General features: G+C 51.2%; 8 protein-coding genes and 2 long non-coding RNA genes across 18 annotated transcripts; 5 read left to right on the top strand and 5 right to left on the bottom strand.

Annotated features, from left to right (window-relative positions):
* Positions 1-34377: 34377 nt before the first annotated feature.
* Positions 34378-40139, bottom strand: LOC120386338. Its single transcript, XR_005589666.1, has 3 exons — positions 39981-40139; positions 37036-37105; positions 34378-35725 (listed from the first exon to the last, which is right to left on the bottom strand). It is a non-coding gene; the product is annotated as an uncharacterized LOC120386338 (long non-coding RNA).
* A 22582-nt stretch (positions 40140-62721) lies between these two features.
* Positions 62722-118626, top strand: SEZ6L (seizure related 6 homolog like). Its single transcript, XM_039505418.1, has 17 exons — positions 62722-62755; positions 64317-65054; positions 67093-67226; positions 82454-82646; positions 83899-84084; positions 85972-86134; positions 87509-87675; positions 92034-92228; positions 93489-93627; positions 100728-100924; positions 103166-103360; positions 103669-103860; positions 107687-107881; positions 109657-109689; positions 110330-110444; positions 110853-110955; positions 114091-118626. Exons 1-17 carry the CDS (start codon positions 62722-62724, stop codon positions 114118-114120), a joined length of 3009 nt encoding a protein of 1002 aa, XP_039361352.1. The 3' UTR covers positions 114121-118626.
* A 15567-nt stretch (positions 118627-134193) lies between these two features.
* Positions 134194-149778, top strand: ASPHD2 (aspartate beta-hydroxylase domain containing 2). 3 transcript variants are annotated; one of them, XM_039504627.1, is made up of 4 exons: positions 134194-134320; positions 139814-140951; positions 144983-145096; positions 147356-149778. In XM_039504627.1, exons 2-4 carry the CDS (start codon positions 140066-140068, stop codon positions 147361-147363), a joined length of 1008 nt encoding a protein of 335 aa, XP_039360561.1. In that variant the 5' UTR covers positions 134194-134320; positions 139814-140065; the 3' UTR covers positions 147364-149778. The 3 variants fall into 3 exon arrangements, with proteins under 3 accessions (XP_039360561.1, XP_039360559.1, XP_039360560.1); XM_039504625.1 differs by having other exon boundaries at positions 147254-149776; XM_039504626.1 differs by lacking the exon at positions 134194-134320 and adding an exon at positions 138626-139487 and having other exon boundaries at positions 147254-149776.
* A 3977-nt stretch (positions 149779-153755) lies between these two features.
* HPS4 (HPS4 biogenesis of lysosomal organelles complex 3 subunit 2) lies at positions 153756-175028 on the bottom strand. 4 transcript variants are annotated; one of them, XM_039504621.1, is made up of 14 exons: positions 174897-175028; positions 172981-173697; positions 171675-171765; positions 170636-170779; positions 169498-169605; positions 168239-168355; positions 168021-168115; positions 165768-165840; positions 164668-164704; positions 163825-163921; positions 162301-163231; positions 158738-158870; positions 157410-157518; positions 153756-155206 (listed from the first exon to the last, which is right to left on the bottom strand). In XM_039504621.1, exons 2-14 carry the CDS (start codon positions 173019-173021, stop codon positions 155035-155037), a joined length of 2148 nt encoding a protein of 715 aa, XP_039360555.1. In that variant the 5' UTR covers positions 173022-173697; positions 174897-175028; the 3' UTR covers positions 153756-155034. The 4 variants fall into 4 exon arrangements, with proteins under 4 accessions (XP_039360555.1, XP_039360556.1, XP_039360557.1 ...); XM_039504622.1 differs by lacking the exon at positions 174897-175028 and adding an exon at positions 174518-174707; XM_039504623.1 differs by lacking the exon at positions 174897-175028 and adding an exon at positions 174518-174707 and having other exon boundaries at positions 172981-173346.
* Positions 174999-180560, top strand: SRRD (SRR1 domain containing). The gene is made up of 7 exons (XM_039504628.1): positions 174999-175141; positions 176056-176096; positions 177108-177370; positions 177445-177543; positions 177970-178121; positions 179359-179404; positions 179863-180560. The coding sequence occupies exons 1-7, from the start codon at positions 175014-175016 to the stop codon at positions 180043-180045; spliced, it is 912 nt and encodes a 303-aa protein (XP_039360562.1). The 5' UTR covers positions 174999-175013; the 3' UTR covers positions 180046-180560.
* Positions 180561-181329: 769 nt separating this feature from the next.
* On the bottom strand, positions 181330-192318 carry TFIP11 (tuftelin interacting protein 11). Its single transcript, XM_039505064.1, has 13 exons — positions 192172-192318; positions 191424-191626; positions 190365-190518; positions 189514-189670; positions 188008-188135; positions 187310-187462; positions 186052-186561; positions 185235-185341; positions 184817-184985; positions 184344-184587; positions 183839-183981; positions 183297-183462; positions 181330-181796 (listed from the first exon to the last, which is right to left on the bottom strand). Exons 2-13 carry the CDS (start codon positions 191618-191620, stop codon positions 181441-181443), a joined length of 2484 nt encoding a protein of 827 aa, XP_039360998.1. The 5' UTR covers positions 191621-191626; positions 192172-192318; the 3' UTR covers positions 181330-181440.
* A 704-nt stretch (positions 192319-193022) lies between these two features.
* Positions 193023-233809, bottom strand: TPST2 (tyrosylprotein sulfotransferase 2). Its single transcript, XM_039505065.1, has 7 exons — positions 233632-233809; positions 205908-205983; positions 201542-202458; positions 198780-198978; positions 196953-197003; positions 195093-195139; positions 193023-193496 (listed from the first exon to the last, which is right to left on the bottom strand). The coding sequence occupies exons 3-6, from the start codon at positions 202387-202389 to the stop codon at positions 195110-195112; spliced, it is 1128 nt and encodes a 375-aa protein (XP_039360999.1). The 5' UTR covers positions 202390-202458; positions 205908-205983; positions 233632-233809; the 3' UTR covers positions 193023-193496; positions 195093-195109.
* A 6031-nt stretch (positions 233810-239840) lies between these two features.
* Positions 239841-249874, bottom strand: CRYBB1 (crystallin beta B1). 3 transcript variants are annotated; one of them, XM_039505204.1, is made up of 6 exons: positions 249799-249874; positions 248894-249046; positions 247037-247155; positions 241610-241742; positions 241049-241191; positions 239841-240207 (listed from the first exon to the last, which is right to left on the bottom strand). In XM_039505204.1, exons 2-6 carry the CDS (start codon positions 249032-249034, stop codon positions 240027-240029), a joined length of 717 nt encoding a protein of 238 aa, XP_039361138.1. In that variant the 5' UTR covers positions 249035-249046; positions 249799-249874; the 3' UTR covers positions 239841-240026. The 3 variants fall into 3 exon arrangements, with proteins under 3 accessions (XP_039361138.1, XP_039361139.1, XP_039361136.1); XM_039505205.1 differs by having other exon boundaries at positions 248894-249036; positions 249799-249827; XM_039505202.1 differs by lacking the exon at positions 249799-249874 and having other exon boundaries at positions 248894-249091.
* CRYBA4 (crystallin beta A4) lies at positions 249007-259132 on the top strand. Of its 2 annotated transcripts, none has more exons than XM_039505206.1 (6): positions 249007-249088; positions 255282-255332; positions 256774-256892; positions 257478-257619; positions 258448-258590; positions 258914-259132. In XM_039505206.1, exons 2-6 carry the CDS (start codon positions 255294-255296, stop codon positions 259059-259061), a joined length of 591 nt encoding a protein of 196 aa, XP_039361140.1. In that variant the 5' UTR covers positions 249007-249088; positions 255282-255293; the 3' UTR covers positions 259062-259132. The 2 variants fall into 2 exon arrangements, with proteins under 2 accessions (XP_039361140.1, XP_039361141.1); XM_039505207.1 differs by lacking the exon at positions 249007-249088 and adding an exon at positions 253832-253851.
* Positions 259133-265615: 6483 nt separating this feature from the next.
* LOC120385927 lies at positions 265616-270765 on the top strand. The gene is made up of 3 exons (XR_005589423.1): positions 265616-265741; positions 266314-270025; positions 270713-270765. It is a non-coding gene; the product is annotated as an uncharacterized LOC120385927 (long non-coding RNA).
* The last annotated feature ends 11603 nt before the right edge of the window (positions 270766-282368 follow it).

Raw genomic sequence — 282368 nt, 5'->3', positions numbered from 1 at the left:
AGAAACAATTATATGGCCAGAAAACATGCACAAACCCTAAGGAAATGACATGTGTTTTACAAGAATAAGTCAGGAAAGTCTGATAAAGCCGCCTCTGCATGTTGGTTCCAATATCAAAGCATTTCTAGATTGGCTTGTTTAGTAGTATTCTTTCTGGAAGCAATAACAGAGAGGGGATGGCACAACTCCTCTTTTAATGGGACCGACAGCCTTAAGTCACAAAGGGCCCAGTCCCTTCACCCCCTCGGTACACACCTAATCCAGACTCAGGTGAGCAGGCTCTTTGATCTCCCTGGCAGGGGCGGCTCCAGGCGGGCAGCCTGCCTGCCGTGCTTGGGGCGGCAAAATTCCTAGAGCCGCCCCTGCTCCCTGGGATGAGTCTCTTGAATAGGGCCTGCTTGTGTGAGGGAGGGTTTACAGTGGAAAGGGGTCCCAAGATATGGGAGTTAATGGATTCTTCAGTTCAATCAATCCAGCTGTAATTAATAAACAAAAACACACAAATATTTAAATGATTTTTTTTCTGATTTTCTCTTTAAAAAATCTTCAGAGATTTATTGGGAGGGGAAATGCTTCCAAATCCTGTAGCGTATTCTAAGGTGAATCGTGTTCCCCTGACAGTCCTTAACCACACGCAACGCATCAGACCAGAGTGAAGGAGGAATAGCAACTTCATTTGGTTCTCTACTTTCACATTAGGGTGGAACCCCCTCTTGGTGTGGGTGTCTACGTGTTACCGTCATAGACAGGGTGGTTTTTCTGGGTGTGAAATACTCCTAGCTTGCATCTGTCTCTCAGTCCAGGCGTACTTTTTACTTTTGTTTTTACAGAAGAGAAGTGTACGACTGCACTGCGCGTGTATCAAAGCGGGGAGACAATTATATTCGTTACCTAGAGGCCTGCTAAAAACTAGCTACAAATGAACCAGAAAACTACTTGAGAGCCTACTTCTGTTCCCACTGCAGTCAACGGCAAGACTCCCATTGACTTAAATGGTGCAGGATCAATCCCTGCGAGAAACAGTAGCATCCTGGCTACTAATGTTATTTTACAAGCAAAAGCACTTTTCTGCCTGACGTGTATCTAACAGGATGAGAGAGGGAGAAGGGATGGGGGTGGTTATTTCTCGCAGAGGGAACATTAAGTCAGATCAAGAAATGATCAGATAATCCTGAGTCTGATATTAACAATTCTGAATTTCTGAAACAGTGACACCCTGGGTGATAACAAGGTGAAAAGGGATTTTTTAATGTGCAGCACAGCTGGTGAGTCAACAGCCTCGTGCTGCTCCAGATTCACACAGGGACAGGACCAGACTAGGCAATCCAGAGGCTTGGTGTCAGCTGAGGGCAGACCGGAGGTACAAAGCATTACCAATGTTAATGGGAGCAAAGAGAAAGGTGTTTTGAGAGTAGGGTTTCCTCTGTTCACTAGAACCTCCCCCCTGCTGTCTCTTAGGGCCCGTACAGCCGCTGATGAGCTGAAGACTAAAAGAAAGAAAGAACAGTTGCCCTGTGATGGTAGCTCGGCTCTGTGGCTGCACTGAGGAAGCACATTGAGGGGAGGTGTCCGAGGGGAGATTAATGACATTGGATGTGACAGCTCTTCTGGGTACAGTGAGCCCAAAGGTGAATTCCCTTCACAACCAAAACTCCCATTTGCTTCTGGGAGGCCTCGGTGAAGGCAGGAGGCAGGGTGTGGAGTCTAGGACCCCGATACAGCACAGTAAAATATTCAGGCATCAGCACAAACGCCTTTTCTTAACTACTGCTCCCATTCACCTGGCCCCAACACTAGTACGTCCGCACAGCCAAATCCCCTGCCAGCCTAGGAGAATGTCAAGTACAATTGTAATGTTGCTTAAAGGGACTTTGGTGAAACACAAATTCAGCATGAATCCAGATACGCTGGCATGTTTCTAATGAGACAAACTGAGGGTGGAAGCTAGGGACCTGCGGGAGGGCTCAGTAAGTCGCTGTTCGAGAGCGACTGGGCAGCGTAGGAAGACAGAGGCATTATTACTGCCGATGTTTATGAGCAGTGGAGGCAAAAGTCCTGCTATCTGTATGGGTCAGACTGGGCGGCCCAAATTCCCTTTGCTTGCTTTAGTATCTGTATTTTATCCTCTGCCATTTAGACATTTTCACAGGCTCTCTGATTTCCAGGGGGATCGAGAATTTGAGTTTGGAGGATGCTTCTTGCCAATGTGTTGCCTGTGGCATTAAAGGCAGCGTGTTGAATTGAATAGGGCCATGCCTGCAGATTGTTCACATTAGCCTGCCGTACGTTAAACGTGCCGTACCGGTAGAGCCGCATGCCTTGGTGGGGGTGGGGGGTTTTCTCTAAAGTTGATTCCCAGAAATGCTCGATATCATTAACTCGGGATCTCCTACTAATAGGTTGCAGAGGCCATGCAAAATACCAGCGATGCTGGGTCATATTAGCATAGCCCAGATTTAACCCCCCAGGTGGGCTGGAGGCTGCTAACATGGTTCATGTTTAGGGGGTAGGAGTTGCTCATGCAGGAGCAGCTGATTCTTCTCCCTCCCTAGCTAAACATGCTGCAGACCTTAGCTTCGGAGTCTCATATCTACAGTAGTTTCTACCTCGCCAGTGGAGGGATATGAAATATTTGTAGCTAAGAGGCAAATCGCAGCATTTCCAGGGGCTGAATGAGCCTCTTGGGTACCATAGAAAGGGGCCCAGCTAGGAGTAGTGGCTGCACACATACACATGTTAAACAAAACGGCCCCTTTCTATGCCAGAGAGGGCACATGCCTGAGCCTCTGTGGGCAAGGGGAGCAGCTGTGCTCTGTGAAGGGAAAAGGGTGTAACGATGCACAGACCTTGTGCCGGCCTCTGAAGAGACGTGAATGTCACCCAACGTGGAAGTAGGGGTGCTTGCACATGTGTGTGCGCACACACACGTGTGCACAGACACATACACGTACCCACACACGTACGCGCACACATGCACGTGCTATCACATGAAAAGAAGCAATTGTATGTACTCACAAAATGAAAGCAGTAAAGTTTGCTCATTCCTACCCCTCATCTAATGAATAGCAATGTGCAGAGAAGCTGTATTTTACCAGAATGAGCTATTTAGCCTGCCGTTGTCATTACACCCCCTTCATTTTACTGGCTATGCTCAACAAAGTGTCTTCGTCATTTTCATTCCAAATGTACTTGTACCCTGTAAAGACTTGTCATTATCCTTTCTAATATAATTAAGATTGGTTGAATGGAATAATAAAGCATAGGTCATAAAGGCTATTACTTCCACGGGGAATTTGGGGCTGCATTCATCAGAGAAATAACAGGGAGCTGGTTTGATTATTTTAACTTTCAGAAATTACTAGCATGACTGATAATTGTATCTGGGTTTTTGAGTCTTACCAAAGAGGTGGAGTGAGAAATCCTTTGTTTTACATAACTGTCACTTTTGAGTCCCACATCCAGGACCTTGGATTTCTTGTGCACGTTGATCACAACGACCAGCTTAGACTGACTGTGCTGAGTGAACTCCTGCAGCACCTTTAAGCTCATACACAATACTGGAAATTTTTACTATGGAAAAGCTGCATTGGTAGGTGGATCTGCTGCTTCGTTCCCAGGAAACGACCCTTTTGGTCTGTAGACTGCTAGGCCTCTGTGCACAGCAGATGCACGACCTCCTCCACTGTTAGTAGCTGAGAAAACAGGATCTCTCAGTCACATGACCCACTGTGCTATTCTCTCCCTTTGCTTTAAATGCACTTGGCAGAACAAGGAATGGAAGCTGATGGCCTCTTACTAGTAGGGAGGTGAGAAAAAAGCTGCTGCAACATGTTTCTAAACGTTGACAGCACAGCTCTGCACTGCAGAGTGACTGTAGAAATGCACAGTGGCGCCCCATGCGTATTGCTTCGCAGGGGCTGCCATTGCAAATCTGCTTTGTTTACAAGAAAGACACAAGAGTCTGGCCTAACCACCCGCTCTGCACGTCACATTGGGCCCTAAGGATATGTCTACCCGGGGATAAAAGCTGCGGCTGCTCTGTCAGGCTGGCTCGGGCTGCAGAGCTAAAAATGGCTGGAGCCCAGACTCTGGGGCCCTCTTCCTGCTGGAGCCAGCAGCAGGTTTTTATCCCTGTGTAGACATAACTATACATTGACTCTCCGGGGCAGTGTAGATTCGCAGTCCTCTGGTTATTTCATGCTGCTCCAGAAGGAAGTACAAGGGTTATGTGCCTTTTGGAAAAGGAGCTTTTAAAAGCTGGACTTGAAAGCGCAAACCTCATTGTCATTGCTGCAGTCTGCCATGAAGATACGTTTAAATTCTCTGTTAGTGCCTGTAGTGTTTCCGACACGGCTGGCTCCGTGAAGCTGCCATCTTTGTCTGGGGTCTCCTGGGTAGAATCTCTTGGGTTACTGGCCACATTTCTAGCAAATTTGTGCCATTCTTGTAAGCTGAGCAGATTTGCAATGGCAGCCCCTGCAAAGCAATGCACATGGGACCCCACTGTGCATTTCTACAGTCACTCTGCAGTGTAGAACTGGACTGTAAAAGCTTCTCGTTGATAATTATTGTGCTGAGTCTCCCACCGCCCCAACCTCCCCAGCGTTTGCAGCTTGAAAACCTGGAAACATTAATTCCTCTATCAAACTAAAGAGACATAATTGGCATGGGGCCCACTGACATGTGCCAGGTCCTGGAGGCGTGTGAGGATTAACTACACCATGTGACAACCAAAAGGCTGGAGGGATCCTGCTGTTCACAATTCAGAGAGGCCTGTGCTGCTCCCATGATATTGAGGTGATTAATGACAATACATTCACTATCCACGTTAAATAAAATCAAGTGCAATGACTCGTCATTATGTTCTCTGGGATAAACGGTACCGAGGTGATCATTATCTAGCAAGACACTGCAGAAATGGAATTAGTTCTGCCAGCCTAGGTTCAACACACAAATCGCTGACGATTGACACTGTTGACAATTCAGTAGAAAAAACGGTGTCATTATAAATTGGATGAGGAGTGATAGAAATGCCAAGCTAGAGCCAGTCTCTCCCATAACACTGATCCCTGTACACATCCCCGAGTTCTCTGCATGGGGGCCATAAAACGGGCTATAGCCAATAATAGTGACTGAAAAACAAACCTGTATGCTGCAGGGCACAGGGTCAACAGACTGTTCTCCGCCGCTGGAAAGCCAGGACAAGAACCCTCGAGTTTCAGTGCCCAAAACACAGACCTCTGCCACTTCAGCAACAGGAGATTGCGAACAGAGGTCAGGATTAGTAGTTGTCATACGCTCCCTGTGGGAGACTACTAGAGGGCAACGTTACACACACATGCTCTGGTGAGCAATTTATATTGTGTAATTTACACACAACATTGAGCTCTTTTTGCTGTTGGAGGGTTATCCATAAACAGAGTTTTGTGGACTCATTATTAAAAAATGTTTGTGCAGCTGATGCAAACGGGGTTCAGCCCAGGGACTGTTCACAGACTGTTCTCTGTGGCTATCCAGTAGCCACGGTGATTTCAGGATGGGCAGGCGAACACGTCCATTGAGTGAAGGATGCTGGTGTTTGTAGAACCCCGAGCTCATTGGTGCAGAGGCTGGAAGTTGTGTAATGAATGGAGCCGGGGATAGCCAGAAGAGAAAGGCCGCTCTCCGGACTAAGGCAATTGAATGCCACGCTGGAGAATTGGATTCTATCCCTGCCTCTGCCACAGACGCAAGGCAGGACCCTTAGGCCAAAATGTTCACAGGTGGCCCGGAACTGTGTAGTCCTCGTTTTCTAGGTGCCTGACTAGAGACCTTGATTTGCAGAAATGCTGAGCTCTCTCAGCCACAGCTGAGGCCATGGGGTGTGCTCTGACCGGGTAAAGGGCCATATAACGCTGAGTATAGTGAAAGGGGTTGGAAATATTTGTGTGTGTGTGTGTGTGCGCGCGTGCGCGGTGAAATAGACATTAAACAACATTTAATGATAAAAATCTAATCCTTCCAAAGCTGTAGGTAGCTGAGGGATGCTGTTCTAGAGAAAGACTGGATTTCTCATATAGCGAAAATAAAAGGTTTCTCTGTGAAATTTCCCCCAGGACAATGATTGTACAGACATGGCTGTGCAACCAGGGCAGTGCTGTCTGCTACACACATGAGCAGGCAGACACACGCAAGCTAGGTTTCGGATTGAACAAAAAAGAAAAGAAAAGCCTGCTGAGGCCATAACTGTCAAGCAGAAAAATCAAATATTTTCTTTATTTTTCCATCCCTACCTTACCAAATGAACTCGCTACCAGTAGACTTGGTGACTGAGGGGAGGTTTACCTGTTGAGCACTCTGGCAGTGTTGTTTTAGACTCTCTTGATCGGGGGGAGCAATCCATCTAGCATGAGGAAGCTCACACAGCAATTTGCCACCTCCTGCCTAGAGCTGGGCCGGAAATGGTTTTCCTAGGAAAATTTTTTGAGATTTCAAGAATAATTTCCTTTCCCATTTTGGGACAAAAAGTTGAAATCTCAAAATTGTTCATGAACCAACAATCCAAAAAAGTTCAGGCTGGGTCCAACCAGGGGCGGCTCTAGCATTTCCGCCGCCCCAAGCGCTCTAGCGGTCGCCGGTCCCGTGGTTCCGGTGGACCTCCCGCAGACGTGCCTGCAGAGGGTCCACTGGCCCCACGGCTCCGGTGGACCTCCCGCAGGCATGCCTGCGGATGCTCCACTGGAGCCGCGGGACTAGCGGCCCCTCCGCAGGCACGTCTGCGGGAGGTCTACCAGAGCCGTGGTCCCAGAGGACGTTTCACAGGCATGCCTGCGGAAGGTCCGCCGGAGCCGCCTGCCGCCCTCCCGCTGGGACGCCGCCCCAAGCGCGCACTTGGCGCCCTGGGGTCTGGAGCCGGCCCTGGGTCCAACTGAAACATTTTGTTTCAAGATTTTCCAAATGTTTCATCTTTATTTTGCCTGTTTGTTTGTTTTACTATAAGTAGCTTAAATTTTGAAATAAAATCTAGGAGCAAACCAAAATAATGGCATGATTTAGTTAGAAATGTCCCATTCTGACATTTCTGAAACTTTTTCCTCAAGCATTTTTCAAACTGAGAATTTTATTGAAACCAACCCTGTCCAGTGAACAACTTCGGTTTTGACAAATGGCCATTTTCTAATGCAAAATCTGTTGGTGAAAAATTCCCGCTCAGCTCTCTTCCAGCCTTTGTAGCCCTCAGCGTGCATGCTCCTACATGAAGCTGGAGACAAAGGATGTTTTTCACAGCCCAAACCTTAGAGAGCTTTTTGCTTTCCACAGAAACTAGAATTCCCTCCATCCTCTTCTAGCCAAGCTCCAGTTATGCTAAAGCTCTCAGGAACGTTCAAGATTTTTCACAGTTTGAGGTGGAAATAAGAACATGTTGCATCTGTTAATCTCGCTGCACAGCTGCATATGGCAGGGCTGGACTCACACAAGTGACATATTGGTGCTGCGTTTCCTATAATGAGTTTAGTAACAGGCTGTACTGTGTGGCACAAGGAAATTGTTGTGCTGCCAAATCTGAAATTGTTTTGACATAATGAGCATCAGGCAGCTGAAGTAGAGTTTTTTACTTTCTTTTGAAGGAAAATATTATGTAATGAAGGAGGTGACTCTCTGCGAAGTGACTCACACTGTCTAGCAGTATTTTAGACTATTAAAAGGTGTTTGGTCACGGCTCGGTAGCAGTATTTTAGACTATTAAATGATGTCTGTGAACAGACCAAATTCTATCCTCAAGCCACATGTAATTCAAATTTCCCTGGTTTGCTGAGAGTTTGCCAAACATGCAGGTAGCCAACCCATAACTAGGGAATAGCAGGCCTTGGCTGGGTTACCAACAGCAGCCATTTCCCCCCCGTCATCAATGGTGTCCAATAACCGTAATAACCCCAAACATCAGCAAGGCAACACTTCCCTCGCTTTCTCTTTGCTAGCAGCAGGACCATTCACAATCTGTCAGAAATCATCAGACTCCAGAGCGGTACAACAGAGGGCTTTTGAAGGACAAACTTGTACGAGAGAGTAGGCGAGGAGGTTTCTGCCCAGTCTCGGTGCCAGAGGAAAGCGTGAAGGAAAACGCTTTCTGAGAACGTTTGAGCATTCGGAACAGTTCCTTCAGGGAAAAGCATATGGCAAAATCTACACAGCGCAGCTGGAAATGTGGGCAGGAAGTTCCTAACTTGAGATTCAGCCTGAAAAAATGCAAACACGTTAATTGGAGGGGAAAATGGTCCGAAATACAGAGATGCTTGGGGAGCAGCAGTGCTGATAGGACCTAGGGGTGAAAGCAGAGAGCAAACGGAATGGGAGCTGGAAATGGGAGCTGGGAGGCGGGGTGTTAAAAGCCCCTGCAGTTTGGAGCTGCTGACAGAAGGGCACTGAGGACATGGCACAGGTGAGATTGCACCGCATATACCCATATGCCTGAGCTCCTGAAAGAGGTTGACTAGTTGAAGGGAGTTTACAGCAAAGCAACAGAACTGACCAAAGAGTGGGATGCTGGAGGTTATCAAACAATACCAATAACTTGCTCTTACCTCGTGTTTTCCATCCGCAGCTCTCAGTGAAGTAAGAGGTAAATATTGCTGGGATGAACAAGGCCTAATGAGAGGGAGGAACACGCAGTAACCCAGCAACTAGATACCGAACAATGAACGAAGGGCCTGGTTTTCAAAAGCACTTAGCATTGGCCTAACACTGTTTCCACTGGAGTCAGTCGTAAAACACCTCAAAGTTGTTTGGGCCTCTGAATCTAATCAGCCAAATTTTAGTTTCCTTTTATTCCCAAAACCGTCAGGGGGGATTGGGCAATAAACCACTCTCTGCTCTTCCCTGGGGCAAACTCCAAGTGACTAGGGCAAATTACATTAACCATCGGCTGTGCAATATCTGGAGCTATAGGCTTCTCCTGAAAAGAGGATTTACTTATGCTGTGCAGAGTGACACTTCATGGACGATGAGTTGTGCACTGGAAGGAAGAAAAACACCTTCATCCCCTGCCTACCTGGCCCTTGTGTTGAGAAGGATCTGCCCTTTGCTGAGACAATTCCATTAACCTCTAAGACGAATGAACTGTTTTTAATAGCGTAGACACAGAACATTTAATTTAACACAAAGAGCTGCTCTCGTCCTCTCCTCCCGGATGAGTCTCAGAGACAGACAGAACCAAGGTGCCCAGTTAGAACTCGTGGACATGGTGAATGTGGACAGAGGACGCAGGCAGCAAGTCAGAAGTGGAACGACTGGAGGTGCCGGGTATCCCTAATAGCCCTTAGGTACAGCAAACTGGCTGCTTCAGTCCTTTTGGAGAGCTCAGGATTTCATTCCTGTTACTGCAGAGGGATGCAGAATGTCTCACGTGTGATTCTAATGTTTTATTTTCAAAAAAATGATGGTAATGCAACAAACTACAGAAGATAGAATGTTGCCCACGTACCCATTAAATAAGGGTAGCCTCAGAAACCCTAGGGACAGAGCACAGAGGAACAGGATGTGGTGGCAAACTATGTATTTAATTGGGTCACACAATCAATGGAATTTAACTAGTTTACATGAGCTGAGTATTGGGCTATTGGTCAGTGACCTAGAGAGAGAAACCAGCAACCCATCAACAGAGCAAACTCCCTTTTGCACCAGCAGAGAATCTGGCCCCTCCTGCTAGTGTTTTAGGATGGGGATTTATGGGAGTATCAAGGAATTGCTGCCACATTCGTGGGAAGAGCTTTTAATTATCCAGTGCCATGGAAATACTCCTCAGCGGTGGTGTTAAATATGTTTGTCTGCATTAGTTCAACAGCAAACTACAGCGTGTATAGACACACTCCGCTGCAGTGCTGAAATGGGTGGTGCTGGCTATGATCTTGTGAGTTTGTATCTGCCTTAGAACAAACTCCTTCCCCCAGAAGTGATCCAGAATTATCGTTTGGTTTAATTGATAAGTTCCCTCCATCCTCTTCTCTCTCTACCCCCCCCCCACCCCACGCCCCCAGTCCCTCTCATTCTCCAACTCCTACCCACCCCACACTTGCCCTGTCACAGATTCCGGATTCATTTCCCACTTGCTGTTCCCTGTGTTTCCGGTATTGCTAGGGCAGTCTCAGCTGGGGAGCAGCAGAAAATAGTAACGGAAGATGCTGCAGACCCACAGCACGAGGCTTTATCTGCAGCGTCTTTGTTCTTCTCCACTCTGCTTCGTGCAGCACCATGTAAACCCTTAGCAGATGCCAAGGGAATAATGGACTTTAATTACTTTAATGGGCCTCTCTGTGGTGCTGGGATTCTCGTGCCTGTTGTTCTCGGCGCTGGGCATGGAGCTGTGTCAGCAAAGTGCCGGAACTGAAAGCACAGCAGGTGGCAAAATGAACGTGTGTGCTGGGGGGGAGGTGGTGTCACAGGATTGAAATGGAAGGTGGAAGCTGTCTCTGCCAGGGCGCCGGGTCCCATTCACGTAGTGCCGATTGGCAGTCTCAGCAGAGAGGCAGAGGCATGATTGAGTGAGCCAGGGTTGTTGTGAATATGCCCTCTGGGGGTGCCTGTTCCTTTAAGGGAAGTCTCTCTTCTCAAAGTCTCAGTGATCGCTGCCTCCTAGTGGCATGCACGGCTGAAAGGGGGTTAGCCTGGTGCAGCCTGCAGCAGAGGACATGTTCTCTCGTGCTGCATGGTGCAATGTGACTGTATCCTGGACTCCCTGCACCCAGGGGGGCACACTCTGGTGAACCTTCCCCTGCTGCTGCAAGAACCTGAAAGTAAAGGAGAGCGACTCCTCCATGCTACCTGAGCGACTGTCCAGGAAGCCCACTCCCACAATGAAAGGGTGGAGACCAGCTCCCCCTGGATGGATTGAACGCTCCACCCCAGACTGGTCTCTCTGGGCAGGATGGAATCTCGCTCACAGAGCAGCAGAGGAGATGCTTGCACTGCTGCTGCCTGTGTGTTTACCTGCTTGGTGGTTTCACAGAGACTCTTCCCACCACTACAGTCAGTCCAGCACTGAACACAAACACAGAAAGGCAGTGGAGCCAGGGCCGGCTCCAGACCCCAGCGCGGCAAGCACGTGCATGGGGCGGCCCTTTCCTGGGGGGGCGGCAGATTGGGCCGGCGGGAGGTCCACCGGAGCCCCGGGAGGAGGAGGACCGGACGAGGGGGCGCTCGGCCAGTCCAGTGGACCTCCGACCTCCACTGGGCACGGATCGGGACGCTGGTCGCGGCTGGCTGGCTGGACGCAGGCAGGCATGCCGCCTGCAGCTCCCGGCGGCCGCCGCGCCCCGCCGCGCCCGCGGCTGCGGAGCCGGAGCGCGAGCACCAGCCCACCCAGCGACCAGCTGCCCGCCTGCAGTCATGCCCGAGCGCTCTGCTCTCCTCAGCGCGCCGCGCGCGCGCTTGCGGGGCTGCAAAAAACACAGTATATTTTACGCCTAGCCACTGATCGTGTGCAGCAGGGTTATGGGACTTCAAGGTGGAACTGGTATCTCTGGCATGTCGTACTGCACCCATGGCTGAGCCAGTCTGATTCACTGAGCAGCTGGGCTATCCCTGGAATAGGTTTAGTTTACCCTATGAAAGGGAATCCACTATGGTTTCATTTTCAGACCTGCTGTTGGGGCCCAGATTTGATTGCCTTAGGCAGGTCATTCCTCCTCCACCCATTCGTGGAAGCAGGTGGTACAATGGACAAGAGTGCTGCAGTTATAATCCTTGGTGTTTCCTTGGCAAAGCCCTACAGCACATCCTAATGCTGCCATTCCTCCTTCACTGTTCCAAAGGCCGAGCTGAGCAGCGCAGCCAGAGCTCAGACAGGAGCAGCCATGGACAAGGAGGAGCAGAAGAACCACTTTCTATAACGGTGTCATCCAGGAGCCATGGGGAGACCTCTGCATTGCTCTGATGGTTCCAGCTTAGGGGACTTTAATGAAAAAGGAGTCCTTTCGACTGTCACTGGAGAATAGAACAGCCCACCAGCTACGGCACCACCGCTGCTTGTTACCCGTGTCTAGGATGGGAGACCAGGATTATCTGGGCTATGTCTCTCATGACCTTCCCAGATGCCCAGTCACTTCTCAGGGCCCGTGTAGCCAGCCAGCACTGCCTGGCCAGCGGTAGATCCAGAATCCCGAGAACAGACTCCGAGGGGCTTTGGTGACTGTTCTGAGAAACAGCACAGGAGCAGAAGCAGCAAATAATTGTCAAGACTCCTGGCTCCCGCTGTCTCTAGACGCCAAGGCACTAGGAAGCCTTTATCTTAATCCTGCTAGAGTCCAGCTGAGCTCTGAGCTCGTTTTTCACGCAGTCACACTGCTCAGCACTGTACTGTGCGTTCCCTTAGAAGAAAGACCTCGAAACCACACATTGCTTCCTACACCTACCACAGAGGAGATTATACGGCATCCCCAAAAGCCGTTTTAATGTCTCCACTTGGCCCATGGCTACGAGGTGTTAAATGAAATGTAGCGGCTGTGCAGCTGGCTGGGACAGAAATCTAATCCTCTGTGATGCACACCGTGCAGGGGCAGCATACTGCACTGCAAGCCATAGACGCACTCTGGTCACGCAGCACTTTAATGCAATATTGTAATTTCATATTTTCAATTCCAGAACAGAAATCAAATCAAACCAAGCAGCAAAACACACTCCAGACAGAGCAAACTCGGGAGATTTGGAATAGTCAGATAAACCAGGGATCTGACTGTCTGGAAGTGAGGACAGGAATGATTTATAGCCGGGCAAGGAAACATTCATCCATTACATTTCACTGAAACCTCCCTCCCCAGGCTGTTTTAGAGGGTTACCCCTTGTCATGGCTCTCCAGCATCCCCTAGAAGCAGCCTGCGGCAGCTCAGTTAAATTAACATTTGTTTGTTTTATTCTGAGACATAGAGAACAAAATCTCCACTGCCCTGTGCTCTGGGCGCCAGAGCCACAAGAACCACAAGCCATAGCTACGACTCCGGCTGCCTGTCTCCACAGCCTGCAACAATCAAAGCAGTGAAACAGAACTGCCCTCCCCAGAGCCTCAGGACACACGCCAAGAGCTCTGCCGCAGGGCCTGACGGTCAACGGGTTTGGGCTCTTCACAACCCCGGAGAGTTGTGCATTCCAGGTCCCCGCCATGGCCCCGCCCCCGGCAAACAGCTCCTTCAGAGTCACGCCCAAGGGAGCCCAGCTCAAGTGCTTCTCCTGGGCTCCACTCCAGCCACATGTCGCCAGGAGAGACGTGTTTCCCAAATAGGCATCACCTGTCACAACCAACCTCTTCAGCTCCACCTAGAAGTAGGCAGGCAGCCAGCGCAGGTCCCAGGTCTGCAAGCTACGCCATTTGCAAGGCACTGCAGCTGCTGGAGTTTCTGGATTTAAGGTGCAGCCCCACCTAGGGGTGTATTGCAGCCATCTAATCTCAGGGGGAGCGAGACGTGAAAACACAGCAGCGATGTCTCCATAGAGGGTCCTGTTGTAGAAGGGCCCAGCCCCATTGAAGTAAGGGGAGGTTGCCTGAGGAAGGACAGCAAGGCTGAGACACAAGTCTGACCTTCTCCTGGCACTTTCACGTGAGCCATCACACGGGCAAACTCACTTCATCACGTGCCACATGCTGCCAAGCTTCTTCCCCCCACTCTGACCTGTATTGTCCTCCATTCCCCCATCCCTCCTCAAACACCTCCTCAATGAGATGTACTAACACTTGACTTCCTCTCCTAAGAGGAGCATTATCCAGCTAAAGAGTGGGGACTCTTTACCCAAAGCAGACGAAGCCAGCGATACAAAAATCACACAACTCCTCAGCTACACCCGGGGCTGCTAAAACTCAGGCTGCATTTGTGCTTCCTTCGGCATTCCTGTGCTCTCGCATCCTCTGTCTGGATGGCTCCAGGGCAGGGTCCATGTCTTCACATGTGTCTCAACAGCACCTACCACTGTGCAGGTAAGACCAATTGTATGTGCCCGTGCGCAGAAGACAATGGAGGAAACTCAAATGACTTACTCAACACACGGGGTTACTTTATTACGCACCTCCCTGGTTCTTTGGACAAAGAATTGCTTTGTTGTAGGTCCCAGCCAAAACCTCTCTTGTGTAGTGGGGACACAGATGTACACTATGAGCATCTCTCTGCTGGTCCTTTCCTGAGTTTTGAGCGGGCCCCCGGCTTCCTCGTTGATGCTCTGTGCTACATTGCCTTAGCCTCATTCCACCCCATTACTTGATGCAACCATCTGTGACAGACTGAAAACACCCCAGCTGCCATGTCAGTTGGTATAATGAACCAGGAGGAGAGCATTTCTGGGGAACTGCAGGGATTGGTGGAAAAATTATCTTCAAAAAACAAACCAACCAACCCAACCTCAGCTAATGCAAGAGTTTTAATTTAAACACTGAAGGGCGAGTAATCCTCTCCCACAATCTGAGAGGCCAAAAGCAACAACTCCATGGCTGTTAGAAGCCCTGCGCTGAGCTAATTCACACATAAGGATGTTAAGGGTTGAACGCTGAACATTTATTTTCTGTCAGAAGAAAGGTCACTAGAGAAAAAACATGGAGATGGGTCAATTTTGGTGACAAATGTGATCTCTCAGAGTCACTCCTGTTCCAAGCATTGGGGGATATTAACCCGCATGCAGACCTGGCTGTCCAACAACACAACCCCATCTGCAAAGCTAGTGAAAAAATTTAACACAACTGTTCTCCATTGGAAGGTGCTGCTTCATAAACACGGAAAAATTCACAGGAACTTGGTGGGTTTGAGGAAATTTCCACTGGGGAAATTTCTCACGGCTTGGAGGTTTGAGGGGGGAGAAAAGAGAGAGTGAGAGAACCCAAGAACAGCTTGATGGTAAGGGCACGACGTTGGGATGTGGGAGACCCATGGTCGGTCCCACCTCCAAATCACACGTAAACGTGTTGAGGGTTGAATGTTTATTTCCTGTCAGGAGAAATGTCAGCAAAGAAAAAACATGGAGAACGTCAGGTTGGCGTATTTGGTATTCTGGGGCGTCCTCTCTCTTCTTCTCATGAAAACGTTTGAAAATTCCCAGGCTCGTGCCACGTCAGAAGAAAAACAAAATTCCTCGGTGACATTATTTGCATAATGACAGTGTTTTCCAGCCCGCCCTGCTCAGCTGTGTGTCCAGGTTAACTCAGCCAGGGTGACAACATCTCCCTGCAATGAAAGCCTCAGGGCATTTCTCCACATGCTGTGTGCAAGGCCCACACCCTCCCACCCAGCGCAGTCTGACAGCTGGGCTGAGCAGCAGAGAGCTCCTCCACCTCATTCTGCACAGTGGCTCTCCCACGATTGCAGCACTGGGGCTGGAATGTGCCCGGACCCTAAGGCCCCTCCCATCCTCCACGTGGTGTGGGTGTGCACCAGGGGACAGGAGGATCCTGGGGTCAGTGTGACCTCCAGTCCCAGCCCACCTGCCCCATGCACTAGCACACAGCTGAGCTCTGTGGGCCACCCCTCCCTGGAATTCTGCTCCTCGCCTTGTGCAGCAGAACAGTGCCAGTCCCACGTCTGGGGGCATCTGCACCCTGCAGGGAACCGGCTGGGCTTGCCCCAGTTCGAAGACTATCATAGGAAACAGTCCAGAGAAGGTCACTTTAATCTCAGTCACGTCCTCGGTGAGTCAGGGATCTTTTCATGGGCTGAGACTAGGGACTGGGAGCCAGGACTCCTGGGTTCTAATTCCAGCTCTGCCACTGACTCCTTGTGTCACTATCGTCTAGTCACTTGACTTCTCTGGGACTCAGCTGAGCTGTTTGTAACATGGCATGATTAGAGGGACCTCACAAAGGTTTGGTGGTTTAATTAATCTGTGTGAAGCACTTCCCAGGTTTGGAGGGAAATGCAGGAGCCCTGCCAGGGGGCTGCCTGTGCTCAGGCGTGTGCCTGGTGGAAGCTAAGCTAAGCGGCTGCTTGCGTGTGGTGCCGTTTGGGGGCAGAGTGCTCAGCACCTCGCAAGACTGAGCTCGATGCAGCCTGAGGTTTCTGTGGGTACAACTCCCATGTGAACAGGCCCAGTCGCCGCCCAAAGAAAGAATCCCTGTCTCCCGGGATCTGCACGGTGCATTTCCATGGGGATGGGAGACGGCCATTCCCCAGTGGGCAGTCTGTGTACAGGGAGACTTTGGCAAACCAGTAAAGTGCCTGAAACCACTCTGGCTTATTGTTAAACACAGCCTAGTCAGCAAGCTGTTAAAAGCAAGTCTCAGCTTGACCAAGGCAGGAGGGGAGGGGGATTTAGGGTGCCACCGAAAGGGCAGCTTGACCCCGCGTCCTTCCTGATAAGAATTGGGTTGAAGTTGCTAATACATGCGTTTTTAAAAAGTAGGATATGCCCCAGGAATGTCTATTGAGGTCTCAAGGCTGCAAGTTCTGGAAAAACCCACACCTGGTTAATCAATGATCAGAAGGAGCCTCTTGCTTGAAACTGCTGACTTCACAAGGGTTCCTTAAGGGACATGTCATTCTATTACTAACGTATAAATAAGGGGACTCGTTTTGGGACTGGTCTCCCCAGTGGCAGACGGGCTGCTGCTGTGTCACTCGAGAGCCACACTCAGCTTTGGTAATTATCAAGGGTTGGGGGTGTGTTACTAACTTGTTGCAGACGTGTGTAAGTGCTTGAGACTAGTAAAGTTTAGCTTGAAGTGAAAGCACTCTTGTGTTGTCCTGTTTGTGCAGCCATCTATCGGTCGGACGGCCGTGTCTCCCCTGATTTATTTCCTGACACCTCCTCGCACAGAGTAAAGTTACCAAGAGCTTTGGGTTGAAAGAACCCCAGGTAACAGTCTGGACTGCCAAACAGCTCCACGCTGCGCCTTGGACACTGCTCTGCTGTGAGAGCAACCACTCCTGGTCTGCTCACACCCAGCCTCCAGCATGTAAATCACCCCCAGCCAGAGGTGCTGCCACACCCCCTGGCTTGAAGTGGTTTCCATTGTATACAGGGTTTACAGTTTGATTCAATAGCTCTCAGCAACCGCACTATAAAGATTGTTCAGGCATCCCTGTTCCAAGCTACACAGTGTGAGTGCTATTAGCCAGCCATTCCTGAATTACATGGTAGAGCGACACCCGCAAACTCTCCAGTTCCAGACTTTCCCCAGAAATGTGCATCTCGTTCTGCCCAGCACGGCACTGGACCACGCAAGCTGATGGAAAGTCCGTCATTTCATCCATGGGAAATGATTTGCACAAGCCTTGTTGTCCCAAATGGAGTTTCCCTACACACCTTAATCCAAACACACTGGTTAGGTAAAACAATAAAACAAGCTTATTAACTACAGAAAGAAAAGATTTGAAGTGACTGCAAGTAATGAGGCATAAAAAAAAGAATTGGTTACAAAACAAATAAAGGATCAAACACAGCTAGAATCTAACTTAACAAGCTAAAATGGATTCAAAGCAAATGTCTCTCTCTCACCATAGGGCTGCAACACTTCACAGGCTGGATTTCCATTCAGCTCAGGACTCCTCCCCCAGTTCAGTCTCTCGTTATTGTTCAAGTGCTGTTGAAGCCGTGAGCATAGAAGAACAGAGAAGCGATTTGTGGGATTTGTTCTCTATTCTTATACTTTTCTCCTCGCCTTGAGGGTCATTTCCCGCTGGGGTTCAGGCGACAGGAGGTCTTTGGGATGGGAACCCCCAGCTGTGTCTTTGCCAAAATGTAAATTTCTCACTTATTTCCTCTTCCTGCCACTTACCCAAATGATAGCCCACTTGATTATGTTGACACCTGGCTGAAGTGTCTGTTTGCCTGTTGTTTCTAAAGGAACTCATCTATGCCTGCTTTTCTAAACTTAGTAATGCCATATAGTAGAATCATATAACTTAACATACAATGTAACCACACACATTTTACCAGGACAATAATGTTCAGCAGATTATAAATTTTCAAATGATACCTGTCAAAACGTACTTTGTACAAGATTTATCATAGTCTTGTGAAAAGGGTGAACACAAGAGTACAGACTGTCACAGGAGACTAATTATTTTAGTCTCAGATAGCTGCCTCGCATGGGCTTTTAATATCAAAATATAGGCTACATCTCCATTACGATCTAGGGGGTGAGTCCCAGCTCACATACACATACTCACATCAGTGTGAGTATAAATAGTAGTGCAGCCACAGTCCATGAGCAGCTATGCTGAGTGTAAACCTGCCTGAACCCTGTGGGAACATACTTGGCACTACTGAGCCATGCTACCATTGCCACTAACATGGCTGCACAGCTATCATGCTAGCTCTTATCGAGATGCTGAAAGAAGGTGCCCATGAGCTGGGAATCGCACCCCTCTCCTGTAGTGTAGACCCAGACATACTCTTCCATGGAATTTTATAGCCCAGTATAGATGACTGGGTCAGATGATTGGCTGAGACTTAAGGAGTTTCTGCTATCCCCGGTTCAACTGGTATCCTGAAAAGCTGCCAAAATGTTCAATCTCCTGTATCAAGGCAGGATTACACATCAGCAAGGTGGAGAGTGATAGTGATGGGCAAAAAGAACAGCAGTACTTGTGGCACCTTAAGAAAGACTAATTTTTTTTTTTTTTTTAGCAGAGCGTGAGCTGCACTTTTTTTCTGATATAATGGAAAACACAGACAGAGGATATTTATACATACAGAACATACAAAACATGAAAAAATGAAGTAATGCAGGGCCAACAGGCAGATCTCTAATCAATTGAGATGAGCTATCGGAAGCAAAAAAAAAAAAAAAAAAAAAAAAAAAGCTGCTGAACTTGAAAAATTATACATAATATAGATACTATTAATAATAAATAAATAATAAGAAAAATGGTTGGGTTGTTGGTTACACCAATTATTGATATATTTTGTTTTCTTCTCCCTCTCACCTTCTCTATACTTCTTCTCTATCAATCAAAAAGTTTTTTTTTTCCTCCTGCTGACGAAGCATCTCATCATTATTTAGACTCTGCTGCTATGCATGCATACTTCCACCTTTTCATCATGTCTGTATGTATAAATAAATGTGTCTGTGTGTTCCATTCTATGCATCTCAAGAAGTGAGCTGGCAGCTCACTAGAAATGCTAAAAATAAATAAATTAGTCTCTTCTAAGGTGCAGGTTTCTTTTTCTTTTGGATACAGACTACTGCCTGCTACTTAACCTGTTAAAGTGATGGGCAGAGACTCACAGGGCTAAGAACGATTTCTCCTTTATTGTATTGCCCTGGTTGACAGTAAAAACTCTAACCTTACACATGGGTAGTTTATGTTTTCCAAAGTAAAGGTGGTTGGGGCCAGGATCAGGATGGCAGAAGACTGGGCAGACGACTATTCTAGAGCATGCTGCTTTCACAGGGGGTTGGGCAGTGGACAAAAGGAAGGACACAGGCTGCAGCACTGTGTTTATGCAGGTTTCTAGTGACTCGTATTTGCATGATGTGGGAATGTGGGGTCTGCTTGGCCCAAGCTCAGTGCTTCATGTTTTGTAGTTTACAAAGAAAAACAGACTAACTGGAATGCGTTGGGTTTGCATCTGAGTGAGGCTGGATTGTCAAGGTTGGTTGGCAACATCCCGAGGGATTTTCAAGGTCACAGTGTTAATTTTTCCAGAAGGGGCTTATCCGACCCTTACATGGCAGAAACAATTGCCTGCTTATATGCCTGAAATAAAAACAAGACATGTTGAGATTAAGTTGATATGTCTGTGTCAATGGAACATGACCTGTGTCCCAGAGTCACTTACCCGTTCTGCGATCTGGACCAGCTTATTGTATTTTCACAGACATATCACGATAATTAATTTCACTGATTACTTGGGGAAATGTCTCCTATGGATACGGACACTGAAGGAACTGGATGCTTCAGCTCACAGAGATCTGGAGGTCTTTGCTGCTGTGCTTGGGATCTGTTTGAATACGATGTGTCAGCAGGGCGTAGGTTGGGTGTTACAGCACCGTTCTGTCACCATCAGTTATGCCAGGCCTGGTGTTGTGCTATTGAAGCACAGATATGTGTTAGATCACACTCAGAACTCAGACCTCTACAATAACTGGGGAAAACGGGGTTAGAAACACAAGTGTAGCTGTCTGCTGCTCTCAGACCACAGACATTGACAAATCCATGACCTGGAGCCCCAGCAAACACCACTAAAGCCGTGGGAGCTGCCGCCGGCCAGGCTGGCTTTTCCCAGAGTTGGGCTCACATGGCTGATGTGACTCCATGAGAAAGAGTCAGAGGCATGTTCATTTGGGCTCCATTTAGCAACACAGGGGAAAGAATCTATGATCCCAATTGTAGTGGTGGTGCGGGAGGAGAACTGGAAGAGAAGTGTATCATTTTCAGGCATCTGTCAGGCTGCAGCCCAGCAGCGGAACACAGACCTGAGACGTGTATCCGAGAGCATCCCGTGAAGATGAAGATTGGAAGGTTCCTGCATTCCTGAAAACTCCTCCTGCGTCTCAGGAGGGCAACGCTAATGCTGCAGGTTACACCAAATAACAGCAAAGTGGCATGAAAGGGGAGTGCACAGAGAATATTTACTCAAGATAGAGGTAAGACTAGGGACAAAGAGGAGCCTGGCTGCACGTTTCAGTCTCTGAGGGGTGACTGTTTGGCACAGACCATTTGAGAGAGCTAAACTCTTCCTTTAAGACCATTTCACTAGTCTCCCTAGACCAGTGGTTTCAATTTCCAGTCTGGGTCTATAATTTCTATAATCCCTTGGGAAGAGGTATGCTCCCTTCCAGTTCTTTCACGTCTTCATTCATTCTCAGCATCAGCTCTCAAAACCTTTGGCCAGTAACACCCTTCCTCCCCCAGTTTTCTTCTTGAAACTCCTCGGATGTCATTTATTTGTGCCTGACGCGCTGCTGGCTTTGAAGAGTTCCAGCTTTCTCACTCACTGCTCTGCTGTGATCATGAAGCATTTCACTTCCCTGCCTAGGAAAATGTAGCCCAGTCTTTAGGATACGACCTTCAGCTTCTCTTTGAGCAGAGAAGCCAAAAATTCATTCATCTCCACTGTCACTTTCTTCCCACTGCTTTCTTTTTAATGGCTCCAGTGACTCCTTGCCTGCCCCCTGGCTTTCTACCCGCTCCTACACTGCATACGCCTCCTACACTGCAAACTGCATTCTGATTCATTGAGTCTCTTTCTATTGTTAGCCTTTTAACTTGTAAACATGTTCCCATGTTCTTTTTAAATGAGCCATTCCAAAATAATGATGTGCTTGCTGGTCAGATGCCTCTAACGCAATCCAATTATTATTTCTGTGGGCCACAAGGAAAGTGGATCTGAGATGTGCAAAGATGTCGGGATTCTGCTCTTTTTCCAGGACTGGGTAGCAAGGAGGGACGTTGTGAAAATGGCTCAATTTTCATACTTCCTCCTTCTCTAAAGATATACATGTATTTGTCTTACTAGTACAATAATAGCGTTGGCAATCTCACCAAGGAGCCATCTCTGATTAAGTACAGAAGATATGAGAGAAAATTTATTTCCTCTTGTATTTCTCTGCAGATAACTAGAAACAAGAGATACAGATCAGATAAAACCCAACCCACATTACATCCCTCTCCTATACATAGTGTTTGATGTAATCTCCTTAATACACAGGAATTACACAATGCTTTATCGCCGTTAATAGGAAACTGAAATGCAAGGGAGCAGGTTTCCCAAAATGCCAGGCACTCAACTCCAGAGGAAAACAATGGAAACTGCTGGTGCTCAGGGCCCAGAAAACCTACTCTCTGGAATGAACATTAATCCCGTTGGGTGTGTTAGGACCTCATTTACAGATCCACATTGCTGGTCTTATACAAACAGATCCCAGCCCTTTAATCAAATGATCAGGATAGCAACATGTCAGTGGGAGAAATGCCTGGAGAGGCACCCTGACTGCACCTCTCTTCTTCTCTGCTAGACATTGCCCTGTACTATGTCCCTCTGCCCTGTAGGTAAATGCAAGCCTGCACCCAGATTATCTTGTTGACAGCAGAGGTCACTAGACAGCGGGCAGGAGGATGAACTTCAGGGAACATTTATTCTCTCTTGCCTTGCCGTTGTCTATCTCAGTCCTTTTGTGTGTGGCTGGCTCTAACCCTTGTAAACTTGATGTCACTAGTGAGAGTAAGACAATGGCCTGCTTTGTGCACAGTATAAATGTATTCTTTAACAATCATAGTTGGAGACTGTGACAGTCTGTATCCCTATGTTCACCCTTTATACAAGACTATAATAGATTTTGTACAAAGTGTGCCTTCTAGGGTATCATCTAAAAACTCATAATTTGTTGATCATTATTGTCCCGGTAAAAATGTATGGCAGCATTGTATGTAAAGTTATAAGCTTCTATTGTGTGACATATTCCAAGTTTGCAAAAACAGACACAAACCAATTCCTCAGAAACAAAAGGCAAACTGACATCTCAGCCAGGTGTCAACAAAATCAAATGGACTATCATCTGGTTAAGGGGTAATTCTTTGGCAGGAAAAAGGGTATAAGCAAGAAACTTACACATTGGCAAAGAAACAGCTGGAGGGTCCCATCACCACAGCCTTTCAGTCCCCTGAACCACAGCTGGAGATGATTCTCAAAGAAAAGGAAATGTGATAAAAATGAGGAACAGATGCCCTGAAACGTATCTCCCTTCACCTCTACTCACGGTATTGACAACACTTGAAGGACAAAGGAAGCACCATTGGACTGGGGAGGGATCCTGGCTGAAAGATTCATCAAGCCAGACTGCTAGAACATGTGGTGAGAGAGACCTTTTGCTTTAAATTCATTTAACTTGTTAAGTTAGGGCTTGTCTACACTGGCACTTTACAGCACTGCAACTTTTTCGCTCAGGGGTGTGAAAAAACACCTCCCTGAGCGCTGCAAGTTTCAGTGCTGTAAAGTGGCAGTGTAGACAGTGCCCCAGCGCTGGGAACTACTCCCCTAGTGTTTTTTTATAGTGCTAGGAGAGCTCTGGTGCCACGGCAGCATTTTAACGTTGCTAGTGAAGAAGACATGCCCTTAGATATGAATTGTGATTTACCTTTTATTTTCTTGTAACCAGTTCTGACTCTTATGCCTCATTACTTGTAATCACTTAAAATCTGTCCCTTTGCAGTTAATAAATTGGTTTTATCTAAACCAGTGTGTTCGGACTGACGTGTTTGGGAAACTTCAATTGGAGTAACGAGATTTGTGCATATCATTTTCTATTACTGAAATGACGGACTTTCTATGAGCTTGTATTGTCCAGGAAGGTGCTGGGCAGTACAAGATGCACGTTTCTGGGGGAAGTCTGGGACTGGAAGTTTGCTGGTCTTGCTGTGCAGTGTAATTCATGGGGGGCTGGCCATGGCACTCATATTGTATAGCTGGGAGAGATTTACATGCTGGAGGCTGGGTGTGAGCAGACCAGGAGTGGGTGCTCGCACAGCAAAGCAGTGTAAAAGGCACCCCAGGCTACAGAATTGAGGGGACCCAGCTGTTCAGTGGTCCAGATTGTACCCTGGGGAATATCACAGAGACATTCGGTTGATCGCCCAGAGCGAGACAGGTGAGGTTTTACATGTTCCATCACTAGCACAGGTGTCTCAGCCACGCCTGACAGGCTGTGGGGAAAGAACATGCATTTGCCTCCCATTAGTCAAGGGGCTTCCATTCTACACATTTCTGAACTTGCTGCTAGCATCCTTGCCATGTAATGAGGGGTTTCTATGGCAACCTTATCTGAGTGTTGCTAGTGACACAGATGTAAATTTTAAAATAAAATATTCAGGCCACAATAGTTTGAGCATAAAAACCCTGCACCTGGCCAATTTAACAGCATTTAAAAATATTTCAGATTGCCTCTGGGGAGTCACGATGGTCCCTTCTGGCCTTAAAGTCTATGAATCTATGTAGGTCTTTGTGCTATTTGAAAATTCATGGGGAAGTTGGAGGGAGAAGGGAGAGAGAGAGACTGAAAACACAAGATCCTGCTCTTTTATTCCATTAAATGCTGATTATCGATTAAGCTTCCTTACTGATGGCGCTCTTAACACACCGCCAGCATTACAGACTCTTCTCGGCCACGCTGCTGTGCAGAGATTTCCCTTGGCTGTAAAATAAACTGTAGGAGAATTACTCTGGAGTGCCTAATGTTGTGCATGGAGACACTGCCTCCTCCTTCAGCAAAGAAACCTACTGTACCTCCCATGATGGCTACAGGCTGCAGGAGCAACCTTCATGGGTGACAATGGGTCACAAATTCAGCAACCCCGAGACAGACATCTACCTGGCTGAGTTTCTCTGTGTGCCCCAGGTGTACAGACTGGGAACATAATCAGTACGTGCACGATCACTGTTTTACCTGTTCATAATGAGAGCTGATCAGGAATGTTAAATAACATGTTTTTTCATCAGAGAATGCTGACTTGTCAAAACCAAAACTATTCACAGGAAAGGGCCAGTTTCGACAAATTTCCCATTTCAAAAACATTTTGAAAAAAGTTTCTAAATGCCTTGTTCTGACATTTTCAAAAGGGAGAAATTCCTCTTTATTTTTTTATTATTATTTGGCTCAAACTAACTTTTTGTTTTGAAAATTTTTAAGGTTAAAAAACTAAAATCAATGAAAAAGGTGCCTGAGACCCTAATCGGTGTGGAGGCATTTTGGTGTGGTTTCCGGTGTCAGTGGGGTAGGTATGTGGTGTTAATCACACTACTGACTTGCTGTGGAGTGTAGGGAGCCGGGGAGAACTCTGGTTACCAGACAGTGCGTTTCAGCAGAGGCTAAGAGCACCATCTCTCATTGTGCATAACGGAGCGAAGAGCATCCCACGTGCTCCTGGAGTGATAGTGGCAACAGGCCACTAAGTCAGTTTTTAGATAGGAAAAAAATATCCTTGTTAACCATCTCTGTTTACGGTAGGTTATGTATTGTAGCAATGCACAGCATCCGTGTGCAAGTACTGACGTCTCCCCGTGCACACATGAGCCGATCTCTTCCCTTGCTGGAAGTGACGGTGCGCGTGTACACTCATTCATTGTCCTGGCAGTAACTGGTAGTTCTGTGCCGTCAGCCAGCGCATTCATCTGCTCTAATGTCATTGCAGACTTTAGATTACGTCTGCGTCTGGACACACGGGAGGCTTTGCGGAGATAAGGGAAGAAAACAGAGTGAGTCAGTCTTATTAAAAGTGGCCGCAGTATTCCAACCAGCCAGGCCTCTCCTGAGGCCGCTTGGTCTTTTTCAGCCCCTGTCATCAGGCTCTCAATGAGAATTACAGTAACCGCTGAAAACAGCCGTGGAGGGGGCTGGTCGTAATGCAGCCGTGACACACGGGAGCAGCTGAGGTCAGCTTAGAAAGCTGACAGTATTTCAGTTTAATAAATCCGTGGCTTTGAACTGACACCTCCCTCAAGTCACACATATGGACCAGCAGGGGGAAAGCTCAGAGGGTCATTTCTTGTTACATCGTTTGTGGCTTCACACAGAGGAAGACTGTTGTAATGCGTAAAGATGAACCATCCTTGAACTAGCCTGGACTAGCATTCCCACAGCTGTCAGCCTCCAGCTCCTGGCCCTAGGTAGTTCATCTGTCTAGACAGCACCCTGCACCCGGCCCAAGCAGCCCCTTACTAGCCTTGCTGCGACCGATTCCTGTATCCCCCTGCCAGTGCTGCACACAGCTAGGCTCAGCTGGGAGCTTTGTGACTGGCCATCCTCTCCTCCACTCCACCAGGGCCAGCTGCTCTTTTGGCCTGTAAATCTGTGGGAGCAGGGCCTGGCAGCTGCTCTGTGTCTGTACAGCACCTTGGACGATGGGAACAAACGGGTGGGAGGCCCTTAGGGTCTATTGCAATAATAATTAAATGAAATCCCCACCCCAGTCAGACCATCCATTTATTTTGGGTCCCCGCACAGTTTACATGGCTGGCCTGGCCAGTGCAAATCACTCATGTAGCGCAGCTGGACTTCTCCAGGGAGCTTTGCACATAGCAACGCATGTCTGAGTTCCAGACAGCACCCCAGCGAGCTCTTCGCTTCCTGTCTCGCACTCCGGGGGGAGCCGGGGTGGAGAGAAGGCCCAGAGACACTCAGCTCAGCCCGAGTCTGCTCAGGATTCTGGAAATGGGCTTCTGTAAGACTGGCCCCTGGTGCCGCCTCCTTCAGAACGGTGCTAGGAAGAATGTGGGGTGGGGTGTTGCCATCCACCCAGAATGACATCCCATGTTAAAGCAGGGCGGGGCGGGTGGGCCAGTATTCTGTGAGCAGCCCTCAGAACTGTCCTAGCAAACTGGGGAGTTCTGTGTTTCCTCTACAGCCTCCCTTTTGTTCACGACAGCCACAGAGGCTCACTTCACATTAATGATGCCTATAACCAGGGGGTCTTCTTTGTTGTCTTCTATTTGTAGCGTGCACTCTGGGAAAAGAGTCACTATCTTCCAGAGCATTTTCAGGGCATTGCTTTTGTGAGTCTGACCCGCCTCCCTCCGAGTGCCAGGCTGAACGGATGCAGCCAATGTGTATCTGGAGCAGGGGGGAGGGAATGGAGGTTGCTCACAGCACAGCCTCATGCCTCCTTTCTGATGATTATTTGTGCTCACACGGGCACTGTTTGAGAGCAGAGCCCACAGAGCACTGGGCACCACAGAAACACATGGTAAGAGACAGTCCCTGCCCCCAGCAGCTTACAATGTAACCAGACCAGGCAGGCAAAGGGGTGTAATATACAAGCTCAAGAACCACCTCCTAGTGGCGTGTCTCCCAGTCGTGGTACTTCAGCATGCAATTGGCTTCGTGTGCCCATTGATCTTAACAAACAGGAGCCGTTTTGAAGCCATTCAACATTCCCCTCCTTCCAGTGGAAACCGTGAAAATCCTGAAAAGGTGTCTCTGCTCGTGGCCACCAAATGGCCAGCTATGTGTTGGGAATCAAGGATTCGAAATGGAAGGGTGCAGAAGCTGTGCAGAAAAATGGTCCTGCAGCATTTGCTGAGAGTCAGTCTCCCAGAACAGGCATCAAGGCCGCCCTAACAAATGGCAAAGAGTCGTTACAATCATCATCAGGATGACAGGTCTAGCTGGGTGTGCAGCATGACGCCAGGCGGATCCATCTGGGATGCGGCCCATAACCCAGCCACCCACCTAGAGCGTAGGCCCCCACTACAGGGCTAAACTTTGCCATTAAGTGTCACACATTTAAGCAAGATTTAGGCATCGCAAGCTCTGAATGAAACTGCTCAAAAGGATTGTAGCCATTTAACTCGAACCAGCACATCCAGAATCCTGCAGCAGCCACAGAGACATTTGTTAGTGCCTAGGAACTTGATAGGATCTGTATTAGTAATGGGAATCCAGCAAGGTGGCTACTTAATTAGATTTAGTTCTTTCAGGAGGATGGCTTGGAATGAATGCTCTATAGTGCTGTCACTACCCTTTTATCAAGAGTTTGCAGCTCTATTTCTTTGTAATTTCTACACATTCATCTGGGCAGATCTCTGCAGCAATCCAAATTATGTCGCTCTGCCCCAGGCCAGTGCCTTTGGAGTAGGCTGTGAAATGTGAGGATGGTTCTTAGTCTGGGAATGATGCTCCAACCGTTAGTATTTCAAGGCTAAAATAACCGGGGGTCAAATCTATGGGTTGGGAATGTTTCCCAGCCAATTCTGCTTTAAAATCTGTTGGGCTGTCGAGTTGCCCAAGGCATTCCTTCTGAGCATCTGGGAAAGGAAAGATTTGTTATTTCCTAACACTGGTAATTGCTTCAGGTCTGCTTTGAGGCGGTGGGTGTGGAAGTTTATCCTTTTGTGCATCACACCCAGCTAATAGTCAGGGAGGATGTGAGGACCATGTTTCATTGGGTCTTTAACTTTCACCACTCATAACATTAAGACCCCAGAGCTTAAAAATAAGACAGTAGCTAAATTATGCATTTTTCTGCTTGCGGTGCAAAATAATCTACTTCCGTTGTTGCAAATGAGAGAATCCACCATCATTTATTAGCAAGTGCACCTCCAAAGAGAATGCATCATACATGAAGGGCAGTGCACTAACTCATGTCACCTGGCTTCCTGAAAACACCACGCTCTGATGTGGAAGGATGTTCTGCACACAGATTGCTCCATCCTGTCCCAGCACAATAATTAAAATAAGTATCTAATACTCCTATGGAGGGAGGGTGACATTGCAAAAATGACAGCTGCTGGGATTCTTCTTGAGAAACTACCAGCTTGGAATCATAGAAGATTAGGGTTGGAAGAGACCTCAGGAAGTCATCTAGTGCAACCCCCTGCTCAAAGCAGGACCAACACCTTAGCAGGAGGGATAGCTCAGTGTTTTGAGTATTAACCTGCTAAACCCAGGGTTGTGAGTTCAATCCTTAAGGGGGGCATTTAGGGATTTGGGGCAAAAATCTGTCTGGGGGTTGGACTAGATACCTCCTGAGGTCCCTTCCAACCCTGACATTCTATGATTAACACTAAATCATCCCAGCCAGGGCTTTGTCAAGCTAGGCCTTAAAAACCTTTAAGGAAGGAGATTCCACCACCTCCCTAGGTAACCCATTCCAGTGCTTCACCACCCTCCTAGTGAAATAGTTTTCCTAGACTTCCCCCACTGCAACTTGAGACCATTGCTCCTTGTTCTGTTAACATCTTGCACCTTCGCAGGGCTTGGTGGTGAGGTTCAGCCAGGCGTAATGGGACATCATTCCCTCCCCAGGTGATCTAAGGAGATTGGTGGTTATAAATGAGGACTCATGCACTGCAGTGCTGCATATGCTGCTGCCTGCCAAAAGGCAGCCAATGTGGACAATGCCCTGGTGAGTCAAATAAAGTACCAGAAAACATGGCTAATTTCTAGGAGTGCAGAGAGGTGTTTTAGGGACTCGGGGGATAACAAGCCAAGCTAGGTGGGCTGGGGGTGCAGTTTGGATTCCTTAGACCAACCAACCACCTCTCTCCCCTAACTCTACTGCAGCGGCAGGGCCCAGGAAAGCCTCAGGACCTGTTTACTGAGCCCCAAACTGAAGCGTTTCCTGCACTAGTCCATTCTCCAGCTCCTCTGCGGCTCTGGGTGGTGAGGGTTTGGGCACCAGGATCTAGTGCCCAGCAATAGAGACAGGGCAGCTAGGTGGGGAGACCCAGCCACACCACACTCAGGTTCCAGGCTAGTTAACCCAACCTCATGGTAACGATACAGGGCCAAGTCTCCGTTACACCAGGTCCCCTTTATGCAGCTCTGGAAAGGGGAGGGGGTGTCTTAGAGCGAGTGGAAATGGCCTTCTGCCAACACCTGCCACACCTGTGCCCCTTGCCTCACCCGTGCCCAACGTAGGGGGTGCATTCAGAGAGAAGCTGATCTGGCCAAGCCCCCTGCTCTGCAGTGACTGTCCCACAGGCCACAGAACTGCAGCATGTTGCAGCTGCCACCCCAGCACCTTCCTCCCCATAGTCCAGGGCAGGCTAAGATGAAAGTAAAAATCTCTCCCAGCTCCAGCCCCATTCACTGGGGAGCAGCTTCAGCCTTCCCTGGCTGGGCCCCTAGTGCTCCCTGATGGAGCCCTGAGCAGGAGACCTCACAGGACCCCTCCCTCTGGCAGGCCCTGACCTAGGTCACTGATGGACGTGCCTTTCACCCGAGCATCCTGCTATAACTCCAGCAGCAACCCTGGGGAGCCACAGCTCTCCCCACAGGCAGCCAGAGCTCACATGCCTGCTGCTGCCTCAGCTCTTTGCAAACCCACCAGCCCTTTCCTCTGGTCACGAATTTAGCTTCAGTCCCCCCACAAACAGCACTTCTGCTGCTGCACCAAGGCAGGGCACACCCACAAGTGCTGCTAAAGCACCACCCTGCACCCTGTTTGCTTTCACTCCCTGCTGACGCGCTTCCCTTCCTGTTAAATCCTCAGCTGCCCAGGGCTAGTTAGCCCTGCTGCCAGCCTCCCTTTTAAACTGAGCAGCTCCTCGCTCGTTAGACCCGCCCCTTCCCCAGAGCCAGTCAGGTGGCTCGTTAGGCTCAGCTGGGAGAAGCCAGGCTGCTCACAGTAGTGAGGCCAATTGGCAGCAGCCTCATCCCATCTCCCAGTACTAGCTGCAGAATCTGTTCCCATACACCAGCCCCAGGCCTTGGGAAATGGAGCCAGGCTCTGCTCTGATTTGCACGAGCAGCTCCGATGAAAGCTGCTGGGTGTCGTTCCTGTGCACAAGTGGGCACCATTTGGCCACAGTTAAAGTCTGTTACGTGCATTTCCTGTGTGTTGGGGGTGTATTCGATTGTGCTGCAGGCTCAATTTGTTGTGTCCCAGCACTTACATTGTCTGCCCTTCACTGCACTTTTCTTTCCTGGCTGTGGGTCTAAGCAGAAGCATTGGCAGGGGAAAGAGAAAACCTCTGAGTTTCACTCAGTGTCTCAGGGTAGCAGCCCTGTTACTGCTCTGCATGGGACCAGCTGATTCTGGCTGTGTTCCTAAAGCGAGTTAAATGCAGAATCCTTTGGGAAAAAAACAAAACAAGAACCTTAGGGCGAGCTCAGTGACATCAATGGGAGTTTTGATTCTGACTTGGGCGAGATTTTTTTCAAGTTGTGCATCAGCATGGTAGAAAATAGATCCTAGGCAAACAGTGTATCCACAGGGTTCTAACCAGCAGTTTTGAGAATGGTTTGGTTCCAGTGCTTGAAATACTTTCCTCTTAGCCCTTGTGCTGTTCCTCAAAGAATTTCTGAGATAAAACAAGCTCTTCATTGCACTCCTAATTCAAACGCTGTCCTACTTGCTAAGGGTACATTCCTTACTTCAATAACTTCCTTAGATACAAGGAACACTCCAGCACCAGACGTGCTAGAAAAGAGAATTAAATATGTTGGTGGCATCACTCAGAGAAGATACTTATCTCTATGAAGTGGAACTGTTTGCACAGTGACATAGCACACAGGTGAGAAACGGCACCTTCCGTTCTGCAAGGTGAACAGACAGGTGAGAGGGCTCCCTTTGGCTGCAGGGGCTGAATATAACTTTCAGGATCAGTGCCTGGCACGTGGGAGGTGTTGCCAAAAACAAATAAGCAATAGCAGGACGTTCCGGCTGAGTCAGAGAATGTGAAGAGAAGGGGGTTTGAAGTCCAGTAGAGAATATCATGTAGAATCTGGCACAGTGACTCAGACACAAAGGATAACAAAGCGATGATTAACTGTCAGGAACACCGTCTCCTTGTGCTGATAATGTTCAGTGTGGTGCTTAAAGGCGAGAAGTCAGCTCCATTGCAGACAGCTTTCTGGGGGCGGGGGGAGAGGGGGAGGTGAGTCTGACGAGGAGAGTGACTGTATCAATGCTTTGCCTTTACCGAGCCCGCCACGCCACAGTGATCTCGTCCAGCAGTAACAGAGCAATGTGTCAGTCACGTTCAAGGCAGCTGCATGGCTGGAATTACCCTCTGCATCGGTGGCAGTGGGGATTTCAGACCAGGCTGGCTGGACAGGTTCCAGCATATCTGAAATGTAACAGAGTGAACATGCAAAAATAACAAAATGTCATTATCAATGACTAAGGTACCAAACAATACCGTGTGCCGGGCATTGCCTCACCTGGCCGGGCACCAGCTAGCTCTCACCAGCTCTGCAGGTTTGAATCTGTTCTAGCACCTGGACGGGAGTAGACCTCAAAGGAAATCCCAGACTGGTCCAGGATTTGGGGTTGGCATCCACCCCTTGGAGGCCCTGTTCCTGCAAACACTGGCACATATGAGAGCAACGGAAATTCCTGGGTGCATATCGTCACCCTCCTGTGTAAGTGTTTGAAAGGATCAGGCCCCACGGGTAGGTGTTGCTTTGTTGTTGGGGTTGCAGGGCCAGAGACTCAGCTGGTGTAAAGCAGTATCTATGTGGCGCTTCCACTGCCCGTGGAAAGGTGCAGTGATGTTCTTTGCATCCTTTGCTCCTATCGCCAGAACAATGGCAGCAAAGCAGGCCATGCTATGGGCCCAGCACACAGGAGCACATCTGAGTACCTTGAATCCTGTGAGTGTAATACCAATCCCTCGCTCATCCTTAGCCCGCAAAGCGCTTTGCAAAGGACAGAACCATTGTCCCCATGCTACAGAGGGGGAAACTAAGGCACAAAGCAGGGCAGTGATTTGCCCATGGTCACTTAGCAGCCTAGTTGCTGAGCCAGGACTCCTCCTCTAGGCCACTCTCGATGGGCCCCCCGGACTCGAGTCCAGTGGTCAGGGCACCCCCCGGCGGCCAGTCCCCCTGCTCCAGCCACTCTCCCAACCACAGCCCAGCACTGGGCTAAGAACGAGAAGTGAGAGCGCCTCCTCCTCTGGCTGACTCCTTCCTCCAAAGGGGGCTCAGGCTCCTGGCTCCCAGCACCAGGTTCCCATTCATGGATCACTCACTGACTCGGGCACTGGGCTCCGAGAGGGGTGGGGCTGCGCACACGCCCCTGCGGTCAGCGTCTCTCATTGGCTAGCTCAGGCAGCTCCCCGCCTAGCATGCTGGTGTTTGGGGATATCACTCTTAGCACCCATCTCTCCCCCCCATGCCCAGCACAGGGAGCCTGGGCCCCTAACTCAGCCTGGGGGATCGCAGCGCTGTTCTGAGATTGTCGTGGCAGCAGGGCACTCACCCATGCAATGCCCGAGTCCCTTCGCGGCTCCCACCCACTGCCTCCTCCAGTTTACTGAGCCTGCACCCGGCAGTAGTCACTGCGCCTGGGGAGTTGTGTCTGTAGGACTGAGTCCTGGGGTCCCCAGTCCAGTAATGCACCTACTCAGCTTTACACGCGCACGCCATCCTATCACATGTTTGAACTTCAGCACGTGGGCAAGGGCTGGAAGGACTGGGGCCTAGGACTGCACCACATTCCCGGGCAGGGTCATGCTGGGAGCAGAGCATCAGGGCAGGAAAGGGCATTTCAAAAAATGATTTTTTCCATAACACTAAGAGATCATTGGAGCTGGTTGGGATAATACGGTGCAGGGATTTTTTATTATTATTATTATTTTTATTTTATTTTTAGATTCTTTACTAGCTTTTCAAAATGTCAAAGTTTTGAAAAATGTTGAAATTTCATTGAATTTCTTTTTTTATAGTTGATGAAAAAGTTTGACCTGTTCAATTGCTTGCTGGAAACCTGATCTGCAGTGGAAATTCCTGAGGTGGGGGTGGGGTGCTGAATCAAAATGTTGGGGGGAAAAATCAAAAACTCAAAATCCAGGAAATTTCAACCAGCTCTAGATATTCCTATGGAGAGTGTGACACAGTGCCCTCTTGTGGCTCCAGCGGGAATCTAAAATGAAGTAGGCTAGAGAGAAAGTGAGGGATAAAAAGATTTGGCAGCAGGACATTGAATGTGTTGTCATTCACTATGTTCATCATCTGACAGTTAAATAAAAGCCTGTTATTGATACCTGAGACTCCCTGCTGCCTCTGGAATATTATAAAGGTGCTACAGCAGCTCCTTAGTTAATGTTGTGTTGACATTTGCACTTAAAGCAAGGATTAAATCACTCTGTTAGGTATGAATAATACAGTGTCTCCTCACCTGACAGCATTTACTCTGAGTTCAGAATTAATTTTCTAGGCATTTTCAAGAAAATACGTTAGTTTTTAAGTTGCAATTATTTTAAAATGGGTCCACTAGAGGCCCCCTCCCATCTCTAACCCTCTTTTTCAGCTCCCACTAACATAGAACATCCTGATTTTGTTTAGCTAATATGAAAATTGACACAATTCCAGACTGGAGGCAGAGACTATGTTTTTAAAGTGCTGATGTGTTCATTTGTGATCTATTAACACTGTTGATTTAGAATTTCTATGTCACTGATGAATAGCTCTGTCATCAGATAGACGCTCCAGACTCTAAGCTTTGTGATTTTCTGTTCTGTGACATGGGTGCTGATGAGGTTGCATTAAAGTGAGCATGTTAGAAAGCAGTAATGTATTGGTATCGTTGCATGTCATGGAGGTCAGGGGGCAAACACTTGGAAATTGGGAAGGTGTTGGTGTAAAAAGTGCTTTAATTTAGGATTTCCCTGGTTTTTAGTGTTTTGTGTTGAGAGGGGGGAAAAAACCCTGAGTTGTTTTTTTGTGTGAGAATATAAATTAAAGCCTATTGCCTTGTTGCTAAGAATAAGAGTATTAACGTGTGGCAAAGAGGGTAGCGTTTGCTTCCATTTAATTAGTTCTCTTTTAGTCACTCCACTTTGTAATCTCATTCCTGGTTCTCGCTTTATAGGTTTAATTTCATAAAGTTAATATATCTGCATCATACCAAAAAATTCCAGGTCATAATTGTTGCTACGTGTACATAAGGCAGACACTGCACACAGATTCCTCAGAGAAAAAGCTCAAGATCTTCTAATTTGGTATTAGGCAAATACTCTGCCTAAAGAACATGAGGCCAGACTATTTCATTTAATTCTTTTTATGTACAGCGGTCCCTCAAGAAGAGATTTTCAATTATTCTTGTAAGTAGCAACATTTCCCCTCTTTAACGGGTGCACAAAGGGTTTTGTTTTTAAGAGGCACTGAGAGGAAGGATGGTCATGTTGTTAAGACACAGGACATGGATTCTGATCAGTTCCCATCTCTACTACTGATTCACTATGTGAGCTGGGGAAAGTCGCTTAATGGCTCCGTGACTCAGTTTTCCCAGCTGTAAAATGGGAACAGTAATTCTGCCCTACACCACATTGGGTGTGCAAGGTTTAATTAATGAATTAATGATTCTGAGGTGCTCAGACCCAGCAGGGATAGGAACCATCACCAACCAAGTCAGGTAATAGCAGAACCTAATCTGGGCTAAATATGTACTTATCAGCCCATAAACTGCAAAGATTGTTCTGGGTTGGGATTTTTCCTTTTCTTGTGTTTCCTTTAGGAATGCTCCAAAACTGGTCTAGGGCCGGCTGCTGGTGATTTCTTCCCTCACACCCACACACTCAGCCGTTGCCTGCCTGCCATCTCAGCAGCTGATCTCAGCCCACCACGGATCCCCAAAGCGAAAGACATCTGCATCCCCCTCTACCCCGCCCCCATGTGTTTCTATTCAGAGGCCATTCCTATGCCTCACTCCTTATGGCTTCAAAACAACCTGCTTATTAAGATGCCAGAATATGGGATGAAAGACACAATAAAATATATGGTGTCCTGAGCTCCATTATGTCCAGATCCATCACAAGTCCAGTCCTCCTCCCACTGAGGTCAGTGGCCTTTGGGCCAGGGCATTACAATACACAATGTTACTCATCATGTCAGAGACAGAGCGATCTAGGGGGAAGAGCCCTTGGCACAAAAAGAACGAGGTGGTTTAGACTGGTGACTTGACCGATCTGAATGATACTTATTGACCAATGGTATTGTCCAGTCTGACACTCGGTGCACAGGAATGACCTTCAAAAGCCCTTGACTGGCTCTCACCCGCTGACCTTTGAGTTCTCAGCACAATGTCCGAATCCATCACCACATGTTGTGAACTCTTATAGACAAGATTTTAAGCTACCTTTTCTGTTCTGGATTTGCTGAGTATCAGACTCCCTAATGCTAACATTTGATTTCTAAATTGTTGAAACTGGCCACTGCTGCATACTCAAGAAACACAACAGAGAAATCTCATCGTCCCAGGCATAGGGAACAATCTGCATGGAAAGCGGCTCTCTTCATTCTGAGGCTTGTTCTCCTGCTCACTGAGATATCCTATGGCATTTCTTCAAAATGGGAAAAGGGGCCAGAGTGAAACAGAGGGAGAACTGTAGAAACCTGCAGAAATCAGTTGGAAAACATCAATTATACTTTAAATTCATCATAGCACCAAATTGCCCATCTGAATACACTCTGTTGTGCACATTAATGGTTGTAAAATATGGTCTCTTTGGGGAATCATCAGGCTGCTTAAAACATGGTTATTTAATCTCTCAGAATGGAACTGCCTATCAAACATGTCCTTGAAAAGTGTAGAGGGGTGCTATCGCTGGTAGTTAATGAAGAAAAGCAGTTCTGCAAAATTATTTATAAACCACCACTGCCGCTCAGAAGATTAGCGGGTGCGGAACAATAAGAATGTTACATCTTCAAAACTCAGAATCAATCAAACAGATCTCTCAGGTCCTCATTACCAAAGATCTTGTCTACATGGTGAAACTGAGCAGAATAACTATTCTGAAATTCCTCCCAGTATGGACACTGTATTTCAGAATAAAAGTGATTTTATTCCACAATAATTACTCTGCTTTGAAAACACATCAGAATACTTTTATTCTGGAACACAGTGTCCATATGCGGAGCTACTCTAGTCATTTTCCCTGTGAAGATGAGCACTTAGATGTTGAGCTAGTTGAGAAATATTTTAGAAAAAAATGTTGCCAAAATGCTGATTTGTCAAAAACAAAACTTTGTGTGAAAGAGTCGGTTTTGATGAATTTTCCAACTCAAAAAATGTTTGAAATTTTTTTTAATTGTCAAAACAGCCTGTCATGACATTTTGGAAATGAAAAGTTTTGTTTTTCAGTTCAAAATGACTTTTTGTTTAGACATTTAACTTAATTTATACTAAAAATGTTTTTAAAAGAGAAAAAAGGTCAACATAAAAATGAAATGTTTCAAAATTATCAAAACAAAATGTTTTGATTGACCTGAACTGATTTTTTTCCATGAAATTTTTCAACTTTTCATCCTGATTTGGGACAGGAAAAATGTTGAGTGTCTCAAAAAATTCTTGTGGGAGAGGAAAAGCATTTCCTGCTCTGCTCTGCTTAGATGCTTCCTGCACAGATGTCCATACTGCACAGCTCGCTGGATAAATCCTGTGTTGTCTGGGGCTACTTTAGTGGTATTTGTTACTAGAGACAACTGCATGAAAGTAAAAGTTCTGCTGAGGAGTCCGGGAATGACAATATTTATTTGTTTGGGCTTTTTTTGCAGTCTGCACATGACTTCAGAACTTTCTCAGTCACTCATTCTGTGACATACTAATCTGCATTCAGACAGTGAGGGCTGATCAAAAGGTTATTAATTAAGAGACCTCAGAGCACTTCTCCCAACCCATTTTTGGAAGTTTTATGGAAACTTACAGAAGAGATGGAAATAAGTGTACAGGCTGGCACTGAACACAATGGGCTCCGGCAGCTCCCAGCAGCAGACCTGGAATAACAATAAAAAACGGAGACAAACACATGACTAATGGTCTTTCAAGCAAACTTACATTAGAAACAGAAAAGTGTGGCTGGAGAGAACCATAGGTCTGTGCAGTCCATCCTTCCGGTCTTCCAGAGGGAAGGCCTATATTTCAACAGGTACACGATGCCTAGGAATATTATTGCTAACGGGATGCCAGTGCCAATCCAGCACCAATGGGCCTTTACTCACCCTGTCACTAGGCTGCCTGGGGCATACACTAAGTGTCACCTGCTCTTTGCATATTTCACATTAATGAGCCTGGCGGAGAGAAAGCGCTGTCTGATTGTACCTAAGCAGCATAAGATGTGGGGGAGTGACAGTTCTTTAGAGTCTTCCTCCCCGGCACCTAGCTCTCTCTGTCTGTTTGCAGTAGATCTCAGGATGGCAGAGAGAGAGAGTGTGTGTGTGTGTGTGCACGTGTGTGCGTGTGTGTGTGTGTAAGTAAAATAGGCTCACTTTTGCTCTGATCTTGCCCTAAAATTTCCAGCCCACAGTAATGAATGTCTTATGTGAGCATTTCCTCTTACTAGAGTTTGATAAATGGCCTGCCTGCTTTGAATCAGCTCAACAGGGAAGTTTACAGCTGGACTGTAGCCAACACAGAGAGAGTTAATGCATTTTCTGTCGTCTGCATGAGATGAAATGTGTTACATTTTGAGTAGAGAACCTGATGATTTCCCATTGGTTTAATTGCTAAGCAATCCGCTAGGTTACCGAGTTGCTGTGTACACTTCCACAAATTCCAATAATCCCTTTAGTAGCCAAACATGTATAACAAATGTAACTGATCCAGTTACAAGATAAATTGATCATAGCATCTTGATGACATTTCCTGTACTTTACCCAGAGCTGGTTTAGCAGATAGGGTCGCACTAGCGCTTGATCTTTCTCGTCCCTTTGCTCAGTATCTCTTATCAATTCCGGGGAACAGAGATTTAGCAAAGTAGAAACATGTTTATTCCTCCTAGCTCCTCTTCCCCCCTCCCCCAGCCCCTCACACACCACTCTAGGGGCATCATACTGCAGGCCAAAAGAGACGTTAGGAAACCTGCCCGTGTGGTAGCATTATAGTCTGTAATGTCATTAAACAGCATCAGCCTCTGAAGAAAAAGAATCCCCTCTCCCTCATGGCTCAGTTCTGTCTGCCTTGTTCAGAAACGGGCCCAGCTCTGTGCACACAGACAGCACAATGCCTAGGCCCCACTCGCGCCCAGGGATTTCAGTGGGACAACTCATACAATGGTTGCCCGGAGCCAAGGTACCACAATCAGGGCCTTACACTGCTCCCTTGTCACTACATTTGCCTGTGTAGTTAAAGTAGCTCGTGAGTCATAAACCACATGAAGCCGCTGATGCTTTAATGTAAGATCAGCCAAGGGCCCAGATGTTAGGAGAACAAGTTAATTCAAAATCTATGTCTTCAGCCCCTGGAAGGAGGCTTCTGGTTTTTCTTCTTAACTACACAACACCCCTGGGATGGCAGTTGTGGAGGCTCCCTGGGCAGAGCTCTTTAGTGTGGTGCTGGTGTCACCCCCATCCTCATGTGTAACCAGTCAGATAAAGAGGCAGAATCTCGAGCTAATTAAAACCTTCCTATCAGATCTCACTCTCTGAATTGCCCACCACCTCTTCCAACAACAAATAACATGTGTCCCCTAAAGTGACCCTGAGAATACCCACAGCTCCATGCATTAACCCATGAATGAAGGCGTCTGTAAGATGGCCATACTGCTGTCCTCCTTTAAAGAGCAAGAGAGAGCATGAAATGCACAAAGCAACTGTGGATGGTCTGAGTGAACAGAAACCTCCATTCTCCATGTTGCTTATCTGAATGGCAGATCCCCTGTGTTAGAAAACTAGGCACAGCTGGAAGACTGTTCAAGGGGCTTGAGCTGAAATCAGTTAGATTCTGAATCCAGTGATTATTTATCAAAGTCAAGCTACGTGTTTGCCCCTGCAATGCCCATGAGAGCCCTGCCACACCCCAGGGCTGCTCTAGCCCCTTATCACACTGCCCCCGACCCTTCCACTCCCCCAGTGACACCAACTCATTGACAGAGCCCAATAATCAGCATCTTACACAAACATCTCCATTGGTGTTTCTCAAACTGGGGTTGCCGCTTGTGCAGAGAAAGCTCCTAGCGGGCCGGGCCAGTTTGTTTACCTGCCGCGTCCGCAGGTCCAGCCGATCGTGGCTTCCACTGGGTGCAGTTCGCCGCTCCAGGCCAATGGGGGCTGCGGGAAGGGCAGCCAGCACATCCCTCGGCCCGCGCCGCTTCCCGCAGCCCCCATTGGCCTGGAGCACTGAACCGCAGCCAGTGGGAGCTGTAATCGGCCGGACCTGCGGGTGTGGCAGGTAAAGAAACCGTCCCGGCCTGCCAGGAGCTTTCCCTGCACAAGCGGCGACCCCAGTTTGAGAAACCCGGATCTACATGCATTGTTCCAGGGGACACACCTACGCTTCCCCGGGAAGGGATCCATTTTATTCCCTGCGGGGAGGGATCAGATATCCTGCGTTAGCAGGAAATTCAAAATGTGCGTTCTGCAAGGATTCTCCAACCGTCGTTTAAAAGTCGCTGTTTGAGTGACTATTCCTGCTAGTCAATGCACTTGCTGGAGTCACCCTGGAGAGCGAACCCCAAAGGGCAAAATGAAGTTGGTGACAAACGGGGGTGGATAGTTGAGACACTTCCCCCTTTCACCAGCCCCACAGTAGTTTCTGCCCTTGACTCTTGGACGTATTGTGTTGTGATTCTACCCAAAGTCCCCTTCGTCTGCACTTAGCTCTTGTCATTCTGCTGCCCCGAATGCTCCAAGCCTTGCCAAAGCTTTGGCTCACCTGTGTCTTGGACGCCAAATAGACTGTTTTCTTCACAAAGCCCCTGACGGTCTGACGCCTGGCTGGCAGGTGAATGATGATTTAAGACCTCTAGTCATAGGAGACGGGTTAGCTGATGGAGCACAATTGCTTTCCTAAGGACGTTCTTTTCCTGCGCTTAAAAAGAAAAATGTTATTCATGTTCAACTCGTCCGACCTTCGGCTCCTTAGCAGGCTACATTCCGAGTGTTACTATCCTGGGTTATGAATCAGCCTGTAACATTGCTAAGTTGCTCTGGGCACCTGAGATTTTCAAAGATTTGCCAAAGGACTTGTGCAAATTACTGGATACGGTGAAAAGCTTTATGGAGCTAATTATATGTAACAATACAAAAAACTCCATTTGGCCTGATGGACTGATATCAAAGGGTTCAAATCAGCCACCATGGTTAACTATGTATTCCTATGGTTTGTTTTCCTTGTCCCTATTCTGAAAGAAATCTTTCCTGAACCCTCTCCTCTGGCCTTCCAACAATCCCCCAACTCCTCCAAGCTCATCATCAGAAGCAAGCTCACCACAGGACCCACCAACTCAAAGTGGCACCAGACCTGGCAGAACAACAGATGCAAAACCTGCAGACAGATCTCCACTGCTACTATGCTCGACATCTCCCACAACACACCTTTCAAGATCCATGGGTCCTACACACGCCTATCACGTGTGCTGTACCTCGTCCAGCGCACTAAATGCTCCAATAACTGTGTGGGTGAAACCAGACAATCACTGCGCTCTCGAATGAACTCACACGGGAAAATGACAAAAGACAAAAACACCCTATCACCTGTGGGCCAAAGTGACCACTCTACATCTGACCTCTCAGTCCTCATCCTCAAAGGATACCTGCACAACACTTTCAGAAGATGAGCCTGGGAGCTTAAATTCATAACTTTGCTGGACACTAAAAATCATGGACTGAACAGAGACACTGGATTTATGGCTGATTACAACAATCTGTAACCTGCTAACAACCTTTCCTCCCTATGATTGGAGGGGTATTAATGGGCCTCTTCACCCTGTAAGGTCCCTTGAAATAGGTGTTAACTACTTATGCTAAACAAACTGTTCCACCTTGTATTTAGTTGTGACTCTCTGAGTAAGTTTCCCAGACTTGAAGACGAGCTCTGTGTTAGCTCGAAAGCTTGTCTCTCACCAGCAGAAGTTGGTCCAATAAATAAAGATATTCCCATGGTCTCTCTGGCAAAGAGGTCAGAGAATGATCCAGTGCTGGGTTAATGGCTAATCACTCTCCAAAACAGACTCAGTGACACCTATGTTATTCCCTCTGCTGATGGGACAAAGACCCAATGCAACACATTTGACCCTATGAAATTTATCTAGATAATCCCTGTAAACAAATAATGAAATGAGACCTAGCCGAAATGTTGATTAGTGGAATAGGATACAGATATTTGAATTATGTGGATACTGCATTGGTCTCATCTTTTGGATGGAATCAGAACTGTTTGATCATGTGTCATGAGTCTTATAGTGCTAACAAGTAAGGAAGATTCTCCTTTAGCACAAATGGTAGGAGCTGGGCGCTTTTGGAGCAAGAGCTCCTGAGTCTTCTGCTGTCGCTGCAAAGCTCCCGGTGGGGACGTGGTGCAGTATAGGAGCACGTTCCTGTGCCCCTAGGTTTGCTACACTCTAGGGTGATATTTGATGGGCTCAGCGGCTTTTGTCTTTACTGCACCTTGCTGGTCTAACGTCTTTCATGTAATTTCTGATTTGACACCAGATACTTTACATCTTCAGTGCACAGGGCTTTGGGAGAGTGCCCCCTGCTGGAGAGTATGTGATGGAAACAGCTCTGCCTGGCGCATTCTGGCATAAACATGCTGGCTGATCTGTCTGGCTCTTCTCTTTGGACAGAATGGGGGGAGAATGTCCTTTTCTTCACTGGAAAGATAACTTTGCCCTCTGCGTGATTTTTACACACACACACCCATGATAGCGCTCTATATATTGTTCAGAGTTTCAGGGTGACGGGGAGACTGAGTCATGTCTTTGCTTCCTGATTGCTGAACACTATACATGTGCCTCTAGCATAATTCCGCAAGGAGCCTTTCACATCTAGCTTGGCCTACATGCCCGTCTTGGCTTGGTATGTTACTGAGCAAGGTTATTCCTCTCCCTTTCAGACACTGTCTAGCCTGAGAATACAGGGCCAAGATTCTAACACGTTCAATAGCGAACAGGTACCCAGTTCTACGAGCGCCTCCTGGGTGGGCGGGACCTTGGCACCCTCACAGTTGTGCAGGCCTGAGGCCTCAATGCGCCCCTAAGAATGTCACAAATGCTTGCAAGAAACAAAATCCTGTCTGAATCCCCGTTGTCCTCAGTCAGTCGGGGACACGTTCTTCTGAAGGACACTGCTTCACTGCCAAGTCCTCTGTGAATGTCTTTCCCTTGCGCTGTCATTGCACTGTCAAGCTAAAAATCCAATCACCCAGGAAGTGCGGCTGGATGGGAGCTCGAGTGACCATGTACGTCTCTAGTTTGCTTTTCAGTCCGTTGACATTAGCGATGCATATTGCTTTCTCCTGTGCACATTCATTGCTTGTACAGTGGGACTTTGGCAAATTGAGGTTAACTTTAATCTCTGATCTGCCAGGCTCTATTACAGACTTTATTTTTCACTTATTCCTTAACCAACACTGTTTGCACCAAAATACGTTTTGATGCTAAAATTGCCCAGCCTGTGATGGAAAAAGATTGTGAAACACAGTGTGATCATAAAACTAATAAAGCATGTTATCTCCTCGTCTGTCAGCTAACACGCTGCAGATGCTGTCTGCCTAGACAATGGGCCTCTTCCTTTTATTAGCTGACAAGGAATAGAGCTGGCTCTGGGATCTCTCTGAGAGACAGAGCCATGCAGTTATGGAATGATGAGAGAGAATTTTCCATGCCTTCCAGCTGTGCCTGAGCCGAAGGTACCTGGTTGTGTCCTTCTTCTGCTTCCTATTGAAACGATGGAACTCAAAGGTGCTTTGGAACAAAGGAAATGTTAGTGAACCCCAAGCAAGGCTGAGATTTGGTTCTAAGATTAGGCAGAGGTTTGGCCAGGATTTTATCTACATCAGTTCACCTTGCTGACAGAAGGACATTCCAACTTGTCACTGGTAGATGCTTAGGGACATAGGGTACCCTGATTTGTTCCAAGTGCAGCCCCCGTGGCAGGTTGTTCCACAACTGCCTGCAGCCTGGCTCCTTCCACCGCCAGACACAGGACACTGGACTTGCTGTTTAATCCAGCCGGGCTCCACTGAAATGCAAGTGACTTTTAATCATTTGTTTACTTCCACCTTCATACCATTCCCTTCTGCACTTTGTATTTTCTTCCCAGCCACTAACACGCCTCCCCCAAACCCCACTCAGCCTTGAAAAGTTCCCTGTAGTGATTTTGCTCATTACAAATCAAAGGCCATTACTGCTACTGATTACAAAGACGGCTCGGAGTTTCTTAAGGAGTAACTGACTCACTGGGTGACATGGATCCTTGCAGCAGGTGCTCTGTTTTTCCCTGTAATAGAACCCAAATCTGCACAGCAACAAACTTGCTATCTTGAATGTGTTTTGCAAGTGAACTAAACATTTGTATCCTTCTACGGCTACACCTTACTGCCTGGGACCAAACTCCGTGTTCATGTCCATGGATGGATTAGGACTAAGTCCAGTTCAGGATTGGGTTCCCCCATTCTGGTTTGGGGTCTCTGGGAATTGTTGGGCCACATCTTGGTCTCCGGGTGCATTTTGATACCAGCTGCCAAACCCCTGATAAAGGTGCTTTTCAGCATTGTGGTAAACCAAAGAAAACAGCTAAAGCTGAGAACAATCCCCAAGACTAGAGGTCAGAGACCAGCATGAGACCTGTGTGGGGGAGATGATCCCACATCTGCTGACCATGAGGAACTTCAAACCTGCCTCTGAAGCATCTGGCACTGGCCACTGGCTGAGACATGACACTGGGCTAGACAGACCGGCTCTGATCCAGTCTGGCAGTTCCTGTGTTTTTATGTTCCTAGGATTTTTTTAAGAGATTTTTTCCATGCCCCCTCCCCTTTTTTTAACCGTAAAGCCCAAGTTGTTCCTGCCCCAGGGGACAGGTGAGCTAGTGACTTGGTGACATCACAAGAGGCAATAGTGAGGTCACAGCAGCGGCAGAGGGGACAGAACTGCCACTCAAACTGTTCCAAAGTCCGTTTTCATTCCCATGACTTCCATCTCAATGACCAATTAACATTTTGGAGAGGGACAGTTTTGTTAAAGATTCCCCATCCCCATCTCTTCGGTTAAGGTGTGAGAACTCCAGCAAAAGTAGGCCAGAGCAGCAGCGACATTCCTGAGGAGGAAAAAAACTAGCAGGAAGGTAACTTCTATCCCCACTGCCCCTGTATACTCCTAAAGACCCTGTCAGGCCTGCAGAGAGAAGCTGCAAAGGGCACAGGCCCAATTTTTGAAAAGTCTTTCAGGCAAACTCTAAGCCATATGGCAACAAAGCCAGGGCCAGTGTGCGCTTGCCCAGCCCCCATGCACTTCAGAGCCACAGCCCCAGTGTCAGCACTTATGTGATTCCAGTACCTGGGCTGGTGTAGCCATAGACCGAGAGATGTTTCCATCAGATCACCTAGTCTGACCTCCTGCCGAGCACAGGCTCCAGAGAACCTCGCCCATTGCCCCTGCAGTCCACTGCTCACTCATCCCCTCAGCCAAGTGCCTGTAAAAGTTCCTTACTGCCCAGCACAAGAAAGTCAGTCTCTCTGCTGAGCAGAGCGGTTATGTGCTGTCAGTGGCACGTCGTCGAAGTGATCTCACTTACTCTGGGGTCTGGCTACAAACATATTCCCAAGCAATTCGCCTGCACTGCTAACACTGCAGCCCCATGTCGTAATATTTTTACTAGTACAATTCAAAGTAAATCTCCAAAGCGAATTATAAATAATTCACGGTGAGTGTAGTGCTCTGTGGGCGCTAGCCCCGTGCGCTGGGTGGCCAGTCTCGGAGGATGTAGGGAGTCTTTCAGAATTTTTAATTGACAAACGCAAGCTGTGAAAATCCCCCAGCTCCCGTTTTACCTCTTTGATGAAATGTTCCATGTGAAGTCTTGAAATTTCAAACCCCAGATCCAGGCGTGTTTAGGTTTGTCAGCAACAGCCAGCCACTGCCCCATGCAGCTCGGAGATGAAAGAATTGGTGCTTGGATTCAGAGTACTCAGAAAAAATGTCTTTGAAAGCCTTCATTAGCCTGACACCACTATTAAAATCTTCTTGCAATGAAGAATAGGCTGCCTTTGGTTTAGCCTTGTTATTTATTTATTTTTAAATGCCCTACTCACGGTACAGATCAGATGCATGCAGGGTAAAATGCATTCCTGTGCAGAGACCCGGCCCTACGTCAGTACTGCTTCAGCCTAGGGGTGCACACACCCATTCCTCCCAGGTTACTGCCATCCAATACAAAATAATCACTGTCCTGCTTGTCGCTTGTATTTCTCCCCCTCCCGGTTGGGGTGACGGGCATGAATGAATGATGCCACACACACTCTTTGTAAGCTTTTTGGGGTAGGGACCATCTCCTACTATATGTTACTATAATGGCCAGTTCATTGGGCCTCTATGCACTACAAATAATACATAAAGCAATAATCTTCTATCGCACTCTGTGTGCTGACAGCACTATGCAGACAGTGGCCAATTAACCACCTTGCACAGATAGGGAAACTGAGGCAGAGAGGCATGTTTATGGGCACATAACACATCAGTGACAGAGCTGGGATTAGAACTCAGGGATTTCTGGCTTCCGTCCCTTGATGCCCCCTACCCCTGAGATCTCTCTAGCACAGAGGTGATGCAGAACTTGCCCCAATGCACTGTCATCAAGGCAGGACGAGAAGTCCAGAGAGGGATGTGGAAATTGCTTTCCTGGCAACATGTCAGGAACAGCAGCGTGACCATTGCTCAGTGCTTCTGGCATGACTTTGTGGGCTTGCCGTACCAGGGCACCAGTTTGCTGGGTGGTTGATTCAGTTCTGAGCTCAGATCATTAATCACTTTTTAAATTATAGAAAATTCCCTTGTTGATCATAGCAGCCGGAGCCAGTACTGTGCCTGTATCTCCCAGCCCAGAGCTGGGAAATCTGCATTTCACTGAGGTAACCATTTGCCCTTTAGACATTAAGGCATTTTAAATATCTCATTACGGAGTCACAATACTGTGTTTCGTTTCATGCTTTGTGAAGGGAAGAAGCATTTCAATGCATCCTCGTGGAGGAGCTAATGGGAAACTAGTCAATGTTCCGGAAACATAAAATGTAGTTTAATAGCAACAACCATTTTAAAAACTGAGGTATAAATTACAATACATTTGTATTGTAATGTACAATACAATTTGGGATGCTCCTTCTTTAATATACTACGTTTAAATGCTAGATTCTCGGGACTCATTTCCCAGCCATCCCTAGTGAACAACAAATACAGAGGTGACGGGGTAGCAGGTCTTTTCTTCCTCCCTGGACGTTACTGTCTCTTATGTGTCTAACATATTCGTTTTGTTCCCTAAAGGAGGAACCCGTGTAGAACATTAAAATAGAGCAAACAGACAGGTGCCTAGTCACCGACAGGGTGCGTGGGAGTGGGACTGTCACGAGCCTGTCCTGGGAATGGAGGAGGAAACAAGTTAGCAGGCAAAGAGCCAGTGAAACTTTGCAGCTCAGACAGAAGAGCAGCTGTTGACACCGCCAAAGGGGGAAAGGGGCCGAATCCTCATTCCAGTCAAGTCAAAGGCAAAATTCCCAGTGACACCAATGGGGCCCGGATTTGGCCCAGTAAGAGGGGCCTTCGAGAGAAAGCAGAGCCATTGATAAACGAGTGTGAGATTAAAATCAGGGATAAATCTACAAGAGCTGAGCAACTGAGCCACTTCTTTCTAACGTGTCTCAACAAGAAACAAGTCCCGGGCAGCCAGGAGGCGACAGTGACCCTGCTGCGAAGAAGCAGGAAAAAGAACCTTTGGAGACTGACCAAATTACTGCATCCAGATGACGTGTGACATGTGCTAAGGGAATTGGCTAATGAATTTACTGAACCGTGGCTAGTTCAGGGATTCATCTTTAAAAGTCATGGAAAACTAACCTGTGATGCTAATTTGAGCCCAGTGACCTCTCCACGGTATAGGGACTGGCTGGTTAGTCTGTTGCTAGTTTGCATATTAGTGACCTGTCCTGTTCAGCAGTCCCAGAATTTGGCTGCTCTGCATAGAGCTGGCGAGGCAATGCTGGTCCCATCCGTGAGAATTCGAGATTTGTCCCATCCCAAATCGGGACAAAAGTTGAAATCTCAGTGTTTTTGTGAAGATTGGGTCAGTCGAAGCATTTCCATTTCACCTTTAGAAAACCCCACCTAAAATTAACTTACATTGTGAATGAAAAGTCATTTCAACTGAAAGATGAAACATTTCAACAATTTCAAAACTTTTCCATTTTTTTCCCCATCTGAAAAGGCAACAAGAGCAGCGGGTTTTCAATCTTCACAAAGCGAGTTGAATGGACAGCAAATGTGTCACTGCTCTAAAATGACACAACTCAACAAAGGCATCATTCTGCAACTTGATCTCACCCCAATGCTCCTGCCTTCCTCATGCTGCGCGGTACCGTATTCTGATTTCAGTTTGACTCCTCTCGGAGTAAGGCGCTGCTCAGTGTGAGTAAGGAAAACAGAACCTATGGCCCGATCGTGGTGGGAACATCAGAAATCATTAGAGGCAGATCTTTAGCTGAGAAAGTTCAGCTCTCAGTTCATATAGTTACTCAGTTCATGCAGCGGAGAGGCATGTACCACAATTGTTCTTAGTATCGGCGCTTCCTCACATTATTCTTGAATAGAGCCAGTGCATTAGCTGCTCTCTCCCCTTGGGCTGAGCTATGAGGCTCAGGAAAAGCAATTTAACATTCTCTGCAGCTTGAATCTAAATGAGAAAAGTCTCTGTTTAGATTCATCTCCTCTAAAGCTGGACTAAATTCATTTTTTCACATTAGCTATTCAAATAGGTTGCAAAGAAAACAAACAGCAACAATCTTACCGCAGTGCCAGCCCAGACTGTACTTTTCTTATTGAAGGATTGGGTCAAACTAGCAGAACCAAAGTTTGTCCCGAGTACACGAAAGACATTTACTGCAATAAATATTGGGGGTAAAGACGTTTTAACTGACAAAGATTTATTACATTCCTAAGAGCCTGATCAGCTTCAGAAAAGCAGTTGCATGTAACTCTCTCCTCTCTGGCTAGGTCCTGGGCTTTGCCCTTTGTGTTGTACTGTCTCTTCTTCTGCTGAGACTTCCCAGAGGACTAAGATGAGTAAGGAGTGCGAGCCCTTTATTTCCCCTGTGCAGCGGGATATTCAGCCCTTGTCTCCATGAGCCAGGAGGCACCTGCCTTCTGCTTTGCCTTTTCCCACCTTTTCCAGTGATATTGGTTATTATGTGCATGGGAACACTAGGGGTTTTTTAAGTGAGTGATTGCTTGAAGCATGGATCCCCTATGTGAGTCAGGGAGCAACGACTGCCTGGAGTCACAAAGGCCTGGGCTAGAAGGGCACTCTTCCATCTGTCCCCAGCGCTGGGTGGCTCCGTGCCCTGTTCCCCGAGCACGCCAGCTAAGCCTACTTCCCAGCACTATGGTTATTGTCATTTGAACTATGGCAGAGCTTAAGGGATGTCCACTGCCTCTTCCAGTCCCAGGCCTTGAGCCTGCAAACCATTATGCACCTGCTTAATTTAAAAACACATGCAGTTAATCTCCAAATGGGGCCATTCGCTTGCAGAAATCTAAGCACGTGCATGACTCTTTCCTAAGCGTCCAGCGAGAGACAATAGAGGGATACGGCAAATAGAGAGGGGGAGCAGAAGTAACAGCAAGATGATCCTGAGCCGTGTAACGAGCAGCACTTGCAGCACACCAGCATCTCAGCCATTGTTGATTGTTCTGTGGGCATTTTAAAGTTCATAGTTTCTCCACAACTTCTCTTGGGGTCAGGGCTTCTCCTTGTTCAAAACAAATTCAGAGAAGTGCATTCTACATCTTGGCATGCAAATACACTCCAGCAGGGCTTTGGAGGGGAAGAGAGTTTAATTGTAGTCCTGGTCTTTAATGCCAAATAAATCCTTTACTGCACTGCCTAAAAGCTGGGCTGCCCATCTTGTCAACATTTGCCTGGATTCTGATGATCTGTCCAATTCTCATTGCAACTAATTGCATAAACAGCAGGACAGATTATGATTCAGTGCTTAAGAGTAATGAGATAAAGCAGCCTTTACAGAGCAAACAGCAACATCTCCCTTCTGCTCCCAGTGGGTAGATCCTGAGCACCTGCAATTTTATAGGAGCGTGCACAAAATGCATGGGAGAAAATATTTCATGGAGCCAAAATTGCCTTTTTGCACGATGCTTAAGATCATGTATGACAGTGAGATCAATGATTAAGTTTAGGCCTTGGATGTAAACAGACATGTGCCTTGAAACCACCTGAGCTCCCTTTTCTTGGTTCTTAGTGGTCCTGCTTGCAGGCTAGGGGGCTGTGGGGCAGAGCAGAGCCAATCCGGAAAGAGCCAGCTTACAGCAAGGTGGAGTGAGTTGTACCCCATTGCCTTAGGGAGCAGCCTGTTTTCTCAGTCTCTGTTTCTGGGGGTTTATGTGTTGTGGCTCTGAATTCTAACTAGTGTTACGTTGCAACCTTCCAGCAAGAGTATTTATGTTTTTTATTTAATATCTCTGCATGTGTGCACACTCACATGACACGGGACTGTATCCTGGAATGCAGCAACTCTGAAAAAGACTCAAGGGTCCTGTGGAAATGGACCAAGCATGAGCTCCCAGTCAGATGTGGTGGCTAAGAGGGTAATTCAGTGTATAAGCAGGTAAATAGAGTGAAAATAGGGAGGAATTATCACTAGACAGAATTAGTGAGACTGTCACTGGGAGAGCGTGTCCAGAGCTGGTGTCTGCACTGGCAAACTCAAGAGTTCAGGAGCCATGAGAACGAGTCAAGGTTGGGAAAAGCTGCTTTACGGGGAGAGGCTAGAGAAGCTCCATGTGTGTAGTTTATCCTAGAGACAGTTCAGAGGTGACTTGATCGCAGTCTATAAGCACCTCCGTGGGGAGACGATTTCTCAGCGTAGAGGCTCTTTCATCCAGCAGACAAAGGCAGAGCAAGAGCCAGTGGTTGGAAGCTGAAGCTGCAAAAATTCAGCCTGGCATTAAGGTGCAAATTTCTAATGGTGAGGGGTAGTTACCTAATGGCTCAGCTCCCCGAGGGGTGGGGGAAGGTTCAAGAGTGGATGTCTTTCCAAAAGCAATGGAATAGCTCAATACTGGCAGCAATCCCTGGGTGAAGTCTCTGGCCTGTGCTATGAAAGAAGTCAGAACACATGAGTGTCTCTGGGCTCCATGGCCTTGATATGGAATCTTGTCATGAGGCTTTTGCAATCTTTTATCAATGCTCGTGATGTTGTTTTTATGTATCACCATCATAGGCTAACAATTGTCACACATTTCTGGCCATTACGCTACCCAGCTAGTTAGAAAGCCTTTCAGCTGGTTTCCTCGGGCTGTCGATACCATCAGACCCTGCCAATTTCTTGCCTTTATCCTCTGCCAGTTTTGATTGTGCAGGCAGCATCTTTAGTTCCATGCAGAAATCCACAGGGCTAACCTTTGAAATAATCACAACCAGCATCCAGGGGAAGAGAAGGGACAGCGAGCTGGGGAAACGGAAGGAAGAGCACCGTCGTTAGCATGGAGCATCCAGCTTCCTTCCTTGGAGCTTTTTGTTAGCCCTACAGCAGCTCCAAGCCCTCTGGGAGCATTCGGAAGGATGCGATTTATACATCCAGCAGTGTCGTTCCCCTTTACTGTCTCTCTGAGTACGAACTCCCCCGTTTAGTGCTCAGGAGTGACTGACGTAATAGGCCTGGAATTTAAAAAAGGGACATGTCCCAGATCCTGCACATCTTGTCTGTTCATTCCTCCCCCCGCCAAGTAATGGGCTGCCTGACCCCTCTCCTCCCCATGAGGAGCTGTTACCCTCCGGCACTCCCTTAGCTAGCTCACAGGGCATGGCCTCCTGGCTTCCTTGTGCCCACGGACATACTTGTGTTAATCAAAAACAATCTCCCCATTCTCCCACGCCCTGAGAAAACGCCACCATATTCTCTGTCCTCTGTACAGTGTAGAAGGCACAGCGCTGTGTCCTCAAGTGATGGCTAATCCACGGTTCCTCTACTTCTGTCTGTCTGACTGTATCAGCCTCAGGAACTCACGACCAGGGGATCTAAGCACCAAACTAGCTGATGTGAATTGGCAGTTCTCCTCCACCTATAACATCCCCCAGTCTGCGGATTGTCTTGATCGGCGGGTCCCTCTGAACTGGCAGAAAGATTCCAGACCAATTTCATGGCCAGGCAAGTTGTTCAGTAATATGTGGCTCTAGGAAATCTGGGAATGCGTCTGAATCCATTCCAGACCCATGTCTGTTCATCTGGCCAAACTGCAGCGCTGGTGTTTTCCTTCCTGAGCTGTCAGCTTGTTATTTACTTGGGACTTTCTTGGGGTGCTTATGAGTGACTCACCCCACACAAGGGTCGATTTTCCATACCAATAAGCCTTGCTGTGTAGCTCTCCCACGCCACTGCTGTGCAATCAGTCACTCTCCCACCTCGGATGAGAGGAGAGAGAGGAGCTTAAAGTGCTGACAGGGGGAGCTGCTGCCAGCCTCACTTAATCAGATTGTTAAATATACGCAGAGGAGACTAGGGCCTCCACTGAGATGATGGGCAGAGAAGAGAGGCCAGGAGTGGAGGAGATTTAACCAGACCCAGAAGAATCCTGAAGAATATTCTACCGAAGTCGGCATGCGCTGCAAGATAACTTGTTAGTGAGTGAGAACATGATGCACCAGAACAAGTATTCTTATGTCTTTGCATTTAAATACAACATAAAAGTGTGTTCGTCTGACACTGCTGACACCCTCTCCTTGAGCAAAAGCCACAGTGCAAAGTCATTGCAAAGTCAAAACAGCAGCACATTTTTCTGCCCAGCCTCTGCTCCCATGCAATGACTTCCAGATGGCAGCACATGGGTCGAAATCTCCCACCCAGCAGAAACAGAAATCCCACCCCAGCTGCCTCGGCCCTCCCCAAATGCCCATTCAAACAGTTGGGCTTTTCCAGTGTGCAACAGATCGGGGCTGCATCAGGGTCAGGAGGGTTTGAAAGAGCAGCCCTTGCAGACAATGCACTGCCTGCAGCTGCCTGGCTCTTGTGTGTGTGTGTGTGGGGGGGGGGGGGGTAGGGTGACCAGACAGTATATGTGAAAAATCGGGACAAGGGGTGGGGAGTAATAGGAGCCGATATAAGAAAAAGATCCCAAATCGGGACTGTCCCTATAAAATCGGGACATCTGGTCACCCTGGGAGGTGGGCAGGGCCGGCTCCAGGCACCAGCTCAGCAAGCAGGTGCTTGGGGCGGCCACGGGGAAGGGGCAGCACGTCCGGCTTTTCGGCAGCAATTTGGCAGCAGGTCCCTCAGTCCCTCTCAGAGCAAAGGACCTGCCGCCGATTGCTGCCAAAGACTGAAGCAGCGGCGGTAGTGCCGCAGATCGCGACCACGGCGTGTTTTTGGTGTTTTGCTGCTTGGGGCCGCAAAACCCCTGGAGCCAGCCCGGGGGTGGAGGGGGTGTCTCTTGGGAACCTCCACTGATCCCACCTGCAGCAGCCCGGCCTGGGGGCAGAGGAGGAATCCAGGCCATGCAGGCCTTGTCTTTACTAGGGAAAAAGGGGGATGTTACCACATTAGTGAACACACGGTAACGTCCTAGTGAAGATGGGAGTTTGCAGTTTTGGTGTAGTATCAGGTAAACACTAGGGGCAGCCTTGTCCACACTAGGCATGTACCACAGTGCCAGGTTGTAAAAGCCTGGTGTGGATGCACCCTTAGAGCCCTTAATGCTCTTGTGTTTCTACGGCACGTCTCATCCAAACATATCCCAAATCGCTTTCCAAACTTTGCTAACTGATTGTCAACAACTCCATATAGCAAAAAAACAAAACAAAACCCCAGCACTGGGGCCACTAACACAATGCAGAGGGAATTTAGGTCAATGGAAAATCTTTAAGCCAACTGAAATCTGACCAAGACACCACAGATAGCTCTCCAGGTCTTTCAAAAGTGCCAGGGGGTCTTGAATGACCACAAATAGTCATAATTACATGCATGCTCTTCAGAATGGAAACCGAACAAGTCACTAAGAATTACATTTCATTTCCTGTCATCCTTTATTTTGATCGCTCCAAGCCTTCGAAACAAAAACAACGACATTATATTTCAAATCCCTGATTATAAGATTGAAAGAAAAGAAGGTGGCACATCTCCAGCAAACACTCCTGCACTTATCAGCCGTCTCTTACCTCTGACGGTAACAGAACCTAAAACTACCGTCAATCAGAACAGGGTTGGCAGCTTTTGATTTAAAGTGACAGATGTCGGTAAATGTCAATTTCAGCTGCCACTTTGAAAGCAATGAAGAGACGTATTGATCAGTGACAGGCAGAAGGAAAGCAGCCTCCCCCCAGATACTGGAGCAAATCAGGTGTCACCTGCCCTGCAGCCATGCAGGGAACCCTCTGCCACCCCTCAGTCACAGTCCCACTCGTCAACCAGGAGCGTGGGAGCTCTTCTCGGGCAAGACCTGTTCAGCAGCACCACCCCGCCGGGGGGGGCTCCTCCTCCCTGCAGTCCCTGGCTCAAGGTGTCTACTTCAGTGGGCCAGGACCACACCCTCCTGTGCACCTTGCACCCCAGCGTCTGGGGCAGAAGACCCCAACAGCCCTACTATCAGTGCTGGGAGCCGTCTGCAACCCCACTGTCAGCGCTGCCCTAACCCCAGCCCCAAACCTGCTCCCGCCTTAAATTTCCAGCATCTGTAAAAATAAAAATAGTTAAAAATCAAAAATGTTCTTAAATAAAAATCAATATTAATCATCAAAATTAGAAAAAAATTGAATTCTGCCAGCCCGAAGTTAGAGACCAAGCTAAGACCCCAGTCGTGCAGACGTGGTTAACGTGACAGCGGGTGAACAGTGCCGCTGACGTCCATAGAACTGCTCACAGTGCAGAACGGTAAGACTCGCATGCGTCTTGGCAGCCTCAAGGCCTAAGAGTTCGATCCCACAAGGTGCTGAGTGCTGCCCACGGGGAGTTGAGGGAGTTTCGCACTTCAAGAGCCTGTTCAAATGAACGGACCTAGGAACACAGAATGCTGCTAACTAGGCAGTCTCTGTATTCAAGTCCACTAGCCCCCAGTTTCCCTAGGAACCTGTCCCTCTTGAGCTGGGAAGCTGAATGTCTGACATCCCCTGCTGCTCCATCTGTTGGCTGTTGATCAGATGGTGTGTGGGAAGATTAACCAGCTGAGCACTTGGTCGCTGTGGGCTGCTATACATGGCAGGTGGGAGACTGTGTCTGAGGAGGCTGTATATAGAGGTCAGGCCCTGGATCAAGATGCGTATCCCCCATTGTATAATGCAGGAGCTGTTGCAGGAATTGCTGGATTCACCATCACCTCTGAAACATACCAGAGTTTTAACAGTTATCTGACATTTCCATCAGCTATGAAATTCATCAATGTCGTGAGGCTTCATCCCGCTGCCCCGAGTTTTACCCTAGTTGTTCCTATTCCACTGGCTAGATGAGCACACCCAGGGTGAAACTGCCTCTGCAGAGGCCCGTACAGAGTTTCTGCACCACGTAAATCCTGTAAGGGTTCAGAGAGGTGTGTGAACCTTGTGCAAAGGTGATTGGGAGCATAGTTTCACCCAAGCAGCAGTCATGTGGCCATAGGGCAGATGAGGTCCATTCTCCATGGCCACTAGCTGACTCACTGGAGGGGGCATTTGGATGGATGTAGCTGGAGGGTTGTGGTGCTGGGTGTGGCTTAGTTTTCCATATTTCAGTTATGGAGTCAGCTGTTTTTAGTGCACCAGCCACAGACATAAATAATCCCTGGGCACCATGCAGAGTGAGTGTGGATGAGACGTTAAAGCAAACACAGGCCAAAACTCCCTACACCTCTTCTTCTCTAATGAATACCTCGGCTGCTGATAACCTTGCGCCGTCTCTATTGTTACCAACTATGCTGCAGACTCCAGGACTGGCAGATCTGCGTTTTAGCGTGCCCAGTCTTCCGCCCATCTGTCCATCACCCCTCACCCCTCTTTCCACTGCCTGCTGGCCAAGTACCAGACAATGACCAGTAACGAACCAGGCCTTTCTCCTCGGGGTTGGGGTTTCTGTAGTACAGTTGCTGTATGGGATGAGCCATTGTGTTACAATCACACACACAGGATTCAGGTTGGAGAGCAATAAAGGGGTTCTGTTTTGTGAACTTCTCCTCAATGCCACAGCGAGAGCCCCCTACACGGGGGGCTGCACACCCTAGTGTCCAAAGGCTTGGTCAGCTGGACAGCACCAGCACCCCAGCGTTTCACCCTCAGTCCCTGGTTAGAGGTTCCTAGCCTTTCCCTAGGTCTTTTTTCACACAGCTACCAAAGTCCTGCCGTGCTAAACACTGGATTTTTAGAATACGATGTGAAGGCCAGTTCAGTCTAGGCAAAATCAAATCTCAGAGCAGCCGGTATCCTCGAGGCCTGCATTCTGTCCCCAACCCTGCAGAGTTTCTATATTAAACACAAAACCCCACATTTCAGCACGTTACTCTCTTCACAGCAGAATGCTTCCTTGTGCTGACTCATGCACTTTCCTGTACCCCAGGGACTGGAGAGGGAACTGGTTTTGTCTCAGTGTAAGGGCAATCTAGAAGCAGGTTCTCTATTTATTTAAATATCTGTAGTCAACTTCTGCCCTTTTTCCATTTAAATTACTTGGGATACCAGCACAGATGATGAAACGCTCTCTGTGGAGTGGTGCTAGGAACTCTGCAGGGATCTCTGCTTGCTTGAGGGTAACGCTGTCTTCCAAAGTGTAATGGCAAATTAGCGCCGTTTTCTCTGATGGATATGGAGGCAGGAACGTGCACTGTAAATACAAGTGGTTTTCACTGCCACTTTAGCATCACTGGAAGCCTGATCTCCAGCTCTGTGTATGTTGTTACAGGATTATCTGCTCAGGTCCCCATCAATGCCCTGGGGATATCAGTCCCCACTGAACAGGTGAAAACTATTGTACATGGTAGATTAGAGGTACAAGGTGGCCTGCCCTCTAAGGGCTGGAGGGTCTGGGAACCTGAGTCCTGAGAGAGGCACACCTGAGAAGGCTCAGGTGATCCCCCTATAGAGGGCAGCTGGAAGCTGCAATGAGGGGTGGGAGCAGAGGGGAGAAGGGAAAGGCAAGGCCAAGCCAAGCCTACTAGGAGTGAGCAGACTCCAGCAGAGCCCTGGGATTTCGGACAGTTAAGACTCAGGCTCGGAAGGGTTAGCCGAGAGTAGCCTCCTAAGATAGGAGAGACCCTAAGCAAGCAGGGGAGAGACTGCAGAGCTCGCCAGGCAGCAAGACCTGAAAGCAGGAAGAGCAACGTTGGTTTGTTGGACTTTAACTTGGGACTTTGAGTTTATTTTCGGTGGATAAACCCAGGCTCTAAGGAGGGGGTATTCTGACCACTGGAAAAGCATGTGGAGTCTGTGAAAGGGCGCTCAGGAGGCAGCTGACCCTGTTACAGTGTTTCTCTTAAATTACTGTCCCTGTTCGCTGCATTTGTACATTCCAGCTACACTGCTAATGGGCTGTTTTCATTGTGTTCAGCTCATGTAACTTCTCATGCCTAGTTCAAAGACTCTGTAATAGCAAAACTAATGCTAAAACGTCAGAAGCAAGAAGTTCAAAGGCCTTAAAATCATGGATTATTATACATAATGGTTAAATTCCAGAGAGGTTGTACTCACCTATGCTAATAACCCTGAACTGGCCCTACATTTCAGATTTCACATCAAAGAGTCTCTTTGTTCCTTTTCACTCTGGTCCTGGATTATTTCCTGGAAACTCAAGGGCAGGAGATAAAGTGAGATGTAAAAATAACTATTGTGCTTTTATTTTAAGTGACATTAATCTTAATTTGAATGAAATGTTCAGGGTAATTTAGGGCTTCAAGCCGCTTGTCACAGACAGAGGTTGTTTTGTGAAATAGCGTTAAATCCCAGGAGGTGCCTGGGCAGCTCAGACCACTGGGGAGGTCAGAAGAACCTCTCCCTCCCCCAGTGCATTTGGCCTGGCTGTGCAGTGCTGGGGAAATGCATCTGTGGCCCTGGAATGACCAGTTTACCCCCATTCCATTGATCTTACCATAGGTTCAGTGTCAGCGAAGGCAAATTAAAGCCTTTCTGGGCAAATGCGGCTCAGAAACAACACCATGTGACTCATCTAACCAGTACCGCTTGGCTGACAACTGCTCAGCGCTCCGCCACTGAGTTAGTTTGTGCAACCCAAAAATGTTTGCTGTCTGATTTAGAATAATGCAAATGCAAATGCAGGGAACTACATTTGGATCTGGGATATTCTGTGAGCAGAAAGAGACACTCAATTGTTGCGTCTCGGTGCCTCTCAAGCGGGCATGAACAAAGCTCTTCAGTCAGTATGATTGGCAGCTAAGTCATTTATTTCTCTCCAGCATATTTCATTTATACAATTAATGCAGGCAATCAAGCAATTGCTAATTGGTTAATAAGTACAGTACAAGCACAGCTATAACTTCATTTTTATTGGCCATTTAACATCAACTTTTTTTTATTATTATTCTGTTATTATTGCCTCCCAGCAGATAAGAGTCATCCTCATCCTTGAGACTTGCATGTCAGTTTCAACACTCCAATCACTTCCATTTTCCACTTCCCTTAAAAAAAGGCATAAAAAAAAAAGGAACTTACAGCAGCACATTAACAATCACATTTATCACAAAAACAAACAAAAAAAAACAAAACAAAGCTAAACAACTAAACCCAAACAAAAATCTTCCGTAATGCCCTATTTTTACCTATACATCCTCACCATCCTCCTCCTCCTCCCAAGGGGCCAGGAGGGCCCAATATGCAGGCATTCCAAAACAAACCAAACAATAAAAAGCAGGTTTCAATAGCAAGCTTTTCACAGCAAGCAAATGCCAGCAACATGGGAAGCAAGCACGCCGGCATCACTCCAAGGCAGAAAACACTGCCAAAATCCACCTGGCTTACATCCTCCCATTTCCCCATCCGCCATCTGTATCCTCGTATCTGATCCATGGCCTTGCCCTGGCCTCTGCCCCTTTCTCTACTTAACATTATCTTCTCCATAATCCTCTCTCATCAATCTGTTGTCTTTCTAATCAGGCAGCAGATAGCATAGGAAATCCTCCTTCTCAAATTTAAAAAATAAAAAATAAATAAAAAAAAAAAAAAAAATAAAAAAAAAAAAAAAATGCTAAATAATGCTTCCTAAATCTTCATAAATCTTCCATAACATACATAACATACAACAAACACAACACAAAACAAAACAAACAAAAAACACAAAAAAAAAAAAACAAAAAAAAAAATATTCAAATTAAAAACAAAACACTGCACCCATAAAAATTTCTATTATTAATCAATCCATCCATTCCCTCATGTGTCAGGTGATCAAACTGACACTGAGGGGGAAAAATACAGACAACAAAAACACAATAAAACAACAACATCACAAATAATTCTCACAATTCAAACATATCACAAAACAATTATAAAACAAAACAACATAAACAAAAATAAAAATAAAAAACAAAAACAATAAATAAAACATAAACAAAAAATTATACATTTAAAATAATTAAAAAACAAAAAACAAAAAAACAAAAATAAAACTAATCATTAAATAAAAAACTAAAAAAAAAATTAACCTTATATAATAAAAACAAAAAAAAAAAAAAACAAAAAACAAAATAAAAAAATTAATATTTTTAATCATCATATTTTACTTAAAATCTTTAATAAAATAAATTCAAAGCTAAAACTAAATTTTCACTAAAAAAAAAAGCTAAAAAATTTTCTAAATAAAAAAACTATAAAAAATCAATTTTAACATAATATAATTATAATTATTACAAAATACATAGCACATTAATACAATAAAAAATACATAAACAAAAATTTTACAAACATTTATTAAACAAAAAAATTATTTTCAAAAATTTCAAAACACAAAAAACTTTTCTCTCTTCAGCTTTTTAAAAAATTTTACCAAATTTTTTTACTTTTTCTTCAATTACTTTTCTATTAGCTACTATTACTTAACATAACTTCTTTACTCAAGATTATCAACCAGTTTCCAAGCTTGTCAACCAGTTTGCCCAACCAGTTTCCAAGCTTGTTTTTCCTTGCCCGGTCCTGTCTATCATCCTATAGGCTACATCTAATATTAGTCTATTATTATAATATAGGCCACATCTAACAAACAATACAGCACAACACACATAACAAACAAAAAACAAAAAAAAACAAAAAAAAAAAAACTAAATAATAAAAAAAATTCCCAAAATTATAAATTTAAAGCTATTCAAATAAATTACCCTCCCCCCCTAATACTAACAACTCCCTAATTGGCTAACACAACTTCCTTGAACAAAAAAACAAAAAAAGTAAAAACTAAAAAAATTTAAAAAAAAAAAAAAACCAAAAATCCCAAAAAAATCAAGCAATTCATCGTCCTTACATACCTCCCCCCCCCATCAAACCCAAAGCCCTCACTCAAAACAGGGCACTGCAAAACTGCCACTTCCAAGCAAAACCAAAAATCAATCAAACCAACTCACAATAAAATAAAATAACCCTTCAAAAAATATGTCAACCCCTATCCAAATGGGCCTCCTGCTGCTCAACTGGTGCAAGCTGCCATCATAATATGCATCAGCCTCAATATCAAAACTTCAAACAGATTAGCAAAATCATCAAAACAATTAACATTTCAATAAAAGAAGGCATACCAAAAAATACAAAAATCATAAAAAATATATATAAATAAAAAAATAAAAAAATAAAAATATAAATCAAAAAAAAATACATCCAAAATAAAAATCAAAATATCCAATTCATCCCAAATTTCATCAATTCTCAACAGAATTGTATAATCTTCACTTTCTTTTATACTTTTTCTTTCTCAAATGTCTTTCTTTTCTTTTTTCTTTTATTTTTTCTTCTTTCTTTCGTTTCTGATCTTTTTTTCTGGGATTTTAATCAGGGGGAAAATAGAAGGAATCAAGGGCTGCAGCGACAAGGGAGAAATTAAGAGCACGTGCTTTGTCAAGGAAAATTAAAATGAAAAAACAAAAAAATCAAACTAAATGCTAAATAAAAAATCAGTAAAAAAAAAAAAATGATGCAAAAATTAAGTCCAAAATCAGGGTAAAAAAGGGTCTCTCAAATGGTCAAAAATGGGGGAATCTCAGAGAATCTTTGCAGAAAATTCAAAGGCTGCAGCTTTGCATGGCTTGCTTCCATTAGTGCCATAAAGGATTTTGCTTTTTTCCATTAGTTTTTGGTTTTTTTTTTTTCAGCTCTCATTAAGTCAAAATTTTTCAGCTTGTCCAGACATTAAAAAAAAAAAAAAAAAAACTTTCCTGTCTTAAAATTTTAAAAAATGACTTTCTGTTCTCTTAAAACTGTTTTTCTTTTCTTAAACTGTGTCTGTTCTTGCTACTGTAAAGCACACCAGTGCAGGCTCCCACTCATCTCGGTCTCCAGCCAGCAGAACACCCTCTCCTTGCCTCCAGCTCCGACCAGCCAACATGGGGACGCCACCTCCCGGGCCCACAGCACAACTTACTTGAACGTCCGTCCAACTCCTCCAACGCCCCGCACTCCACCTCTCTTCCGAGCCCAGGGCTTCCGCCTGCCAGCCGCGCCTCCCAGCTCCTCTCCCCCACCCCCCCTCCCCCTTGGAGGGCTTCCTTCCCCCACGGTTCTCTCTGTGCAATATCTCTTCCTGCATTTTCTTTCTTTTCCTCTGTCACTTCTTTTTCTTCAAACTTTCATTGTTGACTCCTTCTTTGTATTTTTTCCCTGAATGCAGCTCGCCTTCCTCACTTTACTCAAAAGCCTTTATTTATTTAACGCTTCAAGCTCAGCTTGTCCAAAGACTGTATTCCTCTTCTGGTGTCCCACTCAGCGGTTCGGATACCCCCTCAGAGCCCTCTTAAAAAGTAAAGGCGCCTGCTCTGTTTCCGCTTTCTGTGTTGTGCTGCTTTCCCTCCTGCTCTTGCTCTGATGCAGCTTTTCTTCACCTCTGAGCCAGCTCCCTATTTCCTGCCACCCTCCCTGCTCCCGCCACTCTCTCGGGCAGCACGCTCTTCCGCCTGGAACACACCACCCGCGCCAGCCACTCTTCCGCCTGCACAGCCACGAACTCCCATCACGGCACGCCGGATAGGCACTGCCATCAGGCTCTCGCTACTCGCTCCGGCCCTCTGAGCACAGCCACATGATTCAACCATCTACACGCCGCTCAGCACCTCGCAACTATCTCAATTCGCATGGCATCAACTCTGGCACCAGAGCATCTCTCAGTCGGTTTTCTTTGCAGCCAATGCACTTCATTTATCAGTTTATATGATAATGCATATTTTTTGCTAATTCAATTGCAATTATACAAACAAATACAGCAATAACTTCATTGGCTAATGCTAACATGGCCAATACAATAAATTATTATTTCTGTTATTGCCCTTTTAGCAGATAAGAACCTCTTTTATCCTTTTATTCACATCCTTGAGACTTTTCCCACGACACTCAATGTATTAGAGAAATTGTTTATTCACCCTATCTAGTCAAATGGTAATAAAATCCCATGCCCCATTGCCTAATTCACCCAGGCTATTTTCCTCTGACTGACCTCCAGTGGTCATAGATTGCATGTGTTGATTATAAATTGCATAAAGTGGAATTTCCTTGTATTTGTTTGGAATTTACTGTCCTTGAAATTTCAGGGAATCACTGTTGTGATGGATCTGAATATATTTAACCCTTATACAAAAAAAATCTATATCCGGGCAAAATCTGCATTCCACTATTGAAAGCTTCGGCGGCTCTAATTTACCCCAGATACTGGGAAGCTGCAGGAACAGGGTGCTGCAAAAGACACTTCTGCCTCTTCCCCTCCGCTATCGCTGTGATACAAGTCCTGTGCTTGGCGTGGTGAACTTCAGTGATAACTTTGCATGGCTGATTTCACACCATTTTTCATACACTTTAATTCTGATTATAAAAATGAACCTGGCAGTAGCTTTACACCCATCCATACTCACCTCTGTCCGTCACGACTCAGTTTAGCCTGATGCAGTATGGCGGGGGAGGAGGTTTTGTGTACTAAAATCCCTGATGCTTTACAAAATCCTGTCTGTGTTCTACAGCAGTGCAGATCTGACTGTGCCCTGGGCTTTGTCTGACAGATCCCTTCTTTACTGATGCTCACCTTGGTGTGAAATTGTAAAGAGCCCACTTGAGTTCTCTGCCCCGCTAGTTCCACTGATGGTCAGAAGAGGAAGCAGGACTTTTGTGGACCTAGATGGGCCTTTGGCTGGCTCTTAGCACAGGGGTGGATTTCACCCTTCGAGGATTCATGCTCATAAACCCTGGCTTTTCCAATGATCAGTGATATTGTGGGTGCAGTGCAATCGAATGTGACTGCCGTTGACATGGTGGGAGCCAGAAAGCACAAGAAAAATCTCTGTAAGGAGCTCAGAGAAGCCATGAGATGACTGAGTCAGTCTATCATTATCCCTGAGACCAGTGTCTGAAGCTGCACTTTTATAACTGCTAAGCAGCGTCTAGGTACATGAAGGCCACACTGGAAGTGCAGGCGCTTTCATATCTTATGTGGCTGATGTCTGCAGCTGTGAAGGAGTCAGTCACATTTCGAACCCATTCCCCTATTCTAACAATAGAAACAGGGGCGGCTCTATGTTTTTTGCCGCCCCAAGCACAGCAGACAGGCAGCCTTCAGCGGCGGTTCTGTGGGAGGTCCGCCGGTCCCGCGGATTCGGTGGCGTTTCTGCGGGAGGTTCGCCGGTCACGAGGAATCGGTAGCATTTCTGTAGGAGGTCTGCCGGTCCCGCGCCTTCACCATGCCCGCCGCCGAATTACTGCCGAAACCACGGGACCGGCGGACCTCCTGCAGAAACGCCGCCGAAGGCTGCCTGCCTGCCGCCCTCACAGCGACTGGCAGGCCACCCTCTGCGGGCTTGCCGCCCCCGGCACGCGCTTGCTGCGCTGGTGCCTGGAGCCGCCCCGAATAGAAAAGATCTCATTTGCACTGTGTTTAACCTTTAGTTTGGAGGATTTGGACTCCAAATGTGCTTGTGAGATAGGAGTGGGGTTTGCATTAAATTTCTTAAGTCAAGTGTATTAAGTACCTTCCCGAGCAATCCCTGCTTTCGTGGGAAGTGTTTATTCTGTTTGATTTTACTTTATGCTACATTTTATGTAGCTGTTCTGCCACAGACCATTTTACCCTGAGGACTACAGCAGAATCAGATAAATTGTCTGAAATAGAGACTTATTTATGACCAGTCTCCACAGCTAAACTCTGGGGATATAGCTTTGACTAATCTTTTCTGTCTTTTCCTTTGCCTAATTTTTGCCAGAAGCTGGGGATGGGCGACAGGGGATGGATCACTTGATGATTCCCTGTTCTGTTCATTCCCTCTGAGGCACCTGGCATTGGCCACTGCAGCCATTGATCTGGCCCAGTCTGGCTGTTCTGATGTTCTTCGCACAAGAGTGTATTGGCTGCGCTGTCTAAACAAAGCAGTAGTTTTATGTGGTTAGAAGGTAGGAGATCAGCTTGATTAGGCGTCTGTCCTCCATTGGGCATGCAGTACAGTACACGCCTGACAATAGCAAGGAACAACAGCACAATCTATCTCTTCCAAGTAAACCTATTGGCTGATGCGGATTGTAAAATTGTAGCAGTTCACAGAGACTGAGCTACAGCAGTAAACTCAGCATGAGCAAATGAACCTTTTGAACCAATGACTTTTAGCAAAAGGGACTCAGAGAGAAGCACTGAATTGAGCTGTGAGATAAGGCTCTCCGGGTTTGGAAAAATCTCAGTGTCAGTCAGTCAGTGCAGGGCCCTTCTTGCTCTGCCATGATCAGAATGTTTGTGAGTGCAGTGGGGAGCGCAGGCCGCTGCCGTTCTCCCCGGGGGTTGATTTAATGCAGTTAGGTACAGGGCATAATTTCATGCCCAGAATTTTCAATGCATCTCTTTCCCCTCCCTCTCTTGCAGACATTAACTCAGAGGGGAAGAATGCCCCTTCAGGTACCTACCCACTGGGCTCTGATGAACTCCCAAACAACACGAGTGGCAAAGAGAAGGGAGAGCCCCCCCACACCACAGCTCACAACCTTGCTCAGTCGGGAGAAGACTTCTTCGATTCTGTGACTGAGAAGACGACTCCGTTGCCTCACAGAGATGTTCTACAAGAGCCAGCTTCTGCCCCTGAAGCCCATACAAAACAAACTTTCCCTTCCAAGAAGAAGCCACCTTCTCTAAAGCAAGTAAACACCGCAAGGAAGCACCTGAGACCCCAAACTACCCCATCAATGCTTCAGAGAGCTGCCTCTCAGCCAAACCTGCCAGGCCCCAGGGCCTTCACCTCTGCTGAAGAGCCTCATGTCCTGGGGAATGGGATTACTATGGCTACTGAAGCCAAGCAAGCAACCCCTGAGCTGCCATTGTGGGGTGGCAGGAAAGGAAGCAGTGGCACAACCAGCCAGTCTCCACTGCAGATTTCTCCTTTTACGTTATGGCCTGTGATCCGCCAGCCCACTTCCCAAAGCCCAGAGACAGTAAAGCAGCCTGTGGCTGCTGCGGCTGCTGTAGAAGGTGATACAATCGGCCCCAGTGCCAACAAGACAAGCAGTGCAGAGAACGAGATGAATGGGTCTGCTTCCGAAGAAAGTCAAGAAACAACCACTTCTACCATCATCACCACCACAGTCACCACCACCGAGCACACACCAGGTGAGCCCCCTCTCTGCACGGCCACAGCCCCACAAACCCCAAGCCGCAGGAGAGGCAGGTGGAGTCACCAGGCTGTGAAGTGAGAGAGGACACACTTCCTGTGTCTGCAAATGCAGCATGCGCTTTTGGAGCTGCCCAAGAGCTTGCACGTTTCATTGGTGTCAAAAATCTGCACCAGTGCAATGGCGTGGCCGCTTTCAGGAGAGAGCTGCACCTGGCTCTTGTTCGAAAGGCAGCCTGGCGCATAACGCAGGAGAGGGAGAGGGAGCCAGCTAGCAATGCAATGGCATAGACACTAAGATTGTAACCCAAAGTCAAATCTTTAATGTATCCTTGGGGATCAGGAAGGCAGTTCTAGTGGAACCAGCAGAACTTAGTGAATGTGGAGCAGGAAACTGAGTGTTTAGAATAACCCAGGCTACAGCTAAGGAGGAAGTCTCTGCTCGCAAGGAAGTGCCTGGCACGTGCCACCTCCATCCGTTGAGCGAGCAGCGTTGCTCCAGCTCACAGGGGTTAGCTCTCTTCTCTGCGGTGTGAGACGGGCCCAGGAGCCAGAGGCCATGGGCTGCCAGCAGGGATGCACATGGTGGTATCAGGGGTAGCCCGCAGGGTAATAGGTTTGTGGCATAAAACCAGGGATTTTTCCATCTGTCATGGGGGGCTCGACTCACCACAGGGACGGCGTTGCCTCCTGTCACTGTGGGGAATTGCTCACCAGGTCGACACCCCAGCCAGAAGTTACTCTCTGAGCCTGCGCCCATTCTCGCTCCAGGAACCGCAGCATCTCCTTCTGTGTGACTCAGCCCTCCGGCCAGGTCCCTACATACGTGGTTTCCCCTTCCGGGGACGTGTATCAAAGTCCCTGCTCACCAGCCGTCTCTGTCAGTCCTCCCGTTCACTGCCACAGGGGCTGGCAGGGGAATCCAGGCCTGTTCTCTGCTCCAGGTTCCAGCTCAGGCTCTCTGAACAGCAGCCCAGGTGTGGTTCCCTCCTGCACCCTGCTGCCTTTCCCTGAGCCTCTCCCTCACCTCCTGGCCCTCCCCATGCCTCTGGGTTTGCCAGCCTGAGCCCTGGGCTACTTGTCCCTATGGCCCCCCAAGTGCACCTCCCTCCTCCTGGGGAATGCCTGCAGACTACCTCCCTGCAGCTCCTCTGCTGCCAGCTTCCCGCCTTTATAGACGTCCTGCCTCTCCCCACGCAGGTGAGCTTCCCCCAATCAGGGCTTTCCTCCCAGGCTTAATTCTCCCCTGTTGCAGCCTCATTGGCTGATTGGGCCCCCTTGAGCTCTTGCAGGGCCAGGGCGGGGAGTGCACCCATCACCCCATCAGCAGGGCTGTCTGGGCCCCATCCTGGCACTAGCGAGAGTCGTGTTGTGTAGGGGAGGCAGGAGGTGGCACTTCATTGTGCACCTGTACCTAACCTTCCTCACACACCTCACTGCTGTTAGGGTGTTACTAGCCTGCCGTCCTCCCTCAGGGTCAAGCTCCTGCCAGTCAAATAACAACCAAACTTCCAGGTAGGCTATTAGAAAAAGCTACGGTCTATGGGCCTGATCCAAAGTCCTTCACTGGGAGTCATTCCATTGACTGCCAGGGGCGTTGGACCAGGTGTCTGAATGAGCCGTGCTATGCGGTGCATTTAAAAGGTGCAGGTGTTGTGCTCATTCCAGAAGTGTTCGGATGGTTGGCAAGGTCTCTCTGGCAGGAAACACGGCGTTGTGGCCTGCAGTGAACCACCTCAGTCAGGGGCACTGTTTGTTCATATGCAGAAATGAAACAGGAGTGACTGCCGGAATCTGACTCCAGAATCTCAGTCTCTGATTCCCTCTGGCTGGTAAGTCACCTGCAGGAATGGGCTGGGCTTTTTTGGTCAGAGATCTCTTTTAAAAAAAGAAAAAGGGAAACAAATTTTTCTTAGCTCTTTCCCCATCCAAAACCTGAAGTGTGGAAGGGGAGCTGTGACTGCCCACAAGGCTTGTTCCTCAGCCAGTGGGAAGCTACCCACAGTTCACTATTAATGCATGTGGCTTTGCCTCCAGTTATCTGCAGCGTGAGCTTCTACGACCCAGAAGGCTACATTGACTCGACGGACTATCCCCCGCTTCCTGTGCCCAACTTCCTGGAGTGCACCTATAACGTGACCGTCTACACGGGCTATGGAGTTGAGCTCCAGGTAAGAACACGGTGGCACTTCGGGGCTGCTGTTTCCCAGGTCCCGTCCCACTGGGGTCAGCCGCAGAACAGTCACTGACACGGCATGGAAACAGCTCTCGCTCCTTGCTTAGTGTGTGCAGCTGAAATGAGCTGTTCCTGGGAAAACGGTGCTAATATTTCCCTGAGTTAGAAGCCATCCTGGAAGCCTGGCCAGGTAACTGATCAATAAGCCCCAGCAGGAGATGAGCAGTCGCTACCTGTCTGTAATTAGCAATGTGCACTCAAAGGAACAGGCGAGCTTGTTCCCACCGTTATGTGTGGCTGGACTGAAGAAGAGGGCTGACCTTGTTGCAGCCTGATGGCGCAAGCAAATCCGTGATGGAAAGGGTGCTCATGGAATTCAGTGTAGCACGGTCGTTAAGTGGAGCAAGCAGCGGGGCAAACACTGAAACGCTGGCATTTTATGCATATTTTAAAACTTTTCTCTAACAATGACTCTGTCTCCTGAATCCAGAGGGTGCTAAAGACAAACTGTTCTGTTGTAAATTTGCCTCCCATTGTAATCCATCCAGTGACATCATTCCTGACCTTGCTCCATTGTAGGTCAGGGTTTTAATGGAGCATAAAATTAGCCTCTCCGCCTTCAGAACTCCCCTTTTCACTTTGCTGATGCTTCTGAGGTTCTTCACCATTATATTACAAAAGCAGATCTGCGTTTGCTGAGCCCAACCTTGCCTGGCTCCGAGCACATATCTGCTCTGCATGAGCAGCATTCGTTTCTCACCAAGCTGTGCACAGGCCAGGAGTCATGGCTGCATGACACACAAGTACACCCAGATCTGCTAAGCCACTGGGGTCTCTGAATGTAAAGCAAGTCAATCAGTAGGTTTGAATGTACACGCAGGCCGGCTAGGTAGCAGCAGGGGAATGTAGGGAACCTCCCCACCTCCCATACACACACCCCTCACTAACTCTCGCCACTATGCCCAGCCCAGGCCCGGGCACAATGATCTGATCACAGATGACGGGGGTAGGTTTGAGTTGGGGGGGCTGGGGGATGTATGGGGGGAGAATTTGTTTCACAGCCCCGTACCACAGTGTGAAAGCTGGCTGCCCTTGCTAAAATACTCAGCCCACTCTAAGCAACATCCTTAGAGCAAGAGGAACAGCCAGGCCTGAAGCGTCCAAGAACGGAGAGTTTTCCACCGTAATAGGCATATTTTGGAGAGCAGGACGGGGGTGGGGCGGATGCTTGGAAAGAAAAGCTCTGTAAAGAAAGCATGTCTGAGCCTAGCACTCTGGAGACATTGCTGGACAATGGTTAATCTCTGACAGAATATAACCTCTGCAGAGCAATACGTGGAAACAGGGCAACGTTTGGAGGAATCTGTGCAAAGCCGCCTAGGGACAGCTCTAACTTTGGACTTTTGAAGCCAAGAATATAACTTACTGTTTCGGGCCAGCAGCCCCTCTTCCCGGTTTCCCCCTCACCGAGGTGAGCAGTGCTCACATCCCTTCACGTGTCCTGCCTGCTGGCCCAGCCTCAGGGTGAGGTGGGGGGTAGCCAGAGAGTGGAGCTGTCCCTGCTGCTCTGGACTGGGCCGCAGGAACGCCCAGGGGACACATACAGCTGTTAAATGGACTCAGCTAACCCTGTTCTCTTGCCTGGCTGAGGGCTGGCGAACAGGGCTCTGAGCAGGTACTGATGGAAAGGGAGCCAGGGGGCCCATTTTTCCACATTACGGAGCAAGACACTGCGGTACAAGTGTCCCAAGTACAGGCAGGCTGGAACCCACCTGCATAACTTTGTCTCCTGCCTCCTCAACACCAGCTGCCTGGAGATGAAAACAGCAAGAAACTCTTCCCCTCCATCCAGCCTCTAATGATCTCCCTGGCAGATGGGCTAGAATCTATGAGCAAACTGAAGGGAAATAAGGAGAAATGGGAAATCCTTGCTCCTAGGATCCCCATGCTGGAGAAGCCTCTCCTGGGATCACTGAATCGGACGTGGGGCACCATGCTCTGGTGTCAAAAGCTGGCTCACCTATCGCCAAGGGCAGCAAGCTCTGTGGAAGACTCTTTAACCAGCTTTCCGACTGATTTCAGATGGAGGCTGGAAATAGCATGCAGGGCACGTGAGACGTTTGATCTCTCTTCATGCTTTAACCTCTATATGGCATGTAGTGTATGAAATATACAGGTGAATGCGACAGGGACGTGGCTGCACGGAAGGATAGTCCTTACGCCCAGAATATCACCAAAGATACAGAGCACTAGTGTGTGCAGCTAGAATAGTGCTCGCTTGGACTTCGCAGGCGGAAACGCCCCGGTGATTCCAGGTGTCACTGTTATCCTGTCACTCCAGTTTAGAAGGAGATAAAAGGGAAGTCGCTGAGCTGAACCCTGGATAGGTCACAAGACCAACATGAAGGTAAATTACCTTAGAGAGACAATCAACAGGAGAGGGAATTAAATGCCCTAAATGCCGCATGAGGTCCATGCAAATCATCAGTAACTGCAGAAAATAAACAAACACTCAAAATATGAGAAGCCTTTGATTCACCTCCATACCAAGGGCTTTTGGCACAGGGCTAGTGAGGCTGAATATGTCTACCAAGTGCTTTGCTGGGTAGAGACGCCATCCAAGGGCTAATCATGATTAAAGATGTAGACGAGGAAGCAGGCGGTCAGTGTTTGGGCTGTCCCTGGCCCCTGGCCCCTCCACTCTCAGGGGAGCACTGTGATCTAATGATACAAGCACAGGAAATCCTGACCTCTAATCCCAGCTCTCACACCAACTCCCCGTGAAGCCCAGAGTGTGTCACATCCCTGCTCCGTGCCTCAGTTTCCCCTCTGTAAAATGGGGATCATTGTCTATTTAAATGCCTCCCTTGTACTGGTATTTTAAGGATTAATTATCCAGTGTTTTAAAGTGATCAGAAGATGGAAAGTGCCAACTAAGCATCATTTATTATTCGCACCGCCCTATCAGAAGCTGTTGAGGATGGGTTGTTTAGTCACACACTACTCACGGAAGGAAATAACATGGGATTTTAGGATGGCCTGAATGGCTGATCAAAGCACTGATGACGATTATCTTTACCCATCCCCGAGGGATCCCGGCCTCACACATCTAGTCTGAAGGAGAAGAGAGCAGCCCGGCGTGATGGCCTGATGAAAAGATTAATGGCTTTCCCGCTGCTCCCTCTTGTTTTGCCAGCCTGTCATTTAGAATCCCTGTTCCATCCTCTTTTAATTATTTTACATGTACAGATGCTCCCAGCTTCACTGGCTACAAAGCTAATTACATGAGTCAGGTGCGGAAATAGTGCGATGCCATTCTTTCCCCCCGCCACGTAGTCACTCGTGCTGGTAATTGCTGGCATTTAAAGTGAGTTTGATTGAATTCCTGACTCCTGTAATGGAGAGAAGCAGAAGAGGCCTTGCTGAAAATGGTCACAGTGGTGGAGTGGCAGGGGAGAGAGACAGAGAACCCCACCTAGGATATTGGGAAACACTATTTCCCTAGGAGGGTGGTGAAGCACTGGAATGGGTTCCCTAGGGAGGTGGTGGAATCTCCTTCCTTAGAGGTTTTTCAGGCCCGGCTTGACAAAGCCCTGGCTGGGATGATTTAGTCGGGGTAGGTCCTGCCATGAGCAGGGGGTTGGACTAGATGCCTCCTGAGGTCCCTTCCCACCCTGAGATTCTAGGAGTCTATAACACCGTTAGGGCTGCATCAGCTAAACTGGGCAGCCCCATTCATGTTATGCAACTTTGCAGTGGCTCCTTGTTTGGTCTCTAAGTGGCTTTTGTGCTGGTGCTGGGTTCCCTGGGCTGGAGACTGCACAGCCATATCATGGGCAGCAGCTGTGCAAACTCCCTACCCCGGCCTGGAAGGGTCGCCGGGCGACAGAATACATCTGCACTGCAGCCGCTACAGCAGCCCGGCTCCAGCGCTGCAGCCGCTGTCGGGTAGACACTCCCTGCATTGCAGAAGGGTTTCTCCGTCGAGGCAGCTGATCCACCTCTCCAAGAGGCAGGAACTAGGTTGGCAGGAGGACTCTCCTGTTGATCTATCTGCGTCTACGGTGGGACGTAGGTCAGCCTGACTACGGCACTCAGAGCACAGGGTTTTCCATAGCCCTGGGCGAGGTACTTAGGTTGACTACGTTTTAGGGGTAGGCCAGGCCTTAGTCCCCTGCCCACTGCAAGCTTTGGCAGCCTTCCTGGGAGCATCAGTGGAGAGAGCAGGCTTTGTGGCATGGACACACACACGTCTCTCGGTGCAACAGAGCTGGATTCCTCAGTCAAACCCCTATGGAGGTCCAGGGGATTCGGGCCTGGTCCAGCCCCCACCAGACACAATGGAAAGGCTCCCTCTGGTCAGGCCTAGTGGTCAGAGGCAAGAGCCAGAGTCAGGAGTCAGAAACCGAGCTGGGCTGGAGCAGGGCAGGGAACAAGGGAGGCTAAAGAGCAGTCCTGGCGATGCCACTCAGCCACGCACCCCAGGCCCCTCATCTCTGACATTAGGCCCCAGTGGTATTGGGAACTGTCCCTTTACGTGGTTTAGCTGCCCAGGCAGGAAGGCTGCGGGAGGGGTGCTGCTGAAGCCTGTGTTCTGTTCTGCAGAGGTACTTGGGAACTACATCCCTGAATTAAGGGGATCTCTTCCAGCCCCTGGGGACCCGCGTGCTGACTGACCAGCACGGCCCCTGCCCCAGCGCACATTGTTGTGTTCTGCGCTCTGGAGGGACGGCCTGTGCAGATCACAGAACCAAACACTGCCCTTTGACCCTGTGTCAGCAGCACTGAGGGGAATGTCTAGTTCAGAAACACACAGGAAAAGATCTCCCTGTTTAAGCCTTTTAATGGCGTCACAGCAGCAGCAGAGGAGAAGGCAGAAAAACTGAAGCTGAATTTAACCAAAAGCCCGTCTCGGTGATGCATTCCACCTTTGGATAGAGTCATAACCGTTAAATGGGTTGATGGAAGGGAAAAAATCCCGAAGAGTGACGATTCGTTACCAGGTTAATAACATATTGTAACACAGACTAAGAGACAAAGTGGCGGCAAAGAGAAAAGCTCCTCACCGTGTCACTGTGCTGGAGTTAAAAAAAGAGAAAGAAAATGAAAGTCCCTGACAAGTTCTAATAGCTTCTCTCAAGCAATTCGCTCCTGCACGTGCCCCTGAATGGAGAACCCCTCTGCACACCTCAGCAGCTCTGTCATCCAGGCCTTACCCCAGCCCGAACCCCTTGAAGTCACTGCAAACTTTCCCATTGACGTCAGTGGCCTGTGAATCTGGCCCTTAATGAATTACAGGGGAAATTCACCTCTGTGCATAAGGCCTAGGTACCACACACAGGACAGAAGCAGGATTTGAGTGCTACCTTGGCCTTGTGGAATATAAGTGGCTCCTAACTAGGCTTTATGCTGGCGCTCTGCCCGGGGTGAATCTCACCTTATTAGACGTTTCAGACCCTGGTCCTCCTACCGAGCCCACTGCAAGCTGCCCAGCACATCAAGCCCTGAGCCACTGATATGCTACAAATTAGGTCCCCACATCACAGCGATAAGGACAGAGCAGCTACTTATAATAAAATTACAATTATAAAAAACTCTTGACATTTCTTGGCAAGAAACATCGTTTCCTTAAAGAGATTTCAGCTGAAATGTAAAGGCGTTTGGGTTTTTTCTAGGAGGCGAACGAGCCTGTTAGTTTGGGTTGGAAGGATTCTTCCCCCTGCCCCCGTCTTAATGACACATGTTCCGGGAGCTTAAATTAGTTCACTCTTTGATTTCCCTTTGCAGTTCCTGGCAGGAAGCTGCACATATGGTACCTTCCTCCCTGGCTGATGATCCCTGGCACAAGGCCACTGTATCAGTGCGTAGCTGACAGTTATCCCAGACACAGAGGGGAGTCCCAAGGACTGTGCTGTTTACCTACCTCCCAGTGTTAAAGGAGAAATCTGCTTCAAGAGAGCAATAACCCCCGCTGCTCTTTCTTTCATCCTCTTCTGTTCGTTTCCCAAGTACAGACTAACCCGAGACAGAATTTGAATAGCTGGAAAGTGACTGCTGCCATGCAGGCTGCCAGATAGAGCAATAGCTCTGCAAAGCCTTCCCTTGCACAGGGCCTGCTGCTGACACACTTCAGGAATGCCTGCGAGTAAGACTTCTGGGTAAGTGCTGCAATGCATTAATCAGCACCTGCCCCCTTCAGAGATCTGTCTCCAGCCTACATACCAGTCTGAATTTTCTCCTCCGCAGACAGGTCCTGAAAACAGGGAAAGCAGCCGTAAAGCAGAGCAGCTCAATTCCCATTCTGCTCCAGTGACTGTTCCTTTAATATTTCCCTTCTTAATTTGTCAGCGTGACTTTGGGGCTGGCCTTCACCTGCCAAACCTGGTTTGGAAACAGAGCCATCCTTGAGTGATTTCAGCACAACGCATGTCAGGACGACTCTGGATTTTTTCAGTGATTCAGAACAGACACAACGAGCTAAATCCAGCCCAGGTGAAAACCCAGCAGAAGTCAGTGGAGTTGCATTAATTATACAAAGGCTGAGTTTGGCTGTGTTCGTATCAGCTATTCCAATTAATCCACCCCTAATCAACAAGGAATTAGTGTTTAAATCTGAGCCCAGGTCTCTGTCTGCCTAGAGAGGTTTTTCACTGGGACATTTGGCATTGGAGACTGGAACAAACAAGGCACATGTTCGTTGCATGCTCCTGTGCAGGTAGGAATCGAGCTCTCAGTTCTTGCCTCTCATTCAGGAAGCCCAAGAAAAAGTTAACTGCCCCCCAAAACAAGCACATGTGCAGGAGTCTCCGCCTCCCCCCCCACATGCCAACGCCCGGCACAGAGCCCTAATGCTGCTCCTTCCCTTCTGAGAGCCCCCTGGATTCGAGTTTCCTCTCCCACCAATTTCACAATGATTTCAATGAGGTGTCCCCTGATTTACACTGGGGTCAGGGAATGGAGAATCTACCTGCCCTGTCCTCCCCCAGCCCAGACTGTTAGTCTGAGCCGTCCAGGGAGCGTGTCAGGGAGCCAGGACCCACCCAACCCATCACAGCCTCAGTAAATCAAAGCCAACCCATTGGCTCAAATCTGGAAGTGAAGTGGAGCCGGTGGGGGCCATGCATTCCCTGCAGCTAATGCGACCGGAGGAAATGAACCATGGGCCAGCAGCACCCCGGGGTATCCCCAAGCTCTCAGTCGAGACATCACCAAGTTTGGGCTCACTGTGGCCAGGTCTGGAGCCTAAAGAGAACTCTACAAAGACCTAGCCGGGGCCCATTTGCTCAGCCATGCCTGCTAGGCCTGCAGAAGCAGCTGGGGAGGGAGAGACCCAAGATCACCTCCATACTGTGAGCAGAGAGGACAGCCCTCATTGCCATGCTGGTCCAGTGGTTAAGGTGATAAGACTTAGGAGAGCCAGGTTCAACTCCCTGCTCTGCTTCAGACTTCCTGTATAACCCTGGGCAAGTTACTTAGCCTCTGTGCCTCAGTTTCCCCATCTATAAACACAAGCCAGATTGCAAAGTGCTTTCACATCTACAGATGAACAGTGCTGCATGGGGGCCAGGGATCCTTCCCCAACCAAGCAGCTTCACGTCCCGCTGGCTGGCTAGGACTTGGCCTCAGGTAGCTCATGCTCCCAATGCTGGCCAGGCACTGGGAGAGCCAGCTTGCCAGCGGGGTCTGAAGTGCTGAATGATGCTGAAGGTGGCTTGGATAGGGAGCACAGCCTCTCTTGGGCCAGCACAGTTGCTTTTGTTGTTCTGTTTCCAGGCTGAAAAAGTGAACTGCCAATTTGTTTTCCTTTGAAAAATTCGAGACGAAAGCAGCCTACAGATCAGTGGCGGTGACCCAGAATTGCTGGCATTATCCGTCTTGTGGATGAGGTCAGCTGTTATTACCCCAAGTTATAAAGCACGGCCCTTGCTCATAACGTCCCAGTGATCGTAAAACCTGGCCGGAACTTGTGACTAGTCCCATAAAGTGCATTATTGCTCAGCACCAGCAGACTAAAGGCATTCGCTCCTCAGCCTTCACAAGGTGCAACGTGGCTGTTGACAGCAGGGCTGGTCTGCAATGCCTGGCTGCAGCGATCAGACTGGTGCCATCGCTGAGGGCAGTGGGCAGCTGGCAGAGCCTCAAAGTAAAGCAAAGTGGCTCTGGCCTTTGTCCCTTCTCTCTAGCGTGGGGCTCCTATGGTACTAATCCACGTGGCAGCCAAAGAGATGATTTCCAAGGGCAGTTTAACGCCTGTTCATGCTCAGTGGGACTGGAGCATCTCACTGTCCTTTGTGCCATTGACACCTCCCTGTAAAGGACCTTCGCTGGCACATCTAAAGCCCTGGCTATTAGGAATCCATTTCTCAAGCTACCCGGTCACGAGAACCATGACCCCAGCTGTGCTTCTTCCTTTAATCTCTCCACTTTCTTCCCACCCCCATCTGGGGTTATTGCACCATTTTCTCTCCTGAGTATAATGTGTGTCACATGGATGTGGACACTCAGACTATAACCACATCCACGGGCATTCAGAGAAGGCAAACGCTGCTCTTTTTTATAATGCGCCTCTCTTCTCTTTGCTGGAGTCCCTTCTTACACAGAACGCTCTTTGAAGTCAGTGGTCCACATTCTCCTCGCCTTACTGAAACAGGTTAACCTATTGACCGCAAAAGGGCTACTCGCATGAGTAAGACTAGAAGCAAGTTGGCCCTTTTCTGCATATAATTCTTGCCAATTCACCGCGGGTGAAATTCACCCCTGTGCAACAGCTCAGCACCAAGACTGATCTCCCACTTCTGGTCTGAATGGGGACAGAAGTGGCAGCTCGGCCTTGGTGAATTTCAAAATTCCTGGACAAGTAGTTAGGTTCACAGATTCACAGGGGCAGATTCCCCCGCTGGTGACATTGACTTCACTGGAGCTGTGACAGTCTAAACCAGCTGAGGATCCGCCCCATGGATAGAAGACATTGGTATGTCATCTCCTCTGACCACCTGCGTAACGCAGGCCAGAGAACCTCACCCGCTGTTGTCTGCATCAAGCCCCTCAATTCTGTCTGAGCTAGAGCATAGCCAGGGGCGGCTCCAGGCCCCAGCACGCCAAGCGCGTGCTTGGGGCGGCATGCTGCAGGGGGCGCGCTGCCGGTCACCGGGAGGGCGGCAGGTGGCTCCGGTGGACCTCCTGCAGGCGTGCCTGTGGAGGGTCCGCTGATCCCGTGGCTTTGGTGGAGCATCCGCAGGCACGCCTGCGGGAGGTCCACCGGAGCCGCGGGACTGGCGACCGGCAGAGCGCCCCCCGCAGCGTGCCGCCGTGCTTGGGGCAGCGAAATGTCTAGAGCCGCCCCTGAGCATAGCCCAGGCTTGATGTCTCAGCTGGGTTCATAAATGTTCTCCCAGCTTAAAATGCTGGAGGAAAAGCTCCTGTTTCTCCTCATTTCATGTCTGCTGAAAACTTTCTGCCCTTGGCCTTTCTCACAGCTGCCTTGCCTACTTCCTCACTTGCTGCCTCTAAAACGAGACCCCTTCTAAACTAAACTCCTGCTCTCCTCATTTGACCCTCCAGTTCCTCCTGCCTCCAAAGGGCTCCAGCAGCACTCGCTCGCTCATCGCACAGCCTTGAAACTTAGGCCTTATGCTGGGATGTTGCTGCTCACTCTCATAATCAGGACATCTCTGGTAACCCGGCAGAGCCAAAGAGCCTTGCAGCTACAGACTGCACTGGACACCAGCTCTCGGGGAGCCTCTGTACTGCAGCCGAGTCTATTCAGAATGGCAATAAGGGAGCAAGGAGAAAAGAGGAACGTTGATTTTCTACAGCTCTCGCTTTGTCAGCATTAGGGGTTCAATGCGGGAACATCATGAATACAGGAGAGGGGTTGAAAGGCATCTGGAAAATTACATAAAATATGTAAATTTCAGGGTCCCCATCCAGCCATGCCCTTAAGCAGATGCTTAATTTTAAGCAAGTGAATAATCAAGTTGACTACTCACCTCCTGAAAGGTAAGCACGTGCTGAAGGGATCATGTGGATCAGGGCCTCAAGGCATATTTTCCTCCTGTGTTTAAGGAGTCTAGTGAGACAATAACAAGGCTCTGTTCTGAGCTTGATTTTCGCATATATCCCCTGAGATAGGAGCTATTGACCTCGCTGATGCCAGGACAGATGTACAGTCTATGCACCGACTTGCATCATGACATTACATGAAACCCATCTTTGTTTTTAAAAAATTAAACCAAAACTTCTCCTGGCAACCAATAGCTGTCAAGGTTTCTTTTTGGTTAGAAATGATCTTTTTCTCACTCAAGGTCTTCTCCGGCATCTGTCAAAGTCAATGGAAAGGTGCCCATGCATGGCAGCAGGTGTTGGTTGGGGGCTTTATACAACAAAGGTAGATTTTTAATGGCACAGGTGACAGGTGCCCGACTCTTCTTCAAAGTCAGCAGGAATTGGTCACCTAAGTCTACTGGTGCCTTTGCAAATCTCCCCCCAAGTCAGCAAGGCAGGAAACAGATATTTCTGCTGGGGCCAAGGAAACCAAGTGGTGAGAGATTTAGAATGTGTACTGCCCACTACTGGCCAAAACATGTATCCACACATGTATACATGTCACCTTCTGTTCCTGTTCATCAGCTGGTCTTACAGCTCATCCGGCAAAGGGCTGTGTTCTTAAGTCGAATCTGCCCAAAGCGTTGTGTGATTGTTTAGAGGGGAGGTCACAGGCGAAGAAGCGCTTTGCACCCTTCAGGCCCAATCCTGTAGTCCTGGATGGTGAGGATTTGGCACTAATTAGGAAAGGGTTTATGGGTATTTGGGGAGGGGGAGTAGTTTCATTGTTAATCAAGTTTGGTGTCATTTCTCCTGAGGAAATCTAGCTCCTTGCAGCCAAGAGATCAAAAGGCTCAACGTGCTGCTATTGCGTTAGGAGGCTCCTATCAATGTGATATCCAAGGGCTGCCGGAGCTCCTGCCCTGGGTGTTACAGCACATCTGCTGGTGTTGGGAAGATGATCATTCTTCTGTGATGAGAAATCAAGCAAATTTTATAACAACAACAACAACAAATTCTTCTAGTCACCACATCATCACAAGCACATGCAATTAGAAGCTAATGCTTTGGGAAGTGCTAAATATAGGGCCTTGGTCTTCACATCCTTACGAAAACAAATGGCAGCTGTTGAGTATCTCATTGCCGAAATACCAGCCTCTTTATTATGCTAAAAGAACATGGAAAACAAATGTGGGGTTACTTGTTAACTACCAGGTTCCAAGCACTAATTAAAAGGCTTTTCTACTGCTCACTGGAAATATTAGCTGCTTTCTTTTCTGTAAATGGCCATCTATGGAAGCAGTGGTACCTACAAGCAGATGCCTTGTGCAAAGAGCTAATTGTAAACAACAATTTAGCTTACAAAGAAACCTGCTTTTCTCTCAGCTCTCTGGGCCACCTATTTCAGTCCTAGAGCAGTTGCTTTTGCACCTTCTTCCCCAGGGTAGAAGCTAGACTTTCTTATGCTGCATTCCCCCTGTGCAGTTTGCATTTTCAGAGTTCTCTGTCGCTGACTTTTAACTCCTTCAGGCTTCCTCTATGACCAAGGGCATTGTTGGAGCAGGTCACTTCCTGCTAGCGGCATTTCAGTGAAGGATTCCAGCCAGTTTAAATAATAAACCACTTTTTTCCTGTCGTAGTAGGAAACCAGACCAGGAGCGGAGGGAGGCTGTTGTATCATTCAGCAGTGATCACTGCAGGAATGGAACCAATGGCTGCACTGACAGATCTCTAGTAAGCCCGGCCCAGTTCGCCTTGGCTGGGTTGCAGGGACAGTGACCTTTAAGGAGCCAGGGGCTTGTAAGAGCTCCATGACTGTTGCAGAAAGAATGAGGAGTCCTTGTGGCACCTTAGAGACTAACACATTTATTTGGGCACAAGCTTTCGTGGGCTAAAACCCACTGCATCCGATGCAGGGAGTGGAAAATACAGTAGGAAGATATATATATACACACAGAGAACATGAAAAAATGGCTGTTGCCATACCAACTCTAACGAGACTAATCAATTAAGGTGGGCTATTATCAGCAGGAGAAAAAAAGCTTTTGTAGTGATAATCAGGATGGCCCATTTCCAACAGTTAACAAGAAGGTGTGGGTAACAGTAGGGGAAAAAGCTTTTACTTTGTGTAATGACCCATCCACTCCCAGTTTTTATTCAAGCCTAATTTAATGGTGTCCAGTTTGCAAATTAATTACAATTCCACTCTGATGACTGTTGCAGTTGGCTCTGTAATGTATGTGCTGTGGGCACTTTCCAGAGGAGACACAACAGCCCAGATGTCCAGGGCTGACAGGAACCCTGTGGGCACTAGTCAGCCATTGGCATCTACAAATGTAGGTGTTCCATGCATTGCGTCAAAGCCATCCTGTGCAGAGAGCAGACGCTAGTCTCAATGCAGCCCTCTACATGGGGCCATGTCACAGTGCTCTGGCACAGTTCAGGTTCCTTCCCTTGAAAATGTGGGCCTGTTATTTCAAGGCCCTGGGGAGCTGCTTCCGGTTACAGCAGGTTTGCCCGAACCAACGCAATGGCACTTCATCCTGGGGCAGATCCTGTCACAATATGACGAAAGCTTTCTGTAGGCAGGGCCGTATGGGAGGAGGGATGTGCATGGAGAGCGAAGGGCCTCGCTGAGACAGAACCTGTCTGAGAACATCCACCAAGCTCAGGCTCACCGCATGGAGGGCAGTCAACGCACACCGAGTTACTATGGAAACGTAGCAAAATGCACCTTCCGAGAGCAGGAGCTGACTGGGAGCGCAGTGATGAGACCATGTGCATTGCTCAGGGGGCGATATAGCCATGGCTTAGGGGTGATGTGCTATTCTGCCTACTAACTTCCAGTCACATTATCACATTTGTCCTTTTCAGTCACTCAAATAATTAACAGTCTTAAAGTATAACACAGTCCCATTCACCATACCGGCACCTCTCCGAAGCAGCTGTCCTCTCCAGAATCTCAGCTTGCTTGCTTGCTTTGAGTCCATAGCTGTTCTGGGTGATGAAGAAAACCTTAGCCCTGGGTGTAACAGAGTCAGCTGAAACTCTCCCTGAGCGCGACACGTTCCTCCAGTTATCTCAGCAAGCGGGTAACAGATGCCCTGTGACCACGCAGCCATGGAATCACAGAAGTGTAAGGCTGGACGAGACCTCAAGAGGTCATCTAGTCCAGTTCCCTGCATTGAGGCAGGACCAAGCAAATCTTTTTCATCCTGACAGATGTCTTTCTGTCTCTAACCCGTTCTTTAAAACCTCCAATGACAGGGATTCACAACCTCCCTTGGAAGCCTGTTCCAGCGCTTAACTGTCCTTATAGTTAGAAAGATTTTCCTACTATCTAACCTAAATCTCCCTTGCTGCAGATTAATCCCATGACTTCTTGTTCCACCTTCAGTGGACATGAGAACAATTGATCACCCTCCTCTTTATAATAGGACTTAATGTATTTGAAGACAGTTATCAGGTTCCCCCTCTGTCTTCTTTTCTCAACACTAAACATGCCCAGTTCTTTTTAACTTTCCCTCACAGGTCAGGTTTTCTAAACCTTTGATCATTTTTATTGCTCTCCTCTGGACTCTCTCCAATGTGTCCACATCTTTCTTCAAGTGTGGTGCCCAGAACTGGACACAGTGCCCAGCTGAGGTCTCACCAGTGCCGTGTAGAGCAGGACTGTTACTTCCTGTGTCTCACATACAGCACTCCTGTTAATCCTCCCCAGAATGATACTAGCCTTTTTTGCAAAGGCATCACATTGTTGACTCATCTTCAATTTGTGATTCATTCTAACCCCCAGGTCCTTTTCATCCAGCGAGATAGTCCCCGTTTTGTAGTTGTCTGTTTGATTTTTTTTCTTCCTAAGTATAGCACTTTGCAGTTGTCTGTACTGCATTTCATCTTGTTGATTTCAGACCAATTCTCCAATTTGTCAAGGTCATTTTGGATTCGAATCCTATCTTCCAAAGAACTTTCAACCCCTCCCAGCTGGGGTCATCCAGAGATTTTATAAGCACACGCTCCACTCCATTACCCAAGTCATTAATGAAAATATTGAATAGTACCAGACCCAGGACAGACCCCCTAGAGACGCCCTCTCAGTCTGGTAGTGAACCATTGATAACTACTCTTTGAGTACAGTTTCTCAACCAGTTTTTCACCCACTTCATAGTAGGTTCAGCTAGAGCACATTTCCCTAGTTTGCTCTTAAGAATGTCATGTGGGACTGTGTCAAAAGCCATACTAAAAATCAAGCGATATCACCTCTACTGCTCCCCCTCCCCACGGGCTAGGCCTGGAACCCTGTCAAAGAAGGAAATTCGATTGGTTTGGCCTGACTGATCTTGACAAATCCAGGTTGGCTACTCCAGTATTTATAGTCCTGTTATCTAGGTGCTGATGATGATGATGGTAATGATCACTTAAAGGGCAGCGTCACTAACTTTTTCGTTCTTCGGGTAAGAAATGAGAGGGAGGGTCACAGATATGCACAATTGATGCCGAGTGATGGTTCATTTGGAGCCAAAAGTGGGCGGAGGTTGGTAGGTACCACTACTAATTTCCCCCCAATTAAGGGGGAGCCCAGTGGCACTCGGGGAGCAGCAGGATCCTATTTTGAACATCTCCACAATCTAGTCATTCACATGGGCGGAGCTTATTTTATGGGTGGAGCTCGGAAGAGTAGCCCTGTACCTTCCACCTTCTTTTCCCCCCAGTATGACCCCGATAATAACAGCCTAATTTAACAGTGCAGTAAATTCATGTTGGCACAAAGGTCCCGTTCCAGCCTGAGTGTACATGTCTGAAGCGCTATGTACTCCAGGTCCCATGTAAATCGCAATACCCCCGAGGCAGCTCTCCATGCAGGACAAGGACCAAGTAAGAAGCACAGTGGGGTGGGGGTTCAATCAGGGAGCTGGGAAGCAGGGGACCTGGGTTCTGCTACTGACTCAGCCACCAGCTTCCTTTGGCAGGTCACCACAGTGTCCCCAGCTGTGAAGTGGGGGTAACACTTTCCAGGCGTGGTGCAGCACTGTGGGCTACTCAGCTGACAGGCCCTGTCAGTGCAGAGCAGGACCATGCTATGCAGCCGAGAAGGGAGGTGTCCGCATTGCGTAGGTGACCTGGGAGCTCGAGCGCCAGGCCAGAGTAAAGCTCACAGTGTGTTTGTCTGCTGTTAAGGTGAAGAGTGTGAACCTGTCAGAGGGCGAGGTGCTCGCCATTCGTGGAGTGGACGATGACAACTTGGTGATCTTAGCCAATCAGACACTTTTGGTGGAGGGTCAGGTGATTCGCAGCCCAACCAACACCATTTCCGTTTACTTCCGGACATTCCAAGACGATGTGGTTGGGACTTTTCAGCTTCATTATCAGGGTACGTGTTCATTACCCGAAACTAGTGAGCCCCTCCCAGCCCCGGGGGTGAGAACCCAGCGGGGGCCTTGCACACCAGCCCCCCGGCACAGCCAGGCCAGCAGCATGGTCGAGTGGCTGGGGCAGTGGGCTGCAACCCAGGAGACTTGGGTTTTGTTCCTGACTCTCTCACTGATTCGCTGTGTGACATTGGGCAAACCACCTCACCTCTCCCGTGCACGGGGCTGCTCCATTGCAGTCGGGAGACGGAGGGGAGGAGGGAATCAGACCCTGGGTGTCGTCTTTGCAGAATCCTTTCAGAGCCCTGGCTAAAGATGCTACGTGAGCGGGACTTGTTAGAAGATGAAATGTCCTTCCCCATCTACTGTGCCAATCCCTCTGCCACTGGCACTGTATCCTGAATGGCTATTGGGCCACAAGTGCAGTCATTACAAGCATGGGCAGAAGCACATTTGCTTGCCATTGTTTGGTAGCTCCCAAGCTCAGGGTGAACACAGGGACTGAGAGGCGAAATACCTCAGCAGCCCCCATTCAGCCTAAGGCCTCTGAATAAAACCAGTTCGTATCCATTGTAGCTGAACACAAGCTGCCCCCTGCACAAGCCTTTGCCGGCTTAGGAGAGGAATTAATAATCAAACACTAACTGCAGGCTTCTGCCCCTTGTGGGATGTGGCTGTGCTCTGTGGGACTGTGCTCAGAGGGTCTGCTCCAGCAAAGCAGGTTGGCATGTAAGTAAACCCATTGTCTTCCTGTTCTTAGAGTTAGGCTCATGCTTGAATGCTTTGCTGGATCAGGGCCAGAGTGAGCAGACGTCTCTATTCTGGGACGCTTCCCGCACAGACACAGGTTAGTTATTTGTACGGGCCTTGACAAGTCTAGTCTTTCTGGCACATTTCCAGCGGTTTTATTTTCCCCTAGGTCCACTGTGTTCTGTTTCTGTTCCCATAGAGAAGCCCACCCTACAGGGACACGTACGGAATCTTTATTTTTCCCTGGGACAGGTACAGAAAAATAAACAAGTGAATTCTTGTTAGAAACAAGATTAGAAAGGACGTCTAATCGAAAGCATGAACAGGTGAAAAGTCATTAATCAATGGTTCAATGGCACAGACACGCAAGTCTCAACAATGGTGTGTCTGGGCTAGTGTGACCAGGTTCCAGCACCTCCTCAGCTTTCACCCACTCTTCCTATTGCAGAATTAGGCAGAGAAGACAGTGGTGATGCTTAAAATCTCGCTGTGTGTTTGTTCTAGTGTTCATGCTGAGCTGCAGCTTTCCGCGGAGGCCTGACTTTGGAGATGTCACCGTAATGGATCTGCATTCCGGTGGAGTCGCCCATTTCCATTGTTACCTGGGATATGAACTCCAAGGCCCCAAACTGCTTACATGCATCAATGCATCTAGGCCTCACTGGAGCAGCCCCGAACCTGTCTGTTCAGGTACAGTATCTGATCACCAACACAGGTGCTAAGACAAGCTGGACTCTAGAATAATTTAGTGTTAAAAGTTGAATGTGAGCCTGGGAGAGGGGAAAACTGTACCAAATTCTGCTCCCATTTACATCAGCGTGCATCCAGAGTAACTATCCGAGTCGGTGGAGTGACGCTTCATTCGAGTAAAGTGTGACCGAACGGGCCCCTGCCCGGGTGCGGAACGGCTGGCACGGCACCAGCCATGCTGGGTTGTCGAGAATCCACAGTGCTGATTCCCTCTTGCTTTTTAGTGGCAAGTTGGAGGCATTTTCACTCTGCCTGGGGCCTGGTGACGAGGAAGGAGCCGCTCCCTGGACAGAAATGTCTGACTGGGGGCAGAACTGACCCACTGTTAGGCAAGTAACAAAAAGGAAATGGCGATTTAAAAAACAGAGAGAGAAAACAACAAGCAAAGCTCCATTATCAAGTTGTTCCTGGGTTTCTCGGTACATATTAGATTGCCAGGGAAAGCAAGGCCCTGCACCACTAATCTACATACAGGCTCACCCCATGTTTCATTTGGCGAGAGTACAGAAGCACAGGGTCTGTACAAGCCAGTAATAAAAAGCCCCAGAGAGCCACCTGCCTTGGTTTATAACAAGACACAATAAGTGAATAAACAGACACTTATGGGGACAGTAACAATGAAATGGGCCTGATCCCATTTCTGCACTATCAGCAGCAGTCACAGTTCACCTGTTTTGCTCTGGGGGAGTAAAATTCCTCTTTGGACAGAAACCAGATGTGGCAAATCTCAGCCTCAAAGACAGATGTTTCAGCAAGTTACAGGCACGTGAAAGCAGAGAGCGCTAACAGTAACTGGCTAGCAGTCTGTGCAGTCACCGGTGTGACCAGCACCCAGTGGAATGAGATCCTTCTAGGGAGGTTGTATCTGTTCGCTCCTTTGCATGCGCCACAAGCTGCGTTCCGGGCACTTTTTGAGATGTCTTCTTGTCTGTCAGCTGCTTAATGTGCTGCTGGGCTGTCAGAATGGCCAGGTCTCATCGCCTTCCCTCAGACTCAAGGAGGCACTGCCTCATCAGTGGCTTCTGGCGGAGGTAGGATGCAAATCCCCCAGGAGCCGATATATCTGCTCAGCTCATCTCAAAAAACGTTTCCTCCTGCCTCTACCACTCCTCTGCTTTAAGCTATTTCCAGTTGTGTTCAGAGCCACCCCTCTTGTGTGTGAGACTCACTCATGCAAAGCACAGCCTCCCTCACTACATTATACAGCCTCCCTCCTACATATTCCCTCTCCCATGCTTGCAGGAATTTCCCTGTCTCCACCATGCAGAGCTGCACACACCTGTACATTTGCAGTGCAGGATGGGGCAGTTTCAGTTGACATTGGGTTTGGGGGTCTACCCCTCGCTCCTAACTTTCCTTTCCCAAGTTAAATGAACCTAAAATGTGAAAGAGAAACCCAGTGGAAAGCAGAGCATCCCCTGATCTGGGGTCAAACCCACACAAAGCCACGAGCTTCACATGGTTTGAACCTGCAGCTGCAATAAATCAACCTAGTGTCCCTCCAGCACAATGTGCCACGCTGGGAAGGAAATGCAAAACCAGGGAAGAGTTACATGCTTTGGGGATTCATAACAAGAGTGGATTCCGCTCTGAATTATACTGGTGTAAATCCACTTCTTTGGAGTCAGTGGAGTCACTCCAGTTTACCCTGGTGCAGTTGAGAGTAGAATCTGCCCTGATTTGGCAGCCCATTTCTCGGGGAAGAGGCCCTTCTTAGCATACACTCATTTGTCAGTACAGAGTGCATGACCCGCTTTATGTGCCTGGGACCGAAGCTCTGAATGGCCGTGTGCTCCAGTCTCACCGTCTCTGTGCTTTCCTCGCCAGCACCCTGTGGCGGCACAGTGCATAATGCCACGATTGGACGAGTTCTCTCGCCGAGCTACCCCGGGAACCACAGCAACATGCACTGCGTGTGGACCATCACCGCTCCCCAGGGCCAGAAGCTGCACCTGCACTTTGAGAGGCTTCTGCTGAGTGAAAAGGACAGGTGAGGAGTCGCTCGCTTGCAGAGACGCAGGCATGCTGAGCCCAGAGCCCAGAAGCTGAGCTGACCTGTGCAGGGAGGTTAGCTTTGCCATTGCTGCCAGGGCTACTGCTGGCATTCAGGGGTGCCAGGTCTCAGCACCCTGCTCTTCCTACCCTATGGCATCAGAGTGAGGAAGACCTGGCAGCCTCCTACCCCATCCAGAGGAGGCTCAAGGGTCTCGCAAGGGGTTTTCCTCAGGACTGACTGGACAGTGTATTCCCTCACTCCAACCCAGTCACCTTTCAGACGGCCTGGGCCAGGCGTAGATCTCCCATCTCCAGGGCGTGCCGGGAGCAGGACACTTTCCATCTCGTTACAGTGGGAGCCGGCGAGTTGGCTGGGGATTTCGATGGCCCTGGGTGGTGAAGTGTAATTCCCACACCAGGGGTTCAGACCTCTAGCGGGTCTCGTGTGCATGGGAGGGGGCAGGGAGCATCACCCGTTTGGGGATTTCATCGTAGGCCAGCACTCTCTAGGGCAAGCATCTCCAGTGTGCGGGGGCCGAGGGGGGGGAACTGGATCACCTGCAGATCGTCACAATGGTCCCCTCTGGCCTTAAACGTCTACGGCTACCCCCACCCACCATGTGATTTAGCATGGGGCCTGTATAATGACACTGGGTCTCATAATCAGTAGCCCAATCCACAAACTGCCCCCCAGCTCCCAAAAACCCCAAATGCCCATGGCTGCATCTCACCCACAAATCACAGTCTGTTGGCATCATACCACAGAGCACACATTCATGGGGCTGATGTTTGTGTTTAAGTGGCATTACAAATTCAGTCTGGGAACAGGCAATAAAGCCAGTTTATGGCTTGTAGTAAAAGCAGAGAATAAAGCACCTGTTTACTACATGATAAAACAGACGTAGCCGCTTTGTGAATTGGTGTTTGCATCATTTCTTTCAAACGCTGCCCTCTGAATGCCTGACCGAACGGGCCCCTGCCTGGGCGCAGAGCGACTGGCATGGCACCTGCCATGCTGGGTTGTTGAGAAGCCACAGTGCTGAAAGGCAGAGACGTTGCTGCCTCCTGCTTCTCTACTTTTAGTGGCAAGTTGGAGGCATTTTCCCTCTGCCAGGGCCCTGGTGAGGAGGAAGGAGCCGCTCCCTGGACGGAAACGTCTCACACTGGTGCCACATACACATTTCACCCTTTTCCTTCCTGTGCTTCCAGCTCCTCACTCTGATCCTGGGCTGCGCCGGTAAATGAACCGGGGCGGGGATGTGTGGAGTGAGCGATTACCAGCCTGTGCTGGCTCGGTCCCTGCCCAGGCAGAAAGGTGGCCAGCAGAGGAGACAAGCCTTTGCTAACATGCCGTGTCCTCTCTGAACAGAATGGTGGTGTACAGCGGAGAGACAAACCACTCAGCCGTCCTTTACGATTCCCTCCGGACAGAGAGCGTCCCCTTTGAAGGCGTGATCAGCGACGGCTCCGCCATCCGCATTGACTTCATGGCGGATGAGGCGAGGGCCACCACAGCTTTCAACATTCGATTTGAAGGTGACTCTCCCTTTAATTTTGGATCTGGCTGGTGGGTAGCAGCAGGCAGACACTAGCCAACGCTGCTTGTGCTCAGTGGAATCAGGCACTTAAGAGATGTACTGATTACAATTACTCTAGCAGGGGTTACCCTTCATAGCAATAGGAAGCTGCATGCCCCTGGCACCAAGAGAATCCAATAGCCACCCCGCCCCGTGTCCCTGCATTATTGGAGGCATCGATTGGAAACTGGTGCTGAGTCTGCCAGCAGACTGGTAGTCAACTGGCGAATATCTCTAGGCCAGTAGAGACAGGCCAGTGTCTGTCCATGCGGCTCCCATCAATTACAGAAGGAAAGTCGTGGCAGTGCCTATCCCCTCCCAGCCTGGCTGCTGCAAATGTGACAACTGCATAAGCCCAGCTGGGAGGATTTACCTCCTAGCTGCAAAGGTATCACTGGTGATTCGTGGTCGGCTGCAGCTTCCAGTTCTCCCCAAAGACCTGTTCCAGCGAACAGGAATCAAGGCAAAAGAAACGAGGGTTCATTTCTGCAGTACAGATGCCTGGGAAGTGGGGTTCTTTTCCCTTCATTGGCTGTGAGGGGCAATCGGACCAATGGCTACAAGCCAGAGAGCATTCCCCGACCCCAGGGGAGAGTCAAGCCAGAAATGTTAGTCTGACAGCAGGACGCTACTCCCTCCCCATGCTTCAGATTGACTTTGGTTTAGCTTTGAGCTGGACAAGTGACTACTCCAGAGGTGAGCCCCGTTCCAGTTGCTGGGGTCCCACTGTCCAAAGGAATCAGGGAAAAGCCAGCCTGAACCCGGGATGGCAGGCAGCACTGCAGATACATTCTGCTAGACGGACACACCAGGTGCAGTCAGATTAGAGCAGTGGCATTTTGGATCTACATTTTTTTAAAAGGTGGGGAGGGAATGGAGAAATCACAGTTCCTCCAATGTCATTGAAAACTGAAAATCAAACCTCCCATTTGTTCCCAGTCTCCCTTTTGCTTCCCGCTGCCCTGGCACCATCCGACATCAGAATCTATTTCCTTACTGAGGATGCAAAGACGCTGAACATTCAGTCTTCTGCTTTGTCCCCTAGTTCTGCAGGCACTTTAAATGTTTCCCTACAATCCCAGCTTTCCCAAACAGCTGTTTTATTTCATAGGCTTTTTTCCTTCAAAAGTTTTTGTGGGGTTTGGTGCCAAAGCTCCGCGGTGACTGTTAGAAGCTGTAATAATCCCACCCATGTCACTCACCTGGCTGCTATTTAAGTCCCACTTACCCCAGACCTAATCATCTGTGCTCAGAGTTAAGAGCAATTTCTTTACATTTGAAAAGTGCCATGATGCGTAATTAAACTATATTATACAAAGAGTGTCTGTGCTAACCACAAATAACCCCTGCTCACTGTAACTAAGGAGTGCGCTGGAAGTACAGAGGGCCAGATCCTCAGCAACTGGTAAAATCAGGGATGCTGCACTGACATCACCAGAACTGACTTCAGTGGCGCTATCCCTGTTTGCACGAGCTGGGGGTCTGGCCCTGCTCTCTATATTTCGCAGTTCAGTGACTGTCTAGTCAGCAGTTGGGGGTTCCAATAGACCAGATATGTCTGAGCCTTTGAGACTTAGCGCAATCTCCCTTCATCAGACCTGCTGTTGGTTCAATCAAACCCAAACCGTTCCTTCCTGCTCCCAGCCTTTGAAGACAGAATGGTGCAGCTCCCCTCCCTCGGGGTATGTGCAATAGGAAACCCGGATGGACAGCCCTACAGGAGCTCTGTCCAGCACTGCTGCATTGCTGCCCAGGCTGGGCTGAGGAGCTGGGGGTGTTAAGAACCAGAGAGCACTAACTAGACATCACTCCAACGGGGGGCTGCCACCCAAGTGCCCCTCAGGGCCTGGACACCTCTGCTATCCCCTGCCTCGGTTTTCCCCTTCAGCAAACTCCGCCGTCTCTGTCAGCCAGGGCCAGTTCCAACGTTTTTGCCGACCCAAGCGGCGAAAAAAAGAAAAAGAAAAAAAAGCCGCGATTGGCGACACTTCGGCAGCAGCTCTGTCGCTGCTGCTTTATTCTTCGGCGGCTGGTCCTTCCCTCCGAGAGGGACTGAGGGACCCGCTGCCGAATTGCCACCGAAGAGCCGGACGTATCGCCCCTTTCCATTGGCCGCCACAAGCAGATGCTTCCTGCACTGGTGCCTGGAGCCGGCCCTGCTGTCAGCCGCAGCCCTGCTTAGCATCTGGGGGGTTTCTTACATTCACAGAGTTCGCGGACAAACACAAAAGCAATCTTCCACCCAGGCTTACCCTGGGCATGGTCCTTCCTCCAGGACCACGGCAAGAGACCCTCTTTCCATGCAGCTCCACTCTGCCAGTCCCTCACTGTAGGAGCCCCTCCCTGCAGCTTCCTGCTGCCTTTTACCCTGGGATCACCCTGATTCAACCCAGCTGGGGCCCCTCCTGTCACCAGGGCTGGCTTAGCCCCTGGCTCTCCAGTCCTGTTACAATCACCTAACACAATCCAGGACTCCCTGACTTAGAAGGCAGAGTAATAAAGTCCAAGTCATAAGCAGATTCTCCCGGAGAGGCTTTGTGTGGGCCAGCGGCTGCGGATGGTGGAATAAGTCAGACGTGTCCAGGTGCATGGGTGGGGCAGAGTGAGCGTTACTTACAGGTTGGCTGGTGATCTGGCCAGGGTGGTCTAACCGGCACCCTCTAGCCCATAGAATAGGGCCGGGGGCCTCCAGCTTCATTGCACTGGACCCCCTTCTGACCACAAAAGCTACTACCCGGCCCCAAGAGGGGGGACTGAAGCCTGAGCCCTGCTGCTCTGGGCAGGGGGCCTGTAACCTGAGCCCTGCTGCCCAGGACTGAGCCAAAGCCTGCGCCCCGGGTGGTGGGGCTTGGGCTTTTGCCCCGGGCTCCAGCCAGCCCTGGTGACCCCACTGAAATGGGGTCCCAGCCCGCAGTTTGAGAGCCACTAGAATAGGGGCTGATGTGTTCCCCAGTTAAACTTCCTGTGAAGATCCACGCAATACAGCCCCTGGTGACTGCAGAAAATGCCTAACTTGGAACCTCTCCAAGATCACAGAGAAGTGATCTTACTCCAGCCATTTGCCTTCTGCCTGCGAAGTGTCATGGAGCAGGCCGAGCAGCTGTCAGTCTGACTGAGGAATGGCCTGCATTTGTGAACCAGTTAATATCCAAGAGCGTCTCCTTCGGAGAACGAGAGGTTCAGGGACATGCCAGGTGAATCCCAGGGAGCTCCAAGAGATTTGCCACAATTGTCATTTAAATACATGCTGCTGTCAGGATCAGTCTAAGACCTCGGGTCTCTGACCAGACTCAATAACATGCAATAATCCCAGGGAAGAAGATTGCTCAGTAAATATATAAACTGGCCGTGTGGCTTATATATTACTGTTGATAATACACAAAGGAAGTGGGGCTTGGCTAAGCCTTAAAAGCTCAGAGCAGATAAACCATTGTTAATCCTAATTGCCTGTAAATAAGCTCGGGAACAGGGCTGCAGCATCCCCGTACAGGAGCCCGGTTCAGCAGTGGCCACGCTGCGAAGCAGATGCCAGGCGCCGGCAGTTTGGGAAGGGTTTCTAGAGGAACGCTTGCCCAGCAGATGCCACATCAGCCCCGAACTCTTCTTCTAGTAACATGTTAAGTGATAGAAACGTCCAGACCAGCCCTGACTAGAACCTGCTCAGTTACAGTCAATTGACAGCTTTCAATTTCGGCTTCCGCAGATTGGTTCCCAGCTCACAGTCACTGGGCACTAGCTCTGTTTGCTCAGCGCTGGCTGGGGATTGGGCTGCCCGGGGGACCTTGAACCAGAATTGCCACCCTCGATGTAAAACAGATGTGACTGGAATGGAATTTATTCGACAGGCAGATTTCTCCCTCCCACATGCCCCCGCGCACGGCACAGCGCCGGGGAGCCCAATGGCATTCCAGAGCGTGGCACAAGCTACACTGGCATCCAGACTGTGCCAGGCTCACTGCTGCTGGGACGTACCAGTCCTGACCTCCGGTGAGGCCCTGCCAGGGAGATAAGCACTGACTCGGGCTGGTTCTTATTCTTCCTAGAGCAGCTCACTGCTCCCTAGCGCTACCCCAGAGAGGTTAAGTAACACTGGTCTGTACAATGGATAACAGCCTACTACTGCTAATGGACTTACCCCTTTAGCTCAGCTGGTGCTTTGGAGCTGATGGCCCAGAGTGCAGACTCTGTTGATTACCTGTGGTGAGAGTTGTTACAGTTGCACAAAAACTAGAAAAGGAGACGGTGACAGGTGCTGTCTCCTCCCCAGAGCAGGGTCTGTGCTGCGCCTGTCAAATTAACATGGTGTTTCTCCTCAAGCTTTCGAGCGAGGCCATTGCTATGAACCCTACATTCAAAATGGGAATTTTACCACCTCTGATCCTACCTACAACCTGGGAACGATGGTGGAGTTCACCTGTGACCCTGGCCATTCCCTGGAGCAGGGACCTGCCATAATCGAGTGTATCAACGTCAGGGACCCCTACTGGAATGACACCGAGCCACTGTGCAGAGGTCAGTTACCCGCAGCCAGCTGGGGTCGCTATGCCTTGCGCTGGTACTGCACGTAGGAGAACATGCAAAAATAAAAATTCGCCAGTGTTAGTGACCGCACTGCCAGAGAAAGTGACTGCATGTGAGTGAGGATAACGTAGCCAAGTTCAGGCATATATCTGTGAGCCCTTGCACAGCCTTCAGAGACAGGACAGCAAATGCAGAGAGGGCCTTAGCCTCCATGGGGCCTGTTGACTGCACTGGAAGAGTGGGGGGCTTGACCTTTCTCAAAGTCGGCTGCCAGAGCTCCCCGTGCCAGGCAGAGCTCCCACCGCGCTGCAGGCAGCATTCCCACAGCCCCCAGGACTGCTGCTGCACATTGAGTGGATGTTTTCAGAGAACTATCCACAATGACTCCAAGATCTCTTTCCTGAGTGGGGTCTAAATGAGCTGTTACCACTCAAGAAAGATCTTGGAGTCATTGCGGATAGTTCTCTGAAAACATCCACTCAGTGTGCAGCGGCATCAAAAAAGCGAACAGAACGTTGGGAATCATTAAGAAAGGGATAGATAATAAGACAGAAAATATCATATTACCTCTATATAAATCCATGGTACGCCCACACCTTGAATACTGAGTGCAGATGTGGTCGCCTCATCTCAAAAAAAAAATATTGGAATTGGAAAAGGTGCAGAAAAGGGCAACAAAAATGATTAGGGGTATGGAACAGCTTCCGTATGAGGAGAGATTAATAAGACTGGGACTTTTCAGCTTGGAAAAGAGACAATTATGGTGGGATATGATAGAGGTCTATAAAATCATGACTGGTGTAGAGAAAGTACATAAGGAAGCGTTATTTACCCTTCTCATAACACCAGAACTAGGGGTCACCATATGAAATTAATAGGCAGCAGGTTTAAAACAAACAAAAGGAAGTATTTTTTTCACACAATGCACAGTCAACCTGTGGAACTCCTTGCCAGAGGATGTTGTGAAGGCCAAGACCATAACAGGGCTCAAAAAAGAACTAGATAAATTCATGGAGGACAGGTCAATCAATGGCTATTAGCCGGGATGGTGTCCCTTGCCTATGTTTGCCAGAAGCTTGGAATGGGTGACAGGGGATGGATCACTGGATGATGCCCTGTTCTGTTCATTCCCTCTGGGGCACCTGGCACTGGCCACTGTCAGTAGACAGGATACTGGGCTAGCTGGACCTTTGGTCTGACTCAGTCTGGCAGTTCTTATGAGTCACCTCTCTCTGTCTCTCGCTATTTCAGCAATGTGTGGAGGGGAGCTCTCTGCCATGGCAGGAGTCATCCTGTCCCCCAACTGGCCAGAGCCCTATGCTGAGGGAGAGGACTGCATCTGGAGGGTGCACGTTGGGGAGGAAAAGCGGCTTTTCCTGGACATCCAGCTGTGAGTACTTTGCAGGAGCCTGACCCGGGTTGGGCTGATCCCTTTCCTCCAGCAGCTGGTTTATCATGTGTGATTGCTTTGCTGACACCAGAAATTGTTACAAGGCCCTGGGTGTGTTTGTGGGACGTGCTGCCCTTTGCTGTGCTTAGACCTCGGCAGGAGGGCTACGCACAAAGTGACCACAGATAGCACTTACTGTGCCAAGACCGGCTACCTACTAGCTGCCTCCGTCACAGAGAAAAGCAAGTCTGTGTCCCAAAAGTTCTAAACCTGCTTCTGTCTCTGAAACTGCTGGTCATCTTCAGCAAGTCACTGAACCTCTGTGCCTCGGTTTCCCCACCCATCTGAGGGATTGGGATATTAATGGGAGCAATATGAATAATGCCATAATTTTAGATGCAGATCGGACAGGGACAATGATCTCCCCGGCCAGGCAGAGGTACTAAAAAGACTAGAGATTGCAAAGCATTTTGAAGATGAAAAATATTGCACAAGTGTCATTTGATTTATAATCCTAGATCGCATCCCGTGGAAATCTGCTGGACTCATGGATGAAGGTTCTTAGCACAGATTCTGCCTCCTTTTGCAGAATCTCAGTTTTAAACAGTGAAGCTTGCTGGCCCATGGCAATGTGGTGCCACTCGATCTGCAGCCTGGCACTCGTGTGTCTGCTCTAGATCATGTGGGTGAGCGAGAAAGCCCCTCAAGGGAGGTGTGTGCTCCCTGGCCCCGGCAAAGGGCTACCCCAGCACGCATAGAGAGAAGGCAGATGAAACTCCTGCTGCTGTGGGGTTCTCTATGGCGCAGAAATCTCCATCCGCCACCCAGCCTCGCCCTCTCTGAAACATTCTCTTTCAGTGCCAGCCCCAGCTGGGCTCTGGATGGGACCCTACTGGCTGGCTCTGGCCTAGGCTCTCCTTCTTGGCTGGGTTCTTTTAAGCTCTTTTCACTAGCACAGCATGAAATCCTCTGTGACGCACTCTGGGCTCGCTGCTCCGGTAACGAGGAGGGCTGCTCCAGAAGAGAAATGTGCTCTTCTCATCATTTCACTAGCTAATGGTTCTTGAGATGGCTGTTGTGCTTGCAAGTCCTACTGCTGGAGGGAGAAATACCAGGCCTGCATGAGATCAGCCTCAGCAAGGAATCATTTTGGCAGGGCTCAGCTCCATAGCTAGTTGAAAATCAGGTACTGGATCGTATTCCAGCCCAGCTCTGCAGTGCCATTATGATGCTATATTAACTCGCCTGGTCTCTTACCCTGCAGAAAAGCATTTCCCGACTGCCCCGCGGCTCACTGACATTCAGACAGTGTCCAAAAGAACCGTGCAACAGTCTCAGCTTGAGGGCTTGGCAGAGCCAACAGAACACGCTGCTTTCAGGGAGCATCCCAGACTCCAGAGCGTCTGGGCTTTTTGCTGCTAATGAACCCGTCTAGAGGATGCTCAGAAAAGGGCTCCGGAGCAGGCAGAATGCTGTTTTGTGATGACCTCGCTGCCAGCTCTGCAGCTTGTGCAGTCTTGGATAGCAAGGGAACTTGCTGCCCACAGATGGAATAGCTGCAGTTTAAAATAGCCTTCTAGGGGCCTGGCCTTGTGCTCTGTACAACTCAGCCCCTATCAGAAGGAGCAAAAGTATCCCACGCTCACGTCCACGGCAATGTTCTAGGAGCTGACACCAGTGCTCTAGGCGAGCTGGGCTACAGGCAGAGCCCACTGTCACTGCAGTAATTAGCTGGGTCTATGCGTCAGACTCCAAAGCAAGGTCTCAAACTCTCCGCCTGGGCCTCAGGCTTCTCTGTGTCGCAAGGCTGGCTGTACAGGAAATGGCAGGTACTTGGCTGCAGGCTCTCGTGCATGGGGGTTTTCTCGGTCATTGCTGGCACACAGTGTATTGCAGTTCGAAGAGGGTTTGGGCCTGTGCAGCCCTGAGAGCAGAGGCAGGATGGCTGGGAAGCTGAGGAATGAGGAGGAATTTTCTTGCTGTCCTTTCTCCCTTTGAAACTATTAAACGCTGGTGGAATTTAAGACGTCATCATTCCCCACATTACCAGCAGTAAAAGTCTGCTTTCCGAAGTGTGGCTGCAGCCCCAGGGAAGGCTGATGGGCCCATTCTGTGACATCCTTTCAGGCATGGCCTGGATCGTTACTGGCCCAGAACACCCATGGGTGAGACAGTTTGAAACTATATGCAGGTGTTTGGGTGTATCTGTCGCTAATCAAAATTCAGAGCAAATAAACACAAGACGCCACTCTCTCCATCAGTGCGTGTGGAGACCGGTCCCCCCTCACAAGTTATTTCCCCCACAGCCGCCATGCGCTGCAGACAGAGCGCACGTGGGCACCTGGCACCATCTCAGGCTGCACGCTACCAGAATAACCTTGCCACAGACAGGGCTGTGACTCCGCCTTCACAGCTGCTGGGAGGGCGAGGAAGGACCACAAGCCATAGTCACCTCTGAGGCAAAAGGCCCATCCCATCACCTCGCTGTCGCTTGCCCACAGGGGTAGCTATGGGGCTAAAAAGAAGGAAAATTAATAATGAGAGAAACCTCCACCTGGGCTGGAGACGTGAGTGGGGGCGGACGGACCCAAAGGAGAAATTGTCGTTGGAGGAGCTGTTGAAATGATGGAACTGGGAAAGGTACCAGAGGATGGAAGGAGGGATAAAATCCTCTCCTCCTCTGTCCCCCCTACGCTCAGCTGTGGTAACCAGCTCCAGTTCCCTTGTCCTGGATTTTCTTTCTTTTGTGGGTTCAAGACGTCTGCATGAAATGCATCCACTCTCCTGCCTGATTCCATCAGACCCACTGTGTGCTGAGGATTGGATTCCTTGGCCACCTGAGACCAGAGACATGAAGTAGGATTGGCCCCCCGCTGCCTCATGCAGCGCACGTACAAGCTGGCAGCCTCACTGCACGTTCAGGGACTAGCCAGTAAGACAGGATTCCTCTGAAAGCTGCCTGTGCTGAGAGCCACTGCCATGGGGATACTGCCAATGCGGAGGGAAGCTCTTGTGATGCTCTTTGGGGATTCCCAGAGACGATGCCACAGAACATCAAGTACCAGTTTAGAGTCAAAACAGCTTTAAAGCTTTCAGTGAAAACCCGAAGGAAGGGCTTTGTGGGGGCTGGGGCGGGGCAGAACTGGAGGCCAGACAATTTGAAGGAATCAAACACAAGTGTCACAGTGACAATGGTGTTTGCTGGAAAGCAGAGTTTGCCCCAAGTGCCAGCGTTCTGCTGGGGTTGGCTGGATAGCTTCCACCAAGAACCTTACTCAGACATTTGCATTTGCATCTCGAAGCAAAGCCGCACTAGGCTGGGGTGGGCATGCGGCAGGTGCCCCAGCTGAGTGGCAGCAGCGATGGGACACTGCCTGCATAGGGCAAGAGAAAGCGTAGTAAAACCAGGGCACTCCCCAGCAGGGGCAGCTTCTCTCAGCCCAGTGTGCCTGTGCGGGGGATGTGGGCACTGCCATGTCCTGACCCTGCCTGGGCAGTGGTGGCAGAGGCTCATGACTGATTGGCACCTGGAAGCCGAAGTCCCTCTCCTCTCCCCTGCCTCCAGAGCAAACAGGTGGGGGAGGAAGGGAGTGCAGCTGTATCTGGGGATGAACAGAGACAGCTCGTCTCCCAAGCTGTCAGCCCAGGGCTGTGAAATCTCCCGCCAGGGCCAGCCTGAACAGAGACGAGCTGAGACGCACTAAGTGACAAATCAACCCAGAAGAAACTGATAAATAAACAACACCTTCTGCCATGCTGTCATGCTCGGATCAGTACCAAGCAATTCTAGCTCTCCTCCACGAGGCAGCCGGCTCTCTTCAGAGAGACACTCCCTGCTGTGCCCGGCTGGTGTTTTCACCAGGACTTCGCTTTTCCAGCTCTCATCTTTGGAACTGGTTCCCCAGGCACATGCAAGCCCTGAACCAGAAATGGAAGCTGCTGCTGCAAATGCCTAGTGGGTCTGTCCAGCTGGTGCCAGTTTTAAATGCCCAGCTATGGCTTAATAGTTTGCTAAGCCATTCGCGATGCTCTTTGGGAACTCATGGAGCATGGGAGAAAGCCCAGAGGACTGGAAAGGGGCGAGTATAGCACCGCTCTATGAAAAGGGGAGGAAGGACAACCCAGGGAATTGCAGATGAATCAGCTTCACTTCAGTACCAGAAAGATAATGGAGCAAACAAGGGCTTTATAAGCACCAAGCAGATAATAGGTGATAAATAACAGTCAACAGGGATTTGTCAAGAACAGATTGTTCAAACCAGCCTAACATCCTTCTTTGCCAGGATAACAAGCCTGGTGGGCAGTGCGGAAGGAGGCCATGTGCTGTCTCTTGACTTTAGTAAGTCTCACAGCATGGAAACCTCCAGGGACTGGGGTGCCCACGAGGAGGCGGTTGGAGGGCCTCCCTCAGCGTGGTGTGTTCCTCGGATCTCCCCTGCAATCCCAGACCCTGCATCCCGCAGACAGCAGCTCCCCTTTGACCCGTCCAGAGCAGCACTCGATTAGCAGAGACATTGAGAGGCCAAGGAACCCTGCTGTCTGCTGTGTTCCCTGATCCTCCTGCGCTCAGGTGCCTGAGGTGCTGGGCTCTCTTTTGGGAGGGCTTGGCAGGCTTGGTGTGGGTCTCCCTTGCGGGTAGTGTGACTGGCTTCCTGGCTACAGACACACACATCCCTTGTTAACCTGAAGACAGGATGGCCAATTATACTGGGTTGACTGCTGTGTGATAAGCCATGAGGAGAGCCAGACCAGCAAAGGACCTTCAGAGAGGCCAGAGCTTGCAAGGATGAAGGTGCGACCCTGAGCGTATTGTTCTCTGCAAAGGAGTCTGCGGAATTTGAATTTCTCCTAGTTGGTCACAGAGTGACATTTCTCACCCTCCAAGAGCGTTCCCCTCCCCCCCCACACACACACTCCATCGATTTCAGTCTCTGGGAGAGCAGTGCACTCTGCTGGCAAGGAAAAGCTAAACGCTGGACTGAGCTGGCCAAAAGGTTTGTTTGGATGCAGCGAAGTGCCCTGTCTGTGCAAAGCCAAGTGGGGGCCTTTGCCTGAGAAAAGCCAGGCTGCTGATCCTGGGAGTGCTCACGCACCCACTGCAGAATGTGGTCATTCGGCGAGAGTTTTCGCACTTAGTTACCTCAGCCATTTTATCTGTAAAACATGAGGGAGAAATGATCAAATGTATCTTTTCCAATGGAACCCTGTCGGATGGACTTCACTCAGGAATTCAGCCCCAGCCTCTCCAAAGGGCTGCATGAAATTGCTTGAACTGAGTCTCCCGCCATTCATAAGCCGAAGCTGGAGAAGCTTCACACCAGTTGTGAAGTGCTGGGATGCATCAGACACAGAATTAACATGCCCCCCACACAGCTGTGATCTCTTTAGTGAAGAATGATCAAGTTGTGCCCCCTTTCCTGCTCCTCGCTGGAAAACTGAACACTCAGCGCGGTCAGAGGGTCGGGGGCGGAGCAGATGCTGGCTGTGGGAAGGGAGGGAGGCAGCGGTGACAGAGGGAGGCAGTGCCCCAGGAGGAGGGCGAGAGCTAAGCACACACCGACCCAGAAGCAGGACAAGAGGAGGCCCCGATGCAGGCCTGCGGCAAGCCACTGCTAGCTAGGCAGTGACCCTGCCTATTGCCTGCCTCGTTCCGGCCCCTGCTCCCTGCTGCTCCCAGAGCCGCCTGCCTGTGAGGCTTCGGTTCCAGCGGGAACGTCGGCGGTGGGGGATGTTGTGACACGATAACATGAATTCCCCTTCAGAGCAGGAGCCAGTTATCTCATCTCCATGTCCCACAGCACTGAGCTTTCTGCGGTACGAAAGGAACAAAGAATTCAGTTCAATTAAGCTGTGGGAAATCCAGCCGTGCCGTCAGAAGGCAGCCAACGCCGGCAGCGGGTGAAGGGGGGTGACGGTTGCTCATGGCACCACTATGAAAAAGCCTGAAGATGCAGACATGTTCTGTGCTTCGTCCAGTCAGAAATCAGCCCCCTCGTGCCGTCTGTGCACCATGCAGCCACGGGCACAGGCCACAGGCTTTCAGGTTCACCTCAGCTCTGCAATGCACAGAGCAGCGCTCCCTGTCCCACGCCTTGCTCACTGGCACCAGATCGGTCCCTGTGTTAATTCAAATGATAGCAGGCCCCTGTGCAAGCTGTTCCCTCTGTCTGCGGCAGGGGTCCCCAATGCGGTGCCCACGGGCGCCATGGCGCCCACTGGGGCATCTAAATGCACCCACGTCCTGGCCAGCGGTCGAGCATCCGCCAAAATGCCGCCGAATTTCTGCGGTATTTCGGCGGCGACGCCTCTCAATGACGCCGCTTGCCACCGACAAACAACGTCATTGAGAGGTGTCGCTGCTGAAATGCCGCAGAAATTCGGCGGCATTTCGGCAGATGCTCCACCGCCGCCACAGTCCTTCATCTGGCGCCCGCCAGATGAAAAGGTTGGGGACCACTGGTCTGCGGAGTCCTCCAGGAGCAGAGATTTCTCCGGGCGCTCATCAGAACATTGGGTCCACACCAGGGGCGGCTCTAGGAATTTGGCCGCCCCAAGCAGGGCAGCACGCCGCAGGGGGCGCGTTGCTGGTCACCGGTCCTGCGGCTCCGGGGGACCTCTTGCAGACGTGCCTGCGGAGGGTGGGCTGGTCCCACAGCTCCGGTGGAGCATCCGCAGGCATGCCTGCGAGAGGTCCACCGGAGCCGCGGGACCATCGCACCCTCCGCAGTCATGCCTGCGGGAGATCCGCTGGTCCCGCGGCTCCGGTGGACTTCCCACAGGCATGACTGCGGAAGGTCCGCCGGAGCCGCCTGCCGCCCTGCCGGCAAAATGCCGCCCCAAGCGCGCGCTTGGCGCACTGGGGTCTGGAGCCTGCCCTGGTCCACACACTTCACTTCCATACCCAAGTCCTGGGCGTGGAACAAGTGGGGTGAGTCTGCTGGGGGGTGGTTACGGGCCTCGCAGACATGTCTGGTGGTGTTATGGTCTGGAACTGGCGGGGTCCATTACCCACGTCCCCTGAGTCTGACTCAGTAACGTACCGGTTGGATTCCCCTGTGCGCCCGATCTGACCAGGCTCCTCTCTGCGCTTCCCTTCCCAGCCTGAACCTGAGCAACAGCGACATCCTGACCATTTACGACGGGGACGAGCTCTCGGCCCGGATTCTGGGGCAGTACGTTGGCAGCAGTGGCTCTCAGAAGCTCTACTCCTCCACTCCCGACCTCACCATCCAGTTCCACTCCGACCCTGCAGGCCTCATCTTCGGGAAGGGGCAGGGATTCATCATGAACTACATAGGTAGGTGTGCTGGGGAAGCTGCCCCGTCCAGCTGGGGCCTCCACTGCGATCTACCCTTGGGGCAGTGCGGATGGCACTGCGATCTGCTCTTGGGGCAGTGGGGGGCACTGCGATCTGCTCTTGGGGCAGTGAGGGAGGCACTGCGATCTGCTCTTGGGGAGGGGGCACTGCAATCTGCTCTTGGGGCAGTGCGGATGGCACTGCGATCTGCTCTTAGGGCGGGGGGGCACTGCGATCTGCTCTTGGGGAGGGGGGCACTGCGATCTGCTCTTGGGGCAGTGGGGGGGCACTGCAATCTGCTCTTGGGGCAGTGGGGGGCACTGTGATCTGCTCTTGGGGCAGTGGGGGAGGCACTGCGATCTGCTCTTGGGGCAGTGGGGGGCACTGCGATCTGCTCTTGGGGCAGTGAGGGAGGCACTGCAATCTGCTCTTGGGGTAGTGGGGGGCACTGCGATCTGCTCTTAGGGCAGTGGGGGGGGCACTGCGATCTGCCCTTGGGGCAGTGAGGGAGGCACTGCGATCTGCTCTTGGGGCAATGAGGCTGGACACGTTGCATCTGGGTGTGGCGTCTGCCAGGGCCGTGACTCAGTGAATTCTAACCAGAATTTGGGGTGGTGAGTGAGGGGATGCAGGTTTTCCGATGCTGAGCTAAGTCACCTAGCGCAGACAGTGGGCCCCAGGGCTCCGGTTCAGCTCAGCCGACGCCATGCGCTAGCCCTGGGCAGGCAGTTAGAGCAGCAGAGGCTCCCTGTGCTCCTCTGAAACCTGTAGCTGCTATTACCTTCATCCCCCAGGCAATGGCCACCTGCTATAGCCCTCTGTGGCTACTGTCCCTGGACTTCGCCAACCCTTGCAGCATTCTCCAGCCCTACAGTCCCCCATGGGCTGGGCCAGACAGAGCGCCCGGCTTGCGCACAGACAGAGCGCCCGGCTTGTAGACACGCAGAGTGCCTGGCTTGCACACTCACAGAGTGCTCGGCTTGCGCACAGACAGAGCACCCGGCTTGCGCACACGCAGAGCGCCCAGCTTGTGCACACGCAGAGCGCCCGGCTTGCGCACTCACAGAGTGCCCGGCTTGCGCACAGACAGAGTGCCCGGCTTGCACACTCACAGAGCGCCCGGCTTGCACACTCACAGAGCGCCCGGCTTGCGCACAGACAGAGCACCTGGCTTGCGCACACGCAGAGCGCCCGGCTTGCGCACACGCAGAGTGCCCGGCTTGCGCACAGACAGAGCACCCAGCTTGCGCACACGCAGAGTGCCCGGCTTGCAGACACGCAGAGCGCCCGGCACCCCCCCCCAGAAGCTGGCAGTGGGGCCCAGTGAGCATTTCTCCTTCCCGCCTGCCTGTACTGCATGCACCATAACAGCAGCAGAGAATAAGATGCAGTGCAGGTCAGCTGTGATCTGCAGGGCTCCTTCTGTAAAGCACCACACTGCATCTGTGGACACAGCTATCAGTTTATGAGTGTTTTAAAGTCACAGACCTTAGGAACGTAGCGGGCAGGAAATAATATGCTGGAGCAAATTAGCCCTGAACTGTAAGTACTGTGCTCAGACATCGCTGCTTTAATAGGATGTGTGAAAAATCAAACCCTTCGGGATCCAATGCCTGCAGCTGGCTTCTGCTAAAATTATACTAATGCTGACAAACTGTGTTTAGCATCCAAATCAAGGCAAATGTACCAGACGGCTTTGGTTAGCCAGGAATTCCCCAGGGCCAGCCCAGGGCATTATACTTCCCGTCCTTTGGGGATCTGGGTCCAGGAGGATATTTCAACTCCTCGTTAACGATGGGACAGATTGAGTTTCTAACCCAAGCAGAAGAGCAGCAATAGTCAGGTGTAAAGGCCCAGGCACACCGCTTGCCTGGGCAGGGAAGGGACGCTTAGGAAGCGCCACCCGTTTCTGAAACTCGTTAGGGTCTAGCGGGATTTTGAAGCCTCTAAACCCAGCCCTAACCCGGTGCTGTGCTGATCACACTGTGCCCTGACGCTCCCTCTGCAGACCATGGCACAGCGCCGCCAGGGCTAGCCAATGGCCGACTGAATGCTTTTCACATTTGGAGCTGGAAGGCTTCTGTGTCGTCAGCTTCATTTTGTGAATCAAATAACCCCTCTCCGGGCACCTGTGCAGCACCTGGAAAGGTCGCCCCCTGTTGGTGAGGAAGCAAGCAGGCAGGCCAGGGGGCAATCTGTGCAGATCGTTAAGTACTAGCCAGCATCTTTCTGTGGCTACAGAGGTCTCAAGGAACGACTCATGTTCAGACCTGCCGGAAATTCAGAACGGGTGGAAGACCACATCACACACCGCACTAGTGAGAGGGGCCAAGATCACCTACCAGTGTGATCCAGGATATGACATCGTAGGAAGTGACACGCTCACCTGCCAATGGGACCTCACCTGGAGCAGCGACCCTCCGTTTTGTGAAAAAAGTAAGACAGCCCCCCCCCCACACACACACACATTGCTTGGTATTGCTGGGTCATGCACACAGTCAGCCAAGTCCAAAGCCCATCCAGATCAATGGGGAGCTTCCCTTTGGCATCTCTGGACTCTGGATCAGACCCATTTAATGTCAGGGTGTGTGTGAAATGGGACTCGGTTGTGCTGAACACATGCCGAATAGAGCGTTTTCCAACCTCCTCCACACCAGTCCATTTCAGAGCTCCTGAGCTGTTTATCTGCCTCCCTGTTTTGCTGCTTGTTCCTGAGAGGAGTTACAGAACCTGTTTGTCTCTAGTTATGTACTGCACAGACCCTGGGGAAGTGGACCACTCGACCCGTTTAATTTCTGATCCAGTGCTGCTGGTTGGAACCACCATTCAATACACGTGTAACCCAGGCTTTGTACTGGAAGGAAGTTCCCTTCTTACGTGTTACAGCCGCGAAACAGGAACTCCAATCTGGACATCAAGGCTACCCCACTGTGTCTGTAAGTTGGACTCAGTTCTCTATGGTGTTGCAATTATTTCGCTTCTCGCGGCTGCAGTTTTACTTTACTCCTTGTTGTCTGAATTGATTTGCAAGTTTCCCATTGGAAATTCAGAACCCGCTGGAGGAGGCAGCGGATGAGCCCAGGATCCCAGCAGACAGTCCGTTCTGTAAGTACGAGACGTACTAAGCCAGGTATCAGAAACCGTTGCTCCTATTCTTTCACCTCCAGTTTCCTCCAGGCTTTTTCCTCCTTTCAACAGCTAGATCTTTAGGGGTGTTATCTCTGCTATAGCCACAGATGCTGTACACTAGATACCATGTGGGTCGCACTGGTCCCATCCATCCACGAGGCCTTTTCTTTGTTGCCGGAAGTTTGAAGAATCCCTTCCTACACACTAGCAATTCAAAGCAGTTAATAACAATTCGAATAACCAAGGTCTAGAATGAGAGGCTAAATAAAAGCTCATTAAAGAGGCTGATGAGCAGCAGCGTAATAGAGACACCCCTGATAGCAGGTCTCTCTGCAAGAGCAGAGCAGGCAGTGCCTGCTGCTGAAATCACTGTGGGTTTTGTTCTGTGGCCTCCCATCTCATTTGCAGGAGCTGAGTTCTCATCTGGAGACCTGTGTCACCCCATCTCCCTCCAGGGGTGCTACCAGCTCCTAACCCTGCCTGCTAATGGGTTCATATACTGCCAGAGCGGAAGGCAACACTGGCTGGTGCAAGGAAGGTGAAGAAACACAATATCTTCCCTGCTCAGCAGCTCCTGCCACTTTGTCCCCCAGCTCCTGATCTAGAGCAAAGGCCACCCCAGCTGTACGCTGGCTGTTACCACCAGCAGAGCTGGTCAAATCCCTATTACTGCAAGAAAGTGCCACCTTGATTTCATTTTGCAGGGTTCAAAATTGACCCATTTTTCAGTTTTCCCACATTTGTCATTAATATTACTTTCAAAATTGGGGGTGTCAATGTTCCTTGTCATTTCAATGGCCATTGCCAAGATTTTTCAATCAAAACTTGGGAAAGGTGGCCAAAAGATGGTAGGCCCTTTTGTAGGTGCTGACCATGTCAGCCGTTCTCATGAAAAGATCAGTGGTGTCTTTTTTTTTTTTAAAGGCCATTTTCAATGAAAAAAACGTATTGAAATGGTTCAAGCAGCGCAAGCTCCAACAAGTGGGGTGAAAACCCTACTCGCCCCAGGGGAGGTATTCCTCACCCCCCGGGAGCATGCTGCTTCAGCAAGCCACTGCCCTTGTCCCTACGGGCACCGTTCTCTGGCCGTACGTGACCACTCTTCCGTTCAGTGATCCAGCCAGGCCTCCAAGGCACCAAGTATCACCAGCCCCAGCTACTCAAAATCATAAGCTGGACCCCAAAGATCATGAGACTGGCTTAAAAATCATGAGGTTTTAAAAAACAATAAATGGGGGAGGGGTGTTTTTATTGGTTGCCAGGACTTTGAAAAATGCAAGCTGAGATTCTGGTGTAAATCACCTGAGTCCGGGAGCTGGGGCTTTTAAGAGGAGTGCCAAATACCATGAGAGACATGATCAAATCACATGAACTGGCAGCACTGACACTGCATATTACTTCTCTTGGGAATCTTTCCAGAGGCCATGTTGTGTATTGGTGGGGGGAGGGGTGGCGGGCGATGCATGAACTCCTGTCATTTGCTGGGGAGGGCGCCAAATCTGCGTAAGTGTCTGTGATTTTGCCATGCTCTAGCTCCTGCAGGATATAAACCCAGTAACCAGTACCATAAATGGCAAATTTCCTTTAGCTGGAGGAGGCCTGTAATATGGCGTGGAAGATCCTGAGCTCACACCTTGCTACTGACCAGGCAGCTGTGCAAGCACAGGCTCCTTACACGAGGGAGCTAGAGGGCCGCTGTCACCCCCCACCCCTTTGGCTGCTGCCTGGCTCCCTCCTTTTAGCATGCGGCTGGACAAGTCAGTGAGCTAATGGCAACTATCGCCCTCCCTGCTGGCGTTCTGTAGCCACTACCGTTTTCTAAAAGCCGTCACTGCCTTTCTGGAGTCCTCGGCTGTGTCCTGCCTCCTGGGGAGCACAGCCTCCGGGAGCCTGGGTGACAGTCAGTGGTTGGCCTGGCACCAGATCAACACCCAGCCTGCGCAGAGCACAGGTCGGGGTTCAGCTCCTGCTTCAGCCCCACTCAGAACCAGGAGAAAATAAAACCAGAAGTAGAGATAAATTTACCTCCCTCCCAACTCTCTGTGCCCCTCCCTGTGCCTGGGCCAGAACTGCTCTCCTGTGGGAGCAGCTGCCCCAGTGCCACAGACTGCACAGCGCGTGCCCACGGGGCTGCTAGCTCCTTTGCAGGGACACACAGGGCGCCCCAGAAACTGGGGCTGGCGAAGAGCTGACGATGCCCTTGCCCCGCTCACTTGCAACCTGCCTGTTCCATGCAGCACCCAGTCTCTGCTCCCTCTGCTGGACACTTAGGCCAAGCTAGCTTCCCCCCTACATGTCTGATTTCATAGCGAGAGACAAGGGGGAGGGAATATCTTTCACTGGACCCACTTCTGTTGGTGAGAGAGACGAACTTTCCAGGGGCACGGTATTCCCGGCATCACAGCTAAGTGCAAGGTGGAACAGATAGTTTAGCATAAGTAGTTAGCCCATTACGGATTGTAAACAGTTGTGTAAAAAGCTAAGGAAAAGCTTTGGGCCAGATCCCCAGCCGGTGTCAATCAGCCATCGCTCCACTGTGGTCAACGGAGCAAAGTCTCTTTGCAGTCACTGCTCTGGTGGCTGGGCACATCTGGCAGGGCTGCCTGCTCTCGGTCTCTCACGCCCTCTCCCTGCAGAATGCCACCTTGGGCTTGTCTGAAACCCCATCTGTTCCTGGAGGTTGCTGTGTTGTTTTAAGTAGCTTCAGCTCCCCCCATCATCCTCTGGGCAGAGGCAAGACCCGCCCCCCCTTGCCCGATGAGCCCCTTGGCCTTCTGCAAAGGCTGTGCAGGCTGGGTTGGCTCTCACAGTGCTCATCGCTCTGCAGGGCCCGGGGACCAGAATCTGCAGTGGGTTTGTCTCTGCTCTGGAGGCCCGGCCCGTAGACAGAGTCCTAGGCTGTTCTCTGACATCCCTTTCAGCTCTGCCTTGGCATTTCCGCTGAGTAGCCACTTCCTGCAACCCTTGTTGGGATCAGATTTGTTGTCATTGCACATTCTGAAATTCAGGAGTTTGCTCCATAGCCAGTGTGAGGAAGAGAGAGCAGCCCTGGGAAATCACAGCGCTCTTGTTGTTTTTGTCCTGTGTGTTCTGGAGGAGGGCTTTTGCTGGCATTCCTCGTTCTCCCGCTCATCCTTTCTCTGGTGCCAGGACAGAGAACAGCGATGCTGGATTATTGCCAGAGAGCTCAGATGTCCCTTCGTGGAATTAATGCTTCAGGTCCCACTATTTCCTCTGGGAATAAGTCTGTGCCCAGCTCTGGAGTGTGTGCATATTTTCATGGTGATGTGACTTTATGATACCAATATGCAGTGTATTCGTAGTTGTGTTGGTCCCAGGATATTAGCAAGACAAGGTGGGGGAGGTAATATCTTGTATTGGACCAACTTCTGCTGGTGAATACCAGAGCACAAAGTTCACCTTCTTAGACACTTAACAGCTGTTGAACAGGCTAATATGCCAGGCTATTGCCTGACTTACTGTTCCTCTTTAACCAAATCTAGTTGGTGAAGGTGTGGAAAAAATAAATCCAGTAATTACTGTGGCTATGGCTTAGATCCTACAGTACTGGACTGGTAAACGCTCGGGACAGGCAGAAAAAGCATGACTCACACTGGGGATGTTTCTTTTCAGCTGAAGAGTCCCTTGCCTGTGATAATCCAGGATTACCTGAAAATGGCTACCAAATCCTCTACAAACGCCTTTACTTGCCAGGCGAATCCCTGACGTTCATGTGTTATGAAGGCTTTGAGCTAATGGGCGAGGTTACTATCAAATGCATTCTGGGCCAGCCGTCCCATTGGAGCGGACCCCTGCCCATCTGCAAAGGTAACGAGCTTTCCGAGACAGTTGGAAAACAAGACCACACTTTGGGGAGGGGCTGGAATCCACAGGGATTTTGCAGGTGTCCTCAGCTAGCTCCAGCCACGCCAGAGAATTAGCTCGGAGCAGCAACCTCCTCCAGCACGGAGATCTGCCCCCATTCAAAGGCAGCCGAGCATGTCACTGCAGTCCCCTCCTTAAGAGCTCCTTCTGTTTTACCATCAGCCCTTAAAACAAACCGCTCTCCGGGTGTCACCCAGGCCCTCTGACGCATTGGTGTCGCCAGGTTTCCAGCCACAGGTAGCGGAGATTTTGGTGGCTGTTATGGATTTATCTCTAAGAGGTTCTGCCCACCCGGGGGAGGGAATCCATCTCAACCCCTTCCTAGTGAACTGTGTCGGAAGCTGCTGACTAGCAGCAGTTGCCTAGCACGTGTGCAGATGGGGCTGGGGGAAGCAGGAATGGTCCCCAGAGTGTCCAGGGGGGTCTGGATGCTGCCCCAAGTCCGGTGAACACTTTGTTCCTGCATTTAACATTTCTCTACGTGTACCATTGTGGTTCTGCCTTGGGTCATGAGTTGGTGACAATGGCCATGACCCTTGGCCTAGAGGAAGCCCTGCTTGGTGAACTGGCCGGTTTTCAGTTTGAGTCTATTTCATGGACACAAGCAGGGACCTCCTGGTAACACTTTAAAGGGCAGGGAATAACCACCACTAAATTTCTTGTGAATTGCACAGTAACCGTGTCCTGGAAGAGCAGCGTATTTCCAGGCTTTTGCAGATTGCTCAGGAGAGGATACTGGAATTCCCCTGCCCCCATGCTTCGCTTTGCAGCTGATTTGCCCGGTAGTTATATGGCGCTTGCTGGAAGGCCAGTCCGAGAATGCCTTAGATGGGTGCAGAAAGGCCAAAAGCATCCAGAGAGCTCAGTGTTGGTGGCAGGTTTGGGGTCTGTGGAGAGAAGCAGAGACTCCAGATTGGGGAACTCCCCATGCCCACGTGCTGATGGAAGAGACCTCTGGGGTGTGTCACTGCGAGCGAAGGGCAGGGGCAGGGGTGTGAATGGGAGGGGAAGCTGAGAAGGATGCACAGGGACACTCATGCGGGATGCCCACCAGAACGTTATTTCCTCTCTCTCCTAAAACAAGGACAAGAGGATATTCAATGCAGTTGAAAGGCAGCAAATTTAAAATTGATGCAAGGAAATCTCCTTTTACCCAGCATGGGATTAGCCTTTGGAACTCATTGTCACAAGATGCCATTGAGACCAAGGGTAGAGCAGGATTCAAGAAAGAAACAGACACTGATACGGATAATGTGAGCAGCCACAGTTAAATTAGACAGGGCTGAAAATATTAATGAAGGTTACAAACTCTTGTGCTCAGGGCATGAGGTGACTGCTCCTGACGGGGTTGCAGGAAATGTCCCCAAAGGGCAAGTCATTCCATAATCACCCGCTATGGGCTTCTGCCACCGTTCTTGGAAGCATTTGAAACAAGCCACTCTCGGTGAAAAGAGAGCAGACGATGGCCCATCAGATGTTCCTATGGAAGTGCTCAGCGAGCTTCCACTGAAGGAGGAGACCCAGGGGGTTTCCTTATGCTGCTGGGAACGACCTTCTGGCTAGTTCTAATTTCTGGCCTGGGGCACTAGAGTTTTCACAAAGAGGGAAAACAGTAAATCCACCTGAGGGAAATGTGGGTATTTTTCATGTTTCACACGAGGCTGCCAGCCCCCATGACCATCTCGAACCCTGCCAACAATTCCCAATTTCTCTTGCAGTGAATCAAGACAGTTTTGAACACGCTTTAGAAGGTGAGTGAAATGCATTTGCTGGAAAATCCCAGACAGGCAGAGCACATGTCTGGCACCGCCCTTGAGAGTGCAGCGCCTGCATTTGGTCGGACAATGCAAACAAATTTGCAACAAGTATGCATTGCAGCATTGACATTGCTCTTCAGTTCAGCAATTAGGGACTATGGAACGCAGCTGGGCTGACCGCTCTGCATGGGAGGGTGTTGCATGCCCTCAGTGCAGGACTCTTCAGAGGGATGGAATATTTGGGGAGGTCCTCTGGGCAGAAGGGCTTGATCTGAGGCTTTGAGTACTTGTGGTCACCCATTGGGCCCTGCAGCTGGGACCACTGGATAGCAATTGCATTTCAGACAATAAAATCTCTCTTTCACCTGCCCGTCTCCTGCAGGGCACCTCGAGGCCCCACTTTGTGCTCCCAGCTGATATGGGACACTAGACAATAGATGGGTTGGTTTGGGCTTGTGAAGAAACCTGGGTCTTACGGTTACATTTCAAACAAGCATCATTCTGCAGCTGGCCACAGAGACAAGGCAGCACCATGAGGGGAGGGAAAGGTTAGAAGGGAAGCAGAGCCCAAGGGTGGGGGGGGGGAATCCCAAATGTTTGGCCTATGGGAACATAATGAATATTGTGTTTTCAGTAGCAGAAGCTGCCGCAGAGACGTCGCTCGAAGGGGGAAACATGGCGCTAGCCATATTCATCCCAGTGCTGATCATCTCACTACTGCTGGGAGGCGCATACGTCTATATCACAAGGTGGGGACCCACTGTCACAGCAACCCTGGGCACTTCTCCAGGGCCTCTGAGCAGGGATCTCAGAGCGCTGGGCAAACAGCAGCCTGCCAGTGCCCTCTGCCCAGTGCTGCGTTCCTCACGAGAGGGACCCCCAGCAGCTACCCCTGGACCCTGTGGGTGCTGAGCCGCCAGGCACCTCTGAGAATTAGGCCCTTACCTGGCAGTATTTGCCGTGCTGAGCAGTGAATGCAGGTGGGAGAGCAAAGGGGAATGGGTGATTTGGGAGCGTGAGTGTGGGTTGCCTTGCTCGGTGCATGTCACTCCATTGTGACTCCATTGGCTTCCCCACTCCACATGCGCAAGCCATTGGGTTCTGTGCTGGTCCAACCCAGCGAGGTTACTTCTCTCTCTTGCGTCTCTTTTTCTCAGATGTCGGTACTACTCCAACTTGCGCTTGCCCCTCATGTACTCCCACCCGTACAGCCAGATCACCGTAGAGACGGAGTTTGACAACCCAATTTACGAGACAGGGGTGAGTTGGCCTTTGGGTGGCTCAGTTCTCTCCATCCATACGTTAAACTGAAGATGAAGGCTTGGCGCAAACTCACAGCAAGAGGGAAGGTTACGAACCCCCGTCAAGATCCCTCGTGAGAGAACATCTCTGCTTCTTATCTCCCTCTGTGTCCCGGTGGGCAAACGATGCAGCAGGTCAGCCAGAAAATCAGTCTTTAGGGGAGTTTCAATGGCACCTGGGGACAGAGTGAGCCGGACAATCAGAGCGAGGGGCGGGGGGCGTTAGAGTTTAGCCAAGGAGGGTCTGACAGGGGTAACCCTGCTCCTGTCTCTTTTCTCACCACAAACCCTCAGAGATCTGCTCCGGGTCAACCCTCTGTGCAGTATGTTTACAGTGTTCTGTCCAGATGTGTGCGGCTCTGTATCTACAATAGCAGACACTTCTCAGCTCGCTCAGCCAAGGAGGGGAAAGACAAACGGTATCTTCCCCCTGAAAGCTCTCTCCTGGCTCTGACTCCCCAAAGCCTGCCAGCCCCCCTCTTCACCCAGACATGTCCTTCTTGTGCCTTTTCTACCTGCTGGGCTGATGGGTTAATTAGCCATGTATCATAGAATATCAGGGTTAGAAGGGACCTCAGGAGGTATCTAGTCCACCCCCCTGCTCAAAGTAGGACCAACCACAACTAAATCATCGCAGCCAGGGCTTTGTCAAGCTGGGCCTTAAAAACCTCTAGGGGTGGAGATTCCACCACCTCCCTAGGTAACCCATTCCAGTGCTTCACCCCCCTCCTAGTGAAATAGTGTTTCCTAATATCCAACCTAGGCCTCCCCCACTGCAACTTGAGACCATTGCTCCTTGTTCTGTCATCTGCTACCAATGAGAACAGCCGAGCTCCATCCTCTTTGGAACCCCCCTTCAGGTAGTTGAAGGCTGCTATCAAATCCCTCCTCACTCTTCTCTTCTGCAGACTAAACAAGCCCAGATCCCTCAGCCTCTCCTCATAAGTCATGTGCCCCTTCCCTCTGATCTTTTTCGTTGCTCTCTGCTGGACTATCTCCAATTTGTCCACATCCTTCTGTAGTGGGGGGACCAAAACTGGATACAGTACTCCAGATGTGGCCTCACCAATGCCGAATAGAGGGGAATAATCACTTCCCTCGATCTGCAGGCAATGTTCCTACTAATGCAGCTCAATATGCCGTTAGCCTTCTTGGCAACAAGGGCACACTGTGACTCATATCCAGCTTCTGGTCCATTGAAATCCCCAGGTCCTTTTCTGCAGAACTGCTGCTTAGCCAGTCGGTCCCCAGCCTGTAGCAGTGCATGGGATTCCTCCGTCCTAAGTGCAGGACTTTGCACTTGTCCTTGTTGAACCTCATCAGATTTCTTTTGGCCCAATCCTCTAATTTGTCTAAGTCCCTCTGTATCCTATCCCTACCCTCCAGCATATCTACCACTCCTCCAAGTTTAGTGTCATCTGCAAACTTGCTGAGAGTGCAGTCCATGCCATCCTCCAGATCATTAATGAAGATATTGAACAAAACTGGCCCCAGGACTGACCTCTCTCCAGTACGACCCCAATCCATCAGGCCCAGCTCTGCCTCGCAGGTTTGCTCTGGCGGCTGGAACTGGTGATGCGGTTATCAGAGTGCAGGTCCAGCTGCTGTCGCCCTGCAGGGCCTGGCAAAGGAAGATGTAGAGGAAGCCATTCAGAAATGATGATGAGCCCCTTGCAGAGGTGGGAAGGGGAAGCCACTCTGCCATGGAATGGAGTCACAGGGAGTCCTCCAGAGACAGCATGGATCTGTGCGAGCCCCTGGGCCACAATGGTACCACATTGACTCATGCCAGGAGAGAGAGGCTCACAGCAGTTCTGTTCAATCAGCATCCTCTGCTCCTCTCCCTGCCCTCCGGGCGGCCGTGCAGGGCACATCGGGACCCTGCTGTCTAGTGCGAGGGAGCTAGAGGCTGCAAGTTACCCACCCACGGGCAAGAAGAGGTGCTGGCTTAACGCAGGGGGGTTGCCTTAATTTAACTAATACCCCCCCTGCTGACTGCTGGGCTCCCCTCTCCTGGCCCTTTGGCATGGGAGACTCCCCCAGGCGCAGCTAGGAGCCCTGATCCCACTCAGAGCTGAGGTATAAAGCCGGGGATGTGAGTGGCTCTGGAGTCGGCAGTGACACGACAGGCACGTTGTGGGGCAGGTACAGCAGTTACACTGAACTAGTCTCCCCCAAGGTGTCTCTGAGCTAAGCCCAGTGTGGAGGGAAACTGCGGGGCCTGCTCGAAGTCCTGTCCTCACCTCCTGCAGCTGCTTTACACAATGGCTTCTAACTTCTAACTAGGAGAGGGCCAGATCCTGCCAGGTGCTGAGCACCCCAGCTCCCGTTACGTGCAAGGGATGTGGGGTGAGAGTTGAGGGTGCTCAGCATGTCTCACGGCCAAGCTCTGAGTTCCATGTTAGGACAAAGGGGCATGTTTGAGCAGCCAGGTGTGTGTGTCTGGGGCATGAGCAATAAGGCAGTGCCTTGGCGTGAGTTAGGTCTTCAAATCAGTCTTGCCTACTCTCAGTTTGATCACGAGCCTCACAATATTTGGTATTTGACTCGGAGCCCCAGCTCCCACAGGCAACAGATTACATGAGAATCTCAGCTTTCGCTTTAAAAAGTCAGTTTCCAGCCCCTGTGGTTGTGAAGAAAAGCTGGGAAATGTGACCCAAGTGTGACCCAAAGGCTCCGAAACCGAAAGAATAAAAGACCCCAAATGTATTATTTGTTTAAACCTCATGATTTTTAAACCAACCTTGTGATTTTTGGGACCTGATTTATGATTTCTGAATGTCCGGGGTTGGCCATATTGTTGTCTCCATGAGAAAACTGTACCAAATAACAAATCGGTTTAGAAACGGTTCTAGTTACATTGGCACAGCCCTCTTGCACAGACCCTCTTAAATAGAAATCAAAGGGAGACACCTGGAGTTTTGAACCCTTTATCTTATCTACATCAACTTCTAAACCAATTTAATGAAATCAAGCCAGTTTCTTGTGTTGACAAGGCCTAGATGTCACCTGGGTCTGATCTACATAGACCAGGGCTGATCAATGTGGGTGGAAACCCAACCATTCCTTTCAATGTGTTTTTTCTTCTTTTTAGGAAACAAGAGAATATGAAGTTTCAATATAAAGACAATGATACGAGAGTCTCCAAATGTGAACTTAATTCACTCCAATAGAACTTCCTCCGTAACTAATCCAGAGACCATGTGGAGTTTAACTGGAATCCTGGACCTACTCGTCTGTCCTTTTGCCTCTTTATTGATGATTTCACTGTTTTCTTCACTGTATTTATTCTATTTAACTTGAGATAGGTGTGTTCAAAGTGTTACCGGCAGGCTGTGCTCCGCTCCCTGGGTGTACCAGCACAGCTACCAGTCCACACAGCAAAGTGGGGAGGTGCAGGGATCAGCTGGCCCCATCCCGCAGCAGCGACAGTCTCCAGTTCTGCACTGACCACATGCAAAGGGATTTTACGATTTTTGTGGTGTTAAAAATTAAAATGTCTCCATGCAAGATCCTGCAGTTAACTGCCAAGAGCTGGGTTAGACACAGAGCTTGATTCCTTGGTATTATACACAGAGAGTCTTTCTGAGCCCTGTCCTCAGCCTAACTACTGCCCATACATTTCCGGTTCTCCTAGAGTTTGATCAGGCATCTGGTGCTACGCTCTCTGATTCAAAGAGCAGTGAGTAGAGGGAGCAGCCTCTCTCCTGGGGCCCATCTCAGGAACGTTGCCAAGCAGGTACAGCGCGATGCCCTCGGGTGTCTGGGGAGAAAGGGGAGGCAGAGACCAAACAAGCAAGTTACATGCTACTTGCTTGGCCCAGTTTGTTTTTAATCCTGGAGAGGCACATACAAGAACACGTGTGCTGCTGCAGAGAAGCCTTAACGTGTGCAACCAGCGATTGCTGAGCATATCAACCCCGGTCTGAGAGACCTTGGCAGCGTTGCAAGGGGACATGGGTAAAATCTTCTAGGGCTGTGTTTCTGCTACACTGGGAACAAACAGGCTTGCATGTCTTTTGCTCAGACCTGTTGTTATAACATTTACTGTGGCCGTTGCAAGGAATATGTAGTCTCTCTCAAAGTCTGAGTTCACCTTTTGCCCACTTTATTGTAAGTATCTCAGGGTAATAACGATGGAATACAGGATCCTATTACATGCTCTGGTTAATTTTGGAGCATTCACCCTTCAAGGTTAAGGTGCCCTCATGCAACTGGAAGAGTCCACTGTTCTTCTGGAATAGCTGCTCTGGGAAGGGCAGGTGGGGTGACTAGTTAGCCACAACTCTGCATGGGAAGAGCCAGAGTCAGTCCTTCTTCCCATCTTCCCGGAGCATGCAAAACCAGCAGAGTGCATTTGATCGGATCTCAGCAGCATGGGAAGACTTTATGGCAGCAACCAAAGCACGATGTTCCTGTCATTCTAAACCCATTCCAGGGCGCTGCCACCACCCGTGGCAGAAAACAGTGTCCAGTAAGCATTGTCCCTTAAGAGCTGCACTGTCCAGCTTTGAGCTAAGAACGGGAAATCAACTAGATTTGAGCTCTGCTTGTGAGTCGGGATTGGGCAAACCCCACCGGGGGAAGAGCGAATAGACTAGGGGGGAAGAAAGCCAGGTAGCAAACCTTCCCTGACTGGAGCACAGGAGCCCAATCGCTGGAGGAACATAGCAGGCAAAATAGAGCCTTTAGTAGCCACTTCCGTCTTGATCTAACTCTGTGACAACTGGAATTCAAGCACCACATTCATATTTTTTGGCTCTGGAGAATAACATGTTCACATTTAACAAAACAAATGCTCAAATGTTTTCTTTTCATGGAAGCATAAAGATTCACAAAAGGTTCCAGTGACTTAGTTACCAATACTTCTCTTCACAAAACTGGCGGTCACACAGGACCCTTTCTGCTATCGTTGGAGGGACAGCGACATTGTTGATGTTTCTTTGGCTGCTGGTGTCTTTTTTCTGTCTTTGTAGAATGGCAGTTATAACCATGACAATGTTTTCATGTCCGTTTTAGTTTAGAGAAGGTTAGTGCATCTCTGCAGTTGTATGACTGAGACATTAGATTTTTTTTCCCTTTGAAAAAACAAACAACTGAATGTGTATTTGTAATTTGTAAAGGTTAAAAAAAAAAGAAAAACAAAAACAAAAAAAGGTGCCAGAAATGTACCAGGTATTTCATTTCTGTTCATATATGTCTGTTTTTATAAGAACAATGTGAAAATTATTGGGATTAAATATTTTTGAACATGATACTTCCATGAGAAGCTCTAGAATTTAGTGTAACCTTAATACAAATTGTACTATATTTTTTAATGGTTGAAAATAAGTTTAACAAAAATTTGAGCCACAGAATATGCCTGTGATTCAGCCTGTATTACATGCTGCATACACTTCAACGCTATCTGCCATGTGATCCTCAGGTCTCCATGGTTACACACACACACTTCAGTTTAGACACAGACCCTTACATTGTCACATTCTTGAATGAGTCTGATCTGAAATGAGTTAATGGTGCAGAAGATTCCCCCTGGACCCAAGCCGTGAAGATTGATGTGTTGGGTCCCTCTCACAGTATTTCAACTGTGGAGTTTTTCTCCAGAAAATGGGCCCAGGTTATCCCTTGCAGCATATGAGCCTTGTGGCTCTCAGGGGTCACTGGGATGAGATTTGGCTCTCTGTGTTCTCTAAAGCCTACCCAGCCCAAATGAATCTTCAGTTTCCTTGAGATTTGGTTTTACAAACTATTGAGATGCGGATCTCTTCATTTCCCCTGGGAAGAAATACAGGCGCAACTGCAGGAGAACTCTCATGAGCTCCTGTGTATTACCACACGATCGGGGCAATATGCCGCCCTCTTTAGAACAAGCCTGCTGTGCTACACAAATTCAGAGCATCGGGGCAGGCGGACGAATGGCAGGTAACCAGGAATGGAAGTGATCCCTTAGTTAGTTACTATTTTCTTTCTATACATATATAAATATGAAAGGATGGAGAGGTGGAAGGCCTCATGGCCGCTCACTTCAAAATGCCTTCCCTTGCCTCCTGCTGTGTAACTTTAGTGCATTATTTAGCCTGTTAAACCAAGCCTTCTGAGCAATGGAAGCAAAGGGACCCTACCAGACGCATCTGTTTTCTGGGGCACAGAGCCTCTGCATTGGTGGTCTGGGCTCATCTGGAGGCAGTTTCCACTGGCTGAAGACTGGGGAGAAATTTTAACCCTGCAGTAAACAGGCCCCACTCCCAGGGAAGAGAGGGGGAGACACATCTGCTTCCTGGGCTGGTTTGGCTGTGGATCTTTACTGCAGGTGCCGTTAGCTAAGAGGCGTCTGCATTTGGTCCCGGGGCAGAATGAAAGCAAGTGGGAAATGAGACAAATGCCTTTGCCTTATTCATGGATGAAAACAACAGACCTTCCCCGGTCTCCTTACTAATGAACATCACAACGTCCTGCCCCATGGGGTAGGGGCAGGGAAACACCCCTCGACCATGGAGACTGGCTCCCTCTGGGTGTCAGTGTGGCCCAAACCATCCAACCCCGTGGGATCAAAGATTTGCACTAGCCCTGGCAGAGTCCAGGACATTCTCCTCAGTTGAGCTGGGACTCTGGTTTGGGCGCAGAGCTCAGAACATCTGCCGATGGAGCGCATACTCCATGAGGTCTGTGTTTCTGCTGTCCGCAGTCAGTTTCCAGACTCTCTCTGAACATACAGGACAGAGATCACTGACTGGGAACAATGCCAAGGAGCCAGTCTGGAGAAGACTCCACAGGAAGACCAGAAGGGTCAGTGGAGATAAAGGAGATCGACTGTCCTGAGGAGTAAGCGTGTAGCAAGCAGTATGTTCAACACAACTGTTCCTCCAAGGGCAGAATGACGTAGGACACTCTGCCCTCCTCAGCCAAAGTCTGTCCAAGTCAATGGAAAGACTCCCACCAACTTCACAGCGTTTTGGATCAGGCCCTTAAAGCATAATGTTGACTAGGGAGGGATAGCAAAGTGTCTAAGGCAAATTCCACCAGTCTAGATTTTTTTGCTGTTTTCATGTTGGTCCCCATTTTGTATGTTCACAGTTTCAAAAACAAAACCCAGTGTGGGACTGGATGGAAAAATGAAAATATTTTCTTATCTCACTATTTTTTGTTGATCTGGGGGCTTTAAAGGGAGAAGAGGGGCATATGCAGAACAGGGGAGTTCTAATGCCCAGCTCACACCGTTCCCTGTATGCCAGCAGGGACAGGCCAAACCCAAACTGTGCCACAGGGTTGTGTAGCGTTGTCTGTACTCGTGTACATCTTTACAAGTGGTTTGCATGCAGTACAGCTACATCACGGCTGCTCACCTGTCTACGATGCCTCCTGGTATTTTTTCATCCCAGCCGTCAGAATATCCTACTTTTGTTCACATGAACAATAACAGATTTGTAGGGTGACATAATGTATATTTTTCATGCAATTTTCTTGAAGGTAAACTACAATATCTTAAATCTTATTCTTAAATCTGCATATGGATGAACATACTGTGTTAAGAGAAGCATTCCGGAAATCATAACTCTCCCTCCATATTAATGTACAAACATACTTCAGCTCTGTCTGTGGTACTGTATCCTGAGTGCAATAAATTCCTCATTTTGCGTCAGGTCTGACTCTCCTCATTTATACAACTGTTGAGAATAACCATTTGCCCTTCTCTTGCCTCTTTCATCTGAGGATCTCAAAGTGCTGGATGAATTGAGTCTCACAACCTCTGTAAGTAGCTACTTTACTATCCCATGTTTCACAAATAGGGAAACTAAGGCATGGAGACATTAAGCATCTTACTCAAGATCACCCAGCTGGGAATAGAATTCACATGTCCTGTCTCCTGGTTCTGGGCTCTGATAACTAGGCACTGGAATCCATCCTATGGCTTTTAATAAGTGTGGACAATAGGAGTGTTGTCGCTGCTTTTGTAAGTTGGTGCTTCGTGACTTCTTTATTGTCGGCTGGCTTCCAGGTTTGGTAAAAATACTCAGCCCTACACCCTGAAAAATAATGAGCCTTGTGAGAGATGGCCCTGCAACTTGGCAGGCAGAATAATTGAAAGGCTGATAAGGGACTTGAGTAACAAAGAATTAAAGGAGAGTAATATAGTTAATGGGCTTATGGAAAAGAGATCTTGTCAATCTAATTTGATATTTTTTTTAATGAGATGACAAAGTTTGGTTGATAAAGATAATAGTGTTGATGTAATAGACTTCTGTAAGGATTTGACTTGGTACCACATGGCATTTTGATTACTAAACTAGAACGATACAAAATCAACATGGCACATGTGAAATGGTTTAAAAACTGGCTAATTGATAGGCCTCAAAATGTAATTGTAAATGGGAAATCAGGGTCCCACAGGGATTGACTCTTGGCCCTCCACTGGTTAACGCTTTTATCCATGGCAATGTTTGCAGGTGACACAAAAGATCGGCGCAATGGCAAATAATGAAGAGAACAGCTCATGGATACAAAGCGATCTGCCTCAGCTAGTAAGCTGGGCACAAGCAAACAAATGTGTTTTAATCTGGAACTAAGAACGTCCCCCATCCTTACAGGATGGGGGACGCTCTCCTGGGAAGCAGGCGGACTTGGGGGTCATGGTGGATAATCAGCTAAACATCAGCTCCCAGTGCGAGTTTGTGGCCAAAAGGGCTAATGCGATCCTTGGATGTATAAACGGGAATCTTGAGCAGGAGTAGGACAATTATATTAACTCTCTATATGGCACCGGTGAGACTGCTGCTGGAATACTATGTCCAGTCCTAGCGTCGGCAGCTCAAGGAGGATGCAGATAAATTGGACCAGGGTTCAGAGAAGGGTCACAGGGATGATTAAAGGATTAGAAAACCTGCTTTACAGTGATAGACTCAAACAGCTCAATCGATTCAGTTTAACAAAGAGAAGGTTAAGGGGTCACTTGATCCATTCTATAAGTACCTACACAGGGAACCGAAATTTGAAAATAGAGGGCTCTTAATCCAGCAGATAAAGGTATAACGAGATCCAGAGACTGGAAGTTGAATGTAGACATTGAGATTAGAAATACGGTGCAATGAGTGTAATTAACCATTGGCTACCAAGGTTCGTGGTAGAGTCTCCATCACTGGCAATTTCTCAAAGCCAGGTTGGCTGTTTTTCTAAAAGAGCTGCTCTAGTTCAAACAGGAATGAGCCCTGGGTTATGCAGGAGGTCGGATTTAGGTGATCACAATGATCCCTTCTGGCTTTATAATCTATCCCCCAAACCTGACGTGGCTGACTGCATTGCCCCCAGGCTGCACATCACCACTAGCCTGGCCGAATTACCAGTGTGGGAGGGCAGGAGGCCCAGGGGATTTGGGACAGGGGAAAGGGAGGTTATTAGGGTTCGTTACACACAGATGTGCTTGACACGGTACAGGACCGAATACGGACAGCCCCTGCCCACAGTGCTTGGCATGGTTTGGAAGGAGTGGGGGGGATTTGACTGGTAATGTTGGTAGTTGGGTTCCAGAGTCCTCACACTCACAGGAGTAGGATTGGAGCAATCAGAGTGCTGGGGAGGAGAACTCTGCCCCTTGGCTCTCTGGACCCTAGCTAATTCCCAGGCCACGGACATCTGGGGCCTGGCCAAAGGCTGAGGATTTGGTGGAGGCTGCCAGGGAGCCAGGCCAGTGAGGGTTTCTGGCTGCTTTTTCTTGGGGTTTCCCCCTCAGCTCCTGGCCTGAACTCCCACAGGGCTTGTGGCCAGTCACAAGCTCCCAGCCAGCGCAGGGAGGTGGGTCCCTTGGGCCTCGGGGAAGGAGGAGAGCGGGGAAGCATGTCTGGTGTCAGGGAACCCCCAGCCCCAGAGAGTAAACATGTCCCAGCGCTCAGTGCGGGGCAGCGGGAGGAGGCTTGGCTTGTTATGGGGAGGCCGAAGGGTGGTTCCTGCTGGGGGAAGGGAGAGCGTTCATCCCCAGTGCAGAACGTCACAGCCAGGCAGCTATGCTGGTCCCAAGGATCACGGCAACGGGTGCATCTCAACGGCAGCTTCAGCTGAGAGGCTGGACGGTGGAGCTGACTGGCTTAAAGCTGGCAGGGAGCCGCTGTGTCCTGTCAGTGAGACCATCAAGGGAAATCGATGGGGCACCAGCGTTTGGGTCCCAGGATCTCAGACAAACGAGAACAAATGGGCCTAGCCAGATGCACACGTCGCTCCCCAGCAGGAGGGGGCCTCCTTTTAGACCCCTCTGCCCCAGCAATGGCCCAGCCATCGAGGTTGATCCTGGGGTGGCTACGGCTCTGACAACTAGGAGGGTGGGGAGCTCTCACGCACACAGAACCCACATGAGGGATGAGGGAACCCGGCAAGCGCTGTCCTTACAGCCACCAAATGTCCTGAGCAGCTCAGCCTAGGAGGCCTGAGCCCTGGCCCGTCCTGCCTGCATGAGTGAGATTCCAGAGCTGTGTGGCTCGATTCCTCCCACGCTGGTGGCCCTAGGGCTAGGATTCCCCCTTCTCACATGCTGGGTCTCTCCTGAATCTGGCACTGTCCGAAATTTCTGCCAGTCACTGCACTGCCGGCCAGATCCTGCCACCCTTCTCCAGGCTGAGTGGTACCGGGCTCCGCAGTGGCTGGTTGACCCCCGGGGGGAAGGCGCTATTGAACCTGGCCATGGAACGAGGGGCAGGGCCTGGTCAGGCAGAGAAGCTCTTTGGAGGGGGAGGGTGTGACGTTATTGATATAAATGGGAACCATATAGAACATGGGTTGCAACCAAGGTCCTGTGGTGGCACCAAATCCTAAGTAAAGGGGGTCATATAAGGTGTCTAAGACCAGGTTCTGGGTGTGCTGCTGGTTATGATGCTGTGTGTGTATTGTGTGTATGTTTTTGTTTGTGAGTTTTAAGTAATTGGCTCTATACTGTCTGTATTTTGTATTATGCTCTGCCCTCTGGGAAGGTCCCAGACAAGCTGATGTCAGCCCCTGCAGCTGGCTTGATGGCCGCCCATAGGGCCATCAGCTACACAATTGACATGGAGAGAGAGAACAGACACGCCTTGTGACTCAGCAGTATGCAAACTGTGTCCATGTGACTGCAACTGCAATTTTTTTTTTAAGTTTCCACCGTGAGGACAAAGGACATTTACCTGGAAAAGAAATATATATGATCTGATGCTTCATCTCCATCTTGTCTCTTCTTCTGCTCTTGCTTCTGACTCTAACTTGGAACTACTGCTACACACTCTTCACTAGGGACTGGAGACCCATCCCAGGGGAGAGGGAGAGACTTAGAGACTTGCTGCAGTTTACTCCAGCACTGCTGCACAAGCCTGAATCTGAACTCCATTATTGCATTTAACTATTAATTTAATTCATTTATTCCTCCTCTACCTCTCTCTCTTTTTTTTTAAAAAAAAATTTTTTAGATTTAATTTTTTTAAATTTTTGGGCAACAGCGTGGTGTATCAAATAATAATGTGTATATTGACCTGGGTCTGGGTCTTTTTTTTTTTTGGAGGGTTTTTTCTTTTTTTTTTTTTGTTGGTGTTGTGGTCCATTTTACCCCAGGACGAGTGGACGAGGGGGTGGTGGGTGGACTGGGTGGGAGACTTTGGAGGAAATTTGTTGTGGTGTGTGACTTTAGTGAGGTGAGGTGGGTTTTGTCTCCCTTTTGTCTGGCTGGTTGGTTTGGATTAGAAACCCTAGGGCCTGGCTGTGCTGCCCTTTGCCACTTGATTGCAATTGAATTGGTCCTGACTTCCTCCAGCCAGATCCGCCAGAATCAGAGGGAAATCCCATCGCACTGGAGAAGGGGTGTGGGTGTCTCAACTGCAGGGCTTTTCCTCTTCCCCACCAGTAAAGCAGCCTGGCTTGGAGGCCTCAAGGCAGCCAGACAATGGCAGCGAGCTCTCCATTACACCACAGCATCACCTCGTCTTGCCAGAGCCCCAGCCTGGCCCCTACCGCTCCTCAGCAGGCTTCAGCTGGGAGCTTTCGCCCGAGAATGATCTGTTGGGGCAACAGCTGCACAGGGCGGAAATCCAGGTATTGCTCTGACTCCCAAATCCGGCTCTTGAGGTCAGTGTCCGGCCGGAGGCACTGAGGTGCACAAGGGCCTGGCTACGAAGCCACTGCTCTCTGGTGCACAGCTCGGACAGCGCCTGCTGCCCATGGCGTCTCTCACCCACGTGCTGCAGAAGTGCCTTTCCCTCTATTTTGGAGTGGCACTAAAATTCCTCCTGGTAAAGTCACTGCCTGTGATTCCCATCCTGCCCCTATGCAGCCAAGCGAGCAGCTCTCCTGCTGCTCCTGCTCAGTCTCCAGCTCCTTGGGTCAGTGCTGCAGCTAGGAAGGGACGGGGTTGCTGTTATTTCTCCCTCTGCACAAAGTGCCCCAACGTATCAAACGTCAGGAGAGAGAGAAGCAGTCTCAGAAACACAAGCCACTGTTCCTAGTGCAGAGTGGGGCACCCGCCTGCCTACCTCTCTGCAGAGCCCTGAGACATGGCGCACCGTGGAGTTATGGGTATGCAATGTGTAGTGTCAGCCCCAGAGCAGCATTGCTGGCTTGCTGCCCCCAGAGCTGGCTCCCCCTGCCCTGAGCTGCCCCAGACTCTGTGGAGTTGATTACATGGACCATGTGTGGGCAGATGTTCCTGCAGCAAGCTGCGTGCAGGCTGAGCAGGCGCTGGAGGTCTGACGACCAGCTGCCCATAGCTGGGGAGGGTGAGGTGAGCAGCAGTGTGCCTGGGTCGTGCAGGGAGTGGCTGCCCCACTTCCAGGCTGGAGAGCTGCCTGCCAGTGCTGCAGTGCAGAGCACGCACAGCCAGTGCTCCTGGGCCATGTGATCGGATTGTCAGGCAGCTCACGTTGCCTGCTGGTTTGAGCTGCCACACTTTCTGCTGTGAGTGACTCTGACTCAGATGGAAATCTATTGACCTTATCACTGGTGCAAATGGGCCCAGCCAGGCGGAGGCTGCGTGGCCATAAGGGGGAGGGAGCCGACACACCAGCTCCGGCAGCCACCTCTGCACGGCTCCGCAGCCCCTTGGAGGAGTCGGAGGGGTTGAGATCACAGGTGTTCCGCTCACCCCGGGACCATACGCTGCTCCTGCCTGATGAGCTGTGGCTATTCAAATTGTTCCCTAGCCCCCATAGTCTGCTGGGTGCTGCACAGGGTCCGACGAACTGAGAAGCTGGATCTAACCCGGGAGTGCTATGCCTCCCCGTGCCCCACCCCACAGGGAGCTCACTGCTCATCCCCATTAGCCCTCAGCCAGCTCTCGGGTGCTCCCCCTTTTCACTAAGGGACTTAAAGCATTGCTGCTCATTTTTGCCCAGATTCCTGCCTTTACCTTCTAGCTAGCTGCTTTCATGCTTCTCTTCGTGCCGGCTCATGCCCTGGGCCCTGGCCGTACGAAGTGGCTGGATACTCCCCCAGCACCCGAGGGTGTCTGTGCCAAGCAAGCTCTCAGGCTTGGGCTCCTTGCACTGTGCATGCTGCAAGCCAGGAAGATGGGGGAGGGACCTGTGTGCAGGGCCCAGCAGTGAGTATAGCTGAGTAGATGGATTCTTACATCAGTAGGGCCTAAGGAATCACAGCCTTGTCTGGGCCGCTCTTCCCAGCCAGCGAGAGGGGCTGACGCCAAGTCAGAGCTGCTTGGCAGGAGCTTTATTTATTTGGATTTACATACAGCATCAAAGCAGTACTGGCCAAATGAGTCCATTTATAATTACTCATAATCCTCTTCCAGCGTTTACAACCCTCCGAGTTGTTGGGTATTTAGTTCTAAGCTGCAGCATATTGCTCTGTCACTAGCCAACCTGGTATGAGGCACATTCTTCTGCTCACCCAGCCCCTCAGCTCTAATGTGCTGACCAATGAGCTGCAAGAGTCCATCTGTGTCAGTGCATCTCAGTCCTGACCCAGAGCCCCCACTGCCATGCCAGAGAGGGGCTCCCACACACAGCTCTGATGATGCAGCTCATTCCCCAGGCAGGGACTTCCCTGCTATTGCAGTCCTGGGGCTCCCCCACCCACAGCTCTGTTGATGCATCACCATCCTGATACACAGTCCCCACTATTCCAGTCAGGAGCCTCCCACATAGAGCTCTGCTGATGCATCTCAATCCCAACTCACATGCTCTGCAAACCTCCCCCTATTCCAGCCCTGGGCTCCCACACACCATTCTGCCAATGCACCTCAATCCCAACCCACAGCCCCCGCAGTATTCCAGTCTTGGATGCCCACGGCTCTGCTGCTGCCCCTCAATCCTGACCCCCCAGCAATCTCCTGAGCTGGAAACAGATACTTACACATAACACAATCTGCACATTGAATCTGGAATTTACAAAATGATGGTATTCTAGGGGAGACCTATTTCCTCCTCTCTGGTGATGGTGCTGGAAGGACGTAGCATCATTAGCTACCAATTCTGCAACCTGCCCTTTGCTCTTCTTCCATGCAGCAGTGCCAAGGTCCAGAGCAGAGTCCCCTGGGCCCCAAAGACTAGGACGGTGAGACCATCCAGGACATTCCCATGAGGTGTGAAGGCCACTTGGGAAGATGAGGCTGAGTGGGGCTTTGATGAGATGTATTTATTTATATGCTGTAGCTACAAAGCAGCGTAAATTGGCTCAGACTCATCAGGTCGCGTCCATTGTTTGTCTCTGTCCCCACATGGCCTTATCACCGCTACCCAGCCCCCCTCTCCTTTTGGGTTTTAAGACGACTTGTTGTGTCTTGGCTTAAATAAGATCGTAAGGTCTTCAGAATCATGTATCTATACCAGTAGTTCTCAACCCACGGGCCACTTGCAGGCCAATCGGCACACAGCGGTGGCCCATGTGACATCCTCAGGGCCATAAAGGCCATATATCTATAGTGTGGGTGCAGCCCACATAACACATAGAGAGCTGCATCTGCAGCCCACAATGATAAATAACTTGAGAACCTTGATCTATACAGCTGGTCCTGATCCAGCTTGGAGCCCCATGAATGCTACTTCACCACAAATAATGAGCGGATCTAGATCTGACTAGCGGACTGGACAATGAATTCTACACTTCTGTATCCCGCCAGGCCCAGACTAAGCTGTACAAGACAGCCTGGGAGGGGGAAGAGGTGGGTAAAACACCAGATGCCACTGGAAGAGTCTGCATGCAGTTCAGAAGCTCTGGGATTTCTTTGCTATCACTAACTCAGAAATGCCCCTGGTGCTCAGTCAATTACCTTCTGAGATGGCACTTCAGAGAATGGCTGGGCCCTGACAATGTGTCCTAGGAAATTCAGGAGTTAGTGACTTTTAAACTGTAAACTGAAAACCACCCTCTGTGGCTGGGGCAAGGTGCCTGACACCTTAGAAGTTAGCAACCTGGATTGTGCATGCAGAGCTGCAAAGCCACCAGCAGCCCCCGCTCCAGAGCCCTGCGAGCAGCGTGGGGCCTTGCAGAACGCATTCTGGGATGGCAGGTGACACACAGGTGCTGGGAGGGGAGAGGGCCCGATGCTATTGCTTCTGACTCAGAAGGTGAGTCAGGGAGAGGAAAGGAGTTTTGTGGATGTTGGAAAATGAGAGTAAAACAGGCCTGTTTGCTAAACAGCAGCAGAGCTCCAGGTGGGATCTCAAGCTGCCTCACTTCACCTGCACACCCTGATGAAGTGCAGCACAGAACCAGGATCCCAGCTCAGTGACAGCACAACCCACAGTCACTCTGGGCCAAGCCCAGACAGGTCCCAAACCAAGTGCAAAGGATGGGATGTTCCAAGCAGAAAGCCTTGGGACACAATAATGCCTCCTCGGCAACACCCAGTGAGAAACTTAACCCAACAGGTGCCAGTGCCAGCAGGCTGCCTGAGGATTTCAGTGCACTTCCTAACCAGTCATTCAGGCTGGGAGAGCCAGAATATCTTTAGCATCCCTAGCATATAAAGAAGCAATCCCAGTCTGAAAGAGGTTAGGCAACCTGTCCGATGACATAGGGAGTCAGCGAATAGAACCCAGGCATCCTGGACCATGGGCCTGTGCTCTAACCACTAGACCCCACTTCCCCTCCCATAGGCACGAAGAGGGAAAAGTGTGGTGCATTTGTCACTCCACCAAGGCCAGGCTGAGACAGCCACATGCCGGCTCACGCTGACTGGCACAGGAATGAGGTGGGCAAGGGCCTGCACAACTCTGCCACATGCTGCCGGTCACAGCTTTGCTGGGGACCCGGGTGACAAGATAAGCCTCTTTCTGAGGGAAAGCTTTGGGGCCTGATTTCCCCAAGTGCTGGTGGCAGGCGGGAGGTGAGCGCCTTGGGGGAGCTGGCCCAGCCTGGCCTCTTTCGCTGCCACAGAAGAGAAGGGGCTCGGCTATTGACCGAGGGACAGGCCCCAGGCCTGCGCACTGTCCCACCATCTTCGGTCCTTCTCCCAGCCCTTGCCCACCCAGGGCTGCCCAGGGACAAACTGGAAGAGGAGCTTGAAACACAGAGCACTCCGGGCTCTGGTCACAGCCAAGGGGCCAACACCAGAGGGGCACAAAACCGTGGCAGGTGCTGGCAGTGAAACTGCCAAGCGAGCCCGAGGCTGCCTATATCCCAGGGTGCCTCCCCAACGCGACTCTAACACAATAATCCTGCATGCTGGAGCTGTGCATTTAAAGCAGGCTGTAATGTGAAATAGGAGGATAGCCTCATTAACAGCTGTCAGACTAATGTGCTGGAGGGGGAACCGAAACTGATGCTCAAACATGGAACGCTCCCGGAGGAGGCAAATTAGGGTTATTTTTACTCACAGATTGGGGTGGAGGGGAATAAGGAAAAAAATATCAATGTTCTCACTTCTCCAGGGTGACGTGAAACAGGAACTAATCTCCTGCCTTGTGCCGTGGCTTAGCCTTTGTTCTGACACCAGCAAAAATGGGGATTGGCCTCTGGATTCTCCTTCTGTTTCACACTTCACCTGAAGTGGAGAATCTCAGAGCATTTATCTGCCAGCAATCTTGTAGGCAATGGAGCCCTGTGCTGGCTCCAGGAAAAGCGACTGCATGGCTACAGGAGTCCCCCGCAGGTCTGGTGGTGATGGGAGATCGCCTGGGACCTCATCTCCCACAAAAGGGTTGTGTTGCATTGGTACAGAGGTCATGGTAAACTATGCAAGGTCTCAGCTGTATGTGCCCTGCACACCTATGGCAACTGATAACTAACTGCTTATAACCCCTGGAATTCAGTTGCACCAGGCTGGACCCAGCTGCTCTACCTAGAGCCCGTCCTCCTCCTCTGCCTGGGGTCTCCACAGAGAAAGCAGAACCTGACATAGAAACAGCAAGATGCTGGCCCACAGAGCCACCCCAAGAGCCACCAGGGGGAAACCCTTTGTGGGGAGCTGAGGGAAAGAGAACGAGTAAAGAGACACAACTGGCAGGTGGCTGGTTTTGTCAGCCATGGCTTAGGAGGACACCTTCCCTGCGGACTGCAGAGAGGCATTCAGCAGATGCTACCCCTGTACAATTCCTTTGCTTTAACCAGCTCCCCCTTAGCCGGGGCTAAGAACAGTTCATTGTCTCCTGCATGTTGGACACCTTGTGGTTTTACCCCTTATTAATCTTTGGCAGCTATTTGCCTCCTGCCTGAAAACCAGACCCTGCCATGCAAGAGGCTGGGTGTCTTGGATAGACTGCTTGGAGCCTGGGCAGCTCTCTGCAGAAGAGCAGTGGCTGTCGCTGTCTTTAGCAGGTGTACTTTGAAAACCCCACTTGCTGTAATGAGCATGAGCCAAGCATGGGCCTCCCACCACTCCACCAGGACATGTCAATGGAATAATCTTCCACTCACTCTTTCGCATGCTCACAAAGCTTTTCCTGATGGACTGCCTAAAGCCCCCCCCTTTCATAAATTCATCCAGTTATTCCTAATTACTCTCCCCCAATGCGCTGCCATAGTCAGCAATCCCACTACCCCCACAGTGGTGTAACTTGGGCTGTCAGATGCTTTGCCTAGGCATCATCCAGCTAAGTGACATGCATTTAGCTTTTCTAGTCATTCCTTCATAACAGCCCCTGGAGCGTTTCTGTCACTCTTCTGCAAGCACCCTCTCATCTGTCAGTACCGTGGTGTCCAGAACTGAATGCATGGCCTCATTACAGCTCAGGGGCTGACACTGGAGCATTTCATTCTTTCCCCTTCTGCCCAGCATCCCCAAACACAAATAAAACACAAACATGTAGATCCAAAGTAATCCCCACATCCCAGGCACAGGGGAGAAGCTGCAACCAGCCCTGTGACTGCCAGCCCCTATGAGTGGGCTCCCCCCCCATTCCTCCCAGATCAGCTCATTGCTTAGCTTAGCTCCATTTCTAGCTAAAAGAAGGAAGTCTCAGGGAGCCCAGCCACCCTCCCACAGCTACGTTCTGCCTGCAGGAATTGGATTTGCTTTCCCAGACCCCGCCCAACTGGAGCCTGAATGGCTGGCCGTGCTGCTCAGGCTAACCTAGTGCACCTGAGTGATCTAGCAGCCATGAGTTACTAACTGAACTCAGCTGCCAGCCACTTTCAGCAGGGCAGGGGCCAGGACTGCTCCCAGCCACTGAAGGAGGCCGTGATTCACCCTAGCTTTATGCCTGTTTTTCCAAGGTGTTTCAGTGAGCACCTGTGGCTCCCACTGACTTTAGCAGGAGTTATGGCTGCTCAGCACCGCTGAAGAGCAGGTCCAAGGGGGTCTCAAGTTGGGTTCCCCAAAACAGAGGCCCCAGACCCTGGGGTTGCTTTTCAGACAGTGGCTGCAGATGTGTCTCATTGCCACCCCCCACCCCCCCACCACATACTTCCCAGGCAGCTTAATGAGTAACAGCCACCAGCACACAGGGACTAAAACAGGCAGTTGGGGGTGAGGTGCCCTAGGGCAGTGACTGAACAAGAGATGGCGCTGAGGAGAGTTTAACTCCTGGCCACATCATGGTAAACTCCTTTGAAAGAAGGGGGGGGCTGCTGCTGTAACAAATCCATGCAACGCAAACAACAGTCTCCTAAGTACTAATAAATCACACTACAGAAAAGCTCCTTTACAGGTGCGAGTAACAAGTTCCTTATCCTCTCTGGCCGGTCCACTAGAGGCCCCATCACCCAGCCTCAGAGTCCGCGCATTAGCGCGCTGCAAGATGGAATAAGATCTTCCCCTTACCCTGCCTCCTTGGGCAGCCTCAGCAGGTGTGAGTCAGTCTGCCACGGAGCAAGGCTGTGGATTCCGTTGCTAGTGGAAATGTCACAAGTGTTCTTCAGGGTGTTATGTAACTTTCATCCAAGTGACTCACTGAGAGAGTGCGCCCCAGAAGTCGATCTGCTGTGAGTTATGCATATTGGCGGCTGTGCCAGCTATTGGGATGTTTACTGTATGAGCACAATGGTTTAGTTTAAGGGGGGCTGTAAGGAAAAACAAACAGGAAGGACAAACAAAGGCCACTTGAGGGTTGTTAAGCAACAATGCCCAGACCATTCGCTGTGGATGATTTTACCTCCTCCCTAGCCAACCTGCAAAACTAATTTTTCCAGAAGGGCCAAAGCCTGGGAACAGTCAAGAGCAAAAGGACTATGGCAGTTTAAGAAGGAACGTGAGAGGAAGAAGATAGCTGTTCTAGGGGGGTTGTTTGGGAGAACCAGAGTAGGACACAGGCACCTGCTGGCACATCTGAAGAAGCTAGGTTACGCTGGGGAAAGGTAAACCATTACGTACAATAGACCTGCGTATAGGTTGTTTGCTGTTTTAAAATCCTTTTTTCTCTAGTGTTTTGGTCCTACTGCTAAACTATACAGTGCTTTTGGTGTAAGACAGCTGTTCAGTGGCCACAAACACCACTGGTCACAGCCACCCAAGAACTGCAGGTGCCAGAACTCCGTGGGAGGGCTGGGTAAGCATGGTGGATACACAGGGTGCTGTACCCCAGGGCCTGGTCTAAGGGTGGGAGAATGCCGGAATTCCAGCCCAAGAGAGGTGAAGGCACCAGGCTTGACACCTGGGGGGGTGCACTCAAGAGACCAGAGGGGGCAGAGGTGCAGCTAGCCCTGTAACTATGGCAGATGGGACAGAGGGGGATTGGCATGTCTGGGGAAAACTCAGCTAGAAAAGTACCAGGATTGTCCATTCATGCTTCAGGCAACACCTTGTCTTTCACCTTTTTCCTACCTCGTGTTACCCAATTGTCAGAGTGGGGTCAGCTCCTGTATGGACTGGCTTGGTTGGTCCCATGCTGAAGCACCAGATTCTGATAAGTACTTGGGATTGGAATCATATCCTTTAGGAGTCTATTGGGAGCTAGAATTTCCTATAAGTGAAGGACTCAGAAGTCAGAATATGTCTAGATTGTCAGTGAATGCATAACATCCCCCACCCACCATGCATCACCCATAGGGTTTGAACGCAGGGTACGTCCAGACTACCCGCCTTATCGGCGGGTCGCGATCAATTTCTCAGGGATCAATATATCGCGTCTCATCTAGACGCAATATATCGATCCCTGAACGTGCTCCCCGTCGACTCCGGAACTCCACCAGCGCGAACAGCGGTAGCAGAGTCGACAGGGGAGCCGCGGACATCGATCCCGCACCGTGAAGACCCAAGGCAAATCAATCCGAGATACTTCGACTTCAGCTACACTATTCACGTAGCTGAAGTTGCGTATCTTAGATCGATCTCCACCCTAGTGTAGACTAGCCCTCAGTCCCTTTAGCACAGACCTCTGTCACGTGAGACCTGAGATAAAGGAGGGAGCACATTAGCTACCAGGAACATAAAAATTGCCAGAATGGATCAGACCTATCGTCCATCTACTCCTGTATCTTGTCTCCAACAGTGACTGGCACGAAGTGCTTTAGAGGAAGGAGCAAGGAACCCCGCAGTAGATACTTGTGTGATTATTTACTCACTAGGGAAGTCCCCTTCTAGGGATTTATAATTTAGAACTAACTGTTACAATACTAAACAGGAGTACTTGTGGCACCTTAAAGACTAACAAATTTATTTTAGCATGAGCTTTCGTGAGCTAAAGCTCACTTCTTCGGATGCATGTGACATGTGACGCATCCGACGAAGTGGGCATTCACCCACGAAAGCTCATGCTCCAATACATCTGTTAGTCTATAAGGTGCCACAGGACTCCTTGCCGCTTTTACAGATCCAGAGTAACATGGCTCCCCCTCTGATACTTGTTACAATACTGAATATTCTTGATAGCCTCCAGTCCTTCTTTGAATCTAGCAACGTTCTTGACCTTGACTATGTCCTGTGGCAGAGAGTTCCACAGTGGAATCAAACACTGAGTGAAAGTATTTCCTTTCATCAGTTTTGAATTTGCCACCTTTTCATTCAGTTGAACATTCCCTGCCAGCTGAGCTCTTACATGCTAGGTGGGCAGGCACTAGAAAGACCTCCCCAGTGCATTACATGCGCAGGGCAAGTGGAGTCCCAGGCTGGGCCCTACTACTCTCAGGAACATCAAAAGCTGCCCATGATGTGGGGAGACCAAGGGTCCAGTAACCACTCTGGCCATCTGGCTCCCAGTGCCCGTCGCTCAGGTCCCCTTACGCAGTCAACTGTGGAAGAATTCATTCCGACAAGCCACAGCTGGGACCTGTTCCTGTTCACTTCCAGCCTGGGGCTCAGGCCATGGTTGATATAGGACATGGCTGCTGTGCACTGTTCTGCCCAGACCTGCCAAGCCACATGCCCAGGGCCTGCTGGATCTTCATACCCACAGCTTTGTGTTGGGGATTCCCACAGCAACTCCTCCCTGGATGCTGTGGTGCTCCCCTCCCATGGCTCCCTTCAGCCCCAAAGGGGACAGCGCCTTGCAGCCAGGGGATGGGCTGGGAGCCAGGAGACTGGGGTTGTGTCCCGGAGGGAAAGGGACCCATTCACTGGAAAAGCTATTGTGGGGCCGGGCTCCTGCTCCCCTGTGGGACTTGCTGTCATGGGCAAGGAGCGTCACAGGGGGAGCCCAGCAGCTTAGCCTGCCCTACAGGGGCTGTTCCATGGGCGGGTCAGAGAACAGGAAAATGAGGCTGATCTCTACCCTGAAGGTGACTGCGGGGGATGTGAAATGAACTCTGCACCCAGGGTGGGGTTGGTGGGGGCGCGCTCGGCCCCCTGGGGGTGGGAGGGAGGGAACGGGGATGGAGATTCTGAGCTCTGCTGGCGGGACCAAGAGCAATGGGGGCCAAGCTCTGTCCGGGAATAGGGTAGGGGCAATGAGGGGCCAAGCTCTGTCCTGGGGAATAGGGGCAATGGGGGCTGAGCTCTGACGAGTGGGGATGGGGCAATGGGGGCCGAACTCTGACGGGGAGGAGATAGGGGCAATGGGGGGCCGAGCTCTGTCCTGGGAGATAGGGGCAAAGGGGGCCGAGCTCTGACGGGTGGGGATGGGGCAATGGGGGCCGAACTCTGATGGGGAGGAGATAGGGGCAATGGGGGCTGAGCTCTGTCCTGGGGAGATAGGGGCAGTGGGGGCCGAGCTCTGACGGGGGGCAGTGGAGGGCCGAGCTCTGCCCGGGGATAGGGCCCGGGAAGTGGGGGCCGAGCTCCGCCCGGGAGGATAGGGGCAATCAGGGGCCAAGCTCCGCCCGGGAGGGGATAGGGTCCGGGGCAGTGGGGCCGAGCTCTGATGGGGAGATAGGGACAATGGGGGCCGAGCTCTGACGGGGGTAGGGGCTGTGGGGGCCGAGCTCTGCCCGGGGGCAGTGGAGGGCCGAGCTCTGCCCGGGAGGGGATAGGGCCCGGGGCAGTGGGGCCGAGCTCCGCCCGGGGAGGCGGATAGGAGCAATGTGGGGGCCGAGCTCTACCCGGGGAGGGGGATAGGGCCCGGGGCAGTGGGGGGCCGAGCTCTGACCGGGGAGATAGGGGCAATGGGGGCCGAGCTCTGACGGGGGTAGGGGCTGTGGGGCCGAGCTCTGCCCGGGGGGGGCAGTGGGGGCCGAGCTCTGACGGGGGGGCAGTGGGGGGCCGAGCTCTGACGGGGGGGAGATAGGGGCAGTGGGGGGCCGAGCTCTACCCGGGGAGGGGGATAGGACCCGGGGCAGTGGGGAGGGCCGAGCTCTGACGGGGGCAGTGGGGGCCGAGCGCCGCCCGGGGCCGGGTCCCAGGGGCTGAGGGAGCTGCCCCGAGGTCTCTGCCCGGAGCCGGAGCCGGCGCCGGGGCGGAGCGGGGCGGGCGGCGGCGGGGGCGCTGCCGGCCCCGCCCGCTCGGGCGGCCGGGAGGCGGGGTCCGCGCTGCCGGCGGAGCGGGCTGGAGCCGGGGCCGGAGCGAGCCGAGCCGAGCCGAGCCGCAGCCCCCGCCCGGGAGCGGCCGCGGGCGGCAGGTTGGTGGCGGGCGGCGCGGGGAGCCCGGGGCTGCCGGGGAGCCGGGCCCGGCCCCGCTGCGGAGCGGAGCCCGCGGAGCCGCGCCTCCCTCCCGGGCCGGCCGCGCAGATGTGGGGCTCGAACAGCGTCCCCCCGTCACCCCCGCCCGGAGCCTGGCCGGCTGGGGGGCGCTGCCCGGGGGGCGGCCCCCCAACTCTGTGTCTAGGGCGGGGGGCGCTGAACGGGGGGGGGCTGCCCCCAACTCTGTGTCTAGGGCGGGGGGCGCTGAACGGGGGGGGGCTGCCCCCAACTCTGTGTCTAGGGCGGGGGGCGCTGGAGGGGGGACCCTGCCCCCCAACTCTGTGTCTAGGGCGGGGGGTGCTGGCTGGGTGGGGCCTGTCCCCCAACTCTGTGTCTAGCGCAGGGGGTGCTGTCCCCCAACTCTGTGTCTAGAGCCCTTCCCCCCAACTCTGTGTCTAGGGTGGGGGGTGCTGCCCCCAACTCTGTGTCTAGCGCAGGGGGTGCTGTCCCCCAACTCTGTGTCTAGAGCCCTTCCCCCCAACTCTGTGTCTAGGGCAAGGGGTGCTGGCTAGAGAAAGATGTCCATGCCTCAGGTTCCCCGGCCTAGGGCAGGGGCACTGGCTGGAGGGGGGCTCTGCCCCCAACTCTGTGTCTAGGGCAGGGGGTGCTGGCCGGAAGGGAGGGGCTGCACCCCAGGTCCCCCCAGCACAGTGTCTAGGAAAGGGGGCACTGGCTGGAGGAAGATGTCCATGCCCCCAGGGTCTCTGACCTAGGGCAGGGGCACTGGCTGGAGGGGGGTGCTTGTGCCCCCAGGGTCTCCGGCATAGTGCCTAGGGCAGGGAGCCCCAGCAGTCAGGCAGCTCTGAAGCAGGGGGTCAGGGCTGCCAAGGGATAGCCGGCAATGCCAAGGGGTGGCTTGTCCTGTCCGGGTGTTAACCTGGCGGTGCCAGTGCCCTGCCTGAGGCAGGGGGAGAAGTGGGAGCTGGGGCTGCCGATACCATAGGTGCTGCCCCGGTTGATTGCCTCCTGACCCCCTGTGCCTCAAGTGAGAGACACCGGCAAATGGGGCAGCGGGTTGGCCGACAGGTGCCCCAGAGCAAAGGAGAAGGCTGTGCCTCATACCCAGGCTGTGGTTTCAGATTCCCACGCTGAACGAAGGCTGCAACGCCTGCTCACAGGGTATCAGGGTCGTGACCCGCCTTCTGGCAAGCAGCCACACGAACGAACGCAGGTGGCTGCTGTAACCCTGCATTGTACCAGAGCATCTTCATGCCTGGGGGTGATGCTAGTGAATCCGTGTCATGCATTCCTCCCTCAGAGCTGTGGGTGCCTGAGACTGGCAGCTCACAAGACAGGTGTCAATCTGCTTTTCTGCAGTGGATGCAGGATGTTAATGGGGCCTTAATATAGGCCCTGCAGGTGTAAATCAGAGGAAAACCCAGCAGAGAGTTCCTTTGAGCTGCTCTTCTCGAGGCTGGAGAGTTGTGAATGTGTCTGCCGTCAGCATATGTCTTGCTGAGGCCTATCATCCCATGCTTGGCTGGGCACTTCATGACACCAGCACAATAGAGACGTTTTGAAAAACAACCCTGCTGTTTCCAGCCCTGTGGTAACAGACAGCCTTCCCTGCCTCACCCCAACCCTTGTTTATGGTGAGGAGGTTCCCTCCTCGCAGTGAGAACAGAAGATTCCTCGACTGCGGGGCCTGGGACAGCATAGCAAATGACAACAAAATGCTCTTTGCTCCATGGCGATCAGATCCAGAACCCACCAAGGTTGAGACCATGCTTGGTGCAAAGGCCAGTCTGTTTGAAAACTGCCTATCGCTCCCGTAAGAATCCTTTAGTTTAACTTTCTGCGGCCTCTAATCCTGCCTTGATTTGTTATGTAACATCTTTGCTGTCTATGACAGCAAAGCTACATTTTACAACGTGTTCAGCTTCCATGTAATTTTAAATTGATTGTCTCTATTTTGAACTGATTCTGCAGTTTATTATTAACTGATGCTGAAGCAGCTGGATCTCAGGCCACCAGGTGCCTTTAATTAATAGACTGAGACTCAGTATTAAGGTAAAGAACTTGCAGTTTCATTGGATGCATCCAGCCAAGCTGACTAAACCTTTGCGAATAGACCTGCCCCTTAGGCAGTGGTTTCTGTGTGGTCACCCCGTTTTAGTGGTCCCAAATCCTGTTCTGAAATGGAAAGGGGTTTCTCCTGGCCTACCAGTGGCACACATGCTTGGGAAATGGTTCTAAAGGCATTTCCTGCTGAGCGGGATGCTCTATTGGGGGTGTGGCTGAAGGGTTATCCTTGAGGGGCAGGGCTACGGGTGACTCTCTGTGGTGAGAGCGATGCCCATGGGTTCCGGTTTGGGTGGTGTCTGTATGGGGTAGTGCATTGTGATACCTGGAGCAGGCACTTGGGAGAGGCGTGTTTTTAACTCTGTTGATCAGACTGTGACAGTTAGTGGGCATGGGTGGGGATATGCTGCCAATGGGCCACTGGCATAAGTGTGCCAGGTGATCACCCTGTAGCAGTCAGATGGACACCTCCGCCCTTTGCCTCCTCTGGGATATTAACTTTATCATTTGTTAAAGAAAAACTTTGCAGTTACCTTTAACCAGCAACTTCTGAAGATGTCACCTTGAAACATAACAAAAATGCTTTCAGTACAAATCCCTCCTATGCCAAGTGCACCTGCTCACCACACACCCCAGGCAGCCCCTGAACACAATTACTGATTTAAAGCCAAGACTTGTGTTCAAGGAGTCAGTATTTCAAAGGTATACAAGGGGTGCCTGCTCCAGCCCATCACAATACACAGTTCCTTTGCAGACACTACCGAGGTGCCATATGCACACTGAGGAATTCCTATTAAAGCCCCGTGGCTGCACACAGTGTGAAAAGTGGGAAACCGAATGGGAGGAAGTTAGTTTTGCAAATGTACTTGTTCTAAAAGTGCCTATTTCTAGTTTGGTTTAGAGCTGCCTCAGCCTTGTGCCCCCGCCTGCCAGGACCACAGCAACAGCATCCCCAGGCAGCCAAAGCACGTAGCCTGCTAGGCCATTTCAGCAAGGGATAAGCAGCTTGTGCCTTACATATAACTTGCTTTGGAAGATAACAGCACAAACACCCTCCTGCTCCTCTGTACTGTTTCACCACTGCTGGCACAAGAACCTTCTCCCCTGCAACTTTTGCCAGACTCTCTCTCTCCATCTACTTTAAAATATTTTCAGACAGCCCATCTCTCATTATGTACATCTGCTGGTAGCTCTTACATTTGGTTGAAGCTTTGGGGGGATATAGTTTGTACAGAAAATACTATTACAAGATAAATCATCTCAGTATAGTTGAGTAAAGTTATCAGCCACTTTATCCTCCAGCTGCTTTATGGCATCTAAATGGCTAATTGCAGTGGATACACGTCCATTCTCTGCTCTGGTAGTGCACTTCCTTTCCCACTAATAGGAGTTACATTTTTGAAAACCCCACTTGTGCTTGTGCCTTCCTTCCCCCCTGCCCTTCCTGCTCCAAGATTCCCAGAGAGAGAATTCAGAGCAAACCAATGTGATAGTCAGAGAAGTTCTCTCCTGTTAAAGGGAACACTTACACTCAGACCCACTTTGTAAAGTCTCCATTCCATTTTTATATCTGGTGCTTTCAAAAGATCCTTGACAAAAGTACAGGAACAGAGCAGCCATCTGGCCTGGAACTTTGTAGGTGTTGACCTTTAAAAACATTGGTTCTTTGTTGGTTTGCCAAAATAATTCTCAGCTGCCCCTCTCCCTCGGTCTGATAGTATGAAGGGGCCTAGCCTTCCATGACTGCACCTAGGCACCTTTTCAGCTTCCATTTACTGCAGCCCCACAGGGTGTTCAAAGGGCAGGGAACTGTGATCGGCCTGCCTAAGCCAGTAACTGTGTGTTGTGGTGGAGAGAGTTCCAGAGTGGAATAGCACCTTCTGCTTGGTGGAATGGTTGGACTTTGGGGGCAGTCTGGCACAGTGGGCCCTAGATTTGCCCTAACCCCAAAGTGCAGAGAACCCCAGTCCAGGATTATGTATATTGTGGCAACTCCCAGAGGCCCCAGTCAAGATCACCGCCCCGCAGTGTGGGGTGCTGTATAAAATATTGTGTATAATAAGACAGGTCCTGCCACAAAGAGCCTTCAGTCTAATTAAAGACAATGCAACGAGTGAGTAACAGATAGAGGAAATGGGGAAGGAAGAATAGATGGCGGCAGAGACGTGCTATGGGCACACGCCGCAGGATGGCGGCAGAGAAATTAAATGAAATTGAGATTTTTAAAATAAGATATAAACAAAATAGGTCTCAAGTCTGATTACCAAGCAGGTGGGAATGAGGTTCCTATGACCCAGTTCTGATAGAACAAGAGCTGGCGTGAACCCTTGCCCAGGGTGCACAGCAAACCCGACACCTCGTTGGGACTTGGATACGTTAATTAGATGAAAAGGAAAAAAAACAACCTCCACCCCTCACCCACACTCACCAATTTATTCTTCTGCCCTTTCTGGTGTCCCCTGGTCGCAGCAGTGCCCAGCTCTGTCAGAGTGACTGTTCCCATGGCATTTCTAGCCCGCCCAAAGCAGGCAGTATTGGGATCCTGTGAAAGAGCCTCGTGACTTCTGCAGATTACAGCTTTGGGTACTTCCTGAAGAGCACAGACGTCAGGGGTTTGTCTGAACAGACCCTCTGATCCTTGAGGAGCTCACCTGTTTGGTAACTTCAATCCCACTGTGCGGTATGCTCCAGGGCGTCCCTCTCCCTGCTGCCCTACAGGGGGCACTCATTTCCACTTCGTGTGTCTAAAACGAGAAAGGCTGGCATTCCACCAACATGGATTCTGTTTAGTAACCACCTGAGCGGTATCATCTGTTCTCAGTGGAAAGCGCTCTATTCCCTGAAAGGCGAGTCATTTCAGAGCATTTAGATCAAGGTATAATCTGTGATGTGGTACGAGATACATCTGTTAAAAGAACATTCCCAGCTTCTCCCCGGCTATGCATCAACCAGATTGTACAAGTGATGCTGTAACAGGCAAGAGGAAAGGATCAGGGAGCAGCACTGGTTACTGCACGGCGCTCGAGGAGAGAACGGAAGAATGTGCACCAGTAACGAGGAGAGAAGGGACAGAGGCTTGGCTGGGTAATCACTTGATGCTCCCCCAACCGGGTTCATGTCATGGAATAAAATGTGGGTGGGAGGGATGGAGGAAACACAGCACAAGACAATGTCCATCATCTGGTTAAGATACTTGGCGGGGTTGGGTAGGGGCCTCATTTCCTGTTCTATCTTTATTGGTCCAAATACTTTCACTTAAATGACCCCTCTCCCTTTGCTGAGTTCCTGCAGCTTGTGGAATGGGATGCAGATCTCCTCAGAACAGCAAGCAGATGCTGAATCCGACACACAGTGAGTAATTACAGACTGAAAAAGCACTAATGCCCATCTGGGTTCTTATTTTTTTTCAGACCCTGCCTGTCTGCTGCGTTTGAGAACGAATAACCTCAGAACGTTGGCAGGGATGCCACAGCTGATGCTTCACTAACGATAACAGCACCATAGGGCTTCCTGATACTCTGAGGCACAGGCCTTGTCAAACATGTAGATGTGAACACTAACAACTTGCCACTCACTAATGCAGTGCTTACAAGTGGCCAGGGAACAGGTACAACTATGCTTCCCCATGGCAAGCCCTTCCCTCCGTGCCCCTACTAACCTGCATGGTGTGGGTGCCTTTAAGAACCACGAGGACTGATCACCTGGCCCTTTTATACACCTCTAAGAACAGCTTCACAAAAATGTCTTTGGAGTGGCTGATGGACTGGAGCTGGTCACTGGATGGACTCCGGGACTTTATAGCTACAGGGATCCAGTCCTTCCGGGACTGTGACACCACTGCACTCACTGCTGTCGCTTGCCTCTTGGTGCTGTTTGTTTGGTACTGTTACCACGTTGGCAGGGAGCAGCCCCGCACGTATGTCACTGTGAATTCCCTCATGCAGAGCTCCGATGCCAGTGGCTTACAGAATGGGTACGCTTACTGCCACTCCCCCGAGTGTGTGCGCTGCACACGTAACAACGGGCTTAACCAGAAACTCTATCACAATCTGCAGGAATATGCCAAGCGCTACTCCTGGTCCGGCATGGGCAGGATCCACAAGGGCATCCGAGAGCAAGGGCGCTACCTAAACAGCCGACCATCCATCCAGAAGCCAGAAGTCTTCTTCTTACCAGACTTACCAACAATGCCCTATTTCTCACGGGACGCTCAAAAACATGACGTGGAGTTACTGGAACGCAACTTCCAGACCATCCTGTGCGAATTCGAGACCCTCTACAAAGCCTTCTCAAACTGCAGCCTCCCGCAAGGATGGAAAATGAACAGCACGCCCAGTGGGGAGTGGTTCACCTTTTACCTGGTGAACCAGGGCACGTGCGTTCCCAAGAACTGCAGGAAATGCCCACGGACGTATCGCTTACTTGGGAACCTCCGCACCTGCATTGGCAACAATGTCTTTGGGAACGCATGCATCTCTGTGCTGACCCCTGGCACGGTCATTGCGGAGCACTATGGACCAACCAACATCCGCATACGATGCCATTTAGGTATGTATCCAGCAGAAGCAGAGAAGAACTACAGGTATTTTTCTTCCTTCTTTCTTGCTAAAACTGATAGTACCGGTAGTTCTTCCAAGGCTGTGGAACTTAGTGAAGAGCCTGCTGTATTTTCAAGGTACTGAGTTCAAATTCTGGCAGGTTTAGTCTGTTCTCATCAAAGTTTAAGGAGGATTTAGAGACCATCCTATGAAGGGTAAAAACAATTATACAAGGATTAGACTTGTATAATAATAAGGATTATCCTAAACCAGGATAGTCACAGAGGGGTCATGATCGCAGTCTAAAGGGAAAGGAGGGAATAATTCAGTCTTGGAAGATGCCGCTCAAGGCACAGTGGCCCCGAGCTAAGGAAGGAAACATAAGCTCAGTTTTTAGGAAACTGGAGTCAGAGAAACTGGGCAATAAAGAAGCGACTCTCTGGGTGAGGGAGCGTCACTGCAAACACTCCCGAACCAGTGAGATTAACTGTTAGGATGGATGGAAGGGTCCTGCATGAGGCTCAGCTTTTCTCTCTACTAGCTCTGAGCCTGCTCTCAGATTGCACACGACACCAAAGCCACCGAGGAGCCAGACATTGGTATCTGTGTCTCCAGGAGCTGACCCTGGTGTTTTGCTAGCACCATAGGAACGTTATGTAGGCCAGAGCTCCCACTGGGTGCTGCACCTTCCCTGCGAAATGCAGGAAGGGCTCCAGCCGCCTCATTCTTCTGGGAACTCTCCATGGCCTCTAGCTCAGCAGCCAGGGGGATTTCTCCTCCTCTCCCCCACCACATTTTTTTCAGACCTTTTAAAATGGTACAGATAGACAACACTTAGCTTGACTGCAGGCAGGGGGTGGGGGTAGGGGAGACACGCTCACTACCTGGGAGGCTCTGACGTGACGGGGCCTTTCTGGGCTGCCCCAGACACTCCAGCTACTTCCACCTGAACCACGAGGGAACTCTGAACTGGCAGGGAAACTGGCAAACCATCGCTTTAGATACCATCCCTCCTGGGCCACGTGCATGAGAACAGGATCTTAGTTGCTTCAGAGCCTGTGCCCCTCCTGCAGCTTCATCATCTGGAGTGGGGCTGCTGGTAGTGACTCAGGTTTTGCTGCTGTGAGATGACTGTCACGCAGAAGGGTCTGCCTCCATGCAGCAGCCTCAGCAGGGCAGCTCTAACTGAAGCTGCAGGAGCCTGTTTTTGTGCCCATCAGCCAGCCTTTTGAAAAGCAAGGGGAGGAGAGGCCCAGACAACATCCGGCCTCTGCAGATTTGTCTCCGAGCAGAGCCCAGTAGCTACAGCTCAAGGAGCTGAAAGCCTGGATTGCTGACAGTTCTTGGGAGCCCTCTAGCCCTTGGGAGAGCCTGGCTGGGAAAGTGTGTCTGCTGCGCACAGCCAGGATTCTGGAACATAGAAAGCAATGATGTTTGTGGTGGGGGAAGAATCTGCTTGTGGCCCTGCTGGCACACCCCACACGACTGGCCAGCCACCTCTGCCAGGCACACGCACACTGGCACTTGCTTGTTGTTTTTAAGCTAGAGGCAAGCTTCGAAGCAGCTCTCTAGCCCCAGAGCTTCACCAGCTCAGCTGGAGCCATGCTCCCCTTCCCTAGGCAAGCTGGGGAGGAGGAACAGGTAGAGCTCTCCATCAACTTCCCCATCTCCTCTCCTCTGGAAGGGACAGGCCGAGGCACCTAGGAGCAATGCAACTATTAGACACCACCTGCCTAGGCTCCCACCTGCTCAGCCTTGCTGGCTGTTTGGCACTACCGAACCTACCTTTGTCAGGCCTCGCCCCTGGAGTCCAGGCCTCACTGTGCCCCCAGGGCGGGAGCCACACGCCCAGCACTGCCTCGGGCTGGCCTCCAGGCTTCTGAACTTTAGCTCCTCTGACTTGTGCACAAGCCAAGGGCCATTTGCCGTGTAAGCCGGTCTGCCCAGAGCCACTCAGGGCAGGGGAGTAGCCCAGCAGGGAACGGGCTAGCTCTGACACTGGGAAACAATGAGCAGAGCAGCACAGCCTGGGTTGTGGGCTCGCTAGTGGCTCCCCTCCAGGTGGAGTTGAACAGTGGGGAAGATTGCGCTGGTAGGGCTGGGCTGTTCTACCCCTTCCCGTTGGCATTTCCCAGACTCCCACGCCACGTGCTCTGAGGTCTCAGCACAGGCCACGGTGCCTAGGCCAGGGCACCCCAGAGTGCTCTTTCCCTGCCTCAGTGCTAAGGTCCCAGCTCCCCCAGTGCAGAGCAGAGACTTGTGTGTGTTTAAAGCCTCCGGGACACCCTACCTTGCTCTTGTTCATTGGTCAGCTTCCTGCAGCGCCCCGCCCCTGGGGGAGCTGAACCTCTGGTTAGAGAGTCAGCTTGTTGCACCATCTCTAGGCACAGGTTCCCCGGCTCCCGTCCCTGGGTGCCCAATGCTAGGAGTGGTGCTTTCTCCTGGCTTCAAGCATTGCTTCAGCCTGTCCCCTCCAGCCCAGAGGGGGTCAGCTAGACATTGCTAACCCAGTGCCCATGCAATGATCAGCTCTCTTCCTCATGCCCATTTTATAGGATGGAGCTTCTGCAGCTCAGGACAGTTTGTGTGGAGGGAACCAGGTTTTGTTTTGCAGTCTGTGAAACATACATCAAAGAAACATAAACAAGCCTCGCTCTCCTGGGCGGCTGGGAGCCCCTGCTGTGCCCACGTGTTTTTGGCACCAAAGTCAGTCTCTTGCTGTGGGTGTTCTGAATGCCTGGGGCTCCGAGCAGCAGCGGAACACATGCCATATGTTACCAGTCGAGACTCACGAGTCTCCCCCCAGTTATACACAGTCTATTGGCCCCATTGTAGCAGCTTGAACCCCAGTCTGAAATGAGGGACGTTACTTTCACAAACCCAAAGGTATCCTCAAGGAGCCAGCTGCTTGCTGGGGGGCCTTGGTGTATTAATAGCGCAATAAAAGTACAGTTTTCTCAGTGGCATTGGTCAGTCCATAATAGCCAGTTTAGCTGGGGCTGCCTGGATTTCTACCCATCTAGGTATATGTAAGGCCACTGTCACCAGAGTATCTGAGCACCTGGCAATCGTGACTGGATGTTGTCCTCATGGCACCCCTGGGAGGTGGGGCACTGCTATCCCCATGGTACAGAAGGGATCTGAGCCACCAGGCAGATTAAGTGACTTTGCCAAGGGCACACTGGGAGTCTATGGTTGAACCAGGAACGGAACCCAGGTCTCTCGAGAGCCCCAGTCCAGCACCCTCCCCATCAGACCAGTGCAGAACATCTCTGCTTCCCTCACACTTCAGATCCAAAGCCAGAGAAATGCCTCAGGATTCCTGTGCCTTTGCTTTGGGCACCTTGCGGCCTCAAGGCTCCCCCCAAGGAAATGAGTCTGGGTATCAGGCTAGTTCATGGCAGGCACTGAATACAACCAGCCTCCAGTGACCACCCAGGGTTGTATGGCTGTCAGGCACTGGACGGAGGGGAAAGCAGTGCAGGGAGAGAGGAGTGCCCTTGCTGAGCGGGGCGGGAGCCAGACCTGGGATCTGCCCTGGAAGCCCACCCGGGCACTGAGCACCTGCAGGTGGAGTGCAGCATTTCTGTCAAGCCAAATTCTAGCTCAGCACCAGCCCTGCTAAGAGCCATACACGTTTCAGACACAGAAGGAAGCGGCTCCTGCCTCTCCAGCCCCCACTGCAGCACAAGCCACATCACCATTCACCACCCACATGCAGCTCACTGCTTGGGTTTCATTCCTGGGGTTGAGAGTTAAACACCTCCCAGGCTCTCCGAAACGTGGCTCACTACCATGGCCATTAACCGCCAGGGCAGCTGCTTGTGGCTACGCACTGCATCTCGCAGCTCTGGGTGAAGCTCAGCATGATGGGAAAGTGATGCAAACGCCAGGGCTTGGCCTCGTATTGACATCTCTCAGCCCATGGCTCAGACAAAGGGTTCCCCCGGTCCCTAAAGAAAAGGGAGGCTTTGGCCACCTAGAAACAGCTCCCCTGACCCACACCTGTCCTCTTTTCTCTCCTGTGTTTCCTACCTGAAGGTCTGAAGACTCCCAGCAACTGTGAGCTGGTGGTGGGTGGCGAGCCCCAGTGCTGGGCTGAAGGCCGATGCCTCCTGTTTGACGATTCCTTTCTGCACACTGCATTTCACGAAGGCAAGTACACCATGCCCAGCTCCTGCCAGGCTCACGGCTTCTAGCCGCCTCGCCTCACCTCACTCAGCTACCCGCAGCCTTGAAAACATGCTCACAGTCAGGCTCCTCCAACCCCAGGAAGGGAGGGAGGGATACGCTGGGGCAGGTACAGCAGCCCCTCCTCCAAGGCCTGGAAAGGGTTGGCTCAATGGTTTGGCTTTCCCTTTGTCTCCCCGCACTCAAACCCCTGAGAAAAGGCAGGTCAGTCCCAGCCAATATCCAGAAGGAATCTCAATGGGGCCTCTTCCAGATTCTGCACCCAGCCCCCTCCCGCAGAGAGGTGTTAGGTATTTATCCAACCCAAGCCTTTTGGGGCTTGCATGGCACTAACCCCCAGCTGCTCCTGGAGAGGGGCGGGACACACAGCTTCCGAAGAGCCCTGGGCCCACTCCGCCTTGCAGTCAGCTGCTTGGCCTGACTTGTGTTTGCGACTTTATTTCAGCCTTGCAGAATTGTCACAAGCATTTACCAGCCCAGGCCTGAGGCCTCCTTGTCTGTCTTCCCCATGGTGACAGGGAGCATGAAAACCAGCATGCTGCTCTGCAGGTGGACAGATGGTTTTGCAAAGCTGCTGTAATGTAAATGCAAAGGGCAGCTGTGTCCTGATTCCCCACTTCCCCAGAGCGAGGGTCCTTGCCTAGGAGCCACCCAGTGCCACACAAGCCGCTTTTATGGCAACTAACAGTAACAGCCAGCATCACTGACAGGTCAGGGTGTAGCAAATGGTGTGGAGTGTTCGATACGCTTTGTGCCAGGTAGTCTCTTTGCCTCAATACAGGGAGGGAAGCTCAGACTCTACCCACTACCTCCCACCCGGGCTCAGTGAATGCTCTTCCCCAACCAGCTATCCAGATCTGCTGCCATTTCCCAAGTACTCACGCTTGGTAGCAGGAAGCAGAGTTTCCTGGTGGGACTGATCTGACTCCTGCTTCAGGCACAGGTGCTCCTGTGGAATCCATCTCCTCCTCCCCTCTGACTCCGGGCTGGTGCAGCAGGAAGTAGGGCTGGGTCTGCTGCTGGAGCTCTCTTTCCCTTGCTCGGGCCTGGTTTGTGCGCTCATGCTGCTCACTGCCCCAGGGGGAGGGATTTAGGTCCCTTTCCCCTCACTTGGGTAGAGCTGCTTCTCAGTACTGTTTCACTTATGGGAGCTCTGCTGAATGAACATGTATGAGTGGGTGATGGCATAGGAGCAGCTGTCATGCTGTTTTACAGAGGGAGTACTTTGGGGAGAGTGGGTGCTGCTCCCCACATAATCTCTCCTGCAGCAATAGGAAAACAGCCCATTCCCAGAGACCTGGGGGATTGCCAAGGGCAGATTAGCATGCTGAGGTTCCCAGGGCATTGCTCATTTTATGGGACTGGTCTTGGGACAAACGCAAGAGTCTTGGAATTTGCATGCTAAGCAGCACCAGGTGCACTCAGTGTTTGGCTGGGAAACCTCTGAGGACGTTTGCTGTGGTGCTGGTGACTCAGTAGGGGGCACGTCTCCCAGCCAGTCAGCACTGAACCAGTTCCACCACCTGGGGCGGGAGGGCGGGCACTGTGCTGCCGGCAGGGCTCTGTTTCAGAGGAGAGCCTAGCCACGGGTCAGTAAAGAACTCCTGTCCCTTTGGGTTGGACAGATGGCACAGTGGGCACAGCGCTAGAGCCTCAGTGGAATAGACACCCTCCCCCAGCGTTCTGGCCATAATCTAGAGGGTCATTATATGCTGCCTCATTCAAATGCCCTGTGCAGTTCCATGGACAGGCAGAGTTTCACGTCCTGTTCCCAATGGTTCTGTGGCACTGCTGGGCATTGTACACGTGGCTGAGCGTACCCACCTCTGTGGAGTGGAGGAAGTGGGGGCTGTTGTACAACCATCCGCCTGAAGCTCTTGGGCTCCCTCTGGCTGAAAGATCCTCTCAAAGGTCTGGGGTGGCAGATGGGGCCAGGGGCCCTGTGGTACAGCCTCATGGGGCGGGGGCAGGGGCAGGGGCAGAGCCATCTCTGTTGCCCCATGAGCATGAGAAGGGAGATGTGTGCAGGGGGGTTCCTGACGCCAGCACAGTGCAGCACCATGGCCTGAGCGCCAGGACCCCTGCTTGTGCCTTATGGCTGGGCTCTTGTGTTCTGTGTAGGTCCCCCCGAAGAGGGCCCTCGTGTGATCTTTATGGTGGATTTGTGGCACCCGAATGTTGCAGCTGCCGAGCGCCAAGCCCTTGATTTTATCTTTGCTCCAGGACGATGATCGTGCTGCTTTGCCCTAGTGGGTTCGAGGGCAGGTGGCGGGCCTGCCGGGGCTTTGCCTCATGCAGCCCCACTGCGGTTCCATCTCCACCCGTGGAAGCCTGCCTCACTGGACACCTTTCTCATAGCACATACGGTGTTGGGTTTTCCCCTCTCGGGGGTTATTGTAAATGGAAGCTTCCAGCTTGCATTAACTTACAGTCTCTTTCTTTCTATCATTGCTTCAGGGATTTCGTTCCGCCATGAGAGTGCATTATTTTCACTCTGTGATTTAGCTGTGGTACCACTGTAGGATGTGTTATGTTGCTACTGTGTTTGCAGTGTTCAGACTTAGAGTAACAAAATCAAGGGTGTTTGTTTGAATGTAATAATGTAACATTTCTTGTGGTCACCAAAAAACGTCAGCGAAGTGCTGTGCTCAGCCTGTCTTTGTCACTGTTTACAGTCACCGTGTGGACCACTCAGACAGCCAGATGGAAATGGCCGAGGAGCATGGTGGTCTCCCTGCTCCTTTGTGCAGAGTAACGTCTCTGGGGCAGAGAGCGTTCAGACCCATTGCAAACCCGAAGCTGCCAAGGGTGATGGTGCTTTGCAAACACAAGCTCTGTGCTAGCAGGTGGCATTGGGGCTGTGGGGCCAGAGGCTTTTAAAAACATTTTCCTCCAGTGTGTGACTAGCATGGCAGGTGGCTGCCTGGGGCTGGGATGATGGCTCCAGTGCATTCGAGCAGAAGGTGTCTGTCCTGAGCCTGCTGCCACAAGCCCTTGCTTGGGCAGATTGGCTGGGAACACACACAACAGCAGTTCTGGTGCTTTCAGCTGAGCTGAAAGTGACCAAGGGGCTCAGCCCCAGGCAGCTGAGTAACAGAGTCTGCCAGGGAGAGTTACACAGAAAACCTGAACCTTAGGTTTGACTAAAGGTGTTTGTTAATTGGCCTAAAGCCCTCACAGAGCTGTTAACTTGCACTCGCAGAGCCCTGGGCTGGGATATACACACCAGCTGGTGGGGTGAAGGGATGAGCTGTATGGAAGTAACCACATGAGTTGGTCTGTGTCTGGTTCTCAGTCTTCTCTCCCAGTGCACAGAATGGTAGAGCGTCAGCCTGCCCTCCGCAGGCGGGGTTTAATAACTTCTCCTAGTTCTAGAGCAGAAGGGAAATAGGCTTCTGCCTACCTGTAAGAGTCGTGTCCACCATCTCAACTGTGTTTTTCTTGGAGAGTATCTAATTGTCTGTGTGTCTCAGTACAGAGCTAATGTCAGGTGTATAATGTGTAACACAGCATGTCATGTATACAGCCAAATGTACTTACTGTTCTGACTGGAAAGCAAATGTGATAACGGGTAACTGCTGGAGGAGGAAAATGAGTCCACGAGGGTCCCTGGATTACTCACTACTGAATGATGTACAAGGGAAAGTATACACCCGAGTTCAAAGGAGTTTTCTACACAGATTTTTCAGTGATTAAATTGCAAGATAAGGCAGAAGTTTCAAATACATGAAGTATTTTTACACAAATATCTTCTTAAAAGAATATGTGACATGCATGATTTCTACGCACATTGAATACTTTGTGATAGAATTACAAAGGAAGCAGGCTGACTCGGTGCCATTCGTACCAGTACATAAGGAAGACTATCAATAAACAGTTGTGCTGAAAAATCGAACAAGGTGTGTGCGCGCGCGGGGTGGGGGGGGATTTCCTCCACTTGCCACTGAGATGGCTGGTTTGCAGTGAAAACCTGGGACTTTGGATCCTTGCTCTGGTGCTGGCAGGTGGGAGGTATTGTACTAAGGAGAGGAGCAAGACCAGATTTGGAGCAGAAGCTCTAGGAGGAAAGACTACAGGGAAGCAGGGGTGGCTAGGACAGAGCAAAGGCCGCCACGCAGGGCTACACCTGTATTGAGATGCTGTAAAGGGGACAGAGCAGCTGTCAGGCAGCGGACAGAAGAAACAGACAGATTTAGTCCAATACCGAACACTGCTAGGAGGAGCATGGGCTCAGGAGCAAGCTCAGGGTAGGGCCAACACCGCAGCTCCCCTTGAGCTGTGCCAGGCGAGAGCAGACACCGTTCAGCCTGCTGAGGCGAAGCCTAGATACCACTGACAGGCACAGAACCATCCAGGCTAGCGCCAACTGTTTCAGAGGAGTTGGTTTTTGGAGGAGCAGGAAAACCTCAAACCCCTGTCCCCGTCAGTGCTGAATAGGGCTGATGTTTGACTGCAACCCTTCCACATGCAGGATGGCAGCCACAAGGCAGGGTTTGCTGTTCGGGGCACGGCCAGCACAGCTCCCCTCCTCCACGTGCTGTGGTGCTGCTGCTTCGCAGCTGGTGCAGGAACAGCACATCCAGCGTCAGGTCCCGCTGCCAGTCCTGCGGCTGTGAATCCCAGTGCGCTGCTAGCTCAGTGCCAGGACAGGCATGTGAGGGCAAGTGAAGCAGGACAGCACCAACTCAGTCTGCCCCTGGAATTACCTCGGGGGGCTGTGGGAAATGGCAGCAGGGCCCAGGGCAGGAAGTAATTCAATCTACGGCAGTAAATAAATCTTGTTTCACTGCTGCCCCAGCTCAGCTGAGCACCTTTGCACCTGGTTACCCTCTAGCAGGCCACCCCACGCACCAGCCCGGACACACTCAGAGCGTGTCGCCCTCTGGACTCCTGGGCCTGTGGCTGCCTCAGCCTGCTGCGAGCCACAGTGACTCTCGGGGGCAAACGCCAGGAGCCCCCCCCAAGTCTTCTGCTGGGGAGCACCTGCTCCCCTCCCTATCACCCCCCAAATGCAGGCCGTTACCCCGCCCCCAGCCAGCTGCCCCAAGGCCCTCGGATTGCTGGGGAAGCTTGTAATCAGCTTGACATGCCTGGGCACTCTGCAGCACAGCTCAAACCCTGCCATTCGTGCCTAGCTGGGCGCCTCAGGCAAGAGCGGGCCGGAAGCACCCAGTATTCGCTTGCACTGGCTGGGCAGCCTGTGCCAGGACCTGGGACTCAGGACAGAGCTGCCAGTGTGGAGTGCGCCCCCGTACCTGGCTGCCACAGCTAAGAGGTTACACCACCCTGCCCCAAAGCAGCAGTGGCCATGGATTTAGGGCTGTGTGAACTCCCTGGGCAGCCGTGGTACAGTCCAGCACCCTCTGCTAACCCCCTCTCCCAGCTCAGAGAGTTATTACCATGCCCAGCAGGAACGAGACCCATCCCTGGAGCTGCTGCCCCCGGCAGCCTCTGCAGAGGCATATGGTGTTACACAGTCAGGGCTGGAAATGGCCAGGCACGGCGCAGCTCCATGGGAAGCTCAAACAGCTGAGTGGATGGAGAATTCCAAACTTTTCCACTTGCCTTTCAGGGAGGGGGAACAGCAGCTCTGCTTCAACAGTCACCCAACACCTGTGTCCCAAAAGGTCCAGATACGAGAATCACTGTAATCCAAAATGCAGCCAGCTCTAGGGTAGAACACGGCAGCAGCACTACTACACTAGACGTCAGATGAAACTATGCTGCTCTTCAGGATTCCCTGGGTATTTGCAGAGCATCCACTATACCGAGCTACAAGTACCAGTATCACCTGACACTGCAGGAACAGCAGAGGGAGGCAGAAGGCAGTTACTCGACTGGACTCCAGCAGGGCTGATGCACACTCATCTTAGAGGCATCACTGGCAAGTCTGCCTATGCCTGTTAAATTTAATGACACTCAGATGTGCACCAGCCCTGCCTGTCCTCTGTCAACTGCACAGACCAGACACCATGTTAGTCAGAAACCAGCCTGAAGTCCACGGACCCTGAAGCCAATGCAAACTGCAGCCCAGGGACTGTGTTGTGAACTGGCAGAGCAAGAAGGTGGCTCAGAGAGGCACTGAGATCTAGTGGTTAGTGTTTGGGATTGAATGCCAAATCTGACTTCCACCCACCTGCTGTGTGACCTTGGAAAGTCAGCCCCTCCCTGCATCACTGACCACTTGGCCACTGAAACCACCCAGGACTTGCATTTCAGTTCACTAGGCAAGGGATGGGCCTAGCTCCCTAGATAGGTTCCACTGCTCCTTGTGTCTGGGGTCAGGAGGAAGGCTACAGACTGAGCCCTCTGCCCTGAGAGCAGCCCACTCCCCCCCCAAGGGGCAAGGACCCAAACCAAGCCCATCTCATTCTCCCGAGAGCACACACACCCTGGCTGCTGGGGCACTGCACATTACCATAGAGAGCCAAGAGCCCACGGCTTGCCTCACCCTGCACTGTGGCCCTGAGCAACATACCCACTCGCAGCCTCTTCTGAAGGCCAAGCCACTGAGATGTGTGGCTCGTCTGCTCCCAGTTGGGTAGGGCCCAAATGCACTCCACGAGGCAGAAAACTGCTGCTGGACCCACCTGCCACAGCCTGTGACTTACAGCAACACCATGGCATGTGCCTGAAGTGGTGCAGAGCATCTCAGCGATAGCCACACAGAATGCAGTCAGCAGCAGATGCAGAGCTAGAGGGCGGGGGAACTTGCCAGCTACCCCAATTTGTGTTCTCCATGCTTAGAGGAAGGGCCACCAGCTTGCAGGGAAGGGGTTCCCAAAGCCATTTGGGGAGGCATGTCCAGCCCCCTGCTCCACTGCTTAAAGTCCATCAGTGGCCTTGGGTAGGGGAAGCCTTAGGAAGCAGCTCGCTACATTGCTGGTCAAGCGTCTGCTACCGAACAGCGAATGATCCAAAGTACATGGGCAACGAGGTGAAGGGTCCCACACATCACTCAGCTCCAGAGGCACCAGGCCCGTTAGCACTGCTCCCCAGGCCGGGAGGCACTCGGACCACTCTCTGCCCTCGCAGCAGCCACTTTTTAGTGGATTTTTTACCACCATTTTTTCATTTTCTCGAAGCACAGCAAACTCCAACTCGACAACCCAGCATTGTGCTGCTGCTGAGACAAGTGTCCTCTCCATAATCACATGCCTGGGATGGGCCTCACTGTCCAGACGCAAGGACTAATGGAAAACAAGGGCATCGCCACTCTGAGCGTGGCTGACAGATCGCACAGCAGCTTGTAGCAGACGATTTCTGAAGACAGCAAATTCATGTATTTACTTTCTGCTTCGTTACTGTGCAAGAGCTCCCGTCTGTCTCTAGTCAGGCCTTTTACACAGCCTCTCACCGGGGCGTCGTTCCCTGGCGTTTCACAGATCTCCATCACCCACTTACCAAAACTCCCAGGGTGGGAGGCTGCATAATCTCCCTCTAACATGTTGGGGGCACGAGGGAGTATTCTGACAATCCCTAGCAGCTCAGCTTGCTGTCACACAGCTGCTTAGGCCAGACTCAGACTTCCCTGCCTCATGCCTCAGAGAAAATCTGGCTAATTTGCTGGGGAGCAGCAAGGCTGTGGAAAGACACCAAGTGACCAATGTCTGTGCGGCGTCAGGACACCATCTGGCTGAGTACAGGCAGCAGCCCCTCAGCCCAGAATGTCAGAGGAATGCTGCTCATTGCGCTAGGGCTGAGACAGGGACAGGATTCTTTGCTCACCTGCAGGATGGTCTGTGCTCTTTCTGGCTCCAGGACACGAACAACTTGCAGGCTGGTTGCAGTGCAGGGAGCAGTGCCTTGGCACTGGGCCGACCTCACATCAGTCATCACTGCACGCGGAAGATCAGCTTTTCAGCCCACGCCAGGAACCACAGCAGATTAGCTGCTGCTAACATTTCTACACAGGGCACTTTCCACTCCAACTCTCTCAGCTACTGGACCAGCATTAGTGGGGAGCAGAGAAGCCTGGCCATGGTTACCTGGCTGCCCTCCTGTCTGCTGAAATGCTTTTCTGCTGACAAAGTGGGAGCCAGACTCCACCACACCACTCTTCCCAGAGCTCACTGAGCCACCCAGCTAAGGGCTGCACAAAGATGCCCTGTAAACAGGCAACAATGAAAATGGGGTGGGGACCCCACTGGAAACCATGATTGTTCTAGCAGAGCCCGAGCCTGGGCTGAGATTCACTAGGGCAGCATTTACCTACCTAGCTCAGAGGGGAAGACAGCAAACAGGACTGGCCAGAGCAAGGTTCCCAGCACAGCTCTGGTCCGGCACCTCAGTCCTGGCCTGCAGCCCACACCAGCAGGCCAGTAACACCTCTGTCCTCACCCACTGCCACACAGCGCTGGGCTCCCACACTCTGCCACGCCTTCAAGAGGAAAGGCCACCAAAGGGTGATTTCGGGTGGTGTCTAAGCAGCAGAGACACCCCACTGAACTGCACCAAGTAATTTGCACAGAACGAGAGTGCAGCGCTGGAGACACGTGGTACTGTGGGAGCCCACTGGTCAGCCAGCCCCCAGTGTTAGAAGTCACAGGTGAGAGGATCGTGCAATAAATAGGAGTCTACCATTTCTGACCAGTAGTGAATGGATGAGTCCTGGGGTCTCCTCTTTATTTTACTTTATTTCAACTGCCACACAGATGTTCATGCACAGAGCAGCTGCAATCTTTGAAATACACAAAATGGTCTCAGAGAAATGACAGGTGTCAGTCACGTAGCTCAGGTCTACGCTGCCATAACTGCTAATCTGATGCAATCCAAAAAGTTGCCAAAAATGGAGTTCAGTTTGTTTCAGCAAAGATGGCAGCTGCAGAGGAGCTGTAAAGCTTTTTGGTGTGACCAACTAATGGGCTCTCGCCTTTTCTGCGAATACAGTAGGGCTGAATTCAGGGAGGTAGCAAGAAAGCAAGGAGGTACGGTCAGCTTTGGCAGGAAAAGCGTCTCCATAGGAGGAGCGGCAGATAGACAGAAGTCCTGGGTGCAGGTACAGCGCAGGCCTGGGCTCTGCACCACAGGCGGTGAGTGCAGTGTGTTCAGGCCTGTGAACTGATATCGTAATGGCACTCATGGAAGGCAGGGATGCTGCAGGGAGACTGCAGGTTACAGTGGTTTTCTGCTCTTGGTGGGCAGTCTGGAGGGACAGCGTTAAGCAGGAAGGAATGCTGAAGACAGATGGAGGGACTAGGAGCCCTCCCAGACATTGCTGTTATAAAACCCTAAGTGCTTCGTGTTACTGCGAGAAAGCTGTTTGCTCTCCTTCTATTCCTGTTAGTCTGACAATATGCAGAGCACTGTTAATTCAAGGTGAGGCACTGCCTGGTGACAGGATCATTTCTGTAGCTCCAGAGGTGTAAATAATTCCAAGTCTGACTGACTAGGAGCGTAGGCACAGGAATCCCACAGCGAGAATCAGTCCCCGACAGACATCTCTCAAAGCAGGTATTGCACAGCAACCCGTCACCATGTGCAGCTGAGAGCAAGCAAATCGTTGGCTTTCAGTCAAGGCACTCCAGGTGCGTCACGCGAAAGGAGGCAGAGGTGAGTCATGAGCAGCACTGTGCCACTGCAATAATCTGCCTCCTTAATTCTTTGGTAACAGTCAACATTTCCCACCATCCCTCGACAATACAAAGTGGCCCCATAACAAGCGCACAGCATGCTGGGTTACCCTGGTAATACAGACCATCACCCCAGGGCTGAGCACTCAGCGGCTCCGGGTTACTCACTGTTTAACCAACCAAGGATGCGACACGCAAATAACGCTTTGTACCCCAGGTCCTTTGAAGAGCAGCTGGCATGGAATAAAAGTCCTGGCGTTTTAGCTTATTAGAGACAGAGCAGCTTCTGGCTTGGATTTGGGCAGGCCATTCCAGGGGGTCAAACCACGCTCAGAGTAGATTCACCCCGTGCTTCAGCAGCTTTTGTTTGGCCTTGCCTGGTAAGCTGAACGCACTGTCGTGAGGGTTGGGAACCCCTGAGTTGCGCAGCGGGGTGGCCAGCTGCTGGAAGTACGTTTCCTGGACCGGGTTCTGGCAGGCATAGACGGCAGTGGAGGCGTTCCTATCGGGGCAGGAAGGAGAGCGAAGGTCAAGGCTCTGGGAGGCAGAAGCAAGCACCCTGAGGTTCTTTGCAGGTTCCATTAGAACACATGGGAGCATGACGCTAAACAGCCAGCTCCAAGGACTAGACCAAAGGGTGCGCTCAGAGGCATGGGCAGCCCTGACTGGCTCTCCGCCTGCTGGCCCACTTCATCAGAGCAGGGTGCACCCATGTCTGACAGCGTGAGCAACAAATGTCGGGTACTAAACCCTGGGAAAACAAAACAGAAGGCTGACAAGGTGCCCCACCATCAGACAGGTCCTGATCTCCTCCCAGAAAAAACCCACCTCCCCTCCCCACCCTGGCAGCTGGGATTAACCCTTCCAATGCCACAGCTATACCAGATATTCACCCCTCCGAAGCATTCGTTTGGCTAGCCGGCAGGCAAACCTAGCACACCAAGGGCTGATGGATAAACACTGCCCACACGTCTCAGCCTCCTACTCTGCAGAAGGCAGAGTCCCTATTGCTGGCTGGGAGCAGCTCCCCCGCATAGTACCCCTGAAGCAGGGAAGTGCCAGCATGAATATGTCAGCCAGTTGTTCCAGGGGACACTGTGCCCCAAGGCTGGTCTGACTCAGCCAGCCAGATGAGGTGGCAGCCCCTCTCTCCATGGGGTCTGTAGCCAGCTAATGATGTGGTCTCTCTACGCATGCTGTCCCCATAGTAACAGAGTCCTGGATTCCGAGGCCAGAAAGGAGCATTGGATCATCTAGTCTGACCTCCTGTATAGCACAGGCCAGAGACCTGCCCCAAAGTCATTCCTAGAGCAGAGCGTTTAGAAAGACACCCAGCCATGATTTAAACATGGCCAGTGATGGAGACTCCACTCTCACTTGGAGCATTGTTCAGGGGGTAACTACTCTCACTGCTAAACATTTACACCCTGTTTCCAGTCTGATTTTGTCTAGCTTCAGCTTCCAGCCACTGGATCGCGTTACCTTCCCCTGCTAGACTGAAGAGCCCATTAGTAAATATCTGTTCCCCAGGTAGGTACTTACAGACTGATCAAGTCACCCCTTCGCCTTCCCTTTGTTAAGCTAAACAGACCGAGCCCCTTGAGTCTATCACAAGAAGGCAGGTTTTCTAACCCTTCCATCACTCTCGTGGCTCTTCTCTGACCCCTCGCCCGTTTATCAATTGAACACGCTGACCACACTGGTGGCAGCCATGGCAGCTCAGCATGTCCCCGGCAGAGGCCTGGGCTGGCTCACAGTTTGCTGCCTGAAACCATCTAATACAAAGGGGTTGGTTTGTTGCAGTGGGGACAGGCCACCCACCCATAGCTGTGTAACCCGACTGCCTGGGTCCTCCTCCTTCCCACAGTGCACTGCCGCTCTCACTGTGTGCATCCCCTCTGGGCACGGGCAGCCGGGGAGAGCTGCTTGGAGTTTCCCAGGGTGCCTGAGGCAGCAGAGTAGCCCTGGGAGTGCAGGTATGGCTGTGAAGGCCAAGCAGTTGGTGTGGATGCAAACGGAACCAGCTCCTTGGGATCAGTTAAAGGACAGGCTGGAGGCAGTGACCGTGACACTGTGAAAGGCTCTGACGGCGATAAGACCATCCTGCTTGCAGCATCAGAATTTAGTTTGCCACACACATTACAGCTTGTTTCCAACCCAACAAGCTGTGCACGAAAACAAATCTAGACTGCCAATTTCAGGCGCCGCTGGCTCTAAGCCAGGACCCACGTTTCCTAGGAACAGCTATATTTAAAGCTGTAGCTTAGAACCTTATGGTGCCAGGAGATGGCAACATTCTATCACTACGTCTTCATCCAAACCTTTGGCACTACTCACTCTGCTGGGAAGATCAGGCCAAGATACACAGCACCTGGCCCAACTTGTGGGTGGCAAATCGAACGGCCTGTGTTTAATTACTGAGCATCAGGAAATGGTCTTTGGTGGGAGGCAGCTCTAGGATTACGGAGCATGCAGAAGAACACAGCGAGCCTCAGAACAGAGTTTGTAAGGTCGCCTTGCCTGGCTCTCTTGGGTCCTACAAGGAGCTCATGGGCCGGGATTTCTAACCAGCACTACTGTGCCTCTTGCAGACAAGTAGCTTCAAGCCCCCCATCTAAAATGCAAGCGTGTTCTGAAGTGCTCCCCGCTCTCCTCCGAGTGGCTCCCATGGCTGAGGCGAGGAGGGGGCACCAGGCAGCCCTTACCTGATTATCATCTCAGAAGCAGTCGGGAGCTGGTTGAAGTCAGCGTGGATCAGACTAGCAGCTCTCAGGAAGTGCTGATCCTGAGCACCCAGTACCTGGGGCAGGTTTGCTGCAGAGAAGGAGGAGGAGGGAGAGGTTAGGAAGCTGCCTGGGCAGGGTAATTTGCCCCAGCTGGGTCTGCAGGAGAGGACGCTGGATTTCTGCACCCTGCTGGGGCGCTCGGAGAACAGAGCCAAAGGGACACCCCATGTGACTCAACACTGGCATGACGGTGATGAAGGTATGTTACTGGCTCACAGAGTGCTCAAGCAATGCACAAATATAAAGCCAAAGTAATTCCCCAAAGAGACTGTGATCCAAGAGGCATGGACAGAGCAGAGAGGTGACCAGGAAATCCTCAGGCAGAGATTGCCTAGAATCTCTCTCTTTCCTAGTCCCTCTCTTCTGGGCTGGAGAAGGCGTGTGGCGTCTGTGGGGCTGGCAGGAGAAGGGAGACACAAGGATGGACTGGAACAAGGAGAGGTGGTCTAGGATCTATACATTGGCCTAAGGGGACATCTACACAGCCCAAGGCTACAGTCTCTGAGCCTGGCTTGACAACTAACACTGTGTAGACAGTGCAGCTCGGGCTCTGAAGCCTAGAGAGTGGGGCCTGTCTGAGCTGTGACATCTACACAGCTGTTTACAGGACGGTAGCCGAAGCCCTGCAAGCCAGAGTCTGTCAACCCAGGCTCTGAGCCTTGCTGTCATGGGCTGCTGCTCGCTATGTAAGATGTCAGTCCCATATCACTGTTCCATCACCTGCTTCCTCCGTCCAGCATCGTCCCTTCTCACAGCCAGAGACTTACTGACAAGTGCCCTGTGCTGCTATACTCAGGAGCTGGGAGGGAAGTTACACCACTGGGGGAAGAGATGCTTTCGAGATGTATTGGTGATCGAGGCCTCAGGAGACGGTCAGGCAGAATCTTTACTGCCCTGGAAAGGACACTGCCCAGAAGCAGATCCCTGCCCACTCTCCCATTGGCACTTAGCTTGAGCCTGACGATCAGAACTTCTGACTGTGATCACGGTGTACAAGGCACAGGAAGAACACACTCCACACAAGCAGGACAGAGCCCTGTGCCAGCGGGATCTTAAACCTAGCAGGAGCCCAGGCTGTTTTTGAAGGAAGCATGAGCATGGCTGTGCTAACTGCAAACAGTGTTTCAGGCAAACGTCTGGAGATGTGAACACATGAAAGTTAAAGCACAGCCTGCTCTCACATCTAACTCCTCTTCTGGGTGTGCTGCAAACCCGCAAGCCCTCGAACCACGAAGAGAAGCCCTCACCTGTGAGTACGTTCTGAATGCAGTCGTAGTGAGTAAAGCTGTAGGTGGCTTTGGCTGTAGAGGAATGGTCTTTCGGCAAAGTCTCCTTCAGGTGAACCTCCAGGCCATTGAGAGAAGCCAGACTGCTGTAATACTGCAAATAGTGCAACACAAACGTGCATCAGAGCAGATTTCCCTGTTTAAGAAGAGCTGTAACCCGCCTGGACAACAAACATGGACGACATGCAAACAACCCCAGGGACTGCGAGAAGGACTGAAATGCTGGGTCTGATCCAGCCCAGGTTGCCAACACCTGGAAGCATTATCACCTCAAGCCTGTGTGGTATTAACTGGTGGATCTCCATCCATTCATTGGCCCACAACGCAGTGATGTGAGGGTTTGGCAAAGGACACTACAGCACCAATTGCAATTCACCAATGGGAGGATGCAAGACTCAGTGAATTTACTACCTTCCAGTGCTGCTCTATGGGGCTCCCATTTTCACTGTCAATTACTTTTTGTAGCCGTAACCGAATAGCCTATTGATTACTGGGATGGCAGAAGCCACTTGCTACTGTAATTGAAAATTAGCGTTAGGTGGGTTACAATGTAATACAGTTGAACTGTGTTTAATTGCAGAAGCCAGGTGGTAGATGCGCCCTGTCCCTGGGTGTCCCACTGCCCCCACTCTCCCTCCAGACAACGGAGCTTTTCACAGCTTCAAAGGGGGTTTCAATCCTCCCCCCACTGAGGTGGATGGCTTCTGGAAACATCCCTTCTGCCCCTGACTCCATTCAAACCACAGCACCCCAGACTAAGATCTCCTACAAATAACTCACGGGCTACCACTGATCCCAAGAACACGCTGCCTCAGACGGGGCATTAGCCGATGGGACTGCTGCCCAACAAGGCACTGGGGGACCCCCGTCTCTTAGTGCAGTGGGGTGCACAGACAGGCTGAACTGCCTGGATGAGACAAGGTGGACGAGATCTCCCACTGCAGTCTGCTGGCTGTCAAGTGCTAGGAAGATTAGTTTTCTAATGCCCAAGGCTGTCCCTGTTCTTTCCTCAGCCGTGGGGAGGATTAAGCCTCCATTCAACATGCTGGTGATACCAACCCTACTCCTGATCCTGCTGGTCTCAGGACAGGTTCTCTTTTCTGTACAACAGAATGAAGGGATAAACCCAAAGTTGCTTCCAATTGTCTGCACAGAGACAGACCTTGCATGACACTTTCTGCTCTGCTCTGCCCCGAGGGTCTGTGTTGCAGAAACACCCTCCCACCTGCAATGGAATGATCCCCACTTCCTGTGCCTATCACGCTACGTGATTAGAATGCTCTGGCCTTCTCTGGTGTCTGCATTCAGAGGCCTCACAGAGCGATCCACGCCTTCATTCATTCAGGCTCCATGCCCCTGGGAGCTGGGTGTCAGTCTATTTTACAGATGGAGAAACAGTACAGAAAGACTGAGTGGTTTGCCAACAGTCAGAGAGGGTGATGGAGCCAACACTAGGACCCAGGAGTGCTGACAGTCCCCCAATCCCACCTAAAACAGCAGCTGGGAGGGTGCATTTCTGCCAGCAGGGACCAACAAGTATCCTGCACCTAGAGGAAGGGTCCAGCCAAAGGGACCCCATCACGTCAGATCTGGCCCAAAATTTAGGCTGTGTAAAAACAAGCTCTTGCAGCTGCAAAGCATAAGATCAAACCCAACTCCAACAGGAAGAGCTTTGGTAAACAGCTCTCTACAACATCCACCACCCATCCAAAATAGCAGTGCAGTACTGCAGGAGAGCCAGAAAGGGAAACGGACTCGGCCGTAGACACTGCCCCACAGAAATGCAACCCACCCAGCTTAAATAGCGCATATGGGGATACTGATTATTTGATGCTTCCCACTCAACCACAGGCTTTAATGCCGTGGGTAAGGCACTTTGGACCCCACACGGGCCCCATCTCTTGCCTTAGGAAGTTTTGCATAGACTCCAAGGGGAGAAGTGGGCCAGGTGTCTTCAGCTAGCAAGTGGCAATTTAAAAACAAAGGCACAAAGGGGCAGGGTTAGCTGGGCCTGATTTCCCTTTCAGCTGCTCTCTCTCTCACTGAAGAGTGAGACAAACAGACCAGGAGGCAGGGGGAGCAGACAGAGGTCTCCAGCCAGCCAGGTTGTGGCCAAGCAGGAGAGGATCGGAATTGCAGAGCTGGTGAACACGCACTCCCTCAGAGCCATCTGCAGAACTGCAGTACCAGCTTGCAGAGCCACAGCACCCCCAGCAAATGGGAATCAGAAGCGAGGCCCAGATGCCATGGGTGGGCTGGCATCGGCCTGAAAGCTAGCACTGCCCTTGCCAACCACTTGGCTGGTTTTGCAGCATGTCCCTTTCTTGGCGAGTCACTCCTCATTTACTGCACTGAGTGGTGCCCCTGTTTACAAGGTGACAGCCAGAAGGTCACAAGTCCTGCATCTTACCGAGCACAGCTCAGTGTCCTGCCCAGTTCAGAATGAAAACAGCAACTGGCAGTGGGAGCTGGCTTAACAGTCTGGCTGGAGTCTGACTGCTAAAGAAATGAGCTTGTTACTAGTGGACCAGGTCTCTGTGGAAGGGAGCGGCACAGAGTCTGCAGAGCTAACACCCAGGCTAGTGCCTTAGGGAGATGGCATCAGCTGGTGTCCCCTTCCCCAGCAGCCCAGAGCATTTCACTGGATCACACCACTGGACAGTACAGCCTGCACACTAACCAAAGCCAGCAGAGGGAGCACGAGAGGTATATGGCTTTGGCACTGGGTCCTGGTACCCCACCTTGCCGACACTGAGTGCCCTCATGATGCCTTCTGTTCATGTGTCACAGCTCCCCTGTAGAATGACACCAACCTGCCAGGTCCCGTGGGTAAGGAAGCCAGCTGCATGGGGCTTTGAGCTGCCACCATTTCAAACACGGTTTCTTTTTAGATGGACTCACCGCCAGACACACAACTCACCGGTATCTCAGAGAATCTCAGGGTTGGAAGAGACCTCAGGAGGCATCTAGTCCAACCCCATACTCAAAGCGGGACAAACCCAACTAAATCATCCCAGCCAGGGCTTTGTCAAGCCGGGCCTGATCTCTAGAGTCACAAGCTGTAACGCGGAAGGTGGGAATTAAACTTCAGAAGCAGGGCTAGCTCTCTGCTGCTGCTCTACCTGCATGAACACCGGGCATGTGGTTAAACCCTCCCAGCGGAACACAGACCCGGAATCCGGCACAAGCCATCTTGTGATCTCTGCTTGGGAACACTGGAGCAGGGCTGGCTATTTAGTCAGCGGCTACAATTACTCAGTCACAGCAACATTCATACTTTGCTCACCTATCAGCACTAATTAGGGAAGGTCTGGACCCTTGTGAGGTAAGCTAGAGGAAACTGAAGCACATGGAGGTAAAGGAACTTGTCTCCAAGGTCACAGAGTAACCAATGGGAGAGCCAGGAACAGGATTAAGGAGTCCAACTCCCATTCTTCAGCTCTGGCCACCATCCCACACTGCCACAAGACAGGAAGTATATGAAACATTTTCTAATGTAAAAAGGCAGCCTTTTTCTTACTTACCACATCTTCAATGGACCCCTGGTCATCCTTAAACTGCTCCTCCGCCAGCAGCAAGAGCACTAACCCTTTAATTCTGTGAACATACAAGATCATCTTAACCAGCTTGGCCTGCTTGCCTGACCCTGTGCAATCTACTGCTGCTAGACAGTCCATCCCGGTAGTTACTTGTGTAGGCAAAACGTTCTCTCTGCCCTTGGGAGAGCCTGGGCCTTCTGCAGTGCCACTGGGTAGGCTCCCCTGGACTTCAGCAACAGGAAACTGGTCCCTACCACAATCTTCAGCAGGGAACTTCTGCCCCACCCATACAGCACTGGGCAGAGGCTCCTGCTCGGAAGTGTCATCCCTGGCTCCTCCACCTCCTCTTTTGAAGGTTCTCTTTTGGCTGCTGGTGTCTTGACTGTCTACACTTGACAGATTGTCACGTTCGCTTGAGCTGCTTCTCCTCCTCGTCTCTTTGGATGGACAGCAGGTGGGGAGGCTGCCACTGGCTGTGTGACGCCTCTGGAGGCTGCGGCATTCGGACTTCATCCGCTCACTGCTTACAGGTTCTGTAGTGCTTTGACCCTCCTGCCCCAGGGCACAAGGCTTTGGAAAGTCAGAGGACCCCGAGGCTGCGCCTGTGTCTCGAGTGCACTCTGCAGCAGGCAGTCTGGAATTGCTGGGCAGGGCTCCCAGCTCTCTCTGCGATGGAGGGGATGGTTTCAGGGGGGTACAACTCAACACCGGGCTTTTGCTGCCTGGGCTGCTCAGTGCTCCAGCTGGGGGATTCAGAGCATCCTTTGCTCCGGCAGCGCCCGAGGCCTGTGGGGGGGGCTCTCTCACCACCAGGGCATGCTGGTCTCGGACTTCATCAACCCGGGCCGAATCCGAGAATGCCCGTGAGCGGAGGGTGTTCTTAGATCCTTTAGGGTTTGCTGGAGATGTGGGCAACCTAACAGGAGACAAGAGTAGACGCTCGGTTAACCAGTGAGTAGCAGTCACTTGGGGAATCGGGCCAGGAATGATCAGAAAAACAACCAACCATCTCCTGTTCAAAACCAGATCCACCCTCCATCAGAGACTAAATCCTGCCCCAGCAACAGAGGGGCTGGCTGATCTCATAGGCTGTGCCCACCTCCAACCTCTAGCATCCTCACTGTAAGGTTAGGTGCAGAGTAGCACAGTCCCATCCCCTGCCCTTACACTCAAGCACAAAGCACAGAGGCTTTACTCAGAGCACAGTGGGCTGAGAGATGATAGCACAGTCAGTCAGTCTGAGGCAGGGAGGTGGTTTTGCTTCCCATAGAGCACAGCAGCAGAGAGCAGCGCAAGCCCTTTCCTCAGAGGGTGGAATATGGACAGTTAGAGCTATCCAGCCCGACAAGCAGACGACGGTAGTTTTAACAACTTGACAGTACCCCCTTATCTGGGGCTCACGTTATTCTTAGGCGAAATGGCAGCAGAAGCTGGTGAGCCCTGGCTCTGCAGTGGGATGACCTCAGCTGCTGAAAAGACCCTTTGCTACATCAGAAATGCACGTCCTACCTAGTCATCCACTCTACTGGAAAGTCCCGGAGTGCGGTGGCTTCACCTTCCGTTAGGAAAACTGGAATGATGCAGACATCCTGAGGCAGTGGGGGATCTGCAAGAGCAAAACCGCACGCAGACCCAGCGAGATGAAATTAAAATGTTTGTACAGACACCAAAGACGCCCTGTGGGAGGAGAGGAAGGAGGCCTCTGGCCAAGGCCTGCAGCCTGGGTGTGCAGGCTCTGGCACAGGACTAAGCAGGCAGCCTTTTCCTGATCACCTTAGCAAACAGTGCCAGGCACAGTCGAATACCCCGTCACTTTTCTGACTGTCCCAGAGACACCGCAGGGGATGCGAGGAGAGGGCAGAGGAAGAGCTGCCTGACACGAGCTGAACATTCTCAGCTCTAACTCAGCAAAGGGACTAAGGACAGAGTCAAGAAGTCACGAGTCGCTGTTCAGAACTCGAACTCCTGCCTTACGCCCCAAGCTCTGCTTTCATGGTTTTGTCACTGACCAAGTCGACACCCCACCCCCGTGTGGGACTGATGTTACACACATCTGCTGTTAAGGAGTCCACAGAATTTGTGGGAGAACCTGCCCCTAGATGAGGAAATAGGACCTAGCTCCACCTCACAGTACCCACTTCACACGCTCCGGGCGGGAACTGTCCTACCCAAGTGGATGCACATGGAACTTTAGCTGGGGCTTCAACAGAAGCAGCATGAAGATCTGCCCTGCGATGTTTTAATTGCAGTAGAGGGTAAAATTGGCCTCTCTGAGGGAAATCAGGCATGGAAAGGGCCGTATGCTCCTGGGACACAGCTCCCCATTTACACTGTGCAACTAGTGTGGCTTACCATGTTCCTGCAGCACCTCCCCGCCTCCAGGTCCACTCTGAAAGTGAAGCACAGTTATCACTGGCCTACAGTAAGACTGTGTTCAACATTAGCCACCAGGCCATCACACAGGCCCAATCCCAGGGCCCCTGAAATCATTGGGGATCTTCCCACTGGCTGCAGTGGGCTCTGGATCAGGCCCTGAGGGCAATACTGTGCTAAGGCTACTCATGGTCTGCAGTGACTTACTCCTCTGGGAGCCATGCTGAGCTCCGTGGAGCTACCCAGGAAGCAAACATAGGACACAAGATGAGGGAGAGTATCACAGCCTCACCCGGACTGTCTCTGCATGAATATGGCAGGGCACAGTCCTTGTTCATTCCCAGAACCAATGTCAAAGCAGATGCAACAGATGCTTTCCTAATCCGGTGGCATAATGCAACTGCACACAGATCTGCAAGCAAGACGCCTCTTGAAAACTGTATCAGTTTAGTAACAAACAGAACAAGTAAACAAAGGGATTACACATGAATAGCAAATGCTGAAGACAACTAACCAGTCAGTGTAACATATCAATAATAGCAGGGTAAGGTTAAGAGTTATTTTGATGCAAGAGCTGGGATACTCACCTAAGAAGTTACTATACAGAACAAGGAATAGGTCTATTTATTTAATATATTCTTATCAATCAAATTGTGTTAGGCCATATGTTTACAATCCAGCAAGGGACATTTTCCACGCTCCCATTATTATTTTAAGAACAATGAGCACTGAATTAGCTATAAGCATTTCCCCCTTGTTTCTTGGGAAGAAGAACTGAAATCACATAATAAGCATTTAATTTTTCAGCCAATGTAAGTGGTGATCTCTATGTTCATTCATTCTGCATGCTACTAAACAGCAATCTTTGGCCAGGTTAATCGCAGGGTGACAGGAAAAAGGTCCCAAGAGCAGCAGCACTGACTTGACTCCTGAGCGTCAACAAGAATTTTGAATTTCGTTAGACAGCAGAACCATTGAACATCAGCATCAAGCAGCCCCGTAAGTGCTGGCTGGACCTATGGTGCGAGTAACACGCAGACTGGGTCCTGATGCTGCTGGGCTTGGGTTTACCACCATACCTTGTCTGCAGCTTCAGTTCCTTGAAGGAGAACCTTGGCAGTGAGAGGAGGTGGAAGCTGCGTGCTCACGATCCTAGCAGGGTAGAACAAACACAACCAGTCCTGAGCAGAGTCACTTGCTGAAGCTCAGACCCCCTTCCCCGTTAGTTTAATGGAGCAGGCAGGTGCAAGGTGCCACTCCAAGTGGGCAGCCACAGATGTTCAGAGCAGGGTTTCAGGTGCTGCTCAGATCTGTTTCATGCCTATGCAGTCCCAGTAGGATCCAAAGCCTACACTGTATCATCTCTCCAGGGCTGTGGTTCTTGCTCTCACAGCCCCAGTACACTCACTGGAGGGAGCTGTGCTCTGCTCTTGCCCCACCCTGACAGCAGGTTCCAAAACCCCTTCTGCTCGCACACGGACACCCCAGCTGAACCCAAGGGTTTCATGGAACTGAGTCACACACTGACAAGTATGTTCTGAGGTCAAACTAGCACCTGCAGGCAGCAGTAACGGCCCATGGATCTGCGAGGCCCTGAGACACTCCTGCCAGTCCCAGGGTACCTCCTGGAGACGAGTAAGGGGAAGCCACATTCCCCTAGCAAAGCACACAGGAACTCATTGCACGCCCACAACAGTCTGTGCGCAGGGCCCAGATCCCAGTGCTGCTAGGATGTGCCTGTGAGCTGACAGAGCATTCTAGGTAATAACATACAGAGTCCTACCCAGCACCCTGTCCTGCAAACCTGTGTCTTTTTGTCCCCTGCACTGGGGACCTCCTCACATCGCATGACACACAAATGTTCCAGAGAACTCCCTGTGGACTGACAGGCCGTGGCAGAGTTTCCAGGACAAAACCAGACAAGACAATAGATGGGGGCTGCCGGTTCTTGGGGAACATTTTGTCTGGCGGGCAGGTGAGAGGATGGGGTATTTAATGTAAAGCACTATAGACAGGTGGGCAGGGCAGCCCTTTAAGAACAGTTTGTTGTTATTGAACACTGGGGCAGTTCCACGCTGGATCAGCAAAAGCAAACTTGCCTGCTGGGTATTTACCCTTCGTTGGGGGGCCTGGTTTTGGCGAGTGAAGAGTAAAAGTGACCCAAGGCAAATAAAACCCTGTACAGGCAAAGCCCTCCCCACTCCCACTGCAGAGCTGGGCAATGGTAGAGGAAAGGAGCAGGAAAAGCTGCACTAATGCTGTTGTGACACTGGCCTCTCCGGCAGGCACACCAGCAAGCCCAGAGAAAGGACCACTCTGGTCCCTTCACTTATCCCCAGCAGAGATGCAGGTTCTGCAAGAGACTCAAACACAAGGCGCTCTCTCTCTGTGGCACTGGGGTGAGGCTTGCAGGTTCCCAGGGGTCTGTTTGGGGATTCCTAGAAGATGTTGCAAGGAACTTGGTGGCCAAGTGGCCCAGAGTCTTTCTGGTTAAAGGAGTTTTGCACAAGAGAAGAGTTTCTGCCCACAAGAAAAATCAATATGCTGGAGAAGACGGAGGCACATATCAGTGATGGGACCACATGGGGAGTTCAAGGGCACCCAGGCTCTGCGCAACTCACACATGAACATAAGGCCCAGTTTCATGCCAGACCTCCACTCCCATAAGGGTTTTGCACTTGCAACAAGATGCCCGGATGCTAAGAACTACAGGGAAAACATCACCCATGTGATTTGCTGTGCGTGTGAAGCCACCCCTATAAAAAGGATGACCTGGCTCTGAGATCAATCACTCAGACTTGGTCAGATGCACTTACTGCAAAGCAAGTTTCCACCTCTTGCCAGATGTGTCACTGACACACACGACACAGAGGTCTTCTAGCAGCACCCAAAGGACTTACTGACTTCTGCCACAAGGAAATGCCTGAACTCCCTAATCCCCTGGCTCTGTAGGATGTTCTCTGTCCCCAGAGGCTCTCTTTGCCCTGGCACAATGCCACAGCTGTAGTCTTCAACTGTCCACAGATAATCTTTGGCTGAATAAAGCCAGCATTTCTCCTCCCTTTTCCTGCATCCATTCCGGTCAGTGTGGATAGTGTCACCTGGCCAGCAAGCCAGTCATTTTAAGAAAACAAAACCATTATTGGCAAGGCAGGGGAACAGCAGGCTAAGAAAGGGGAAAGGGCAGATCTGAGGTACAGCCGCTGCCCCTCCTCTGCCGGGAGTTTGGGAAAGCAGCACTGGACTGTACAGCCCAAGGAGGGAATTGCCTGCAGTCGACTCAGTTTGAGAACTGACGATCAGTGACTGCCTGGAAGTCCTTGGCTACTCACCGGCCTTTGTAGAGGATGCAACCTGCCAACACTTGGGGTGACCGCTGGCAGGTCTGCAAGATGAGAGCTGCTTTCAGTAACAGCAGGGGGTCCACCTGTGCAGGGAGAGGAAGACAATTAAACCATCAAACCCCAGGGAATAATCCAAGGAGCGAACAGAACTAGATAGGGCACGTCTCAGTATAACAAGCTAACCCTGCAGAGATCAGGAGAGCTACCTTGGTTTTGTCCAAGTTCCAAAGGGAATTGAAGATCTTGTGCAGGTCACTGGTGTTTTTCTGAATATGTTCGATGTACCTGTCCCACTGCGTGCTCAGCTCCTCCCGAGAAAACACCTGAAGAAGAAAGAATCCCCATGGTTAGACAACGCATGGCTGGAGTCGACACAGGATCCAGAGTGCCCAAGGTGGTTAGGTGTCATTAGTTCAGGGAAGCATGTCTCTAAGCAGCAACTCTTCAATGAAACTTCAACCAAAACACTAAACCAAGATCAGGAACTGAATCCAGTCTGCCCAACAGCAAAAGCCCAGCCTAGAGAGGATTTACTATTGCTGGACGAGAGAGGGCAGACAGCACAGGCCGGATACCATAGAAACCCTGCAGCTTAGCCCTCAATCTCAGCTGTCTGCACTGTGCTTTACATTATTGAAAAGAGAGACCAGGTGGAGAAAGACCCCTCCAACCTGGGATGGGATGCTGAGAGCCTCGCTAGACAGACAGACAGAGGGAAGAGAGAGCTCAGACATCATCCGGTTCACCCTTGCAGTCCAGTGACAAGGGGACAGCCCATAAGACCCCAGTGTCCAACATGGACGGCAGCAAGATGAGTGCACGTGACTTTCGGTTGCACCTTGGCATGCAGCAGCAGTTTGTCCTGGGGCAGGAAGTTGCCAGACTCTCTCTACATGCCTCTGGAATACTGCATTCAGGTCTGGGAACACCATTCCCAAATCTGAAGGCATCTAAGAGACAGAAAGATACGCAGAAGTGAAGCGAGGCTAGAGAAACAAAGTTAGGTTTGCGTAGCTAGGCTGAGGGGAATGGAAACCACCTGCACGTTATCTGAGAAGCCTAAATTCTAAGGAGCAAGAGGAATGATGTACACTGGGGTAGGGACAGTGAGGGGACAGGATGGGGGAACAAGAGAAGGAGACTTCAGGCTGAACACGAGGAATCTTCCCTTGAGGTCATATGTGGGGTCATCTCCCAAGGGAAGTGGGGGGAGCCTCATCACTTGGGATGCCGATGACAACAACACAGAAAAGAGATTCTAGGCACTGATCTTGCCTTGTGGAGATGGGACCTAAGGACCTTCCCAGCTCGCGTTCCTGTGATCTCAGAGCTGCACTGGTGGCAGGAGGGGCAGAGGAAATATGCAAGCCTCCATATAACTGGGCAGGCTTCAGCCGTTCCCAGAGAGGTCCATGCCCTCATCATGATCAGGGAGAAACACTCAACACTGTTCATCAGCAATTACCATGTAAGCATGACACACAGATCCATTGTAAAATCTGAAGAGTCCAATCAGTAGATCCAGAAATTGTCCACAGCTGACATCAGGGAGTTCAATGGTACAGCCCAGCACCTTCAACACACAAGGTTACAGAAAAAACGTTCCTGAAGCAGCCAGGTGACAGGAGAAGCAAACAGCTGCTGCACTCCCCAAAACTCAGTTTGGGAAGCCTCCTAGGTAGCCATATGTCTGGGGAAAAGCAAGGGGCAATGCACGAGAGCCAGGGGGTCCCTGGCAGCAGAGGTAGAAAGCCAGAGCTCAAGACACATACTCGCCATTCCCTCACAATCTCAGGGCCCTGACCTCTAGTTTAATGGCCGAGAGCATCGTCCCCAAATGGAATATTTCAAGGCTCAGTTCACTAGTTAATGAACTCGAGAAGAGGGTTTCCACTTCTTCCACCAGGGAGCAACGCGGTGCATCAAACTTCTGAGAATCCATGAAAGTATCTAGACTGTCGGGGGGGGTTCTGCCTCTTCGGGAGAGCTTCCTGCAGCGTGGCTTTACCCCACCTGAGTGGGTCTGCCCACTGAACAAGTGGAGAACGAGCCAGTTCTCAGAGCATGTGACCACATCACATCAGAGAAACCAGATCTGTCCCTAAAATGAGAAGTCCACCATCACTGCCAATGAGCTTTGTAGCAGGGAATGAGCATCCCAAGCTCTTTGTTGTAAGCTACATTCTATGGAGCTCTGTTTTCACACTTTTCCACTGGCCCACAAACCCTCTCTAGCTGTCGAATCCTACAGCTGCAGGTCTCTGCTGAATGCTGCCAGGCCATTGCCACTAGCACCCTAAGAACATAAGAATGGCCAAACGGCCAGACCAAAGGTCCAACTAGCCCAGTATCCTGTCTGCTGACTGTGGCCAATGCCAGATGCCCCAGAGGGAATGAACAGAACAGGGAATCATCAAGTGACCCATTCCCTGTTGTCCATTGCCAGCTTCTGGCAAAGAGGCTAGAGACTCCATCCCTGCCCATCCTAGCTAATAGCCATTGCTGGACCTATCAAACAATACAAGTACTTAGTTTGATACAATAGCAGATACTTTCTCTTACTGTTCGAGCTCCTCACATGCCTCCTGTTCGCTGTAACTCACCCAGAGATACTCTCCATCCACCCTTACTGCAAACTTGAGCTTTCTCAGCCGAATGAGACTTGGGGGAGCACTGGAGATCTCCGTTACGCAGCGCACCACTCCTGCAATCTGTCCACACAGCAGCTCCTGCTGGTCAAGGAGAGTCTGTGAGAGGAAAGGGAGGAGGAAAGAGTGAATTTTGCAGCATTCCTGGCAAGCTGGAAAGGCACATTTATAAAGCAGCATGATGGAACTGGTGATGATAAAGTAACCGACGGTGTTTACTATACTATATGGAACAAAGGCTTGATAACACCAGGCAAAATGCACTGCCTTTTCATCCCAGTCCCTGAGGCTGAAGTCTTATTTAAGCACAAGTAACCCTACCAAGAGAACAAGAATTAGTGAGTCTTATCCCTAGGGGATATTTGTCCGTATCCCCACCATAGAATGGAGCATTATGGAGAGGCCCATAACCGAAATAGCAGAGTGCTAAAGAACAGTGTAAGGTGCGCTGCACAGAGCCATATAGGGTACGTCTACACTGCAATAAAATCCAGTGGCTCGGAGTCTTAGATCCCGAGAGAGCTGGCTCGGCCTGCAGGGCTGAAAACAGCCACATAGACACTCGGGCTGAAGCCTGGGCTCGGAGACCCGCCCCCCATCCCTGGGTTTCAGAGACCAGGCTCCAGGCTGAGCCCCACCCTCTACACTGCTATTTTCACTCCCACAGCCTGAGCCCCATGACCTAGACCAGCTGTGGCCGTGCCCTGCGCTGAAGGTGAACCCATAGGTGCCTAAGGCTGGGAAACAAGAAGTGCCGTGGATCAAGACTGAGGTATGTTGGCAGAGCTGCACTATACAGGGCCTTAAAAATACAAATAAAATAAAAATAAAAAAAATTTATAAACACCAAAGTTACAAATTTAACCAAACCCAGGTATTTACAAGCCCCACCACTCCAAGAACAGAAGGTTGGCTTTGCATGTACTTTATATATAGAATTGTTTGCAACTCGACAGACAGACATTTGGGAAAAACATCAAGAAGCAGGCGTTACCTGCGAGGGATAAAAGTAGCAAATCCCAGCTCTTGTGGGATCCCCTTCTTCCTTTACCTTTGAGCCGTCATAAAGGAAAAAGTAGTTCCACCTGCAAAACCAAAGTATTGACACGATGGAAGAGGTCTGCTGTCCCCAACCAAGTCAAATTGATATTTCTTCCCACCCTCCAGTTCTCTCAAGCAGAGCTCTGCTATTTATGATGCGATACACAAGTGTTTAAAAGAAACAGGAATGGCAGATGTGCATCATTCCTGCATGCAGCCTCACCCACTGATTTTGGAGATGGAATCGGGGTGGAGAAGGAAGACTCCAAAGATCTGGGCTATTAAACTCTCCCAACTTTCTGGGGTTAAAATAGAGGACAGGAAACCTGTGGCTAAGCCTAGAGAAGAAGGATCACATATCCATGCCTATTTTCCAAGTCTGATAACACAGAGCATTTATCACTATGTATTTGGGAAACATTCTCAACTACACGCAGCTTGGAATGGTTTCCAATAGCTTCATTGGCTCTTACTTCATGTTGAACCATCTCCACATGTGCAAAAAAGCACTAAAAAGGGAGGTTCCTCCTGACCGGTGACGGTCTTAGTTTTGGGTCCTTACTGATTTACTGGGACATCTTTTAGCTACTGTTTTCATTGTAGGCTGTATGTTCCAGTCATAAACTTTGTGCACAACAGCCCACAAGCAAGAGTGCTACAAAGAGTGCTAACTAAATCTCATGAAGTCTGGAACGAGACGACTGTGCAATTCAAAAAGGTGAAGCTAAAGAACACAAGTTATTCTCCACCAAAAAGCAGAGACTAAACTTGGGCTCTCAGAGCATTCCTGGAATGCCCCACCAGTGAGACAGGAAGGTTGGTAAGGCATTGCTTTAGAAATCAGATCTCAATTCTGTCCTTGGCTCTATCACAGATTCCCTACGACGCCTAAGGCCAGTCGTTTAATCTCTCTGCCTCAGTTTCCCACCTGTATAATGGTGACAATAACGTCCCTGTGAGGATAAAATTCATCAATGTTTATGTGGCATTCACATATTACTGGGACGAGCACCTTAGAGCCCATAATTGATAGCTTGTGATCCTGCAGCAACTAGCCAGAGACTGGGGGATTCTTGTACCAACACCTCAGGGAGTCTCTCTCCCATTCTGATGGCATGGGGGCACTATACATAACTCAAACATGCTAGGATGATGTGAATGCACATCTGTTGGCATGTTGTTGACAGGCCCATTCTGGCCTCCATGTCAGTCATGCAACATTCCCTTGCAACTCTAGAGGAATGATGAGTGCTACTCACCAAGAAGCTGAGTTTGGTTCTGATAAAATGGGGCTGGCCATTTACATCAGATTATCTTAATCATGTCTTGTCGCCCTCACTTTCTCCTCCAAAGCAACTGATGCAAACAACTCATTTTTTTCAGCAGTAAATGTATTGTTCCGCAAACGCAGACTGTGGAAACTTCAGTGGGTTTTGGCTTTAGGTGATGAATATGTTGGAGATTTTGTTAAAATACTGATGTCAACAGTGTTCCTTGTGGCTTATTTACATGAAGAGTAAATCCACCAAAGTGCCTTCATTGTGGAGGTTTATCCCACAACTACATGGAAACCTTGCAGAGCCTAGGCAACATTAAAGTCTCTTCAAAACTTGTGTTCATCAATTCTGAGACTGAATCAACAAAACTACTTTATGAGAATGTTCCCAAACAGGAGGAAAACCACCTTAGTGCCTGCAATGAATGAGAAAGCTCAGAAAGCATGAATATGGTCATCAGAAACAAAGAGCTACAAGAGGCAGATCTCAAGACACTACACTGGTTCTTTCAAGTTTATTATTTTGTATTTAAGTGGCTATCTGTGCAAAAAGTCATCACTACACAGAGATTACTCTCAGAGGAGCTCCCATTTAGGGACCTTCTGCTGAAGATACAGTTCCTTGAATATGTCTTTGTTTGTGTGATACAAAGCTGAATGGTTTCCTGTGGTCTCCAGTGTTGATGTTGCTCTTCTAATCCTAGAGTAAAGAATGAATGCATTAATGCTCAGATAGCTTTGCTCAACTGACATGTGATCCTACAGAGAGCAGCTGACAAGCATTCAACAACAAAACTAACTTGTGCATGAGTGACACATGGGACAGAAACAAGCCTTCCATTTAAACAGCAAAATTACATTTAATACGCTTGGAATATCACCTGCTTACATTTGGGCTTAATCATGCATGTTGCTGACAATCAGATAGGAAAGATCCTAACAGGAATACAAGGAGCTAGGAAAATGATGGAACAGCTAGTATAAGGGCTGCACTGGTCACTTAATTGAACCAAATTTGATTTTTTATCTTAATAATGGGAACATAGGGATTGCTATGGCAGATCAGATCAGTTATTTAGTTTGCTATCCTGTGTACAACAATAGCCTGTATCAGATTCTTCAGAACAGGCACAAAACCCCTGTAATAGAAAAACCTGCTCACAGGAGAAGTTTTTTCCTAACTCCCATTAGTAAGTGGTTTCCCTTCGTTGTTGCCTCTCATCTAAGGGCCTGAAAGGGCTCTATCAAAAGTTATGCCTCACATCACGATTGAGGCAAGTAAGAGAGGCAGTGTATACCAAACCCTTCCCCCCTCAACCTCTGAAAGTCAGCAACCTCCAGGATAAAAGCATTACACCCCGACTAGGACAGGAAGTGAACAATCACCCACCCAACAAACCGCAGAGGGAAGTTAGGGAGCAGAATGGAGTTAACCAAATCGGATTGGTCAGAACAAGAGGGCTGACGCCCCAACTCTTGCGCAAAGCAGCTAAGGATCTTTAGCGACAGGTGCCGGTTACCTCAGCTGGGACGGGGCCTCGGCACTAGCAGAACTCCCCCATCGCTCAGAACTGACCCAGAGGAGAGACGCACCGCGACTGAATCACCGACCCTGAAATCTCCCCCCGGGCCCGGGCCCAAACCCAAACCCAGCCACTTCGGCAGAATCGGAGCCTCTTGTTGGAAGAAAAGCCTCGAGACCGGCTGGTTCCAAAGCCAGCGGGAAATTCACCCCCCCCCCGGTGACTCCTCTGCAGCCCCGTTAGCTCCGCTGCTGCTGCTGCTGCTGCCCCGTCTCCGCACCCCGGCGGCGGCAGGAGCCCAACCGAGTTCGCCCGCGTCCCGCCCGCCGCGCCGAGTCCCGCAGCCCGGAGCGCCCCGCCCGGCCCCAGCACCTACCTGAGCGAAGCCACTTCCGGGGCTGGGCCGCCGATCACAGGATACCGGCACGTGACCGCCTCCTACGGGTGCCGGGCGGGGGCAGCGGCGCGCGCCCGGCGCCTCGAGCCGGCAGGGATGGAGCAGGCCGGGCCCTGGCGCTGCGCGGGCCGCTTGAGGCGAGGCCGGGCCCGCGGGCAGCGGACGAGGCCGGGGGGCGAGGCCGGGCACAGCGGGGCGGTGCAGCGGCGGCTCCGGGAGGCCCGGTGAGTGCGGGGCCGCGGCCAGCGCCCGCTCCCAGCCCGGGGCATCGGCGGCCCCGGAGCCCCGCGGGCCACGCAGTCCCTGCCCTGCCCCCTGCCCCGGGCCATACAGCCCTTCCTCGGCCCCTCCCTGCCCCGGGCCATACAGCCCTTCCTCGGCCCCTCTCCCTGCCCCGGGCCATACAGCCCTGCCTCGGCCCTCCTGCCCCCGGGCCATACAGCCCTTCCTCGGCCCTCCCCTGCCCCGGGCCATACAGCCCTTCCTCGGCCCTGCCCCAGGCTCCTCCCCTGCCCCGGGCCATACAGCCCTTCCTCGGCCCTCCTGCCTGCCCGGGCCATACAGCCCTTCCTCGGCCCCGCCCCTGGACACCTCCCCTGCCCCGGGCCATACAGCCCTTCCTCGGCCCCGCCCCTGGACACCTCCCCTGCCCCGGGCCATGCCATGCCCCGCTCCCCCAGGCCCTGCAGCACTCCCCTGGACATATGCCCCCTGCCCCGGGCCATGCAGGACTTCCTCCGCCTTGCTCCCCCCGGACACCTTCGTGCTGTGCGGTGCCCTGCCCCGCCCCATGCTCCCTGGCAGCCCTTCCTCTGGCTCCCCCAGCGCTCTGGGCCAATCCCCCCCCCACCGCCATGCATCCCTTCCTCTGCCCCCCCCCTTGCCACAGGGCCCCAGGACACCCCCCCTGCTCCAGCTGGGCTCCCTCTCCTCTGCACACTCCCCACAGAGCGGCCCCCCAGGCACACAGCTGGGTCCCCGCCAGCTCAGCCTGACTCTCCCTTCAGCCCGCTGGCCTAGGCCTGGCTCCTCCTGCCCTGCTAGGTTGTCCCAGACCCATTCCCGTCTGCATGGCCCCCCAGCCCCATCCAGCACCCTTCCCCCGCCGCCGGTGACAGCTGCACTTTCCCTCTCCCAGAGAAGAGTTGCTGAGCTCCCCGTTCTGGGCCTGTGGTCAGAGTAAGTAGAACCCGCTGGAGTCGGTCATTGCTGGCTGGCCTGGTTCTCTCACTGCCTGGTGCTGGTTTGCTGGCTGGGGGGGGGACAGCCTGCAGTGGGAACTGATGGCTGAACTAGGAACGGTGTCCTTAGCCTCTCTCTGTCAGAGGGTGGAGATGGATGGAAGGAGGGAGATCACTTATGTTCGTTAAACCAGGCCCGGGCTCCTTCCAGCCCAAAACTTCTGCAGCTGGCTGCTGTGGTGGAGTGGCCCCATGGAGAATGGGAGATGGTCCTGCTTCAGACTCATGTCACCAGCAGGACAAGTTGAAATGAGTGCACTTGAGGGCTAGATGTAAGACTGACTGAGCCCATACCTTTCCCCTGCAGTTCTTGTTTGACTGTCATCTGTGGGGTCACTTCTGAATTTAGACCACAAGCTCTTCGGGCCAGGTTCTGGAACTTGCTTCATTTCTGTGAAGCACCTACCATGTTTTTGGCTGCCCCATAATAAAAAAAAAAACATGGACACAACTGAGAAGCCAAAGAGATATCACCTTTATCACAAGCATAAGGTTCACCTTTGCTCATCTCCACCTCTGTAAAATCATGTCTAAGGGAATAAAAGCATGATAAATGCCCCCCAATGGGATTATACAGCATTTGCAAAATATTCTGTTCTAAAGTTCTTGCATGTGGCTCTATTCTGCAATCACTCTTACAGAGATGTGCTAACTTATTCACTGACTCAGACTGTTTTGGGTTGGGAAATTAAGAGGTTTTCCTCACTTGCTGCCCATCCATCTATTTTGTGCCCTACTCCCTGAGACAGTGAATCACATCAATATTCTTTCTACCAGGGAGAACTGGGCTGGTCCCAGCAGCGCAGTGAGTGGGGCTTCCTTCTGGAAAAAGTGTGCGCTGCCTCAGCAGCAAGTGTGAGGTTTAAAGATATACATTAGAACAGGACGTATATAAGCATATCTCATACTTCTGCATTTCTGACACCTGCCTGACATTCACTTTCTCCAGCAGCCATCCAAGAATCCCTCAGCAAATGCTTAGAGCAAGGGGAAAAAACACCAGGGTCTATGTCAGAAGTCCTGTGTTCATTTGAAAACCTGCAACTTGAACCATCCCATCAGTCAGTTACAAAACCCAGTTCGCATTCAGGAGAGTCAGCTTGCAAAAGCAGTCACTTACAGTGTGTATGTTATGGCATTGGAAGCTTTTCCTCGTGTGTCATTTCTCGCTACCAACTAGCATTCTTGCTTCTGTTACTGGAGAAGTTACAGGTAAGAACTATACCCTATGTTTAAATAGCTGGATACTTGTCCCTGTAACGTTTAACACTTTTTCTTTCTTGCAGATTCCCAAAAGTCAGTGCTATATTTTTGATCCTTTATTTTCCGAATTGGAAATTAGTGTTCTGAATGACCTCGGTGTAACAGTTGTCCTGGAGAATGAGGTAAGGTGGATTAAGGCTGGGATCTCTAAAATGTAAGTAACATTTATTCAATGAACAGAAAAAAGGAGCACTCCAGAGAAATTAAAAACAATCCTTCCTACATGTGCATTTGATGCAGACATATTGCAGGGTTTTTGCCTTTCACTTAATTCTAGTCTGGTCAATGCAAAGTTTCTCCTGTAGCCCTTTTATGGTTCTGACAGAGGGTCTAAGTCACATTTTAGTTATGCAGCACTTCTGTGAAAGTGGCATGTTTCCCATGGCATCAACTTTTCCCTGGGAGATGGGTTGGAACTTTCAGCCAGCCAAGAAATCTGCTGGGCTTAAGCAATGTTGAGCGCTTTTGAGTGCCACTGAGTGGGCCCTAGTGCTTACAGAACCAGGGAAGCTGATTGAGTAACCTTAAGGAATGCTGTTTATCTGCAGGAGGGAAAACACCACATTCATGAATTCACCATCTTTTATATGATCCACTGTGGAAAAGCGTTGTATAACAATCTGCTCTGGAGTAACTGGTCTGTAGATGCACTGTCCAAAATGATCATTATTGGAAACAGTTTTAAAGGGATTGAGGAAAGGTAGGTACCCAAAAACAATTAATATCCTCCCATCTAAGGCAGAATTTCATTCACTAACTCTCACTACAACAGTAATCCTTTATGCTTACCTGCTTCTGTGATATCTTCACAAACACTGGAGGAGCTGTCTTTTCACACAGAACTTAAAATCATCAGTGCAAATGTCTTCTGCAGTTTAAGGTTTTAAGGTTCAATCCATCAACAAAGCTTTGACTTGCTGCCAAGTCTGTGGCCTTTTAGATAAGATCTAGTCAATTAAACTTCCATGCACCCTGCTTTGGGGATTACAACACTGCTGAGGTGAGAGGTGCTCTTCTGTAGAGCAGTGACAATTTGGGAGGCCTCTGGCTTCCTGTTCTTGAGACTGGGCAAGATTCGTTCACCGGAGCAGTGCAGGTCTCAATGTTTATACATTTCACTTTTCTGCTTGTGGGTAGGCACAGCAGGGAAAGATTAATATGTATCTGTGATTGAAAACAGATCCTGAAGTGTTGTGTTATAAACCAGTTTTAGCCACAGAGCTAAACCTTGCTCCTCTGGCTCATGGGATGTGGCCATTGATTCAGTTGGAACAGAACTAGGCTTCAGTGGGCATGAGCAGGCCCCTCCAGTGAAGTCTGGGAGTGTCTACACTGTACCTCCAAACTGACTGTTTTGCAAGATACAAGCAGCATCACAAGGGCAGCTAAAGAAATTGTTTATCCTATTACATTACCTCAGCCTTCCCCACTGGAGTTGCCAGATGTCTAGACCATTCCTTTACAACTCCTCACATTGGAAAGGTTATGGGCTAAGATCACCACCTGGAGAGCAAGACCATGCGCTTATAAACTTGTGACATGTCACTTTCGAAACATGCAGCCTCTGCCTTATTGCTGACTTTGTCCTTTTTCTCCATACTCCTGTAACGTCTGAGCAGACCTCAGAATAACCTGAGTTCTTTACAAACCAATATTTAAATGTGTTCAAAATTGCCCCTTGTACAGGCCCAGTTGCTTTTTCTAGTTTTCACATGCACACAGAAATAAGTAGTGAGGTAGACTCCATCGAGCTAAACTAAGCGTGATGCTAAGGGCTTCATCTGTGCTTTCCTTTGAATAGACACTTTATACATTCTGTACAACTTGCCTTGTGTGTTAACTAACTTCATGTTGTCTCTTAATACAACATGCTTCCAAAACACAAATCAACAGTAAAGTCAATTGGTTCCAGTACTAATGTTTGTCTTTGTTTCTAGGTTGTTGGCAAGAATATTAGAGCGAGATTATTTGTACATAGCAAAGGTACAATTTACTATTTTAAGAAACATGAATATATTGTATTGGATAGTCACCTCAGTCTCTAGATATTGATGATAAATTAATGAGAACAGTTACATAATTTTTGTGATAATCCCTTTTGTTGGTTCTCGCATGCCAGAGCAGTGCTTTTCAACCTGTGGTAGTCCACAGATTGTTTAAGGTTTCCAAAGGGTTTAAGGTTTCACACCTCAAATCAAAAATGTTTAGGGGTCAGTAAATGAAAAAAAGGCTAGAAAACCACTGTGCTACAGCTAAAGGGGTCTGGCAGGAGCCCAGCTCAGCTGTTTAAGGGCTGGATGATGCATTGCATGCAAGATTTTAGCTTGGCTTCCCAGAGTTTCATGTGTTCTAGTTTCCACAAATTTTACCAAGATTGATTTTGATTATGGAAACCATGTTCTATTGTATCTTGCATAATTATGCTGTTCAACCATGTCTAGGTTTTAAAAGGGACGGAGGAAGCTGCATTTCCAATTCATCCTCAGTATATGGATATATTTAATGACACCTCCATCCACTGGTTTCCTTTACACAAACTCAAGGAGCTCCCAACAGAAACCTGGCGGTTTCAGGAAGAGCCAATGTACCAGGAATGCGATGACCTGGAGATTATCAGGAAATAGGACAAAAGGAGTTGTTTCATGCTAGGACCAGACTGAAATGGAACTTTTAATTACTCCCTGGAGTTTGTGCCTGTTTTTACAGGGCTACATTCACTTATAGTAAGGGGATGTTAAGCTCACTTACCACAACTATCTATATAAAGTGGGGGCTGGCTAACACATTTAGCCAGAAATCTTGAAGGCAGCAGCAGTGTCTGCGACCAGAGCTTAATGTGACAGATTTTTCTCAGAGGTAGCGACCTTTTGTAAAAGGTGAAAACTGTACGTTAGCTTACACTCTATTTATTATTCACTAAATAAAGTCATACTAGTTTTTTCATTTTGCTTAACATCTGTGTCTTGTGCTTTAAAAAGTGACAGGTTGTGTTGAACTGACCAGTTCCTAGAGGACTGGGCTTGCTTTCTGTAACCTCCCCAGAAAAAGGCTGGCCTTCAGCGAGGTAGAAGTTTAGATCTATATTTTGTATCAGCCCCCCCTACAGAACAGATAGAATGAGATGCTAAGGGGTTCTCAACCACAGTTAAAAATACTGCATCAAGAAGCTATGGACTACAGGGGGGCTTTCCCTGTTCACTGCCTTGGAAAGTCAGCTATTGACTGCATTCTTGCATGATGATCCAGATCTTGAGTACCTCTAGCCAGGAAGAGTCAGGCCTTAAACAACTCATCACTAATATGTATACAGATACTGAGCAAGTTCTTCCAGGCAAATGTCCTCTAAGTTTGCTGAAGCATCGTCACCCACCCACTCTGAGACCTATGTATGACATTACCTATCATAAGGCTTTGCCTGTAGGATTCCAGTGCAAGGATGAAGCTAAAACCAGAAAGAAATGCTGAGTTACCCACACACTGAATTGGAATTCAGGAAGCATGATTTCATCAGCCAAGCAAGTTGCAGAAACATTTTTCTTCAGGGTTTTATCGGTGCAGCTGTTGCCTCATGGGAAACTGAGTTAGGTGACAGGTTTCAGAGTAGCAGCGGTGTTAGTCTGTATCCACAAAAAGAACAGGAGTACTTGTGGCACCTTAGAGACTAACATATTTAAATTTGTTAGTCTCTAAGGTGCCACAAGTACTCCTGTTCTTTTTGAGTTAGTTGAGAAATTCTTAATATATTTTTTGCATAGCTGATATGCTTGCTAATCTCGTTTAAAGCGTGACAACTGTTTATCTCTCACTCAACAGTACCTTTTAAATGCTAACTTTACCAACGTGTGCTGTCTGAACAGCACTGTTTAAAAAAAAAAATCTTACAGAGGAACTGAAAAATCCATCAGATCTACAAAGTCAAGTCACCTCTTTATTGTTAGACAGTCACACTAAACCGCTGTTAGCATGTGAATCTTGACAATACTTACTATGTACAATGCACCTGGCACAGAGCAGGATCCTTATTTAGCCATATCAATGAGACTCTGAAGAGAGGTTGGCACCCACGTCTTCTCTCCTTGTACAAACACAACGCCCCTGTCAATGTAAATCACAATTCGTCCAAATGTGTACAATTGTTTTCCTTCATGCCGCTTCCCGATCACAGGCATGAAGACGATATTGTGTTCTTCTGCTTTTGTTTGAATGAGGTCCTTAAAATTCATTGGCACAGAGCTAGCAGCCATGCCTATGCCCCGTTGAGCCATGTTCTCAGCCTCTCGCCGCTCCTGCATAGCTTCGTACTGGAAGTCTTTCCTCCGCTCTGTGTGAGTGAGATAGGCAATGTTTTCCCGAGCACCTGGTTGCATGTAGCCACCTGTTTGGCGAAAAAGTGAAATAGGTGAAGGCAAGGTTCCAATCCATTTTTGAACAGGATACTGTGATGAACCTAAATGCTGAATGTCAGGGGTGCAGCATACACCTAGTCCAGTGGGACAGAGTCAGAGGGGCAGTCGTAAATGCTATTGTGCATCTTTTACCATATTTGATGCTAAAGAGGTAGCAGGATATTCAGGTGAAACATTCTCTAAATCAATTCTATTGAACTATGACAAATGGCAAGATTTAAAACAAGCCTTTGCCACTGAATCTCGCCAGAGTGTCTAGAACAGTTTGGACAGGGACGCTTGTAGGAAGTTGCTCCACTGCAATGCCATTAGACACGGAGGGAAATCTGGGCAAACATGCCATGCTCCATCCAAACCCAAGCCCCTGCAATCAGACCAGCTGTCTAGTAGCAGGTTAGACAGAATGACTGTTGAGAAGCCAGGCAGTTCAGTAGCCTTAAAGAGCTCAACATCAATCAGCAACTCCACACACACAGAGAGGCTTTATGTCACTTGGTGGCTGTTCTGAGTACCATGCTAGGAGTGTCTCAGAGGCGGTGAATTCCCAGTATGGTACAATGTACACCTATAGCTGTGTATCTGGTTCATTATTTTTTTATAGGACTATAACACAGCCTTCAAAACTGACTCTGTGGACTACCTTCTGTACTGTGCCATGGGCAAAGGTAATAAGGGCCCACAGTCCTTCCACAGGACAATACAATAACACTTTAAAAGAAGCAGGGTAAGAAGCTGATTCACTGCTGGGGCAGGACACACACAGGGAAGTGGGTTTCGGAGACAGTTTATTCGTCTCTTAAGTTTTGCACCTTTTATGTGTCTAGTTATGTGTCTCCCTGTACAATCCTGTCAGCTGCTAACAAGCTGTACTAATTCCCAAGAGTACTTCCTACTGGACACTTCCATAGTGCTGGGAAGAAGCACCAATTTTCACCACAAAGCTAAGATCACAGACTGTAGCTTTAGAAACCAAGTATTTGAACAATGGCCCCTCAGGGATGGTGGCCCTGGCCCGTTTGCCAGAAGCTGGGAATGGGATGGATCACTTGATGATTCCCTGTTCTGTTCATTCCCTCTGGGGCACCTGGCACTGGCCACTGTCGGCAGACAGGACACTGGGCTAGATGGACCTTTGGTCTGACCCAGTCTGGCCGTTCTTATGTTAATCACTGACATACAAACACACAGATACAAGACACCTAACATCTCTATACCTCTGCCCTTTAAATATGAAAACAGCAACTGTACAAAAAAAACCCTATATTTCAGTCAACTGCAGCTATCAGAAGAGCAGTCTAGTGCCACACATTTCTGGAACAGAAGCAAAAGCATTTTTGCATGAGTGGTGGCAGGATCTATGGAAATTGTAGTTAGCAGGGGTTCTGACTGAATAGAAGAATCAAGTACTGCTATATTGGGAAGCACTAGGTAGGATAGAAATGGTGAAGCCTTCACAACAAGTTACTTACCGACATTGGAAGAGACAGCCCGGTTCATGATATCAAGAGCTTCATTAAATTTGTCCTTGATCGATGGATGTGCTAACACCTGGTCTGAGAACATAGACTTCCAACCAAGGTACCACTTGGTGATCTCTTCATAATTGGGACTATTACTTAGCCAAGAGCACAGCACCTGCAAAGAAATTGAAAGACACACATCAATGGGGTGGCACAAACATGGATCAACGCCTCCCCCCAGTATCAATTAGTTTGATTCTAAATGTGCTTATACTAAGAAGAAAGGACTGTAAATCTGTGTCTGCTAAAGAAGCACAGTCTCCATCTGATATACACGGAGCCATCACTAAGAAATGTCTGCATTTAACATTCAAACCATTTCTGCCATGCAACATACACTGGGCAGGAGTTGGAATTCTGAGTTTAACCAATAAAATATTTCACCTGGCAACAGCCAGAGAGCCAGGTCCCTCCCAGCCATTCACCACCACCTTATCATTGGCTTGTTCTTTAAAGCGAACAGTTCACTGGTTAGTCTCTTAACTACACACCTGCAGCCATTTAGGGAAGAAGTGTTTCTCCAGAAGTCCAACAAGGCTGGACACAGAGACCATCCCCTCCCAGTCGATCACCCAGTAAAATGCATCCATATGCTGCTGGTGAGGGTTGATGACGAGCTCATTGAGACACATCCCTGGGGAGAGAAGAGAGAAGTCAGAACAGGAATAGGAACTGCTCTGCTGGCACACTGGCTGCTTTAAACTGCAGGAAGTACTTCAACCTATTCAGCTAGCAGTTTAAGTGGTCAAAGAGGACTTAAAGATGCTGCCTAACAGCGTTCAAACTCTTTAAACTGTTTGGATAATCTGAATAGCTACAGAAGCCATCCTTGGCTCAAAAAAGGCAAGTATGCTAAATCTCTACTAGGTGCTACTCTCTGCTAGACGCATACATCTTAAAACAGTACACTGAGTTTTACTTTAGGCTCGAGAGACTTTAAACCAGTTTGGATGGCATCAGGGGGGTTGTGGGTGACTGTTCTTTGGCTTGCCTCACCGAGTTTAGGCACAATGTTTTTGACCATGAAAGCCTCCCAAGATCCTGGTGTAAACACTTCTTTCCAGGGCTGAAGGATCAGTTTGGCTGAGGAGTCACTGGGGTGCCATTTCTGCAGTGCATTTGCCAACTTGTTTCGGATTGGAGAATATAAAGGCTCTAATCGAGACTGCATCAGTGGAAGCCAGGGGTGAATCCAAGAGTGGATTGGGACAGTGTCTGTCAGAGGGTTCCAGTTTTCAACCTTGAAACAAACAAAAAGTTACTGCAATAGAAATAAATCTACCCAGTGACTCCTAAGCAACTGAGCTCCTCTCCACCAAATGCACACAAAATTATAATGAAAGCATCCCACTGTTAATAATGCTGCCCTGAGGCTCCAAAATGAAAAGGTTATCCAATATTTGTAACTCACGGTGGTTTGAACATTGGTTCAGAGTGTGGCTTCAGTGTAAATGGACCTCTCATCTTACCTCTTTCTGTAGTTTGGGGAAGATAAGCTGATCCAGAATATTATCCAATATCCAAACAGGAATAACATGCACCCAGCTGTCCAAGAAATCTACCATTGGTCCACAGTTTCTCGGCTGCCACTGTGTTATTATGTTTCTTACATACGGCATCCACATTTCCCACATGAGCCTGGAAAAATCAAAGTCAAGATTAAGCTACAGCCTAGGTCTGGTAGAAGTGAATTTTAAACATTTGGTTTGTCTTTTATAGAGGACTTCAAGGAATTAAAAAGGCTACTTTGTTTACATTTGACAGCTGGATTTTAACAGACACTTCAGTTCATTAAAGGGCATCATCTGGAAAGTGCATTTCCACCCACTTTTCTCCATCCCAAGAGACCATCATTTGAGAGTGTTGCATACAAGTACCATTGGTTACCTGTGAAAAGCATCCGTTGCTAGGTCCTGCCCACTGTGCGATAACAACTGATCATTTTCTAAAAGCCTTTTCCACTTGGCTATAATTTCTGTGCCATACATACAGTCCTGAAAAAGAAAAAAATGAGCCAGGGCAACGTTTACTTCTTTCATGGTTGCCCATTAGCATGTAAAGCAGAGGGGTGGTAATGTGCTGAGGGAGAGAGACCTTTTCCCTGCCTCCCCTCTGCCGACAAACAGCAAGGTGACAGGATTTGGCAGTCAGTCTCCCACCAGGTATAACCCTGGAGTGGATTTAATATAAACCAAAGACACCAGGGCAAGGAGAAATAAGATTTGTAAAAGCTAAAGCTACATACTACAGATATGATACTGTATGTTTTATCTCTCCATGTGCTAAATAGCATGACTTGCTGGACAGCACACCCTTTCATTGCCAAGTTAGGCAGACTTCCCATGCAATAAAAAGAAAGGGACCTGTCTCGCCATTTACTGTTTCTTCTGAGCACCACCAGCCTCTGAAAATCAGGCCCCTTGATAACGGGTCTCCAGGCAGGCACCCAAACATTGAGACTCCCACAATCTCCAGTCACTTTAGAAAATCTTGGCCTTCAGCTTTAGCGAGTAATGTCAGCAGCCCTCCTTTTATTAGCAGGTTAAGAGTGCTCCCACATTTTGCATGCATACATTTACCGCAGTAGACCATGAACAACTGAATGATTTCCTATGGTTGTTTAGTCAACTTTTCAATCAAAGCAAACTACAAAAATCTTTTCAGTCCTAACTGATAAAATACTGAAGCCAAACCCAGTACTCACCTTAAGGGGATCCCAGTTCTTGAAGTAATCTTTCATGAGAGGAAAGACGATAGCTACTGCCAGGTCCACTCTATCGGACATCCTGTATTCCTCATAATACTTATCTTGGAGGGTCTCAAAAATCTTTGCACATTCATCCAAGGTAAGTGGATTGTCACAGTTAGGCTGCATTCGCCTCTCGCATTCCTCCACCAATTCCAGGACCTTGCTGAGGTTGCTAATTGCTGTCTCCTCATGCGAGAGGACTTCAGACATCTTCTGTATCTCATGGGTCAGGTTGACAACCATGTCTCTCTCGTACTGCAGCTGCCGGTCATTCTGGATGATCTCCTGCTCTGTGATATCGATGAGAAGTTGCAAGTTGTGCTCCAGTTCTGGCAAGGCAAATGCTTGGGGCTTGGAGTCTTTGCCCAGTGGCTGCTGAGGATTGTCATCTGGGATATTGTGCTTATGGCTGATTTGACTGTAACTGTAATAAACCCTTTGTTCCCGGCCAGTCATGTCTATAACCTTCCAATAAACAAAAACAAATGTGTCTAAACAGCCAGAGTTCAATACTACTATTCAAAGGAAACCCATTACCCAGGATTGAGACTGGAAGCTATCCTGGTAATTCAGCAGCTTCCGGTTGTTATTAACATAACCAAGTTATTTGAGCAAGAAGACTGAAACTGAGGATGCAGCAGTTTGGGTCTCTCTCAAAAGCAACTGCACTCCATACAGTTATAGCCTCACCAAGGATTTGGAGTCACAGGAAATTAGGAGCTGGAGGCAGAAATAAGAGCAGAGAAAAGGTCTTTTCTATCTGCTTGTATCTGGAGAGAAAGGACTATGTTTTCCCCTCTACCATTGCACAAGACTGTAAATACAAGTCACCTTATAACATAAGGAACTGCATGCTGCGTCTGGAGGAAAGTCTAAAGCAATTCTGTTACCTCAAGAACTGTGATTTCAGACAAGCAGACCAAGGACAAGTCCAGTCACTATCCCTCAGGGGGTTGAGAATTTGGTTCTCATTAGCCTGTCAATAACCAAAGCTTATGACTCACCTCCGTTATGTTGGTCAATGATTCTTAAGTACTTGCAGAACCAGCACTTTTGCTGAGAGAGGCAACAAGATCCTGCCACATGTTCTGCAGATTTTCTGCTAAGTGTCTTCGTTCTGTCTTGTATGGATGATAATGAGGATGATGCACCTTAGGCAGATGCGAATCTCCTAGAGATTTAAACATATCATTGCTTTGGATACTGGTCTTACCTTAACTTGGGATAGTTCCTTTTGAGGAGTTGTGAGCTGCTTGCCAATTCTGCCTTTGGCCTTCAATTCTTCTACTGTCTTGTAGGCGTATTTGGGTTTTTTCTTGCCTCCATTAGGATCCTTCCTCCACTGACTGAGCTCTTTCTGAAATTCCTAAATAAAAAGCCAAAGTCAGACCAGAGATGCAGGTTGCTGGCTAGCCACGCAAGTCTGTCATAGGCTTCTTTACACAAGAATATTTCAGCTCAGGTCCCTTAAAGAATGCAGTATAGAAAAACAATGGGCAAAGATTAAAGCTTTACTGGCTGAAATTCTGTGGCTGAGTCAAACATATTACAGATAGTCCTAACCAGTACATTTCTGGATCTTATTCCCAGGACAGAGGGAAAAAAACCCTTCAAATGTTCCCATTAGCCCAGCCAAACAAACCGGCTTTACAGTCCCGGAGCATTAGCAAGTCAGATTCCAGCAGCAAGGGCAAAGCCATTAGCATAAGTCTCTCTTTCAAGGGATAGGGAGAAAAAACAAAAAAAACCACAAGGAGAGGAATGGAATCTGTAACTTCAGCTTCCTGCATGCCGCTGAGCTGAATGGCTTCCCCGACATAGGAGAATGCCCTAGTACTGCACATTGCGATGGGAGTCGTCAACACGGCGGGAGCCCTTAACCCTGTGACACAGACAGACCAAGAGTCATACCTCTTCAGCCTCTTCCTCAGAGTCAACAACAGGGAAGTCCTGCAAGGACTGGCTGGTTCGTTCAGAGCCATATGCTCCCAAGGCCCCTTTGCCTTTCCTTTGCTTGGCCTCAATCGGATTGATGATACCTGAGGGGGTTCAGAACAGTCAGTGAATGTCAGCTAGGAAGTGGGGTCTAACCATTTGAACAGGAAAAGCTGTAAATAGGTCACCATATAAAAAAAGAGAGTTAACAAACTAGCACAGATCATCCAGTCTGGCATTCTGTCTTCAGCAGTGTCAGTATTTTGCAGCTACACATTGTTATTGGTGGCCCTAAAATTTTCAGGCACTTTTAAAAACCTGCCGTAGCATGTTCCTCTGACCACCGATGCTAATGAATTCTATACACTGCACAAAATAGCATTTCCTTTGATTGTTCCAAGTTGAATGCCTTTTAATTTAATCTCCCTCCAATTGTCTCCTCCTCATGCTACATAATCAGAACATAAGAACATAAGAATGGCCGTACCGGGTCAAACCAAAGGTCCATCTAGCCCAGTATCTGTCTACCGACAGTGGCCAATGCCACGTGCCCCTGAGGGAGTGAATCTAACAGGCAATGATCAAGTGATCTCTCTCCTGCCATCCATCTCCATCCTCTGACGAACAGAGGCTAGGGACACCATTCTTACCCATCCTAGCTAATAGCCATTTATGGACTTAGCCACCATGAATTTATCCAGTCCCTTTTTAAATATTGTTATAGTCCTATCCTTCACAACCTCCTCAGGTAAGGAGTTCCACAAGTTGACTGTGCGCTGCGTGAAGAAGAACTTCCTTTTATTTGTTTTAAACCTGCTGCCTATTAATTTCATTTGGTGACCCCTAGTTCTTGTATTATAGGAATAAGTAAATAACTTTTCCTTATCCACTTTCTCAACATCACTCATGATTTTATATACCTCTATCATATCCCCCCTTAGTCGTCTCTTTTCCAAGCTGAAGAGTCCTAGCCTCTTTAATCTTTCCTCGTATGGGACCCTCTCCAAACCCCTAATCATTTTAGTTGCCCTTTTCTGAACCTTTTCTAGTGCTAGAATATCTTTTTTGAGGTGAGGAGACCACATCTGTATACAGTATTCGAGATGTGGGCGTACCATGGATTTATATAAGGCCAATAATATATTTTCAGTCTTATTTTCTATCCCCTTTTTAATGATTCCTAACATCCTGTTTGCTTTTTTGACCGCCTCTGCACACTGCGTGGACATCTTCAGAGAACTATCCACGATGACTCCAAGATCTTTTTCCTGACTCGTTGTAGCTAATCAGAGATTATGCACTCTCCCATCATATGTCAATTTCATCTAATTACTGCTGTAATTATTTAAAACTAATACAACTGGATTTGATCTTGAAGATCCAACTTGTTTGAAGAAGAGGTGGGCAAACAGGAACCAAGTTTGCAGTTTCCTTAAAGAATCCCCATCTCAGGCCCACACTCCTGGGGAAAACACACAGTACCTTGAGCATTCTTTCCAAGCCCTCTGCCAGGGACATAACCCATTTTCTGAAGAAGCTTCTGCCCTATTCCCTTGGTGTGTCTCTCCCAGCTGCCGAAGTCCATGAAAGATTTGGTCCCTCCTATAAATCCTTTCTGGCTGGGTTTGAAATTGCCACCCTGTTAAAAAGAAAAAGAAAAGAAACCAATACCAGATAAGTGATATAATCACCAAGCTCCTGGCCATCTGTCTCAAGATGAGACTACCCCGAGGAGCCTCACCAGCCTGCACTCTGTGCTGCTCTTCGAAAACTCTGTCAGAGAGCCCCCCAGGCCCACTGCTGGAGTTGGGGGGTTGTAGCCCCGTTCCCATTATGGGCTGATCTGTAAGGCTCTATTGTGGGCGGAAATAAATTGGTTCCTGATATTTTGCATCTAAACAGTCGAAAAATGGATTTGGATTTTTAATCCATTTAATTGGTAATTTGCTTATGCTAGTCACATTTAGTTCTGTGAAAAGAAATAATTTGAAAAAATATTTATCATTGATGGGTGGAAGCAAAACCTGGATATTCATTTACTTCAACCTCATTCAACTCAAAATGAGTATTAATGAAGGGAAGGGGCTTAAGAGGCCTGGAGAGGAGTGACGCTCCCAAGAACATATGCAATCCATCCAAATACACTAAGAAAAGCCAAGGAAAACTCCTCCTTCCATTGCAAACCAGTATCACAAGTGGCTCCGTGATCTTACTCAGCCACTGTTCTCCCTTCTCAGCAGCTGTATTACTGAGCCAGTACCTAGACTGTACCATGGCTGGTACTCCGTAAATAACTTAAATAGGTCTGGTAAGTACTTTTATGAATAACTCACTGTTTTTAATTTCTTTGGTACAAACTCTTTAGGGAATTCTTCCTGCTTAATGGGCTTCTCATCCTCATCTGAATCTTCTTCAATCACTTCCTCAGCTGCAGCTTTCCTTAGTCCCGCACTGATGAAATTAACGGGGGCTGAGTAGTCCCGAGAGCTGCACAAAAAGGGGATCTCACAGTCATGCTGTTGTAACACTGTTCCATTGAATCAGAACTTGAAATGCACACACTCAGAAAAACCTTGGTGCAGATTTTCCTGATTTCAAAATAAACTCAGTGTTAAGAAATAGCATTACAAGCTGTTAAATTCAAACTTCTGATATTTCAGTTATGGAAAATGTTGGTTTTGAGTGTGCGCGCAAGGCTCTCTCTAATGAGTTGTGACCTAGCATCTCCCTCACAAACCACTTACTAACTGGGCAATAAGGAAACAAATCTTGGAACCAAACTACACCTCTACCTCGATTTAACGCTGACCTCGGGAGCCAAAAAAATCTTACCGCATTATAGGTGAAATCACGTTATACCAAACTTAATTTGATCCGCCGGAGTGCGCAGCCCCCGCCCCCGGAGCCCTGCTTTACTGCATTATATCTGAATTCGTGTTATATCAGGTCACATTTTATTGAGGTAGAGGTGTATATATGAAGAATTCAGTCCATTTGATAACACGCTGAACTAAATATTAACCCCTCCCCCCTCCAAACAGATACCCTCCAAAGCCATTACAATCTCAAACTGGCCACAGTAGCACAGTTTCCTAGAGAGCTTCGCCTTCTGAATCAGGCTCTATACATCAAGTGACTGAGTTACATTCATAGGAAAACTTACAAAATCAAATATCCTATAGAACTTGTAAAGGAGTCGCCCTAATAGTTCTTTGCAGACTGCCGGAGAAAAGAATCAAATTAAAAGTGAGAAATCTGTTGGTACTGCACTAAGGAATCGGTATCTCATTTCGATTGTTATTTTAGCTTATCAGCTACGCTAACAACAAAGAGACGATTCTGTCTGTTCACAGTGCTGCCAGAGCTTGCAGGGCACTGGTACCTGCCCGTACCGTTTGCCTCCAAAGCTGGGCCTCTCTTCGTCCGAGTCGTGCTCGGCCCACACGCCATAGGTGGCCTCCTCCTTGGTCTGCCAGTGGCGCTGGCGGTTGGGGTTGAACTCATTCTGCAGGTCCCAGTCTGTGATTTCAAATTTCTCCATCTCCACATCCCCATCGTCATCTTTGCCATAGAGATGGGACATCGACATGACGGCCTGGGAGAGAGCAACACCCCGGGAGAGTCAGCGAGCTGGCAGCAGGGTGGGCACGATGACCGGGGGTGGCGGAGGGGGGCAGGGCACAGCCCGCGTGAGGCGGTGACACCGGGGGGGGGTCAGGGCACAGCCGGCACAGCCCGCGTGAGGCGGTGACACGGGGGTCAGGGCACAGCCCGCGCGAGGCGGTGACACCGGGGGCAGGGCACAGCCCGCGCGAGGCGGTGACACCGGGGGCAGGGCACAGCCCGCGTGAGGCGGTGACACGGGGGTCGAGGCGGTGACACCGGGGGCAGGGCACAGCCCGCGCGAGGCGGTGACACGGGGTGGGTCAGGGCACAGCCGCGCGAGGCGGTGACACGGGGCAGGGCACAGCCCGCGCGAGGCGGTGACACCGGGGGGGGGGGCAGCGCGCTAGTGACGCCCCGTTCCAAGCAGTGGGGACAAGGGGCCCTTGCAGGGGGCAGCGCGAGGACAGACCACTAGCGCGGGGGGGGGGGGGGGGGGGGGAGGGACCCGGTAAACCCCGAGGGCCGGCCGCTCACCGCGCGGGGAGAGCGGACTCCGCCCGCGGTCACAAGGGCCTCAGAAGACTCCGGCTCTGGGCCGCCGGCACTCGGCCCCGCTGCTCGAACGCGACCTGCGCTGCTGACCCGGAAACAGGAAGCTGCGGCCTTTACTTCCGGGGCGGTGCTGCGACTGCGGCTGCCCAAGCCACGCCCCTGACCATAGAGACATGGAGGCAGAGCGGCCCGCCCAGCTGTCCGTCCTGGCCGCGCCTCTATGGTGCTGGCTGACTGCGGCGGGAGGCGGAGCAGCCAGGCCAGTGGGGCGGGGCCAGCCTGGCCCAGCCTCTGCCCTGCCCCCAGGGAGCCAGGCCCCCCACTCCTGAGCAGGGGGTGCCAGACCCCAGGGGCAGCCAGGGGGCACCTGGCCACTGCCCCAGGCGCCACTGCACATGGTCTCGCACCCACAGGCCTGGGGGCACCCGGCTGCTCCTATGGGTCCTGCACCCCCACGTACCCTTGCCCTGGCCCCCCTCCAGGCCCATCCCCTGGGCGCACCCCCTGCCAGGCTCACAGGCTGAGGGCACCCAGCTGCTCCCACGGGTCCTGCACCCCCACGTGCCTGTCCTGGCCCCCCTCCAGGCCCATCCCCTGGGTGCGCCCCCCGCCAGGCTCACAGGCCGGGGGCACCCGGCTGCTCCCACGGGTCCTGCACCCCCACGTGCCTGTCCTGGCCCCCCTCCAGGCCCATCCCCTGCCAGGCTCACAGGCCGGGGGCACCTCAGGAGAGCGAGCAGCGGCAGGGGGGCTTGGCCCAGCGCACCTAGGACACTTTCTTCTGCACTGGAGAACACTCGCATCACAGGAAATAAACCAGACTGAGCCACGCCTGAAACAGAACGGCCTCATATATTAACTCTGCAATAGATTCTGTACGTTACGAGTGAAGGAATGATAGAAGGCAAGTCTCCAATTGTCACTTGTACAACAAAGGCTCTATGCGGTTATTACACCTATTTCTGGTTTCAAATTAGAGAACAAAATTACAAGACAATTTTAATGCAACTTTAAAAAGTTCTCAAGTAACTGAATATAAAATCTCTTTCCAATGCACTTCAAAGGTTCAGTCCGAAAATTCATTTCCACAGATTTCTCTCTTTACCACAGAGTGTTCGGAAAAGGTAGACAACTGGTACTTGAAGTGTGAAATGTTTGACCTTTGCAAATAAATGCAAATACATTCCTGGTACAGCAGTCACATTTTGGCAATATTAGTAGCAAGCAATATGCTTGGATAACAGATTTCCACTTTTGCATTTGCAAATTCCTTCTCTGCTGGGCAATGGAAGGCCACTTGCAACATCCTGCAGGGGGAAAAAGCATTTTAGACAGAGGAATGAGCTATATACCTAATACAGCAAATATGATCATTTGTACCCAGGGCTCTTACAAATGACTTTGTGAGAGACCTACAAACTCCCAACCAGGAACCAAGACTGGTGCTATATCTACACGGCAGAGCCTATTCCTCAGTGTAGATGCACCGTATACAGACAGGAGGAGAGCAGCCATTCTAGGAACTCCTCAAACTGCTGTTTCTATTGCCAGCATACCTCCGTTTCTGAGGGGGGAGGGATTCAAACCCCTGACTGACAGCACTATGCCAGTGTAAGCTGGAAGTGTAGACCAGGCCTAATATACTCTGTTCCTGTTCAGTGCTTTTGTTTCCTTTATCACAATCATTATGATGTTCATTTGTGTCTCAAACTCAGAACCAGACAACATTTCCAATTCAATGGACATTTGAAATGTCAGGTCATGTCTACACTAGCACTTATGTCAACACTTCTGTCGCTCAGGGGTGTGAAAAAATATCCCACTGAGTAACAAATTTTGATGGCATAAGTGCTCATGTGCACAGTGCTATGTAGGCGGGAGACGCTCTCGCTCCCCCCAACATAAAACCAACTCAACAAGCGGCGGTAGCTATTATGCCAACGGGACAGCTCTCTCCCATCAGCGCTACACGAACGCTCGTACAGCTGTCCCACTGTCAACTTGTAAGTGTAGACGTGGCCTTAGATTTTACAAGTGCTCACAATTGTTTTTACAACACAGTGTAGGGATTATTGTGTAAAAACATGAACCTTAAGCTTTGTCTCAGAAGAAGAGGGGAAAGCAAGAACTACAGAGGTGTTCTGCTTGTTTTGTTTCATTCATTAAAAAATAGTCTGACTTTTTTTTATTATTAATCCATGGAGGCCAATGGCACATCCTAGAGCAGGGGTAGGCAACCTATGGCACGTGCCCCGAAGGCGGCACATGAGCTGATTTTCAGTGACACTCACACTGCCTGGGTCCTGGCCACCAGTCCGGGGGGCTCTGCATTTTAATTTAATTTTAAATGAAGCTTCTTAAATATTTTTAAAACCTTATTTACTTTACACACAACAATAGTTTAGTTATATATTATAGACTTACAAAAAGAGACCTTCTAAAAACGTTAAAATGTATGACTGGCAAGCGAAACCTTAAATTAGAGTGAATGAATGAAGACTCGGCACACCACTGCTGAAAGGTTGCTGACCCCTGTCCTAGAGGGTTATCAGAGCTTCTCCTCCTGCAACACAGAACTACTGCTCAGTTCATCTGGACATTTCCATGTTCTCAGCAATCCTACAGACTGGTGATGTTACCGAGTAGTTCATTTACATTTTGGGCAAGTAAACCTGTTTTCACAGGAAAGGCACGAAATCAATTTTGAAACCCATCTGGCAAAGTAACAGTATTATTCTGGCAAATTGGAGCAATTAACTGAACACGGAGTTGATATGTCTCAGGGGCACACCTAGAGCCACTGAACTCTAAGCAACAGGCACTAGAAATTATGCAGGCAAAACCCCACCCCAGAGCAATGCAGATGGACCTGCAGGATTTCCAAGTAAAGCACAAGTACCTACCTGGAAATCATTAACTTTCAGTGAGAAGCAGACGTATTCTGAGTCACCTAAAACAATCCAAGAAAAATGATGATTAGTATTAAGTCACATACAAAACACAAACTCTCCCACCGCACTTCTCAGGGTACGTCTGTACTACCCACCAGATTGGCAGGTAGCGTTCGATGTATCGGGGATTGATTTATCGCGCCTCGTCTGGACACGATAAATCGATCCACTAACTGACGCTCGTACTCCACCTCGGCAGGAGGAGTAAGCGGAGTCGACGGGGGAGCCGCAGCAGTTGACTCGCCGCCGTGAGGATGGCCAGGTAAGTCGAACTAAGATACTTCGACTTCAGCTACGCGAATAGTGTAGCTGACGTTGCGTATCTTAGTTCGAACCCCCCCGCTAGTGTAGCCCAGGCCTCAGAGTGAGCTGAGAGGGCGATCTCCTGGCAAAAGCACAATCTCTCCTATGATATGCAGGCTTCCCCAGTGACCCAGATCTTCATCACTGCAATGCATTCTACATGGGACTACACCTGACAGCAATTCAGGATCTGCAGCTGGTGCCTCTTGCAGGGAGCACAAGCACGAGTTTCTGAGTCTGGCAATTCAAAGCAATGGTTTTCACTTGTGAATCTTGACATGCTTTTAATCCTGGCTACCTGAGAGGTGCCTCTCTCCCCACATGCTACTGTGATAGCCAAAATCACGGCTTCCTTTAACATTTCCCATATTAAATAGGCAGAGTCTTGGTTGCCCAAGCCCCCTGCTTGGGACACAGCCCTAGTGTGTTGACCATTAGGCTACTGTGTGTCATAAGAACGTGAGAATGCCTGTGCTGGGTCAGACCAATGGTCTTTCTAGCCCAGCATCCTGTCTTCTGACAGTGGCCAATGCCAGGTGCTTCAGAAGGAATGAACAGAACAGGGTAATTTATCTCGCGATCCATCCCATCGTCCAGGCCCAGCTTCTGGCAGTAACAGGTTTAGGGACACACAGAGCATGGGTTGTTTCCATGACCATCTCTGCTAACAGCCATCCATCTATCCGCCAGGAACTTATCTCATTTTTTTTTAAAACCCTGTTTTACTTTTGGCCTTCACAACATGCCCTGGCAACAAGTTCCACAGGTTGTGCATTGTGTGAAAAGGTCCTTCCTTATATTCGTTGTGTCTTATTTAAGCAGTATTTTCTAGGGGGATAAGGGTTTCAAGTTCTTTGATCTTCATCTCTAGTGCCATTGTGATTGCACCGAATTGTAAAGTGCTTCCTGATTGTACACCTGTGCAAAGGGAGCGGTTTTAGTGACACATGAAACAGTTATACACTGAAAGAAGTATCAGAACCAGGAGCCATGTTCTGGAACATTTACACTCTCTAGATTAGACAGACACCCCCCCTCTTCCCACTCCACATGTAGCAAGACCCAGCAGAGCAGTTCAAGGGGCCCCAGGGAGGAGAACATGTCCGGAGGGATTAGAGGCAGTGGAAGTGTTTGTCGGACGAATGCACAGACACCCCAGTGCAAGCAAGAAGCCAAAAGTGAGAGAAAATAACGTTAGCAGGAAGGAGGGGAGGTGGGGAAGGGCATGAGTGTATGCAGGGCTTGGATAGCGAAGACCAGCAGCTAAAATTTCATGCAACCAGACAAGACACCAGTGAAAGGATCCAGGGTTGCCGTGACATGATCAGCAGGACAAAAGAGGAACTGTGCAGTGGAGATTTGGTGGACTGAAGCAGGAGATGCACGTGAGTCAGGTATCCCAAGGACAGAGCTGCTGCCCAACTCTGTGCACTCATGTGAGGGACCAGACATGCCACGGATCCATCCAAAATGAAGGTCTAACCCGGAGGAGTCAATGGGCTCTCTCACCTGAAGACGCCCTTTCAGATTGGCTGGTGTTTTAAAATCCCCCTTCATAACCTATGGAAGGAATGAAACCAGAGTGACTCCACTTTGTACAGATTAGCTGATGCTTAAGCAGCCCTTCTGCCTCATTAGCTTCCCTGGCATGTCACAGCGTGTCTGAACCAGAAGCAAACCTCAAAGGCCTGAGCAATAGCCTGGCGTGATTTCGTTCTGCCCTGCTGGGCTGATCGCTAGCGTCATGGGCCAATGTACGATTTCCGCACAGATGTGGCATTTGGCGTCAGACGGTGGCTGCGGCGCTGTCCTCAGGACTTCTGCTAAAAGTGGTTTCTCTGGGCTGCGCTGCGCCACGCTCCCTCCCTTCTCACCCAAGGGGGGATTTTTTTTAAAACTGCACTAAGAAGGGATCTTTTGTACAATGACCATTTTCCATGTTCACGTTGGCAAAAACAGAAGGGCCCCACTTTGCTGAACTCAGGAATCCTGCAGGGTCTGGATCCTGGGAGAGCCTCTCATCCCACTTTCCACAGCTGTTAACATAGCTCGCAGGGACTGGAACAGGCTTCAAAGCCAGTGCCACAATCAGAGCAGCCAAGCAAGCCAGGTCCAGGGGCAGGGGCTGGGATTTCAATGCGTCATGCACAGAGATGGCACCACACCTCCTAGAACGTGAAAACAGTCTGTGTGTGCCATAACTGTGCCCTCTGGGCATCACTGCAATAAACCCCCAGCACCACCTCATCGCAGTCCCGGGGCTACTTCTCCTAGTACAGGAGTTGCCTGGTCCTCCTGGAGTCCTTCTCCCTTGAGGGAGGAGAGTCTGACCTGGGCCCAAGCAGAAACAAGGACATGAGAAGAGTCCCTCCCTTCAGTACAGGGGTGGGCAAACTACAGCCCGCAGGGGACCGTCCTGCCCGGCCCCTGAGCTCCTGGCCCAGGAGGCTCGCCCCGGGAGAGGAGGGGTTGGATGGGGTGGCAGGGGTCTGGGGGTGCTCAGGGGACAGGGGTGTGTGGATGGGGCAGGGGCCCCGGGGGGGGAGGGGGCAGATAGGAGGTGGGGGCCGGGTCATGACCCCTTCCCCTAACCGGCCCTACACACAACTTCTGAGACCCGATGCAGCCCTCAGGCCAAAACGTTTGCCCGCCCCTGCTTTAGTAACTGGCTCGTGGCTCTGCATCGCCCCCTAGTGGGGGCTGTAATTTCCAGAGCAGCACATGTAAATCTTCTGGGGAACGTCTCCTAGACCTTAGCACAGCCTGAGTAGCAGCACTGTCCCAGGACATGACCTTGCATCTCTTCTGCACCCAGCCTCCCCTTGACTTGAGTGAGTTTGGGGTGAGCTAAGGAATGAAGCATCAGTTTCTAGGTCTGCCACTGGGGAGAGACCGGAGTTTTCTAGCTTTGCATTTACATGACTTTTAACTTGGTCTTAATTTAAAAAAAAAAAACCAATACACTCCTGAGGCTTCCAGAATTAGCTGGCAGGACCGAGTAGTGCAATATCTGCCCTGCGGAGGCACAAGACCAAAAGGAATTTCATCTCTCACACATCACAGAATCTGTCATCTGAACCAACGTTTTGAAAATAAAGAAAATGTAACTGGCACGTCCCCTTCTGTAGTTTTATCATCTTTTAAAGAGGGGCAGTGGTTTTTAAAGGGTTCTCTTTGGTATGATTTAGTGACCTCTCCAACCCTGGAGAGAGATGTAAGTCAGTATTACATATAGTAAATCCACATTTTTGTGGCTATTTTGTATTTGTAACATGCGTCACTCCCACCATCATCCAGTGACACTCAGCATTCTAAGCAGACAGTAGCAATACTCACCCTCTGGGTGTTGTTGATTACCAAGGGGTCTGGGTTGCCATAGTTGGGTGGATTTGCATATGGGTCATAGCCAAGCCTAGCGAGCATTGGTGCTATCTGGGCCATGTCTTGCAATACGTCCCCTGGAATGTGCCCGATCCATTTGGACAAAGCCTCCAAGTTTACAGGCTTAATAACCTGGTCTGTTGATCTTTCTATCCTGAAAAGAGAGTAGAAATCAGTCGCTTGGGTTTTGGATGTATGTTGCGTTCATACGTAGGCGCCTGCAGCTGGGTTACTGCCATTTGAATTCTCATTCTCAATGCCTGAGAGACACATGTAGCGCAGATATTTCAGCGTCTTCAGGATAAGCTCATAAAACAGAGGCTTTAAATCTGTCGGTAAAGCACCAGTGCCTTTACTAGGATGGTAGAGTTGCAGGACCAAAGACCCAACACTAAAACACCTAAGGGGTCGGCTCCACATGTTTCAATACCCAAGCGCCACGCATCCTTCCCCACTCTGTCTGGCCTAGGGATGCTCCCGTCCGTCCTGCCCACCTTGCTGCGCCTTCTGTGTTAGATCATCTGCACTTTCTGTTTTCACTAGAGCGGGAAAGTGTCCCCCACTGCAATCCAAGCATCGCTGCAGGCAGTGACAGTCTGCACCCTGCAGTCAAAGCAGAGCAGTAGCCTGTCACTGCACAAACTGTCCCTTTATATTTTGAGACAGCAAAGTTAATGTCCTGTAATTAGGCAGATTTACATAATTAGCATGAAAATTAGAGCCCTCCCTAGAGACAGTTCTGTTTATTCAGGACACGTAAATCTCTGGCTCACACACGAGGAGCAGAGGCTGCAGTAGGAGTGCAGCAGGCACCGCCAGACCATGAAGGATCCAGGGTGTCTGAGGCTCTAGAGATTAAGCCTCCCATCCGCGACCTGTCTCACGTCAGGCCTTGGTGAGCAGTCACTGATTTCCACCCTCCTCTGAAGGCACAGGCATTCCTACGGCCAAACCTCTCACCCCAGTTACTGCAGGAGAAAAATCCAAGGAATTTGTGGCTACCTGCCACATGGCCCTCGGGAAACTGGGCAGCATTAATAGATTAATGGGCTATTCGTTAGTCAGTTAATGGGCTATTTGCTCTCAGTAGATTTTTAAAGATACAAAGCCCAACAGAGGCCATCAGTTCGCCTAAGAAACATGCCTCCATCTACCACAGTAGCTGCTCTCCCCTTCCCTCACTACCACAAACCACAATTCCCTTGGCTGGGAGCATTCCCCCTGCTCAGCTGCGCCCAGTTCCTGCACAGCACGTCTGCACCGTTCACGCCTTACACACCACGGGGAGCCAGACTCGAAGAGGCTCTCCAGACTCACGACCGCCACTGGTCAAACACCCCCACTCATGCGCATCAGCAATGTAGTGACTTGCCTTGGAACTGAGCACCGGGGCCAGAGCCCCTAATTCTGGAAAAGGAAGTGCTCTTCTGTTTGTACAGCACCCAGGACAATGAGGCCCTAATGCCCCTTTGCAGTCCTTAAATAATATTGGACTCTAATCACTCTTCCCGCCTCTCCCGCCCTCCCTCCACTAAGTAGCCAGGCCTCAGTGCCACAGCGTGGCATAGTGGGGCATCGGCTCAACTGTGACTCAAAGAGAACCACACCCAGTAAAATGCTGACTAGCGTGAGCCAGCCTTTTGCAAGGGTACTGAATCACAAATCACGTGCCGCGAGCTTCCCCTGCTCCTCTCTCTTTGGGTAAGTCTACACTGCAACGAGGCACTTGCCCGACGACTCAGGCTGTTTAACTGCAGCGTAGACCTCTGGGGCTCGGGCTGGAGGCCAGGCTCTAGGATCCTGCGGGTGGGAGGGTCCCAAAGCTCGGGACATCCCGAACATCTACATCACAATTAAACAGCCCCGCAGCCAGCCAGAGCCTCCCGAGCCTGAGTCGGCCGGCACAGGCCAGCCACGGGTGTCCCGCTGCAGTGCAGACACACCCTTCGTGTTGATGAAAGTATGGCCTGACAATGTCCTCCCCTTCCCTTGCTCAGAGAAAAACCATACCGTGGGTTCCTTCTCCTCCACCTCCCCGTTCCGGATGTACAGAACTAACCGAAAAAGACTGTTAGAAGACAGACTTGTCTGGCTACTGCCCATATATCCGTGTTTACAGTCAGCAGCTGGGTTAGGTTAATCTAAAGTTACCAAGTAGCCAAAACGATCACTACAAACAACGGCAGCAAGAAGCTCAAAATAAGAAATAGCTCTCGAAGACACACGCTGTGTACACACGTCTGTGTGCCAGGATCGTGTCAGAACTACGTGAGGGAAGTCAGGGAACCTCAGCTGCATGCTACCTCAAATCATTCAGTGCTAGCTGGAACGTAATCCAGTGTTTAAAGAAATATTTGGGAATGGGTAGAAAAAGAGAAAGGGGACATAGATTACCCCGAAACTGGAGCTCCTTAAATAGGACTCTGCCAAAGCAGAGCCTGAAATCATCTGCTTATTTACAAGTCAGATGACTGAGACATCAGCATTCTTAAAAATCCTCACCTAAGCAGCTAACCGCCATTGTGACACTCACGCGGTTCTTTACTTAGAGACACACCAGTACTCTAAAGCAGAGTTGGGTATATCGATCCCTCTGCTCCTGAAAACCAGGCATGAAAATAAGCAAGATGGCCATGCCCCACGGAGGTTTGGCAAGAACCCGCTCCGTCTAGTCAGGAGTCTCTTTGGAAAGCAGCGGCAGCCATACTGACACTCACTTGGAAAGGGAGACTCCACCTGGTTTCCCTATTAACTCTTCATGGTGCAGAACTGCGTCGCTCCAGGAAATGTCTAGGAACTGCATGATGACACGCATGGACTGCTCAGGGTGCAGCACCAGCTGCTCATAGTAGACAGGCAGGCACCTGGACTGCCCAATCTCTGCGCACTGGGAATACATCACCTCGATCGCTTTGTTCCACTTGGTAAGGCAGTCTCGGTAGCTGTTCAAGTCAAAGCCTGCAATCGTTACCTTCCTTGTGATCATGGAATGGACAGAAGCCCGGCCGTCTCGAACCATCAGCAGAAATTTGGAATTGGGAAAGAGTCTGGAAAGGTAGACAGAGGATTTTAACGTGAAGGGGTCCTTGTTACATAGATATCTGGCTGGCTCCCCGTGCTTGGCAATGACTTCCAGGATAAACGCCTGCATGGCAGCGTCCAGGACTTGGTCCGTCACTCCCGCTTCATCCAAGCGCATCTTTTCGCGCCCAGATTTGGACCAGGCCTGGCGCATGGCCAGCACCCGGGGAATAATGCGAGTCTCTTCTCCGCAGCGGACCTCTGGATGCGCATCCAGCATGGCTCTCATGAGAGTCGTGCCGCTCCGCGGAACCCCACCGATAAAGATCAGCGGCATCTCCTTGCTGTACCGGTACTCGATGCGACTGGAGTCCACCATAACCAGTTCTTCGTTTTCTGGTCTCATCAGCCCATGCGTCCGCTTGCCATAGCCCCTGTCCAGCAGCTCCTGGCACTCCAACATCTGCTGGCCAAGGTGCACAGTCACCATCAGGGCAACAGCAAAGCCAAGCCCCAGCAACACCCGCCTCATGGTGACCCGCATTCTGTTCCTCTGCACAGAGGCTGGGAGACCTTCAGCTTCCAGTTAGTAAGCAGCCAAGCCGGTGCGCATCTGCAAAGAAAACAGCACATGTTCAAAGAAGTCAGTGGCATACATCTGGTTACCCGGCCCATCTCCTACTGAGCCACCTGACACCAGGAGAGTCTCACCCTTCAATAAATCACACAAAGACCTATTGATCACCTCAACTGGCCCTGGAGAGAACACGCCAAGCCATCTGTCTTGTCTGCTTGGAACTAACTCCAGCTTCCACCACAACTCCTGAGAGACCATTCCAGGGTCTAATCAACCTCATGATTTATCACCATCTTACATCCCTAAAAGAAGTGCAAAGTGATTTTCAGATTGTACGTAAAGAGATCGTTTCTTACTGCTGGGGATGAAGACACCTGTTTACCAGCAATGCTGCGCGGCAGTTTAGGAGAGTATCAGAGGGGGAGCCATGTTAGTCTGGATCTGTAAAAGCAGCAGAGAGTCCTGTGGCACCTTATAGAGTAACAGACGTATTGGAGCATGAGCTTTTGTGGGTGAATGCCCACTTCGTCGGATGCATGTACGACGAAGTGGGTATTCACGTATCCAGGAAATCCTTAGGGAATTACTTCCAAAACATCCAGACCAAATTTTCCTTGGCTTATCTTCATCCTATTACTTCCCTCTATTAAATGTGTTGCTTTGAAGCAAGGACTTCCATCAAAACAGAGAAGAACTGAAGTAAAAACAGAATAGAAGCCTCCAAGCTCTGGGTATTCCATGCAAGCAATTCTAGAAGAGTAGGAGCGCAGCAAAAGCGCCAGCCTTGCTTTACTAGTCAACGGCAGAGCTTTTGTATGTATGGCCAGGGGCACTTTGGCTTAGCCAGGCTTTTCCCTCCTCATGAAGGCCAAGAAAACATCAACCTCCAAGGTGACAGACTGATTTACTGCCCTCCATTCCAGTTGCGTCCCCAATCCTTTCTTGCAGTTTTCCTTTGTTGTATTACACGTATTCACTGAACTACACAACACAACCCTTCTATCAGTTCCATAAACAAGAAGTTTCCTCTATGCATTTGTTTACATTGATTAGAAATTAGCTAGGGTATGAGAAAACTCTTCTGGTTTGATTTCCAGGAGGTTGGTGGGTTTGCTTCAGCAGAAGCGATGGCCAATGAGCATCAAATTGGGTTAATTATTAAACAAACTATGTATTTGAAGGTTTAGTGTAAATACTAGCAACAAGCATTGCCAATCTGAATACTCCCCTGCCAGAAACTGACGTTAAATAAAGTTTCCTCTTGAAACACTGAAGCTTTCATTTGGCTCTGCCGTGAAGACGCAACTTCTCTGTAGGAGATTTCAGCAGGAGGATTGTTGCTCCTGCAAGTCTGTCTCTTGCTCTGCTGATTCCACAAAGCTCCTATTAAAACAGGCCAACCATCCCTCCCCCTTTCCTGGCCGAACCCACTAGTGCAGGGTTTGCAATCCCGCCCTTAGGTCACAGAGGGCTTTTGGGGTAAATTCCTTGCAATGCATGGAGCTGGGCAGAAGTTGAACGTGGGACAGGGGAAGGGGACCGCTGTGCATTTTATTTCACTGCCAATCCAAAACGCTGCCAAAGAAAAATATTTTCTCCTCACAAATTTCTTAATGGAAGCAAGCATTTACCAGTGGCCCATGTGCCCATGCAGAGCAGTCCATTCTCACACCCAGCAGGGCACTGAGTCAGGCATGCTGCTCTTCTTGACATCATTACGTGTTCAGCACTGACTGTGCATGGTACTGTATGAAGAGCAGCAGTTCTGGGCTCAGAGACTTTACAATCTAGTTATAGGTCTCTGAAGTGAGGAATTGGTCATCTGACTTTTTAATGTATATTCCTCTCCCAAAGCAATTTAAAATGCCCACTAGCCTCTGGCCTCCACAGCATTTACAGCTGGAATGGACAGAAATTCAGACTAACCGGACTGTAATGGGATGTAGTTCAAAAGTCTAAGGAGCGGTAAAACATTTATTTTAAAGGGAGGCTAGAAATTTGCACTAAATGGGGTAGGAGAATATGGTTTATGGTTAACGTTTCCTCACGGATTCCCTGGCAGCCCCACGCGCTTGTCAAGGTCACTTAAAGGCGAGGACACGGCTCATCTGGGCATCTGAAATGAATCTGACAACACAAATACGGGATTCCAGGACAACGGACCAGACGGAACGTGCCACACGTCAGATTCCTGAAGTGAAACCTGCCGCATACGTTCTGGGCCCTCCACTGCCCAGGCAGCAGGGGGTGCCGGACAAAGTCGCTTTAAGGAACTGTGATCTCAAATGTTATTCAGCTCTGCTCCTGCCCATCCATGTGCTTGTTCAACTACTGCCAAGGCAGATGGCAAATATGCAGCATTTACAGAGACTGTTTGGCCTCTAATTTTGCCTGCTACCCATTTCAAAAGAAAAAAGAGCTCTTAAAATACTGGGTCTATCAGCTTCAGGGTGACAGACATGCGGACAGCCTGCTGTCTGGGCAGACTAGGGAACAAGAACCCTGATCTGACGCTGACTCCAGCTGTGTCTGGAACATGTCACTTCTCTCCCTGCTTCCCCAACAGTAACAAGGGGAATACTTGCTGGGGGACAGCCAGAGGGGTGGTTGCCAAGACCAGACTGCTACCCAAAGTGCTACCTACTATTAGATGGGGTCACTAAAACCTCCCGAAACTCAGAGTTCCTAAACAAGCACAAGTGAGCCTACTCTCTAAAGCAAGGTCAAAGGTGCAGCTAAATTCAAGCTGCTTTCTGCAGTCTTCTGCTGCAGAATTCACCAGCAGGTTCTAGGGCTTGGTGTTCATGTCCATCATCGGGAAGATCAATTCCCTCCACTGCAGACATTGCTGGATGAAATTCTATGGCCTGTGTCATGCAGGTGGTCAGACTACGTGGTTATAACACAATCCCCGTCCGCCCTAACATCCGTGAAAAAGTCCTGTTACTGTCTTCTCCCTGGCTTCGTCCCTCCCACACAGGACCCAGGGACTTAAAATCATTGTATCCTTCAGGACATAAGTTCATCAACAGAAACCAAAAAGCTAAAGGCTTCACCAGCAGCTCAATAAAACCCCAACACACTTACGGCTGGTGCTCAGACCCATGGGACACACTGACGACGATGGAGTGCGATCCAGAGAGCCAGAAACTCCATCTTCAACCAGACTGAGAATTTAGTGCTGGCTTTAAAGAAAGCAAAATGCAACATGCAGAGTAACAACTGAGCTGTGGCTGATGTGGTAATAAGGATCAATACAAACCCAAAATCACAAAAAATCCCTGCAGTTAAAAATCTTCCCTATTTTGCATTCTGATCAGGTATTAATATCAGCAAGATTTGTAATTGTTTCTAGTTGCTTTTGAGAGTGGTAAAATATTAATAGAGCAGAAGCGGCTTTGCAGACACAAACATGAAATATTCATTAACTCACTCTCAATATGTCACGCAGGGTCCCATGACAGATCCTCTTTTGATACACTTACCTTTCCCTGGTAAATTCATTTTGCCGTTGGCCGATCTTTGCTCAGAAATACAGAAATACAGATGGTCGATGAATACCTAATGGGGGAAAAAACCCACAATGCTGATTTGTTTAGGGATAACTGATATTCATCGGAATAGTTAGAAATAAAATGCTCATTCTCGGGATTCAATTTTCAATATTGCAGTTTTAATAGTCTATCGACACACAGATCATTAATCTTTTAATGTTTACCTGAAAGCCAAACGACACGCAGACATGACATACAACTGTTATGTTCATCATGCATTGTCTCCACCAAACCTAGCAACTGGTTGGCAGAAATCAGCTTGAATATCTTAACACACTGGCAGTGTCACTTGGCTATCTCATTTACAGACAAGGCATTAAAAACAGACTATACACCTGGCATCATAACCCTGAGCCCATGAAGCAACATTGGCATCATATTCCTCTCATCCCAGGGAAAGGAAACCTTGCAAAGTCCATTGGGTAAATTACAACAAAACTCAGGGAGAGTCTTGGGGCACAAGCCGAGAGAGAAGCAGAAAGCAACTGAAAACATCTCTCAGATGAGGTAGGAGGCTGGCTTCCCAAGACCCGAGACGGAGAGAGCAAGAGCCAGGCAGAAGCAGGCAGGATGCGAGAGGCCAGAGGGAATGGCAGACTGAATATATTACAGAGTCCCAGCAGGGCTTTTCTATTCCCCACAGGTAAACAGAACCATGCAGCCCGCTCCAGAGGACACTGCACAGCACCTGCTTTCCCGTTTCATTACGGACTCTCAAATCAGGCAAGAGCAAAAGTGCTGCAGAGGTTCACAAGCCTTTCAGACAAACCTGAGCCCAGTGTACGGCTTTGACTGAGGTCATCTGCAATTCTGAGCAAGCTCTGCTTTGAAAAAAGGCTCCTTTGAGCATAACACTCAAAGCAGAGTCAAGGGGTTGTGAACGCCAGAGCAAAAGAAAACGTCAGCATGAGCCCCTGCAAAGCAAGCTGCACGATTCCCCTGGCTGGGACAAACTCTTCCACCTTTTGCTCAAGGTTGATTCCTTCACCCTGTTGTCTGTGAAACTGACTTTTAGCCCATGGAACTCCCTGGGGCCCAGCAGTGTTTGCAATCTACCTGCAGCGTGCAGCATGAAGACCCACAAGAAGTGATCTTAACACTGAAACAGAACGGGCACCCACGTGTGGTACACACGCGCCCCTCCCACTAAGGATCGCCCCCCCACCTGTCTCTGGATTTCCAAGGAGCCCTGTCTTCTGCATCTGCGATTCTGAGTTCCCTCTTTTCGTATCATACAACAACCTAGTAGATGGAGCTGCCTTCTGAGAACACAGAATCCTGTTCATGCTGTTTCCAGGAGATGCCTCTGAACCAGGGATAAAAACGTTACCAGTGTAACTGCTGCCAGAAGTTAGGTGTCTCTGCAGGGCAGCAGCAAGGCAGGCTCCAGTCACCTGGAGGGTCTGTGGGGAAGGGGCAGAGGAGGGGGCAAAAACTGCGGAAGGTCCACCAGAGCCGCCTGCTGCCCTGCCGGCAAAATGCCGCCCCAAGCGCACGCTTGGTGCGCTGGGCTCTGGAGCCAGCCCTAGGCACAAGGCAGCACATGCCGCTTGGCTGCACACAGCGACCAGGCCTATCAGGCTGGAAGGGGATTTCCACCTGGCTCCAGCATTAGAGACCACGGGATTCTCCCCACGGTATTTCTGGAGCACCCCCAGCTGCAGATCTAGGCACAGAAGCCAGGAGAGCTCTCCACATACACTACAGGCCTGGGTCTCTAAGGCTGGTGGCACTGACGCACTCACCCACAGTCTGGTGAGCACTCTTGGTAACAGTACACCCCCCACCCATCGCATCACAGCTCTCGTGGTCGGAGCACAGCACCTCACCTCCCCAACTGGACACTGACAGGTTCCCTCGAGGCCTGGGGCTTGACTGTCAGAAGTGCTGAGCACCCACAGCTCCATTAACTTCAACTGGAGTTCTGGGCACTCAGCACCACTGAATGGCAGGCCCTTGTTTGCCTGAGTTTCCCCCGTACACCAGGGATTTCACCCCCTGCTTCACAGAACGGTGTCAGGACTGACGGTGTCTGCTGCAGCGTTGGGCCAGTACAGAAGCGCTGGAGAACTGCTAATGATTGGTCCTGATGTGTGAGTGGAACAAGGCAATCAGCTCCGCCTCTACTCTAGAGCTAATTAAGAGCCTGGAGGGGAACTCCACCCAGATCAAGTTTCCAGGGAATCCCAGTCTGCCCAGAGGGGCAGGGCTGATTATAACGCATTCCGTCCCAACCAAAACTGCCCTGCATTGAGCCAGGTCCAGCAACTGGGGGATTTCAAGTCTGCACTAGGCTGCAGGCTCCCCAGGGCAGGGACCACATTTCCTCAGAGATTTCTGAAGTACCATCGGTGCTCAAATAGCAGCTGTTCACAGCCCACCGCCCACGCTCTTCCCTTAGGAACATAGCCTAAATCCTGCACTTGTGCTGCATGTACACACACACACACACACACACTTCCTTCCTGACACCGCTCATGCAAACCACCACCAGGGAGCTGCTTTGCCAAGCACCCTTCGCACACGTAACCAGTAACTTCTCAGAGAGGCAGCGACTTAGCCGAGGGCCTCTCTCTGCAAGAGCCCGACAGTTTTGCCATGTGAGGCGAACAACGAGCCATGAAGAGTGGAGCCGCTATCCACATATGACCATCGACTTTTTACCCAGCCCTCCAGAAGAGAAGCTGGTGCACTGATCCGCTGAGAACAAAATTAAAATAAAAGGAATAAGCGCTATTGTGGATCCTGTACAGCTTGCCAGAACACAAGAAGCAGCTAGCCCCAGCTATTAGAGATTACACATTTTTTATTTACATCAATGTGACTAGATGTAGTTTTAGATTATTCTTCTGGCTACATGGATTTGCAAGTACTTAGTGCTGGAAACTGGACTTGATATACTGCCTAGTTAACTTCAGGTACCACCGTCCCTAATCACTTCTGTTTCGGATACACAGCAGCCATGGAAAGCAGCTATTCTAGCAACTGAGCACTAGGATTCCAAATTCTAAGTATTGTGCAGGGCTGCCCCAGAGGATTCAGGGGGCCTGGGGCAAAGCAATTTCGGGGGCCCCCTTCCATAAAAAAAAGTTGCAAAGAATATTATATTTTTATGGGGGCCCCTGCAGGGCCTGGGGCAAATTGCCCCACTTGCCCCACCCCCCTTGGGCAGCCCTGGTATTGTGCACCATCGCAGACACTCCAAGCCAGATAGGACCATTGTGATCCCGACCTCCTGCATAACACAGGCCAGAGAAGTTCAGCAAATAATCCCTAGGTCTGGGGAAAGCTGATTGTCATAGTTACTTATCAGCTAGTTTGGTGACAGCTGAGTGGCCTGTGACTAAATGCACACAATAGCTCATAAGTGACAGACGGGACATAGTTCACGAAACATGCCTGCACCCTGCCCGTGAGGCACCGTGTTACACAACACAAATGGAACTAGAAATACAGCACTGAGGCACACACACAAACAGCAGCAGCTCTCAACCTTTCCAGACTGCTGTACCCTTTCAGGAGTCTGATTTGTCTTGTGTACCCCAAGTTTCACCTCATTTTAAAACTACATGCTTACAAAAATCAGACATAATACAAAAATATCAGAGTACACTATTACTGAAAAATTGCTTACGTTCTCTCTTTTTACCATGTATTTATAAAATAAATCGATTGGAATACAAATATTGTACTTCAGTGTATAGTCTATAGAGCAGTATAAACAAGTCATTGTCTGTACAAAATTTTAGTTTGTATTAACTTCCCTAGCGCTTTTTATGTGGCCTGTTGTAAAATCAGCCAAATATCGAGATGAGTTGATGTACCCCCTGGCAGACCTCTGCATGCCCCCAAGGGTACCTGTCCCCCTGGTTGTGAACCACTGCTCCACATGGGCCCTGCTGACATGCACTAACAGTTCATTAATGCACTTTGATCTAATCTGTTTCAAAGAGGACTAGATCAAAGCGCATTAACGCACTGTTACTGTGCATCAGCAGGGTCCACAACAGTTAGTGCACAGCAGGCTAGCGGGGGGGCAGATTCACACCCCAGCTTGCCATGAACTAATTGGTTGTGTAGTAGACAAGCCCCAGGACTGAAGCCAAGGTGGGTATATAGACAATGCTGTTCAGACATCTACTGTTCTTGGAAACCTTGTTATTACAGAGTCTGTGCAAATAAAGAGAAAATCCCTCCAGAGAGGATATTCCAGCTAGAGAAATCACACATAAGGGGCTAACATTTGGGTTTCCATAAACTGACCTAAGACGTTGCTCTGATTAAAACGGTGTGAATGCAGGGTGCATTCTGGCTGACAAAGAAACAGAATAAGAGGGCCTGAGGCTGAGCAGGGCAGAGATGCGGAGAGAATTAGCTGCATGTCCAGTCCCAAGTCACCTGACAAGGATTCAGGCCCCTGTCCCCTGAGAAGGGTCAGTGTTCAGACTCCGGTGGCTCAGGGTGCACAGAGGGAGCCCAGCACTAGACTAGCAGCAGGGGCTCCAGGACCAGCTGTGGATCTAGCAGAGTGGTGTGCAGAGGCCTGCCCCACAGCTGCCCAGGCTAAACCAGTCATTCATTTGCATGAGCACCAAAATTAGCAGCAGAGACCTGGGACTCAGGAGTGGAACCTACAGCTCTCACGGGCTGTAATTCAGCTCTCACCTCCACTGTTAGTGACATGGCGGATCTGGGGCGGGAGCTGCAGCCTGTCTCTGAAAGGCCCACGGAGCTGCAAGGAGCAGCTTTCTGCTGGGGAAGGTGAACAGGTGCACTGCAGACATTCTTCCAGGAACTCCCAGAGCCACTACTCAGCAAAGGCCTTCAGGTTAAAGAGAGCTGCAAAAGGAGGAGAGGGAACTGGAAAAAAAACGAAGGGGACAAACATCCATTTACAAAGCTGAAAACTGTTAGAATCCATGAGGATCCATGAATCTACAAAGGTCATAACCGTGATTCAACAGCAATGCAGCTCCTCTGGGACCCTAGAGGTGGAGCATGTAGTGAAGACAGGACCTCCAGCAGAAACAGCTATCACCACATCAAGATCTCGCATGTCCTGTCACCCACTGTTGCTATGACCAGTGAGAATTACAGTTCTCAAAGTCACTAGCATGTGCCGTGCAGAGGGAATCTTCAGGGAATGTTGCTGTCAAACAAATCCGTACCGAGCATGTGCAAATCGTGGTTACTCAGAGGCTCAGAACTTGGCCAACCTTTGGGCAAATTTTTATGGAGATGGCACCATGGTAACTCCCCCTGCCAAATTTCAAGTCCCTCCTCTGTAGCATGGAAGTGCTAGATCTTCTCAAAATAAAATTTAAAACAAAATCTTACAGCCATTCTGTTATTTTTTAATATGGACAAGACAATGTATTTTTCTCTATCTTTGTTCTCTGGAAAGGCTGAACCATTTCAATTGAAACATCCCAAATAATTCAGACTGTGAAGTCACCCAGCATGGAAAATTTCAGTCTGAATGGTTATAGTTTGACAAAGTTACAAGCAACTGAAAACAGGGTCTTAGAATGGAAAGCATCAGATAACCTTAAGTATAAGCACTGCTACCTGCACTGCCTATAAAAATATAAGAACTATCATCCTGGGTCAGACCAATGGTCCAACTAACCCAGTATCCGGTCTCTGACAGTAGTCCATATCAGAGCTTCAGGCACAGCATACAGAACAGGGCAACTGGAGATAGCCCCCAGGCTTCTCCTCCCAGCTTCTGTCACTCAGAGGCTTAGGGTCACACTGACCTTGAGGCTGCATCCCTAACCATCTTGGCTAACAGCCATTGATGGACCTACCCTTCATGAACTCATCTAGTTCTTGCTGAACTCAGTTATACTTAGGCCATTATAACATCCCATGGCAATGAGTTCCACAGGTTAACTGTGTGTGGTTGGAAAAATTACTTCCCCTTGTTTGTATTCAACCTGGTGCCTATTAATTTCATCTGTTTTTTGTATGTTTGGAAAAGTGGTTTGAGCATTGGCCTGCTAAACCCAGGGTTGTGAGTTCAATCCTTGAGGGGGCCATTTAAGGATTTGAGGATTGGTCCTGCTTTGAGCAGGGGGTTGGACTAGATGATCTCCTGAGGTCCCTTCCAACCCTAATAATCTATGATTCTATAATGTATCATTTTAGTGTTTGTAAACCACTTTGAAAATGACAAGCACTAGATAAGTTATTAGAGAGAAAAGGTGGGTGAGGTAATATCTTTTACTGGACCAACTTCTGTTGGTGAGAGAGACAAGCTTGCGAGTTCATAGTTTCTCAGACATGAAGAAGAGCTCGAAAGCTGCTCTGGGAACCGATATGGGTACAACACCATTGTGTACACAGAGAAGTTATTGTTAAACACAGGGTTTGTTTCTGAAGGGCAGTACTACCACTGAAACATATTTAACTCAAATCTTTGAAATAAGCATGGTTTAGCACTGTTCAAGGGTGTGTCTGATGCTGGGAAATTCACTAAGGGCTATCTGCATGCAGCAGAGAGGAAACTAATCTATGCCCCATGGAGCTCTCAATCTATTGTTTCAATCCCAGGGAGCCCACACACAAATGAAAGGTCTAGTCTTGTACTGCTGCAGATAGGTTTGTTCCCCCCCGCCCCCTCGTTTGGTGGATTAACCAGATAAAGCTTGTTTCAAGAGACCTGAATGAAGAAAGAGAAGTTGTTTTTGTAACAAGGAAGAGCAAAAGAGAGCAAAGGTGAGCGAGCAAAGGGACAAAAGGATGTTCCGAGGGAGGGAGCAGAATGGATTAACGGTGGAGAGGTGGAGTGGGAGACACAGGAGGCAGTGAGTAGAACCGCATGTTTTGTTTTCAAATCTCTGTGCTGATTTTGATGGGCCACCTGAGTCCTGGCCACACACTTCAACAGGAGATTTGAAAAGCAGCAAGACTCCACAAAGGGCCCCTGCCTATGCTGCATACAAAATGCAGCGAGCCAGGCACAGGCGTGCAGAACTAGCAATGCCCTCACCTCACCACTCTGGGCACAGGAGCGCTTGCCGTGCTGCTGCTGGCGCACTGACTCTTACCCTGTCTATTCTTGAAAGCAGGGGCTGAGAAAATGCTGACACAGCCCTAGGTCTGCAACTGACCGTGGGGCATCCACTGACAGCAGTGACATTGTACGTAGACGCGCACCCTTGTCTAGTCAATGGCAGGACTGGGACCTTGGTTTTGAGACTGGATAATCCCTTCTCCATACCCATGGAGAGAGGTTAGCTCTGAATTCTCCACTGCCCAACAGCTAACGACCAGGAGCATGTTTGCTGCCTACCCCCAACAAATACTGCAACTAGCTGCGTTTTCACTTTCTTACAGACTTCCAGAGAGATGCACAAAGATTTTCATTCTGATTTAACTAAGCCCAGAGACTGTAAGGATGCCAGTCACTAACACAAGGCTGCTTTCATACACACAGAATCAGGCTACAAAGAGGAAAGCCCACAAAGTTCAAATATTCCAGAAAGAAAATTACTTTCAGGTCATCACCGTGAACAAAAAGTCACAGACACCGGACTGTTTGGTGCCACTCATACTACATGTAACACCTGACTCTCCTCAGGGAGTTAGATGCCCAAACTGGACAGAATTTTCATGGGATTTGGCCACCTATCTGTATTATTCGCCTTCAAAAGCCCCCTCGTAAATTGACAAACCATTTCTATTTTCCCAGATTGTCTACTTTGCACCTTCAACAGTATTTGTGGCTAGTCAGTCTCACTGGTTTGTGCATGGACAGTTCCTCTCGGTGTACATCTTTCACATCTCAGATTGGAGGCAAAATAGGATTGTAAAGCCATAAAAATCATCAGAGGGCTCAAGGGCCTGTTTAGCCCCTGCAACATCCTAATTTTAAAATTAACCAGATTTCAGCTGACAATATTTATTTACAGCTCTGATTTCATCTATCTTTTTTCCTTTAAAGCATCACACAAAGATGTCCTAGCCAAATTCCAATTCAAGTAATTACATTCCAGCTACCTAAACCGCCTCCTTCAACTTCCATTAAATGAGGTATTCCTCTTCAGTTCTTGTCCTAAACTGCATAGCAACACTATACAGCAGTCAAACCAATGCAGTGTGACAACCCAGAGGTGGCTGCAATTCAGGGATGTTGGAGCCACACATTCCTATCCTTCAAATGCTCTGCACAAAGGTAGGTGGCTCCCTGTTCATAGCCAGTTGCAGGATTGGGTCCACAACCCATGAAGTGCTCTGGACCACTTCAGGACAGAAGGCACTACACAATGCAATAAACTCAGTATATTTCCCTTTGGTCGTATTTATACTTCAACTGCTTTTCAATATTAACTTTACACTCGAAACAGTCTTGCATTTTGCTGCTCATGCAGGGCACTGATTCATAACTGCAGAGGCTCAAGAGATTTTAGATTTTAGGACTGTTTCTCTGTGGAACACTGATCTGAAACCTCAAGCACAATCTTTGACATTGGGACATATGGAGGGGCTTACCTCCATTTTTAAATACTTTGCAAGAACAGGTTTGATGGCTTTGAGCTACGGATTACAGAAGAGTGAGCACAGGCTTCAAGTACTTGAGTCTGTTGCTAAGAAATACTGAGAGGTAAAACCCTGAGCCAAGAAGAATGTTCACAGATGAGTATCCAAGCTCCCAGGAGTCTGGTCAGGGAGGCAGGAACAAAGCCAGGCTGCTGTAACAGGCTTTACAGTATATCAACAAAGATTTGACAGACATTTTATAGCACAAACGTACTGTTTGTTTATTGCCTCAGGGCTGCTGTGATTAGAAAACATTTTATTATCCTGCTCAATGCTAAAATGTTTTTGAAATAATAAAAAACCCACCAATTTGCAGCATCTTCCATTCTACTTTCTCCTGTTCCAAGTGAAGACAGTGACAGTAGTTTATCATGTATTACGCGTGTTCAGAGTATGACTCCGGCATGTTGATTTCCACTTGCCCTCCACCGTGCCGACTGTAAGCATGCTCTTCTTCCAAACCAGGTTATTAATTGTAAAGTACCTAAAGTTAAAGAAGTCCCTGGGAGGCCCTCTGTTGGAGCAGCAGACCCAAACTGCTGGAATCAGCTGCCATACCCCGCTCTGCTGAAATAAACCAAACCTTTAACTCCCCCGCCCTTTTCTTCTTTTAAAGGTGCTTCATCAGTTATCACTGCCGCGGCATCTCTCAGGCAACATCACCTGACTAGCACTGCTAGATGTGACACCTAACCAGCAGTTTGATTTAATTGGTTTCTTGCATAAACACTGGTCACAACCACTGGGGTCTCTTCCTTTTTGAAATGTTCCCGGAAGAGCCAGCTCTGCCTCACGTTGGGCGCTGGATGCCTTCTCCATAGTGAGAAGCAGGACATACAGCTAAGTTTTGTTTTTATTTTATTTTAAACTTTCTCTGTACATCTCAGGATGGTCCCGGCAGCCAGCCAGACACATCAGCCAGTGCACTTGGGAACTAGCTATTCAATACTGCAGGACACTCGGCAGACAGCAGCACTGAGCTGTCACCATTGTGCCCCGTTACCCACTCCGAATGCATCTGCTGCAGCACTCAAGATGCTGACTCTGTAGCACCTTCACACCTGCCAGTACCCTGCGATTCACCAAAGGGGTCATGGCTGTTCACACCGCCTGCGGGGAATGCCAGGGAGTAGCACTGACATCACATATGCTCAGCTACCAGGGGAGGCATGCTACGGGAATGGTTAGGAATACTCCCAGTCTCAGAGCAGAACGGTGCCTTCTCCACTGAGGCAAAGGTGCATCGGTCCCTCAAACATTTCCTTTCCCAGCTTCTGGTGGATGGGGAGCACACGCGGACTCTTAAAAACGTCAATCCAACTGCTTCGGGAATTCCAGCATTTAGTCTATGGCCAGGATCCAAGGAGCAAACCTCCTGGAGCAGGAAATTCGGGAAGACTGTCTCAGCTTGGTGCATGCCAACACGAGTGACCTCCCTGCACAGTTACAGAAATCGTGTGCCCAAGACAAAGGCAAATTTCCCCACCCACCCTGAGCCCTGCCAGCCCCCTGGATGTATTCCAGAGCCTTGCACTCAAAGTGAGCAAGGCAGCAGCAATTTGGGTTAGGTTCTTTTTTTCGAGGCATTCCTTATCCCTTACAGCACTAAGATTTCAACATGCCAAACACAAGTTTGTCATATTCCCTTTCAACGTAAATTCACTTACTGACCCAGTAATCCCCTAGAAAGGTCTAGCCACCAACCTGAGAAATGGACAGCTGTCAGGGGAGGGGGAGAGAGGTGACAATCTTATGTCCAGAACTCTAGAAATATCATCTCTTATGCAAAGAAAGGTTGCAGGAGGCACGGACACCTTATGAGAAGGAGCCCAAAGTCAGAAGAGAAAGAAAATAGGAAAAGAAAAGAACTCCCTGCAGAAGGTACCTACTGGGAAAAAAACCAGTCGCTAACACGGACAGAATCAGAATAACCTGCAAGGAAACTCTCTTTATAAAACCACCGGCACATCAAAACAGCCCAGTCCCCTGGCGTTAAAGGCTCTGTGGGTTAGTTACCCAGAGCGGCGAGCCACCCACCGCCCTGTCCATCCCCAGCACACACAGCTCCAATGGTGGTGAAAACTCAGGCTTGGTGAACACTTAAATTTAGGTCGACACAGAAAAACGCCTCTGACTGATGTAGCTCATGGACCCAGTTCCCAGCGCACACGCAGCTGGGTCTACGTAGCTAGTTTGCTTCGGGGAGGTGGTATTCCTACCCAGGAGGAAAATCCCTCCCGTCAGCACAGGCTGCGTCTAGTAGCCTGTGCCAGCATGCTTAGGTTGGCATAGTACCCTAGTACATGCCAGCAGAAGTAGTTTTTCTGTCTGGGCAGGATACCAGCTCCTCAGTGGATGGTAGCTATGCTGACAGAAGGACTCTTGTCAACATAGCTGAGCCTACACTGAGGCTTTAGAAGGCACAATGGTGTTTTTCTCACACCCCTGACCAATGTCACCAGGACAATATAAGTGTTAAGTGCAAACCAGGCCCCATACAATGTTTCAAGTGCTCCTGTGATTCCCACGGTTAGTCTGTGCATGGGATCTGAGGAAGCCCTGGCTGGGATGATTTAGTTGGGGATTGGTCCTGCTTTGAGCAGGGGGTTGGACTAGATGACCTCCGGAGGTCTCTTCCAACCCTAATCTATGAATGAGCCTCCTGGAGCCGGAATTAAAAGTTGCAAGAAGAGTCACTGATCTGTGCAGCAGCCAGTGGACACACGACCATGAATCATGCCTCTCCAGATGTGCTCCTGGTATCCTGCCTACCAGCTGTAGGCTTCCAGCTTAGTTAACTGCCAAGCAAAATTCTCTGAGGATAAAATCTTATCTGCCAAATGCAACAATGTCCAATTTTGCACTTGCTGTAAAAGCTCCTGTTGTGGCATGTGGATTGCTACCGTACTCTAGCCGTTCTGTAAAGGCTATCCTTGGCTAACAAGGATTACAGTTCAGAAACAGGGCCTCTTACGAACAGAAATGCCCGAGTTACAGGACCTACGTATTGATGTTGCACCATTTAATCCTCTGAGAGTATGGCTACTGCTCTGAATCCCTTGTGGAATGTGCAGCTTTTCAGTTTCACTGTATTTTAGCGACGCTGCAGTTCATATGTTTTACCATGTGATGAATACAGCAAGACTACAGCACAGAGTGCAGTCTGCAGACAAAAAAAATTACCGTATTTTCCGGCGTATAAGACTACTTTCTATACTAAAAACAACCCCCTAAAATCGGGGGTCGTCTTATACACCGGGTATAAACAGCGGGCAGCCCAGATCCCTCTGATTCCCAGCCGCGGCTGGGATTTAAAAGGCTCTGGGCTCCCCGCCGCAGCGGGCAGCCCAGAGCCCTCTGACTCCCGGCCGCGGCTGGGATTTAAAAGGCTCTGGGCTCCCCGCCACAGCGGGCAGCCCAGAGCCCTCTGATTCCTGGCTGCGGCTGGGATTTAAAAGGCCCTGGGCTCCCCGCCACAGCGGGCAGCCCAGAGCCCTCTCATTCCCAGCCGGCTGGGATTTAAAAGGCTCTGGGCTCCCTCCCTCGTAAGGGGGGTGTCGTCTTATACGCCGAGGATAGGCCAAAACCTATGTTTTATCTGTAAAATTAGGGGGTCGTCTTATACGCCCAGTTGCCTTATACGCCGGAAAATACGGTAACTTCCCAGGACTCAGCTGTTGGGCCACATCACCCCTATGCTATCGCATCACTGAGCTGCAAATCTCTTAGCTGAGGACTACCTCCTCTGCTGCATTGTGGTTACACAGTCAAGCCCAGTTCTCCAAGTGGGCTGGGGGACTATCTCCAAAAATCAGAATTTCGCAAAAAGTGGGACTCTGATTTTAAAGAGAACTCCAGGAATTTCAGTCAGCCCAGGTTTCAAATAACCAGGACTTACCAGTGCTCTCTTTTCTTCTATTTTAAATCATTTCGATTTTTTGAAATAACCATTACAAAATAGAACATTGATACACGAGACTAAACCTGGCGTCACCTACCCCACCTCCGGGAACCACCCATCAAAGGGCAGGGGGAACATGCCCATTTTATCCTGCAGCAGCTGCACACCACACATCCAAATACCACGGTCTCTCTCCACACTCCCATGTTCAGCTCACCACTGTCTCGGTGTGTTGCCGTGTCATAGCACGGCACGCTGTCACAGCACCCCTGTGGGTTAGAGAGCAGAGCCTCTAGCCACTAACACAAACAGGCACAAATCTACTGCAAGTGGCCCTTGCTTCATTCTGCCCCTCAGGCAAGGACAGTGCTGTGTGTACCCTTCCTTCCGATCGGAGAGTCTCGCACCCTCCTGTGTGCTATCTGGTGTGATGGCACAAGACAGGGCTGGGACTGGACAACAGGGGATGGATCACTCAATAAATTGCCCTGTTCTGTTCATTCCCTCTGATGTGGGCCCTGGCTACGGTCAGAAAACAGGGTACTGGGCTGGATGGACCACGGATCTGACCCAATGTGGCCGTTCTTATGTAACATGGTAATTCCTTCGTTGTGCAATTCCTCAGCCCTGTTACTCCCATTTTTGCCATCAGATTTTAAATTATATCTGCTCAGGCAACCTGAGCTCAAGGGAACTTTGGGGAAATGCAGGAGTTGTTCACGTGTGCACGCTAGACTCCGACAGCTGCAACGACAGCATATGAAAAAACCAAGGCCCGTTTACACTACTGGCGCTACAGAGGCATCGCCATGGAGCTTAGCTAGGCCACTATAACCCCATAGCACAGAGACTGTGATGCTGGTGCCAGCTCAGGCTAAGACCCTAGGCCTCGCCGAACACAGACACCAGTCTGGCTCGCCTGTGCGTTAGCATTTGGGTAAGAATGGTGTCCCTAGCCTCTGTTCGGCAGAGGATGGAGATGGATGGCAGGAGAGAGATCACTTGATCATTGCCTGTTAGGTTCACTCCCTCTGGGGCACCTGGCATTGGCCACTGTCGGTAGACAGATACTGGGCTAGATGGACCTTTGGTCTGACCCGGTACGGCCTTTCTTATGTTCTTATGTTCTTATCGTCAAACGTAGATATTAGCCGTTACATTGATAGGAATGTGTTTAGACTTTATCAAACGCTTGCAGGATGCTGCATGTATTGATCTCATTTATAACCTCTGCAGCCCATGGGTATAAAGTTATATTGAGTGTTTGCATTGTAAACCTCTGTAATTGTGTAACTCACCAAACATGATAAGCAGCATTAATTAAGATAAAGTGCTCAAGAGGGCCCACTGCCGGGCAGATAAGGCATGTGTAGCATCAAAGGAGAGAGGCCCTGTTGATTGCATTCCTAACTCCCTCCAGGAAGGGGAGATCTATGAGCCGCTTGGTTTTGGACTTGGACAGAGGGGGTAAAAATTGCTGACAATAAGAGACGGGGTCTCTTTCATGCTGTCTGGACTCTGAGGGGCAAAGATTCCTAAACATAAGCAAAGAGACCCCCACGCTGCTTGTCATGGGTTAGCCCTGGAAAGACATTCCGTGCTGACAGATTAGTGCATTTCTGCCGCCTTTCGGAAGTCATTTCTACATCAATGTTACCCGTTTAACGTGTAAATAACGCTGGTTCCTTTTTTCTAGCTAATAAGTCTTTCATTGGTTCATTACAGGACTGGCTACCAGCATTGTCTTTGGTGTCAGAGCTGAGGTACACATTGATCTGGGTAAGTGACTGCTCTCTTGGGACTGGGAACAACCGGAATATTTTGCGATTTTTGGTGCAAGTGACCATTTATCGCTAAGTCCAGCTTCCCTAGGTGGCAAGAGAGATGCGGTGCCCAAGGGGACTGTCTGTGACTCCATGGTGACATAGGTGTTCGACCCCCCTCTGCCCCCAGCCCCACCCCAACTCCGTCTCCTCCCCTGAGCGCGCCACGTTCCCCTCCCTCCTGGAGCTTGCTACAGCTGTTTGGCAGCGGCAAGCGCTGGGAGGCAGGCGGAGGGGCGGGGATGCGGCACGCTCAGGGGAGGAGGAGGTGGAGGTGGGAAGTGAGGTGGGGAGCTTGGCTGCCGGTGGGTACAGAGCACCTATGCCTGGTTACAATAATCCAGGAATTCACATTTGTAGTTTGGTGCAATTTAATTGTAGAAAAAAATCCGTTTGGGATGTTTCCCCTGAAGTAGGCACTGCCCCGGCCATGAACCACTCCAGGCAGCGTGGCACAGACTACATCGAGGGATGGGGTCTGGCTTTGCTATAGGAACTCCACTTCCTGGTGAATTCTTCCTTAGCTCAGCACAGTTACACTGCTTGGGGTGTGGATTTTTCACTCCCTTGAGCACCAGAGCGATCTCCATCTTAATTTTAAGTGTAGACCAGGTCTAAGGTTTGGGGAAACTGTTTCCTTCTATTTTGATCTGAGCCATTTCCTTCCTCCCCTTCTGCAGTTTGTTTAAAGTGCTAACGAGCCTCCGCTCTGTGAGGGTGAAGCTGCTCAAACTCCTCTCCAAGCTGAGTTTTCAGGCTACATAGGGTTTAACAGATGTTTCCACATACCATTGCTTTTCCATCCCTGCCTTTACCTCCTCTTGGATTACTCTATCTGCTCCCCAGAAAGACAGATTTTGTATTTCATCCAGTTCTCCTGCAGAGCTCACTCTGTCTTCAGCCTGGTCTGTATTTAAAAATTAGACTGACCTAGCGGCATGGCTCATGGCTGTGAAAAATGTCATGCCCTAAGCACCGTAGTTGGGTTACCTAATGCGCAGTATAGACAAGGCTAGATCGACGGAAGGATTCTTCCACTGACCTAGCCAAAGGTGGATTAACTACAATGACCCCCAAAAAACCCTTCAGTCACTACAGGAAGTGTCTACACATAGCTGCAACACCACAGATGTGCTGCTGTTGCATACACATGTCTTTCATCTGCACCCATTACCCACTTTCCTAGCAGATGGATACCAGCCTGATCAGAAGTGGCATAAGAACAATTATTTCTGGGATCGGAATTACTTCTCGACTATTAAGTCCTACTGAACCTTTAACTATATTGAGACTTTACCCACACTGCCAAAACAATGCATTCAAGTGCAGTCAGCTGTATGAGAAATACAAACCAATATGGAAGCTTCAGATTAACAGTTCTAAGAGTTATGCTTCTAGGATTAGCAAGTGCTGAACACATAGCTACCGAGAAAGGTGAAGTGAGACAGCATGCTAGGAACACGTTCACCTCGTAACACTCAGCTAGAGCATTCACTCCTTGCAGTTCTGTTCCTGCCCTGGAAGATGAGACAGAGGCAGGAGTCATTTAAGAAAAGAACTGAGCCCAATTTCATTCTATTTTAATTCTGTAAAATTACTGGCGATTTTACAGGTATATGATTAAGAATAGTCAATAATGAAGGAGATTACTGACTACAGCACAGAGAAATACAAGACACAAAAAGTCAACTTCAAGGTCTCAGATCATATCTTCATGGTGCTCAATGGTCTGGGCCCAGGATACCTAAACGAGCTGGAAACTCTAGGATAAGGACCCTGGTCGACAACTCTTGTTCCTCTGGCCCCAGAGTAAAGCTTCTTGGGGTAGGACACGGCGCTTTCTCAGGGGCCGTACCAAGACTGGAATGAACTCCTCCAGAAATTAAGGACCATCACAAACCTAACAACTTCTGCTCCTAGTGCAAGATGCATTGCTTCAACCGGGCTTCACTAACACACACCCCGCAGCATGGGTATTAAAAATAACTCCCCCCCAAATCCTACCAAAACAGAACACTCCACTGCACATACAATCCTCTCCATCAGACCCAGCAAACCACACATGACAAATGTTCACCACAACACATAATGTCTGACTGGAAGGTGCTCAGATGCTACAATAATAAGAACCAACAGACCAGAACAAGGGCATCTCTGAGACGGACAAGTACCTCTGGCAGGAAACCTTTTGACTCATTTAAATTACACTCCCTAATGAAAAAAGCAGCAAAGAGTCCTGTGGCATCTTATAGACTAACAGACGTATTGGAGCATGAGCTCTGGTGGATGAATACCCACTTTGTTGGATGCAGCTGCACCCACAAAAGCTTATGCTACAATATGTCTGTTAGTGTACAAGGTGCCACAGGACTCTGTGTCGCTTTTTACAGATCCAGACTAACACAGCTACCCCCTGATACTTGACTCCCTAATGAGAACACACCAAGCCAGGGCAGGCTGAAATTGACAGTGTGTGTATGAAGTTGGGGCAGACGCCAGGGCACCAAAGAAATGTGGAATTAATCAATAGTAAAATGACCTTGGTCAGACCATGCTGAGAACAGCCTGACTACATCTGGGTCTGGATTTGGACTCTGCTTAGGGAACCGACGAACAGGTACACACAGCAATACAGATTACAACTTTTTCCTACTTGATAGTTTCCTCCCCCCTCCAATAATACATCACCCTTTCTAGCTTCTTGATTCTCTGAATGGAAAGTGTCCAACAACTAATGAAGAACGATGCTGACCGAAATAAAGTCTCAGACTCTTCTGTTTCTATGGTTCCCATATTAAGCACATAATCACAAGTCCAGTGCATGGAAAGTAATGGATACCCAGTAACGAGGGGGTGAGGGGAAAAAGATATAAACACCTGAGAGTAAAGCAGGGTAAACCAATCTCCCCCACTAAAATTCTTCTTTCCCGCCCCCCTCCCTAAAAACTCAGCAGAGAGATGAAGGAGTGACCCAAGTACGAGTAAGTACTAGACACAAGCTGCACCGTCCATTTGTGCATGTCGCTGTCTGGAAACGTCCGCCAGGTTGAACAGCAAGAGTTGTTCATTTGTAAAGCCTAATACATCAAAAATCCTCTGTGGTGCAAACGGAACCTAGGATGAAGTCGCAACCAGTTTTCTTACGCTGAGCCTGAGCCAATAACGTATGAGTCACTAAAAAAGCCTGGCACTACAGGAACCACCCATCACACACAGCTCTGGCTGCTGGAACAAGCCTCACCTGAGTCATCTTTACATGCAGCATTAAGGGTCTTCACAGCAGGTTTCAGGGGGTTCGCCTAATGAAACCAGAGAGCAGGGCCGGCGCTGGACTCGCTGCGGCCGAAGGCAGAAAGCCGAAGCCCGAGCCCCGCCACGCAGGGCTAAAGCCCCAGCCTGAGCAACAAATCTTCATGAGGCCCCGGGCAGTTGCCCTGCTTGTAACCCCCAACACCGGCCCTGGCTTTGAAGTTACTGGATATGCAGAAGAACAGCTGTTGTGGCACAGGCAGGCCGAGGAATTTTTATAGCACGTTGGGGGCCCAAGGAAGAAAAAGGCTGAGAACCCAGGTTTAGGTTTCACCCAAGAGCCATCAGCCTGATGTGCAGAACTGCTTCCTCTCCAGGCAGAGAGAAGGGGAGGAGTTCAGTTATGGATTCCACAGGGGTCCAGCTTTATAATCCTACCCCTGCCATTTTCGCATTTACCAGAAAAACCAATTAAGACAGGACACATCCTAATCCAGTCAAACCCTTTCATCCCATGCTCCTGGCACAGCTACATTCTCGCCAGCACGATCCATCTCCAGAGCCACAGAGGAACAGGAGCCCCAGAAAAAGCCCAGCTCCTTCTGTCTCTGTGATTACAGTGCTGTTGTTATTGGTCTGTAATTCTCCTGGACCCAAATCCGAACCAAATTGCTGGCAATTATCTCCCCACTGAGAAATGTCTCCGTGCTACAACAGCTTGTGGGTTCTCAGGTTTTGCTTTGAACTCACTTGGCCATGAGCACAACCTGGAAACCAGCTGCTTGTTCTTAGCACCCCAGGGCTAGGCACAAATGCTTAATGCAGCAGAGTCTTCGTTTGTTATCAGTCATTCATGCTGTAAGAGCCTGGGACAAGGAACAAGCTGATCAAAGGATACACAGAGAAGGGATACGCTTCTACATAATCCAGGGCTAGGGAGACATAGCCTCACCTCTGTGCTATTATCCGATGTTATCATACAACAAAACTCTAGTTGCTATAAAGCACTCCACATTATGCAAGCACAAGTTAGGGCTGGCACAGAAGTGCTAGAATTGGCAATCAAGATGAACTACGCTTCTTTTGGCTTCCGAGGAGGAGAGTCTCCAAACTGGTAGACATTAAACAAAGGCAGGTGTTTAAAAGAAGTGCAGGGTACAATTTTGCAAGCTTTCCTGGAGCCAAAACATGCAGAGCAGTGAATAGCAGGCTCCCTGGAAAGGTCCTGCATTGCAGGTAATTACCTACATCTCGAGACTTATCAAACCTAAAGTCAAAAATAAATAGGGACCGTGCACAATAGACATTCTGTTAAGCCCTGAATGCTGACAATAAGCTTCCTAAAGGAATAATGGGCCCATTTGAAGATTCATCTGTGCAGTGCCAAATACTGCCTGCAGAGTGCTTATGTTCTCTCTCAAAAAAATTCTGGATATTTATTGGATTTTCTAACGTTTCACCTAATCCTGCATCTACCTCCTAATGACTCAGCATGTCCGTAAGAAGCAGCTAGTCTAGTCTCACCTATTCCTTAAAATACAACACCCAGTTCAATGCTTTAAACCAGTGTTTCCCAAACTTGGGACGCTGCTTGTTCAGGGAAAGCCCCTGGCGGGCCGGGCCGGTTTGTTTACCTGCCGCGTCCGCAGGTGCGGCCGATTGCGGCTCCCACTGGCTGTGGTTCGCCACTGCAGGCCAATGGGAGCTGCTGGAAGTGGCGGACAGCACATCCCTCGGCCCGCGCCGCGTCCCACAGCTCCCATTGGCCTGGAGCAGCGAACCGCGGCCAGGTGCCGCGATCAGCCAAACCTGCGGACGCGGCGGGTAAACAAACCGGCCCGGCCCGCCAGGGGCTTTCCCTGAACAAGCGGCATCCCAAGTTTGGGAACCACTGCTTTAAACTGACAGTCAGGTGCAGCCTGGGCAGCAGCAAGGCAAGCTACACAACACCTTCCTCACCAAAGCATCTCAAGCCTTGTGCTGTGGGGACCATTGCCAGGAGTTCAATCTGGGCATCTCCCCCGAAATTGCCAGCAAAGGTGGCGACGGGGACAGCCGCTAGCATGACGTGAACACCTGCCCACTCAGTAAGGCAGCCGCTGGGTCTGCAGTCTCATACCAAATTTACTCCGCAAATGGTTTATAGCATAAAACAATAATGGCAGAGGAAGAGACTCAGATGCAAGCAAGAGCTATGTTCCGGGACCTGAAAGGAAACAGTGTGGCAGGAAGACGGCCCCCTCAGATAGCAATCAGTGTCTTTTGATGAACCTGGAGGTGGAGGAGCTCCACATCCTGTCCCCCAACCCATCCCTGCCCCCTTCATTACAATTATTGTCACTAAAGCTGCCTCATGTGTTCCGTCTCCGCGCGCTGGTTTGGGGTTTTGTTTTCATGCCAGCACAGCTACCTACGGGTTCTTCAAGATGTTACAATCCCACTTTGCTGGAGGGAGGAAGAGGCAAAGGTACTGAAGCTGAGAGGCACAAAACAAACATAGGTAACACTTAAAAGGAGGCGCGACCTCAAGCAAAGTGGAGCTCCGGTGCCCTGAGGTTCAAACTTCAGATTAGGAGCGCTCAGTGAAAACCGGCCTTAGCACCGCGTCTACAGAACAAGGGCACGTGCTCTATTTTTTACCCTTTCACAACTTCTCACGTGGACCCTGCTGAATTTTAGTCTCCGGCCTGGCCCGCCTGGGCATGGCTCCTGCCAATGGGATTTTTAAGAACTAAAAAGCAATCAAGAGTTTCTGGATACGGAAAGATCCACAGCCCGAGTCTTGGTGAGGATGGTGCCGATGTAGTGGACTCAGTCACAGCTGCAGAATCAGACAGCTACGCTGCCTTTCAGTGCCCTCCTCAAACCAAGCTGGCGAGCGGGCTCTTAAGGAGAATCCACTAGCTTAGACACTGGGCCTGAGGAGATGGGTCCCAAGTAAGCTGGGCCCTCGAGGAATCCAAACAGAAGAAGAGCAGAACTCAGCTTCCCCTGTGCAAAACCCACGCTCCCCTCAACTCCACTTCCCTGGGGAAATGCAGCAGTTGCACCTGGGGGGTGGAGAACACAGAAGGGACCAAAGGAGCTGTCACAAGCTTGGGAGTTACCCCAGGCACTTCCAGAGAGTCCAGGATGTAAGTTGTTTGTAGAGCAAAGAGCCCAGCTCTGTACAAAAAGCTGAAACACACTGTCCCCGCAGCACAAGTTCATCTTCAGCAAGGCTGCGACCACAGCAACGCCTGGCCGGACACGGGGCCACCACCTCGTAAAGAACGCATGAGGCAGGAATAGCTTCCTCCATTCGTTAGAAAGAAGCAGGTGACCTTCCGAATGGGAGGAGAGCAATAACAATCACGGCTTTACAGAGCTGTGTTAGGGGGCTTATTCCTTCACCCTCTCACTTCCCTGGTCCTTCTCACATGAACAGAGAGCAACAATACCCGAAGTCCAAAGGTGCAAACAATTCGATGATTCCAGTTTCCTTCCTCAGTATCCCCCTTCCCAGCTCTGACACCACAGAGCCTTGCCTGTGTCCCTGTTTCTGTTCCCATCCCCTGTTCCCATTTCCCCCTTTAGCAAAATATGATCCCAATTCCCCCATCCCCATCCCCTGTTCCCATCCCCTCCCCACTTACTTCCTGATTGACTGCAGACTATATAGTAAAACTTGAGTTCCACTTAGCTATACCTTAACCAATCATTTTACTGAAATTTAATTAACCAATCCTAACATATTGTAACATGGTTATTTAACCAATTATATCCCACCACCTTCATTGGTTTACACCCAACAAAATTAATTATACAGCGACAGAAATAATCACAGAACCAGACAGAGATTATACAGACAAACAATAGGGAAGTGGAGACTACAGTGATAGAACACCACAGAAATAAGGGTTTCACATCCCAGCTATTGATAAGTGAGTTCTTGCCAGACAGGATGCTATCAAACTAAGTTTCCTTTTACATCTTCTAGGCTCTTCCCTTTCTCTGGAGGTGATGGAATATCAGGACAGGATTGTATTCCTAACAGCCCAATAGCACCTTATTTCAATGTGACTAGTTTGAAATGTGAGGATGTGATCGTACACTTCCCAGCTTATGGCTGCCTCTGCTGCTTAGCTGAAGGCCTCAGACTGTCACAGTAAGAGAAGGCCATTACACAGACAGACAGTGATTTTGATTCTCTCTTTTATACCTCTAACTAGCTAAGTGATAAGAATACACCTAAAGTCTTAAAGTCTAGGCCTTTGCAGACAGGCCTGAATATCTATATCCTAACAAGCTGATCAATTCTCTCTGCTCTTGGATTAATCCAAAGACAGAGAGATGCACCAATGGGGCAAGAGGCAGGAACTAAGTTCGTCCTGACTGCTTGCCTCACCCATACTACAAAGGCTATCTGAGCTTTGCAATACAGCAAAAGAAATGATTGAAGAAGTTGTCAGCCCAGAAATGGATAATAGCTTTTTCTACCCTTTACTATCAGTGTGGGAGAAATAATTCTAACACAGTCACCAATCATGCAGGAGGGCTACTTGCTCTCCATGCTTTGGCCTTGAACAGACATTAAGGGGAAAAAAAAAAAAAGCTTTGCAGACAATATAATGAAAGCTGCAGACCATTTCTAATTCCCCCAGATCACCCCCTTGCAGTACTAATCCCCAGGACTATGTCACTAGTGCTAAAATCACCCCAAAAGATTCAGCTGCCAAAGAGCAGTTACTGGCCATTCATTTTATCAGATTCTTGCTCACAATAGCATATAAAACCCGCTTAATACAGGGGTAATGGCAGCAGCTTACTGGGCATCAGAAGTGTCAGAGTAAAAATTCTAGTCCATAATATTTAAATATTTTCTCTAAACAGTTCAGTCATTGTCAGTATCCAGGCTGAGCGGATCATTCAGAACACCACATTTATGAGCTGAACTTCACCTCCATTTACAAAATGTTCATGAGCAGAGTGTGAAATTCTCATAAGTATTAGTTATCTGGGAAGTCGCTCCCAAATCTGTGTGGCACTTGTATTCCTATATGAATGGGTCACAAGCAGTTTGTGGCAAACATTCAGTACCTGAACTTCAGAACTTGGGCCAAGTTGGTCACCTTCACAGGCGATACGGTACTATTTCTGTTCCCTCGTGGGATGACAGATGTAGCTAGCCACGGGAGTGCAAATTATATTCAAAGGATGCTAGTCAAATCTGGCTTTTCATGGACCATTTGGTCTGGGCAAGATTTCATGCGAGTTAAGCTGGACTGCTGCATTAGTCACAATGAAGTGACCCCAAATTTGTTTTTGAATTTGGATGTTATCAGAAGTCCTCCTCAACTTTCCACTTGAATCTAGTCACCGTCGTGCGAAACCCCTTCCGACAAGTTTCAAAACTCTGTTGTGTGAAGGGGAGGGGTAAATCTAGGAAATGGCACAGAGAACGTGTGACCGGCTTAGAGTGAGGAAAAGAAGAGGGAACACAAATTGTGAAGCAGCTTTTAGAGACCAGACAGGAAAATGAATGTGAAGCAGGGACTGTTGTGACAAAGTGCAGGCCCAAATGTCTGAATATCCCGTGACCAACAGGCAGTCAGCAGAGAAAAGAGCTGGGAATGTGCCACAGGAGGCACAGAAGGGCTGTAATTCTGGCCACAGGCACCAGGAATTTGAAGTTGTAGAGGGAATAGATTGAAATTTGTCTCTCACCTCCTTCCTACACAGCATTGCGAGATGCTGGCCAAACAGAGAGTGAGCAGCAGATGCAGGCACAGTTTTAGTGAGAGTTTTAGGGAGGAAGTTGCTGGGGGTGGTGAAAGAGCTCCAAATAGGGGGGGAAGCAGCATGCTCAGTGTTAAAAAACCTCTCAGATGTTCACAGTTGAGTCATGCAAAGGCACAGCACACAAGCTGCCCTGTGTCAACGATCTGCGTGTGAAAGAGGGAAACAGAGACTACAGAGCATTCCTCCATTGCAAGAGGAAAAATTAAGCCCAGATATTTGAGAAGAGTCGTTCCACAGGAGCAACTCAGTATGGTCCATAGCACTGAGTGAGCCCAAACATAGAGAAAGCTTCTCAGCATCAAGCTTCTTAAATTCGCACTAGGCGAGAGAGAGTTAGGTGATGTCCCACAGATCCACCAGATCTAGTCTTTTAAACCCTGGCCATCTTTGGGCCACTCTGCTCAGTATGCAGAGTACCACTGGGTATGTGGTCTTTACCTGCAGATTTAGGAGGAAAAAGATGGGCCAGGCACTTCCGCCAAGGTCAAATTTCTGTTGTCAAACTTCATCTCCCTGTCCCTCTTGAGCAGAGAGTTAGAACAGTCACTGTCAGAAGTTGCAGTGATACTCTGAAAAAAAGCAGCATGTGAAATAACCTGCCTCCAGCAAGGAAAAGGGTGTTACTCCTTCACCTTTCAGAAACTAGAATCCTACCTTCACTGAACAGAAGCTTGAGGGTTACTGGCAGGTCATCAATTGCAAAACTAAACATCTTTCTACATAAAATCCTGAGTTATGCAAGGCAGGTTTGGTTGGGCTACCACATCACACACGTTCTGGGAACCCTCCTACCCCACTACAGTTACCTGTGTTCACTGCCAGGTTCCAGAGAGCATGATACCTGAATGCATCACCTGCTAGAGCCAGCCAAGCATCCCTCCCCATTTGCAGCAGCGTCAGGCGATATTCATTAACTGGCTCTGCTTGTTAGTTAGCTAAACTATATTACAAAGGGTGCCAGAGGCTGAGTGATTAGCAATGGTGCCCTTCAGACTCTGATTTGCCAGTCCGCAGCTATTAACATGCCTGCTTGTACAAAGCCACCAAGAAAGGAGGGAAGTGCCCACACAGACACGTGTGTGAGGGTGGAGGGGAGGGAACGGGAGAAGCAAACTGCAAGGCAGTGTTAATTAGAAAGCCAATGCCTATCACACGAGAGCAAATCACAGGGGGAATGCTTTACATCATTCTAACACAAGAACAAAGAGATTTCCCCAGCCTGACGTGGAAAAGGGCAATGCTCGGAGGCAGCAGAGTGCAAGGAGAGTGATTTGGAGGGATAACACCTCATGTTCTTAGCTCTCTCGCTCTACCAGCATCTGCACACTAGAGTCCTACAGTAAGAATTTCCAGCCTCTCTACCGAGATTCTAATAGGCCCCACTTAGGTCACAGATTGTAAAATGTTCCAGAAATATACCGGATTTCCAGCCAGGCCCTGGCAATCAGGCTCGAAGACTCATGGGGGGGGGGGGGGGTATCTGTCAATACCCCAGCCAAGGACATTGGGGAAGCAAAGTCACCTGGTGTAAAACTGAGATTTAAATGAGAGCCCAAGTAAAGCACTGACTGAATCTACCTACTGTCTCCTGAGATGCTGGTCAGTTTCAGACAACTCCAGTCTCCCGAGCGGAGTCTTGTTCTAGGCAGAGGCGACCTGCTGCGCTTCAGGACAGGAAGCTTCAGGACAGAAAAAACACTGAAGGAAACCAAGCCAAAACACAGACTTAGAGGGAAAAGGAAAAGCTGAGGCTTTTTAGCACTGGTCTTACAGCGTCTCAGTTCCTGCCATATTAGAAGCATATCCCAAGAGGTGTGGGAGTTCCCCCTGCCTATGGAAGGGAGGCAGAGCTTTCTTTGCACTAGGGGCAGTCCTTCCTGAGATAAGTGAAGTTAAGAATGTTTGCAAGACTAGAGAGTACGGGCCTGGCTCTATATTACAACTTACACCAGTTTAACTAATTTTTTTTAAATATTTTAAATACATGAGAGCAAACCCTCGTGTGGATACACTGACGTTAATTTAAAATTGGCTTATATCAATTTAGCTTAAGTCAGTAAGGAATCTCAGTCTCTTTTGAGAAAGCAGAAGGCGGGGGAGGGAACGGCAGACTGTTGATTTCTGGTCGGAGACCTGGTGAACCAATATACATCATCCTGTTTTAAAAAAATAAGTTAGTCATTTTCTGCTCATTTGCACATGCATCAGTCTGCAGTCTGAGCCGCAGCGAATGCGTGAAGCTGGGGCTGCAAACTCAATTTGAGAAAGAGGCAACCACACCACCACCCTGCACTTTAAATACATTTACACCAAAGACTGAGTGGTCTCCCGCCTCCTGTTCAAATCAGCATTTTGCACTGGAACACTGTTAGGGCTTCAAAGAGAAGCACATACACTAAAAACTGTGAGTGTAATGAAACTGAAGGGAGTATTACATAAGAGTCAGGTCAGACAACGGATAAAACACACGTGCTTATCTATACTGCTGTATTCACTGTTGCTACCATCAGTTCTGGGTTATGGCTACCACGTTTGCTACTATAGACGCAGTCTATATGCTACTAGGAAGGCAGTGGAGAAACACCGGACAATAGCCCAAAACTGAATTATGGGAAGTGTGTTGTCACATTTTGAGATTACATTACTCTTTTTTGCCGCTCCTTCCTCTGCTCACTTTCGGCACCAGCTGTTAATAAAAGCAACAAAGACAACACCACAGCACACCGCAATTTGTCAGTCAGAAAAAATACCAACATTATCATATGGATTTAAACCCTCAAAGCCAAAACCAAGTGAATTCACAATCAGGCTCTCGCCTTCATCCTCCCTCCCCGTGCCACGATATTAAAACGCATGCATTATGTATGCTCTCCTGCTGTCTGAGAGCCCCGAGAATATGGAGGCATGTAGACACTTCAGCCTGACCCACCAGTGCCCTTGATTGTGTGCACCTCAGACAACCCCTGAACACAGCTGGCTTTGGGCAGGAGGGAGAGGAAAGGTGCCTCTGTTGCACCGGAGATTTAGGGGAACTGTGCAGCATTCCCTATTCCCAGCCCTTACTCTGGGTGTTGCTGATCTGCGTGCATATTAACTGGGCGTGTTAACGCTGGGCCGTAACGGTGCCAGGGCTGCCCAGGAGTGACTGGCAGCTGCGGGGAGCAGTTATCCCCACCCCCGGAGCTGAGCAGGGGCTCTGGGCCTGGCCGTACCGTACCCCAAGCCCAGCAGCCTGCCGCGGTCCCTGCCAGGGCAGGGCAGCAGAGGGGCAGCGCCAGCCAGTGGAGCGCTGACAGCCCGTGCCAGGCATCGACCCTACAGCCAGGGTAGCCAGAAGGGGTAGGCGGAGGGACAGCCACCCCCGGCAAGATGAGAGGGGACTGAAACTGACCTAGGAGAGGAAGCGCAGAGGGGGTGCATAGGAGCTGCGCGCAGGGCAGGGGGTGCAGGGGAAGGGCCGCAGGTAGGTGCGTGGCTCCAGCCAGGGGCAGGTGCGCATGGGAGCTCCGCGCGGGGGAGAGCACAGGAGAAAGGGCGCAGGGCAGGGGGCACATGGGGGCTTCGTGCAGCAGAGGGAACGCAGGGACGCGCAGCGCTCCGGGTGGGCGCAGGACTCCGAGGGAGCGCACGGGGCTCCGCGTGTGTGTGGGGCGAGACGCAGAGCTCGGGTGGGCGCAGGACTCCGAGGAGCGCGCGGGGCAGAGCTCTGGGGTGACGCACGGGGCTCCGCGTGGGGGGCACAGGGACGCGCAGGGCTCCGAGGGGCGCACGGGGGGAGCGCAGGGCTCCACAGGGGCGCAGGGCTCTGGGGGCACGGGGACTCCGTGCGGGGGCAGGGACGTGCGTGGCTAGGGGACGCACGGGAGAGCGCAGGGCTCTGGGCGGGGCGCAGGGCAGGGGGCACGGGGCTCCGCGCAGGGCTCCGAGGGGAGCGCACGGCGGGCGCAGGCTCCAGGCGGGGGCGCAGGGCAGGGGCGGCGCAGGGACGTGCGTGGCTGGGGACGCACGGGGGCGCAGGGCTCTGGGCGGGGCGCAGGGCAGGGGCACGGGGCTCCGCGCAGGGCTCCGAGGGCGCACGGCGGAGCGCAGGGCTCCAGGCGGGGGCGCAGGGCAGGGGCGGCGCAGGGACGTGCGTGGCTGGGGCACGGCGGAGCGCAGGGCTCCAGGCGGGGGCGCAGGACAGGGGCGGCGCAGGGACGTGCGTGGCTGGGGGGGGGCACGGGGGGAGCGCAGGGCTCCAGGCGGGGGGGGGCGCAGGACAGGGGGCGGCGCAGGGACGTGCGTGGCTGGGGGGGGCGGGAGGCGCACGGGGGAGCGCAGGGCTCCGGGCGCGGGGCTCCCTCACTCACTCACTCACCAGCCCGGCAGCCGCCGCCGCCCGGAGCCTCCAGCCGCCGGCCCGGAGCAGCGCGAGACGCGGCGACGTCACACGCACGAGGGGCCGGGATCCCCGGGACAGCCGCCTCCGCCCGGCCGGGCCCGCAGGGGCGGGGGCCGTGTCTGCGTGCGCGCGCATTCCGGGGGTGCGCGTCTGTGTGCCGGCACCCGAGAGTCTTGGATGTGCGCGCAGTGATAGTGCCTCGTGCGCGCGCAGTGCGTGTGGCGCACGGGCACCTGTGGATGTGTGTGCACGTGTGTGTTTGTACGCAGTGCATGATGTGAGGTGTATGTGTGTGTGTGCAGAGTGCACATGTGTGCGCACCTGCAATACGTGTGTGCGTGCACGCGCATGTAGCTGTCTGCGTGCACATTTGGTGTGTGTGAATGCATGTGTGTGTGTGTGTGAATGCATGTGTGTGTGTGTGTGAATGCATGGGTGTGTGTGTGTGTGAATGCATGTGTGTGTGTGTGTGAATGCATGCTAATGGACGGCACACGCATGCACTGCTCTCAGCAGATGTCTTGGCATGCACATGTTGGTTCTGTTCTCCCCCCCGTGCTGCGTTAGGGGAGGAGGGAAAGGTGAGCACCCTGCAGCTAACCACACGGCCCGTCCGGCTCTCCTATCTGCCACAATCAAGTAGACCAGCAGGACCTGCCTCTTATTATCGTCCAGTGTTGTGGCCTTGCCTCCCCCGCCTGCTGCTGGCTGGCAGTGCCGCTGCGTTCCATCTGCCAGGCAGCGGACACGGTGCCAGGCCATTCTCACCTTCGCTTGCACTGGCCTCCCCTTGCCCAGGCTGGCCACCCACGCTGCCTCCCCTGGGCCCCACAGACTCAACTGCAGAGCCCCAAGTGTGACTCTCAGCACCAGGAGCCCCACACATCAGAATGGCCACGGCCATAGGAGCTAAGGGTTGTCGTCACTTCCTGCCCAAAGCAGAGCAGCGAAGCCCTGGCCTGAAGCTGCCCTTTGACACCCTCTCTGGGGCTACCGTCCGCTGCTAAGTGCGGTGTGAAGAGCTACCTGAGGCAGCCATTTCCAGGGTACACGTTACTGGTTCCACAACAGCCAGGAACCAGGCTCCTATTCCTGAGAGCCCTAGACTGGCCCCTTATCTATGAACTAATTGTTACCTATGGCCAGATACAGAGCAGCCCCTAACAATGGGTGTGTCCAGGGCTGGATTCACCTTTGGTGGGCCTGGTGCAAAACATATTTGTGGGCCCCCATGGGGCAATGGAGCAAGGTGCAGGAGGGTCATGGCATGGCAGGGGCAGCCCCGCTCCACCCCGCCCAGTGCGAGGGCACTATTTGCAAACCAGCAGTTGCCAGACGCACAATGGCCGCCCGGTCCTGTGCTGCCAGCGTGCCCCTTCCCCTCGGGGGTGGGCCCATGCCGTGCCGCACAGTGAACTCCAGCTGGAGAATACACTGCCCCAGCTAGGATGTTTAGTGATAGGGTGCTGCTGTGGTGGGTGAGCAGCAGGAAGGGGTCACTGCCCCAAGAATGTGCCTAGCATCTCAGACGGGATCATACTCGGGGCAGCTAGCCCCTGCCACCGCCCCCTCCCTGGCAGCTACGCCCATTATCTTTAACACACTGGCTGTAGCTAGCACAAGGCTGTCTCCTCGAGCTGCTCGAAGTGCAGGCGTTCCACAGACAGTGAGATCTCGGCATCCATGATGCTGCATTGCGTAGTGCCCCAGATGCCTGACCAGGGCATTGGAACAACCAAAGAAGAGACTCTGGCTAGAGCTACACTGCCACTGACGTTGCTACAACTTACATCGCTCCAGGGGGTGAATAAGCCACCTTCCCACCCGAGCAACATAAGTTACACTGACCTAGGCACCGGTGTGGACAGTGCTATGTCTACAGTACCTAGCTACCGCTGCTCAGAGGGGGTGGATTAATTAAATCAACAGGAGACCTCTCTCCCGTTGGCTTAGAGCGGCTACACTAGCGAATTTACAGCGATGCAGCTGCAGCACTATAAACTGTCTAGTGTAGCCATAGTCTGTCAGACAATCCATCGCGGGTTGTATTCTATACTACTTTTCTCCTGGGGATGGGCCTTGCGGAGCTGAATGGGTTGAGGTGTAATCAGTGAAGCTTATAGCCACGTGTCATTCATTCAGTGGAGTTTTAGGCTTGGTCTACACTAGACAATTAGGTCAGTTTAACGTAAAAACCACCTCAGTTCTTGCCTTTGGTTGGTATCAAACCACCTAGACAGCAACGGTTTAAATCTCGCCTTTGGAACATACAATCGGAAGAGGAATGACATCTGATAACTAAATCCCCTTGTCCAGGTGGTGGTTGCCAAAGGTACTGAGCGTACTATACCACCAGTACTGTCCCTGCGGATTGTGTCTCTCCACTGGATTTCATACACTGTAAGGGCAGCAATTTAACAAGTTTTCCTTTCTCCATCTGCAAGCCTGTCCCTTTTGTGTCACAGTGACAAATTCAATCTTTGCCAACTGCTTCCAAGTGTCTACTTTCTAAGTGCTCTGCTGGCAATAGCAGTGACAGCAATTACCTTTCAGAAAAGCAAACTTGTGCTGCTGGCATGCAGTGTGCGTGCTGATGAGGAGGAGTTGGACACAGGAGGAGAAAGTGCGGTATGGCTCAGATGAGATCAAAACCCCTTAAGAACTGAAAAAAAGCTAAAAGGGTGACAGACCCAGCTTTGCCACTGACTCACTATGTAACTGTGAGGCCTTTGTTTCAGTTGTCCTCTATAAAATGGGGGTAATACTACTCACCTGCCTCCTCTGGGATTAGTTCGCTAACTCACTGTGAGGATTCAGCTGTTAACGTGTGCACAGTGCTTTGAAGTATTATAAACAGCTATTAAAAAGCTCTGGGGAGAGAAGAGGAAGATGTCACTACACAAAGCACACCGAAAGGGGAGAGGAGGCGATGCTGGAAAAGCAGACTCAGTAGCCACAAACCCATGGTGCTGTGCAGCAAGGGAGAGGAAGGGCTACATCCTGCTCCGGCAGCCTGCACAGCCACCACTGGGCGGAAGCTAGAGCAGAAATTAGCCCCAGAAATGAGAAGCAGAAACACAAGGGACACAAGCTGGAAGAAAAGCCAAAGAAATGCAAGGGGGTGGTGGGGTGGAGAGAGCTTAGAATCAAAGAAACAAGAGATTGGCTTAGCAGAAGAAACCCAAGTGAGAGACACAGGCACAGGATGGGGAATGGGTAGAACAACAGGTCCCAGCTAAACATGAGTTAAGGAAGAAGGTGAAGAAGATAATAAACATCAGAAAAGAGGAACCGGAACTGTCTGCTGCTCCCTAGAAAAGGGGAAATGGGGCACAAGAAGGCAAGAGGGGAACATTTGGAGAAGAAATAAGAAGTGCTGGGGAAGAAAACTCCTTGGAGACCAGAAAGCTTTCTGACTGATTCTAATGATTAGTGGTACAGTTCATTATTTATAGTTTTCAGTTTAAATCAGTCCAGCCAGTTACTGCAGATCTGCAAATTATGGGCCAGAAGCTCAGCTGGTGTCAAGTGGCATAGCTCCACTGCGGTCAATACAGCTATGCATTGTTAGCTGAGGATCTAGCTATGAACACCAATTGTGCTTTTGCTGTTGCAGTGGAAGGGAACAGCTATGGGTGATGCACAGAGGGGGAAACTCACTAATGCATCAGGTTGGGGTATCCAGAAAAGTTCACCCGACTGTACATTCCAGGCGGCATTTGTCCATGACCAGATAGCTGCAGAGTGAAAACAGCTCGTTGCCATCAGCAGCTAAGCACAGCACAGCGAGTTTGACACGACTTGGTGAGCATTGTCAGAGGATGCATATCACCAGGCAGCTCTCTTTAACGCTTGCCATTCTGGGAGGAGTGTTTTGGACCAATTATTCTTTCGTGTTTGTTTTAGTAAGCACAGGAAATCCTGTTTCTATTAAAAACGACAATCGCTAGTGCCCAGGCAGCACTGTCATTTTCACTTATGATAACATCTACAGCACTCGGGTTTTATGGGGGATTTTGCTCATTTCCTAGAATCATAGAATCATAGGACTGGAAGGGACCTTGAGACGTTATCTAGTCCAGTCTCCTGCATTCAAGGCAGGACTCAGTATTAGACCATCCCTGACACGTGTTTTCTAACCTGCTCTTAAACATCTCCAACGATGGAGATTCCACAACCCCCCTTGTGTTCCAGAACCTAAACCGCCCTTGCTGCAGTTTAAGCCCATTGCTTCTTGTCCTCTCCTCAGAGGTTAAAGAGAACAATTCTTCTCCCTCCTCCTTGTAACAACCTTTTATGTACTTGAAAACTGTTCTCATGTCCCCTCTCAGTCTTCTCTTCTCCAGACTAAACAAACCCAATTTTTTTCAATTTTCCCTCACAGCTCATGTTTTCTAAACCTTCCATAATTTTTGTTGCTTTACTCTGGACTTTTTCCAATTTGTCCACATCTTTCCTGAAATGCGGTGCCCAGCACTGGACACAATACTCCAGCTAATCAGTGCAGAGTAGAGCAGATTACTTCTCGTGTCTTGCTTACAACAGTCCTGCTAATACATCCCAGAGTGATGTTTGCTCTTTTTGCAACAGTATTACTCTGTTGACTCATATTTAGCTTGTGATCCACTATGACCCCCAGGTCCCTTTCCGCAGTGCTCCTTCCAAGGCAGTCATTTCCCATTTTGTATCTGTGCAACTGATTGTTCCTTCCTAGTTTACAAGCAGACAGGGCTCCAGCTCTTTTGCCACCCCAAGTGACGAAGCGAAAAATGAAACAACAACAACAAAAGATAAAGCCGCGATTGGCGGCACTTTGGCAGCAGCTCAACCGCGCCTCTTCATTCTTCAGCGGCAATTCAGCGGTGGGTCCTTTGCTCCAAGAGGGACTGAGGGACCCGCCGCCGAATTGCCATCGAAGACCTGGACGTGCCACCCCTTGCCATTGGCCGCCTTCTTTCGCTGGTGCGTGGAGCCGGCCCTGCAAGCAGAGGTGGAAATTTTCAAAAGCCAAGCTAGACATTAAAAGTGTTTGCAGCCCTGAGCAGTGAGCACTTCTCAAGACATCTGGAAATATGGCAGCAGTCTTTGCTTTCAGAAAGCTGCACCAAAGCACTCCTGCTGCCACACTCAGAGGGTTCTGTAGCGATGTATATGGAGCACCTGAAGAAACAGTTTGACGTTGGATCAAGAATAAATGTTTTACTTTATTATTAATTATTCTTATTATTCTTATTATTTTTAATACTTTGACCAATAATTACCGGACAAGAAGGGAGAGCTGTCTTTGTCATCTGATGGTGCAGATGTGTGAGAGCCTGGCTCTCCTCTCGCTTACCTGTTTCATACTGGTGTAACACCATGGATTGGGAGGCTTTATGCCTGATCCACTGCAGTGTAGCAGAGCAGAGGCCTGCATTCTTCAAAAGAACTGAAGGATGGTGATCAATATATATATTTTTGGGAGCTTATGAGGCCCCACAACAGCAGACCTGTTGCCAACATGCTGTGTGAGATTTCATCACACAGCGATGCGATATTGATCTGCATCTGACTGGTCAGGTTTACACTGATTCCACTGACCTGATAACCCATTGAATTCCATTCCTGCGACACATGCAGCCAGTACAGCCCACTTCGTCCCTTTAACCCCTTCCTTGCCAGGACTCCTGCATCACTAGGGCTTTTCTCAGTGAAACATCACCGTGTGGCCCGAGGCACTTTGGGAACCTGTCCTGTTTCCTAGCTCTGGTGAAACAGTTGGATCGAGGAGCAAGCGCAGCTAGAAGAGTCTGTCTGCATGTGTAGATAGATTTACAGAGCAGGGCCTCCAATGGCTTGGGTGTTCTCTGCATGAAGATAACAGGGACCAGTCACACCAGGGGATGAATAGGGCCCATAAAGTCAAATATTTGGTCCTGTTCTAAGCTTTGGGCCATACTTAGAAACCCTGGGCGTCCCCACAGCACAGAGCAAACCCCACCCTCAAACCCCAACCGTTTGCAGAACCACCGCCCCCCCTCCCTCAAACCCCAGCCGTCTGCAGAACCACCGCCCCCATCCCCAAATGTCCAACACTGAAGCTCAGAGCATTGAGCAGTTTAAACAGGGTAAGAAAGTTAGAGGGGCTAGGAATTTCCCCGAGAACAATCCAGTGCAGAACAGACTCCGAGGCTGCTGTAGTTGTCTGATTTTTTGTATTGATTGTTGATTTTGCATCACAGTGTACAGGACATCCAATAAATGTGCAATATACAAGGAAAGTGCCGAGAAAGGGGATGCGAGAGAGAGGCGAGATGGGGGCTGTTCACAGAAAGTAGCAGGGGTGTCGAGGTGCTACGTGGCCCAGGATTGCTAGCTAGCAGGGAGCACGCTCACTTCGAAAGAGCATCAGGAGCGGTGAAGCAGCCTTTCCGATCCCACTGCATGTCCCTGATGCGACGGATAGACTGGACCTGGGGCTGGAAGGCCGACCATTCATTCCAGTGTCTGAAGTCTCCTCTCTCAAAGAGATACTGGTAGCCTCGGTAGCCAGGATACTGGTATCCAACCCAGCTTTAGGGAAAGCCAAAATAAAGCATCTCAGAGATGTAGGATATTACAGGCCACACGGTGCTGGGGCTCAGCTGGATCAGTGGGCCAGTATTTAAATAAGAAGACATCAGGTGTACGTCTATTGCCACAAAATATCCGAGCCGTAGCCCCCTGGCCCTTGCATGGTGGGTGGCCTGGAGCGCCAGGCTGTGGAGCCAGTGTGAGCAAAGGCCACATGTGGTACATGTTTCACGTGAAGCCTTCGAACATAGGGATTCTCACCCACCCAGTGGGCTTTGCTCGCACTTGTGTGAGTCTAGTACCTGCGCTGCCCTCTGCTCCAGGATCCCCTCACGCGCCTCACTCCTGTTGCTAGGCAGGAGAACCATGGCTGTCATGCTCTCGGTAAGGCAGGGCAGGGGTGCCCTGAGCAGGCTCCTCTGCTCTCCGGGCTCAGCTGTGACGGGACAGAAAGCCCCTCCTCCAGCATGGCCTGGCACGGAGGGTCCCCCACATGCTGTGCAGGACTGTGAATGCTTATTGACTCCGGAGCCAGTCGCCCACCTGGCCTTCCCCGCGGCTGTGGCAGGGTATAGGCTGCTCTTGGCACCGCATCCAGACTGCACAGGGACTTTCCAGGGGTTTCCCCAGAGCTAAGAGGAGAGGCCGGCCTGCCAGGGGCCCAGTGGGAATCACTGGCTCTTCTTGGCAGCAGGGAAACCCGTCAAAGGGTTTCTCTGTTGGTTCTAACCCGCGATGAGCAAACAGAGGCTGGGAGATTGGATGTGGATCCGCCGTGCCATGCTGCTGGGGCCTGCGGGGGGCATAGGGTGTGGGGCAGAGGGGGAGAGTGTCTGCTTACGTTCCACTGGACACTTTCACACTTCCCACCCGGTCACAGAAGCCGTGAGCCCAGAGGCTGGGCACGTCATCTTCCTGGATTTCCATCTTGTTGCCCTTGAAGTCAGCAGATTCAAAGAGGGAGATTTTATAGCCGTCAGCCGCCTGGGGAAGACAGCAGGGTAGAACCAGCTCAGCAGGCTGATCCACGCTCACTTGCCAAAACACCCGTGGCCTCATGCCACGTGACCACGGGGGCTCAGAGCCCAGTGCGGGGCAGCTGGACTGGCACCCAGGCGGCAGCAGCAGAAATGACTTACCTGGCCCAAAGCCCAGCACGCAGGGGTTAGTCGCGGGAAGGGAGCCTCCCTGCTCCAGAGCAGAGGGGGACGGGTGGGCACTGCTCTGCACCCTGGGCAGGGGAGCTGTGGGGGGCGCTGATACCCAAGCTGGGAAGAGGGGGGAGCTCCCTTCACTTGTAGCAGAGAAGATGGACCTGTGCTCCCCACACTCCTTTGCTTTAGCCCCTGCCTGCACTCCTGGAAGCAGCCCAGTGGGACTCCAGTTCCAGAGTCTCTCTTACCATCTTGATGGGACGCATGGACCTGAAGCAGTCGCTCCTGTAGCTGCTGGACCAGGTATCCCAGCGAGGATACTCGCCCTGCTCCAAGATGAACATCTCTCCGCGCAGGTTGGACTGCTCGAAGGCCACCCAGCTGAGGAGAGGGGTGGGGGCAGAACATGAGGAAGGCAGCAGAGGGCAGGCCGCAGAGCTACACGCATGAGACAGGTTAGAAATAACTACGGCGCTGTCTCAGCTCCTGCAGTGGGGCCTGGGCTCAGACTCGATGGCCAGCCAGCAGCTGAGCTCACCTGGGAATTCCCAATCATTCCCGCTTCCCTGCCTCCATCTCGTCTCTCGCCCTGCGTGCCTAAAGGAAATGCTCACCCAGGTATGAAAGCAATCGAGAACTAGCCGTGCACCCAGTGGTGCCAGAGACACGCTGCGATAGAACTGGGAGGGACTCCCGCAGGGCCCGATGCCAGGGGTTGTGCCCACACTTGCACTTGTCTAGCCTTTATTACAGACACGGACTTTACAGCTTCTCTTCCGTGATGTCAGCTGCCCATTGCTTCTGCTGGCCCAGGAGGTGGATCTCAGCCCATGTCAGTCAGCAGGAAGTATCAGCATATTGCAGGCTGATAAGTGACCCAAGTGTCTCTACCCTCCCTCCCTCCTGCACTGTCCCACCCGGGAGGCCAAGTGTCTGTGGGCTGTGTAATCCTGGCTGCCTCGCCCCAGTGGCCATCAGATCAGGCACGTGTCTGGATGCCAGGGCACAGCAGCTCCTGGCCTGTTCTGCTGAAATAGCACATTTTGAATAACATGAAAAAGTGCCCAGGGCGGTTGCTGCCACTGGCTGTCTACATCTCATGATCCCAGGGCTCAAGGCTCACAATGCTCGTACGCGGGCACCTATCTATGGATTTGGGGCTGAACTGCAAACAGCGAGATATAAACCTTTGGTCCTGAATAGTGCCGCGTTTACACCTTTCTGACAGCTCCCCCGCACTTCCCATCTTACCCTTCCCTGCTCTGCTTTATTTAGAGCTCTTCCTCCCGGGCTGATTCCCCCCTCCCAGGCTGGGAATGACCATTTAAGCTGTCACTGTGCAGTCTGCTTCCTGCGGCCCGCACCCTTGGACAGCTCCATCCCCCTGGGGGATGGTACATGGTCAGGCCGGCCGCTTGGCTTTCACCACTGCGTTTCACTTTCCAAGGAATGCATGGTGCAATTGAAAGTGCTCTTGGTACCTCCTCAGCTGACTCTCCTGGATCTAATTGGAGGCTGCAAAGCACTTTGTCTCTGTCGTCGGTCAGTGATACACAGGGCCCAGTTGTGCGTTTTCCAGCTGAGGGCTCTGCGCAAACCAATTCCCCTCTTTTTAGAGTTTTCCCACATGATGCTTGTGTCATAAAGTCTCTTCATTTTACCCGAGGAGCTATCCACAGCTTCCCTAGCACAGCACATAGCTTCCCCCACCTCCGTTCCTCCTGCTCCCCCCAAGCATCCTACAGAAGCTCTGCTGAGCTGCTCAGCTCCTGCCCAGACATAACAGCTGCTGCCACACTTCAGTCTGCTCATTAACTCTCCTCAGAACAGCATCAAAAGACATGGGAGATGCTGGCCACAGTCCATAGGATGATGTAGCCATCTACATCCCGAGGCCATGTCAACTTGGCATTTCTCATCAAGTTTCTCCCAGCTGCACTAACAGCAGTGGCAGCAATGGTGTGCGCACTAGTGTAGGGCAGGGCCTGGGGTCTGGTGAAATCATTGGGTTGTGGTTGTGCTGGGGCAGTGGGAGTTTTGTAGCTCCAGAGAGCTAATAAAGAGCAGGTTTAATACAGCGTCAGGCGCCATTACAGACTGTTGCTTTCATACTGTCTGAATCTCGAGTCATTCATGACAACCAAACAGATACTGGGCAGGCTTCCCTGGTATTCTTATCTGCTTTGCATTGCTCTATATGGCTGCAGGCTCTAGTCTCTGTAGGTCAGGTCTGTAGTTCCTAAGACCATGTCTGAAGGAAATGCCAAGCACATCGGCAGTGACGCATTCCTTTGCTATTCTCATGAAATACTGGTGTTCTGGGGTTCTCCTGGCTTTACAAAACAAGCACCACATACTCTGCACCTGCTTTTCCACCTCTGGGCTGCATCCTACCTAGTCATAATCCTCCTTTAGCTTAGAGTTTTGTAACCCCCAAAATGTCCATGGTTTTCAGGTTACAGCCTAATCTCAATGCTTCTTCCCCTGTTTGTCCAGTACAACAATAATGACACTGAGCATTGACACAGCACTTTACACCTCCAAAGGAGAGATAAATTCATCGGGTGTGTTACCTCTGTCACTCAAAGGTCATGCCAGTGTCAGTCAAAAACCAACTCCTCATGCCTATTGGGGGCTCCTTTTCTTTTGTACAATATTGTACATTCCAGACTACTTCCCTGAGACCAAAACACCCTTCCAGTGGCATTGCTTGGGGTCATCACAGTCTGTGTCGGCTGAACTCCCTATGATCTTTTAATAGCAAGATCAACCATCTGTACAGTTAGTGACTGGCATTCACCTGGAGGTTACTGCAATTCCCATGGCTTCCATCTATTCATACTTCCTTCACTGCTGCTTTTACCAAAACGTGTGGGGCTGCCCTGAGGACTTCCCCTCTCACACCCACACAAGCTTGGTGTTGCCTGTATTACAGGCTGGGTGAGCGGCTATTCAAAGAACTTGGGTAGTTTTGCCTTGGCTTGCCCTAAATTTACAGGATTCTTTCATTTTACGGCCAATCTTCCCACGGTACCAGCGCCTGGTGGCAATGTGCCCCTTGCTTTCTTTTTGTTGCCAGTGCTCTTTGTTTTACAGATGGAACCTAATAGCTTCTCAGACGTCCAGTTGGACTCCCTTTTCTTAGTCATTAGGAATCACAGACAAAGGCCACTCCACATTCAAAACTCTCTTTAAGACGCATGCGCTCCTGGCCAGCTCTAACGTCTACCAACGTGACAGCTAAATTCGCCATCCCTGCACTGCCTGGCACCACCACTCTCTACTGGCTCAGTGCTTCTCGCCCAGAAATGTTATCCCACAATTCTGGCACCCTCTGAGCTTGCAGGAGGATCTGGTCCTCGTGGCCAGGGGGCCAGTTCCCTGTTGGGAGAGAGGATGAGAGGGCCAGCACATGCCTTGCAGAGCTCCAGGACACAGCAATGGAGCAGTTCCATGCCTGGATCTCCCCTGCATTGCACCTGGTGTCATCCGTTCCCCCTGCCCGGCGGGTGTAACCTACTACCAAATGAGAAAGGTGCTGGGTCACCGCGAGCTAGACTCCCGTCCAGGGAACTCAACCTTTCCTGTTCAGGCTGTCCGTCAAAGTCACCTGCAGGAATCGATCCAAACCACTCCCCGAGCGGGCACTGAGCGGTTTGCCTTGACCCAGCTTCCTAATACTCTTGGAGTTCACAGGGATACTAAAGGGTAATGCAGTATTAATAACAAAAATGATGACATAGTAATGTCCTATCCTAGCTCCTCACATTTCAGGTGACAACGAGTGCTGCTCTGAAACTGCCATCAGGGGAGGCTGCGTGGTGCTGAATGCTTGAATTCCCCAGGTGAAGCACCACCTAATGCCGCTGGGCAGAGGCAGTCTGCAGTCTTCGTTAACCTCTGCCAGAGGGATGTGACTGTCCCTCTAAAATACAACGGATGGTAATGAAGCCATGGGTCTGTACTGCATGCCTGCCCCTTTCTCTGGAATAGCTTCTTTCAACCTCTGGTGAGTTGTACAGTTCTCTATGTAGAAGGGATCATTTCCCTTTTCTGCAGGATACATTTTGTGTCCTTTTCTGACAGACACTCACTCCAGACAACTAGGGTGACCAGATGAGAGGAAGAAAATATCAGGACACATGGGGGGAAGGGGGCAGGGGTGGGGTCCGCTGGAAAAAAAAAGCGAGTGCCGCTAGAGGAGTGAAATATCGGGATAAACACCTAAATATCGGGACGATCCCGATTTTATCAGGACGTCTGGTCACCCTAGAACTCCGAGCCCTTCAGGAACTCCATTCCTCAGGGATGATCCTGCACAACTTCATTTCTTTGCACAAGAGCTGTTTGGATTATAGTCCAGGGTCTGCCTCCTACACTATCTCCTGGTTCAAATGTAAATTAAAAGAAAGATTCCTTGGGGGAGCACTTGTTTTCACTATATGAAAGCACAGAGTGAACAGCCAGGATATGCAGCTGCAAAATACAGCACAGCACACGCACTCTCTCTCTCTCTCTCTCTCTCTCCAGTTCCACTGCTACAGACTAGGGCAAATCTGACTTCCTAGAAAGCTGAACAGCCTTCATTTTGGGTGGCACCTTCAGGGGGACTGATTTTTCAGGAAGTGCGGAGCGTCCACCCTCTGAAAGTCAGGCCCAGTAAGGTGTCTCAGGCTGAGCATCCTAAATCACCAGCCACTTCTGACGGTCTTGGCCTACATGTCCTGCACTGCCTTGGCCTGGGCTAACTGATCTGGCTCCAGGAATTGCATGGTGGTGTATTTATACTGGCAGGTTGTGGCAAGGCTAAATGTAGTTTGATGCGCTGGATACAGTCTGACTCCAAAGCTCACAGGTGCTCAGTTCCCAGCAGTGGACGATAACGTTGTATAGACTCTTGACACACGTGAATGGAAGTGGTCTCCTCACCTCAAAAAAGATATTCTAGCACTAGAAAAGGTTCAGAAAAGAGCAACTAAAATGATTAGGGGTTTAGAGAGGGTCCCATATGAGGAAAGATTAAAGAGGCTAGGAGACTCTCAGTTTGGAAAAAGAGGACTAAGGGGACATGATGATAGTATATAAAATCATGAGTGATGTTGAGAAAGTGGATAAGGAAAAAAAAAATATATTTACTAATACAAGAACTAGAGAAACCAGGGTCAATGAAATTAATAGGCAGCAGGTTTAAAAAAAAAAATAAAAGGAAGTTCTTCTTCACATGCAGCACTTCAACTACTGACTAACTCCTCCTGAGAGGGGAGGGGGGGCTAGGTATAACAATGTTAATTAAAAGGAGACTGAAAATTCATGGTGGCTAAGTCCATAAATGGCTATTAGCCAGGATGGGTAAGAATGTCCCTAGCCTCTGCCTCTGTTTGAGGATGGATGGAGATGGATGAGAGAGATCACTCATCTGTTTGCTGCTCAGGTTCACTCCCTCCAGGGGGGCACCTGGCATTGGCCCACTGTCGGTAGACAGATACTGGGGGTAGGTCTGACTCTGGTCTGGTTATGTTCTTATTATCTTATGTCTGAAGTCAGCGGCAGGACTGTGAGCACTTAGTTGTGCCTCCTAGCACAGTGGCTGCCTTTTGAACCCTGCCCTTAGCTCTGCCTGCCTGACCCCCCTGAGAGCCTCTCGTGCCTCCTGCCCCGGCGGCTGTGTCACTCACGGTCCAGTGCTGACAATGACGCTGCGCACCCGGTCGAACCCACGGTCGCCTAGGTTAAGGCACTCGTTTGTGAACTCCATCTTCCTGCCCTGGAAATTCTCCTGCTCAAAGATGACGATCTGCAGGGAGACCAAGGACAAGGGTTCAGAACCGGCAAGAGAAATAGCCACCCACTGCGGGGGTCAGCGGCAGATAGCGTTCAGCCTGGCTCTGCCACAGCTGCTGCGCTGCCATCAGAGTTAGCTTCCCCTGGAGTCAGCAGAATGCTAGGACATACGGGAACAGCTGCAGCACAACCCGCATGTTCTACCTGGATGGAGCTTGTGCACCGAGCGCCTGGAGCAGGTGCATGCCACCACTACCTAACTACGCTCCCTCGGGATGGCCCTGAGACGTTCAGCAGCACAGTAGGTGCCCTCTGCGTGGAAGTGTCTGCAACATTTGGCAGCTGTTAGAGGATTAAGGATTTTCTATTGTGTCAGTCCTGTTTTGAATTGCTCTCTCTTGCCGCAGGGTGGGCTACAGTTTCTGGTTTCTTCCCTGACTACTTACAACCGTTCAGCTTAATCCTGTGATATTTCAGGGACCTGAAGAGATGTGGTGGGACTTCCAGTGAGTCTCAGTTAGGAAGCCCCATCCCACCCCAGCTCACTCTGACCCGCTGCCTCCAGTTGTTCTGTGACCGTGCTGACTTGAATACACCCCTCTAGTGAGCCCCAGTGGGAGCAAGCTCCCTGTCAGTTCTCCCCTTCCTGCTTTTTGTCCCAGGCTGACAGCCAGTTTGCAAATGGCCTCAAACCAGACTCTAGCTTTGCACCTGAAAAAGGACGTGTGCCTGTGTGGGGTGCGTGGCACAGCCACAGAGTGGGGCCTGGGGCTGAGCTACGCAATGACACACCCAATCCCGGGAAACGGGCAATTCTGCAGGGTCCCTCCCTTTCACAGTGTGGATTTTGCAGCTGCAAAATCAGAAGCTGCATCTAAAGCTGTGGCCTTTGCTGTCTGGAGGTGGTGTGCGTGTACCAGCAAGGGTGGCTTTCCTCCCCATTCCTCCCATGGAGTCAGCAGGGCTCAGGTCCTTTCAGAGCACACCACTGCCGTCGTCCCTTCCAGGAAAGGATCCTAGTGCCAGTCTAGTGCCATGTGGTTTAGACAACAGCCCAGCCTCTCCTGGAGCTGGGGGAGAGCAGCTGCAGCTCACAGCCTCAGCACCAGTTCGAGAACTGCTGCTCTGCTCCTGAACCCCTGTCTTGTATTTTTCTTGCAGCAGGAGCAGGAGAGAGTGGTGTGGAGCATCAGACCCCAAGCCCATGACTTGGGGCACAGCACCTGGAACCATTCCCTATGCAGGCCACTATTCAGCCTCTAGGGAGAGATGGCTGAAGCACTAGAAGACATGCTGGATGGGCTGATTCTGCCTCTGCCTCATGGCTTTTCTCCTTCTCTAACTTCTGTGATTCCCACACAGCCGCTGTTCCGGACGCCTGTTCACTGGGATTTGGTGCTTCACAGGAGGCCTGGCGGGAATCCACATAATCGTTTATGGGCTGCTCTGAGGAGGAGTCAGCTGCAAGTGCAAGGCAAGGGCCCGTGCAGGGAGCCCACTTGGCAGGGCCTGCCCAGGGGACCGGCACTGCCCCCTGCAAGGAGAAGTCCTGTCCTAGTGGAGTCCAGAGGCCTGGGCAGCTGGGGCCCAGGCATGATGCTCCAGAGCTAAGACCTCGCTCTTTAGCCTGACACATTCCCCAGCCATCCATGGCACCTTGCTGCTGAGACGCTTCCCTGCTGCTGGGCCAGAGGCTCCCTTGTACCCGCCCCAGCGCACCGAGCCGGGGCTGGTCATCCCAGGGGGCTTACCCTGAAAGCTTGCATGGAAGGCTGCTCAGCCTTCGTGTTCGAAACAGGGGTGTGGTCTGGATATGGGGCTGGGGCCAGGGCTCCCCTCTCCTTGTCATCAGCAGCCTGGCTGGCAGCAGTGGTTTTCATGGTCTCCGACATGGCTGTGGTCAGCTCAGGTGGAAGAGGGGCACCGAAAGGAAACATTGTTTGCAGGTGAGTGCGTATGTCACAAAAACACCCCTTCCCCCGACCGAGGCCCCAGCAGAGGGTTGTTCTCTCCTCCCTTGGGCTGCTCTGCCCACCGCACAGTCCGCTTGCTGCTAGCCCAGAGAGCCAGCAATGGCCCTTCACACCCAGGGGTGCTGCCACCCCCTGTGACTGCCTCAGCCCCCCTGCCCTCGGGGAGGGGGGGGTGCCTCGCGCTGGCGACCCCAGGCCCACACTGCCTCCTTGCCCCTCTTAGCTGTTTGCTTCTTTTGCACTTGACTGGCAAGGAATAACTGGGGCTGGCTGGGTGCTGGGATAATGGATTCCCGTGCTCTGGCCAGGCCCTTTTGGGGTGACTCTCTGCACATAGCCCAGAGAGGGTCCATCCCTGCTGCCTGGGCCGGACCCTCTGCCCTGCCGGCCCTTCGCCAGGGTCCGTCCCTGCTCCCTGGGCCGGACCCTCTGCCCTGCCGGCCCTTCGCCGGGGTCCGTCCCTGCTCCCTGGGCCGGACCCTCTGCCCTGCCGGCCCTTCGCCGGGGTCCGTCCCTGCTCCCTGGGCCGGACCCTTTGCCCTGCCGGCCCTTCGCCAGGGTCCGTCCCTGCTCCCTGGGCCGGACCCTTTGCCCTGCCGGCCCTTCGCCAGGGTCCGTCCCTGCTCCCTGGGCCAGACCCTCTGCCCTGATGGCCATTGGCCCAGGGTACTTTGTCTTCTTACCTGGGCAGCTGCTGCTTCTTGGTGGAATGAGCGGGAGTGTGTTTTGGGGTCCAGTGAAGCCCCCACTTTATAGCCTGGCAAGGACAGACCCCCAGGCCGGTGCACAATGGAAGTGCTAGCTCATCAGTGTCTGCCCTGATGCTCGCAGTCATCACATATTGCAATGTGGTCAATGAGCTGGAAACCTCTGTCAGGCCCCATGCACAGCCGCTGAACCCAGCACTTTCCATTGTGAGCCCGGGCACAACAGAAGGCCTGACAGGGCTGCTTTCCAGCCCCACATTGGAGCCCTGCTGCTGGTAGTGCAGACACCCAGCCAGGGCATATGCAGAGCAATGACCAGCCCCAGCCCCCCACACCTCCACCTCCACAGACTCACAGCCCCCCTAAAAGCCTGGCCTGCTGCTCTGGGCTCCTCTGAGAGGTGTGGGTCCCCAGGGCCCTGCTGCCCACCCCGCCCAGGCTTCTCCAGGGCCCAAACGGCCACAGCTCCATTGCAGGGCAGATGCGCCGGTGGGCCTGGAGCAGGACCACCCTGGCAGGCCCAATCTAGGGCTGACGGCCCCGCAGGATCCTCCGGCTCCCTCGCTTAGAGGGTTAACCTCACTCAGGGATGGTCAGAGACGGGGCAGTGTGGGGCCTGGGAGAGCCCTGTGCGGCAGCCACTCCCCTAAGGAAACTCCCAGGGCTCTCCCAGCCCCTGCTTGGTGTGCTTGGGGCTGCAGCCCCCCGCTGCCCGTGAGCCCTCCAGTAACCAGCCCTCCCAGAAACCCCTCCCTGCCGCCTTCACAATGCAATAGCCAGGCCGGACTTGGCACATGCTGGGCCGCGGGCCTCCGTGTGGGAGCAAGGGGCCTCCCCTGGGGAGGGACAATGGGGTATGGGGCACTGACAGGTTGGGGAGAGGCCCTGAAACCCCCTCCTGGGGGGCACATTGAACCCCTCTGCAGGCTCAGCCTGGGCCTCTCTCTCTCACTGAACCCGTGAGCTGGGCCGGGGCTCCACTCCCACCATCACGCTAGCCCCGGGACGGCTCGAACTGGACTAATCCTGCCAGCCCAGCCTTTCTTTGCTTTCCTCTATCCACAGCCTCACAGGCTGCGGCCAAGGCCCGGCTGGGATAGCTGGGTACGTACGCCCTCCCGTCACCGTAGTACTCGAGCCCCTCACAGCATCGAGCGACATTACCCGCCCCACGCCCTGGGCCCCAGGGCAGGGCTGTTAGTCCTGTGGTACCAATGGGAACGGAGGCCCAGGGAGACTATCTGACCTGGGTTCTCTCTATCCCAGACTTTTCAGGTTCGTTGTCTGACTGCAAGAGACAGGCAACCCAGCAAGGTCCAAATACAAGTTATCTGAATCTGCTGATTTTAAAATGTCTAATGTTAGTAGCTTCTGCTTAACACCCTTCTTGCTTACTATTGGAATAGAAAGTATTTAATCATCCTATGGTATGATTACATCATCTGACTTTTTCCCAAATACAGAGAAAAAATATGTATTGAACACTTCAGTCTTTTCTGCATTATTATTGACAATTCTACCATTTCCAACTACCAATACCACTGTTAGGATTCTTTTTGTTCCTAATATACTTAAAACGTTCTTATTGTCCTTAACCCTGCTGGCCATGGATTTTTACTTGTGTCCTTTAGCTTCCCTTAAAGATTTTCTACAATTTCTAGCTTCTAATTTATATCTTTCCTATCAACTGTCCCTTTTTCCATTTGTTATATGTTGTTTCTATATTTTCTACAGCTGCTTTCACTTCTCCAGTAAGCTAGGCTGCTTTTTTTAATCAGTGTGACCTTCTTTCTTAACTGTGGGATTGTGGCTTTTGGGGCATCTAGTAAAATGTTCTTAAAAAGTTCCCAAGCATCAGTCCTATTTTTCTGTTTAAATTCTTTCTCCCAACTGATTTGACCCATAATAGTTTTCAGCTTTGTGAAAGCGGCTCCTTTAAAGCTCCCAAATATATACATTACTGGTTTGGACTTTATTCTGTTTGCACATTACAAATGTAATTAAGTCGTGATTATTTGCACCTAAGCAACCACTAACTTTTAGTTCTGTGATCAGTTCCTCTTTATCTGTCAAGACACGGACTAATAGAATTCCTCGGTGTTGGATGGAACCCATTTTGAATTAAGGTTTAGCAATTCCAAGGATGTTTTCTTCCAGCACAGCCCCCAACTTGCACTTCATACCCAGGAAGTTCCTGCTGGCTTCAGGCAGGAAAGAGAACATGGCACGTCTGATGCAGCTCACCTCCACTGATCCATCGCTGGCCATCTTGATACCACAGGTGGAGTTGGACCTAGAAGAAAGACCTCTCTCTCTCCAACCTCCCTTTGAAACGCTCCTGTTAGCTGCTTCTGTTCCTGACTTTCGAGTTCGCCTAGGAAGTGACTTTGTGTCTCAAATCCCTCTGCTTGTCTCAGCTCAGCTCTACCCTCCCTGGGAGGGAGCACTGGTGCACTGAGAAGAGAGGCCCACCGTTACAGTGCTACATTCAGCACAGCTTCACCTGAGGCTTGCGTTAAATGTCGGCACTGGTTTGAACCCCACACAATCCAAACCTGAAGAAGGACTTGCCCCAGGCCCTGCGGTCCAGACCCACCCACGATCCTGATGGAGCACAAAAGGGAGCAGCACACAGGGCCCCTGCTGAGCAAGCTGGCTGCTCCCACCCAGGCTGGCCCAGAATGTGCATCCACCTGATTTATTTGTTCCTGTGATCATGCTTTCCCTTCCCATCCTCTCCCATGGCCCCGGCTGCGCCACAGCCAGGCTGTGTGAATGCAGCCCTTGTGGATATAAGCATCACCTCCTTGCTGGGGGGCAGCTAGCCTCACTCCAGGGGGTACCAAAGCACAGGCGGGGGGGGGGGGGAGGGCTCACCAGTGTGAGGTTGGAGCACAGCCAGGAATCAGGCAGGTCACGCCCATTCCATGGCACCGTGCTCCCTGCATGTGCCCCCGCCCCCCAGGAGCGTCGTGGGAGCAGCAGCTGTAACGCCGGGTGCCAATAGTGCACACTCAGAACAGGCAGCAGCTCAGGCTCTGGCCCTCAGCGGCGTGCTGCTGGGGCTGCCTCCTGCTGCCTGCTCTCCCAGGGCTGGGAGGACACAGTCACGGGCCTCTTCTGTGCCAAGCTGGGCCACCACACCACGCTGTGCGGTGGTTCTGGTATGGGGAGGGTCAGACCCCCCCTTGCCTGACTCGGGAGTTATGATCCCCCCCTACCTCCTGCTGTGCCACACCAGCCTGGGGTGAGCACAGAGTCACGGCTCCACAGGGCCGGTGCTGCGGCCCCAGATTTGGGACAGCCTCTGGGAGGCCACCGTCAATGGGGCAGACCCCCTGGGGGTCTGCTTCTTCCTCCAGGGCAAGCCCCACGGCTTCACCGCCTCCTTAGCCTGGACCTCTAGGCCTGCAGCCCCGCTCCGCTCAGCGAGTCCCACTGAGGTAGGCCCCGAGGGAGGCCTGTATAAGCTGAGGGAGCCAGGCACCTCCTCCGCCGGCGCGTACAGGCACGCTCAGCCAGTCCTGTCACACAGCGAGTGCGAGAGAGACACGCTCAGGGTCTCGCTCACAGCTGCCCGCCCCCACTCACCCACCCCCTCACTCATCCGGGGCGGGAGGCTGCTGACGCTGGCTGGGAGATGGGTGCAGCCCCATAGGAAAGAGTGAGATGCTCTCCCGCACGGGATGGGGCAGCACAGCAGGCACTGCGGGGTGAGCGAGGCCAGAGGAAGGCCGCTCACGGCAGAGCTGCTGTTTGCCATCTGGAAGGAGGGTGACCCCCTCGGGGACGAGCCCAGGGCAGTCTCTGCTGCCTTCGGGGTCTGGCTGAGCAGAGAGCCTGGCACCGTGCTTTAGCTGCTCCACAGACCAGTCTTTGTTCTGCCCCAGATCCCTGCCTGCCATGTGCTGAGCGAGGGGTTTCTGTAATGCTCTGCCTGTCTCTGTCTCTGTCTGGAGGTTATAAAAACCCAGCCAGAGCCACTGCAGGCCAGGTCACCTCCCTGGGAGTCCAGCTGCTCTTCACCAGGTAAGTGCAGGGAGCAGCCTCCACTGGCCAGCGCTCGCTTCAAGATGCTCTTTGACTTGGAGCTGGAAGGGCATGTGGGCTCCCAAAGGAACGGGGATTCTCCAGGGAGGCTGAGCAGGAGTGTCCGGCTGGGCAGTTTGCTGACGGGGCCCAAGGACTCTGCCCTGGAGCAGAGTGTCCGGCCAGAGGAACTTGCTGGCCCTGAGGGTCAGGTCGAAGTAGGACACAGGGCGGCTGATGAAAGCCCTGCCCTTTGGGAGCACGCTGTGCCCGCTGCTCACACAGCTCCGCCCCGGCTCCCTGCAGGACACACCAGCTGCGGGGGGGCTCAGAGCAGAGCCAGCGGCGACAGAAGAGGTGGCAGAGAAGGCTCAGAGTTCCCAGCCACGTCAGCTTGCTCCCGCCATTGTGGGGTTAGTGCTCTCTGCTGTGTCCTGAGTTGCATGCGGCAGCAGGTCAGAGCCCCGAGGTTTGCTAGTGTCTGAGCTCAGACTGCCCTGCGACGTGGTGAAAATGCCTGGACAGCAGCTCGCCAGCGTGGCTGGGCTCCGTGGATGATCGACTCCTAGGAGCCGTGCTGCATTCTCTCCTGCTTGATTCCAGTGGCTCCCGCCAGGGGCTTTGTCCTGAGGGCAGGGGGCTGCCACTGCAGGAAGCATCCTCGGCAAGGTCCCAAATCCTCGCAGAGAGGGGCTAAGTCTGGACTTGACGGGCTGGTTGCAAAGTGCCAGATGCCCCAGGGCACTTACGGTCCCAGCCGCTCCCCTGCTCTGCTACAGCTGCCAGGACGGCCAGGGAGCCGGAGGGAGCCGACAGACACAATTGTTTTGTAGGCAGCAGCAAACACTAACTAGGGTCAGACCTAACAACAGGTGCTGGGGCCTGAGCACCCGAGTGGAGAGAGCAGAGCAAATGCAGGCCTGAGCGTTAACTCCCTGGGGGCTGGGCGGCATCCGAGATGCAGGCATTGGGTCATGTGATCGGGAACGTGTCCCACCCCAGCAGGGGGATCCCAGCCCCCCATCCCACCCATGTGCCTTCCAGATGAGCCCTTCCCTTGCCTATGAAAGCACCAGTGTCTGCGGACAATGGGAGCGATGGGGGATCCCTAGGGTGCCTGGTCCCAGCTGCAGCACCGTGCCTGAGGCTGGGGCCTCCTGCTGCTCTCCATGTCCCCATGGGGTGGGGGTGAGGGTGATCCAGGGGCATGGGACCGTGGCACTGGCTCAGATCCAGATGGCCGGGGCTGCAGGAGGGCAGGGCTAGAGGAGTGGTTAGCAATGGCAGAGGAAGGCACCAGCTCAGTGGGGTGACCTCGCCACTCCATCCCAGTCCCCTGGGGAGGGTGTCTCAGCCTGCAGTCAGTTGCCAACAACACAGATTTGCATGGAGCAGATTCTAACGATCTGGTCTTCTCGTTTCCTCCCCAGGACAGAGCCATAATGAGCCAACGCTGCACTAAGTTCTCTGGCCTCTGGAAGGTATGGTCGGGCGAGGTGGGGTCTTGGGGGGAGCATCGCCGGGAGCTGGTTTGGCATTAGGACCCGTGCTGAGACCTGGGCCCCAGGACCCGCTCGCTGGGAGTCCCCCATGGCCGGTCCCATGGCGAGCCTGCGCACAGGGTGTGTCTCAGACACAGCTGGGGGGTTGAAGGGAGAGGCTGAGTTTGGTCTGACACCTCCCTTCGTCCCCCTGCTGCTGATACGCCTGGGAGGATATTGGGGGGGTCTCTAGGCCCCAGGCTGCTGAATGCCCAGAAATCACCCCTTGCCAGGCACAGCCTGTCTGGCCCTGTGGCTGCTGTCTCAGAGCCCTTTCCTGGGGACTCGGTATGTATGACAGGGGATAATGGGCAGTGGGGACTGGGGGCAAAGGGCTGGTGAGAACATGGTGACATGTCTCCCTCCAGCTCAGCCAGGGGGCTCTGGTGGAGCAGCCCAGCTCCGTGCGGTGTCGTCTCCTCCAGCGGGCTCTGGAGGGGCAGTGGGGTTCAGTCCAAGGGCGTGTTACACGTGTGTTTGCTGCAGCCAAGCCCTGTGCACGCAGAGACGGTCTCCCTGCACCCCACTCTGGCCGAGGTGGGGCGATGTCTGGGCACTGCTGCTCTCTGCTGGACACAGCAGGCTTGGGCTCCACGGCGGAGCATCGGGCTGGGCTAGTTTGCTCTTTCGCTGCTGACTGCAAAGTGGGGATAATTCCCAGCAACTCGGAGTCCCCCAGCCCGAGAGGCTTGGGCAGGGCCTGCGAGCCAGGCTCAGCAGTGCCACAGGAAGGCAGCGAGCCGAGTGCAGTGCCCTTCCTGCTGCTGACAGGGCAGAGGCCATGAGTCACGTTCCCTGGGAGCTGCAGGCGCTCAGGGCCTCTGTCGGCCAGGCCCCTGTAGCGGGGCTCGCTGCAGGTGGGTGCCAGAGATGGGGCAGGAGTGGAGGCCCAGCCCTCTCCTCTCCTGCCTTCCCCTCTCCCTGGAGCACCGGACTCGCCCCCAGCCCCAGCTCTCACAGGGTCTGGCCCAAGGTGTGAACCCCCTGCCTGGCCCAGACCCAGCCAAGCCCCTCATGCACCAGTGGAGTTAACCCCTTCCCTGCTCCCATGCAGCCTGCCGCCCTCCCCTGGGGCTGAGGCCAAACACAGGGGGGCAGGGAGCCGGCTGGACATAGAAACCACTCCCCTGCTTGCAGGGTCCTGGCTAAAGGCAGGTCACAGCACAGTCCCCCACTGCACTTTGCCTGGCCTGGAGCTGAGCTGCAGCAGGACGACCCTGGCGTGGGGCCTGAGGGGATGTCAGCCACATGCCTGAAGCACAAGCTGCTCCAATGTGTGAGCTGCCCCAGGGCTGTGGGATGCCCCTGGCACCCTCCAGGAGCCAGGGAGTGTCACTCCATGATGCCAGAGCAGCCCCCTGACCCTGGCTGTCCCCCCCAGATCGTGGTGTGGGATGAGGAGTTCTTCCAGGGCCGGAGGCAGGAGTTCACCGCTGAGTGCTACGACGTGAGGGCGTGCGGCTTCCAGACGCTCCGCTCCTTCAAGATTGAGAGTGGCGCGTGAGTCCCGGGACGGCCCCGCCTTGCTCCCCTGCCGCACCCGGTCCAAACTGCCACCCATTGCTCCCTGGAGAATGCTGCGTCCCGGGGGGCTGTGCATGCCCCAGGGCATCCTGGGGATTTCAATTACATTTTGTCCCTGGAAATGCTTGGTGTTTGGCCCCGAGAAATCGTTCTGCTTCCCGGAGTGGCAGCCCCAGCTACGCAGCCCACCCCAGCCCAGCCCCTCGGAGCTCTCATGGGGCGGGCACATGCATCCACCTCTGTGGGTGCTAACCTGCCATGCGCCAGGCTGCCAGTGCTGAGCCCCATCTCCCCCACAGGCTAGCGGGTGCCATGGGCTGGGGAGTGATCAGCGGGGCCCTGGGCTGGGGAGTGATCAGCGGGGCCCTGGGACCCAGAGCAGAGACAGGGAGCCCATATGCCGGCAGTGGGCATGGATGCAGAGCTGGCCCGTCAGTCATCTCAGCTGAGGTTGCTGGCAGATACGCCATAGCCTGTTGCCCTGGCCCCGGGCTAATGCGGTCGCCTGAGCACTCACGGCCCCGATCTCCCTGGATACCTGGGCTCTGGCTTTCCCCACAGGTGGGCAGGCTTTGAGCACGTGGGCTTCCAGGGGCAGCAGTTCGTTCTGGAGCAAGGCGAGTACCCTCGCTGGGAGGCCTGGAGCGGCAGCCACGCCTACCACGTGGAGAGGATGAGCTCCTTCCGCCCCATCGCCTGTGCTGTGAGTCGGGCTGGCCGACTGCCCCCCTCTGGGCTTCCCCATCCGCCTGCGCTCCCCCATTCATCCCGCCCAGCCTCGCTGGCCCCGCAGAGCAGTGGGCTGACCAGACACACCCTACCCAGCTCCAAGGGGAGGCAGTGTGGCCAGTGCTCCCCCTGGGATGCCAGTCAGTGCTCTCATGGCCTGAGCCTTGGCACACGGGTCCCTGCTGCACCCGGCCCCTGGGGGCAAGGCTGGCACAGCCCCAGGCTCGGGCTGTAAGGACGTGCGCATTAGCACGGACGGGGCTGGTTCCATCTCCCATGTCTGTGAGGAGCGGTGCCTGGGACTGACCCAGCGCCCCTCGACTCACCCGGGAAGGGACACAAAGGTTGGGATCAGGCCCGGCCCTTCTTTGGGATGCCCGGCAGGAGTTGGGCAGCATGTGCTGACGCCCATCTCACTCCAGGGACCAGGCCCCGGCCTGGAGAGAGGAGGTGTTGTGAGAGTCACCCCCACCCCCAGTGCCGGGTGAGAGACCCCTGCAGCGAAGCCATGGAGAGCGGCCTGGCATTCCTGGGACTTCTGCCCACCCCCGAGCTCCCCGAGGCCTCTCGCTGTCAGAAAGGGCCCCAGGCCCCAGTTAACCGGGGCGCTTTGTGGGTGCCCTTTGCGTTGCTCTGAGCCCCAGCTCCCAGCAGCAGGGGCCCGCTTCTGCTGTCTTGTCCGCTGGGTGAAGCAGGAGCAGCCCTCCTGGGTGGGGAGCAGCCCTGTGGAGCAGGCAGGCCCTGCGGGGGCATCGGGAGGTGTCCCCAGCCCACCTGCAATCTCTCTGTCCCCTCGCGGCAGAATCACCGGGACAGCAAGATGACGATCTTCGAGTGGGAGAACTTCCTGGGGCGGAAAGGGGAGCTGAGCGACGACTACCCTTCGCTGCCAGCCATGGGCTGGGGGAGCAGCGCGGTGGGCTCCTTCCGCGCTCACTCTGGCGCGTGAGTACCTCCGGGGGGAGGGGGACGACAATATGGCTGAGCCCCAAACCCACTCAAGGTGCCAGCCCCCGACCTGGCTCAGCACTGCAGCAGCACTCCCCGGGCATGCAGCTGCCAGGCCCCGAGGCCAGGACTCAGTGCCCCTGCAGGGTCCCAGAGTGATGCTGTGGCTGAGGAGAACCGGTCGGATCCCGAGGGCCCAGGAGTTCAGACCCCCCCCATGTACTGTAGTCTGTGGGGCCCCCGACCGCTCTGTCCGCTCAACCCCCGCCCTGCTGCCCTGGGGTTGGCTCTGGCAGCAAGGCTTCTCCTGTCTTCCGCAGCTGGGTCTGCTCCCAGTTCCCTGGGTACCGGGGCTTCCAGTACATCCTGGAGTGCGACCATCACGCGGGCGAATACAAGCACTTCCGGGAGTGGGGCTCCCACGCGCAGACCTCCCAGGTTCAGTCCATCCGGAGGATCCAGCAGTGAGTGCTGTCAACCGCCAGGCCGCAGCCGCCCGTTTCTGCCCCTCAGCGTCTTACCCCTACCCGCCTTCCACTGGGGCCCCCGGCTCCGGGCCCACTCAGCTGTGCTCAAAGCCAAGCTCAATAAAGGTGCACTTGTCTAACCAGCCAGGGCCGGTAAGTCCAGCTTATTGCAGCCGGCTGCAGCCAGGGCAGACCCTCCCAGCGTCAGGTCATGCAGTGGGGGCAGCCCGACTGGCTCTCTGTCCCTTGCTCCAGCTACTGGACATGTCCCCCGGGAGCTCGTTAACACAGGCAGCCCAGAGCTGCGGGCACACAGGCTGGAGGGCTGGCAGCTGGTGGGCAAGGATGCAGCTAGTCACCACAGCCTATTGTCCTGCCCCAAGGCGCCCTGAGGAAGAACACAGTCCCCCCGAGAGCAGGGGCAGGCCTAGCTCCAGGATCTTCCCCAGTCCTAGGCAGCCCGCAGCACTGCCAGCTTACCGCTCAGCCTGCCCCTCTCTGGCCATGGGGACTAAGGGATATTCCAGAAATACAGCAAACGGCAGCCCCCCATGGAGAGCCAAATGGGAGCCTGCCGTCTGGACACCTGGATCCCGAAGCAATTCTTCTGGTAAACACAACAGAGACTGCAGACATAGGCAGCATCCAGCCCTATGAGAAACCACCAAGACGTCTGTCTGACGTGCACAATAGACCATGGCAAGGCAGCGTCAGCCCCACCCCGCCCTGGTGGTACTGCAAGGAGAGAACCTGGAGGAAATCCTGGTCGTGGGAAGCCAGCCGGGATGTTAATTGAAACCACAAGAGTGGAGCCAAGTGCCCATTGCTAGTCTGGGCTCTGGGACAGAGCCCCCTTCCAGGAGAGAGGGTCCCTGGGACAGGGGAGGGGGCTGCAGCAGAAGCGGAGAAGACTTTGCAATAGCTAGGGTGTGTATTTACTGCTAGTCACTGGGTCCAGGAGGAGTTCCCTGCCGGAGCAGTGCGTCTGGCAGGCCCCTTCGGAAGGGCAGCCCCTGTGCAGTGTCTCCAGTTGGGATCCCAAGTTGGAGGCACCAAGCCCCCAGGCCTTTGGGAACAGGCTAGTCTAGATTTCCAACCAGTCGGAACGGCCAGCCCATGCCATGGCTTCGCTCACCCTCCTCTGCCGGGCAGCGCCTGGCAAGGGAACACGCTGGCTGCCCACCGTGGGGTCAGGCTGTGAGACTCCCTTTCTGAGACTGGCAGAATGTGTCTGGGCAGCACTTCACTGGGCGCTCCCCCATAGCAGGTGCAGGGCCTAACGTGGAGTCTGTCCAGCATTGCCGGCGTGGCCTCCTGGAGGGGAAATGCAGGGGCAGTCTGGAATTGGAGATGGGCCCAAGCCATGAAGCTGGGACCCACACGTTCCCCACAGAGCGTGCTCAGATTCAGCCCCACTAGAAAGAGAGACCCCAGCTGCCAAATTCAGCTCTGGATCCAAATCCTTGTGCAGATGCTCCTGGAGCTCAGGGGCCCAGCCCACAGTTCTGAGCCAGCCTCTCTCTGCCGGGAATCCTGACCAGGGCGAGTTTCTGGGACATCAGGCTGAGAGCAGCTGGGCGTGGGACCCCCGGAAACCAGTGTCTGCGCTGGACCAGTCTCATTCCTCAGCAGCTTCTCGACCAGCTGCTCCTGTGACAACGCCAGGGTGACACCACGTGGCCACTAAGGAAACTAACCCCAGCTGCAGCGGCACACCAGCACTCTCCGTGGGCTCTGCAATACCAGCCAGCCCCGGGACATGACGGTGGCACAGCAGCAAGCGAGTCGTAAAAGCCCCACTGCATCTGGGGCCCTGGTAGAGTGAAGCCAAGGCAGGTGTGTTGCCAATGAACATGGGAGACTTGCCCTGTGCTTTGCCCCACACTGACAATAATATAATAACAAGCTACACTCCAAATTGCTAGCGTCTCTCACCAGTGGGTCCCAGCACTGTGCAAATGCATGTTGTGTGTGTAGTTTGTCACCAAAGCCTCTCCGCACAGTACAGGCGGTCAGGGAGCTAACAGGTGGTTCCTTAAGGCACAAGGGAATCTCTGGCTGTCTCACATCTATGCAGAGCTAAAGACCTGTGCATGGAGAGGACGCACTGAGAGCTGGCGGGAAGTTTTGGAAGAAGGGTTCGGCCAAACCAAGGGAAACGGCTGGGTTCCACAAATTACTTGTCCCAAAAATAGTTTGAGAAAAAAGTTTGGAGATTGTCAGAATGTCACATTTGGAAACTGTCAGAATAACACAATCTGTGCATTTGCCTCAAAACAACTTTTCCTTTAGAAATGTAAATTAATGATAGTACCAAGAATTAAAAATCAAAAAGTCAATATTGAAATGAAACGTTTCCATTGACCCTGAGCTGTTTGTTCCCAGACGGTCACTTCACACAACTGTCAAGATTTTGACTTTTCATCCCAATTCGGGAGGGGGAAATTTTTCAAATTCTCAAAAGTTTTCCCAGGGTAGGAAAAGCGCTTCCTGGCCAGCTCTAGCTGCTGTTTGGGGTTGAGAATCAGCCCCCCTATCCCCAGCTCTGGCACTAACTCTCTGCATCCCCTCTGTGCCCTGACGGAGGCACCTTCCCAGGAGCTGTGGGTCAGTGGGTGCTTGCAGAGCCCCTGCGCATAACAGCCTGTGCCATGGTGCTGGGCAGGCCCCATAGAGACCCCTGTCCAGCATGGGACCTGCTGGTAGGTTAGGGAGCCGGGCCTTAGGACACGAAGGAGCGTGGGTGGCCAGGAACCAGCTGTTGGCGGATGCTAGCCCCTGGCCCCATCTCTTCTGCCGGAGGCCCCACCTCACCCTCCCCTTCTGCTCTCGTGGGCCGGGGATAAACCCTGGCTTGATGCTGATGAAGATGGGCCCCTCGCTTTAGACTCTGCACAGCATGAAACCATGATGTGTCTCAGCTGGAGCCTGGTGACGGGGGCCAGGGTCCCCCAAACAGGGCAGCCCGCTCACTCTGCAGGGTCTCTGACGGTGGTGCCAGGCCCCTGAATGGACTGAAATGATACAACAGGGGAATCACTGCAAACCCCTCCCAGGTGGCTCCTTCTCCGCTCTTCCCTGACCTCCCTCCTGCTTTCCTGTCTCCCATCCAATTCCCGCCCTGGCCACAGGATGGCGCTCTCTCCCACCAGCACCTACCCTGCACGGAACCGCACCTGCAGGCACCACCGACAGCTCCACTAATTTCTATGGCACTTTTCATCCTGTACCTGCGCCCTCCCACGTTCTGACCCACACGCACGCACCCCCCGAGGTGCACTCCCTCTCGCTCTCTCACACACAGGCTCTGTTCCCACTGCAGTGTCCGCCCAGGCTCAGCAGAACTCGAGTTAGCAGATGCTGGGTCTGTTACCCCAGGCCTGGAGCATCTCCGCTCATATGTAACCCCAGGCCAGGAACTGTTGAATCCGGAGGCTCCAGCGTCTACACTGCACTGCGTGAGCCCGAGTCCAACCACTCATATCCCAGCCTTCCTAGCACCCTCCCCAGGTGTGACCCTTTGTTCTTGGGGAACTGTGGGAAAACTTGACCATCCACCAAACTTGACTGTCCAGATGACAAAGCAAGTCAGTCCGTGGGATTGTGGGACACTTTTGGCGGGCTCCCACAGCATGAGTCCTGTGGGGCTGTGTCTACACTGCAAAGCAATTGGGCTTGAATCCTGGGTCCTGGTTTGACTCAGACCCTCCATCCCTGTGGGGTCCTGGGACCCTGGGGTGAGTGATTGGTGTGTAGATGGAAGGGGGGTTAGGTTTGAGCCTGAGTTTGAACTCTGGCCTTACCCTGCAGTGTAGACATAGCCACAGGGGAATCCGCGCTCACTCGCCAGGGCCCATCTTGGGGATAGCAGTAGCTATTGAGCAGGGCACAGCAACGCTCTGCAGCCCTGAGGGGAATGTGTCTGATCAGAGCTTCAGGGGTGGGAGGAGGGCAGGTTGCCATTTTATACATGGTAGGGGGAGAGCCCTGGGCTGAAGGAAGCCAGGTGGCCGTTCTGCACGGGGGGACAGGGGACCCCGTTGTGGGGAGAGCCAGGCGGCCGTTCTGCACAGGGCAGACGGGGGACCCCGGGGTGGGGAGAGCCAGGCGGCCGTTCTGTACAGGGCAGATGGGGGACCCCGGGGTGGGGAGAGCCAGGCGGCCGTTCTGCACAGGGGGGATGGGGGTCCCCAGGGTGGGGAGAGCCAGGCGGCCGTTCTGTACAGGGCAGACGGGGGACCCCGGGGTGGGGAGAGCCAGGCGGCCGTTCTGCACAGGGTGGACGGAGGACCCCGGGGTGGGGAGAGCCAGGCGGCCGTTCTGTACAGGGGGGACAGGGGACCCCGGGGTGGGGAGAGCCAGGCGGCCGTTCTGCACAGGGGGGACGGGGGACCCCGTTGTGGGGAGAGCCAGGCGGCCGTTCTGCACAGGGGGGACGGGGGACCCCGTTGTGGGGAGAGCCAGGCGGCCGTTCTGCACAGGGGGGACAGGGACCCCGGGGTGGGGAGAGCCAGGCGGCTGTTCTGCACAGGGAGGATGGGGGACCCCGGGGTGGGGAGAGCCAGGCGGCCGTTCTGCACAGCGGGGACGGGGGACCCCGGGGTGGGGAGAGCCAGGCGGCCGTTCTGCACAGGGGGGATGGGGGACCCCGGGGTGGGGAGAGCCAGGCGGCCGTTCTGTACAGGGCAGACGGGGGACCCCGGGGTGGGGAGAGCCAGGCGGCCGTTCTGCACAGGGGGGATGGGGGACCCCGGGGTGGGGAGAGCCAGGCGGCCGTTCTGCACAGGGGGGACGGCGGACCCCGGGGTGGGGAGAGCCAGGCGGCCGTTCTGCACAGGGGGGACGGGGGACCCCGTTGTGGGGAGAGCCAGGCGGCCGTTCTGTACAGCGTGGGGCCGGGGAGAGCTCCTGCTCTAAGCTATTGCTTTCAGCGCCTCAGGCTGTCTGGGAGCCGTCTGTGGAGGCCCCTAGCTGAGCCTGGCTTGCCCCACTCCCCAGCGCACCATGTGCCGGGATCAGGGAAGATGAGCACAGGGGCTGCCATCAGCACCACACTGCTGTTAGCAGGACCTTCTCTCCCCTTCTTCCCCAGCTCCAGCAGCCCAGCCCAGCCGGAGCCTCCCACTTTGCATATTATCTCCCACTCCAGCTGGATTTCCTGCAGGGATCGTGCTAGCTCCAGTGCCCACGGGGCTCTCTGGAGCAGAGGGGGGCAGAGGCGGATTAAGATTTGCTGGGGCCCTGGGCAGGGCGGGAGTCATTTGTAAATAATTCATTGGCAGAGGCAGGTGTGATGCTGGTGGCAGCCTGGGGGAGGGGTAGCTGTCCCCAGCAGGGATCCCTTCAGGAGCCCCGCTGCTCTGCCCGCCCTTTGGGGGCACTCCCAGCCCGGGCCTCAGCAATGCAGGACTCCGGAGTACTGCTAAGCCCTTTCCGTTACTTTCACCCCTGCTGCTATGTCAGCGGGGCATGGAGCGGGCTCAGGGGGTCGCTGAGACAGCCAGGCCCCACACGCTGGAGGGCACGGTAAGGCTGGGCTGGAAGCCAGTGGTGGGTGCGAAGATGCTCCTGTGTGGGTGACCTTTCCACCTGTCTCTTCGCCTGGAGTCCAGCCTGGAGGTGATGGGTGACGAAATCCTTGCCTGGAAGGAAGGGCCTCAGGGCCCAGGGAAGGCAGAGGTGGGAAATGGCTTCTCTTAGTAGTGCTGCCAGCCAGGGTCCAGCCGTGGTGAGTGCATCGGAGCTGGGACACCACGCCTCACCCTCCCCGAGTTCCCCCTTGCCAGGTTGAGTTGCCTCCCTGCTCTGCCCCGGGGCCGACAGCCTGCAGCCTTTGGGAGCAGGTGAGCAGTGGAGCTGGCAGGTAGAGCTGGGCGAGGATGTTGGCACCCTCCAGGGGCCCCCTCGGTGGCTGCCCAGCTACGGGCTATGAGAGTGGGGCTGGGTGCAGCAGCCTCCATCCAGCCCGGACCCCCACAGGAGGGGCCCTAATGACCCGTGGGGCTGGTGTTGGATCTTTCTCCCTCTCCTTAGTGTGAGCTGACCCCAGGTCTGCTCCGATTGCCGTTGCCATGGCAGCCCAGATGGCTCCAGCAGAAGGCGAATAAGTGCCCGCTTTGAATAAGCCAGCAGCTGGTTTCCGACACAGCCCATTCAGCAGCCTACAGATGGGCTGATTATTCTGAGCTTTTCAGTGGCTTCCCTTTATTCACTTAGACGTTAATGATTCAGGATTGTCAAGCTGCGGCCCAGCCCCCGTCACCCTGGAGCACCCAGCCTGTGAGCGCTCAGCGCAGGGCACCTCCCCGTGCTTGGCACACGCCTGCCCCGTGTCGAGGGGCTCAGCAAGAGGCACGGACATGGGGCGGGGGGGAGGGACATTGCACAAGGAGCAGGAGGAGTGAAGGTGACTTGGCTGCATTTTCAGCATTAAAATTTAATTGGAGCTGCAGCAGATTCCTGGGCCGTATGCAGCACCAGCAGTGCTGCTTGGGCGGCCGGGTGGGGGCGTGGGGGGGTGGGGCGCTGCTGTCGAGAAGATGGGGTGGAGTTTGCATGGTAATATCTTATCCAGGGATTCTCTCTCTTTCTCTCGAAAGCTCCAGCACAAAGAGGCTTGTACAGCAGCCAACATCTCGCCCAGCCCGGGGTCCCTGCGCCGCGGTTTCTCATGGAAATCAGGTGAGGATGCTCTTATCTTGGTTTTCTCTTTTGTCTGGGTGAAGCGGTCCCCTTCCCCATGGCCACAGCCTTCTGTCGGGGTGTTTCTCCCAGGACTCAGCCTGTCCCCAGAGTGCCAGCTTCTTGGCACCACCAGCGCTGAGGTGTGGTGTGTGCACGGAGATACTCCGAGAAATAGGTGTTGATAAAACTCGGTGAGGAAACCAGAGGGGATTTTCCCTAGCAAATGGGGACATACCTTGGAAAGGGGCCAGCGCTCCTTGGTTCATCACCAAAAATGTCCATTCGGTTCCCTGCTTTTTCCCATCTATCTCTGGGTCATTCCTGGTGGGGAGAGTGAGGAGGCTAAGGGTGCACTCTGCCTTCGCTGACTCCTTTGTTAAGTGGAATGATCAGTTGTGAGCTGTCATTGCCTTTTCCTAACCTCATTCCCGGCCCTGTCTGCACGGAGTCCCTGCCGAACAATAGCACAGCTAGGCAGGCGCTGGGCGGAGGCAGGGCTCCATTTTCAGCACTGAGCAGCTGAGGGCTCAGATTAACCGATATGCCACTTGTTTGTATTTTCTTTCCAGAAGCCTCTTTTTGATCCACATCCAGAATAGGGTTTAAGACAGGTAAATGGAACCTTGCATCATTTCCAATGCTCCCCAAAGGGAATGCAGTAAAAATGCTGGTTTACATCTCTGCCTTTAAACCACCATTTTCTCTAAAATATGGGAATTAGGAGCAATGCTAGGGGGGAAAGGGACAGGGGCGCGGAAGAGGGCAGAGAAAGTCCAGGCTATGAAGGGGACTTTATTCCACCCGTTCTTGTCTGCAAAGAGTTAATCTGACAGATGCTACCATAGAGCATTTTGGGGTGTCATTTTCACATCCACTATTGCTCTGCCACCTTTTGCATTGGAAAATCTATCCCAGCCCTGGCAAGTCTAGAAATAATGGGATATTTCATTCCTAGCAGCTTCTCAAAACCCTAAGGAAAGCCCCTGCTCTGCCTTCTTAAAAATACATCAGATGCCACAATCAAACTAGTTACTGAATGCCCGGCTAGTGCAATAGGCAAAGGAAGGCTTGCTTCAGAGCCAGACGCAGCCACTCCTGGAGTGCAGTAGCATCCGACAATTCCGATTTCACACTCTGCCAGGAATCAAAATGAAGGAACACGAAGTCCGGCCGTGGCAGAGTGAGGGGCAATGCCCAGACTGGGGAAGTGTAGAACAGCGCAGAATGCCCAGAACCTTGCATCTTAGCAATCATGGTGTGTAAGTGACTATAACTCCGCCCTGAAGAAAGCCATTCCCTCTCCCCACTCTGCTGCTCTGCTCACCTCCGCTCATCACACAGGCTGCTCGTGTGACATGACTCGTGTAGAGTGGTCTCTTGTTCCTTTGTGCATTCTGCTCCGACCGAGTGCAAAGCTGGGCTTCAGTCCTGGCTTCCTTTCTGTTTATCTCTTGCTTAACCTGAACAATACGGCTGCATGTTCACATCTGCAGCATCCCCACATGCTCCGCTAGCTAACGCTCCCTGCAAGCAGGGTATACACAAGCCAACCGGCAGCCCAGACTGCAACCAGTTCAGTGGGGCACAAAACGAACATTTTGTTAACTGCCGCTGTCATTCATTCTCTCCACTCGATTCCCAGGAACACACTCCACTTATGGCCCAACAAAGGGAGTGTGCTAAAGCTCTCAGTTCAGGGGCAACGGGGCATTACCTACCTTTAGAGAACCCAGCCTCCATCTTAGGGCCCCATGCAGGGAAACCCTTTGCTACAGTTCTTATGGGCTTCCACTGTATCTATTCTAGCAGTGCAGGCAACCTTCCTACGGACTCCCAAGGAAGGCCCAGGTCCTAAGGACTATCCTCAGTGCATGGTGTTCAGCAAGTGCATGCATGCCGGGGCCTCCTCAGGAGAGCCTTTTTCATAGAGACGGCTCATTGTTAGAGGTAATAATAACAACTGGCTGACAGCCGTATCCATCAGAGACTGTGCTACAGTCGTCCCTGCCCATTTCCAGAGGGGTTTAGCCAGGGCTATGGTTGTTATGTTCATATTGGTTTTGAACACAAATCATTAGCAAAGTCTGACTCTAGTGGCAGCTGTCAGCTGACTGTACTTCAGCTAAATACAAGAGTGGGGCCAGACCCCAGTCACAGATATCCTGGGGGAAATCCAGAGTGACTCCTTTGAAGATGAAGCCTCTCATGTAACTGAGATCAGAATCCGACCCAATCTCTCTGTAGCTTTAGCTGCTACCGAGAGTGTGAAGATTTGCAGCAGTGCACGAGGCCGAGCGGGCTAGGATATTACGATCTGAAATGGGTAATTGTTTGGTGTGGCCTTTCTATGCCTCCTTCACTGTCATTCATACACACACCTGGGGATAGGTGTGCATGGGCTCCAGGAAACTCAGAGAGGGCTCCTTTCTAGCGCTGCTGGTGGGAAGAGCTGCAGGGGGGTAGGAGTAATTTCCTGGGAGCTAGATTCTGCCCCCAAGTGACTAGCACGAGGTCTGTCGTCCTCTGCAAGCGAGCTCAATGCTGGAAGCCAACGGAGCGTGTCTGTGGCTTTGTCTCCTAGTGACACAGAGAGGACACAGGTCCTTTTTCAGCATCACTTTGGATACAGTGTAACAAAATATGCTTCAATGGTTCTTGGCATTCTGCCCCACCTGTCCCCATGTTCACACCACACAGAGACACACACACTGTGCGAATGTACATACAAGTTAGAGGTGGTCGAAACACCTGATTGCATCAAAAAAGTTTTTTTTTCCAAAAATCAAATTTTGATGAAAAATGTAATTGAAAATCAGAAAATTTGGACCAACTTTAAAAATTTAGTCAGCTCTGAAAACAACTCAGGTGCACACACACACACACACACACACACATCAGGTAGGGAAGCAGCTAGTGCACGGGAAATCTAGGCAGCAGACAGCCGCAGCAAATGGAGATACACAGCTATCTCGAAATGGTTCCAGACCCACCCTCCGCTTTTGCTGCAGAGAATCAGATTTTGTACAGATTCCACACCCCAGACTAAGGCCTGGCTCCCTCTCCCAGGACAGGGGCATGGTTCCTTTTGTTGCTGTCTGTGATAGTGTGAATCACGTGCAGGTGTTAGTGGGAGTAGCCCCGTAGGAAGGCATGACCATGAGCACAGGTTCTGGATCATGGCACAAGTAGCCGGGGACCCAGCCAGGGGCTGCTGGTGTCTGGAAATCTTCTCCTTTTGCGTAAGCAGTGTCAGCAAAGGGACTCCTGCTGCATGCCAGGGGCCAGGGTTTTGCTCTTTCTGAACTGAAGATACACTGCCCTGACCCTCACCCACATCAGGCCTGTTCCTCCCCGCTGTGCAGCCGGACGGCAGGGAGCTCACAGCATTGTGGCAGGCCCAGCGCTCCGTGGCTCAGAGCTGCGGCCCCCAATTAGCCCGCGTTCCGCTTTCATCTTCTCTCTCCTTGGGAATGTAAAGCTGGCTCCTTCCTAAGTCATGAATGGAAGTGAGTCCAGCCATCGCCCGAGTGACCCAGCGAGCCCCACTCTGACGCCGCACACGCCGCTGGCAGAAGCCATTTTTAATGAAGAGGATTTGATCAAATGAGACAGCAAGCGACTCTGGAGAAAGCCGGGGGCTTGGCTTCTGCATGCCCTAGCCCTGGAGATGCCTAAGCCAAAGGGGCTCCTTCGGAGGGGACTTGCATGCAGACGTGGACGGCACCACTGGCCACCCCTTTCCTCGTCCAGTCTCTGCGGTCGTTTTCTCCTAGCTTAGGGTCGGTGTGGCCCCAGAGGATCACAGTCCATCCGTGTCTGTATCCCCAGGGACAGAGCCAGTGAAGGGGACTTTCTTTAGCAGGAGAGGCTCTGCACCTTCCCCTGAAAGCACCTTGTCTGGAAGAGGGGCGTATAGCCCTCATGCCAGAGACGCACGGCAGCCCAGCCCTGCCCAGCCCAACCCAGCCCAGGGACGGGGAGCCTCTGGCACAGTCTCCTCTGAGCCCCCGTATCCCACAGGGCGGCAGAGCATCGCAGATGAGACTCTCCTGCTGGGTTACTTATTAGTATGGGGCTTCCCTTTGGTGCCACCTGGGCCCCGGGGAGCTGGGTGGCCGCGGAAGGTGCTGCATGCTGTTCTCTTTTGCTGCGTTGGTTGCTTTCTTTTGCAGCTGCTAATGACTGACCTGAGGTCTGTTCACACACAGTCCCCTGCGTGGCCGGAGCAGCAAGACAAGATGGGGGGTTATTTTACAGTGTTCTCGTAGCCAGTGGCGCCAGGTAGGACACGGGGCGAGCCCCGCACAGTGGCACTAGCATGCAGCTGGCATGCGGGTGGCCAGATTCCCAGCGGGCAGCACCAGGCCTAGGCACCACTTGTGTCCCACTCCAGCCGGCCAAAGGCCTGAGTGGGGAGAAATAGTCCCATGGCGGTGAGAAGTGGCCCCTGAGTGACCTGGGGTGGTGGGCAACCCTTCCCAGGGAGCCAGTGCGCAGGCGATTCGTCCAGAAGCCCAGGATGAGAGCCTTCCCCGTCCTTACTTGTAGGATGGGGCTGCGCTTCCCAAACTCTCTCTGGCCTGGCCTTGCTCCGCTGCAGCCCTGACAAGCAGCCCCCTATACCCTTGTCCAGCCCTTTTCCTAGGCCTTGCAACCTGCCCTGAGCAGGACTCAAAGCCTGGACAGGTCCGAGCACAGGGCTGGGGCCCGGCAGCCTCTGAGCTCCCTTGGCCATCGTCTCTGAGATCTGATTCTGCAGCTCCCAGCGACTCCGCTTTGATTGGGGTGCAGTCGAGGAGTCATTAGTTCACCCTGGAAAGTTCCCTGAGAGTGGAAAGCGCCAGGTCCCCTGTGTAGGCCAGCGAATGCCGGAGCTCGGCTGCAGAGAGGGCCCTAATGCTGCACAGACCGGGACGAGGGAGCGGGGCAGCCGGTGGGATCTAAGAGCTTCGTTTGCCTTCTTTGCAGAGACACGTCTGCTTGAGGGATGCTCCGTCTCGCTCCCGGTGGGATTCCTGAGCCCTGGTGACCTGATGGCAGCGCCGTGGAGGTGCCCTGGCAAGGAAGGGGCGGCAGTGAGTCACAGCACCTCAGACTGGCACCATGGGGAGCTGGTTTCTGTTCTTTGCCATAAATCCCCAGGAGCCAGCGTGGCACCAGAGAGGATCACACTGACTGGGCTGGCGTGTGAGCGCAGCCATGAGGCAGTCTGCACGGAGCTGCGGGAGCAGCATGCACAGGTGTTGCTTAGTGACGACACCTGGAAGATTTGAGCCTGTAGCAAACGCCATGTGTCAGGCTGTGGGTGTAGACTGCCTGACAGAGTGCGGCCCAGCGCATCCCCCCGTTTCACAGAGGAGCGAGGCTAAGGATAGCTCTGGGTCAGCGGGGCTTTCTTGCCAGGGTCACTTCTCGGAGCCGGTGCAAATCCCGCTGCCTCGGCCCTTTCACAGGCTTAGTTCCCTGGGGAGGGGAACAAGAGCTAATGGCTGGGGAACGTTCTAGACGCTTATGAATGGGGGTGATGCCAAAGCAGTTCATGCTTGTCTGAAACCTCCCCCTGGAAAGAGAACAGATTCCTTAGGGCTCCCCCACCCCGCCCTGCGGGCAGTGGGCCAGGAGGGCGGGGCTGGGTTTGCAGTGTCTGTCTGCAGATTATCCTCAGACTGCCGGCTCCTTCGTTCGCCCGACCTGTATGAATGATGGTGCTTAGCCTGGCTGGCTGGCCGAGGCGCTCTCCACCCCCCTGAGTGAGATACCGGGGTGCTAGGCAGCAAGGGGCCCCTGGCAGTGGTGGTAGCTCTGGAAATACTGACTGGGAAATGGTAGTGGTGGGGGAGCTTAAGGAACAAGTTCACCCTACTGGCCTTTCGTCACTGGCTCATGCCGTGACTTCTCTGCTGCGGAGAATGTTCCTTTTGTGAATGGTGCTGAGCCCGGTAGCCGTGGCGCTGGGGTGGGGGCCAGCAGGTATGATCTGAATTTCCCAGGACCCCTGGAGCTTGTATGGCGTGATCTCCTTGTGTCAGCACGATAGCTTGGGGCTCAGAGGGACCCAGGCTGTGCCCGGGCCGCCTGGCTCCTCCACCACTGTTCGTGCACTGTCTCTATCACCTGTAGGCGACATTCTGGGGCCTTTCTCTGCCATGCCTGTCCTGTGCACTGGTGTCAAGCTGTAATAAGAGGAGAGTGCGACAAGGAGATTAGCTTGCCCCGATGCCTGTCTGCTGGGTGATGTGTTTAAAACCCATCAGCCTCCAAGAGCAACGTGGAGCACCCAGGATTACACGGCACTTCTCAGAACTCCCCTGAGCCACATTCCTCCATCACCGTCCTAAGCCAGTGCCACGTTCCCGCAGTAAACGTAACAACTCCAGCACTTCCCTGCTGCTGGGAGGTGGGTGGGAACGTGCTCCAGGGAGGTGAGAGCAGCTTCTGCAGGCGGGGTGCTGTGGTGGGACTTGCAGGTGAATTCTTTTAGCAAAATTAGCTGCAGGTGTGTTCCCATTCAGGGAGGAACTCTCCGAAAAGCCAGTGTGGAGGGCCTCACGCCAGGGAGCTTGCATCGGACGAGTCCAGCCATTTCCCATGTGCCAGCACAGAGTGTGAACACGACGGCATCTGTAGAGCAGGAGGGGATGGAATCTCCTGGCTGTATCTGCCTACTCCTGGCGAGAGGAACCGAGGGAGCCAGGTGGGACACAGAGAGCCCTGTTTGGTTCCAGGGGGTTATTTCCTGGTTTCCTTTCCCCTCACTTCCCGTCCCTGAGATATTCCCTAGCCAGCAGGCGCCAGACGACGAGCCACGGAGGGCTGTGGCTCCGGACGAGCATCTGCCGAAATGCTGCCGACAAGCGGCAACGTCAATAGGCATCACCGCCGAAATACCGCCGACAAGCAGCGTCATCCAGAGGTGTCGCCGCCGAAATGCTGCCGAAAATGGGCGGCGCCGCCTCTGGATGACGCTGCTTGTCGGTGGCATTGCGGCGGATGCTCATCCTCCAGCCAGTACGCGGGCGGCCTTAGACGCCCCGGTGGGCGCCATGGGGCCCGGGGCACCGCATTGGTGACCCCTGCATGTGACAGATGGAGCTCGCCTTAGCTGGGAACCTTCTGCTTCTCCCGCGTCACAGCTGTAGTTAGCCTCTTCCGGTTGTTCACTGTGCTTCTGTGCTGCTCCCTGGGCGTGCTGGGGAGAGCCCCAAGCCAAGCATCCTCCACACGCGGAGCCTGCCGGGGTCATGGTCAGGCCGTGGGGGAGAGCCAGAAGGCAGATCTTCACTTGTCTTTGGAATTCCATTCGTTTCTGTACTGGGCCCCTGCTCGCAAGACAGCAGCTACTCAGACCGGGACAGAAATAGCTTTGTCTCTCCACCAGCCCAGCTAATCGCCTTTGCCCCAGCCACCAGCTTAGTGCAATTTCACAGCGTTCTCCTAACCCTAGTGTTACCCATTTCCTTCCTCTGCCTCTTCCGGCACAGTCCTGCCCAGAGAGCTGACAGCTTTGCTCTGATGGGCTGGCCAGCTCCTCGGCTCGGTCACTACGGGTCCGTCTACAGTGCCTGTGGCAGCGACCCTCCCAGACCGAGTCCACAGGCCCAGGCTGGTGGGCCTGGGGCTGCCGCGTGCAGATGTCGCGGCTCGGCCTGGGGCTCGGGCTCCGAAGGCCGGGAAGTGCGGTGGGCTGCGGAACCCGAGCTCCAGCCTGAGACGTCACACCAAAGCCTGGCTACACAGCGAGCCCAGCCTGAGCCCTGCAAACCCGGGCTGGAGGCTCGCTGCTGTGGGCAGTGCAGACAGACCCGAACAGCCTGACTCTCGCCTGCCCTGGAGCTGTGGGCATGACGCACTCCTGGCTGGTGGGCGTGCGGGGAGCGCTGGCTGGGTAGCTGTGTAGCTGCGTTCAGCACACGGGTGCGTGGCGGCAGGAGGGGCTGCGTTTGCAAAGTGCTTTATGCTCCAGTTCGGTTATTTAGTGTCACGCAGGCCAGTTCTAGCCTGAGAATAATGAACCAACAACATTCCAAATCCCGGCCCGATAGACACTGCAGAGCCCAAAGGCGTCTCCTCCCTACAGATACCAGGAGCTGCCCCTGGCCTATGACAGCAGCGTGGGCTAAATTCCAAGGAGGCGCATCCCCCGCCAGCAGGTGGGACTAACGGGTGCGTTGTGCATGTACATTGCGGCGCTAAGTTATTAACATACTAACCCAGGAGGATCTCCCTGCTCTCACAGACTCTGCCCCCCAGCCAGGCCTGCTATTGACGCTGGAATGTTGAGTAAGTCACTTGTGAATGAACTAACCCACTAACTGGCTGTAACGCATGCTCTACTAACCCCTCTTGTGTCACCTCCTACTAACCGGGCACAACACACATTGCCTTAAAGGGAACGGAAAAGCTTGGGTAAGTACGTCTGCAAAGAAGCCATTCAAGTTGCCATCCCAGGAACAGAATCTATGTGCAGTGTCAAACATTACAAACACAGCGAGGGAATCTGCTCCTCCATGTGCCTGGCAGGGCCTGAGGGCAGGATTCTGTCTTTCCCCAGCAACATGGGAACACCAGAAAGTGGAGGTTTGCTGCACTCGCTGCTCTGCTGTCAGTGCTAGGATTCTCCCACCACCCGCAGAGGAAAGACAGACTCTGCTTCGCCGGTCTTGATAGGTAATAGAGGAAGGGCTGATTTTCCAGTGGTGTTTCCGTCTGTAATGCTGAAGTCTGCATGTGGATTCTGCTGCTGACTAGGGACCCTGGACTGGGTTTATTGACAAAAGCTTTTCAGTTCCTTTTTAAGTCACTGGATCTCTCTCTCCTGTTACTAACGCATTTCCAAATCGAATTAAACAAACTAACCTTGGCTGCTTTTCTCTCCATTTCTCTTTCCTAGTCTGTATGTTCTGTTCCTGAACTAAGATGCATTCTCTGGTTATTAACTGCTTGTACTAATCTCTTCTTAGTTGGTTCTAGATGCTACTAACATCCATCTTTGGCTCCTGAACTTTCTGATGCTATTCACCATGACAAATGAATGAACAGGCTTTTCCCCGCCCCTGTAACAGACCCCTGTGAATGCAACCTCCTAAATTATTCTGCTGGCCTTTTTTTCAGTGCAGCTGAACATCTTTAACTCCCGTTAAGTGCAATGAGAAAGGAAGATGCTCAGGAGTTTTGAAAATTAGGCCACTGGTCTTCAGTTTTTCAATCAACTTGATGAGGCTAAGAGAAAACAATGCTATTAACAGGCTTTATAAAACTACTTGAAGTGGCATGTTCCACATACTGGTCAGTCACTTTGTAATTTGTATTTGCCAGAAGGTCTGGTGAAGCTAGTTTGCAGAGAGACCTTGTTAAAAAGCAATTGAGAAACTGCAGTTCCCACCTGCACCCCAGACCCTTGAATTGCTTGGAATGCTGGTTCATCTGTCATTGGGAATGGCCTCTGTTACTCCTGAGCTTTGGGACGGACATGGGGCGTTTTCAGCTTGTGCCGGCCCAGGACTCAGTTTCTCCACGGTTCCCCTTTGGCACTGATGCATGTGGAAAGCAGTTGCCAGCCTTGAGCGCCCAACTGCCAGGAGCTGTGGGGCTGAACCAATCTGCTTGATTGGCACTTGTTGTATTTATTCCTGGTCACTAACCCGAGAGGACGGGAGGCGAGGGGCAGGGATAGGAACAGGACATGTCGTCTAGAGGGAAATCGGCTGTCGAGGTGTTTAACATACTTTATGATGTGCTAACATTGGGCCTAGTTGTGAGGTCTCTGTTCAGCTTTCACTCCGCCCCTAATGTGTGGGCTGCATTCCATGGGAGTTTGCCAGAGTAAAGGCGACAAGGTTTAGCCCATCCACTGTGCCTTTAGCATGCAAACCAGGATTATCCGCGAGCTACCAGCATCCCCGGGGCGGGAGGGGCTGCAGTGATTATTAGCAGAACTAACCTAACCCCTGCATGGATGGAGAGGAATGGTGGTTGCTGTCCTTTTAACTGCACTTAACTACTGAAAGCAAAGGCCTGATTCCTAAATCAGTCAGTGATAATAGAGGGAGTGGGAACTTAATGCCCTTAACCACCCCAAAGGCTCTGCATGAAGCCTGCAGCACAGGTACCTGGCCAGGCAGTGGATCCCTCCTGCACTGCTCCGGGGGGGGAGAAAGGTGCCAAGCCAGCAGACCATGGCTGCTAACAGGAGAGGAGACATGGGTAGCAGGAGAGGCAGGGGGCTGCAAGCCAGGAGCTGGGGCAGAGGTAATAATGTAACGTGTGTGTGTGTGTTGCTGGCATCATCATGAGATGTTCCCCGGAGAGTTGTGCATGGGCGGGGGAGCAAAGGGAGGTGCCTCCGTTCAGATGCGGAGATTGCAGTGACTCAAGAGCAGTGGGGGGTGCTCCAGAGAGAAGGGGCAGCACAGGTGACAGGGGAGCTCCCGCAGCCAGTGGGCAGAGGTCAGAGAGGTTGGGGGGAAGATGGCAGGTGTGAGAGGAGGGTGCAGTGAGAACAGGGAGGGGCGCAGGCAGAGAGGAGAACAGCGCCAGTCCCTGGGCAAAGCGGGACCAGACACAGCAGTTACTGGGTTACCGAGCACCCCTGTCCCCAGTCCCCCTGCTCTTAGCTCTGCTGACAGTGCTGGAGTGAGTTTGCCCGGTCTGTGCATCTCAGCGTGGCCGAGCACTACACACGAGATCCTCTCCGTGAACTGCCCCGACTCGGGGGCAGCCTGGCTGCGACCCTCAGGCGAGCAGCACTCCCGGGAGGAGAGCATCTGCCCAGACAGACAGACAGGTGCACTCTGCAGCCAGGGCAATCGCTTGCTTTCCGGGGGTGAGCACTCTGCCCAAGTGCAGCGTCTGCTTTATGGGTCTGGCCTGTAAGTGGTCGGAACCTCTCGCTCATGAGATGCTCTGGTGCCAGTTCCCCTTTCTCTGGCTCGCTTGCTGCCTAACTCCTAACAGCTGCTCTGCTTTGCCCTGAGACGTGTAGCTGGAGAAGGACCCACAGGGTGACTTGGTCTTTATGCCAGTTTATTGCCTGTTTCTGTAGCAGACCAACCCCCCCCCCCTTTTAACCCCTGTGTGTTTCTGTACTAACCACGCGACCGGTTCCTTTCAGGCTGATATTAACGGTTTGCTGGGGCTCTCACCACTAACCTGGCTGCCTCCTCTCGATTATCCCTCCGGGACCGTGTGTGGCAGTGACGTGGCTGGTGTATTTTCATCTAACACACTAACTAGTCAGGAGGCTGCCCGGCCCTGGCTGTGCCCTGCTTTATTAACATACTAAAACCTCTCTCAGGGCTGGGCTCAGAATGGGTTTGGGGATCAGCTGTTCCACGTGCTTCCTTGGAGAGTGGGGTTGTGATGCACCCCAGATCGAGGAGCGAGCACGACTTGCCCTTTCGGGGGATACTGCAAGGGGGAGAGTATCTGGCTGCCGTGGATCAGAGCGACCAGCAATGCAGGTTTGCCCAGCAGATCAGGGAAGGGGCTGGTGGAAAGCAGCAGCTGGGCAGGAGGGCCCGGGCACAGTGAGGCGAGCTCAGCTCATGGGGATGCAAAGCTAGGGTAAGTCGGGGTGATCTGGCACAAGGCCTGGCAGAAAAAGCAAAACCTTCCTGCTCTGGAGGTGAGCGAGAATCTGCCCAGGATAATGTAGCAGCCGGGGACCCAGCATTTCAGCCTTGGTGTTGTTCGAAGCGTGCCCGTGCCCCAGCCCGGGAGCTGCAGCTCTTCCAGGCCAGCCCTCACTGTTGTTTCCTGGTGTCTTTCACGGCCTTCAGTGACCTGAGCCTCCCGCGCGGCTCATGAACTAACCAGTCCGCCAGGCAGCAGGTGCTACAAGGCTGGATTTGCTCATCCCAGGAGATGTGGGGCACATGGGAGCCCAAAAGGCCAAACCCGTGTCTGTGCCAATCTCTGCGGGACTTGGCATTTGGAAATGTCCCTGACTTTCTCTGGGTCCCCACAGGGCGGCTCCAGGCACCAGCTCGCCAAGCGCATGCCTGGGGCGGCAAGCCACAGGGGCGCTCTGCCGGTCGCCGCGAGGGCGGCAGGCAGGTTGCCTGTGGAGGGTCTGCTGGTCCCGCGGTTTCGGCGGACCTCCCGCAGGCAAGCCGCCGAATCCGCGGGACCGGGGACCTCCCGCAGGCAAGCCGCCAAAAGCCACCTGCCTGCCATGCTTGGGGCAGCAAAATACCTAGAGCCGCCCCTGGGTCCCCTGCTCTTCTGGGCTGTTGGTTTGCACAGGCTGGAACCGGGGGCCTGAGGGTAGGAGCCGCTGGGAAGGCTGCAGTCTCCGCAGGAGAAGTGCACCTGCTAGTCTCTGAAGTATGCTCCCTCCTCGGCCGCCAAGGGCAGCAATGCAGGGTGGGGACAGGGAGCGCATAAGGGGACTCTTACAGAACGGGCGGCTTCGCTCGGCCGGCTGTGTCGCTCTGCTCCTTGTCACTGTGCATGTTCCCTGCTTGGCACCCGGGTGCCCTTCGGGGTCAGGTGGTTTCCTGTCTCTGGCTGGGCAGGGGCAGCGACTCCAGGGACCCAGCGAGGCAAGGGAACGTGGGGGTCACCAGCGCCGCCCACTCCAGACCCAGCTCCTGTCCTGTGTTGCGCTGCTTCCTGGCCCCCCGGCAGGCAGCGATCCCCCTGAGCGGGTACAAGGCTGGGTCCCCATTTCCCTGCAGGGGCTGTGGGGCTCTAGGCCTGCTGGGCTCAACATGGATTTCCAGGGAGACCGGAGAGCTGGGGGATGTGGGGACGAGGGCGTGACTGGCCTCTGGCATGGTGCTGGGCAGCGCATGGAGGGAGCTGAGGGGAGAGCTGGGGCTGGCGTATGAGGAGAGGTTAAAACCTGCAGCTGGAGGGGGGATGGCAGGAGCCCCCTGCGAGCGGAGAGGGAGGGGATGATCTAGGGGGCCCAGGGAGCATGTAGGAACCCAGAGACGAGGGGCAGGAGAGCTGGGGCAGGCAGCAGCGCCGCCCAGGGCAGACCTTCCTCAGGACAGGGGCTAGCTGGCCTAACGGCACGTCCAGCTCGAACGTCGGGGAGCGGGAATCTCCCAGCGTGCCGAGGCTGGCCAGGTTTTCCATCCAAGGCGGGGTCCCTCCCGCGAGTGGCAGCAGACCCCAGGAGTCCCCTCCTCCTGTTCTCTGGGCCTCACCCCGGTGGATTAGGCACAGCGCTCTCCCTGCATCGGTGCGCCACGTTGTGCGTGCGGCCAGCGCCGGGCTCGGCAGGACGCACCTCACTGCCGTCGGGGGCACTTGGGCCAGGTAACGCTGGCTGCTGAGGGAGGCAGGGACCAGCCTAGAAGGGTCACTTGTCTGCTTGTGTGCGGCAAGTCCTGTGTTCCTAGGTACAGGAGAGTCAGAGCAGGTGGCAGCCCCCAGGACTGCTCCTCTCCCCTGCCCTGCACTTGCTGTGGGCAGGCCCAGAGGGGCAGGGAGGGCGGATGGTGCTGGTGGAGCGGTGACGGGACCTGTCTGGAGGGGCTGGCCTGTCGCTGTGAGCGCTGGCAGAGCCTGGGCTTGGCTGCTGGGGACTTTCCAGGGGTGAGCAGAGTCTGATGTTCCCTGCAGGGAGCGAGCCCGGGAGGTGACAGAGGGAGCTTGCAGACGAGTTTCAGGCTGCTTGTGCCCCAGCTTGTCACGTTCGGGTTTCACAAACCCTGCTGCCAACACCCCCAGAGGCTGCCCCGCAGTCTGCGGGGTGGGGGTGGGATCCCTGCCATCCCACAGCCTTGCTGCTCTCGGGTTTCAGCTCCCCGGTAGAATGGGCCCCTCTAGTGCGGGGTGCCCCTTGTTCCTCTAGAGCTCTGGCCGGCGCCGGGTGAATAGGCGTGCGAGGGGAGACGGACAGACGGATGGACGGACCAGTGAGAGACAGCAGTCTAAATCGTGGGGATGACGCTGCAGGCCCAGCACTGCCTCCACGGGGCAGCCTGGAGACGGCGCGCTTCCTTGCAGCTGCACTAAGCAAAGGGCCCGAAGCCGCTCACTGCTCCTCGCAGGAAGGGGAGATGGAAGGGGTCTGTTTGGCCACGTCTCCCCCTGTCCTGATTGTTCCCTATCGCACGTTACAGCCTGCTGGGTTCTCAGTGATCCAGGCAGTGCCACATCCAGCACTTGCCTTGGGAGACTGTTCTGTAGCCTCTCCCACCAGGCCATTGGGCCATTTCTCCAAGCTGGTGTGTGTCTCTGATGGCTTTGTGTGTGTGCGTGCGTGTGTGTGCACATGTATCTCTGATGGCCTGGTGTGTTTGTGCGCGTGTGTGTGGTGTGTATGTCTGATAGTTGTGTGCGTGCATGCGCGTGTGTGTGCAATGGCTCTGCATGTGTATCTCTGGCTCTGTGCGTGCACATGTGTGTGCAATGGCTCAGCGTGTGTATCTCTGGCTCTGTGCGTGTGTGCGCATGTGTGTGTGCAATGACTCTGCGTGCGTATCTCTGGCTCTGTGCGTGCGTGCGTGTGTGTGCAATGGCTCTGTGCATGGGTGTTGCTCCCAAGCGGAGAGTGAATTTTACTCGTGTCTGGTTAGCAGGGCTCCGTTGCAATCGGTGGGAGGCTGCCCGAGAGACATGTGCCAAAGCAGGTTGCCCCTTGGGAGAGGGGGTTGGTGAGGCTCAGGAAGGGGTCGGAGCTGGTGGGGCTGGATGGGGGCTGCATTTCTGCCTCACCTACCCTAGGTCTGCTGTAGCTCGAGGCTGGGCTGGCGTCAGACTGGGAGGTGGCGGTTGCTGGACGGGGGCTCACTGGAGAATATGGTTTCCAGAGCACATGGACTAACGGCCTGGCCAGCACCTTGCAGAGGAACCAGTAGCACCAGCTCCATGTGCAGCCTCCAGAGCTGCAAGCTCCTCTCCCTGCTCAGCACGGGCAGCTGCCCTGCTTTGCCGGGCCTGGCTGGAGCCCGTCCCCGGTGCTTTCCCCACCGTAGCAAACAGGGTGTTGTAGTGGGCGAGAGGCTCTGCACTAGGGCTGGGGCCGGGAACTCCCTGCTCTCACCCCAGCTTTGCCGGGTGGCCTTGAGTGAGCTGCCCCGTGGGATGGGGATAATGATGCCTACCTGCTCCCGGGGAAGGCTGGCCGCCTGAGCTCCCCTCTCGGGAGGTCAGTGGGACGGAGGCCAGACGAGTGGGCAGAGGCTGGCTTTCCGATGGCTGGTTGGTTATTGTTCACTCCCCCCCCATCCCTCGCAGCTGGGCTGCTAGGACCACACTAGATGGGAAACTCGTGCATCCCAGCAGTGCCCCCACCCCAGGAAGTGACGGGCCTTCCAGCAGGACGTCCGCAAAGACCTGAAAACTCATCTGCCTCATCTGCTAGCTACACATCCAGGTAGCTGCACTCCTGGCTCACAGCTCTGGCTGGCTCCCACCGTCAGGGTGCTCAGGCCCCAACCAGGCCTAATCCTGCAGCTGCAGCATGTGCAATGTCTCCCTCTAGAGGCTGGTGCTCGAGAAGGATAAAAGCCGCTCACTGCTAAGCTTGCTCCTTCTGCCCAGGGGGTAGCGGCCTGGGATTTTTGTGCAGAAGGTCTCAGGTCCAGTCGCCGCTGCCAGCCCATGTTGGGACAGTTGTTACACAGCCAAAGGTCCATGTGAGTCCTGGTAGGGAGCAGCACCTGGGACTCGTGGCCGTTTGGTTTGTTTCAACCCATTGTATTGTCCAGTGGCACCTTTAGAGGCCACCGGGCCACTCGGGCCAGGCCTTTGCTTTGTGTTCTCATGATCCAATCACAAGCCTCGCCCCTTCCATCCTCTGCCCTAGGTCCGTGTGTCTCTGTGCAGGCCCACCTGTGGGTGGGTGCGGGCTGGTTCTGGCCCTGGCGCTCACTGGGCATTGGAGGGCTCCTTTCTCTTGCACAGCAGAAGCAAAACTCCCACTGCATAATCCTCTCCTAAGCAAGGTGTGCATGTGACAAGTGGGGAACAACCCAGGGCCTGACCCTCTCCCCTTTACTCCCTGAGTCGGGCTCACTCGTGGGGTGGGGTCAGCCGGGAGGCAGAGCGAGGCCCATAGCATTCCACACGGACGGGCTCTAGGGGAAAAATTAAGATAATAAAAAACCCCAAAGCAAAGAGAAACCTGCTGCAAGCAGAACTAGATTGTTCTCCTCCTCTGGCTATACACTCCCCCAAAGGGTCTGCCGTGGGCCGCTGCTCGTGCCGGGAATGGAGACCGCCTCCGTGGAAACGGCTGCATTTGCTGACGGCATGCTCGCCTGAACGGTTCAGAAGCGATTGTTCTTATTCACTGGTCAGGAACCTGTTTCAAAGGAGTTGTACCACACAGAGGTCGATGAGCAGCAGCGATGCAAAGGGAGTTGTGGGGAAATGAGATGCAAAGCCGTCTTATTTAAATGCTAGACAATCCCTGGCGCACATGCCTGCAGAGCAGCGAGGCCAGAGGCTAGACTAGGCTTCCTAGAAGCAAAGCTGAGGAAAGGAGTGTGGGGCTGCGGTTCCCGGAGGAAAAAAATCAAGTGGGTCCCACTGACCCTAATTTTTCCAGCTAACAGGAAAAAGCCTTTGATAGGCCTGGTGAACTGGAGCCACTAGAATAATGCCCGACCCAAACGTGCCTGAACCCAAGGTGAACTTTAATTGGAACTGGGCATAAGAATTTGGT

This window comes from Mauremys reevesii, linkage group 18 (assembly GCF_016161935.1).
Source record: "Mauremys reevesii isolate NIE-2019 linkage group 18, ASM1616193v1, whole genome shotgun sequence".
NCBI lineage: Eukaryota > Metazoa > Chordata > Testudines > Geoemydidae > Mauremys > Mauremys reevesii.
This window is presented reverse-complemented; position numbering and strand designations above follow the sequence as displayed.

Coding starts and splice junctions, on each gene's coding strand:
- HPS4 (XM_039504621.1), bottom strand. CDS start 173,021: ATGGCCAGCCCCATTTTATCAGAACCAAACTCAGCTTCTTG. Junction 168,116..168,238: donor GGAACTTGGACAAAACCAAG/GTAGCTCTCCTG, acceptor CTCCCTGCACAG/GTGGACCCCCTGCTGTTACT. Junction 157,519..158,737: donor CATTCAGAACGTACTCACAG/GTGAGGGCTTCT, acceptor CCTTCTCTGCAG/CAAACCTGCCCCAGGTACTG.
- ASPHD2 (XM_039504625.1), top strand. CDS start 140,066: ATGGTGTGGGTGCCTTTAAGAACCACGAGGACTGATCACCTGGCCCTT. Junction 140,952..144,982: donor CCGCATACGATGCCATTTAG/GTATGTATCCAG, acceptor TCCTACCTGAAG/GTCTGAAGACTCCCAGCAAC. Junction 145,097..147,253: donor GCACACTGCATTTCACGAAG/GCAAGTACACCA, acceptor TGTTCTGTGTAG/GTCCCCCCGAAGAGGGCCCT.
- CRYBA4 (XM_039505206.1), top strand. CDS start 255,294: ATGAGCCAACGCTGCACTAAGTTCTCTGGCCTCTGGAAG. Junction 255,333..256,773: donor AGTTCTCTGGCCTCTGGAAG/GTATGGTCGGGC, acceptor TGTCCCCCCCAG/ATCGTGGTGTGGGATGAGGA. Junction 256,893..257,477: donor TTCAAGATTGAGAGTGGCGC/GTGAGTCCCGGG, acceptor CTTTCCCCACAG/GTGGGCAGGCTTTGAGCACG.
- TPST2 (XM_039505065.1), bottom strand. CDS start 202,389: ATGCGGGTCACCATGAGGCGGGTGTTGCTGGGGCTTGGCTTTGCTGTT. Junction 198,979..201,541: donor GGTGGAGTCTCCCTTTCCAA/GTGAGTGTCAGT, acceptor CTCTCTTTTCAG/GATAGAAAGATCAACAGACC. Junction 197,004..198,779: donor TAATCAACAACACCCAGAGG/GTGAGTATTGCT, acceptor TTCCTTCCATAG/GTTATGAAGGGGGATTTTAA.
- SEZ6L (XM_039505418.1), top strand. CDS start 62,722: ATGGTGGGAGCCAGAAAGCACAAGAAAAATCTCT. Junction 109,690..110,329: donor TTTTGAACACGCTTTAGAAG/GTGAGTGAAATG, acceptor TTGTGTTTTCAG/TAGCAGAAGCTGCCGCAGAG. Junction 110,445..110,852: donor GCATACGTCTATATCACAAG/GTGGGGACCCAC, acceptor TCTTTTTCTCAG/ATGTCGGTACTACTCCAACT.
- CRYBB1 (XM_039505202.1), bottom strand. CDS start 249,079: ATGTTTCCTTTCGGTGCCCCTCTTCCACCTGAGCTGACCACAGCCATG. Junction 241,743..247,036: donor GTCATTGTCAGCACTGGACC/GTGAGTGACACA, acceptor CCCTCTCCTCAG/CTGGGTGGCCTTCGAGCAGT. Junction 240,208..241,048: donor GTGAAAGTGTCCAGTGGAAC/GTAAGCAGACAC, acceptor CTTTCCCTAAAG/CTGGGTTGGATACCAGTATC.
- SRRD (XM_039504628.1), top strand. CDS start 175,014: ATGGAGCAGGCCGGGCCCTGGCGCTGCGCGGGCCGCTTGAGGCGAGGC. Junction 178,122..179,358: donor TTTAAAGGGATTGAGGAAAG/GTAGGTACCCAA, acceptor CTTTGTTTCTAG/GTTGTTGGCAAGAATATTAG. Junction 179,405..179,862: donor ATTATTTGTACATAGCAAAG/GTACAATTTACT, acceptor AACCATGTCTAG/GTTTTAAAAGGGACGGAGGA.
- TFIP11 (XM_039505064.1), bottom strand. CDS start 191,620: ATGTCGATGTCCCATCTCTATGGCAAAGATGACGATGGGGATGTGGAG. Junction 188,136..189,513: donor GCTTGGAAAGAATGCTCAAG/GTACTGTGTGTT, acceptor GAACCCCCTCAG/GTATCATCAATCCGATTGAG. Junction 181,797..183,296: donor GGCTGTCTCTTCCAATGTCG/GTAAGTAACTTG, acceptor TTCGCCAAACAG/GTGGCTACATGCAACCAGGT.